At 37.6% G+C, this 235,061-nt stretch overlaps 1 protein-coding gene across 7 annotated transcripts; it reads right to left on the bottom strand.

Annotated features, from left to right (window-relative positions):
- Nucleotides 1–20,515: 20,515 nt before the first annotated feature.
- Nucleotides 20,516–173,384, bottom strand: PAM (peptidylglycine alpha-amidating monooxygenase). Of its 7 annotated transcripts, none has more exons than XM_081320261.1 (26): nt 173,274–173,384; nt 119,275–119,796; nt 117,712–117,832; nt 106,208–106,265; nt 98,620–98,707; nt 89,500–89,585; nt 88,741–88,824; nt 84,967–85,015; nt 84,335–84,402; nt 81,898–81,978; nt 80,319–80,395; nt 75,787–75,890; nt 68,268–68,455; nt 66,779–66,850; nt 56,676–56,993; nt 48,555–48,684; nt 44,748–44,864; nt 42,519–42,591; nt 41,955–42,165; nt 41,019–41,219; nt 31,139–31,257; nt 29,197–29,296; nt 27,908–27,961; nt 24,505–24,705; nt 22,885–22,941; nt 20,516–21,727 (listed from the first exon to the last, which is right to left on the bottom strand). In XM_081320261.1, the coding sequence occupies exons 2-26, from the start codon at nt 119,382–119,384 to the stop codon at nt 21,549–21,551; spliced, it is 2,946 nt and encodes a 981-aa protein (XP_081176387.1). In that variant the 5' UTR covers nt 119,385–119,796; nt 173,274–173,384; the 3' UTR covers nt 20,516–21,548. The 7 variants fall into 7 exon arrangements, with proteins under 7 accessions (XP_081176387.1, XP_081176390.1, XP_081176388.1 ...); XM_081320264.1 differs by having other exon boundaries at nt 24,505–24,702; XM_081320262.1 differs by lacking the exon at nt 173,274–173,384 and adding an exon at nt 173,081–173,099.
- Nucleotides 173,385–235,061: the final 61,677 nt, after the last annotated feature.

Here is a 235,061-nt window from a genome sequence, read left to right as displayed (position 1 = left end):
CCCTTTCTCTCCTTTTCCAAAACCATGTGGTGCCCTTGTGGAAAAAGGAAGCCTTCTCTTTTAAGCCAACCAGGAAGGACAGGAAATTATCGCTCTATTTTTATCTCTATGATTGTGACGGATTCCGCCCTTTCTCTAACGCCACTTCCGTAGCGTCAGAAGTGTCTTGAATCGCCGCAGTGATTTCTGTCTATGCCAGGGGTAGGCAACCTCGGCTCTTTTATGACTCATGGACTTCAACTCCCAGAATTCCTGAGCCAGCTTGGCTGGCTCAGGAATTCTGGGAGTTGAAGTCCATGAGTCATAAAAGAGCCGAGGTTGCCTACCCCTGGTCTATGCATAGCGAGCTGAACGTTGCGGTACAAATCTTCCGCCGAATGGCAACTTTCTTCCCGGCGTGGGGAGGGGAGGATATTTCTGGGCTCGGAAAGAGGAAGGGGAAGAGAGGCGGGAGGAATCCGTCGCCGGAGAAGCGCCCTCTTTGCTGCCGCCAAGCAGGGTCCGGGAACGCGAAGAGGGAATCTGCGCCGGTGTCCTCGGGTTTTGGACGCCAAGAGCGTTTCTAGTTCCGTTTTTTTTCAATCTTGGCAGTTTTTAAGATCTGTGGACTTCCAACTCCTGGAATTCGCCCTAAACATTTTGGGAGTTGAAGTTACCAAGGTTGAAAAACGCTGGGCTAAAGCGATAGTTGTCGGTCAGCACCAAAAATGAGCCGCATTTCATGATGCAATGCATTTCGAATAGAATAAAATGACATTCAGGTATTGGGGTTTGGGACTAGGGGAGTCAGTCGTATATGACAACGAAAGCGTGGGAAAAAATCGGAGAAAAAATTCTTAAGCTTTTTTGTTTATATTTTGCAGCTATAAAGATGGTCAATAAATGACAAGCCTTGCCTGGGCTATTAATGGGTTACTACATGTGGAAGAGAAGGCCGAGATTAAAAATCCCTTTTCTGTGATTTGCTTTTCTGTAAAAAAAAATTAAATGGCAATGAATCCTGTTTTTTTTTGGAAGCAGTAGAGTATTCCTTCCCTTGCTTCTTCCTTCATATTACAATATTACTCATATTACTCATAATTTATTTTGTTAAGACATTTTAATCCACATTTCTTTCTCTCATTTTCCTCCTTAGATTTTTTTCTTTCCCTTATACATAATTCTGATTCGCTTCTCAGTCCAAGTGTATCCAAGCATTCATTTTTGCTGAATTTGTTATCAGCATGTGACAAATTGCATCCATTTGTTATGCTTGCTATTTATATAATGACCTTGTTATTTCAAAAAATATGCAACCTAAGCATTTATGTAGTTTTTTTTAATGGAAACTTTATGTTGCAGCCCTAACTTTGGGGACCAGACAAAACTATTATTCAGCACCACCGGAACTTTAAACAGTCACTTAACAAATGATTGTTAAGCAAACACTATCTGTAGAGCTCCTCAGTTTTCTACTGCCAAGGCAATTAGCATTCCAGAATGGCTTATCATGAGCATGAAAAAACTCAGGCTTCTTTTAGAATAAGCCCATTATCTCCCGGGAACTTCCTTCTGAAAGTGGGTAGTGCATCCATCTGAAGAGTAAAGATCACAGTTATATCAGACTATTGATGAGTCAATATAGCATACTTTCCTTGTGAATCGCCTCTTGCATATAGATTTATTACTTTCCCATGTTAAGAATCTGACAGTTAAAGTTTTTAGATGCTGTTGCTGCCTAATTAATTTATTTTAAGGTTTTATGTGTGTGTGTTTGAGGAGGAGACAAAAATATATTTTTGATCTGCCTAGTAAAAATGTGCTTTTTCTAAGAAAATAAAAAAATCCTGTTCATTATACAGTAGTGGCCAAAATTGTGGAAACCTTTTGGGAAAAGTGTACATTTGAGGTTTGATGGCTAATAACACCACTTTTGGGGGGATAGTACCATAAATTATATATCAATGGAAAGATAATTTAGTCAAGAATGTAAGGCAACATAGTTTGTTCAATTATCTGTATTCTATATAGCCAAATGACCAGGAAAAGGAAGCACAATTTGCTTAGGTTGATATCAGGTAGCTTTCCTTCATCTGATTGTAGCCAATGAGCATGAGTGTTTAGAGAGCCAATCAGGTGTCATCTTGTTTTGGCAATGAGCCAGTCAGATCACAGTAGGATTCAGTTATTGATGTCATGTATTGAAGCTGAGAGGAAGACATTTGTCAGTGTGTTATGTGATCACTATTAAGTTGGTTGGGGTTTTTTTTGTGTTCTTTCATTTAGTGAGCTTGTAAAATGCAATAAAATTAAAGTAATGGTGCAGAGTTGACTGGTTGCCCAGAAAGCAATGTAAAATAATATTATTAAGTGAACAAGGCTATAGTTGTAAAGAAATTAGAAGAAAAATTGGTGGAAACTTAGCCAAAGGTGACATTTCTAAGTTTTTGAAGAGGTATAAGGAGACTCAGTCACTACAAAATCACACTGGTAAAGGCAGGAAAAGGTGCACAACAGCAAGTGAGGATAGAAGAATTAAGAGACTGTGCCTACATGACAGAAGAAAATCATCTGGGTGTATACAAGACGAAATGGTGCAATGCAATGTGAAATTGAGTGCAAGGACTGTTCAGCGCAGACTGCAGGAATTTGGCCTAAAATCTAGAATTCCATGAAAAAAGCCATTTTTATCTCTCAAACAAAGGTTGAAAAGACTAAACTGGGCTAAAACCCATGTTACCTGGACAGAGGAACAATGGGACAGTGTTATTTGGAGTGCTGAGACAAAGATCTCCCTGTTTGGTAGTGATGGCATAAAATATGTAAGGAGAAGAATCAGAGAAGATTTGCATCCTGATTGCATTACATGTACTGTGAAACACCCAGTCAGTGTTATGGTCTAGGGTTGTATGACATCAAAAAGTGTGGGTAGAATTTGTGTGATTAATGGGAATATAAATGGCCAAAAATATATTAATGAAATACTTGAGCCCAAACTGAAGCCTTCCGGACATGATCTTTTCCAAGACAATGAAGCATTTATATTTCAACAGGATTCAGCTCCATGTCATGTTGCTGCTATGTGCAAAAAGTAGTTTCAGTATAATCATATTCTACTGCTGGAATGGCCTGGGAATAGCCCAGACCTTAACCCAATTGGAAATCTATGGAGCCAACTAAAGAAACTTGTTAGTCAGAAGTGACCCAGCAATAAAACCCAGTTAATAGAAGCAGTCATTCAATCTTGGTTTCACATTATAACAGCTGCAGAACTAAAGGACTTGGTTCACTCCCATAGGAAGATGTTGTAAGGCTAAAGGTTACCCAACTAAGTATTAACTGACATGGTGATAATTTTTGTATATAGTTTTTTCTATGGTAATAATGTTTGTATATCTCCTTTTTCTATGGTGATAATTTTTGTATATCATTTTTTTCTATGTGTTTCATTTTTCTTCTTTATAACTGCTATTCTAATAGCAAATCCTTCATAAAAGTTATCGCATTACATTCTTGATGAAATTATCTTTCCATTGATATATAATTTTATGGTACTACTCCAAAAAAGTGGTGTTATTAGCCATCAAACCTCAAATGTACACTTTTCCCAAAAGGTTTCCACAATTTTGGCCACTACTGTATGTGAAGTATGCTGTATGTAAAATACAAATACAAATCAATATCTTTTTGAGTGGCCACTAAAGAGGAGCTGAGCAGCTCAAGTGGCGTTCATCACTTCATATTAAAACAAAGATCTGATTAGCTAGGGCTGTTGTTGTTTTTTACCTTTCCACTGAATTTTTATTTTTATGGTTTTTAAAATTATTTTTCTAATGGATTATTCAAGCCAGTAAATACCTGCCATTGATTTGATGTGGAACTATTGATGAACCTTCTTTGAAGGCAGTTTTCAAGAGAGTTGGGAATCTATTTAATTACCTGCTAGTTTGTTTGGCTTTGAATTTTATCTGTTGAGAAACACTATTTTTATAGCCCCTTCTCCTCAGAAAATGACATGTTTTTACTCAACTCATTAAACCAATCTTCACAGTCTTTACCAAAAAAAAAAGGTCTCTTAACGGAGTAATTTGAATTTGATGGTCCAGTTAGTGCAAATTCAGTCAAGTGTGAGTTTGAATGGCCCTTCCCTTTTAAGAAACATAAATTAGTTTCCGCTCCGAGAGTCTGCTTTTCATGAGCAGGCTTGTAGAACTAAATTATGCCCAACCCAAAAAGATATATGTAGGTCTCAGAAAAAAAGGATAATTAAAGATCATGAGTCTAGAACGGGTAGGCAACCTCGGCTCTTTTATGACTCATGGACTTCAACTCCCAGAATTCCTGAGTCAGCTATGCTGACTCAGGAATTCTGGGAGTTGAAGTCCATGAGTCATAAAAGAGCCGAGGTTGCCTACCCCTGGTCTAGAAAGAGCTATAAACCCATTGACAAAAACTTTGGCCTCCATCAATCCATAGTCAGATAAGTTCAAAGACAGACAGTATAAATGTTCCTCTTCTTTAGAGTGGTTAAAAGACAAATGGTATTTCAGGAGTGGCTCGGGCTCATGACGGTAGCATAAATATTGCAACTCATGTTTTGTGTAATGAAAAGATTACATCTTCCTCATGTTAGAGTTATGAGAATATTTTTGAAGATTTTGAACCTACATAATTTATTAGAAACAGTCAATAGTGCTTATGAAAGAGGTGCCTTAAACATCAGGTATTCAGCAGTTGCAACTGCATATAGATGTTTTGAAAATATGTGCATGTTATATATCAATTATTAATAGTTTGTGATAGCACAGTTATAAACAACCGTTTCAAGATAATTTATTCATATTTGTATAGCCACCCATTTCACATAATGACTCTTGCTATTTCAATAGGAATATGAAGATTTTTTAAGCATTGCTCCTATTAAAGGTCAACAGTAAGCTGACTGAACTCTCTGGGATGAAGGAATGAATAGTGCCATATCCTCAAACTAAGCATGAAAAAGAAATTAGCAAGCCAATCAGATCTTTTCTTTTCAAATTTTGTATGGAGCACAGTTGGAGGCAATGAGTTGGACAATCATTTGCCAGCTATTCCATAGATGTTCCATTTGATCCATTCAGTATGTATGGACATGGTATACCTTGCATGAACTGAATGTTTTTTAGCATCACAATATAGATAAGAATGTGTTTCTTTTTAAGTCCTTTGAAAAAAAGGACAGTAATTCAAATACACCATATTTCAAAATGTTTTAACACAAATCCTGATATGCCAAAGGTGCTTTTTCATGAGGCAACTGGACTTTCTTCTCACTCAAGAAGCTTCTTCAGCTCTAACTGGATGATGGATGAGAAGCGAAACGTCTTCAAAGAAAATCAAGAAAGTCCAGTTGCCTCATGAAAAAGCATCTTTGGGATAACTATGACCTGGATGACTGAGAATCTCCATAGACAAATCCTGATATGCTACCAAATTTACAAGAAGGGAAAATTATGTTCACAAGAATTGCAATTGCAGGTAAACAAGCCAAGAGAGTGATGAAGAAGAGGACTTTGAGTTGTCAGATAAAACAAAGTCAGTACTCATTAAAACAAAGTCAGTACTCATTGAATATAATGTGGTGGTATAATTTTACTTGATGCAGTCCTTCAGCTTTTAGAGTTAAAAATTGCTCTTACTCTTCGAAAATGGCCAATCTACCATACATAACTCTCCAACTGCCAGTTATTAATGAAGAAAAGGAAAAGCAATGATTTTTTTTTCATATTTTTGGGGGGAGGGGGGATTTGCTGGAGATGGCCATTAGCATTGGGAGACCATGCCAGGGAACTGAATGATCATCTGGCTGCTAAGGATGATAATTTTTAAAACTTACAATGGCAGCAAGAAACCAACAGTTGGTATTCTGCCACCTAGTGATATCCTTGCTTAAGACAACAATTAAGATAGACTGCCAGCTAGCAAAGCTGCCTGGAATTGGGCTATGACAGAATGCCCATCAGTCAGCTCACTATCAGAATTGGAATGACTTACATTGTCAGGTAGGAAGATATTGACAGTGAGAGATATAAATTTGGAAACAGAAAGGTGCAGAAAGATAGGGAAATGAAGCATAAGGAGCAACTTGAGCCCCCTGGATCATTCCAAAGTTCAAGAAATTTGTCAAGAGGGAGTTGATCTTCTATTCAGAGAGACAAAATTCAATTAGCCTACACAGTGAGGGAGATAAAGGAAGCCATCAAGTTAGCTTGGCAGACCCTCATGGGTTGGAAGAGTGGAAGGCAAAGAAGAAAAGGGACAGCATGGGTAGAAGATTGGCAGTGCATTCTGCCATCTATTCAAACCCTTTTATATGCTTTTATCTGGAGTTCATAATGTTTGGAACCTGCATGAAACAGCAAGAAGTTTCTGAAGCCCTAATTTTATAACATCATGAAAAATGGCATGTTACTTATTTGTGCTTAAACATGGATTTAATTATTAGTTTTTACTAGTTTTTAATCATTTCTACATGGAGGAAGCCAATATGGAGGAAGTCATATGAAAAAAATTGGTGGTACTTCTAGCAACATTTTTTTAGCTGAGAATTGGAAATTATCCTCTGTGTCCTACAATCCAGCATAGATCTAAGTTTAATTCTTGGCAAATACTCAAAACCAGGAATCTTGTATACATTAAGTAAAGCAACATCATCCATAGGAATTATTTTAGACAGAAAATAGAGATCAGTTATTTAGACACATATAACCAACAATGGGGACTCAGTGGCTCAGTGGGTTAGGACGCTGAGCTTGTCAATCAGAAGGTCAGCAGTTTGGCGGGTTGAATCCCGAGTGCCGCGTAACAGAGTGAGCGCCTGTTACTCGTCCCAGCTTCTGCCAACCTAGCAGTTCGAAAACACGTAAAAAGGCAAGTAGAAAAATAGGGACCACTATGGTGGGAAAGTAACAGCGTTCCGTGCGCCTTTGGCATCTAGTCATGACGGCCACATGACCACGGAGACGTCCTCGGAGAAGCGCTGGCTCTTCGGCTTTGAAACGGAGATGAGCACCGGCCCCTAGAGTCGGAAACGACTAGCACGCATGTGCAGGGGAACCTTTACCTTTATTTATTTATTTATTTATTTATTTATTTATTTATTTATTTATTTATTTATTTTATTTTAATCCCATTTATATCCCGCCCTTCTCCGAAGACTCAGGGCGGCTTACAATTTAAGCACAAACCAATGTGCTTAGCAATAGCCTTCATTCTATGTATATGCCTGCTTATTAGGGCTTTCGCTCCCCCCAAGCGGCATTACCTTAACCAACAATGAATATATGTTTTATACACACACACAATGAAACAAAATGATTGCATCAAGTTTATATGTATCAAATATTCTGAAATCGTGACAATCTCTGTATACCTTCAACCAAAATAATCTAACTAAAAGATCCTTTACTTTCTTAGAATTTGAAGAAAATAGATGTGGATTCAGAGTAGGAATAAGGCCCATGTTAGAAAAAAACCTGAACTTTTTTCCTTAAAGTTAAAAATGATGTCCTTAGACAAGACAAAACAGTGGAAAAGATGGGTACTTTTACCTTTTCATCTGAATAGGTTGGCCTTCTGCATGATAGACTGTATCACTAATAATGGATGTGCAATACTCAAGAGATGCTGCAGACTCAAGATTGAAACAATCCATCAAAATAAACCATCTATAAAAGGATCACATAATCAAAGTAAAAGTTGATGTTTCTGATTCTTTGGGTAGGGGAAGAGTTTTATTATAGAACAATATAAATGGAAAGCCATTTCTGCACCCTTTCAAAAAACCCAGTCTGATGTTTTGTGTTGTGTAGCGGGTTCTTTGGTGCAGGAATGAAGACGAGGCGCGTGAATATAGGAAAACTCATGGTATATTGCTTGCAAGATCTTAACTGAGAAATGGGCTGTAACCATCTGCAATATATAGTCTAGCCCCTAGGTGGCAGCCAATAGGTTTGAAGCAACCATTGCCGCCTAGGGACAGCCAATAGCAGCAATGGAGACTTGTAGTCTGGGTTGCTGGAGAGCTGTTAGCTGCTCCAGCAACACACGTATTACCATTGAACCCAATACATAACATCCCTCCCCTCTTAGATCAGACAATATTGTAACACAATTTAGTCTTAATACAATTATCCAGATTCATTATCAAAACAATCGTAAATAATAATAATAGAAAATAAACCCATATCGGTTACAAGTTTAACTTACAGCATCTGAATGAATAGGCTTCATTGACAGCACACTAGACAGTTAACATCATAGCATCTGAAAGAATAGACCTTCATTGACAGCACACTAGACAGTTAACATAACTCCCAATTTCTGTAGTACAGTGGCAAATTGCAGTACAACAACATTATAGATCTTTATTTTACAACGTAATCAGCAAGATATGAAGGAGCCTTGTGTGCCCTAATGGAACGTCTTGGAGTTCCAGTCACTTTGTGGTCTACCAGCTTACCCAGTGGGCTAGGTAGACCCATGTCCCTTGTTGCTCCTGAGTCAAGGGGATTAGATGCTCTCTGGCTGGCCTCTCCAGGTTGGCCCACCCCAGAGTCAGACTGATCAGTAGAGTAGGCACAGCGGTTACTGAAATCTGGTTGGCTTGCTCCTTCAGGGGATCCATGTTGCATACCTGGACTCCCCACTTCTCCATCTGGTTCCTCATCGGTTATGAAGGAAAAGTCCTGAGAGTCCAAGTGAGGACTATCTTGGCCGCAAGTTTGAGGACCTTGGGAGTGACTTATGACACAGTCCTCAGTGGCCGTTCTGGAAACCATTTTCTGAGTTGATCAATGTGGCGTCTGACAACTCGCCCTCCCTCCAGCCCCACTTCATAAGATAGGGGCCCAGATGCTTTGGTAATTTGACCAGGAACCCACAGATTCCTATGACCATAGTTCCTGGCCCAAACCCAATCGCCCATTTGCAGCCCCCTTGGGGGTTTTGGTCGAGAGGCTTCTGCTGCCACGCTATCTGGATGCAACCTGTCCAGTTTAGTGATCAAACGCCTCCCCCAACGCAGTTCTGCAGGACTTTTGCCTGTAGCAATGCAGGGCGTAGAATGCTGGCAGAATAGAAAATCTGCCAATCTGTGATGCCAGTCACCTGTTACAATATGCTTGAGTGATTCCTTCATTGTCCTCACCATGCATTCAGCTTGACCATTAGAAGACGGATGAAAGGGCGCAGACATTGCCTGTCTGATGAGATTTGCTCTAAGGAAGGCCTGAAATTCAGCAGCAGTGAATTGGGCCCCATTGTCTGAAACTATGACATCAGCCAACCCATGTGTGGCAAAGAGTTTTCTCAGCACCTGGATGGTCCTAGCAGTAGTCATGTTAGGGACTGGAATTACTTCCAGCCATTTGGAGTGACTGTCCACCACTATGAGAAAGAGCTGGCCCTGAAAGGGCCCAGCGTAGTCTATGTGAATTCTAGACCAGGGAGGGTGCGTTTCCTCCCACCTGTGAACTGGAGCCTGTGGCATTTCAGGCCTAGATTGCTGGCATGGACTTGTGCCTCAATGTCCTTGTCAAGGCCAGGCCACCAAAGGTAGCTTCTTGCTAAAGCTTTCATTCTGACTATGCCTGGATGGCCTTCATGTAATGATTGTAAAACCCTGTCTCTTAGGGAAGAGGGAATTATGTTTCCCCATAAAATGCACCCTTTGTGGGCAGAAAGCTCATGTCTTCTGACAAAATAATTCTGAAATTCAGAACCTGGGCTTTTATACAACCACCCTATGTATACCCATGAAAATACTCTGCTACGTGTTCTATCTGTAGCTGTTTCAGCAGCAATGTCCCCAGCATGGAGGGGAAATTCAGGCAGGTCCTGTATGGACAGAATTCTGGCAGCAGGAGCTGGATCTGGTTCCATTAGTGGCAGTGGTAGTCTACTGAGGCCATCAGCATGGCCCATTTCTTTGCCTGGTTTGTGAATCAATTTAAAATTGTATGCAGAAAGAAAAATAGACCATCTCAACATTCTTGGGGACAGTATGTGGGGGGGTTTGTTTGTCTGTTGTGAAAAGTCCCAACAGTGGCTTGTGGTCTGTAAAGACCGTGAAGTCCTTGCCATATAAATAGTCATGGAATTTTTTAAATTCCAGCAACAATGGCTAGGGCCTCTTTGTCAATCTGAGCATAGTTGCGCTCATCAGAGGACAACGTCCTTGAGTAGAATGCTATAGGAACCTGTGTTCCATTCTTTTCTAAGTGACTTAAAACTGCCCCCACCCCATAGGGAGATGCATCACATGTAAGACATACTGGTTTAGACTCTTTGTAATGAGTTACAGTGGACTTTTCTGACAATAGTGCTTTTAAGTCCTGGAAACCTTTTTCATGTAAATTAGTCCATTTCCATGGAGCTTTCTTAACTAAAAGCCTGTGCAAAGGCTCTGCTAATGCTGCCTTATGAGGTAGAAAGGTGTGATAGAAGTTAAGGAGACCCAAGAATGCTTGTAGCTTCCCTTTGGATTCAGGCCTAGGAGCCATTTTAATGGCCTTCACTTTAGATTCAGCAGGGTGAATGCCGTTAGCATCAATTCTGAATCCCAAGAATTCTGTTGAAGGAACCCCAATACTACACTTGTTCTTTTTTAAAACAACTCTGAGCCTGCTGGCTAACACTTCTGGGGACTCCCCAGCAATAAGAACATCATCAAAATAAGGGCAGATGCCTTGAATGCCCTTGAGTGTGCGTTCCATTATTTCCTGGAAAATGCCTGGGGCAACACTGACTCCAAACTGTAAGCGTTTTACTTTGAAAGCCCCCCTGTGAGTCACGATCGTCTGAGCCACAGCTGTGGCCTCATCAACCGGCAATTGCTGATAGGCCTGTGCTAAATCAAGTTTAGCAAAAATAGTACCCCTTTGCAAGGAGGCTAAAATGTGGTTGACCACTGGAACTGGGTATGCGTGTTGCTTGAGGGCTTTGTTTAGGGTGCATTTATAATCAGCACAAATGCAAATTTCCCCGTTGGCTTTAAGTGGGGTGACTATAGGAGTTTCCCCCCCCCATCAACTGGCTGTAAAACGCCCTGTTCTACAAGCTTGTCAAGTTCAGAATCAATTTTATGTTTTAAGGCAAAGGGGACCCTTTGAGGCTTAACCCTAATTGGAACTACATTGGGGTCTAGCTTGAATGAGATAGGCGGGCCTGTCGGGCCGCAGGCTCTGCACATGAATTCCAGCTGACCGGAATCTGCAATCGGTGTGAAAATGGCTGCCGCTGCACCCCTTATATCTAGGTAAGAGAACTGCATTGTAAGTGTTCTCTTGCTGCTGGCTGTTGCAGTGTCATGCGTTGGGCTGCTTTTGAAGTTTGTTGATTTCTGGTTCTTCCTCCTCAGTGGACTTTTCAGGGCATTTGGCATCCTCGTGGTGGACTGTTTCTTCATGCTTTGTTGTTTTGGCAGGCTGGACTGCTTGAACTGCACCCCCGGCAGCTTCATCGGCCAAAACTTTGTCTTGTGCTTCAGAAAACGTTAAATTCAGTCTGGCAAAGAGTCTTTGTTGAAGTATTTGGTTCCGTAGGCTGCAAACAAGCCGATCTCGTAGTCTCTCTTCTAAGTTCGAAAATTTGCAAAGGTGTGTGGCCTTCCTCAGGCCCGCGATGAATTCTGAAGCTGATTCATCGGTTTGCTGCACTCTCTGGTCAAACTTGAAGCGCCAGGCCATTTCAGACATCTTGGGCTGGAAATGTTTGGTTAAATTCTTCCTGAGGTCCGCGTAAGAGACCAATTCTATTGGTGTCATAGTGAAGAGGTTCTCAGCCAAATCAAAGGTTGCTGGGCCGCAGAGGCAGAGTAGCGTTGTGGCCTTGAGGCCTTCTTCCATGATTTGGTTTGCCCGGAAGTAGTTTTCTACCTGGGACAAATAAGATGGCCATTCTTCTGGATGCTTCACATCGAATTCTCGAAGTCTTCTGACCTTCGGCATTCTGTTTCTTGCTGGTTCCTGTGATTTCTTCCGATCCTGCTTCCAGGCTCGGAATGAGTCCGCTGAGCACGAGGTTGCTAGCGTAGCTTGCTAGCCGACCTTGGGGGGGGTGCGGAGGCGACAGCTGCATTCACACGGGGGTGCTGGAAACACCGCTGAACATCTGGTGAGCCTGATGAATGCTCCCAGCACCTCCATAGGCAGGCTGGAGCTGACTTCCCTGGAGCCGAACCTCCCTCCCCCTTCCAACTGGCTGAACACCCAAAGAAAATAAAAAAACTCACCGGATGGCGGAATTGACGGTAGGATGGAGAGCTGTGCGGACAGCAGGGGACCATCAAAAGCTGTATCTAGGGAGGAGGGAGGGATTTATACCCAACCACCAGGATGCTGGCCTGTTGGGAAGGGAAGGGTGGAGCTGGGTGGCGCTGCAGGGGCAGGATATTTAGAGCACTGGGAGCAAACCACTCCCAGTGCTAACTTTGTTTGCGTTTTCAGCATCTGTTAAAAATTTTGTTCCTGTTTCCCAGTTTCCTGTATATTTCTTGCCTGTGTTGGTGTGGGGAAAAACCAGGACCTTTACGGACTTAACATTGTGCTTCTACTCTGCCTCCAGTTGGCAATACTTTTCCTCCAAGTTACTGTTTGTAAAAAGACAGGTTTTCCTCATGAAATTAGTTTGTGTGTGTGTGTGTGTGTGTGTGTGTGTGACAGAATGAGAGAGAGAGAGAGAGAGAGAGAGAGAGAGAGAGAGAGAGAGAGAGAGAGAGAGAGAGAGAGAGAGAGAGAGAGAGATTAAGACATGTGAACAGATACTGTCCACAAGCAACAATTGCTGAGAGCTCTGGATTTTATTATTATTATTGCTTTACATAATTTCTGATGGAAGCACACCAGTACTAAATAAGATATAAAAGATGCTTCCTATCTTTATTTCTTCCCTAAATTTAAATCATTTTGTCTAATCTAGCCACTAAAAATAATGAATTTTTGAATGCCTCTGAAACTGGTACCTCTTAAACTATTTTATGCTTTTATTGAGGAGATGTCAGTAAGTACTTCACAGAGGAAGTTTTTGATTTATTTTTTGTACTACTTCAGAGGAGATTATAGAAATATTTAATTCTAAATCCCAGTTTAGTTGTGATAGATTCAGCAATTTTATTTTTCTCTTGTGTTATTTCATTCCCTTTAAATTAGTAATGAATCATTGAACATGATCATTAGAAAGAAGCCAAATAGTAACATAGTTTAAAGATCTATTTGCAACACAGAATGTGTGTATTTTTGCAGCCTTAACTGTAAAATGTACTAGTGAATTATTTATTTATTATTTTAGAAAGAAGCTTCTCCATGGTCAGTTTAATTGCTAAGATTCTTAAATGAATAATGTTCTCTTAATTTATTTCTATTAAGAAATGATGGATATGTAGTTACATAATTAAAGGAGAATGTGTGAAAATGTGTTATAGAAAGCTAAGGATTTTGGCTTTCTATAACATAAAGCTTGCAGTGTATCCGCAGTCATTACTTTTACTATTTACAGTGCTTTCCAGAGAAATGTCCACATATCAGTCTTTTTTTACTTTGTTTTCAGTTTTTAATCTAAGATTGTTTGTGCCTACCATAAAATAAAAGAAAGAGAATTGCCTGTTCTGCTTTATTGTTCTTGCTATTTTTATATGAAATGTAATATATGTTTTGGGCTTTGGTTTTTGTATTTTGCAGACATTTTATCATCCTTACTGCAAAACTGAAGAATGGTCAGTGGAATTTCTATCCTGTTAATACTTCCGATGAGATAAACGTACCCTTAATGAAGATCTATGTCTGTTGCAGATAGCAGATATATCTGACAAAATACCATTGTGGTTGACCATGAATATGTTGGTTTATTCGAAACAGCCACAGAGCAGAGCAGAGTAGAAGTATTCTTTGCAAAAGAAGCACTTATTTCTGCCCATGGTGAATCCTTCCTGAGGAAGAACCTTCTTTTTTCCAGAGTTTAAAAATACCTGGAATTTGCACATCCAAACTACTACTTTGAATCCCAAGCAATGGCTGGCATTTCTTTTGGACTTATAAGGCAACCTGAGTAAAATAAGGCATAAACTTCATTAGAAAAAATAGTTTCTGAACTTGTCAGTTGAATGCAAATTAATAAGTCTTTGTTTAATTTCCTATTCACTGGACTGCTCTGGGCTCAGCTACTACAAACACACATACCCATACTTCAAACTTTTGAAACTTGCTCAGAAATAATAATTCTGTACTTGCAGATTCCTAAAGAACTTACACACACCTCAAACACACCAATATGTCCGAATTTGCTGTACTTCAGTTAAAAAAAGCTATTTCTATAAAATATATCAATGTAACAGATTATAGGTGTCCATTGATTTGATTTTATGTTGAATGCAAAAATTTGAATTTAATACTGAATTAGATCAGTAAAAGGATAGCAGCAAAGAAGGCAGTTCAGGTCAATCCAAAGCATTTTAAACTATTTTCCTAATTGATATATTCAGGTCTGAACCAAAGATTTGCAACCTGGGAGAAAACATTCTAAGAAAATTGCTTTCCCCCCAACATTTTCTCAGCTAAGCAACTACGGTAGCAAAACCCTACTCCCATATAGTTCAAGAAAATTATCTGGAACCTTTCAAGCCATCACATAAATAATAATTGAAGAAAACTAATACTTGCTTTTAATCTCAGCTATTGTTCCTTTCCTAGCCTGATAAAGAATGCAAGAGAAATTTTAGTTATCTTAATTTGAAAGGTAAAGAGCCAGTGAGGTAAACAGTTGTTTGCAAATTCATTCTGTGTCCCAAATCCATTTCTTTAAGCAAGAGTCCATTTAATATATATATATATATATATATATATATATATATATATATATATATATATATATATATATATATATATATATATATATATATATATATATATATATTAAAAATGGTACATTGAAATATGATTTTACCATTCAGACTTATATTTCAAGAAGTGCCACATTTTTCTTTTTAGATGCACTTTCCCTTACCTTTTGGTCTCAGCATTTCAAAAATATGGAAAATGCCTAACTTGACTGGTGGCATATTAACCCCCCCACCCCCCAAAAAGGAGAAACAATTCCCTATCTCTCCCCACCTCCATAAGGGCCACCTTGAATGGCGGCACTTGGTGGCAGCACCAAGGCTGGGTCTGAAATAGAGGCCCAAGCTTCAACTTCAGCTTTGGAGAACCGTAAAAAAGGGAATGGTCTTCTGAGGCTTCAAAAACTGTGCGAAAGCATGTCACATTCTCATGAGAGTTTGGAGGCTCCAGAGGCAACTTGAGAGTGCGGCCCTTTCAATGCAATTTTTAAAGACTGTGTAAGAGCACAGTTCGTTCTTCAGCAGCATCTGCAGCCCCACAAAATCACATGAGAATGGGACAACTATTTTGAAAACAGTTATTATTATGTCATAGTTTCATCATCACTGCCTTAGAGCCTTGTATTATCTAAAGTTGCACTGGCCCTACATCTTAACTGTGTAATTTCAGACTAGGTGAGGGGCTATCAAAAACAAAATCCATGGAAAACTAGGAGAAGAGTTATAGTTAAAACGTTTGTACTGATTTACAGCTTTTCTGTTTCCAGGGAATATTTGCATTAATAAATATTCAATTTTCTGCAGATTCTCATGGGCATATTCGCTCACTTAGAAGTAATTTTCCATAGCTCAGGTCTTGGTCTGACATTGCTTTTTTGATTCGATGCCACTGTCCTGCTATGGGATTTCTGGCTATCAGTATCTGAGATTGGAGACTTAGATACATTAATGCCTCATGTTTCAAAAGAAAGCCAGTTTTTACAGCAATTCAAGTATTACATCTATCTATCTATCTATCTATCTATCTATCTATCTATCTATCTATCTATCTATCTATCTATCTATCATCTATCCATCCATCCATCCATCCATCTCTCTCTTTCTCTCTCTCTCTCTCTCTCTCTCTCTCTCTATTTATCTATCTATCTATCTATCATCTATCTATCTTACCTAGAATAGAATAATAATTCAGTTGGATGGCATAAACTCTATGATACACAACTGTTGTACCTAATGCATCCTAGCACAAAATTATAATAATAATCTGTGTTTGGATTATTCTCCCATCAGTTGGGATAATCATTTGTACTAAAACTTCCTGCATTTTTTTGTTCTTAGCGATGCTCTCTGGGGTTGCTGGGAGTTAATATACAAGGAAGTCTCAGAGTAAATTTGTATCTTCCCAGAGTTTATGAGTTTGGAGAAAAAGACACTAAATTGGGTCTGTTATATATGAGCAAGTGCAAGCATATAAAGCTTATTTATATTGTTTAAATTGTTGAACATTTAAATCTATAACTGATGAGCAATCAAGTTCCTGGTGCATCATTATTATACAAATTAGAAAAAACAAGATATTTTTGATTGACTGGTGGAATTAGTACCGGTATGACAGTAAAACTTCATTCAATATTGATTACAAAATATAAGTTATTCTTTGTCTTTTAGCCACTAGGTGTCAATCACTCACCGAGTCTTATGGCTTCAGGGACTTTTGGCTGAGATAAAGCATAATGGGTACAGCATTTAGTACCACTATAGTCTTAACCATTAATACAGCAAAAAGATAAACTTAAGATTGGTTAAAAGGTACCACTGGTTATGAAATGTACACTGTACCTATTCCCTGTAGGAGCGTAGGAGGACTAATTCAGTTGACTGACGTAGCTAAAGAAAAGCATAACTAATTCTCACTCACCAAATTAGTTTACTGTGAATTTCATTGGAAATAGCAGCTAAGTGACCTAGACAAGTTTTCCCAACTTCCTAGTTGTATATTTTGCCCACGTTTGGGCTGTTATATTTGTACTTTGAACAGCATTTCTGTTCACTTAAAAAAAATTCTTCTGGGAGATTAATCTGTTAACGGAATTGTTGCCTCACAGAATGGGACTAGTCGCAAATCACAGGAAGTCTTTCCTCTGGTCTGCATTCTTGAACTCCTACTGTTTAAAGCTTTCTGGACAGGTAAGCATATTCTTCAAACAAAGCACTAGGTCATCCTTTATATTTATATTTTATGTTATTGCCTTGTTGCATTTTTGCTTTTCATATCTATGCTTGGGGGCAAGAAGCTATAAGAGGTATGGTAAATTGTGTGCTTTGCAGCATGGCAGCAGTTGCATCATTTATTTGCTTATTTATTTTTAATGCAATGAACCAAGAGGAGCAGGGATTTTCTAGCTGTAGATTGAATCCCAAGGACTAGAATTATTTCATTAATTACTTTTAATACATTGAATGTTGCTGTTTTATTTCTTACCCAACATTTTAAATCTGCTATTATTTTTGGCTACAAAAAAAGCCAGTTTGTAATCTACTTTTTACGGATCAAGGATAAAATCTACATGGATTGCATAATCTTCCAATGGCCACTAATTCCTCAGATGGGGAGAGAGATAGGGACTGATGGAAAACTGTACTAGCTCCTGAAATGTAATGCAGAATAGACTATATTTTATTGCATTTCTATTTCATTGCTATCTTTAATCACAACAGAAATTGATGCTGTCTCATCTCCTCCAAATGCTGCTGCTATAATAAAGGAGAATACTATGACTAGCACTGATGATGTTACCTAGTTTGGGTAATGAAAAACATCTGCAAGAAAACAAGCAAGCTCAGAGAGCACAAGGACCCTGCTGCTGCTATAATCAGGCAAAAACTGTAGTTATAGTAAGAGAGGAAACCTGGCTTAATCTTGATGTTGCATTGTGAATAGCCTCAAACTTTCAAGCAACCGTGGTTTCAGATGTATAGCTAAAACTTTCATTTGTCTTGCACCTTTTATAAATAGCATGTTTGTCATCCTGATTTGGGGTTGCAGGAATTAGTATCAGAAGTGATAGCTAGACATTATGGTCTGAAGGAATACTCATAAATCAAGCTAGGAAGGGTAGGATAAGGATGGGGGAACTATATAGAGACTATACCGTGCTACTCCAATATACCACATTGATCTATAAATTCTGATTAACTACTTTAGTGCACTGCTTAATTGGAAAACACTACTTAATCAAGATGCCTCCCAGGGAACCAATTTCCACCTAATGATATTTGATGGCAAGGACAGCTGTTTAATTGGGATGGTAATTCCACATAATTGGAACACCTTCAGGTAACTGCATGATGCTTAGGTTGGCATGCTTGTCTGTGGTGCCTTGGGCCTTATCAGCTCTGTGGATAAAAGGGTGGGATCCTAGTTAATTTCAATCTCTATTGTATCCATCAGGCTATCAGTAGAATCTGATCAGTTCCATAACCTCAATATTAGAGATAATGAAAAGTGTTACACTTCAGCAGTGTGTAAACAATGCACTGCAGTTATCACTCTCTTTCTATAGCAAGTTCCCCTGCTGACAAGACTCTTCCTCTTGTTCTCGCCTGATGACTCTATTTTTCTATTTGTCACTAAAATTCCAGCTAAAGGTGCTTTGCGGTTTGCTTTTACAAGCAACCTGTTTGTGCATAATTGGACATTTACTTTCTTTTTTGGTGTGTGTGTGTGTAAGAGTTAATATACTATTGCAATATATTGCACAGTATTACTCATATGGGGACAAAATAAATGACATTTTGCTTTTGCTAAAAGTACGTAGAATGGCCAAATAAACTAAACATTTGCAAAAGACTATAGACTTTAAAGTTCAGGGGAAAAAGGGGGAGGGAGAATAGCTGAGACAATTCTAATATACTGCATATTTTCTGCTCCACTTCAAGCAGCTTATTTATTCTCTATTTCCATTTTTTCTCTTTGCATAATGTTGGTTTTACAAAGATATAGAGTAATAATCAATAAATTTCTTTTCTTACAATTTTGTTTCATCAAGAAATTTTGCTTCCACCTTTATTTGAATTGCTTCAAGAAACTTATTTTCAGACATCAGGAAAAATAGATCTGGACATATGCACAAAATTGTCATCCCTTTCTATGAAAAATCATCTTTCAAACAATATATTTTTAAGCTTTATATGGCTGCTCTTAAAATTATATTAATATAATGCAATCCTCAGCAAAGATAGAAAGGTTTCAGAATTAGACTTTCTGATCTCTACTCTCTTTGTGGAGGATTTTGCATGGGACCCCTTGTTCCTTCGTTAAAACAGAGGTGGCCAGAATTTTTTTTGAAAAAGAACATTTTTAAACATTTAATTTTATTTCTTAAGATTATGAAATACAAGAGAAGAGTCTACTGTTGTCTGTCAGAGAAACCTAGTATGGAATATGCAATGGAGCTTCTCCTACAAGATGGATGTAGCACTCTCACTGGAGATTAGATGAACCCACCAACATAGAAAGGGGCCTTGAGATTCTTAAGCCAAAGAAGCTAAAAAGAAGCATATTATAGAATGGTCATGTGATCCAAGAAGAAAGCCCTTATTAAGCCTGCATCTGAAGATATTCAAAGATTTCCACCAACATTGGAAATGTGATTATAAAATATTGTTGTGTTTACCTAGTCCCGTGGTGGCGAACCCATGGCACGGGTGCCACAGGTGGCATGCAGAGCCCTTTCTGTGGGCACGCATGCCGTCACCCAGTCCTAGGCTTTCAGCTGGGTTTTATAAAACCTTTTCCCTTTAGGCCTCTGCCGCCATGTACCCCCCAAAAAAGGTTCAATTAACCAACGTCTTGTGGGGAAAAAAAGATCTCGCAAAGTTGGAATTGATTGATTGAACTTTTTAGTCCCACCCAGTCTGCAGCTACCACTGCAGTCACGCTCATCCAATTGGCCACACCCACCCAAAGGGTCATGCCCACCCGGCACCCGATGATACATAAGTGGGTTTTGGGTTGCAGTTTGGGCACTCGGTCTCTAAAAGGTTCGCCATCACTGGCCTAGTCACATAAATGCTTGTATGGAAAGATACTTCAGTAGTAGTAATACTAACCTAAAAGAGAAGGAAAAGCATAACAAAGATTTGTACATATAGCTTAAAAGAAAAAAGAAAAACATTCCTGAGGTTACAACTGTGTTGAAAAAGAAGAACAAATTAAATCAAGGGAACAGTTTGGAATGGGTGTACTTTTGACCTACTTTCTTGTTCTAATTCTCAAATTGGATTCTGTAGAAACATACAGCCTATGTATGATACATAATACAAGTATATTAATGATGTATCAATACACACATTTTTTCAGTAGTGAAATAAACTGGGACTGAAAAAAAATTTGTTCTCACAATGAGACTTGCTTCTGAGTAGACCTGCCTAAATAATACATTTGCCATGAATTTCCTTTTTGATATTTAACTCATATGCAATATGAAGAATATTGGTTGCTGCTTGAACTATTGGAATATATATCAATTAAATATTTTGAGCATTCTAAAGTGCTTTAAAATGCCAAATTTTAAAACAAGCTGACATGATAATCATATGTGGGCTATATGGTATAACTGGGGAAAGATACAGGAAATAAAACAGTTCTTTGCAAGTTGACACACATTTCCTGTTCCAGCAATGTTTTATTTTGGTATCTGCCCTGGAAGATAAATATACAGGCCAGATTTTAAAAAAAACAAAACAAAAAACAAAAACCCTCCCAACAACATGAATTTATACAGGTAATGGAATTTAACTTTTTGATTTGCTTTTTTTCTCTTTAAAAAACAACACTCCTTAATAAAATATCTTCTTTCGTACAAAATACCATTTGAGTCATCTTTTCAGTTAACTCTGGTGTTTTTTTTTAAAAAATGTTTTGTAGCTTTTTGGGGGATTGGTGTTTTTTTTTTAAAACTGAGCTGTTTCCAAAAACATTTCCCCTTCACCCGAAATGCAAAAATTCCACTTTGACAGTTGATGCTCTGCGAACACTTTATTACACAAGTTACATTCAGCTTCTGAAAATAGTGTTCTAACAGTATAGCCATCTAAAAATAAGACATCCTGGAAACACACAAAGTCTGAGCAAGAAGGAAGAGAAGGAAAAAGAAGATCCAATTATAAATAGAGACTTTTTTAAAAAAATCTTTCCCTTAAAGTAATAGAATACTTGTGATAATTTTTTTTTAAAAAATAGGAGATTTAGTGGCTCTGTTTCATTGTGGCACTGTGTTCTCTCTGTTCTGTGATAGATTAAGGGCATCGAAAGTGAAAAGGCACCAAAGAAAAACTGGAAACCAAAAGTATTCTTAAAGCTGAGGCTGGGACTTATTTACAAATATAGAGATGGTCCCTCATTGAAATGAGTAAATATTACTATTTTTAAAGCATTTTAAAGCATTACTGCAATAAAGTGGGATTGCTCTGCTTTATTAAAAGGTTCACATAAAACAATGTCACTGGTAGGAAATGTTCACACTCCAAAACTGAACTGAAGCAAAAGGGGAGGGAAGGAAAGAACAAAACCAAAATTAATCTGTGTACAGCCTCACAAAGGACTAGTACAGTTTACAATTAAATACGTAAAACCTTAAAACGTGCTAAATCTGGCAATCTCTGTAGACTCGGATCATGTAACAATTAAAGGCCAGTTTCAGGAAGAAGATGACGGTATCGCTGGAGGCTGAGGGACAGGTTCTTCCTCTTCTGAATCTGTGGCATCCTCTTTTTCCTGATCACTCCCTTCGGTACTAAGTCTGTCAAACCCTTTTCGACTGTAACCTGCACGGCTTGCAAAGAAATTCCCAAGATTGAGGCCTCCGCTGCCTTTTCCTGCAATGGAAATCAACTTTAGGACGAGGTTCATCCTTCAGACATTTTTGTATTTATTACTGAATATATTGGCTTCCCATCTTACCACAGAGTAAATCTGGGTGGCTTACAAAAAGACATGTTAGTTACCATACATTATTATTTTGGTTTTTTGGGTTTCAACTTTTTCAGCTTATCAGCTCCTAGTCAACTTCAAGGGACACCTTAAAAGACATTGAACTGTCCTCTGATCTCTCAACCAAAGGCAACATGTACCCTCTTCCTATTTTTTGTCAAGTGCTGGTTATTACCTATAAAGCCCTACATGGCCTGGGTCCGGGTTATTTGAGGGAACACCTGCTGCCGGCATCAAACGCCCTTCGCCCAGTGCGCTCCCACAGGGAGGGTCTGCTCAGGGTTCCGCCGGTGAGAGATTGCCGGCGGGTGACACCCAGGGATAGGGCCTTCTCAGTGGGAGCACCTGCCCTCTGGAACCAGCTGCCGGTGGAGCTGAGAACTGCCCCCGACCTCCGATCATTCCGCCGGGGCCTGAAGACCTGGCTCTTTGAGCTCTCGGGCCCAGGCTGAGGAGAAATTTTTAATTGGGGTTTTAATTGTGTACAGGGTCAATTTAATATTTTTTAATATGGTTTTAACTTTTGTATGTTGGATTTTTTAATTCCCTGTAAACCGCCCTGAGTCCTCAGGGAAAGGGCGGTATACAAATGCAACTAAATAAATAAAAATAAATAAAATAAGTGAGACATGATACAAGCACAAAGCAGAGTTATGACTATGAGGTATAATAGGCTTTGCTTTCTCTTTTCTCTAACCCTTTGTCCCCCCTTGCTTAAAATTAGCTCAGAGATATTTAGAATTTAGGCTGACAGAAACTACTACTATTTTTCTTCATTTTAGATAAAGGTCAGGTCTGGGGAAAAGAAATCAATTTCTTAGTCCTGTTCTTTGCTTTGCCTATGTTCCTCTAAGAAATCATCAATTCCCAAAGGCTTTGTCTGGTATATAAGTAGATGACTCACTAACATCGTTACAGCTTTCTCATCAGGAGTAACTGCTGGATTCATTATCAGAGGAAAGACAACGTATATAAGAGAACATGCAAGGGAAATAACATGTAAGTTTTAGAAAGGCAACACTAGTTCTTTTATTGTACTTACCTCTAAATCTGCCCAAAATTCTACCTGAGCTTGAATCATGTTTATGATCAACATCAGCTATAAGATTGAGAGACAAATGTAAATTAAATTTTAAAATGAAATTACATGAAGCAAAACATGGAAGAGAAACAAAACTATGTAGAATATTACCATTAAGGCTGTGATTTACAAATGATTCTAGTTGCCACTGATTCCTTGAACTATATTTTACTTATCAAGCCAAACATAAAAACCACCTTTTCTGATTGATACTTTTTCTGGTGTCCCTGAAAAAATGATGAAGTCAAACTATTAAGCTGAAACAATATAAATTGTTTTAATTTCTTTTTATAATAGACACCAGTTAATTCATAATTGATATCCATCTTTTCTTTCTCACACACAAACACACAGCCTTTTAAATTTATAAAAACTAAGTTGGTTTTTGTAATATAGTATTCAAGCTATCTTAAAAAAGTTAATAAACTTTCAACTTCAGATATTTAAAATACTTCTTTCTGGAAAATTTCATACTTGGGAGAGAAAACTGCATGTAATATTTGTGAATCCAAGCTTGCAAGGTCGATTTTGATTACAAACTGTTTCTTGCATAAAGTATGACTTTCCTCATAAAAATTACACTTACTCAAAACATTTTATATGTTCAGTTGGGGGAAATAATTTTCAGTCCAAGGGTAATATATGTACATTATACAGTGTTTGGGAGGAGAAATACACAAAAAAAGCATAAAAAAGGAAAGAGTGTATTTCTGTTACTAATCATCCATTCAAAACTGAAATTTAAAGCTTTAAAAGTAATGTTCAAATTTGGAAATAAACTCTGATGGTGAATTTTGACAACAGGAGAACATAGGAAGAAAAGGCATTTGTGGCCTAATAAAGGTGATGAGAGGATTAGACATCTTACGTGCTTTCATCCCTTTTCTACTCAAAAGCACACTTGAAGCGGCCTTTCCTTAAAGAACTGGTATGGAGTTTAAAAAGGCATTCGTCCACAAATGCAATTCTTTTCTCAGAATAATGCTTAATAATTGCATCAACATGTTTATAGAGCTGGCTATGGAACAGATTTTAACAGTATGCTTTTACCTTTGCTGCAGCTGTGTGTATTTTTAGTGCACACAAGTTAACTGCTGCTATAATTTTGGAGCCTTGCAAGCACAGTTTTATGAGAGGTTAAAACAGAAAGTAGCTGCCTTTGGCTGGCACAGAGAGAATCAATGCCAGAATAGATTCTAACAAATACAGGAGAAACATCTGAAGGAATGGTTTCCATTCTGTCTTGTTCAGGAAAAGCTAAATAAAACAGCAAGACCATTCCAACAATCCTTTTTATGCAGTAGACATATATATCCCCTTTCATAATAAGCAATGCTATAAACTCATCCCAGATACCACAGTAACATTCATCCTAATTGAAAACTTAACTGAATATAAACGAGAACATTACAACACATCCTGATTTCTCAGGACAAAGATCCCACATTGTGTTTTTTGCAGTCAGTTAACATAATCAGAAATTGACTATGCTGCGGCAGTGGGAAATAAACATTTTTGAAGTTCTTCTACGTTATAAAGGTATTTATATGCTTGTTACCAGGTTAAACACAGATTAATTACCTCCATAGATTCTTGTCTTTCTCCACCAAATAAACATGGCAATTGCCAAAAGGACAACTACTGGAATAATTAGAAGTGTTGTAATAAGAAGAAAAGAAACAGAACTGGTAGCCTGCTGGACAACTTGATGTCTTTCTTCTTTCCTTAAAAATTCTTTTGATGTAGGTTTCTTTGTCAGCGTGCCTTCTATAATTGCCTCTGCTTTTTTTGGAGAGAAGAGATTAAAGACAGATTAATTCTTTTGAGCCATGCAGAATCTGCTACAATATAACAGTTCATTTCAGAACACCTATTGCCGCTTTTAAATACCAGCTTTTAGATACTTGCCTTGAAGAGGGCAAGTATGATAACTTCCTAACAGAAAGTCAAAATTATTGACTGTGCAATCAATTGTTTGCAATTCCTCTCAAGTACCTCATGTAATTGCTAGAAATTTCTGTTAATTGTCTTTGGTAGATACATGATGGATTTGTAATCAAGGCTCGCTAAACAGAGAGAACTTTACTTGTTAAAATTCATTCTTTGTGCGTAAAATGAAACACTGTTTATTTATCTTCACAATCAATTTATAAAGTTTGTTCTTCAACAATCTGTAGGTGTGGTGAGCTCTACAGTACTATAGATAGCAATGTGTGACTTTGAATCCTATGTTTGTGGCCAGTCCAAAAAGACCAAAACAGATGGAAGAGAAAGAGGATGAATGTTTACCACATGATTCTATGCAAATGTTGTTTTTATGACTACCTAACATGGTGGCTCAGTGGGTTAGGACGCTGAGCTTGTCAATCAGAAGGTCGGCAGTTTGGTGGGTCGAATCCCGAGTGCCGCGTAACAGAATGAGCACCTGTTACTCGTCCCAGCTTCTGCCAACCTAGCAGTCCGAAAGCAAGTAAAAATGCAAGTAGAAAAATAGGGACCACTACAGTGGGAAGGTACAACGTTCCGTGTGCCTTTGGCGTCTAGTCATGCCAGCCACATGACCACGGAGACGTCCTCGGACAAGCGCTGGCTCTTCGGCTTTGAAACGGAGATGAGCACCGGCTCCTAGAGTCGGAAACAACTAGCACGCATGTGCGGAGGAACCTTTACCTTTACCACTATAAAATACTGCTGTTACTTTATACTAGATTCCTTTCCAGTGGCCAAATCATATCCTTTTTCAGAGTACTATAAATAATACATGATTAAAACAAACTTCATAAGGATTTTAGAAATAACAGTATTATTCTCTTAATGTTCTCCTCCTTTTGGACCAAGGACACTTAGTTCCTATCAGTGGTTGTAACTCATTGCCTAAATGAAGCTGATCATTCAATTTAATATTTAACAAAAGCATGTGTGTCAAGCTATATCCTTTTATTTCACATGCACAAGTATTTTCCAGACAAGCATCTATATAATCACAGAATGTCATTTTGCAAGGATAATCTAGTCTAATCTTCAGCAGTGAGTAGGAAACACAATTAGACTACTAATAAGAGACAGCTGTATGGACTCTTTAAGATCTCCAAAAATACAGAATTTACAACTGGGTGTCAAACTGCCAGCCTGCGGGCCGGATGCGTCATCTGGAAGCCACACCCACCCCATTGCTGGCAATGGCAAAACTCTCCTGATACGTTGCGTGACGTCACATGTTTGACATATCTGATCTACATCCTCTACAGCTACAGTAGTGGCCAAAATTGTGGAAACCTTTTGGAAAAAGCGTACAGTAGAAATGCCACCTTGGTTAAGTTTCCACCAATTTTTCTTCTAATTTCTTTATAACTGTAGCCTTGTTCACTTAATAATACTATTTTACATCATTTTCTGGGCAACCAGTCAACTATTTGCACCATTACTTTAATTTTATTACATTTTAGCTCACTAAATGAAGGAACACAAAAAACCCCAACCAACTTGATAGTGATCACATTACACACTGACAAATGTCCTCCTGTCAGCTTCAATACATGACATCAATAACTGTGATCTGATTGGCTCATTGCCAAAACAAGATGACACCTGATTGGTTCTCTAAACACTCACGCTCATTGGCTAAAATCAGATGAAGAAAAGCTACCTGATATCAACCTAAGCAAGTTGTGTTTCCTTTTTCTGGTTATTTGGCTTATAACTTTTCATAGAATACAGAACAGATAATTGAGCAAACTATGTTGCATTACATTCTTGATGAAATTAACTTTCCACTGATATAAAAGTTTATGGTGCTACTCCAAAAAAAGTGCTGCTATTAACCATCAAGCCTCAAAAATAAACTTTTCCCAAAAGGTTTCCACAATTTTTGCCACTACTGTATACTGTTCCACTTTATACAAGTCTAACATCAGAAGTTTTTCCTTCTTCTTCTTATACTTAAATGTAAATATCTGCTATTAATTCTAGCCCTAGCTTCTGCAGCCATGGAAAATAATTACTATCATTTCTGTAACTTCCTTTTATGTACTTGCACATCGTATCTCCATTTAATCATCTTTTTTGCAAAGGGGAACTTTCCAAGTTCCTTCAATCTGTTATTCAGTGCAAGACCTTAACTTCCTGTTTTATTTTCCTTGACCTCATTTGATCCCTCTCTATTTAGTCAATATCCTTCTGGAAATGTGGCACCCAGAATCAACACAGAATACTCTTGCTTTAGTCTCACTAGAACTGAGAACAGCAGAATAATAACGTCAGACATCTTAGACATGACGTTTCTTCTAATGCAGCCCAGAACTGCACTCACCCTGTCTCCTACTGCTGGCTCACATTCAATTTATTGTCAGTGAATACACTCTTGTCTTCTCAGATATAGTGTTTCCAAGCCAAGCTTCCCCCTTCCAAACATATTAGAGACTGCATATTTTAGAAGGGAACTCCTGTGTTGTATGTTGAGGCTTTGCTGGCTCTGAGTTTTACAAGCCAATCTCAAGAATTGTGCAGACCAAAGCCAGTCTACCCCCACTCCCAATTGTTGGAAAATAACAATGGAAAGGCTGGGACAACCAGTCTTCAAACTACACTGTCACACATCAACATTTAGTCTTTCTATTGCTCTGCAGCTGTAGTTCAGGGCAATATGGAACACTTAGGGCATTGCTTGCAAAATAGAAAGTACAAAACATTCTTGATGCTTTGGGGATGGATGTCTTCAAAGAGAATTCACGCATAAGTTACAAAACAATTGGTGATCACAATGCTCAGAACAGTTGCAACGCTCAAAGCAATTGTTCTCGAAACAAACAAGTTCCATTTCATGCCTGAGTTTTGTTCCAATCTTTAAATTAAACTCAAAACACAAAATCAGGGAAATCAGAACAGCTTCTTTGTGGTCAGATTGTTTTGAATTACAGCACTTTGCACATTCCTACACAGAAGCAGCATCTTTCCATAAGCCTAAATGGGAGAAATAAAGACTAACCTTTTATTTCCTGTATTTCAATCCCAGCCTTTTTAACAGACCGATGCTCCATTTCTGAAAACACAGAAATTGCTTTTGAAACACTGTGATGTCTATGATTCATTGAACCAGTAATGGTCACCAGTTGTGATACATAATTGATGTTCCAAGTATAAGAATGCGCAACAGCTCTAGCATAGCAGGGGTCATACTATAAGTAGTATGCAGTAAGTAGTACATTTCTTTCAGAATAAATAATGAAAGGTTTTCTACCCAGGAAATCAGAAATATAAACCAAAATGTCAGCACAAAACATTTATTCTTGGCGTGTAATAGGTTGGCAGAAGATTTATAACAATCACAAAAATTGTGATCAGGGAATCCTTTTAGTTCTTTCATTCTTACCTATTTCTGCTTTCAAATTTCTTCATTTTGTTGTTTTATTATGCTTTTAAAAAATATAAAATGAGAAAAATATCTACAATAGAATAATCCCTTGAAGACTTTAAGCCAGATACTGAGAGACACTTTCAGCCAAGAACTAATGCCAACTTCAATGACCAAGTGACAGTAAATATGCCAGTGGGTACAACTTATTTAGGTTAACAAGATGCGAAAGTGGCACAGGAAAATGAAAATCAAACCATTTGCACAGCAGAGTGACTACGATTCTCAGCTGGCCTGTCAATGGACATTGCATGCCAGATGCTAAGAAACAACCTGGGATGAAGAACTGTCTTTAACAAGATCATAAAGCCACACATGGCAACACAGCATTTAAATATTGCAAATCATCTTGGTGAATCTCTAAGAGAGCAAAAGTAACAATCCCCGTTGGTCTTGTTTGGATTTGATTACAAGTTTAGACTCACTTAGTCTAGCTCTGATGATTCAAAGCATTACTTTTCCTTACCAATAGTCACTGAAAAAGAATAACTGTGTATTAACCACATTTTAATTGACAGTAGTTTCATAAGGCTTCTGAGAAATATGGGGAACAAACAATTATTTATAAGCTAAAACTCTGGACAGTTTAAAACATTACAAATATAATTTAAAAACAAAATATGACTGCATGTACAGATCAATGATAACTTTTTAAAAAATCACCTGGGGTTTCACAAACACCTTAACAAAATAGAACTTTAGGGGAACCAAAATCCTTCGTTAATCTGTCAAATAGCATTACAACCATTTTACAAGAAACTTGCCCCACATGTATTAAGACGTAATGTATAGCAGCTTTAAGAATATCATCTTTTTATTTGGACATATTAATGCTTTGATGATATAAGGCAACAATATCTTACTTTCTGTGGATGTAAATTTCCATACCGTGTTGGCATGAGCATCACCAACATATACCGTTCTGTCTTCTGAAGCAACAATGTCATGTGGCATCTCAAAATTCTGAGGAGGTAAATAGCCAACATATTAAAATAAGGAAGACATTGGAAATTATTCAGTAATTCAAGATGCAGAATTACAGGAATCCGACAAACAGTGTTTGAACTTTTAATCATAATTTGTATAAATTGCGGAAGATTCATAGCAGGGATATGGTTGAGGAAGCAACAAAATATACTTTTTAACTGTAAGTGGAAGACTCTGGAGAGATTTCATTCTGCAAAAATCCTAGATTGCTTCTAAACCATCATTCTTTTGATAAGATAGATGGTGGTTTTTACTAAACAATGTTATTTGTTTCCTATTCTCAATAATCAGAAGAACACATAGGTGGAAAAGGGAATTTATTCAAGTGTGCTTGACATTTGCTTTAAGTTTTCAAAGCAGACGAAAGCCTAGAATACTGATTAATTTTAATCTGATAGCAAGCTGATTCTACATGCATAGTGGCAGCTACAGACAAGCTGAAAATAACAGAAAACACTAATACAGTGTAGTGACTTGCCCTCAGTGAAATCTCTCTTCTCTTCCTACATGAACAAATCAAATTTATTTCTTGGCCTGCACTCTTATCACTTTGTGGCTGTAGCCTAATTAAATAAAAGCCTTTCTATATGAGACAATAAGCCACTGTGTGCTGCATAAACTCTGAGCCAGATATTGCATGTAGTATAGTTAAAGCTAAGTAGAAAATGGAGAGTTCATTGAAATATATTGGAAGACCATTTCCTCTTTCTTCCTTGAATTATTTTGCAGATTAAAAAAAAGCTAAAGAGGACCAATGCATGCACTTCAACTGTTATAAAGCATCAAGTTGAGACTATTAATTTCTATTCTGTATTTTCATATTTCTATTCTGTATTTCATGTAAATCATACCTATAAAACTCGAATCAACAATAAGGCAATAACATCAAATTTGGTCCAGTATTAATATAGAAAACCCCAATTTCCAAATACATTCATGCATGCCCTGTTATGTTTACAATACATTGTTAGGATCCAGAAATCAGAATTCTGTACAGACAGCTTTTCTCTTTGGAACATATTTTTCTCTCTAGTTGGCATTGTCGCTTTAAAGTTTTTCTAATAGTGTTTCATAATTCTCTGGCCACAGGAATTTGCTGATTCTCAGACACAGGTTAATGAAGTAGTTTCATCAATGTATTTAAATTTACCATCCTTTTGTTTTAGTTTTGGAAAATTCAACTATAAAATAGAAAAGGCAATCCAAAAAGTGCAATACCATCTGTTTCTGGTTTAGCTAACTAAGAATGCTTTCAGAATTTGGCAAATAAAAAGTTATTGAATTCACTGCTCCCCCACATCGAGGAATATCCAAAATCCTTAGGATAACTCTAGATTTAATCCAGTCTTCAGTGCATTACTTATATTTAAGGAAGCATCTTATGCAGCAATTGATGCAGTCCAATGGACCACCTAGTATGAAAATGTTTAAAGGGAAAATATATGCTGATTTTTTATTGGCTATTGCCACATTACTATTAAAATACTATTGCAGTAGTTTGTCTTGCATATTAATTTTTTTGGTTGAACTCTTTTAATAAATAATTCAAAATAGTTTTTTTCTGAAACATCAAATCCCATGCGTTGTTAGGTTAAACATTTTAGGGTCAAGTACCAGATTGCACTGATATGTTATTTAGTGATATTCTATAATATAAGAATTCCATTACATGAGTTAGAGGGATAAATCCATAAAAGTTTATTTTAAATCTGAGATATTTTCATAATGAAATTTGAAATGTGCACAAGATATAGAAAAGAAATAAAAAAGCATTCATGCATTTTTAATAATACCAACTCAATTTTCACAATGTGTTACCTTTCTAAGTGGAATGAAAGTATCAATGATTTCTCCAGTTGAAAAGTTCATCACAAATGCTTGCACTGGCTCCCGGTCTCCAGGGTAAGGCTTCCCATTAACTGCATACAGGAGGCCACCTATAAACATATATTCATACTTTAATATTATATGTATAATGAAAGGTTTATTCTTTCTTACAATCCAGTCTAAGCACAATACACAATTGAGAAAAGTTACATATCCGTATTATTACCGTTTTCATTCCCCCAACGCTCAGTTGCATGTTGAAAGCCACCTGTGATTTGTTTTTACTATTGCTGATTTGAAATACTAAGAACGAGGAGAATCCACCCTGACCCTTCCTGCAGATTTTGCAGGAACTAAAAATCCTTTCTTACTACACCATATAAGAGAAGGTACAAGAGAACAAAAAAAGACCACACTTTGCATTTTGGCTGATCTACTACTATACAGAAGGGGCAAATTGACAAATTTCATGTTCATTTTGTTTGGAATGCTGATAAAATGCTAGGGTTCCCCTCATAGGGACCTGAATGTCAGGAGGAGGAGAAATGAAGCAAGTGTTCTCTCAGTTGGAAAAATGGAACCCCAATGCTTCTAAAACCAGTAAGCCAAGCATTGTAGAATGCTTTACTGTTCTGCAATCAGGTCTGGGATTTCAGAACTGCAGAACTCTGAAGTTGTTTCTTGTCTAACAGAATCCTTTTTGAGGAAGTACTCTTAAAATCAACAAAACTACCAATGTACATGAGCTCATTGCTTTTGCAACAGTGAATTAATAGTGACAATCTTGTACCATCACACAAATATTAATTTTTATTTATTTTATTTTAATCCCATTTATATCCCGCCCTTCTCCGAAGACTCAGGGCGGCTTACAATCTAAGCACAAATTAAATGTGCTTAGCAATAGCCTTCATTCTATGTATATGCCTGCTTATTAGGGCTTTTGGGGGCCCCCCAAGTGGCATTATTACAAAGTCAGCTTATTGCCCCCAACAATCTGGGTCCTCATTTTAACCTACCTCGGAAGGACGGAAGGCTGAGTCAACCTTGAGCCTGGTGGGACTCGAACCTGCACTAATTGCAGGCAGCTGGTGTTACTTAAGGAGGCATTAGCCCACTGCTCCACCAAGGCTCCTTTTAGCTATGACTATTAGGAGATAATTAGCACACCTTGCAGAGTGCAAGTAGTATAATCTTTAAGGAGAAAAATACATTGGAAAAAAATTAATTGCTGCAACAGGATATTTATTAATAAAATATACACATCACACATCTATCTCTTTGTCTGGGGTCCTCACTAGTATGAATAGAGATAAAAGCTAGACATTCCCAGCATTTTTTCCCTTTCCAGAGGGTTGAAAAGCATCTTGAATATTAATTATATATATAGGAATGGAATCTCCTACACTGTCCCAAGAAATGTTACAGTTCCGTTAGGTTCCTTTTACTACTTCTCTTTAGGATTCAAGGTATCATTTACATCTTGTAAATGGATAATGTTTAGCTCAGGGCTACTGATAAGACAGTGTTGTGATGGCTTTACAGAAACATCTAGTTCTAAAACAGTAGAAGCAAACACTTGTCTGAAGTGTTTTCCATTTGTCTGAAATGGTACCCATTTGTCTGAAATGGTATCCATTTGTCTGAAATGGTATCCATTTGTCTGAAATGGTATAGGGTTTCCTGCCTGAGCAGGAGGTTGGATTAGATGATCTCCAAGGTCCCTTCCAACTTTATTACTACTACTATATTATTTTTATTTTTATTTTTATTTTTATTTTTATTTTTATTATTATTATTATTATTATTATTATTATTATTATTATTATTATTATTATTATTATTATTATTATTATTATTATTATTATCATTATCGTTACCATTATCATTATTATTATTATATTATTATTATTAAAACAACATGCTCGAGTCCAGTATAAAGGATGGACTGGAGATCAAATGGAAATAAAACTGATACACTTCCAAGTCCACTCCCCCCCCAACTTTATCTTCTGATTTTTTAACACAGTTTATTTTTCATTAAATTGACTGAAAATTGTAAGCAAAACAAACAGGTTTCCAAGAATCTGGTCAGAGTCTTAATCAAGATAAGTCCACTGAACATAAGAGGGCAGCCTTGTTACAATGTGTTCTTACAGTAGAGTGAGTGACTGACAAACACTGTGGCAAGATATTTTCTAGAAATAAATACTGTATAATGGCCTAAAAATTCTTCATGGGATTCAATGATTTAAGTTCTCAGCACTACATTCTTTTAAAACTCTTTAATATCACTCACCCCCATTTTTTTAGTCTTATAGGGATTTTAGGCAGGTAAGTACATAGCACGTTCAACCAGCTATGGAAACCTGTAACTAAATCTCTTATTTAAAAATATAGAAAGGAAGCTAGTATTTAATCCCAAGGGAAAAAAACTTTGTTGAAATGGGAATAGTTATGTCACTAGCTCATTTCTACTCAGGGTAGTTAGATTGTATTTGGATAAATGCTAGGAGATATCTGATATTCAATATCTAGGAGCCTAGATATCTATTCTCTGATGACTTTCTTTAGCCTGAGAATGGAGACATATTAAATGTTTATAGTATGTCTCACTTGAAAAAATAGCATTCTGATTTCTATTCTTGACCTTTGGAGAGAAATCTATATTTATAGATGATTTTTGCTTCTTTGTCAATAACTATTAAGATCTATTAAGGAAAGATCTCAGATAAAGAGATAAAATCATCTCTGTCTTAACAGAAAACAATCTCCCTAAACTTTACGTCATAAAATGGTTAAATAATCAATAAAAGATAAGGTTAAGGGTTCCCTGTGGGTTTTGCTCTGCTAGTTGTAGCTGACTTTAGGGGGTGGTACCCATCTCCATTTCAAGGCCATTGAGGCAGAGCTGTCCAAAAACCTTTCCATGGTCATGTGGCCAGTGTGACATCAGACTGCAGAGTGGAATGTGCAGCAAAACATGAAGCCCCATCAAAGTGGTATCTTTTTATCTATTTGCATTTGCATGCTTTTGAACTGCTAGGTTGGCAGGAACTGGGGCAAGTAACAAGAGTTCACCCATTGTGCAGTGCTTTCCAGTCAACAAGCCCAGTGTCTTAACCACTGAGCCATCACACCACCCAAGTAATCAGTAGCTGCATCTTTATGCTTTGGTTTTCATGCAGTAGCAATGTGGTAAGAATCCTAGAATAAATATGTATGTAATGTATGTATGTATGTGTGTGTGTGTGTGTGTGTGTGTGTGTGTGTGTGTGTGTATGTATGTATATATATACATTGCTCAAAAAAATAAAGGGAACAGAAAATAAGACATCCTACTATTAAATTAAATTGTGTTGTTTAAGTGTTCCCTTTATTTTTTTGAGCAATATATATATATATATATATATATATATATATATATATATATATATATATATATATATATATATATATATATATATATATATATATATATATATATATATATATATATATATATCATTACTACTTTTCTTATAGCCGAACATTGCCTACAATTTGCAACTGAACTTTCTAATATAAACTTAGGAGTTAATGAAATGGCTCAATTAGGTTAAGTTCCTCTGTTGCCCAAGTCTCATTGCTCTACCTTCTGCTGGAGTCAGACCTGCAATTTACATTAAAAAATACATCAAGAATTCCAATCATCTTGTGCAATTTAGTCTTTCTATCTATCAACAGCAGTATATTTCTCTGGTATTTCTAATAAACCAGGATAACAAAATAGAAGGACCAGGCTAAAAAAACTAAATGTATTTAGTTCATTTAAAGGTAAAGGTAAAGGTTCCCCCGCACATGCGTGCTAGTCGTTTCCGACTCTAGGGGCCGGTGCTCATCTCCGTTTCAAAGCCGAAGAGCCAGCGCTTGTCCGAGGACGTCTCCGTGGTCATGTGGCCGGCATGACTAGACGCCAAAGGCGCACGGAACGCTGTTACCTTCCCACCGTAGTGGTCCCTATTTTTCTACTTGCATTTTTATGTGCTTTCGAACTGCTAGGTTGGCAGAAGCTGGGACGAGTAACAGGTGCTCACTCTGTTACGCGGCACTTGGGATTTGACCCGCCAAACTGCCGACCTTCTGATTGACAAGCTCAGCGTCCTAACCCACTGAGCCACCGCGTCCCTTATTTAGTTCATTTAGGTTGAGTTAAAGACATGATTACTTGACATATATTTAGTAATTTTCCACTTCTGTCACATTACAATTTATAATTCAGCAGGAATAATTTTGAGGGCTCTCTGAGGGCCACATCTAAGACTGGGGAATGGAGGCACAGATTATGCCCTTCTACCAAAATATGTTTCTCTTTTGAGAAATGCAACATTTATTATATCTCAGACTAAACTAGTCCAAACATATTAATGAAACACTATTTAATTTTGATCAGGAGTTTTAAGATACATCTTTATTGTTAGAATTAATACATTTAGGTTTATACTGTTTATCTATGTACTTGCAAAACGTTTAAGTACTGAATTTTATTAAGGCTGAGTTTCAGAAGAACTGGTCTGGATTTTGTGTTAGGAGTAGTACTTCTATTCATTAAAGCAGCCCAACTTTTACAGGCTTCTACATATTTGAAAAAAAGGGGGTTGTAGCTTTAAGAAATTTAAGGAAACGTTTTGCTGAAAGGACAGAATATAACTTTTAAAAAGTAGCTGTGTGTCCCAATATATTCTTAGATAAGCCTGTCATTTCTCTTACCAAAGATATTGTCAATTTCTTTATCTTTATCTTTGAAACAAACCATACATCATAGAGACATTTCAAATCAGATCAATATTTTGAAATGTGTCTCAGAGTAAATACTGTACCATTATCCATAGAAAATTTAGCTGAAAAGTATCAATTTGTAAAATAGACAAATAACGAAAGTAACAGTGCTAAGATCTGAATATGACAAAGGTCAAGCAAGATAAATTATTCCTACAAGTATTTGTAAAAACCTCAATGAAGCATGTATTCATCTTATTAGAGGCAATAATTAATAGTCAACTGTCTTGAAAGGGAAACAACAAGTCAGTGTAGTTAGGATAACCATCTGTGAATGGTGCAGAATAAAATTTATTGAAGGAAACATTCTAATTATAGCATAATAAAGATATCCTCAACTGCTTCCATGCAGTTTGCTTGGTAATGTTACAAAAAAGGTTTGCCATTGCCACCTTCTAGGTTTTTTTGGGGGGTGGGGTGTGTGTTAATTTAGCAGTCTAGCCTTGGAATCTCTATTGGTCTCCCACCAAATACTAAGGGCCTTATAGAATCTCTTTTAAATCTCCCAGAATTCTATGATTACCTCTATTAAAGCAACTCAGGGCACAAACTCTGAATGCAAGTAGTTTGACATAATGAGAAAATCAAGCATCTATTCTCCCCTATCTCCGTGGCCTTACGGATAACTCTAAATTCCATTGTTAGTTAAGTGAAACCAGCATGCTAACTGTCACACATATGGGACAAAACTCAGCCAGACTGCATTCTGCTAGCTAGGAAATGTAAAGTCAAAGCAGTGACCTGCATGGATGATGATCAATGTCATAGAAACTATGAGAAAAATGACAGCTCTCCTTTCAAAAAATGAAAATGCTGCTCAAATGGTAACTTTTTTTTTAAAGACAAGCTGGCACTGAAGAACTAATGAAATATAATAAATGATGCAAACACGCATTCTGTGAAGCACATCTCCAAGGATATTGAAAATAACAATGACTTCATAAATGAGAAAACAGAGGAATGTTTGGACTACTGAATAATAAAGAAAGAATGAGTTTGCAAATAGGTTGTTAAAGTATTTGATATGGATTGAGAAAGACCCATGCTTAACTTCCTATTTCAATGTGAACCAAGCACTCTCTCTTTCAGCTCAAATCTCACATGGCTGGGTGATAAATAGGAGAGACATTCTGTTTTGCCTTGAATTAGTAATGAAAAAGTGGTATATAAAAGCAGAAATGAATACATATCTTTGCATATTTGTTATAGAAGATATGGGATGATACTGAACATAGCAGCTCATTTTCAAGTAAAAATATGTGAGGAACTGAGGCTAGTAGTGATGACAAATTGAAAACCAATTCAGCAATGGTAAAACTTTCCAGTTTAAAAGCAGAGAAAAATGAAGCAGTTATACTAGTTGTGTGTGTTTGTGTAGTGTGTGTGTGTACGTACGTACGTACGTACGTATGTATGTATGTATGTATAGAACTACTGCTCTACACTCTGTAGCAAGCCATCTAGAAAAACCTGGAAGCTATGTCAGGATGCTTTTCACTGATTATAGGTCGACTTTCAACACCATTCTGCCGAGCATCCTTATTGAAAAGCTGACTGACTTGAATTTTCCCCCCTCCATCTGCGATTGGATTAAAGATTTTCTAAGGGACCAGCTACAAACAGTGAGGGTCGGGTCTGTTTTATCCACCCCCCTGAAGCTTTGCACGGGCTCGCCATAGGGCTGTGTGCTTAGCCCCTACCTGTACTCATTGTACACATATGATTGTGTATCGTCCGACCCATTACTGAGATAATTAAATTCGCAGATGGTACCACCATAGTGGGTCTTATTACATGTGGAGATGAAACAGCATACAGGGGGGAGGTACAAAAACTATCCATATGGTGTTTAGAGAACAACTTGCACCTGAACATCGGCAAGACAAAGGAGATGGTGCTAGACTTCTGGAGGAAAAGAGAGGAACCTGCCCCACTTTACATCGGGGTGGGTGGGTGGGCTGTGTGGAGAGAGTTTCCTCCTTTAAATTCCTGGGAGTCTACCTCTGTGAAGATCTTACCTGGAAAGTCATTATAACCCAGGTGGCCAGAAAGGCCCAACAGAGACTCCATTTCCCCAGGGTCTTGCGGAAGAACAGGGTAGAACAACGGCTAATGACCTTCTTTTACCGGTATACTATAGAGAGCGTCCTCTCACACCGTATTGTGGCTTGGTATGCTGGCCTGACAGCCGCGGATAGAAAAATATTACAGAGGGTAGTGAACACAGCACAAAACATTGTGGGCTGTCCCCTGACACCACTGGATGACATCGCCAGGGCTCGCTGCCTTGGAAGAGTGAGAAAAATTCTCAGGGAAGACTCACACCCTGGTCAGTACCTCTACTCTCCTACCATCGGGTAGGAGATACAGGAGTATAGCCAGCCATACCAACAGGCTGAAGAACAGCTTCTATCCATGGGCTGTCAGGCTCTTGAACGGGAAATAACTTTATGTATGATTGACTTGCAAGGCTGGTGTGTTGTGCAATTAGCTGAAATGGTGTAACAAGATAGTGGGTTTGTTGTCACTGTGAGTTGTGGTGGGGGGGCACGAGGGGAGGCTCAGCCAATCTCAATGTATACATAGTTGTACTTTAACAATAAAGGTTCATTCATTCATTTTAGAAAACCAATAAAGCTACTGAGCTCTGGGATACAAAAGAGCCTTTTAATCACTGAGCTTTTGTCAACCTCCTGTTGACATCATCAGAGTAAGGGATACAGGTGGAAAGAACATACATACCTGTGTGACAATTTAACTGTCAGGTCACAGAATGTGTAATCAGCCCGCCCACCACCTGCTCTCCCTAAAAAAATAAATATGTGTGTGTGTGTATAGTGTTTATATAATGTATAAAGTATACATTATAAATGTACTGTAAACATTACTGTACATCTAATAGAGAAAGTAGCGTTGTGAGAACAGCTTTTCTTTCTTCCTCTAAAAAATAGTACAGCCAGATGTCAGCAAATGAAGGGTGGTTAAACATTTTGAACACTTTGAACATTGTGGATTACAACCCTGCCTCATCGACAATTCTTGGATACCTCAGACAAAGGATTACTACAAAATAGTGCTTTTAGGATTGGACTCATGTTCTGGAACCTATTGGATTACAAAGGCTGCACATAAAGATCAAAAAACTAGATGAAACTTTGTTCTACTCTTATTAAGCTTGGTGATAGTAGACAAGACTTGTATTTGGAGAACATAAAAGTTTTGACAGATTATCTGGAGGGGAAAAACAAAATGGATGTTTTACACCCAGCTAAAAGTGGTAAGAAAATATACCTTGCACCTCCACCTCCAGGCTAATCAAGGATCTCCAGGAATGATGCCTCAAGAAAAAATAAACACCTTTCAGAAAGAAATATACTCTCTGCTACAACTAATTCACCAAACAACTGTCACACACAAAGAGGACACAAAAAGAAACCATAATGAAACTAAAAACAATTTAGATAATACAAATGAGCAAATCTCTAAATTAAATCTACAACTAGAAAATTTGTATGAACAAATTTGTATAAACAAATAAACCAGAAATCAGAAGATGAAGCAGAGGAAATTAACCCAGAGACAGAAAATATAAAAGAAGGGAAATATAAACTGACATATACAAATAAAATACTGCAAGACAGCCATAACAACGAATATGGAAAAGGCGTTTTGCCCCTTAGGTTTGCAAAATATACCTGATGATAAGAAAGAAGATTTTAAAAAGTAGAATATAGAGCTGTCAGGGGAAATGTCACAACTTGGGAGAAAAAAAAATGAAAAGAGAAATTGAGGGAGAAGGAAAGTGGGAGTTGCTTAAGGAATATAAATGGGTGGAATTCCCCTCCCCCCCAAAAAAACGCAAATACCCTACCTAAATTGTCTTCCTCATGCCAAGCAACTTTTACAAAAATAGAAAGAAAATTCCTGGGTGATTTAATTGCCTTGGCGTGAAAAGCTACTTAGCAAAGAAAGAAAGTGAGAGTTAGACTTAAAAAGAAGAAGATTTGACCTATTAGAGAGGGCATTATATGATTAAATATCTGTTTGAATATGATTAAAAGAACGGATGACCCTTAGATATAATTAGACTTTTATAATGAAAGATGTGATTTAGAATTAAAATAGCATTTTTTTCCTTTTTTGATATGGAAAATATTAAAATAAGAGGATGGCTGGTATGAATAAAACTCTTAGCCATATAAATGTAATTAATGTTGAGAAAATCATAACTGACAAAGTTATTTCAAATATTGATGGGAAATCAAATTTTAGTAAGAACATGAAAAACAGCATATTGATGTATGAATTGATACTATTGTTATTTGTATAATATTAGTAAAATATGATGAGGATGTTTATATTTAACTTTGTATGCATCAATAGTAGCAAGAATTGTAACTGTATAATCGGGGGGGAAATGGAAAAAATACGGGGAAGAAAGGAGGATCAGGGGAAAAACACTGGATTGTGCAGTACTGAATTGATTTATATTGAAGAAGTTAATGTTAAATATGTGAACCTAGACAACACATTGTTTTACCAAGCACTAAAGATTGTAATTGTTAAAAATCAATAAATTATAAGAAAAATTCCAAAGGCTTAGGAAAAAATGTGCAAATTAGGAATGGTATCAAGCAGAACATATGACTTCAATACTATGAAGTTTTATATAGCTTAGGAAGAAACATCAGTTTAGTTGAAAAAATACAGGACTTTTCTGTTAGGTTAATACCCTCTGCCCTTTCTCTATGTCATATTCATAATCAATTGCAGATAGTCTATGCATTTAGGCTCTGTTTTTCTTTCTAACAAAAATTCTGTTTTGGAGTTCCACTTCTCTCCTTAATAAATGGCAAACAAACATAGTTTTGATCATATATATCGGGAAAGCTCTTCCTGACTACTAGTTTTTATGAAACTCGAGCACTGAAAAAGGAAATCTGCATGTGTTGACAATAATTAAATTTTATTTTTTTAAAAACCGTAGAAAAAAATCTCAAAGAGCCAGAGACCAAGAATAGAAATGATCGATGCAACACTTTTTCATATTTACCTGGAGTGTAAGCAACTGCAAAAACTTCTCTTCCAAATGATGGATGTCTGATCTCTCTCACAAATTTGCCTGTTTCTGGCTTAAAACACTGAATACGACCATTCTCTCTGTCTGCTACACATAGCTGATCGAAGTCAGATGCAAGAGTTAAACTGTGAGGGATGCTGAACTCACCCGGTTTAGCATGACCTATAGAAGTCTCTGAAAGAAGAGATATTTATTTTAAATATGACAAAAATAAAGCTAGTATTGATGGTCACATTTGAACAGGGTTCTTCAAACTTGGCCCCTTTATGACTTGTGGACTTCAACTTCCTCATGCTGGCTGAGGAATTCTGGGAGTTGAAGTCCACAAGTCATAAAAGGGCCAAGTTTGAAGAGCCCTGCATTTGAAGAAAAAGAAAGTGAAGAAAAAAATGTGAAGCAACCACTGGAACTTTCAGTCTCTGAACAGATATAATTAAGCACCTTTTCCCCTTGTTCTTGGGTTAGTGACTAAATTTAACAGACGGCTGTATGTAAAAAGAATTAAAATATCTGTATCTTGAAAAATCCAAATATCCAAATGATTAAAAACATGGTTTAATACTTTTTTATTACCCACTTAAATTATCAATGGTAATTTAGGTTCCTTATACAATAAGAATGTGTTAATGTTAAAAATATGATGTTATAAAATATTTTATCAGCCTTAGCAACCTTAAGATGCATGGACTGCAACTCTTAGAATTCCCGAGCCAGCACTGGCTCGGAATTCAGGGCGTTGGAATTCTGCATATTTTAAAGCTGCTAAAGTTAAGAAACACTGCCTTATACCCACAAATCTTGGATTTCAGTGTGACTAAGAGGGCGGGAGGAGGGCAAAATCTGAACTTTATTTTGTATATAGCTATTCTCCAAGGAGGAAAAAAAAAGAATTAACTTTCTATCCAATACCTTCTCCCCACTGCATGACAAATATTCCATTTGGAGAGAACTGAACAATACGACTATTACAGTAGCCGTCAGACACATAAATATTCCCAGTTGTTGGATCCACTGCCACATCAGTGGGTTGGCAGAAGTGAAATTTGTCGCTTCCAGGTTGCAAAGCGCTCCCTAAAGTCAGCAAGGGAGATTCCACACCATTTGATGCCAGTTTGAACACCTAACAATGTAAAAGAATAAAAAGCTTCACTTAAGTGAAACTAATACAAAAATGCTATAGCTTACAGGAAGATCAAACATTTGACCTGTAGAATATATCTTTCTTTAGAGAACAGCTGTATAGACATTAATATTCATAAGAGCATTACAAAATCTATTGTAAGAACTGAATTCACAGGATTTGTATAACATGTCAGCCCATGGGTTGACTGTATTTTACCCAAATACAGTAAAAAAATATTGACAAATATTTTCCTCAAACCACACTAGACAAATATACCCAAAGTGTTAGTTAGAGGCAGAACGACAGTAGATTTAGATTTTCTTGTTAATATAGAAACTATTTCTACATACCTGGTGAAGAGCTACATCTGTCACCCAGTAGTTACCATTATTATCTATACTCAAGCCATGAGGTAAATAAAACCTGAGAATAAATGAAAGTAATATTAATTAGAGGAACAAAGCAGAATTAAAAACAACTGGTTTTGTTTAGTTGTTTTATTCAATTGTTTAGCTGTTTCAAGAGATGGACCTAGTGTTATCTTATTTTGAGAGACATGTTACAAATACCAAAATTAATAAGAATTTTGTAGCCCTTTTCTTTTTTTCTCTTTTCAATTAGTTCCTGTCTTTAGTATTATACCTGTGACAGATGCGAAGGTCAGGTCTACATATCAAGGTCCAATTAATAAACCTATTTATTACTAATTGTGCCTATGCACAGGAATCCTTTCAGCTAACAGTTAGCACCTGCTTAGATTTAGATAAGGGTCAGCAGAATTCGGGGGGGGGGGAGTGGATTTTATTTGCTTGTGGCTACATAGAGATTCTAGGCTGATCTCACTTTTAACTCTACCCCCAGGTTCTGACACTCCTTGTCCTACAACTTGTCATTTGTCGAGAATGGCATAGGGCCGCCTGCTTCAGCAGGGAGTTAGTCTAGATGATCTCCAAGGTCTCTTGCATCTCTGTTATTCTGTATTCTGTAATTTGCAAATAATTGATTCCATTTAGTGTCAACATGGGGCTACAATTACTCCACTTCAAAACTGATAATCAGATAAAAGTCACTAGGAAAGGAAGCATTCCATCCAGGTTATGTTAGAGGCAACCATAGATACTTTCTTTCCCAACTACTGATGGGTGAAAAGGAACAGCCAAAATATCAGGGAACTCTTCATCCCCTGTATAATCCACCAACACTTATTACTGAAACTAATCTGGTAAACTCCAACTGGAATTGACCAGTCATGCCTCCTGCTCCTAAATCCCACAGCTGGTCTAGAAGCATACTGCATTTGACAATATCGAACACTGCTGAATTATGGCAAGAACATTAATTTATGGACAAAAAAATATAACTCTATCTGAAAAGCTTTCTCCCCTTAATCCCGCCAATATATTATAAACATTAGATTAGCTGATAATATGTAAAAGAAGTAGGAAGTTTTTCTAGGTAAACTAACTGATGGGGTTCATCCTCCCCTTGAATAAACATTGTATCTGAACTTTTTAATTTGGGTTATTAAAGGTACAGGAAACAGATGATTTAAGAAAGTATAATCCTCTGTAGATATTCAACTTGCAAAAGCAATGGTTTTAATTATTTTATGAAAATACACAAAGGGTATGCAAAGAAATCCCAGCCTCAACAATTTTCCAATACATCTTTATTCTTTCAGGTGTTGACAATCAACGTTCCCTGGATAGTAAAAGCATATTCAGCTAAACATGTCTACAGATTTCATTGCAACTGAAAGTCCTGGTAAGATAGGATTCTTGATCACGGGGAAGCCTTGTAAATGTATTCAGCTTAAAATTCCCTAATGAATCTTAATTGACAGTGTATAAAGCTTTGCAAGGATGATGGGCATGCAATAACATTCAGGTTAATTTGCAGGAATGATACAGACTGAAAAGCTACCAAGAGCTAGAACAGTATGTTGCATGTAAAGAAAGGTCAATCTTATCACAATCTTCATCTCAAAAATTCTATTCAATCAATCATGTCACTCAAGTATAAGAATATTTTGGAACTGCTGTTTACAGAATGCATGAAAACAAATACATATCTAGAGGGAATACAGAAGAGAAACGATTCCTACTTTGCTTACTAGATTGATCCAGGATAGAGGATCACACCTATTTCATGTCTAGAAGGAACATGTGAGATATGTGAGAAAAGTGACTTTTGCACCACACTGAAGCAATAAAATAGAATACAGGATGACTTTCAATCCCATCCCACAGTATGTAATTGAGTGATAGAAGTACATCCATCTCACATAATATTTATAGCCAGGTCAAGTATAAGCAGTCATTTGGCAAACTTTCTGTATCCTTGCTATTTTTCTCCAAGACAGACAGACAGACAGATAGACAGACATATTATATACTTATTTTTGACTGGAGTTGTGTTTATGTGAATCAGTAAACAGTAGAGGCAAAAATAAGAATCATTTCCAAATAGACTGGCCAAATTGAAGAAATTTCAACACAAAAATAGATTATTACAATAAAACAGAATTAATCAATTCAAACTGATCAAAGAATACATCAAAGTTTTTTTAAAGAGCTTACATATTTCTTCCTCTGGAACGAAGAATTGTTGAAGTACTAGCCTCTACTACAAGAATGGTATTTTCTTTAATTGGTCCAAGTCCTTTTTGTTGATAAACATAGCTATTGTTGAATGAACTAAAGTTAAAAAAAGGAAGAAATATATATTAGTATAAAACTGCCTTCTCAAAATTTGTTGGACCACATTTTAGTTAACATGAATTAGAATTCTGGCCTGGAATATTAACATCTGGCCGTTCACTACTGTGTCTTCAGTAAAAAGCTATTTTATGACTGGCTATGTTCAATGTAGCATTCATTTTGGAAATATCCAAGTAAATATGGCAGCAAATTTGTGAGTATAGTACACTGTAATAATTTAAAGTATGCTTATCAGTTCCAAAGACCAAATAACCATAAGATCTCAATCGACCGCACAATCCCTCAAGGCTTTAATGTTTTTCCCTAAGTGCTTCTTTTAAACCGTGAACATTCTTTTAAGTTCTTTAGATTCTATTAAAACTTTTTCCTAGCTCAGACTCTTTCTTTTATAACTATTTCTCACTCAGAGTTTTTTTAAAGAGTCCTTGATACTCTGAGCTTGGCTGATTGCTTGCAGACATTTCATTATCCAACTAGGTAACACCCTTGGTGCCTGGTAATAGCTGGAAAGCTAGGAAGATAGCTTTCTAAAGGTTGATATCAAGTGTCTGCTTCGTTCAGGAACCTGCAGGTCTTTCTATTAACAACCTATATGTGTTCCTGCATTAAAGATCTATACTGTCCTCTTCTCACTGATGTGACTCAAAGTTTACATTTTAAAACTGTATACATTTGAACTTTGTGTTACCATGTTGTCAGCATAACCCTCACCATTATGGAAACGGCTGTCTAGTAACAAACTTCTTTGAAGGCTTTTTTGATGCCTTTTCAAATATTATATCAGATACAACGAAAAGTCATGGAAAAGCCTTCAGAGTAGATTCTTACTAGACACTGTATGTATACACAAACACACTTACACAAGCAAATATGAACCTTACATTTTCTTCCCTCCCCCTCCAGTTTCTACATCAAAGTAATACCTGATTTTAAATGTACTGTATACACCATAAGATAACCTTTAAGTAATTCAATCTATTTTAAACTAGAATTAGAGTATTTTGAAAATTATACTAGGATCATTATGAATTATACGCTTGATATAAACACTCATGCCATTATCCCCAGAGAAATTAACTACTGTATATATCCCTCTCATTGCAAGTTGTCTTTTGATATAAGCATTAGGCATTGACTGAAGTATAGTATTAACTGTATGGGCATATTATTATTCTTTCTCTTATATTTATAACTAAAATGCTAGAATGCAACACAAAATATAAACTGCTAAAATTACATGTAAAATAATACTGTAATAAGAAACATATTTCTTACATTCTCCTTACAGAATCAACCCACAACATAGCAATTAAGAAAAATCCACAGGAGCTGAACAATTACAATTTTAACAATTTTACATAAATTAATTGACTTTTAAGTATCTTTTTATTATTACATTAATTAGGTCACTGTTCTTATTTATAGAAACCCTTCTGAAGAAATGCTTAAAATGACATTAATGAATCCAGGGCACATATTCTACATAAATTCAAGAGTACCAAATTGACTTAGTTTATCTACGAAGTTCTGTGACTGAATAATTTCAGTTTTATTTTTTTTAACAATGAGTTTTTTCTGGAAAGCCAGGAAAGGAAGTTGGGGGGAGAAGAGCAAAGCAGTGTAAACTGTTAACATATTGAGAAATAAAAGAAACTGAATCTTAATTAACTTAAATAACATTTGTTTCTATTCCAAGTAAGACTAAGTTTAGGTTTAAGAACAGCATATTAAAATATTTTATTCATCTACAAAAAGTCTTACTATAGGGAAAAATTCAGATATACACTATCAAGACGGATAACAAGGTTACAAGCAGATTTTCAGACTTGAGGCATGTTCCAAAAACATTTGTTTATCTGTTATTTGGCAGGGTTCTCTTGAACTTGCTATCTCATCAGAATAGAGGAAAATTATCAAGCAAAAGAGCATGCACCCCCAAAGGCAGCAATTTAAAGAACAGACTGCTTTGTAAATTTGACAGTGGCTTAACTTGTTTGGGGCAGAACAGCTGATATAGACACATCGCATCAGATCCTGACCATAGAACTCTATGGATAATACTAAATGAAGTTGCCTAATATTCTCAAGCAGCTGCTACATTTACTTGTAGGGATGCTTAGCTTTTTATGTTCATGTATTATTAATACAGTGCTGCCATTTTGTACTCTGCCTGAAGCACTGATAATCTGTTTGCATCTTTCTTGTTGTATGATGGGGAAGCAATCAACCACAAAGGATGAACCAAATTCCTAAGGCTAATAATTGAGTGCCTCTATGACTGATAAAGAATATTATACCCAATTAATAATTGTGCATTAATTTTCTGATTATGTGCATATTTTTAGTCAAGGCTGTTAATGAAGGCCAATTCTCAAGGGAGGGGAAGGAAACTATTCCATCTGATAATAAACATTCTTTCTCCTACGTTATTGCCTTCCTCTTATTAGTAATATGCTCTTATTAAAAAAATTATTTACAAATCTCTGAGGGATTTTCACTGCAGAAATATACAAGGCTCATTTATTTTCACTTACTACTATTTTATGCTATGTTGAAAAGGTAACTCTATTTCTAATCTCTTGATCTACCGAGAGTAAAAATGCCATCCTTGACAAATACTGAAATGCTCATGCCACTGAGGATGGTTCAGGCAAATATAAGCAAAAAAATATTTGCTTATTTATTTTGGGCTTTGAGATGTTCAAATTAACACCATCAGTTCAGATAGGCTGGTTGTTTGGAAGACAGGTCCACTTGGAAAACTTAAGCTACGATAAGGATATTTTAAAATAAAAGCAAACAGCCAATAAATTATAGTGGTTAAAGTGTTAAAATGTAGATCAGGAAGAACCAGAATTAAGCCCTGCTCAGTCATGAAGCTCACTTAGTAATTTTGAGCCAGTTACATTTTCTGAACCAATCAAACAAGCCTATTTTGGAGACAATATTAGGCAAGACTCTTTGGATTTTCAGAAAAACATAAATGGAAACCACAAAGTAAGTACATTGGTAATGAGCATCCATCTATTCTCTTACAACTTATAAGTCATTCATTAAAATTATCTATCATGCTTTTTCTACATTTAAGCAGCACTCTGAAATACTGCAAAAGCCTGGTTTACTGCCTTTTACTACATGGTTTTACTACATGGATGTAGTACCTGGTTTAGTATCTTTTCTACAGGATACCTTTTGAATTATTTGCATAGCTCAAGTTTAAACACAAATTTGTAATGATGATATGGCTAATGAGTTTCCTTTTTGAAGCATAACTTGTTTTTCAAAATGTCATAAAGCATTTGGAATATATACTCTCAAGAATGTTCAAATGCTGAGGTTCCTTTACTCTGTTATCACTAAGAACGACCATCATAACTTCCACAGAAACTTGCAACTTCGCTTAAATTATGAAAAATGAAAATCCTATTAAATAAATTAAGGAATAGAGATAAATGTCATACCATTTTTCTAGTTGTATTTAAATTAACAGCCATTGAACATGATTATGAAAAAAAAATCTTGCTCTTTTAATGTGATTTCAAATAAAACCATCTGCTTAAGCAGCTGATGTAACTTGATCTCACACACAAAGAGCCAGGAAAGAGTGAGATTAAGGGATAAACACGAAAGCATTGAAGATGGATATATAGACTTAGGTTTTCTTACTTTGCATCCCATACATGGTCACCTCTATGAAAGATGACTAAATTGTTATTAGGATCCAGGGCCAGCCCAGAAACCTGGCCTAGTTTGAGGGTTATGCCTGGCCAGTCAGCCACTTCTTCTATCTTTAAACCTGAAAAAAAAAATCAATGAGGAATATATTTATTCTATATATTATGATAATGTATGTGCTTCTTACGAAACTTGACCATACAGTAGTCCTTAACATACAACCATACGTTTAACAATGGTTCAAGATTAGAAAGGCCTTAGAAAACATAACTTACAACCCACCCTTAAGTTACAATTGCTGCACCACTCCCAAAAGTCGCTTGATCATAATTCAGGCTGGTTTGCATTTACAACAGTTGTAGTGGCTTCTGATCATGTGATAGCAACTAGATTCCAGTTGGTTTCTGACAAGCAAAGTCAGTGGAGGAAGCTGGATTTGCTTAAGGACTGTTTGATTTCCTTAACAATCTTGCAATTCACAAAAAAGTGGTAAAAATGGACATAAATCGGGCCTAGTAATGTGATGACTTGCTTTATGACCACAGCAATGTATGATGGAAATTCCAGTCTTAACTGGGGTCATTAAGTTGAGGATTGTCTGTACTTTTGCATGTCATGGTATAATGCACATCGTATAATTAAAAAGGTAAAGGTTCCCCCCGCACATGCGTGCTAGTCGTTTCCAACTCTAGAGGCTCATCTCCGTTTCAAAGCCGAAGAGCCAGCGTTTGTCCGAGAACATCTCCGTGGTCATGTGGCTGGCATGACTAGATGCCAAAGGCGCACGGAATGCTGTTACCTTCCCACCGTAGTGGTCCCTATTTTTCTACTTGCATTTTTACATGCTTTAGAACTGCTAGGTTGGCAGAAGCTGGGACGAGTAACAGGCGCTCACTCTGTTACGCGGCACTCGGGATTCGACCCGCCAAACTGCCAACCTTCTGATCGACAAGCTCAGCGTCCTAACCCACTGAGCCACCGCGTCCATCGTATAATTACAACATAGCTAATCACAAATTTTCAAAGATCTGCTGGACAACCATAATGGACTAATACTTAGGCTGGTGAGGGGCCAAAACTCTGCAAGCTATAATGTTGTTATATAACTGCAATGAATGAACCTGGCCAGTGTTTGTTTATTCTTAAAAAAAACAACCAGCCTCAGCATAGATCTCTCAGGCATGTTCCCCAGCAGTTTCCAAAGACATGAAAACCGTATCTTCTTTTAGAAGCGTAATGTACAATGAACTCATCTCAACATTCTTTCTATATCATCTATGCTGTAAATGCCAATATTTCATATTCCAATAAGTCAACTGTCAGTAGCATTATGCTTGCCTACAACAGAGGGAGACAGCAATTGCTCATTCCATCAATTTGACAGAAATAGCAGTAGCCACAATTTGATGACTGCTGCTCAGACTCATTTCCAAACAAATTGTCTATAATAACTGTATAAAATTATGCTGAATTTTATTTGTTTCTATTCTCTTCCTACTCCCACTCTCAAACAAGAGTTTCTTGTTTGAAACCTTGCATACACAGAATTAAAACAATTCCAAATATGTTTGTGCAAAAGGTTATTTCAGTACAAGACTTGCATGCTTCAGTTAGTATTTCCTTGATTGCTTGGTTAATGCCATTATTTCAGGATTCTGGATTTTTTTTAAATTACTGAACTTATTATTCTTAGGAAAACCTTAGCTGCAAAAGTAGAAATACAATTTGTTTTCTACTTACAAATCAAAAGAAAAACAAACTTTCGATAAAATAAAGCACCAAACAGATAATAGTGATACTAATTTTAAAATAAGTCCCAAAGATTTGAAGTAAACATATCCAGGAATGTAATGAAATTCTTTAATTTATTATATTTACAAGTAATTTATTTACAACATTTCTTAACCAATGCAATCAAGTGCAACATAATCATAAAGCATTAGTGTTTGTGTGTGTGTGTGTGTGTGTGTGTGTGTATATACAGCATAATAATAATAATAATCATGACTTACATATTCACTATACCATAAACTCTTACATAAACATTCACAACATTTTCTTTCAGCCTTCTATCCTTGTTAGGGCATGATGACTAATGAAAAGGTCTGGTCTACTGTTTCGATCACTTGAGCTAATTTTGGTTTCAATTTTGATTAACAATTAAAATTTATAAAATTTACTTATATACCTTTTAAGACAGGGGTGTCAAACTGCCGGCCCACAGGCCAGATGCGTCACATGGAAGCCGTGCCCACCCCATTGCCGGCAATGGAGAAAAAGCTCCGATACATCACGCAACGTCACGTGATGTCGTGAATTTGACATGTCTGTTTTAAGACATTCCTGCCCAGTTGTCTGCATGTAACTACCTAGTACAGTAGCTCAGTTTCTGAGTTTATAGAATATAATAAGCAAATAGATGAAAAGCATGAACAAAACCCATAAAGAATAGGGTTTCCTGCCTGAGCAGGGGGTTGGACTAGATGACCTCGAAGGTCCCTTCCAACATTATTATTGTTGTTGTTGCTGTTGTTGTTGTTATGATCTCTACATTGGCGTAACACCACAAAAGTTGTTATTTTACTTTTGTGTGAAACAGTCTCCAAAGAGGGGCTGCAATTAGGGTTAGTTGTGCTGCAGTTAGACTAATATTTTGTTCATCAGGTTACAAATAACGTTATTTTCCCTAAGTAATAATGAAAAACTGACCTAATTAACAAGCATTTTTGCCAGCTGCTTTTCAACAGAGTAGAGATGCAATAGCAAATGCTATTACCGTATATACTTGAGTATAAGCCGACTCGAGTATAAGCCGAGACCCCCAATTTCACCCCCAAAAACTGGAAAAAGTTATTGACTCGAGTATAAGCCGATCCGCCGTTCTGCAAGCCTCTGCCGCCAGCAGAGGCTCGATCCGCCATTTTGCAAGCCTGAATACACAGGAATACCCTGTGTGGCCGCGGCTCTCGGGGAAGCCCTGGCTGTCCGCTTCCTCGCTCCACGCTGCCATTCGGGGCCCGCGCGTTCCCCGGGCAAATCGCGGCGCCCAGCAGGCGAGGAAACACGCCCGCTCCAGTCGCCCCCCCTTCCCTCAGGAGACGCGAAGCAAGTGACCGCCCGGAGCTTACCGAGGACTTGCGCGCGGCCGAGGCTTCGGTGCTTCCAGGATCGCGCGCACCTCCCCAAACCTCCCCAAACGTCGGCAGGTCTCCGTTCCTCCTGCCGACGTTTGGGGAGGTTTGGGCGCCTCCCCAAACCTCGGCAGGTCTCCGTTCCTCCGCGCAGACCTGCCGACCTTTGGGGAGGTTTGGGCGCCTCCCCAAACCTCCCCAAACCTCGGCAGGTCTCCGTTCCTCCTGCCGACCTTTGGGGAGGTTTGGGCGCCTCCCCAAACCTCCCCAAACCTTGGCAGGTCTCTGTTCCTCCGCGCAGACCTGCCGACGTTTGGGGAGGTTTGGGCGCCTCCCCAAACCTCCCCAAACCTCGGCAGGTCTCCGTTCCTCCTGCCGACCTTTGGGGAGGTTTGGGCGCCTCCCCAAACCTCGGCAGGTCTCCGTTCCTCCGCGCAGACCTTTGGGGAGGTTTGGGCGCCTCCCCAAACCTCCCCAAACCTCGGCAGGTCTCCGTTCCTCCTGCCGACCTTTGGGGAGGTTTGGGCGCCTCCCCAAACCTCGGCAGGTCTCCGTTCCTCCTGCCGACCTTTGGGGAGGTTTGGGCGCCTCCCCAAACCTCGGCAGGTCTCCGTTCCTCCGCGCAGACCTTTGGGGAGGTTTGGGCGCCTCCCCAAACCTCCCCAAACCTCGGCAGGTCTCCGTTCCTCCTGCCGACCTTTGGGGAGGTTTGGGCGCCTCCCCAAACCTCGGCAGGTCTCCGTTCCTCCGCGCAGACCTGCCGACCTTTGGGGAGGTTTGGGCGCCTCCCCAAACCTCCCCAAACCTCGGCAGGTCTCCGTTCCTCCTGCCGACCTTTGGGGAGGTTTGGGCGCCTCCCCAAACCTCGGCAGGTCTCCGTTCCTCCGCGCAGACCTGCCGACCTTTGGGGAGGTTTGGGCGCCTCCCCAAACCTCCCCAAACCTCGGCAGGTCTCCGTTCCTCCTGCCGACCTTTGGGGAGGTTTGGGCGCCTCCCCAAACTTCCCCAAACCTCGGCAGGTCTCCGTTCCTCCTGCCGACCTTTGGGAAGGTTTGGGCGCCTCCCCAAACCTCGGCAGGTCTCCGTTCCTCCTGCCGACCTTTGGGGAGGTTTGGGCGCCTCCCCAAACCTCGGCAGGTCTCCGTTCCTCCGCACAGACCTGCCGACCTTTGGGGAGGTTTGGGCGCCTCCCCAAACCTCCCCAAACCTCGGCAGGTCTCCGTTCCTCCTGCCGACCTTTGGGGAGGTTTGGGCGCCTCCCCAAACCTCCCCAAACCTCGGCAGGTCTCCGTTCCTCCTGCCGACCTTTGGGGAGGTTTGGGCGCCTCCCGAAACCTCGGCAGGTCTCCGTTCCTCCGCGCAGACCTGCCGACGTTTGGGGAGGTTTGGGCGCCTCCCCAAACCTCCCCAAACCTCGGCAGGTCTCCGTTCCTCCTGCCGAACTTTGGGAAGGTTTGGGCGCCTCCCCAAACCTCGGCAGGTCTCCGTTCCTCCGCGCAGACCTGCCGACCTTTGGGGAGGTTTGGGCGCCTCCCCAAACCTCCCCAAACCTCGGCAGGTCTCCGTTCCTCCTGACGACCTTTGGGGAGGTTTGGGCGCCTCCCCAAACCTCGGCAGGTCTCCGTTCCTCCGCGCAGACCTGCCGACCTTTGGGGAGGTTTGGGCACCTCCCCAAACCTCGGCAGGTCTCCGTTCCTCCTGCCGACCTTTGGGGAGGTTTGGGCGCCTCCCCAAACCTCCCCAAACCTCGGCAGGTCTCCGTTCCTCCTGCCGACCTTTGGGAAGGTTTGGGCGCCTCCCCAAACCTCGGCAGGTCTCTGTTCCTCCTGCCGACCTTTGGGGAGGTTTGGGCGCCTCCCCAAACCTCGGCAGGTCTCCGTTCCTCCGCGCAGACCTGCCGACCTTTGGGGAGGTTTGGGCGCCTCCCCAAACCTCCCCAAACCTCGGCAGGTCTCCGTTCCTCCTGCCGACCTTTGGGGAGGTTTGGGCGCCTCCCCAAACCTCGGCAGGTCTCCGTTCCTCCGCGCAGACCTGCCGACCTTTGGGGAGGTTTGGGCGCCTCCCCAAACCTCCCCAAACCTCGGCAGGTCTCCGTTCCTCCTGCCGACCTTTGGGAAGGTTTGGGCGCCTCCCCAAACCTCGGCAGGTCTCCGTTCCTCCGCGCAGACCTGCCGACCTTTGGGGAGGTTTGGGCGCCTCCCCAAACCTCCCCAAACCTCGGCAGGTCTCCGTTCCTCCTGCCGACCTTTGGGGAGGTTTGGGCGCCTCCCCAAAGGTCTGCGCGGAGGAACGGAGACCTGCCGAGGTTTGGGGAGGCGCCCAAACCTCCCCAAAGGTCGGCAGGAGGAACGGAGACCTGCCGAGGTTTGGGGAGGCGCCCAAACCTCCCCAAACGTCGGCAGGAGGAACGGAGACCTGCCGAGGTTTGGGGAGGTTTGGGGAGGCGCCCAAACCTCCCCAAAGGTCGGCAGGAGGAACGGAGACCTGCCGAGGTTTGGGGAGGTTTGGGGAGGCGCCCAAACCTCCCCAAAGGTCGGCAGGTCTGCGCGGAGGAACGGAGACCTGCCGAAGTTTGGGGAGGTTTGGGGAGGCGCCCAAACCTCCCCAAAGGTCGGCAGGAGGAACGGAGACCTGCCGAGGTTTGGGGAGGTTTGGGGAGGCGCCCAAACCTCCCCAAAGGTCGGCAGGAGGAACGGAGACCTGCCGAGGTTTGGGGAGGTTTGGGGAGGCGCCCAAACCTCCCCAAAGGTCGGCAGGAGGAACGGAGACCTGCCGAGGTTTGGGGAGGCGCCCAAACCTCCCCAAACGTCGGCAGGTCTGCGCGGAGGAACGGAGACCTGCCGAGGTTTGGGGAGGCGCCCAAACCTCCCCAAACGTCGGCAGGAGGAACGGAGACCTGCCGAGGTTTGGGGAGGTTTGGGGAGGCGCCCAAACCTCCCCAAACGTCGGCAGGTCTGCGCGGAGGAACGGAGACCTGCCGGGGTTTGGGGAGGTTTGGGGAGGCGCCCAAACCTCCCCAAACGTCGGCAGGTCTGCGCGGAGGAACGGAGACCTGCCGAGGTTTGGGGAGGCGCCCAAACCTCCCCAAACGTCGGCAGGTCTCCGTTCCTCCGCGCCCTGCCTGCCTGCTTCTTTCCGCTGCGGAAAGAAGCAGGCAGGCAAGGCGCGGAGGTCCGGAGACCTGCCGACGTTTGGGGAGGTTTGGGGAGGTGCGCGCGTACCTCCCCAAACCTCCCCAAACTTCGGCAGGTCTCCGGATGGCGGTGGCTTGGGAGAGGTGCGCGCGATCCCGGAAGCACCAAAGCCTCGGCCGCGCACAAGTCCTCGGTAAGTTTTTTTTTGTTGACTGGAGTATAAGCCGAAGTGGAATTTTTCAGCCCAAAAAGTGGGCTGAAAAATTCAGCTTATACTCAAGTATATACGGTATTTTCCTGTGCAATGTCAGAATAAATCCTACGGCACGGGTATCAAACTCGATTGCATCACGTGATGTATTGTGATCTTTTTTGCCTTTGCAGAGCCAGGGTGGGTGTGGCCTGTATGTGACGCATCTGGCCTATGACCTGCTAGTTTGACACACTTGTTATATAGAATGGAAAATATTTTCCATATATAGGATCATAATGTCCACATTAGCAATTAACCCCCTGTCCCCAATTCCTTTTTATAATCTGAGGAAATTCCTTTAGGTAACAAAAGGCATTGCTGTTTAAATCAAGAGTACAAACACACAAATTATATACATCCCAAATAGGAGGCAAGTGATGGCTTCAGGAATTTTAAGTAACAGAATAACAGTTGGAAAGGGCCTTGGAGGTCTTCTAGTCCAACCACCTGCTTAAGCAGGAGACCCCATGCCATTTCAGACAAATGGCTACCCAATCTCCTTTTAAAAGCCTCCAGTAATGGGGGAATCAGAACTTTTGAAGGCTAGCTGGTCCACTGGTTTATTGTTCTCCATGTCAGGAAATTTCTTCTTAGTTCTAGGTTGCTTCTCTCTTTGATTAGTTTCTCTCCATGGGAAACTTAGTAAACTAAGTAAATAAATAAGTAAATAAAGCAGAATTTTTCGCACTCTTTTGTTTTTGCATTTTTGGGTTTAACTGAAGCTCTTAATCTTCTATTGGGAAATGGAAGAAAAATCAATACAACTTTTCTAATCAGGAAAAAGAGTTGCTGTTTCATACATTTCCTTTCTCTGATTTATGCTACTACAGCATCCTGACTTATTTCCATAGATAAGCTGGCACCAGCAACATATGCACCAGCTCTGGGCTTCTGGAGAAAACAATATTATATATAGAACAATAATGCTTACACTTCTGGAAAGGTAACATATAAATAGAAATGCAGAAAATGCAATTATATATTTCATGTAAGCGTGAAATAAACATCTGTAAGAAAAAAAAATCTGGCACTTGTCAGGTTTAGCTAGCTTTCTCACTTTTTAACCTTTTCACTTTTTATATCCATTCTTTCCCTTTTTTGTTGTTTTTTATTTTATTTCCTCTTGAAATTTAATAAAATTGTTTTAAAAACAAGCTTTAGCTTGCTTTCATTAAAATAAAGAAATATTTTTTCCAGTTTGGTTTTCCATCGAAATCTCAAAATAGTATCTCCGTTTGTAGTATCTAAATGGAGTATTTTCCATTTAGCTACCCAATTTATAAAGAAATTATCTACAGATCATTATATGATGAAATAAAATTATGACAAGACTACACAGCTTAGATGTCTAGTAAAAAAATACTAGTCCTTTGGGACAGAGAAATACAATATGAGCATCATTTCAATAATTCCTGATGACAGTACTGAATGGAATGCATTTTTCGTTTAAACATTTGAAACAAGGTGTGTCAAATGATACATTTTTAAAACTCAGCCCCAAACACATCAGTTAACGTTTCCTCCTCACCTTGCACAATATGGAGCACAGTACTGGATACTGAAATATATATATATAAAAATACTCCAAACCTACCTCCTGTCTGTTCTTTTTCCCAGTTCCCTACATTGGGTTTATTTTGCTGCAAAGCAACATGCCTGCTTTCCGGTGGCCTCAGAGTTGATTCTAATCTGTGAAACTTGTGGATTCTGTCTCTGACAAGAATGGTATTAGCTCTTTTGTCATTCTTGGAAAATGCTCTGGCATCAGACCAGCCAAGATCCTTCTTCTGGACTACATTAGCAATCTCGGCTACAAAATCTGATTCAGCATTTTCTGCAGGGTTATACTTGTGCAGGTGAACCACGTCTTCCCTTTCTCCTAGCAGCCTGGAAATGAGGGAATAGAAATCACCTGTGTAGAGAAAGAGAAAGACGAGGAAAGAATGGCAGGCAAGTCAGGCAAGGTGCAAGATGCTGTAGCAAAGCTGACAAAGAACAGATGGAGAAGCAGCAGGAAATGTTTTCTGCAAGTTCAGCAGGTTATTCCTCAAAGCTCACTTGGGTCACAATTGTTAGAACTTTACGAATTCTTGGCATGAACCAGAGATAGATACAATATTTACATTGACCAAATAAGTCCATGTAAGAACCCAGACATGGGAAGACTTTCTGGAAGATTGTCAGGCGAGGAAAAGAAGCTAGTTACGTAAAGAGATTTTATAAGGAATATTTGATGTAGAGCTACACTTACCTTTGAAACTTGCTAAACTGAATTATACCCTGAAATACAATGACCATTTTTTACATTCTCCAGAAATTCATGAGAAAACAGTTCAAGAGAAACTATATTTGCTTTCTACTAAATACTGGGGAGAAGTCATGTATATGTAACTGAGCATATCTTTAGTTTATCTGTGTTGTGGCACTGTGTTTAGCAGATTGTTATTGTTACTATTTTACTAATCTGATCTCTCCAACTGATATAAATTCTTTCCTATGTAGTTAAGGGAATATCGGTTAAATTCTCAGTGATTTCTAATAGTATTTGGTACTAATCTGTAGATGGGGACTGGCGGGCTCCCGAACTCATCTTCAGGGTTCCCCAATGCTTTTGGTGGAAAATGAAAAATAAATAAACCTTAGAATACATATATAGTAGTGTATTGCTACGTTTGAACTTTGATGTTGGAGCGACTCCTGAAAATACCCTGGACAGCAAAGAAAGCAAAGAAATGTATAATCAAATCAATTCAGAGTTGTCATTAGAGGCATAAATGATGAGGCTCAGATTATCCTACTTCATACTTGTCACTCTGGAGAAAGCTCTAATGCTGGGAAAAATGCAAGGAAAGAGAACGACCAGCAGCAAGGTAGATAGATTCAGTTACAGTGGCAATGAATGCACCAAAAGACCAGGTTAAGGATAGATCGTTGTGAGAAAGTTGGGGGTTGCTGGGAATCAACCATGACTTGATGTTGCATAATTTATCACACATTATTTACAGAAATTTGGGAGTGGGGGAAACCTTTCTTGAAAAATGCCTGTGCCTACTTACTTGTCTTAGCCCAACTTCTCTTATTGAGGATCTCTTACAGTATCCACCCTGCTTTTACTCAAATCAGTTTCCAATAAACTAAATAACAGAAATATTAGCAATAACAGTCATTTAGTCTAAACCTTAACAGCTATCTTTTTCAGTTTATTGGCTTTTAATGGGTTTGGCTACAACTCTCTGCAACTTGGAAAATTCAAGCAATTTATATATTATATGAATGTTTAATATTTATGATTTATCTACCATTTGAACAGCATCAAATATGAACAAGGTACATTTCCCTTGAGCAATCCGTACTGCAGTAAAATCTTTCATCACAAATTATTTGCAAATGAATCACTGTTTTTATACTACCCCAGGAGAAGCATCTTGAGGGATAGGTGTAAAAAATAATAATAATAAAAAGTCATAGCCATGTGATCAAAGCTCTGCTACTTTTATGTGTATCACAGATAAAAGGAGTAGCCCTTTGATCAAGTGGTTGTGATCACTATCTTGAGTTCTTTGACACGTAAAAGAAGAAAATAAAATGCACTGGGAATAATCAAGATTTTTTAAAGCACAAACCTCAGTAATATTTTGTCCCCTTTAGCAGCAAAATTCAAGGCATGTGAATTGCTAGATTTGTCCTAACTTATTTCTAACTTCTCCTATGTATGAACTGGAATTATCATCATTATCAATGAGTGTATGTTTTACTTCTGCTTTGAACTCTAAATGTGAGTAGCGAGAAAGAATGCCAACTTCCCTAACTTCACCATAGCTTCACAAATATGCTGGTTCAAGGCACTTCTGTAAGATTTAAAGGATAATTAAGGGAAATGTTAAATATTCCTAATAGTCTTTTTTTTAAAAAAAAATCATTTATGGAATTATGTCATAAAATATTTTAAGTTTTGTACAAAAACAGTAAATGCAAATAATAATGAGCTAAGCTCAAGTGTTTTGTGGAAAATATATTATTAAGAACCAGCAAAGAGGAAAATTTTTTTAGAAACGACCCTAAGGAGGGATTGTCAAGTTTATAAACAGTCTTGTCTCAATGCTTTCTACTAAATTTGCTGCTTTACTCTTTTGACAGGGAATATCCTAAGTGAAATCTCCTGTCAAGAAATAATTATCAGTTAATATGGCCAATTTGATGAAATTAACAAAGCAAATTGGAGCTGAACAAAATGTGTTAAGCCAACCTTGATAACACATTTGACAGTGTTAGACAGCTTCCTTTCATTAGCCCTCTGGAAGCTCTGATTTAAAGCATTTCTTGCATGATATTTGTTATTCTGCTGCAATACTATGTATCACACACCCACAGTCCTATATATGAAAACCGTAGTGGTTTTTTTTCTTCTGTTTTCCCTATGTTTCCTACTCTAACTGGAATCACCCTTCTCTGGAATAGCTTGCAATAAATAGCAATCAGGATAAAATAAAGAATTAAATGCTTATTCAGCAAGTCAGTCCTAAAAATTAGATTGGTAAAGTAAAGAACATAGGAACATAGTTTCTGGTATCAGACAGGTGATAGGTGTCGTTATTATCTCCCCTATCTGAGCAAATTTAGGGAAAATAGGACAGTGGCATGAAGCCAGCACTATCAATCTCCCTCCCAAATCCTTCTTGTTTCTTTAGAGCAGATCAAATAGGAAATAAGTCTAAGTGGCAAAGGAAGAAAAATTAACAAATCATATTCATCAGAAAATTAAATATCCCACAGAGAAAATAGACTCCCCGAGTCTTACTGAATGGAACATGGAATTATTTTCAGTATTTTAATTGCAAGTGTTTACTGTCCCCTATTCCTTTGAAGAGGCCAAGAAAGTTGGGAAGCTTTCCTGACAAGTGGGATGACTATTTTTAGGTGTAGAGATTCATCTCTGAAATCCTCTGCCAAATCATCAGGCAAGTTCTCCGACGACTTTTAGAAAAAATAAAAATGCTTCCCTTTCCAGTTTTTGCTCTGTCTTATAATATCTTAATTGCATTGTAATGTAGCTACATTAGGCACATTTAATTAAAAGATGCAATGCATTTTCTTTTCAATAAAATATTAATTTGAAGTATCAGAGAATCCCTATATGCTTTCCATATCTTTCTGGTATTATTGGAGTATTTCCTCAGTTACATCAAGGATTTTACATCAATAAGTAGCAGTGGTGGTGCAGTGGTTAGAATGCAGTATTGCAGGCAAACTCTGCCCACAGCCTGGAGTCTTATCCTAATGGGGCTCAAGTTTGACTCAGCCTTCCATCCTTTCAAGATTGGTAAAATATGCTGACAATGTAAACCACTCAGAGTGCTATAAAGCACTATAAAGGTAAAGGTTCCCCCGCACATGCGTGCTAGTTGTTTCCGTCTCTAGGGGCCGGTGCTCATCTCCGTTTCAAAGCCGAAGAGCCAGCGTTTGTCCAAGGACGTCTCTGTGGTCATGTGGCCGGCATGACTAGACGCCAAAGGTGCACGGAACGCTGTTACTTTCCCACCGTAGTGGTCCCTATTTTTCTACTTGCATTTTTACGTGCTTTCGAACTGCTAGGTTGACAGAAGCTGGGACGAGTAACAGGCGCTCACTCTGTTACGCGGCACTCGGGATTCGACCCGCCAAACTGCCGACCTTCTGATTAACAAGGCTCAGCGTCCTAACCCACTGAGCCACCGCATCCCTTTAATAAAGCACTATGGAGTGGTGTATAAGTCTAACTCAATGATTTTCTCCAGGAATAAAACTAGTATGTTTTTTTTTAATTTTAGTTTTGTCTCATCTCAACAGGCAAACATATCTTTTGTCTAGAGATCACCCTAGTATTAAGTATTTAATATAGCTGATTCCACATTGCTTCAACCCTTAAACAAACTGCCACTACAGCAAGGTCTGTTTCTCATTGAGCACTGTATTTATACATCTCATCTCTCGCACTGAAAGGACAGAATATGAAATCTGATTTAGAAATAATGAAGCAGATGGCTAGGAGATTTTAAAAAAATGTTATAAGGCTTACGCATCAAATGCTAGAAATTTAACTTTACTGATGCTTTTGTAGGCTTTCATAATCTACAGTCCCAATCCTACTGAATAAATTTATTTATTTTATTGAAAAAGTTCAGTATTTTTCAGATACTGCATACAATAGGGCGTGGCATCACTGGTGTTTTATCTGAAACTGGAAGTGTACCATGGATATACTTTACATTCAATCACAGAATTCTGAGTCAGAGTGGAATAATTCAGAACACACAGGGCAGAACAGATGGATCTGAACTCAGTCCATTGTAGATCAATATTTTTTTCCCAAATAAGATTATCTATATAAAAATAATTACTTTTATTTTTATAGTATTTTGTTTTGTGTATAGGTTTTGTAGAGTTGTATCCTTTTAACATTGTAAGCTGCCCAGAGCTACTCTGTGATAAGATGGGCGACCAATAAATTTAATAAGTAATACATAATAATAATAAAAATACCATGAAGGTGGAAGAAGTGAGGAAAATATTGGATTCAGGGACTAAACAGTCTGTCCTCAAAAGAGATTGATGCTTAAAATCAGACCTCACTTGGTGAAGAGATCCTCAAAAAGTTATTTTTAGTTTTTAATATTCATTGGTACACAGTCTCTCTCCTAAACAATTGTGTGATAAAGCTGTGTAAACTGTGATAATTAGTTGACCAGCATAATGGCTGCTTTATTTCATGAAAAAGAACAGTGAGTTAATCTCTTATTATTTGTCTCTAACAGCTCTACCATACTGAGAAAGAGCATAATGCTTTTGTGTGCTATCTTTCCCTCTGAGTAAACCATAAATCTGTCATGCTAAACGTAACACAGGTATACCTCACAATCTTATATTTTATCCCAACTTTTTTTAAAAAAACTGTGCTTAAAATGATTTTTCCTGGTACTTTAATTAGTACATCAAATTGGTTCTCAGTTTCATGTTGGTGACATACAAAATAGTTATAACCATTTGTGTTTCTAAATGCTTTAGAACTCTGGGAAAAAATATCTGTCACTTTCCTGTCAACCTACTGCTTGGGAAAGACATTGATGGATTATAAAAAATTGGAAAGAGGGCCCTGACCAATTTATGGTTCAGTTATACCAGAACTGTCATCCTACTGACAAGAAGTTATCTGGAGGAAATATAGCCTTCGCTAGAAAAAAAAAAGACTGCAGCTCCCTGAATTAGACAATATATTGCCAATAAAACATTCAAAATCAATCCATTAGCTAACAGGGGCCTTATTCATGGAAACGAATTATTTAGAGAATTATATTAATATAATATCTTCGTCATTAACATCCTAAGTTAAAACCCAATATTGGTTTTATTTTTTATTTATATATAAAATTAAAACTATTGCAATAAAATTCAGCAGGAAAAAATATACCAATTATTAAAAAATTATAAAACTCATATACAGTCTTTAGAATTTTGAACTCTTTCTTAGCCAATAACAGTTAAGGAATATGTTGCCATATAAACATTTTGGGAGCATATATACATCCAAGAAGCAGAGATTTTTATTGAATAAAATAATAACATAGCATCTTCTTAAATGAAAAAGAAAAATCCCAGAAGAAACTTTCTAATGTTTTTTTTAATGCAACATGTTCCTATTAATATCAGATGCCATACTGAGAGTACATTAACTGCTACATTAAGCAAGCATTCCCAAGCAAAAAATGTTTCCGAATATCACATTAAAATCTACAGGATTTACCTCAGAAGAACCCTTGCAAACAAAGGCCTGTTGGGTAATAATACTAAGCCAGTGGAGAATAAGAACACACATGTGTTCAATGCCTATGCATGGTATCCAGTACCAGTTCAGTACTAAGTTATAATATAATTTATAGAAAACAGCTGACTACTTACTCTCCCAGCTTTGATGCCGTATTTCATTGTATTGTATATTGCAAACTGCAGTCTTTCAACAGTATACAAAAGGTTAAGGAGGACTGTTCCCCCCCCCCAAATTGTTGTGATTTGGAGTGGAGTTGGTATTTTGCTGAGCATACAGCACATAGAATATTATCATATGAATGAGAATGAGGAAATGGGGAGGCAGCACAAATAATGAACGACATGCTTGAAAGAGCTGTCAGAGAAGAAAAGCTGCTGCCATTCCTTCAAAGAGGAAAAAAGCGTGTATATCATTGGCATGTACATGTATAGCAGTATTTCCAGCAATCATGGTCATAACTAAGAATTCTTGGAGCTGATACATATCTGGAGATTATCCAGGATGCAAAATTCTGGAATAGACATTGTTTATCTCAGAAAGCTTCCCTAAAGGCTGTCCAAGCTAATAGAGATTCATGAAAATTAGGATCATTAGTTACCCGAGACCTTAAAACTGAAAGAAGTGTCTTCACCCTTTGGATATGATAAAAAAAGGAGGAGAATAAGCCTTAGCCTCATATAAATATGTTCCTGGAAGGAACAGCCATTGAACTCCACCTCTCCTTTCCCTATGGGAATTATTATGCTCTTCTATTTACTTATGAAGATGACTGGATCTGTGGACTTTAATGTACTTATGTGTGTGAAAAGTGATTGTTAGTGATATGATATGTGATATACAAGTAAATGATTAGATAATTTTACAAATACTTAATTTTCATCAGTAGTCATATAATTAATATATTTTTTTCCTCTTGGCGCTGCTCTTTTTGGGGATTGACTTGATCAACACATATATAAACATACATTTATTGAGGTGAGGTGAGTTCTAAAAGGCTACGGTGGCTGAGGTGCTTAGGATGCTGAGGCAAAAAAAAACAAACATTGAGACCAACCTGGACATAGCCTGGATTGATTATAGGAAGCCTATGTCTTGGCACTACACAAAGTCAATATGACGTGAAGGACCTTCCTCTAGAACTCAATGGGATTGTGAAAGACAACACTGAAAATCAACTCAAGATAGCTCACACAAGTGGCCAAGGGCTCTACACAGTATCTTAGTTGTTCCTAACACTGCACTTTTCTGGATAGAGAGCTCTGATGTGGGATCTGTTGGAGACACAGCTCAAGAATCACAGCCCTAAGTGCTCCTACCACCTGAGACCACTTTTTCCCCACATCCTGTCTAGTTCCTCCTTCAGGTCCTGGTACATCTCTAACTTGTCATACTTCTTCTTGATGTTGCTGTCAATTGGCATCACTACATGTATCATCACCATGAGGATCCAAAATTGAGGAAGACACATACCACTCATAGGGGTGGGAGGGGAATTTTTAAATTAATTTATACACTGCTAACTGCCAATGGACTTTGGGAGACTGTGCACACTAACATGAGTTTCTGAATGAAAGGTGGGACATAAATCTGCTAAATGATTAAATAAACCATGTGCATATAAATACATAACTAGACCATATGCATGTATCTCAGAGCAAAATATCTATATTGTTGGTTTCAGTGGACATTGAAAATCCTGGTTGATATAGAAAGAACATGGGAAGTGTACAGGAATTTTGTGTCAATTTGTAAACCTTTCCACTCTGATTTTCCTTTTTATCTGTATGTCTTTTTCCCCTTTAATTCAACTTTGCCTTGAGTAGAAATGTACTTTTCCATTTTTTATTAGCCCCTTTAGCAGTAATACAACTGCTAAGAGAGTTAAATATTTCAAAATTCTACACAAATGGATATTCACTGAAAACCAAAAACATTAGATAGAAATACCAACTTGTTGAAATGTCTACCTACAAAAGTAGCATTTTGTTTTCTAATTTATAGGAATTTAAACAGTACAGAATTATGACAAAGAGAAATATCAGGGCAATGAAGTATGGTTAGTCCTCAACTTATGACGATTGACCCCAAATTTTCTGTTGTTAAATGAGACATTTGTTAAGGGAGCTTTGCCCCATTTTACAATCTTTCTTGCCACAGTTGTGAAGTGAATCACTGCAGTTGATAAGAGTTGTTAAGTGAATCTGGATTCCCCATAGAAAAGTTGCAAAAGGTGATCACATGACCTTGGGACACAGCGACAGTCAGAAGTATGAACCAATTGCCAAGTATGTGAATTTTGATCACATGATCATGGGGCTGCTGCAAAGGTCGTAAGTGTGAAAAATGGTCAGTCCCATTGTAACTCTGAAAGGTCACTAAATGAACTGTTGTAAGTTGAGGACTAACTGTACACATGTATTAGTTTAAAGACAGTAACACTTATCTGCTAACTATCCCTGATGATCTCTGGAGAAGGGTGACCAGCAATCTAGGTTGCCGAATGCACAATCATTGAATTACCAATAGAAAGAAAATGGGTAGCAAAGACTTCATCAGAATAATTTGGTCAATCTTTTTCTACTGAAACATTTCACAGATGAATAAATAAAGCCTAAAAAATAATTATTAGTTGTGGATGCTTTTTCCTAATACACATATTTTATATGACTTCATCTAACAGACACATTTTGCAAGCAAAGTTCCCATACATAAAAGAGATAAACACCTTCACAAAATAACATTTGCAAACACATTCAAGGTACTGACTGAGAAAATACAAGCTAATTTCCCTTTGCATATTGAATGATACCTGATTATGTATACACATGTAACATTATATATACTATATAAATAAAGAACCTATAGCTATATTTTTGTAAGTAAGCATTATATAAATTCCATTAATTCCATTAGCCATTCTTTGGCCTACAGTGAACCACAATAAATCATGTCCCCAAAGAACACTTTAATAAAACCCTATAGATACTAATGTTCAATTTGTTTAATATAAGCCTTGAAAAACATGCAATTAAACCTATTTCATACATTTACACTGAAATAAAATTAATATTAAGAGCCTTGGTGGAGCAGTGGGCTAATGCCTCCTTAAGTAACACCAGCTGCCTGCAATTAGTGCAGGTTCGAGTCCCACCAGGCTCAAGGTTGACTCAGCCTTCCATCCTTCCGAGGTAGGTAAAATGAGGACCCAGATTGTTGGGGGCAATTAAGCTGACTTTGTAATAATGCCGCTTGGGGTGTGTGTGAAAGCCCTAATAAGCAGGCATATACATAGAATGAAGGCTACTGCTAAGCTTGTAAGCCGCCCTGAGTCTTCGGAGAAGGGCGGGATATAAATGGAATTAAAATAAAAATAAAAATAAAAAATATTGATCTAAAATATTAAAATACAGAAATATACTTATTTTGTGCAGATTTTGAGTTTCTTTACAAGCTGTTCCACATTAGGGCAAACATACTAAAATTGTTATATTACAAATATCAGTGTCAAAATGTACTGCTTACAAAATATATATGCATTATTTTTATGTGCTTTTGTAACTAAAAGCTACAAATTAAGTGTTAACTCAATTTGGAATATAGTAAAATCTAATAATATTTTTCGTGGTGTATACAGACAAATAAGATTATAATTATACAAATCAATTAAATAAATTAACTTTGAAAAATCAAATTAGGTTCTGATAATGGAGGCATTTGCAAGATTAGAGGTTGGTAATAACTGCTTTTTCTTAAAATGTTTGGGGCACTACAAAAGAGTGGCAAGGGTAGCTTTATGTGTTAGCAAAAAAAATGCTTCAATTATGTTTATAACACTACAACAGCTTTAACACTAGAATTATAAAATATGTATTTAAAGGGATAAGTATAATACATACCTTGATCTAAAACCTCCTCCTCTTCTCTTTTTGGCTGCTGTATTATAGTACCCATGTTTTCATTTTTGATTTCTAAAAAAGAAAATGAAAGATATTTCATCAAGGAATTTCATATTACAAATAGGACATAAATTACTAGAGAAATTCACAGAAATTCTTATTCCTCTATTTAATCATATTTATATAGATATTCAATCACCATGAGTTGAATCTAGATATAATCACAAAAGGCAAGAGCTTGCCTGAAAAGATACTGGCAAAAGATTAGGCCCACCGGATTTGAGCTAAAAATCTGGAAGACCACTAGATGGGAACAACAGTTGAGTTTGTTGCAGCATAGTGATTGCTTGGAATTTTGTAGTCTAACAGGACTCTTATAAAATGAAGGTATGCATACCTATTTTACAGGGAGTCTTCCCTTTCTATTTAGATAAGAGCCTGTACAGTTCAACCATTTCTTGACCGTAGTCATACAATTTGGGATTTCTGGAGATGTCACTATAAGGAGGAAAAATAAGGAATTCTGCTTCTTCTGGCTAATCCATATGCACCTAAATTTAGGTTGAATGCCATGAAGAAACAAAGTATTAATTTTTGGAAGAGAATCATTACATTTGGGGATAAGATTTAATTAACTAAAAATATATACTGTATCTATAATTGAAGAGATTGGAAACATCCATGTCCTATTAACCTATTGGTTATTTAATCTTTATTTTAGTCCCTTAAAACTATGATTTATTTAAACAGACCTAGTTTAAAAAGTATCTTTCAATCCTCAGTACCACATTATCTTCGTTTGACACAGTTTCAATATAACAAATTGCAGTTACTTTAAATCAGAGGATTGCTTTTTTTGAGGGGTGTATGTTTAACCCAGAAGAAAGGGGAAAGAGAAACACCGGATATGCGATAATCAAGCAGGTTGATTTCCATAAGATTAAACTTTATCTTATGTACATATTCAAGTGCATTTACTAGTAAAACAGAATAGTTTCATTTAAATTGAATCCCTTCATTATTTTTTTAATTTTTATGTCACTTTTCCATCCAATCTAGATAACAAAGAAAGCTAATCCAAAAGTTAAGAAAAAGATAAAGGAACAGAATTAAAACTCAATCAATAAACATTAACACTATTTTTAATTTCACATAGAATCAAACCTATTGTAATAATAGATTTTGTTTTGAATTTGGTCCATTTATTAATATTTATTTATTTTGCAAATAGTAAGATTTAGAACAAAGTATGACAATTAACTGTTAAACTATTAAATACTTCATAATGCCCTACCAGCTGAATGTACTTTGACCACCTGCAGGGCTGTGTTGGATTTTTTTCCACATTTTATTTTGGCTCCATATCTAACTTTTGGCATATTTACAGAGATACCTCAATCACCTTGGTTGACTTCTCACAAATACTCTATATACTCAGCCATATCATTCTTTCCTATAGTGGTATTAGCAAAGGAATAAATATTTTTACCTTCATTATGTCCATGGGCCATCATAATCATATCAGGCTTGACCGGAATAGGAATATTTGCTTCTTGAGGTATGCTTTTGAATATCTCTGGCTTAATGTTCTGTGTACAAGTCATGGATGAAACTGCATATTTGGCTTCCATGTAATACATAATGTAGAAATTGCACATTTCATCCCTGGCTGTGCCCCTTCATCACAATATGAGTAGAGAGAAAAGACAAAATATAAATTTTAGCTAGAGAAGAAATATACTTGTAAAGATTAATATAAAATGTAGAAGAGGGAAGGACATCTCCCTCCAATTACAAAGTTAGACAGCACTGTTCTTTAAAAATATTTCACATTAAACATGCATGGAGCTCTTGAAATAAAAGCTATTATCTCAACTGTTTGCTTAGCATTTATTAAGAACATTGTTTTTCATAGTTTTATGAAGTAGATTAGACCTTAGTAGAAATTCCTAGCACTTTCAGCCTTCAAAGCAAACTTTTTTCCACTGCCAGCTTCTTAGTTATCACTCAATCCTATTAAGTCTGTGTCTGCTTAATTGTGGCTTCGATACAACTCGTTTTTGTTTTATTTTTGCAAATATATTTCACAAGCTTCCATCAAAATGCATCCAGCAGTGCAGATTTCAATCAAGATCACTTATATGGAATGCAACAGTATAAACTATTTATTCTTGCAGTATTCTCCCCCACTGTCCTACCACCCATCCTGATGATATATTCCATTTACAAAATCATTAATAATTTACTCTTTTAATTTAGGGCTCTTCTATTTAATGCACGCCAGATTCATTGTATTGCCTCTCCCTTGTTCTGCACTTCCACAAAGTATAGATCCAAGTAAAAAAAATAGTTTCATTATGTTATTATGGGACACTAATTGTAGCATCTTTTATTTAGATTAAGTGATGCTATAATAGTGATGCTGCAATTTTCCCTCAAGTTTAGATTGCAAGCTTTTTTCCTTTTCTTTTAAAGAATTAATGCAAAAGAAAATTAATGAATACAGTACCAGTGTTTTCAACATGATGAATCCATTTATTTATTCATTACAAGTATTTCCATGCCACCCAGCTCAAAACATGCTCCTGACAGTTTACACAAAATATTAAATATAAAAGCTAAATGCAATTCAAGGCAAATACAAATCAGTGCCCACCCAAGTAATAGTCAACCACTAATCCACAAATGACAGCTCCAACAAACTTGTCTGCACTAGATCTAGCTTGCAGAAAGCTAGCAGAGAGGATGCCAAGTGCACCCCTGGGAACAAGGGATTCTGTAATATGGGGACAGACAAAAAAAGATTACTTAGGATCTGTGTTGTTTGCTATTTATACAGAGACAGAAGCATGAGCATTATTCCTCTGCCTGTCCAGACATAGCAAATTTCATCTAGAAAAGATGAAAGGAACCCCAAGCCACATAGGGCTATATTAGTTAAATCCGTAATCTTAAATTGGAACTTGAGATAATCCATACAGCAGCCAGATAATAGATATATTTACACAGCAGCACTCACTCACTAATCACCTTAGTTGCCTCATTTTGTACTAACTATAGCTTCCAAAATAGACTCATGTGGAAAGTGTTATAGTAATCTAAGTGAGTAAGTAATAAGAACATTGCTAGACTATCTTGGTCCAAACTGAGCAAAAATTAGTATATAAATCTCAACTGGAAATAGACCATCCAGAGTTGTTGCTCTTGCAACAACTCTATGGAGAACATAAGAATATGAGAATAGCCTGATTGGGTTATGCCTAAAATCTAGCATTCTGTTTCAAACAGTGCACCCTAGATGCACCTACAAGTCCACAAATAGGAAATCCAGACAGCTGCTCTCTCCCATTGTTGCTCCTGGGTATCTAATATGTGAAGCCAAATTGCATCTGTATTTGGAGGCAGCAATCAGTAATCAGGGCTAGTAGAAAATTCTCTAATCTCCTTTACCGCCAATACCGCTAGGTTGATTAGATGCTAATGAAGAAACCTTTCTTCTTATCAATATTAAATTTTCTATTAGTCATTAGGTAATTTCTAATTCTTGTTCCAGTATTGTCAGTGATGCAGAAACATGTTCTTTGCTCAATTTACCATCCATAATTCTATAAATCTGAAACATTTCTAAGCATTTTTTGCCAATGTAAACAGCCCAAATCATTGTTTCCTATGCTTACATGAAAAGTATTCATGCCTTCTGATCAACTGACTTTCCTGTTGTCCTCTTGTATGCTTTTCAGCCCCATTGTATCTTTTCTTGACACATGATGACCAGAACTGTACCCAAGATACTAGATGTGGTGTAACATTTCATAGGGACGTTAAAATATTAGCCGACTTATTATCTATTTCCTACTGACCTTTATCAAGTAAGTTGTCTTCTTTACAAATTCTGCACATTGCATAAATGATTTCATTTATTCCAATATCTCTTTCTTGGTTAACCACTAGGAATTCAATCATCATTATTTGATTACAGGAATATGAATTCCTAGCCCTAATGTGGATCACTTTGTACTTCCTGATATTGAATTGTACTTGCTTTTAACGTCCTAGTCAACAAGTCTAGAGAGAAGCAATTCATGGTCTATTTGTTTCTTTACTCCTTAAATAATTTTTATCTCCTCAGAATCAAAAACTGAGTTGTAAACTGTATAAATTGAATTAATTAAACAAAGAAACAAACTTTTGCCACCTCACAGGGTAGACTAGATTGATTTCTATATCAACCTATTAAATAGCACTAGGCCTGAAACAGATGTAGTGATGCTTACTTCTTATCTCTTTCCACTGTGAAAACTGCCAATTTATTCCTATTCTTTATTTTCTTTTGTTTAATCTGTTAGTGATTGCTCAGCTGCCCCAAGTCTTTGATGAGGAAATTTATGAAAAGCTTCTGGAAAGTCTAAATATACAATGTCAGCGACCTTATCCAGAACTACCAATGAAGCAGTTGTGAAACCAGAATGTTTGTGAACAAACATTAACTCTATCTTACTGGGATTGAGTTGAAGCTTGTTTCTAGCTCTTTAGTCCCACATAAAGTTCCAGATATTAGGCTTAGATACCCATAGACACTCTGTCCCAGTGTCACCCTGGGTATAATTGTATGCTACTTCACTCTGGAGTGATGAAGTAGCATACAATTATATCTTGCACAAGCTAGTGTTGATCTCTCCCAGCAGATGTATATAGGGGTTGAAAAGCAATGGGGACAAAGCTGAATGTTTACCCATCAGTATAACTGCTCCTTCTCTATCACTGCTGTCTACTAGGGTAGGTAACTTTGAAGAAGGAAGAAAATTGACTCTTTTGAACTATGATATTGGAAAATATTTCTGAGAATACTATAGGCAGTCAAGAAAACAAACCAATGAATCACCAGATGACTCACCCAGAGCTCTCACTTAAAGATTTAATGACAAACTCAAATTATGCTATACTGGACATAGTATACAAAGATGTAGCTTCTTAGAAAAGGTTCTAATACTGGGAAAGATGAAAGGAGAAAGAACAGGATGACCAGCAGCTTCCTAGCTGAACTCAGTTACCCATGGTGGCACTGTTGGAAGATCTGAAAGACCAGATTAGGGACAAATCATTCTGGAGAAAATCTATCTTTGTGGTTGCTAGGAGCCAACATTAACTTGATGCCACTAATCAATTAATACAAACTAAGGTAGAGTGTAACCACTACAAAAGATATCTCCAACCTTCAATCCCCATAGGCGATCCAGTACCATGGTTGAAATATTGAAATCCACAAGAGGTCTAAAATGATTGCTAGGTCCTGAAAATATTATCCAATAGAACAGCTAGTACTATTTCTATTCTGTGCCCAGGCCTGAACTCAAACTGAAAAAGATCCTATAATTTGTTTCATCAGGAACCTTGCTTCTTAAACAAGAATTAATGATATAGAAGGGGGAATGAAGACCAGTGAAAAGCTTTGTCTATCTCTCCCCCTATCAATTAATTTTCACAATTAAATCAGTTAGCCTACACTTATAAAATGATGTGGGGGTGGACTATTTGCAGCTTCCAAAGACATCAGTGCTTACTCTTATCCTGTGGCATCATGCAGCATTCATTTATTCACCATAGCAACAATAATGACATCTGTCAGGAAGCAAATGAGACCTTCCCAAAAGAGAATTGGTATCCAGTCTTTTAAAAATATGGAACCATTCCAGAAAGCTGCTTTGCCTCAGCAAGATTAGTGTTAGCCTCCTCCTTTTTAAATTCATTTCCTCTCCTTCCAGTTGATTTAGATAGCTGTCAGAAAACTGCCACCTCTTTAAAACATAAATAAAACACTGAAGTGTAATTGAGAAATAAAGCTAACTTTCCTACATGTATTAACAATATCCAAACATTGTCAATATTTTTAACATAGCACATTTGTTTTCCTTGGAAGATAAAGAAGTAGGTTATTTGTTATAACTTTAGTTATTAATGAGAAACAAGATATCGGTGGCAGACAAAACTGCTTTCCTTTTTTATTTGTTGAAAAATAATGAGTAATTAGACACTTGTTTGCTCTACACATATGAATGGGGAATCTTTTTCAACCAAAGGGTTATTTTTTGAAAGCAACTTTTCAGAAACCGTGTGTCAATTGTTGAGAACAGATGGCAAAAGAAGAGCTGGACATGACAAGCCCTGCCATTCAAATACGGTTTCTCCCAAATTTTTCTAAGAATTACTGATGGATGCAGAACAGTTGCAAAATATTGAGTCTGATTGAATTATTGTTTAGGTAACTGTTTCAGCTTCTTAGGTATCATTGTAGGCAGCTTTTTACCTATTCTATCTGTAAATGTGTCCCATTTTATTTCACACTAGTGGCGTATTTGCCTATCATCCACAACAGTTCCCTTTTTTTCTACCCAAATCAAACAAAGAGACTGGGCAGTGTACCAAAGTCAACTACAAATTCAAATCCCAAAGAAACAAACACAATACATTAAAGACAACTCATACCACAAAATCATTACTAATCTAGAACATCCAACTACTCATCAAGACCGAAGACCTGGGGAAAGATCCAGGATTTGATTACCCTTCTAAAGACGTGCAAGGTCAGGACCAACTATACATTTGGAAGCAAACTGCAGGGGTTACAAACTTGCCTCCAAGGTCCCATAAAGTGGCATTTTGTCAGTGAAAAGACTGGGGTGTCGTCCTTCCTAATGTATATGGGATGGATAGATACCGAGAGAACGGGAGGAGTCCTGCAAATAACTCCTTTTTATGTCTATTTATTTAAAAGATTTGTTTGACCACCCATCTTATATATAATAACCCTGGGAAACTCAGAGCCTGGCTATAAAATGTAATAACAAACAAAAAATACCATCAACAAAAAAGTATGATAGTGTGGTAGAATATGGTGTGTGGTAGAATCTGGTATAGAATTGCTAGTGGGAAGAAGTCTTTCAGGAGGAACTAAGAGCAAATCAATTCAGAATCCTTGCTATGTAGGAAGAGGTGCACAGTGGACCCTTCCTTAAGTGTTCACAGGGTATATTTGATAGTTATGTAGATTGTGTTTTACTCCTGCAGATTCCTTCTATAGCTGAATGACAATAAACAAACTACTCTGAGTAAAATATCATGTTGTTGTGCCTGACACAGTACCCACAGGACACCACTTCTCCATGCATTCACTGGATTCCACTCAAATCTTAGCTCAATGCTCGGGAGAAGACCAGGTTTTTATAGTTTTGTCGATAGCCAAGATTACTTGGGATCTCAGGAGGAACCTGATCTGAAGGGCAGGGTCAGTTATGGAGAAGGTAAACTTCATCAGACAGCATTTAAAGGGAACAGAATGCCTACCCTATCTGACTGTCATTTCATTTCATTTTGCCATCCTATAGGTCAGACATGTCAAACACAAGGCCCGGGGGTCGGATCCAGCCCGTGAAGTGGTTTCATGTGGCCTGCGAAGCCATCCTGGAAACAGTGAGGGAACGGCCCCCACTGCCTTGGCCCTGGCCCAGAGACCCTCCTTCTGCCAGAAATCCTCAGATCTGTCCCACTCCTGCCCGGGCCACCATGGGCACCCTTGATGCGAACGATGTAGAGCTGGTCACGCCCACCCAGTAGGCCATACACACTCTAGCCACACCCACCCAGTAGGCCACGCCCACCCTGGCCATACCCACCTGCCCCCGAGGGCAACCGCAATGCTGATGTGGCCCTTAATGAAATTGAGTTTGACACCCCTGCTATAGGTGATAAGCAGCGCCTTGAATTGCTTATAGAAATTTACTGTGAGGTATCAAAGATTTATAAGAGGTCATGGAGGGCTATTCACATCCAGAGTCCATAACTAGTCAAAAATAAGCACAACCAAGTTGTCTCAGTCTTAATTTGCTTGAGGACCACAGTGGAATGGACACTATATGAAGGATGGGTTCATGTGATTTTTCATTTAACCATCTTGCTTATCAATGGAGTTGCCAATCTCAATTGCGGCCTATATAGAACCGGATTCTATACATACTATATATTTTGAGTAAAAAAAGCTCTTATATGGGTTTAATAAGGTACTCAAGCAAGAACTCTCTACTCTGCTCTGCCCTGCCCTGCCCTGCCCTACCCTACAAGTTTTATAGTTGGTGAATTTGGAGATGAAGGTGATCATTTTTGTGCCATATTACATTAATTCTATGAACAAGGTACAGATACTATATTTTAGAAACACTATCTTCATCATGCTACATGTTCACCACTAGAACAAATTAATTCTTTATTCCTTGAAAATGAACTAATTTTCCATAATCACTATGAATGGTAGCATATAATGCCTTTAAAAATGATCATTTATACATCCAAATTTCATTTGGATATGTAACATGATATACACTAATTGATCCTAGCTGATTCTACTAAATTGCAGAATAGATGTCACTGTAATGGCTTCACACAAATACTGTGTGTACTAGATCAAATCTGTCAGGCTTCAGAGGGCTCAGCAACAAATGCTCACTCTGCAGACCTACAACCCCTTATTCACTGCTTGGCTAATCTTGGCAGACGATTCTTAGAAACCTCAGCTAGATGAGAGTCTTTACTGGAAAAAGATTAAATCCTGTAACACAACAGTTAACTGTCGTAGCACAATAAGGAATTCTGACCATATTATGTCTACTCTCCAAGATTTAAACATTTGGGCTTTCTCAACCAACTGAAATTTGGCCAGTCTCTTGATAGCTTTGATACAAATGGAATACATTTTCACAATGCTACTCGCTAACCTCAAAACTGATGGTTCCAGATTTGTCAGTTACATTATTAGCCACAACAATGATCTGATTAATGGGAAGATAGAAAAAAATATATCTTTGGGGAGTCTTCACCTGTAGTATCAATATCCGGATCTGTTTTCACTGCCAAAACAGGAGACATCAACAGTTAAGACGTTCTGCATGGAATAACCATTTTGATTCTCAGACTTTTATATAAACACTAACTTAATACAAATATTAACACACACACACCCTATATAAGTTTCTGAGGATCTGCCTTCACCAGTAAAGACGCATCTTGCAGCCAGAATATCACCATACTTGACTTCTACAGGATTTTCCACAGGATAAAATGCCTGAGAAATGAAACAACATGAATAATAATTTCAAGCTGTTAGAAAATTGTCTTTCCTCTATTATCTTTATTAACCATTAGAAATGAATAAAATGTATCATTGGAATGTGTTTTGTATTTCATATTTTGGGCTTCTTTGGTATACAATTTAAACATATTTTCTTTTTTATGGATGAAAATAATTTATTTTATATCATGAAATAAACTTAAATCTCTTTCTTTATTAATAAAAATTTATTATTTGAAGCTTGCCTAAAGATGGAAATTCTGCTTTTCTGCCACTTTCATAAGATCCTGTAAAAGGAATAATGTTGGGTACTGTAGTAGCACTGATGTTGGTTGAATTTTGTAAACCTAACTTATTGGCAAGTCAGAGACTCACTGGGTATGTTCTTTACTGTGTCAAATGATCTATAACACACAGCATGCAACCACTTTAAAACACACAAATTTTTCCTTCAAGACAAAAAACAGAATAGACTAGAGACTACTCTTTATAAAAACAGGAGAGAAAAGAAATTATGCCTCCAGGTTATTTACCTTAAAAAAAATACTTGTTTAACAGGTTAGGGCATTCTCCATCTGTATTAGTTAATTATACAATATATATGGCATTAAATTATATAAATTGTAATGATTAAAATGTTACTGATAAAGTTTTATCTAATTCTGTGACAGTAAATGGAAGGGATGTTATGACCTGTTTTCAACAATGTAGCTGAGTGCTGTCCCCATTTCTTTCTATTTGCCAAAAATAGACATAGTAAAAGAATCCGATGAAATAAATTTAATACCAAAATGTAATACATGGTTTGTACTTAACTGTACAGTAATACATATTATTTAGGATCAACTACAATATTAAAGATATCTGACTGCATATTACTCATTGTATCTCTCCATTTTTTCACGTGTATAATATTAAATATACATTAAGTGTCTGCGTATATGTATTAAAGAAGCTCTCTATTTTCACCTGCATTAGAGTACTTTATAGCATTTTATATTCTATAAGTACTAAGTGGTGGTTATTTCTGAGTAAAGTGACAAAAACAGTTTTTCTAGCTCAAAATTTGGCTACACAAATAACACACACACAAAAATGGAAATACTGCAAAGTGTCTTACATTGCATATATAGTTTTCTTGGGTAGCTTACTCATATACCCTCTGCAAAAATGGAAGTAAGCAAAGCAGAATGAGAGATACAGACATTTGTAGTATGAAAAGGAAAAAAAAAACTCTAGTGTTTGGTCTCTATTTTTCTTCAGTGATACTCATCCATTTTCCCTTATCTTGGAGCCTGATGTAAGATAAAAGGTCAACTAAAATGCTTGAGAAATTATTAATGGATATTAATGGCTGCCTGTGATATTATTTTTGTCCATCTTTTATATAAAGCTGCAATCAATTCAAACTACTTATCTAATGTGCCATTTTAATTTTTTTAGGTTTAACCTGCAACTACTGATTTAGTGACATTAGTAATAATAAAAGTATTTTTATTGGGTAATGTGCTTATATTTAATTTTGTCTTTAGGCAAAGTCCTTGGTCAAAGAAATTGACTCTGTGATCAACAAGGCCAATGTCTGCATCTCCACAAAGCTGAAAGACTTCAGAACTGTGGTTACCCTTTCTCTCACATGTGGTTGTGAGTCCTGGGCACTGTAGTAATGACACATGACAAATTTCAGATGTACATCCTACATTCCGCTCTTGGCATCTGTTGGCATGATCATGTCTCCAACCTGGAGGTCTTGAATTGCATGGAGTTCACCAGCACTGATTCCCTGATTATCAGAGACCCAATGTGGTGGGTGGGACACATCACTGTAATGGATAACTATGTATGCCTCACCAGTTGCTGTATGGTGGACTGGAGATTGAAGTGACCTTGAGGTCATCCATAAAAGTGCTACAAAGATGTTATGAAGGAAACACAGTTTTCAGGCTGGGACAGTAGAGCCACCTCAGTGTTCGCAAATGAATTGTGCAAGCAGCATGTCTTCTTTGAATCCAAAAAACTACTTATTATAGGAACAAAACATATTTTCTTACCACAACATTTCCACAACATTTCTGTGAGATGAAAAGGGCTGAGAAAGGGGCTTCCGGTTTTTGATCGTGGCGCTGGCAGACATGTGGGGAGATTGTTCCCTAGACCGTCTGGTTTTCTCCTGCCGGGGGACCCTGAAAAGGGTCGAAAGTCGCCCTAGAGGGGCGACGAGCATGAAGAGGATCCCTCCCAGTTGATCCCAGGCAGCTTTTTGAACTGACGGGGAAAAGATCGGCCATTTATGGCCCATCATTAAACTGCTGACAGCCAAGGCCAAACTTACTAACAAGCACTTGAAAGCAATGTGAAGAAATTGGGTGAGACTTTATCTTCTCTCCATCCCAAGTATTTTTCCTGTTAAAAACTTCTTGAAAATTTATTCTCTGCCAAGGAGAGAGGGAAGGAAAAATTTTTCCCACCCTCTAAAATGGCAGCGTTTGATTACTTAGAAGAAACAAAGCTTTGAAAAAATCAACTTAATACAACTGGATATTTATTTTCTGTCTGGAACTTGGCGACCCAAAAAATTCCTATTCTTATTGGAATCTGTCACTTTTGTTTTATTTGCAAAAAAGAACTTAAAGTGGATAAGATTTTAGTTTGGGATTTGAAAAAGACTCTAAATGCTATCGGTGATATTATGTGGCGAGTTTGGCATATAACAGTTTTATTACTTCTGACGAAGAGTCTTGTTTACAGCCCAGGTCTGACCTTGGTTTTATTTATGACAAACCTAGCTTTGAGGGACAGCTGGACAGTGAAACTGGCTTTTAGGAATGGTGGAGGTGAACATTTACTGACTCTTCCTTAATAAATAGCCTCCACCAGAAAGATCATTTTAACTACATCAGAAATAGAGGATGGTTTCTGGATTCGGGATATGTTTAAACCTATACTTGAAGCTATTCTTGCAAATATTGAGAAACTTAAAGCTAATTTGAAAGATAAAGGTGACAGCTTATCTCCAGAAGGCAGCTAGAAAACTACTAACCCAAAAAACAATAGAAGTGCAACAAGTGAATGCCAATGCAGAGCTCTACAGAACAACAAGCACGGTCTACCGAAAATCTAGATAATGACACAATAATTTCAAAACTGAAAATAACCTTCAACGAAAATCAGAAGAAACCTGAGAAAGAGAAAGACCAGATCGAATTGAAGACAACCATACCAGAACAAACATGGGGACCTGGGAGATCAAGGCGACTTAATGATTATAAATGGGCCAGACCTCTTAGAAAATTAGCAACTAGATGGTCTCCTTTAATCCACATAATATACACAATAATGAAGAGAGACCTATCTGATGATTTAAAAGCACTGATATGGAAACCTGGCTGGCAAAAGAAGAAAGCTAGAATTAGGTTGAAAAACTGGGCCCCTCTAATTTATTAGAGAGGATCCTAAACTGTCAGTTAGTGGGCTAAAGGGAGATTTTGAAATAAAAGGAAATTTGAGTACTAGATTTAAAATAGTTAGAAAATAGTAAAAAACAGGGGATTAATTGGTTGAATATTAAAGGTTTAGATTAACAAGAGAAATTTAAATTAACTATAAGAAAATAGGTTTGAATTATTGATTAGCCCAGTCTATATAGATGATGGATCTGAACTAATAAAAGATACTCTATTATTAAGGCGGTGATCTATTAGGATGGGAAGTAGAAATGTTTATGGAATAGAATAAGAACATATTTAAGTTTTAATAGGTGTATTTTAGATATTAGAATTTTTATGAAATGAGATAAAGAAAATTTAGGTTAGCTGAAAATTAAATACTATGGTTATTAAAGGTTAAATTGGAATACTGTAATTAAAAATGAAAATTGGTAAAATTTTATAACAGGACATTGATTGTCTATCGAGATCTATTAAGATATGTATAAGCAAAAAGAAAAAAATGTATTTATAAATGTGATAATGAAATTTTACTGAATTTTGATATAATTAGAAATTTATTAGCATAAATATGAAATAGCAAATGTCAAGGGAAACTGAGAAGCAATATTTGATGGTGTAACCTGAAATATTCACTAATGATTGTATTACTGATATATTGTTTAACTCTATTACCACACTGCCTTCTAAAATGTTCTTCTTAACCCTATAATATCTAATAAAACCTTTTTTTTAAAAAGGGCTGAGAAAGGAGGGCTGTTTCAAAGTCTTCTAGTGACCTTTCAAAACTGAGTGTAGAACCTTATTTTCCCCATTGCTTTTCCAACATTTTAACCATTCTATCATGATGATTTTCCTGTTTACTTTTATATTCTAACTATTCACCTGTCCATTAAATTTTAAGAAAACAGAGTAGTTATCCTTTCACAGTGAAGCACATTAACTCAAGATAGCTTTAAAATGCAAGTAAACATACCTGTGGCAGTTGAGGACTTTGGTGGCCAATCGGCGTCCATTGACCATCTCTAACTCGATACCCACTTACTACTTTTCCTGCAACAAAATTTATTTATTTTGTAAATTAACACATTTTATGGACTTAAACCTTGTGTTGTACCATTGTTTAGCAAAATAAACATGCATAAATAACAAAAACACTTCACAAGTTCACCGTTTAAACCATATGACAATGCTAAAGGTTTGGATCACTGATTTTTTTCTCTCTACATTTTCCTCCTTAGAAATGCACAGATCATCCCCACATACTTATATTCATATTGCAGTGCATAAGATTTTATAATATGATAACATTTAATAGATTAACTTATAAAAAGCTATGTAATTAATTGGACAAAAAGTGTATTATTATACATCAGTTATATAGTAGTTGTTTATACTTTTATGTTATAATTGTTTCAGAGTATGGCAACCTGTGTTCAAAAAATCTGCACTATCAATATTTTGAATCACCTAATCACAGTAAAAAATTCTAAAAGAGTTAAATTGGCATTTGTACCATTTGTCTAAACCTTATACTGGCAGAACTGCATTCGTGGAAAAATTCTGGACCAGCCCAGTGAGGGTTAGTTTAAGTGTAACAAAACAATGAACTCATTATGTAGTGATTTTTGTGGCTGACTCTAATAAAGTACTATCTCACCTGGCTTGATATATCGTTAGCTTCCCTCAGTTAGGACAATGGTATCTGGTGCAAATAACCAAACAACCAATAGGATTTTCTGCACAGCTACTCCTCACTTAATGACAGTAATTGGGAGTGAAATATCTATCATTAAGTGGTGTGGTCATAAATCTTAGTGATGGCAGTTCTGGCAATCCCCATTAGTTACCATTATTAAGCAAATCACTGTGAGTTGTTAAGTGAAAACTTCGCTTAACAACTGACAGTGATCAGGACTGGCTTCCCTACTGACTTCGCTAGCAGAAAGTTGGCAGAGAAGACCCCAAATTATGGTCATGTGATTGTGGAATGCAGTGACAGTCATAAATCCCGTCTGGTTATCAAGTGCCTAAATCATGATCACAAAACCACAGGGGTGCACAACAGCTGGAACTTTAATGATTGACTATAAGTAGCACTTCTTAAACATCATCGAAAATTTGAATAAGCACTGAATGTTTAGTCATTAAATGTGGACACTCATATCACTTTACTGCTATTTAGTGTTTATCTGGATTTCTGCGGCCCAGATATGGAAACTGTATACTAAGTAATATGAATATCTATCAATCTGGACCAGATAGTTAGCAGATGTATTTAAGAGGATTCCTGCCCTAACATTCTTCAGTTTTAAGTAAAATTAATATACATGTACGATACACTATGTGTGTATGTCCGTTTGTGTGTGTGTGCACGCATGCGTGTAGTGTAGATATTATAGAATAATTTACATTACTGTTAATAATAATAATCCAATTCCATCTCATAACTTTCAGTAGGTATTACTATCTCAATCAGGATGTCCAACAGTGGTTATAAGAATTAGGCCTAAACTACTAAGGAAAGAAAATTATCAATTAATGTAAAGACTTACCTAAGTGATGGGTGTGCACTCTATAAGCAAATGGATGCATTGGATACATTTTGTAATGGCACGCAATATCTGCATTAACCACTGTTAGAAAACAGATATGAAGGACATTAAAAATTATGCTTACATGTTGAAGACAATGAGAACTATGGTTGCAAAGTTAAATGAAATAGTTGGCAATATACTAGTACCAGCAGGGCTGTGGGCAGAAAATTTTCTTGCATATATACACAAATATCTTTGCAAGGTGTTTCATTCACGCATTGCCATTAATGGCTATAGTGCTTGATTAACTGAAGAAACATGTATTCATATATTCATATGCATAATACTGTTCTTAACATACAGAGTCATTCAATCAATCCACAAGTACATGGAATTATATCAGCGGGTTTGGGTTAGGGAGGATTCTGTTTGCAGATAATGTTAAACAGATATTTCTTAGCAAAGTAAGCTGTTTTGAGGTTTAAAAACCCTCAGTATTTTAGAAATATGAGTCCAAGATTAGGAAATGTGGAGTAGGAATGGGAGAGAGGCTGGAGAGTTCAACAAATCTGGAAACACCCAAAATAAGGGACAGAAGTCTAAAATCTATGAAACTAAATTGATTCAGAAACTCACTGTAAATTGGTATCACAATTACAGATCAAAATTTAGTAAAGCAAATTAGAGATCCAAAATGTGCACATATAAAGAGGATATATAATGCTTTAATTGAATTGGATTCGGAAACGGAATTGGTTAAAGATTGCATGATAAAGTGGGCACAAAATATTCAGGAACCAATCTCGTTGGACACCTGGGAGATAATTTGGGTCAGAAATGTTAAATTTACCCAGGCTCAAAATTTAAGAGAAAATTTTTACAAAATGTTTTATAGATGGCATCTGGATCCCAAGAAGTTGTCCAACATGTATCCTAATCTGCAGTCTAAGTGTTGGAGGTGTGGTAGCTTAGAAGCTACCTATTTCCACATGTGGTGGACTTGTAGAAACATAAAAGCCTTCTGGATTAAAATTTGGTGGAACATTCAAAAGATTTTTAAGAGGAAGATAAAGTTTTCCCCGCAATTGTTCTTACTGGGTATTGTTGTAAATTGTGATGTCAAAGAGACTAATCTGATGTTGAACATGATAACGGCAGCACGGTTACTGGTGGGACAATATTGGAAGAAGGACAATCTGCCCACGGTAGAAGAATGGGTGTTTAAAGTTTCTAATCTTGCAGAAATGTCCAAGATTTCTGCTTATTTAAAGGATCACTCACAGGAGAGATATATTTCAGTTTGGAGGAGATGGATAAATTATATTGAAAACAAATATGGGACCAAAAAGTTCCATTTAGCTTATGAGTAGAATTTAGTGGGATATTGTTATTGTTAGTAGTTATGCTAAGAGAGAGTTAAAGCGCAGTACGAATTTGGTTGATTGTATATTGTGTAAATTTTTATTTAGAATATGATTGTTGTAACTATAATCCTGTATTTAGCTCTGGGAAGTGGGGGGGGGAAGTGGGGGGGGTTGGGGTGGGAGGGATTTGGGGATATATTGTAAAATATTGTAAAACTCTTTAATAAAAAAAAAGAAACTCACTGTAAATATTAAGTATAGTTTCAAATATGGGGTCTACGCTAAGGGTACTTAACCATGGAAGTGAAAACCTTCAGTCTTTTGCTTGCAACCAATGAGACAAGAGAACCCTGAAGCTGAGCCATATTAACTGCAAGCTATAGTCTATTGTGAAACGTGGATAAGAATTAAGAGAAATTAATGATAGTACATTGTACACTGTATGATTTGTTCCTTCATTATGCAGAAATACTTTCGAGGCTCACTAATTTCTGTGTATATGTGTGTATGGAAAGTCAGAGAGAATGAATATGACTTAAAACTAAAATAAATACCTAAAACGTTAGAATTTTAGTAATGCAACTCCCTTTATGTTTGATTACAAGTGCGTGCTTATGTATACGTATTCCCATCATTAAAAAAAACATGAAAATTGGAAAAAGTACCGATTAAAGCAGGGGTCTTCAAACTTGGCCCTTTCATGACTTAAGGACTTCAACTCCCAGAATTCCTCAGCCAGAGTGCCTGGCTGAGGAATTCTGGGAGTTGAAGTCCACAAGTCATAAAAGGGCCAAGTTTGAAGACCCTTGGATTAAAGGAATATTTTTTTCCGTTTTACAACCCTGTAGTCCCTATGTAATAATAATAAAATGCATTTAGATGTCAGTAATTATCACAATTTGATACTTTTTTTCTTAAATTGCAATGTTCATGTTCTGATATGATAATCAAAGAAACTAGTATCATAACTAATTCTAATATTCTTCTAATAAAGCTTTTAGTAAAAAAAAGTCCACACCAGTAAGTGTTACACTGTTTCAAATGAAAAGATTGCAAAGACTGAGGGACACTGGGTGGACGTATTTATTCACCTTTTTCTCCAGGTGGTATAACAGTATCCACGGACATCATAAGATACATGCCAGCAATCAGAGGCTGTCTTTAAAAGAAAAAGAAGAAACCCGTATCACATTTACATATATTGTCCTGATTTATGACTTAATATATTTTTGCTCTACTAATAACAAAGCAACTTTAACTGAATCTACCTAATCTGGATGGATGGCTGTTTATTTTAAAAGAAAACAGCTATTTGGCCACGTTATATCATTAAAGAAACTGGGATTAAAGAACAATTCATAATCAAGCAGCAATGAGTAGTAAAACTAGATTTGTGCTAAATAAACTTTTTCCACTGAAAGCTAAAGATAAAAAAGTAGTAGTTGGTAATCCTTTCCAAAGAATATTTACTTTGGTTACATATTAAGTCAAACATTTATTTTTCAAGATGGAAAAAACAACAAATATACTTTACTCAAAATTGCCTTTCTACAATTTTAGAATTATATTATCAAGTCACTTTGAAGAATGTATTCATTAAATAATCTGTCTTGTTACAGGATGTACCTGGACTATCACTAGAATTTTATTTTGTTAAAGCACATATTAATCCTTGCAAAAGAATTGGAGAAAATATTTAAGAAACTACATGAAAGATACTTACTTTTGATTAGTCAGATGTAAAGTCACTCCAGAACAGTCTTTGTGTTTATCTGCAAAAATATTAAAATGGAGCTTAAGCATAATATTTTTCTTGTTAGTATTGAATAGATGACTAGATAATTGCTTTTTAGAAATATCAAATATGAAGACCAAATGTTTATAGTCTAAAAAGACAAGAAGTCCAAAGGAGAGGACGAAAGAATCTTTTTTTTTTAAGTCCCTACTTAGGGCTTCTTGTCTTTTTAAACTATAAACTTTTGGTATTTCTCCTCATCTTTTAAACATGCGGATTGCTTTAGGAGACAATATTTTTTAGAGAAAATACTTTAAATACCTAGAACATAAACAGTTAACTAGTTAGAGAAAAGCTTAGAAAAGCACATGAGAAAGGAAGATCATTACAGAGATATGGGAAATTAGAATTCCTTTTAGAAAATGCAGATCACATTATAACTTTTCTTATTTCATCCTAAAACAATTTAATAATTTAATTTAATAATTTGATTTCTATACCGCCCTTCTCCCGAAGGACTCAGGGCGGTGAACAGGGCAATACACAATAAAAAACCAGATACAAAAATTAAAAAACCATTAAAAACCAATTAAACATCATGCCCATAAAATCAATACATAATTAAGTTAAAAACTAATTTTAAAATCCTGTGAAGCAGTTTAGTTTTATTTTACTAAGTCAGAGATGTACCATTGACTGATTATAATTTGCCAAGAGCAACTTATTATCTTTAGCCAAGCAAAGAACAGGATTGTTTTTCTAGATCTGGTCAGGCATTGTTGATCCAGAAAGGGCAAAAGGTATGAGAAATAGAAACAGCACTAGAATAGGGAATGTTATACATGCATTTTCTTTAGATTAAATGGTCTTATAACAAACATTCATATATTTCAGTTCTTAATTCATTAAATAAATTCAAAATAAACACAGTAGTTATAAAACAACATTGTGGGAGATTTCTAAGGAGGTAAAAAAATCATACGTTATTGCTATTTTCTGAAATTTACTTTTCCCAAAATTACAAGATTGCAGAATTCACAAGCCACCATTATCACATTTTCATCTGTAGTAAATAAAAACAATATGTGAATAAACTAACATCACAAGTCAAAAACCCAGGGAAATAATTGCTACCTCTAAATCCATATAGCTTCCCTACTTCAAAAAAATTGCCTGCTGTACTAATGCAAAATAAAATCGTCAGCTTTGTGTAACAGTTTTTTATTTTTGCAAATAACACATTCCTATATTAAATAATATGATATATAAATATTCTAACAGAATTTCAACATATGTACCATTTTTTTTTAGTTCCTATGCCTCTATTTTCAAAAACGGCAATGTCTAACCAATTTTGTCTTGGAAAAAACAAGATCATAAAATTTCCTTTCTTGGCAAGTACTACATATGCTATACGGGTTGCCTGAACATAATGAGCCTTATAGAGCATATGTTGGTCCCCATTTGCCTCTCAGTCTAGGATAATTCCTTTGATTTTTGCATTTCAGTTAGACAGCAACAATATATTCTATTAGAACAAGTGAATTATTAGCTTCTATTTGCCCTATGGCAATGAGTGGAAAATGTATTCAACCTACTCTCGGAAGCAGATTTCTTTCAAGCTGATTCTCTAGGCAGCGTTTCCAACAGAGATCAAAGAAGAATCTATGCTTACTACTGTGGATTTAATAGCACTTCTGAACTGCAGACTCTCTATAGCAAAATCCATTGTGATAGGAGTATCAGCTCCTGATTCTTTGAACACTAAAAAAAATAAATGGTAACTGCCATTCAAACGATACATTAAAGGCTTATAAAACTAAAAAATCCTAAAACCCACTTATTGTACCATGGTTATGTTTTTTAAAAAGCCCAGAAGAAATAGAAAGCAATTTTCCACTCCTAACTTATTTGTGAAATATTACACATGGAAGTAGTGATAAATGTACCCAATGTTAATAAAATCGTTTGTTACTGACTATTTTAAACTAGACAAAAATACAGGGCAAATGTAGTCACAAATAAGAAAATGATAAAAATGTTTACTTAAAAGTTTATCTTAAATGTCATCTCTTGCTACATAATGTATGAAGGCATGTGGAGGAATGCTTGTAGATACACATCTAAGATATATTTATAAATGCACATTTCAAAAATTAGGAAAGAGTCTATATATCTAAATAGGAAATGGCCATTTAAAGCAAAACTAACTTTTTAATTAAGTTAATACTTATGATAAAGAATACAATAGATTTCGATCTTGTTTTGCAGTTTTGCCAATGTAGCTTATGACGAAGACCTAATGAATCTTATGAAGACCTGCCCCTGAATAAAGAAATAGTGTCTTGTGCATAACAAACTTTGTTAAATTAAACAGCTGGAAATATTGAGGTAATGTCCCATGATGACTGTAATTTTCTTGGCAGTAATATGGAAATGGTTAATTTTTTTAGTCTAGCCTAGAAGTTCCTAGCTGTTTCCCATTCAAACAATAACAGTTTCAACATTGCCTAATTTTTTTTAGGAATAATCAAGATCATTTCTGGCAAAAATGTACTGAGAGTGGAAATTAAAACTATGTCTAATTTTTCCAGTCCTTTATAAGCTCTTCATTGGAATGTATTTTTACTAAAAACAAATTGGAGCTTTTAAAAACAGAATAAAATATAAACATCAAAATGAACAGAAAAAAATAATCGGATTATTTTGGAAGAAGAAAATCACATGTATGTTAACTAGGTTTAATTACATGGATCAGAGAACATGTTGAAAAGAACAATAAAGACTCTACTATAAACTCCTCAATGCAATTTAGCCTTAAAGAGAATTGAAAGGGGGGAGAGAGAGATAAGTAATCTACAAAATATTATCTAAGTGCAGTTAAAATTAATTTCAGCTGAACTAACAGTGACTACGAATTACTAATTTGCTGCTATTATCAAGCAGAGGCCTTTGGCATTTATAAATTGGAATCCATTTTCACTTGCTAAAAATTAAACCCACAGACACAAGATACAATCATTACTGGAATGTGTTGCAACGGCATGCTGTCACAACTATGAGATTTACATGAATGAACTACCAAAATGGTCTATAATATTTGTAAAACTGAAATAAGATTCAAAGAGTCTAATAGAAATATAGTGAATAAACATAAACATTTATTAATTTAACATCAATTTGATTTTATTCAATTTAATTAGTCTACCATCATGATTTCAGAAGACTAGTTAACAGGTTGAAAAAATAAAAGCACTGTAATGAGTACTTAAATTTTATCTTTCTTTTTAAAAAATGTTACTTAAATTTACCGAGTCTAACATGAAATGGATCCATTCTGTCCTGCCCCAGTTCCAAGAAGATATTCTTGCTATCTCTCCTGCCCAAATCTCAATGTGGAGGAGGATAGCAGGAAGAAGCTCAAGAGCTTCAATGGAAATCCTCAAGGATTATGTGTTTATAGATATCAGAGGAGGCCATGTTAATTAGCACTCAAAACTGAGTCTTGTTGTATTTTTAATTATGCAGAGAGATGTGCAAGACAGAAACTGTCACCAGTTATAAAAGTTCCATTGTGAAACCAAAGTAATTTTGGAAATCTAGTGTATTAGACTATTGATAGATTTATTCTAAATTTAATAAAGGAAGCTTTGCCATCCTAAAGTAGGCACATTTATGACTTCATTACTGATGGAGCTTCAGTGACAAATTAATTCCTTTATTTATCTTACTCATAACAGCAAAAGTAAAGATTTTACATACCTTTGAATGCACCAATATCCCCATAATGGACTTGGAGAACAAAATATTTGCTCCCTGTTTCTCCTCCAACTTTAAACCCAACACCTTGAGGAGGAAGAAAAGATGAAACTCATATAATCATACTCAAGCATATCCTTAAAGGAGCATGCTATTTTAAAGATTTAAGATACAAAGCAACATTTTGCACCTATATTCTCTGAAGCTTAAAGTATGTCCTTCAAGGAAAATAAATACTGCAACAGATAGTTCTGCTTGATAGTTCTGTATTGTCTCAATCTTAAGAAGAACAAAAATCAAATAGAAATAGCGAGATATCCTAGTTCATAAATTATTTATTTATTTATTTGTATTTGTTTTATAATGTGGAAATATGAAAAGTTACTGTTATAACACAAGATTTTGAAAACCTTTTTGACATATCCTGCTGCAAGCCAAATGGATTTACTAATTTTTTCAAATTTATTAGGCATAAACGATATTGGCAACTGTAGTTAAAAGAAAAAAAATCAGCAGGAAGATGTACTACATAATGCATTCAGCTGTACATTAAAAGTAAAAAAAGGTGGAAAAAATCCCCAAACACCCCTTTTTATAGTAAATTGCTACGTGAGCAATATGATTCTCTGAAAGCCTAATTGTCTAAGTAAAAATATTCACTACTATTAGAGTAATACAGAAATTAGTGCAGTAATGTAACATAAATTGCTTTTCCTATTATTATATCTTGTGTAGAATGCTATATTACAAAAGATCTCATACCTTTTGGTAATCTTGTTGGTGGTGCATTTCTTGCCCAAGCATATAAAATATCACTTGTGTCCATACATGTTTCTCCATCGCAATTCCTAGAAAAAACACACACAAACACAAACATAGAATCTCTTTTAACTTGTTTTCCCCCAATCTCAGATCACTCATTTCACATGTCATCGGAAAAGCTGCTTCTATAATTAGGCTTCTTCATTTTAAAAAAATGCTTCTGTGTCATGACATGTTTTACAACCTAGATTCATTTTAAAATCCTTTTCAAGGTATTGAAGCATTTATCATTGTTGTCATCACTGTCAGCAGCAGCAGCAACATGTCCTGAATGTGGTATATTTTATTTATTATATGTGTAGTCTTCCGTTCCACCATAATATTTAGTACAGTCTATATATAGCTCTATCCTTTGAAGCAACTTCTGAAGTAGGGTAAGATAAAAAGGCAGAACCTGATATAAGATTGTCCCAGGAAATCTTTCCAAACAGATCTCCTAGCTACTATATCATATTGACCCACACCAATCAATCAATAAGTCATACTTCTCAGTCACAGTTATATGTGTCTCTTGTTTATATTTAAATATTAAGATACTATAATATTGGTAGCAGTAAGGAATTCAATAAGAGAAAGAAAAAAAAAGACTGGTTCATGTATCTGTCATGAACTGTGTGATAATTTAGCTGACCCAACTGATCAATAACCTGAACAATGCTAATAACTTTACTCTGATAGCTGAAAGTACAAATAATCTGGGATGTTTACTAATGAAAGTCAGGGTATGCTGTGGAAAATGGCACTAACATTTAAGATACAAAAAACCAAATCAGTGAGAACAGGTAAAGCAACCAGAATTAAAATTTATACTGATAGCTTCTGTTTTTGAAGACTGCCTTCTGCAACAGTCAAGGATTACGCCATAGACTAGTACTAGGTAGGAATGCAATGAAAGCTTTGAAAATGTATTTACGTCAGTTGATATGTACATACTTAGGATAGAAATATATATTGATCGTTTGAAGTTTGGTGTTGGAGAAACCATCTGAGAATACCATGGTAGCCAAGAATTCAAACTAAAGGATCACTGAATAAAGTTCTAGAGTTCTAAATTTAAGGAACAAATGACTAGGCAGAAATATTGTATTCTGGGCACCTTATGCAAAGACCTGTTTCCCCTGAAAAGTTCATAATGCTGTGAAAGATGGAAAGCAGGAGAAGAGTTGAACTATCAGCAAGATGAACAGATTTTTATAGTGGCATTGAGTGTATTGTTGGAAAACCTAGTGTAAGGTTAGGGCGAGATCATCCTGGAGAAATTTCATCTATTTAAAGATGACACTGACTTGATGGCATATAATCAATTAATTATGTATCTAACTGAACTCCTATTTTTGACCCACTGGAGAAATTAGTCTTTAGCATCACAAATTTAATTAGATTGAACATCATTTCTTTTCATAAGAAATGACTTAGCTTTCCCCTTGGACTGACACTACAGCAAATATGTTTGCTTTTTTACTCTGAAATTACATTCTTACTTAAGTGAAAGAAGTGTAACATTTTGAATAGTGACAGTAGCTACTTCCACATATACATCATTTTAATACTTGAGAAACATATACAAAATGAATGTTTTTGTTAGTGTTTAACCAAGGAAATCATATATCTATTCTAGCAATTTAAGCATTTTATTATAATATCAAGGAGGCTATACCAAAGGAACTGAAAGGATAAAATGTAGTATAGCTAACTGCAGAATCAACAGTAACCATAATAATAAATTACAATAAATAAATTTGAAGATCTAGACTATAATTTAAAAGCTTTAAAAGCCTTGTTTTGAAAGCAATTTAAAATCATTATTGTTAATTAATCCAATGCTATTGCACTTGTTATCTATCATCTATCTATCTATCTATCTATCTATCTATCTATCTATCTATCTATCTATCTATCTATCATCTATCTATCTATCTATCTATCTATCTATCTATCTATCATCTATCTAATTTAGATACTGCCCATCTCACTCACAGAATACTCTGGGCAGTTTACAGATAAAAGCATAGCTTCTGATACATTGCCAATCATAATCAAAATTACTGTATCAGCATTTCAAAGACCAGATGATTTTGGTTAAATATAAAGGGCTATCATAATTCTTTCCATATAATTATATCTGCACATTGGTATAAGTAGTGAAGGTTCTGGATTATGCTCTATTTTTTTCAAAATTATGCTAAATCAGCAGAATATAGTTGACATATTTCCAATTCTGTGGAGGTACTTATGTTTTTTATGAAGTTGATTATCTTCAGGACTATCAGTCTTGAAAATAGTATTACCTCTAATTTGGAACAACTTTTCTCCCAATATTAAGCACAGAATACTAACTATGGGAAAAGGATATGCCTCCATTTCCTGCACCTGGTTGTCTCCTATGGTAAACAAAATGCTTAATTAAGATGGCCTTGGCCTTAACCACCAAAGCTGTTCTTATGTTCTCTGAAATGCTGCTTGTCCAAGTCCAGGCTTGTTCCAGGTCCAGGTTAAGAACCACAAAAATAAAAATAAAAATAAATGAGAAGATGACTTTTGGAATTGTCCATCTACAATTACACCTGGAAAACAGACTGAAAGAAAAATATATTTATCTGGCCATCTCCAGTATGGTGAGATGTAATGAATTATTTAAATTATTATATATCAAAATTGGATATAATTATCTACAGTAGCTTACATATTTTATGCTCCTTTTCATTAATAATTTTTAATGACACAGTCATGTGATAATAACGGATGAAATGGATGGAAACTAATCAAGGACAGAAGCAACCTAGAACTAAGGAGAAACTTCCTGACAGTTAGAACAATTAATCAGTGGAACAATCTGCCTCCAGAAGCAGTGAATGCTCCAACACTGGAAGTTTTTAAGAAGAGACTGGATAGACATTTGTCCGAAATGGTATAGGGCCTGAGCAGGGGATTGGACTAGATGACCTCCAAAGTCCCTTCCAACTTTATTATTATTGTTGTTGTTGTTGTTAGACCTTATTTGTAATAGATTCCATTTTGTGATAGCCACCTGCTTTCTCCTTCACAATATTTTTGTTCATGCTCTTTTTATTTTGACAAATCTTTGACCCAAACCAATTAAAGTTATTTTTTAATCAGATTGTTTTTTAATCAGATAGCTATCAAAAAATGAATTTTCTTTTTTCTATTATCACCTTAGCATCTTTAGAAGATGGAATAAGCTTTTGAGTAATAAATTGTGACTGAATGACTATTAACAAAGTTTCTAATTTTGAATAGTAAATGTTGTATAAATATATATGTGTGTGTGCATGTGCACATGTGAGCGCCTGTGAAGTTTGTGGCAATGCTAGTGTGAGTGGGGCCATAAGCACCTGTGATTATACTCACATATAATTGTCACCCACGACAATGCTCACGCAAATTGGGCTGCAAACGCCCACTACAAAGCTCGTACAACTGGGATCAAAAACACCCTCAATGACACTCGCACGTGTGGGGCTGCAACTGCCCAGGATGACATTCGCACAAGTGGGGCCACAAATGCCTCTGACGATGCCTGCGGGAGTGGGGCCATGAATGTCCAACTCTCTCACCATTGGTCATACAAACAGGGCCGTGCGTACACACACTAGTGTGTGCACCTGCTCACCACTCACGTGGCCCTGTAGTGATTAGGCCATAGCCCGGAAGTGTTGTTTTCAAGAAAAATCCCATGTATATTGCAATACTCATGTCATGGTATAATGCACATCGTATAATTAAAAAGGTAAAGGTTCCCCCGCACATGCGTGCTAGTCATTTCCAACTCTAGGGGCCGGTGCTCATCTCCGTTTCAAAGCCGAAGAGCCAGCGCTTGTCTGAGGACGTCTCCGTGGTCATGTGGCCGGCATGACTAGACACCAAAGGCACACGGAACGCTGTTACCTTCCCACCATAGTGGTCCCTATTTTTCTACTTGCATTTTTACATGCTTTCGAACTGCTAGGTTGGCAGAAGCTGGGACGAGTAACAGGCGCTCACTCTGTTACGCGGCACTTGGGATTCGACCCGCCAAACTGCCAACCTTCTGATCGACAAGCTCAGCGTCCTAACCCACTGAGCCACCGCATGCCCTACTTCAATCAATCCTGCATATGATGGTCTGATGCTATCAGACTAGAGGGAGGCTAGTAGGCAGCAATAGAGGTAGATGACGGGTATAGATGAGAGGAGACTTTTTTGATAAGTGCTGGCCAAAAGTCATTCAAGGCATTCAAACCATTTCACTGAAACAACTGGAATAGTCTCTTCACTTTAGCAAAACCAAACAGACTGCCTGAATCATGTTGTCAAAGCTAATCTTAGTCTCTTTGCACAGGTCTATGTAATAGAATTCTATAAGCGTTATATAGTATTATAATGGCAATCATTACTCATTCTATATACCACATCTCCTCCATTACATCCATCTTGATTTCAAATATTTTATGGATTTAGCCACATTGAAATAGAAATCTTAGCACTCCAATAATGTAGAAAAAAGACCTTATCTTAAAATCTTCTGTTTCACAGACAGAAAACACTTTTACTCTTGCGCAGCCCATGAAGAATTTCATTTAGCCCTCTGAGGTGTAAAGGCAACCACAAATAATACAAAGCAGCTGAATGTGACAAGAATAGCATATAAACAAGAGAATCACAGCAAAGAAGAGATGATGGCAATTAAAAATTATGGCTGGCTATCAAATCCAGCCTATCTTTTGAGAAAATCGAAACTATACTTTTATTTTAAGCATTATGCGATACATGTTGTTGATAAAATTAAGTGACAAAACTAAGTACAAAGTAACCCCTATAATATGTATGGTATAAGCTGAGCTTATCAATTATGAATAATAGAAGTGCGCGAGAAGTATTGAAAATAAAAAGTTGAATAATTCGAGTAGAGCTTCAATAAATAGGAGGCCTTTTCAGTGGTATATAAATAGAACACCTTCCCATTTTCAGAATCCTTTGGGGTTTTGCTAGCATTTCTGGTTACTTGCTTTATAAACTGCCCTTTTCAAATATTAATGGCCCAATCAAAATTTAAAAGGCAATTTCAAAGTTCTTATTCATTAATAGCAGTATCTTATTGATGAGAAAGAAGGTGCAGATATTTGCACCTGTTTGTTTTTGGAGTTTAAAATTGGAGTTGCAGCCTTTTATCTATTTAAACATAAAAGCAATCCATTTTAGTTAATTAATTCATATGGTGAATCATAAATAAGTGACTAACAGTACAGTGCAATGGTTGTTTTCTTTGTTTATTTTTAGCTTCAGTGTATCACAGTGATGTAACATTTTTAATAAATACAGCTTGAATTTCTGTTCAAGAAGTAGCTGAGGTTTATTAAAGTTGTTTCTGAGATGGTGGCCATGTAAACAGAAAGAAGGAAGGAAGGAAGGAAGGAAGGAAGGAAGGAAGGAAGGAAGGAAGGAAGGAAGGGAGGGAGGGAGGGAGGGAGGGAGGGAGGGAGGATGGATAAAAATTGCACATTTTCCCTCCTTACTTCAAATGAGTAAACATGTCAGTTTATCAGTCGATTTAAACTAATCAACCTAAAATATGAAAGAATGAATACTTTTAAAAACATTGTACTAACAACTCATATATGCCTTAAAACTCAGCATGTTTAGACATGAACAACTCTTTTGTCTTGTTGCATCATTTTTTTATTAGGAGTCTGATGGTAATACTTTGAGATAGTTCTGTTCCTATCTCTCCAAACATAATCAGAAGATGGGAACCTATAAGGTTTTGTCTTGTGTGCCCTGTCATTTAACATCCATATAAAGCCATTGGAAAGAATCGTTTACAGGTTTAGAGAAGGCAGTCATCGGTACTGATGGCAGTTATATTTTTCCTTTTCTGTGATTTAGAGGTTAGATTTCATTAGGCTTCTATGTGCCCAGATTGAAAGGGTCTGAATGGATAAGATGAACTGGGACTCAGGGTAAATGACTATTCTGAACAAAGCTACATTTCCTCTTATTGGTCAGGTTCGCAGTCTGGAGTTTCTCCTGAATTCAGCATGATGATTTCAATCATATATCATCAGTAACAAAGAGAGCCTTTAAGTCTTTGACCGGTTACTATCGGAAGAACAAAAACCTAGCTTGGTGATTTATGCACTGCTAACCTTAAATATGGATTGTTAATGCATTGAACAGCCTTGAAAAGGCTCAGAAATTGCACTTACCTCAGAACATACCAAAATATGTGGCGGTTGGTGCTTCCTAAAAGTTTTGCCTAAGTCCACGTACAAACAACTTCACTGGTTCTCAAGACCAACTCACAATTATCATACGTACAGTATAAAATACTCACACAGCTTAGTATCAAGCTCCTTATAGAACTGGCTATTCCTGAACTCTCCATCCAACACTCTTAGAACATCAATGTAGCCTCTTTTGCAGTTTTACTGTGGATTTATTTGACATCTACACTTAACTCTGCCTTCTCTTTGGCATATCCATGTTGTCGAACAAAGTTATTGGAAATCAAGCAACTTCTCAGTTTCCTGTGCCTCCTGATGGCTTCAACTGTCTTAATACTTTTGAAATGCATTTTAATGTTATAAAATTTATGTTTAATGTGTTTCTGCTCTTGTAATGCTATTTCTGTAAACGGCCCTGAGCTTTTACGCGAGTGGGCATTATAGGAATGCTCTGAATAAAATCAGTCCATTTATTTCCTGATTTACAGTTCAATAATACATATGTATTTCATTCTAGCAAGTCATGGAAACAATACAGTTGCACATTTACCTGTTTTTAAAAGTACCAGAACAATTCATATCTTTACTTAGTAAATGAATAAGGGCTTATAACCATGTGACTGAGGCCATTTGGTTGTAAAATTGATACCACTGTTTTGGCATTGCTTTTATTAACTTATTTGGTGATATTAACTTGTACAGAAATGCCTTCAAGTCAGTATAACTCCTGGTGATTTCCTGACCAGTCTCCTGAAATTTTATTGACAACATTTTTTTGGAAATAGTTTGCCATTGCCTCTTTCTTAGCATTGATAGAAAGTGACCTGTCCAAGGTCAGTCATGTGACTTTGTGCCTCAAGTGGGACTAGAATTCATAGAGTGCCAATTTCTAGACTAGTGCTTTAACCACTATATCATACTGGCTCTCCAACTTAGCATAAATGTTAGTAATATAAAAATGGAAAGTTACTTGAACATATTCTTTCTTAAGAACTATTTCCTATCAAATAAAACTTTTTAAATTAAAACTTGGCAAACATTTCAAAAGCTTGCATTATACACTATCCAGGTAATGGCAAACAATAAGACACGAACTTAAGTCTTCTCGCTTTTTTAGGGAATAATAAAAGCTAGTTTACTTGAGAACCAAACTCATTAAGGAGTTGAGCAGTTTCAAAATTGGATTAAATAAATTAAGTAATAATTACAGTAATAGTGAGTTACATGTTGCTCATGTACTGCATTACTACAGTAAAATGAAGATTAAGTAAGTATTAGAATGCTTTCTCTATATATTCACTGACAGTATTATGCTTGGAAAATCATAAAAACGTGGATCAAAAATACATTCCCATTTTTCTGAAAAAAACGTATTTCTAGTTCTTCTAGAATATTTATTTTTGTATAACCATTTTATTAATGTAATTTGGAATCATTCTATGCAAAGCTTTTCAACTTTAAAAGGTAATATAACTATAGATATTATATAAAAACAAATGAAACTGGGAAGTTTTGCCTATCTCTGAGCAATGTTGACCATGCAACTCTGATTAATCACTACCAAATTTCTTATAAGAAATGGTGATTTTTCCCTTTATCCTTCAGCGTCTCTCTACTAAATCCCTCCATCCATACATTTGCTATACCGTCTGCCTTATGTGCAAGCTTCCTCTCTTCCTTCTTCACTGAGCAACTGTAAATACTAAATAGGGAGGCTAGCAATAAGGACATAAAAGGAAGTCCCTGATCTATGATAACAGTTGAGCCCAACATTTCTGTTGCTAAGTGAGATAGTTGTTAAGTGGTGGCACAGTATTTACAGGCTAACTCTGCTCATTGCCTGGAGTTCAACCCTGACTGGCTCAAGGTTAACCCTAACCCTAACATCCTTCTGGGGTCAGTAAAATGAGGACCCAGATTGTTGGGGTCAATATACTGCCTCTGTAAACCACTTAAAGCAGACATGTCAAACACAAGGCCCGGGGGCCAGATCCAGCCCACGAAGTGGTTTCATGCGGCCCGCGAAGCCATCCTGGAAACAGTGAGGGAACGGCCCCCACTGCCTTGGCCCTGGCCCAGAGACCCTCCTTCTGCCAGAGACCCTCAGATCTGTCCCACTCCTGCCCAGGCCCCCATAGGCACCCTTGGTGCAAACGATGTAGACCTGGCCACGCCCACCCAGTAGGCCACACACACTTTAGCCACGCCCACCCAGTAGGCCACGCCCACCCAGGCCACACCCACCCAGCCCCCTGAGGGCAACCACAATGCTGATGCGGCCCTCAATGAAATTGAGTTTGACACCCCTGACTTAAAGAGTGCTGTAAAGCACTAAGTCTAAGTGCTATTGCCCTATTTTACGACCTTTCTTACCAAAGCTGTTAAGTGAAATTAAGTCACTGTACTTGTTAAGTTAGTAACATGGTTGTTAAGTAGCTTCTCCATTGACTTTGCTAGTCAGAAGTCATAAAAGGTGATCACAAGACCCCAGGCAAATGCAACTGTCATAAATATGAATTAGTAGCCAAGTATCCGAATTTTGATCACATGACCGTGAGGATGCTGCAACAGTATGAAAAACAGTCATAAGTCACTTTTTTCAGTGCCATCGTAACTTTGAATGGTCACTAAATGAATTGTTGTAAGTTGAGGACTACCTATATTCAACAGGGAAGCTGGCAACAAGGATAAGAGTGGAATAAACGCTAGTAGTAAATTCTGCTTTATAATTAAATTTACACTGAACTCATTCCATGTTTCTCCACTATGTATCACCAGCCCATCTTTAAGTTAATACCAAGCAGAATATTTAATCAGTGCAATGGAGCAATCTCCTTACCAGTAACCGTTATCTGAAGCAGGATTGTTACATCCAAATAGTAACATATGGTGGACAGTGTCCATACTGGCATGAGGTTTAAAGTCAACTGAAAGACAAAAATTATAATATAAATATAAGTTTGTTTTCTTAGTTTAACAAACTATTAAGTTGTATATGAATGCTTTTCTGCAAACACTGCAGAAAGAATAAAACAAGGTGTCATCTACATTTGGCTGTATCTCTTGCAAGCAACGGGTCATTGAAATGGCTGGTCAAGAGTTTTTTCAAACAGAAAAATACTTGACAATGGGTTAGTTTAGTTTAGTTTATTAGACTTATATACCGCCCTTCTCCCGTAGGACTCAGGGCGGTTCACAAGGTTTTTTAAAAGAAAACAATACCACAATTACAAAAATTAAAACAATTAAAATTATTATATTAAAGCTTCAATATAAAAATCCTAATTAAAAACCAATTAAAACCCCAATTAATACCCTCAGTCCAGGCCAGAAAGCTCAAAGAGCCAGGTCTTCAGGTCCCAGCGGAATGAGCAGAGGTCAGGGGCAGTCCTAAGCTCTACAGGTAGCTGGTTCCAAAGGGCAGGCGCACCCACAGAGAAGGCCCCCCCCCCTGGGTATTGTCCGCCGGCAATCTTTTACCGGCGGTACCCTGAGAAGACCCTCCCTGTGGGAGCGCACAGGACGAAGGGAGCTTGATGCCGGCAGATGTTCCCTCAGATATCCCGGACCCAAGCCATTTAGGGCTTTATAGGTCATCACCAGCACCTTGAATCTCACCCAGAAGGCAACCGGAAGCCGATGCAGCTCGCAGAGCAGAGGTGTTATGTGGGAGTATCGGGAAACCCCCATCACAACCCACGTGGCTGCATGCTGCGCCAGCTGAAGCCTCCAGGTGGTCCTCAAGGGCAGTCCCATGTAGAGAGCGTTGCAGTAGTCCAATCAGGAGGTCACGAGTGCATGAGTGACTCTGCGTAGGGCATCTCGGTCCAGGTAGGGCCGCAACTGGCACACCAGGAGAACCTGGGCAAAGGCCCCCCTGGTCACGGCTCCTATATTATCTTCAAAACTGAGCCGCATAACTGGGTTATGCTCAATACCACAGAACACCCCTTTACCAGAGCAAGATTTGATCAGCAATATTGTTAAATACAGACAATTCAGCAAGTGCCATATTCTGAGGGAGCATATGTTTGTGAAATAGCAGATGTAGCACATGTCCTTTTCAACTATCAATTATATGGCCAGGCAAGGGCTCTGCACTTATAATAGATATAATCATATATTGGGACTGTAACAAAGGACTTTTTTATTACCTTAATGACACAAAAACATATGTAGTGATTAGAACTGTTTAGATTTATAATTAGGGATGTTCAACTGAGAATTCATTTCATGAAAAACATTGGGAATTAGGCAGTAAACTCACCTAAAAACATGCTGTTTTAGGATACAATCTAGATCAGTCACTCGGACCAGAGGTTTAGTCTTCTGAGCTTTGGGGCTCATACTGAAGCCCATTCACATTCTGGTGAGAGAGAAGTTCCCTGAGGATGGGCTCCAGCATGAATCTGAAAGCTCAGAAGACTTAAACTCTGGTCCCGGTGACCAACCCAGATTGGATCCTGCAACATTATCCTGGCACATATTAGCCTTCATTGTGACATACTATTTTAACATTCATTTTATGTCTCTGCATTCTGTTTTATCTTATATTATTTTATCTTGCTCTTTTCACTTTATCTTACCTTACTATATTTTATCCTACCTCAATCTATTTTATCTTATTTTACTGTATCTTACTGTGATGGATGGCCATTGCTTTGATATAAACAACTGACTAATCAGTAAAGTTATACTACTATCTATCTGTCTATCCATTCAGTTGCCATTCAGAGGTACATATTTTGAACACAAAAATAATAAAGCTTGTATTTTCATTCTATTATTATGAATTAGAGGTAATCAAAAAAACAAAAGAAAAAGGACAATAGCAAATATGTCATCACGGGTCTATTTAAATTCATAACTGAGAAAAACATTACAATTAAGACAATTTTAGTTTCTTTTCATAAAACGCTCACAATTCTTTTCTGGTTTTTTTTGGGGGGGGTAACAGATGACAGACTATAATATTTGTTATTTTGTCTCTTAAACATTTGTGAGAGTTCTAAAAAGTAGTAGATCAAATTCTTGAGTTCATTGCGGTATTAGAACCACAGATGTTTCTTAATACTGAGTGAAAGAATGTCTTTGAATTCCGATTTTTGAAGTTCAGTGATATAAAAGCGTATTTCTGGGAAGGAAAAATGGAATACATTAATGGAGAGAATTCACTCCTGTGATATCCACTAGAATTTTACAGTCCACTGGGATTGCATACTGTCTTATGTTAAACAAATGAAAACTTTTGAGGATTCTTTGGGGGCACTTCAAAAATCTATTGATATTATTATAACCAGAACTGATAATTCAGAACATGGTGATTCCAGATCAGGTGATAGAATAACAACTGGTGAATTTACTGTAATAACTTTATCAAAAGCAAATCCAGTGTTACAAACATAGTTTATCTATTTGGAAGCATAATCAGATAGGAACAACATATATATTTTTGGAACTGTGCACATCTTAAAAAACCTACTTTCTATTTCCAGATTTTTTTTAACTATTTGAATACTAATGGGAAAAAGAGAAAGAGAGAGGGGGGGGAGGAAGGAGAGAGGGAGGGAGAGAGAGATGATGATGATGAAAAATGTTGGCCAATTGATTAGGGCAGTCAAAATTTTATACCAGTGATTCAGGACAAAAATAATATATATGTAACACATGTTTGTTTACAAGGTTATCTCCCCTTGATTTTTACCCAAGAAGCTTCACTTAATTAGAAAAGATTTAGTCATCCAAATCTAAGTTCATATTTTTAGCTATATTTTCTTTCTTTCTTTGCCTATTAGAAACTTGCCTTCATGAACTGTCTTGGAATTGACGTATTTAAATTCCTATGTTCAGGGGGAAATCCTATGTTATTAGTTTTGAAGTATTTTGGAAAAATATGAATTTCCTTATATATTAGCTAATAGGAGGTATAGCAAACAATACCATGAGTTCATTTTTACTACTACCAGCATTTTTTTAAAAAAAAAAATAGAACTAAGCTATAATCATTACATAATTCATTACACTTGTTCCTGAGATGTGATCTTGTAGTATTGCTCTATTTTGGACAAAAGCTATTTCAATATTTCATTCTCAAAGTCTCACTGGTTTCTGCAGATATTATTATTCTTCTAAATTATGTACCAATGGTTTGTAAATTAGCACAAGAATAATGGAAATGAATATGTTATGTGTTTATATCATAAACAAATGATATACAAAGCTGGAAGAATGACTGTTGCTTGTTAATCATTTCATGGTCTAAAGAACTTAATTCAGTGGCTCTTTGTAAGCTATAAAGAAGCACTGAGGAATTGGACCACATTATAATTGATACCTGAACAAATCTTTGATCACCTATAATCCCAACTGGGGAACTATTTAAAAATTTGGCCTGCATGTACTAATTTATATGTGCAATATCCTACTGTTTTATTGCTTAGTAAATTGACTTAAAATTAATAATTCAGTTGTGAAATAAATATGCAAGTACAGTAGCTCTGATTAATAAATAAGATATATATTATGTGTATTTTTTCTACTTGGATATAAAATTTTAATGACACAAAATTATAGGTATAAACTTTATGACTCTCTGTGTATCTATCTCTCTATCCATATCTATTTTGAAAAAAATAACTTGGAACACCACGAAACTAGAAAATAGCATTATTTTATTTTTATCTTACTGACCAATGCAGAGAGCTATGTGTTCATTTGCAAGAGGAAATTTCATTTAGATTGGCTGAGAAACACTATTAAATTATTTGGGGAGGGGAGGTTGAAGAAGGAAGGGAAAGGGGTATATCTGGTAACATACATTTTTATTACTTCTAAACCATATAAACTAAGGCAGACCTGCAATTAAAACGCTGGAAAGAATTCCAGAAATTGTGCTTTCTATATATTACCTAGGAAATACTACTGGCTTAGTAAAACTATTTATTATTTTCAGCTCAGTATCTTGATTGAAAAATAGAATAGAATAGAATAGAATAGAATAGAATAGAATAGAATAGAATAGAATAGAATAGAATAGAATAGAATAGAATAGAATAGAATAGAAAGGGACCTTGGAGGTCTTCTAGTCCAGCCCCCTGCTCAAGCAGGAGAACTTATACCATTTCAGACAAGTGACTGTCTAGTTTCTTCTTAAAAACATCCAGTGATGGAGCACCCACAATTTCTTAATAACACTATATATGACCCTCTTTTGCTACATGTCCTAATACTGGGTTTATGTTAAGCGCTCAAGAAAGGTATTTGAGTTGATTCCTTTAGTATCTATAATTTACATATCATTTGTTTCTTATTTACTTTAATGTTGAGGTTCAACTGCTTTTAATTCTCCATGTACATAATTCCTTTGAGGTCTATTTTTTTTTAAAAAATTAAGAATTATACCTCAGATCTTTATTCATTTTTACGTTACAAAAATTATCATAAATTGTTCCCACCAAAGTATGTATAGAAGTTATCTATCTATCTATCTATCTATCTATCTATCTATCTATCTATCTATCTATCTATCTCTATCTATCTATCTATCTATCTATCTATCTATCTATCTATCTATGCATTTGTGTGTGTATATTAAAGATTACTAAAGTAAATGCATTTGCTCAAGAAAAGGTAATCTCAATCTGCAGTAAAATTTCTATCGCAACAGTTCTGCAGCTGTAAATTCAAATAAACAGGTAATGCATCTTCTCATCTACTGTGTAATACAGTTTATATGGTATTGTTGACAAATGGGGATTACTATCAGCCAGCAAAGGGAAAAATATATTATGTACTCTTGGGCATATTCATTAAAATCAGGGACAGAGAATGGCAAATACATTTTCTAGCACTGGCAGAATGGCTTCCTTTCAGACATAATACTTCTCAACGTCAGTAGAATGGCCTTTAGTTATCACCACAGTTCAATAATAAACAATACATTGTACAGACCTGCACAGTACAACAAAATTTATTTTAGCTTTAGGATTTGCCCTTATAAAGTAATTAAATATCAAAATGTTAAATGGAAAAATAACAGTTTTTCACAAATGCAGTTAATTGTATGCCATATCTGCAAAACTCTGTGGAAGAAAGGCACACAATACAATTATGTGTTCTCAGCAAAGAATTAAAACCATATTTGGTAACTTACCTTTATGTATAGAGTATTTTTAAGTTTTTTAAGTGCCAGTTTTGCCTTATATGACTGTTTTCAGTTTTAATAAAACAGAAAAAGTTAATTGGCTATTACTGGAAAAATAGATACATATTTTATTAAGATAATAGATAATTTGGTCCACTGGTTAAGGCACAGGATTGAATATTGGACAATTTGATAGTTTATGTATCTCAGTTCACCTCTATGACTTCTGATACTCAGTGTAATTATTTACTGTTATCTAAAGCACTTTTATCTTAAATTAAAATTGTAATGGGGTTTTAAATGAATATAGGGGATGCTTGTAGAAATAGAAAACATTTAAGATTCAGCCTAGGCACAACACAGGCAAATAAAATATAATCAAGACCCATTTAAACTCACCACTGTGGTTAAGCAATGTATTTCAGTCACTGATATTAACATTCATAGAAATATTCATGAATTTAATCCTAACGTATTCAAGATTCACTCTATTCTTCTTAGTGTTAATAATTTTCAGTATAAAATACAAATGCCCCTTAACAGTTTGACAGCCACCATATATCTGTCCAAATGAAATGTACTACTTCTAAAGGATTTTCCTGCCAGACTCTGGAGAATATGCAGAGAACAGAGATTACAAATAAATGAAGGTGTTTTATATTGAATCAGACCCAACTATATCTTTTCTAATTGGTTTGAGATCTCCAGGCCCTAACCTTTAAATTCTCTCCTGAACATGTAGCATTCTGCCCCACTTGCTATGGGTCTAATCAAATATGTTTCTCTATAATCCCTATTAAGATAACAATGTTCACTCAATGTTTGTATTGCTGCTGTTGCTGTTATTATTATTTTTCCTTCAAAGAATAATATGGCAAAATGTGGATGCATAGGTGGTATCAAATATTCACCACATGTAATATCACTTCTGTGTGCGTTGCCTTTGTTGCCTGTGTGGTGGTTGTTCCATTTAAAGCCCTTCATTGTTTGGGACCAGGTTGGTTAAAGGACCATCTTCCCCCAGTAGTTTCTCTTCATCCAGTTCTGTCCGGCAAGTTGGGCAAGGAATCTCAGCTGGTGGTACTAGGAAAGGTATCTTCTCTACTTTAGCCCTTGCCCTCTGCAACATTCTCTCAGGATTGAGGATCATCTAATCCTATTGGCCTTTCATAAGGGCTTGGCTTTGTGTCCAGGCCTGGGGCTCCAGGGGTAGGAAAGGTCCTGTTTCCTGGTTATATTGATGTCTATGACAATTTTTTTTTCTTGGCAGCTATATATATATTATATATTACATACACAAATTATTACCAATAAATCATAGCACAACCTGCTGGCATTTTTTTTATAAAAGCATTTTTTTAAAGAAAGACTGAAAAAAGTAATCATTCTTCATTGCATTACCAGACTTATGGTCCCTGGAGCCCAAATTATATTTTTTTAAAGCTCCAATCCGCACATAGTATAATAATTTAGCAATTATAGAATTAAAACTTTTAAAATAATAGGATTATTTATTTATATCTCATATTTCTAGACCACTCATCTCTACAGGATTTACTGTTCGATTGGTTTGCAAGGAAAGCAGCATCATTTCACTCTTAACCCTATGTTAGCACTCATCAACCACTTTACTTAAAATGTGCTAAAAGTTTACCAATACATTTTCAAACTACAAATAGCACTTTCCTGCATTCTGACTGTTATAAATTTCCATTTTACTATTGACTCTTAGTAGGTGTAAACATTTGCAAGGGCAATGAAATAAAAATTAAGATGGAATCAACTTGATAAGCAGATGGTGCTTACTTCACTGATCTAGTAAATTAAACATTGATACAGTGCTTGTCATTTACCTGTCATTTCATCCTTGCCTCAACATAAAGCAAGTACATTTTGCAGATAGGTAAGATCTTAACTGCCAATGCTTATTGTAAGTGCAAAGAGATTTACAGCCTGAACTAGCAGGTAAATAAACAGCTTGTGCAATGGACTGGAATTAAATATCCAGCCACAGACAGAAAGCCAATGCTTTACAAATGAGAAAGCTTGGGCTCAGCTGCCAAAGGCATCTACATGAAGCTCCTTAAGCACTATTACTCACCAATCTCTCCAGATGCAGTTCTCCCCACCTTAAGTGGTTCCTTCTAGTTTTGCTTCTATATTAGGCATGAAGAATGCATTGCAGCAACTCTATGGAAAAGCTTAAGCTATAGAGAAGCCACAGAAACCTTGACTGATTCATATAAAATTGACCATCTTTTTCTGAATCTTAAATAGTACTTACCTACATAAGCTTCCTCTTCCACTGGCAAACGCAGCGACATGCAAAGGTAAGTATCAGACTATATGGAAGGACAGAAAACGTAGAGTATGTAAAATGTTAGAGCTTTTTTACTTCAAAAGTTAAAAATACAAGAGGAAATAATAACATCTTTAACTGTTTTGAAGTATAGTCAGAACTATTTGCTAAATAAAAATAATTTAGCTGACAAAATGATAAAACACATTTTTCTTTTAATTCCCTACCTAATAATACCTTTGGTTATTTTTTACCTGACCAGAGATAATACATGTATATATGAAATCCGACTACATTAATCAATGAAAGCTAGAATCAATACTTTACAGCATTATCTTTTTCGTTATGTTCAACCACACTATTAAGCCAATTCCAGAGGCAGGCAACAAGCACACATCACATAATATTCAACTGTTTAACTGAATATTAAACATCCAGGTGAAGGGATGTCAGATTACACCTGGAGCAGTTAGTACTGTAGTTCTGCAATGACATTAAGCAAGCAGATATTCTTCTATTATGACAAGAAAAGGTAGGCATCATATTGTAATAGACTGTAAAGCATATAATGGCATATAATCAATCAATTCACTAAAATAATGTTTTCCATTTATTTGGAAATAAATGTAGACAAGTCAAAATAATGCTGCATTATAAACTAAATATAATTCAAAAGCTTTCTGAAGATATATACTTCAAATATATTCAAATCAACCGTGCTTCAAACCAAAATACATCTTCTTAACCTACCATTTTGTACTTTATCTACTTTTTTTCAAGCAATGATGAGGTAACGCTGTTCAGAGAATATATAAACTGGAAACTCTTAATGCTGTCAGTAACAGTGAAAATTAATCAACAGAATACTTTCTATTGTAAGCGCTGGGGAAATTATTTAAACTAGACATGGTTTAGCAACAGTCACTGCACACTAGAACATGACAATCCTGAACTGATTATTTCAGTGGTCCAAGAAGACACAGCCAGAATAATATATTCTCTCCATATATCACTGTATTATTTTACAATCAACTTTTGCTTCTAAACGAAGAAAATGTGCAAGGAAAATAATTGATGAATAATAATGACAATGGCAGCAGCAAGATATTTCATAACTTTTACAGATTGTTTGATAATACAGTGGGGCAAAAAAGTATTTAGTCAGCCACCAATTGTGCAAGTTCTCCCACTTAAAAAGATGAGAGAGGCCTGTAATTTTCATCATAGGTATACCTCAACTATGAGAGACAAAATGGGGGGAAAGAATCCAGGAAATCACATTGTAGGATTTCTAATGAATTAATTCGTACATTCCTCGGTAAAATAAGTATTTGGTCACCTACAAACAAGCAAGATTTCTGGCTCTCACAGACCTGTAACTTCTTCGTTAAGAGGCTCCTCTGTCCTCCACTCATTACCTGTATGAATGGCACCTGGTTGAACTTGTTATCAGTATAAAAGACACCAGTCCACAACCTCAAACAGTCACACTCCAAACTCTACTATGGCCAAGATCAAAGAGCTGTCGAGGGACACCAGAAACAAAATTGTAGACCTGCACCATGCTGGGAAGACTGAATTTGCAATAGGCAAGTAGCTTGGTGTGAAGAAATCAACTGTGGGAGCAATTATTAGAAAATGGAAGACATACAAGACCACTGATAATCTCCCTTGTTCTGGGGCTCCACGCAAGATCTCACCCCATGGGGTCAAAATGATCACAAGAACGGTGAGCAAAAATCCCAGAACCACACGGGGGGACCTAGTGAATGACCTGCAGAGAGCTGGGAACAAAGTAACAAAGGCTACCATCAGTAACACACTACGCCGCCAGGGACTCAAATCCTGCAGTGCCAGATGTGTCCCCCTGCTTAAGCCAGTACATGTCCGGGCCCGTCTAAAGTTTGCTAGAGAGCATTTGGATGATCCAGAACAGGATTGGGAGAATGTCATATAGTCAGATGAAACCAAAGTAGAACTTTTTGGTAAAAACTCAACTCGTCGTGTTTGGAGGAGAAAGAATGCTGAGTTGCATCCAAAGAACACCATACCTACTGTGAAGCATAGGGGTGGAAACATCATGCTTTGGGGCTGTTTTTCTGCAAAGGGACCAGGATGACTGATCCGTGTAAAGAAAAGAATGAATGGGGCCATGTATTGTGAGATTTTGAGTGAAAACCTCCTTCCATCAGCAAGGGCATTGAAGATGAAACGTGGCTGGGTCTTTCAGCATGACAATGATCCCAAACACACCGCCTGGGCAATGAAGGAGTGGCTTCGTAAGAAGCATTTCAAGGTCCTGGAGTGGCCTAGTCAGTCTCCAGATCTCAACCCCATAGAAAACCTTTGGAGGGAGTTGAAAGTCCATGTTGCCCAGCGACAGCCCCAAAACATCACTGCTCTAGAGGAGATCTGCATGGAGGAATGGGCCAAAATACCAGCAACAGTGTGTGCAAACCTTGTGAAGACTTACAGAAAACGTTTGACCTCTGTCATTGCCAACAAAGGGTATATAACAAAGTATTGAGATGAACTTTGGTTATTGACCAAATATTTATTTTGCAAATAAATTCGTTAGAAATCCTACAATGTGATTTCCTGGATTCTTTCCCCCCATTTTGTCTCTCATAGTTGAGGTATACCTATGATGAAAATTACAGGCCTCTCTCATCTTTTTAAGTGGGAGAACTTGCACAATTGGTGGCTGACTAAATACTTTTTTGCCCCACTGTATTACTGCAACTATATTTTGTAAGAGTTCTGTTAATACTAAAATAAATGGCAGTTTATAAATCATGCTTCATAAAATCTAATAATCCCTTGCATTAAATGTCTTTTAATAAACAATATTTTATAACAAAATTAAAAATATTGTTATAATTTAATTTCATAGTTTTATATTTTCTACTGAACATTTTTAAAATTATCTGAATCTTGAGATATTAAGTTCCAATTTCCAAATTGCTAAACCAAGTTCATTATTTATTTTATATAATATACATTTCCTTGGTTAAAATAAACTTTTCCTGAGTTTATTTATTTAAAAATCTAAAAATGTTGATCATATGCAAAAGTACATAATTCCTCTATTAGTTTTCCATACACATACTTCCAGATGTAAAAATACATAGACTGATCATATAATTGCAGTTCTTTATTATATTCTATTTCAGAGTGGCAACTTCAAGTAACTTATATGTTGTTTTCTAGTTTCCCAAAGTGTATAAATAAACAATTTACTTCGGTATAATTCTCCCTAATTCATCAATTCGAAGTAAATAATTTACACGAAGAGAGAGAACTTTAATGATTATACAAAGACTCACTGCTCTTTATCTTTCAAACTGTCAGGGGCTGACAGTCATGCATGCTAATGGATACACTCCTATTAATACAAAAATAAATGAGCAATGAAAATGTCAATTGCTCTGCAATCTACTGTCATTATTTCATATCTTAGTCTACAAGCAAACATTAATGGCTTGGGAGTGGTTGCAAATAACATACAAGTTGAATTGCCTAATTTCTTTAAAACACAATCACCTAAATAATTAAAACTGAATAATGAAAATGGAAATTTCTTTTTCCTTACATTTCTCCCTTTACATTCAGTATAAAAAGTTGTTTTTAGCATCCGAAGACTTTTAACTTCAAAAGATTAAATCATAGGTAATTCAAAGATCCTAATGGTATGGTTGCTTTAACATATTTTTATATGAATCCCACAAAGAAGGGCAGTCTGGGTAGAAAGCTCTTCAAAAGTTCTAATAACTAAGAAAAAAATAAATGATTGAAGATTGAAGACAAGGAAGCATACTACAGGTACCCCAAATTATAGTTATGAATGCTGTATTCACCCCATAAATGATTGTTACAATTACCTTTCGTCTGTCTACATAATGCTACAGATTTGGGAAAGATGATTTATTTGGGCCTCATCACATTTTTGTTGCTATCAATATCATCATCATCATCATCATCATTATTTTAGCTTACATAAGCAGTATATTTATTGCCAAACTTATGTTTTCTATGTATTATGAAAACTACATCATGGTCATGTACAATTTAAATTCAAACAGCCAATTTCATATATTATCACCATATAAATTAGTTTCAAAAGGATTCATTTCCCATTTATATACTGTATATGCCTTAAAATTATATTAGCTCTATACCCCAGATCACATCACAGGATAAAACTGAAATGTAAAATGCAAATCATATGCTCTGAACTGACAGCAAAGAACTGTAGTACAATTATAAGGTTGATGCAAGAAAATAATATTCTACCTTTGCTAGAGGTAAAGCTACATTAAGGTTTTCCTTATTCTTTAAGATATCTTACATTACAATGGAAGATACTACTCTTCTAATTAATTAAACCCTTTAATTAATGCACCAGCATATTTATCAATCTGAATTGTCAATATTTCACAGATTATAATAGATGCTGCATTTTTCAGTGTCATACTACTTCTTTCAAACCACAAAAATTAAACAAAGTCTACATCAGGGGTGTCAAACTCAATTTCATTGAGGGCCACATCAGCATTGCGGCCGGGTGGGTATGGCCAGGGTGGGTGTGGCCTATTGGGTGGGCGTGGCTAGAGTGCGTATGGCCTACTGGGTGGGCATGGCCAGCTCTACATCATTGGCATCAAGGGTGCCTATGGGGGCCTGGGCAGGAATGGGACAGATCTGAGGGTCTCTGGCAGAAGGAGGGTCTCTGGGCCAAGGCAGTGGGGGCCGTTCCCTCACTGTTTCCAGGATGGCTTCGCGGGCCACATAAAACCACTTCGCGGGCCAAATCCGGCCCCCGGGCTTTGTGTTTGACATGTCTGGTCTACATAGAAGGCTAAATATGGTGAAAGTTGGATTAAATCCTAAAAGGTTCATTTACAGAAGTCCCTTAAAGAGGTGTCCACAGAATCTGATGAAATGATAAAACTAGAATAATGATGCAAGTTCCATCCTTTGTAGAGGTAGGTATGTGGATACTTCTAAATATTGCAGCTTTACAGTGTCAAGAATATCAATGCGCTACAAAGGCTTCCACATTCTATAGTCTTTAGGCAAGAAAAGAATAACAATTTTTGAGATGAAGGTGTCAAGGTTGAATTGCTAAGATCCTTGCTAACTTCTGTCGCTACTCAACTTGCCATAGAAACGGAGGAGGGAGAGCCTGGGAAAGAAACAGTTTCAAGAAGCCGTCCACACACTGTGAGACCCAAGGTCACAAAAGCAAGTGTCTGACGGAGAAGTGGATCATTCCCATAACAAACTGAGGAGATGTGATTGGGCAAAGTGAACATTTGGTGGGTGGAGGTGATGAAAAGCTATTGCTAACTAACCAGATTTTCGCATGGGAAAATTAGAGTTGATTTTGCTTCTTCAGTGCTGGATTTGTATTCAATAAAGTTTATGTCTTATGACACATCAAAACTATAGAGTTTCTTCAGTATTGAATTCACTAGCTGGACTGTTTACAGAAGGTTTACCACATTCGGGATCTTACTCTTGCTTTACGCAACAGGATGAGAAAGAAATTTAATAAATATGTTGAACTTGCTTCTCCTTCCATATCACATTCAACTGTGGCTAAGAAGAAGCAGAAAGCAGTCAACATCTATATGTACATCTGAAGTGTATTTTGAATTAAACTCCAAACTACAATTAGCCCTCAATCTAATATGCTGCTGGGCAATTGCAAATCACAATGCCATAAAGAGTCCCACTTAATATTTATCAAGGTGATCCACTGGAGACATGAGAACATATGACTGACTTTCCATTTTCAACAGCAGCAGGAAACCAGCCGTCCATAGTGGATACTGGGAAGAATTAAAAAGGTTTGTTTTGTTTCAAAGAAAAACGTTTTTCCTTCAGTAGCCTTCCTTAATGATCACTTTTCCTGAAACCATTAGTATCAGAAAACCATTGCTCTCTAGCAGACTTGCTAGGTGATCAAGGAATTAAACCTCCCAATTTCCTTTCATGCCAGCAGGGCTTTTTATAATCAATGTTTCTTACAGACAAAAATGAGAAAGCTTTATTGGTCTCTCTCTCTCTGTCTCTCTCTCTTACACATAAAACTAAATGATGGTAAAAACAAGCAGACTGAGTGAAAGATAACATTCCAATGATTTTTTTTAACTAAGCAAATGCCAAAACATAATTATGGTGAGAATGAATCTACTAAATTATACCACTGCTTTGAAGATCCTTTATCACTGAAGATCTTTACAGGTAAGCCTCAACTTACAGCGACAACCGAGCACAAAATTTCTGTTGCTAAACAAAACAGTGGTTAAATGAGTTTCTCTCCTTTTATGACTTTTCTTGCCACAGTTGTTAAATGAATCACTGCAGTTGCTAAGTTAGTAAAATGGCTGTTAAGTGAATCATTGCTTCCCCATTGATTTTGCGTGTCAGAAGGTCGCAAAAGATGATCACACGCATCCAGGATACTGCAACTGTCATAAAATACATCCAGTTGCCAAGCCTCCGAATTTTGATCATGTGACCATGGGGATGCTACAACAGTCATCAGTGTGAAAAATGGTCATAAGTAACTTTTTTCAGTGCTGCTGTAACTTTGAGTGGTCACTAAATGAATCGTTGAAAGTTGAGGACTATCTGTACTTTATTATCTGTTCTTCTTCCTTGAAAATAAGAATGAACTAGCTGAGAGAGGCAATCTGGGTATTAGAATTCTTAACTAGTCATCAAAGATTACCCTCCCCCCCGCCCCCAAAAAAGACATGCAACAGGAAAGGGGAAAACATACTGTATGTTCACTCATTGGTGGGTTTTTTTGGAAACTAACATGATTAAAAATAAATTCTATTACTAATACTTATTTTGCTGCACAGTGCCATCTACCACACTACTGTATATACTGTACTTATCATAATCCCTTACTTTATTAAAGAGCTGAGGTTAGGGTAAATAAGCTAGCAAAGCAGAGCATTCCCAGAAAAGTGCAATCTGTTTTGGTGACTAAGATGGCCACAACCACACAGTTTCAATCACTGCCTCTTATAATACTCATGTAAATCCTTCCACTCCTGAGAGGACCTGCCCTAATTACTCACAAGACTGGAGGATGTTAAAAAGTTAGTTCTAATCATAAATTGAAACCTCAGCTTTATTAAAATGAGACTTGTTATGTAATTCACATTTCAACCTGGCAGCACATTCATACACCTGAAAATTCTTTTGTTCTAATCATAGTTTCCAGGAAATGGTCCCCAATAACCAGATCACTTTTCTTCTGTTTCTGAATGAGCTAACTCCAGTGACTCATCTTTTCTATTGCTGAATTTTTTGTCATAAATCTAAAGGTCGAAGGGGGGGGGGAGAGGAAAATAGGAGGAAAACAATTCTATTAAGAGAGTTAAACAAACACTTCTACAATGATTCACAACATGGTCCTATGTATGTTTACTGGATGTAATGCAGAGTTGATCTTTAGAACACACTTCTTAAATGTGTGTTATTTGAAGGTTCTCTGCACTATAAAGCTCGTTGTCCATGACATGGGAGGAAGAGTGAGCTAATCAAGACACATAATAGTTCTTTAACTATTCATACATACTGTAGCTTTTCTAAGCACATATTTGAATGCTGAATTATCTTCACAATTTATTTTACATATAACTCATGAAAGACATGTATTTGGTTAATGATATTTAAGTCGATCTTAACTGAATGGTGCACTGGTAGCAAAGTTTAATGTATTGCCTTATGAATATTTAGGACACGAAAATCACTTGTAATTGGCTCAATAACAGGGGGTACAAGTTTATACAGCCTGATCTAATAATGACAGCATTTGTACAAAGGCTATAATGTAAAAATATACTGAAAGTGAGTTTCACAGCCGCTGCCAAATCGATGTTGCTAAACCTCCAAGTCCAATGATACATGCAATATTCCAGTTGTTTCATCGGGATCTCGCATGCTGCTGCATATTAGCTGCCAGTTTTGATTATCAGCGGTCATCTATTACAGAATGACAGAGGACTGCTCTCCTTGCACTTCCAGCAGATGTATTATATATCCAAAGCTTACAGCTTCGGCCATCTGTTAGACTCAAGTCCTGAAGAGACAAAAAAGCCACTTCTATTCTATTCTGCTTATTGCCAGCAGAAATCTTTGAAACACAGCCATAAAATCTAGTAGCAAATTGTCAGCCCACTAGGTAGACCAGACTAGGAAATCAACTCCACAGGAAAGCTATAACTACTTTTGCTGAAATTGGTTAGCCCGCACTATTTGCAAAAATGTTACAAATCTTCTTAAGCTGTCCCATCTCCTCCTCTTCTGCCTCCCCCTCCTTTTTAGTTATTTAAAAGATTTATATAACCTCCCATCTTATAACCAACTTTGGACAGCTCCCAATCAAAAGTATAAAACAAAATAAAATTATAATAAAACTGTAAAACTAAACACATTAAGAACAACAAAAATCTGGCACCAAGTTAAATAGTTTCTAATCCCAGTATATGGGCGGAAAGCTGCTACAGAAAAGGCATATTTAGTAGTTCAGTGATTTATAGAAGTCTCTCTGAGATGCTTTTGAATGTGACTTTGTCTTAAGTTTCTGTGGACTGGCAGCGATGGTGGCGGCAGTGGCAGGTGGGAGGAGATGCCTTTGTGCATGTGCACACCAGTTGTGCATATGGAGTTTCCCACGCATGCCCATCGCTTGCATGGCCCAGTTCCCAATAGTCCACGGACCAGTAATGATCCACGGACCAGATGTTGGGGACCCTTGTACTAGGCAATAGACCCTGCATACCTATGTTATGATCATCTTCCTTACTCTCTCCATATATGCACAGTTTTGTAAAATGTATTCATTAGCAGACGGACATTTTTTTACTGTATTCTTCCACAAAAAATAGCAAATTAAAAAAATATAACACTAGTTTATTAAATCGTATTGTTCAAAATGGATTGGTGATGAACTTCTCACTTGATAATTTTGAGGTTTGTTTTGTACGCCTTAACTCTAGCATTTTAGTTCTGTCTTGAAAAGACTTCGACCTACCTCAGGTAGGAAAGATCTCATATATCCCTGGTCACTTACAAATTAACTGGAACTGACAGAACAAGGAGTTACAGACAGAACTAAGTTGACTCCATGTATCCTTAGAAGTTCCTTTACGTGTTCTCAAGTAAATATTTAAAAAGGATTATTCTAAATATAACTGCCAAGACAGATGTTGAACTCATTAAATCAACTGGTAGTAAAAACTACCTGCTGCAACACAGAACTTATATTTTATTTACTGTACTCTAGACCCTAAAAGCTACAATGTTGTGTGAATTTAGAGCTTCTGTTGGGTGCACCTCAGTCTTCAACTATGGCTTTCAAATATTTTTTAACCTGCTCCCACAGAAGAGTTGACATTTATTTACTTTTATCTCACCTTTACTATTTTTAAAATAACTCAAGATGGTAAAGATAACCTCATACTCCTTCCTTTTTTTCTCACAAAACCCCTGTGAGCTGGGGGGGGGGGGAGCAAAGTCATCCAGATGGCTTTCTGGCCTAACACAGGAGTAGAATTCACAGACACCCAGTTTCTAGCCTACTGCCTTAACCATTAGGGCAAATTGGCTCTCAATTTAGGATGGTATAGCCTTCTGTATGAAACTGGCAACTCCTTTACTGTCTATTCTTCCTCTACAGAGATGACATTAGTGAAGGTATGCGGTGACTGTTAAAAAATATGAGCCTGTGGGGGGAAAAAAAGCATGAGAAAGAAACTAAAAATTGTTCCGTTTTAATTTTCTTTGGTATAAGAGAGAGGAAAAGAGAAATGTTGTCAGGATTTTCAAGATTGATATCAACCCTTTGGGATAGGCCATATCAAAAAATAACCCCCAAATACTAGCGTTTTATTGATACAGGGTATTATAAAGAATCTTAAAAGCCCTGGTTTAATTTCTTTCTCACACATTTTTGCTTCCCTGAGTTGTGCTCATGTTTTACTATCAGTCATCACATACTTTTTATGTGCTGTACAGTTCATCCAATTTCATATTACTATTGTTGCAACAAACAAAAAATGTCACTTATTTCAGGAAATACTGTTAGAACATATAAACATCCAAGGGGCCAAGATGTAGGCCTTTTCTAAACATGGCTGCTTATCACAGAAGACAACTTCTGAACTTCCCAGTAAGATAGACAACATTGTATGTGCCCTGTTTGTTTTCCAATCACTTCCCTAAAATAGTTGACACATATTTTACATTTAATTCTCCATTGGCCCTCTGAGAAAGGCCATGTCATGAAATAGATACTACAGGGATTCCAGGATTCTTACTTTATTGTGCAGAATATAACATAATCTTAAAAGCCTATACTTTTTCTGTCTCATTTTATACTAAGCAAAATCAACATTGGCTTACCTTGAGTTTCTTTATCCTATTTCCTTCTATCTCTTTATTATATTGTAAGATGCCCAGAATCATTGTATTAGTAAGGCAGGAGGTACAGAAATCCAATAAATATATCTATATATATATAAATCTCTGGTCTGGGTAATCCCTTGTCCAAGTTCCCCTTCCATGGCTTTATTATAGCTTTTCTAAATTAGCTCTAAATTCCTTAATATTACTTTATACCAAATTCTTTTGCGCTATATTTTCTTGTTTAAAATCCTTACTTACTCTTCACTATCATCTTTCACTACCAATTCAGTGTTCCTACACTCCGAAGACTTCCATTAGCCTCTAGAACAGCCTGTCATATTTTTAGCAATCTCCCTTCAACCTTATAACTATCCCATTAGCACTTCTAACATAACTATTATAGTACTCGTAACAGCGGTATATTAGTTATCTGACACTTCATTGATTTATCTAATCAACTTTTTCAAGCTGTAACAAGGTATTTGGTAATTGTACATTTAAGTTTCAATAATATTCAGTATGTATTAATATTCCCTTTAAATAAGTATACAACACACATTTTTGCATCGCTAGGCCCAATATTGTTATTTGATATGTGATGCTGGTTATATGGGCATGCTCAGATTACACAGTTGATGGGAGACATACTGTAACAATTGCCTGGAACAAATTTATCTTGGCTAGAACTACTGTATAAAACGTGCTCAGAAGCCACCAAAACAAACTTGTTCTTTTAATTAATATTGTCATTTTTCTATTTTCAGAGACCCCAGAAAACACACTCTGAAAACAGTAACAGCAACTATGACAACAATCAGCTCCCTGTGAAATCTGTCTTGAATGCAATTCATTCTCTTCATGATTTTATTTTCTGTACATCAGGGGTGTCAAACTGCCAGCCCACGGGCCGGACGCATCATCCAAAAGCCACACCCACCCCATTGCCGGCAATGGCAAAGCCGGCCCAATACGTTGCACGACATCATGTGATATCGCGAGTTTGACATGTCTGCTGTAGATAAATAAGATATAAGTTAGTATTGTCCATTTATTTTTACCTCTTTAGGAGTCACTCCAGGCATACGAATGTCCAGTGCAAATTCTGATAAACCTAGTGGAACCAGCTGCCTGGTGCTACCAAGACATTCATTGGAATTAGATCTAGTAGCATCTTTATACCTAAAAATTAATAGGAAATTTGAACATTATAACAACACTTGTTATTTAAATATATATTTTATTGGCTTGTCATATTTATCTAGATGTTCTATTAACTCCCGTTACTGTTTTCAAACTTCAAAAGTATCCCTTTTATAGAAAAATGGATTAGCCACCAGCTCACCTATTGGCTAATATATTATGGCCATGAACAGATGTACAGATTGCCATGTATAGTTGGAAAGGAGAAAGGTATAATTTGAGAGGAAAGTTTACAAATTATTAAAATTCTGATCTGTTAGTTAATAAAGTTAACATTATAAATGTACTAATAAATAAATTTTATGTTGCAATAATACACTAACCAATTACAATACATTTATGCATAATGCATTATCATGCCAATTCAAATACTAACATCTATGTGTATCTAGTGTAAAGTTTGAAAACTCTAAGAAAAAGGGCTTGAATTTCAATTCACAGAATATATTAGTAAACTACTGTTTAATCTCTTGTACTTCTAGCTTTTGCCTAATCAATTTAATCATAATTTTTACATGGAATAGTCTAGAGAGAGCTACATGGTAAATATGTTTTCAAATTAATAATAACAGATCCTCGATATGATATAAAATATATACATACATATATACATACATATGTAGATTGCACATATGACCATAATGTCTTGCAAAGGAGAAAAAAAGGTAAGTTTGCTTTAAGAATTCATCCTGAAACAGATATGTTACAAAAGATTAATCTAACAAGCTATAGATGGCCTGAAACCTTTAAAAGAGCTATTCAAACCCAAGAGGAAGAAAAGTCACAAGTTTCCATAACGAAATTAAAGGTAAAGGTAAAGGTAAAGGTTCCCCCGCACATGCGTGCTAGTCGTTTTCGACTCTAGGGGCCGGTGCTCATCTCCGTTTCCAAGCCGAAGAGCCAGCGCTTGTCCGAGGACGTCTCCGTGGTCATGTGGCCGGCATGACTAGACGCCAGAGGCGCACGGAACGCTGTTACCTTCCCACCGTAGTGGTCCCTATTCTTCTACTTGCATTTTTACGTGCTTTCGAACTGCTAGGTTGGCAGAAGCTGGGACGAGTAACAGGCGCTCACTCTGTTACGCGGCACTTGGGATTCGACCCGCCAAACTGCCGACCTTCTGGTCGACAAGCTCAGCGTCCTAACCCACTGAGCCACCGCGTCCCTGATAACGAAATTACTCAACTATAATTCAACCACTGTTATTATAATTACGTACCCAGGAAAAGCAGTGAACATTTCAATGAACATTTCAAGCATCCAGTGACTAGCATAAGCAACTAAATTCTTCCAAATGAGTTTATTGTTGTTTACCATTATAGAGGCTATTGTTTAAAACATGTAACACATTTATCAGCATTGACTCTGAAGTGAAGCAGCAAATACCGATAAATAAGACAAAATGTCTCTAAATCACTCACCTCTTAAAGACAGAAAGAGGGCTTCTGAAAGCCCAACAGCTGTTTTGAAAAATAAGGAACAATATTAGCAAGTTGTTAACAAGGCCAGCCATGTCCACCCTGCTGTTCATGACCCTATTATGGCAGCAGCGAAAGGGCAGCGCAGCTTTATCGGCTGTGATCCTGACAATTAGGCAGTGGCACAACTATCCATTTTCTTCTTCATTATGATGTTCTCTGCAGGCATCCTACAGAATTTGACAGACCATCTGTCTCAGAAGGTGGTATGCTTTAAATCAGAAAGATACGCCAATACTCTCCTGTCTTCATTCAAAGTGGCAGAAATTGGGGGTGGGAATTGCAGGTGGTACTAAAGAGATATTTCCTTTGGAGTATTTTTGTCCAATGAAAAGAAAGTAGGGATCACTGCTCCAGAGTTTTCTTAAGTCTGCCGTCAAATCTCCAAGACTCTGTTGTCAGTCCATTCCACAATGAAAAAAGCTCCTAGTGGCATCACAGAAAACCTAGGTCATGATTCAAAACCTGTAAAAATAGAAGCAATGGATGACTAACATGTTATGTATTTATTTCTTAGGAAATTGCTATTAAAGCTTTTTCAGACATTAGGTATTTTACAAACTTCAACTCAACTCAGCCTTGGTGGAGCAGTGGGCTAATGCCTCCTTAAGTAACACCAGCTGCCTGCAATTATTGCAGGTTCGCATCCCACCAGGCTCAAGGTTGACTCAGCCTTCCATCCTTCCGAGGTAGGTAAAATGAGGACCCAGATTGTTGGGTCCATTATTACAAAGCTGACTTTGTAATAATGCCGCTTGGGGGGGGGGCGAAAGCCCTAATAAGCAGGCATATACATAGAATGAAGGCTATTGCTAAGCACATTTAATTTGTGCTTAGATTGTAAGCCGACCTGAGTCTTCGGAGAAGGGCGGGATATAAATGGGATTAAAATAAAAAATAAAAATAAAACTCACAGTTTTACAAGCTTTGTTGATCTACTTCTGAGTCTTTAAACATTACATAGCAAATCTCACAAGTCTGAGTGTGAATATGTCTGTCTGTCTAGCTATTTATGGCTACATCTATAAGCATATACAAACATTTTTTGTGAATATGATAGTCTATTAAATTAGTCTTATCAATTTCCCGCAAGCATTCAAGTAACAGGATTTATAAAACTAAAATCCATTCAGTTCTAGCTCTCTACTTCAGAAAAATCTATAGGCTGAATTTGAAATGAAGCATACTTTCCCCAACTATTTCTATTTTTGTACACTTTAGAGTATGGATATGCTTAGCATTTACATATAATATTAAAAATATATAATTTAATAAAAAATGTGTGAGGTGTCTATTCTTCCAATCTAAAAGCTAAAAGCAGGCAGCAAATAGCTATAATGTCTTACAGATTTTTAGGCTATAATTGTGCAAATGCTTTCAGCAAATTAAGTTGCGGGAGCTGAGTGTCTATAGTTTCTAAATATCCATTATTTTCTTTATATTTCCCTTGGCCCATTTCATTTCAATTTATGATACAGTGTATTAACACTTTGCTGTTATTTCTACTGCAGCAATTACTTGGCACTCAAAAAAAGCTAACATATACATTATTCCTAGAAAAACAGAAATATTCAAAATAGCTAGTATTTTTTTTTTAATCCCATTTATATCCCGCCCTTCTCCGAAGACTCAGGGCGGCTTACAAGCTTAGCAGTAGCCTTAATAATACCATCTCAATTTTTTATAAAATATGTTATTAACTGTCCAAATTACAATTATAAATATTATAAACATATGAAATATGCCTTCCACATTCATAGTTATATCTGCTTATGATTATATACTCAATTTTAACTAACAAATAGGCATATTAAAAACACAAACACAATGTGCAAAAGATTGAAAAAAACACCCCCCCAAGGTTAAGTTTCATTAACAGTGTTTTCATTATTTATGAAATGCTTGAATTATATTAGGCTGAACAAGTAACAACAAATATTTTTCAGGAAAACTTTCTGTGAGAAAGGAAATAGAAATGAATAAAAGGAAACAAGACAAAATAAGGAATATAATCATAAAATTACATGATGTTTTTGGTTAATATATTAGATCTGTGCTTTGGCTTTGTGCTAAGACATGCTTCTGACAGAAACATCAAATAAAAGAAGAGACAGGAATAAGGTCAAGCAGAAAGCCTAGACAACTACTGGTATTTTGATTTTTTAGAGTCAACACTGCACATTAAGGGCTGAGTAAGCACTAAGAGGAAAGACATCTGAAACAGAGCCCCAGGGCTCTGCCACTCCTTTGAAAAAGGTGTTTCTTAATGGATGGAAGAGTATACCAAGCATCTCTTTCTCAATCATTCAACTGCACTGGAATGGGCTCTAGGCTATTTCTGCATACACATGCATGGCTAGCCACTTTGCTTTGCATCTCTCCCAGCAAAACAAAGTGACGTTAGCTTTTAGTATACACGTCGCTTTTGGTATACTTGTGGAGACAATATCTCAGCATCAGGAATTTTTTTAAAAAATACCCCTAAGCTAATTTTATCAGGGTTTTCCCCACCTGGCTACTGTTTTCAGATATTCTTCTGCAACGGTTTGTTTATTTGGAAGTATGTATAGCTAGTCCACATCCTTTCCATTAGGAAGTCAGTTCCAATAAACTCTGCATCAACTTACCATTTTAATAGTAGGCATTTGTTTCTTTAAGAAACTTCCCTAAATATATGAATTTCTATATGTCGCTGTTGAGTCACAAGCTGCACTGCAGACCACAGAGCTGATCCAAACTGCATTTTAATTTGAGAATTTAATTTGGGAAGTGTGCATTAGAATCCCTATTTTAGGGAGATGAAAATGAATGAATGAATGAATGAATGAATGAATGAATGAATGAATGAATGAATGAATGAAACAAGCAAACAAACAAGTGGTCTTCCATAGGCCTATCTATATATCCCACCTTGCATATATATTTTCCATCCCTTCTCAATCACTCCAAAATATAAGAAATGTTCACTTTTGGAGATGAAACTGACACTGACTTTTAAAAGCATATTTCCTGTTTATTGCTGCACTGTAAACCTGTAATCTTTAATTTCTCTTGAGAGACTTTCAGCTTGCGCAAAGAGCTTTTGAATGGTTATGCAGTGCTGCAGACTGCTCATATAGTAAAAGTAATAAAATTATACTGCTATGTGCATGTTATATTCCATTGCCCAAACCATACATATTCAAGAACTGATCCATCTAACAAAGAGCACAATACTGATTAACAAGGCAGCAAGACTCTCATGAAATATTTGAGTTTTTACAGACCACAATGAAATCACTCAGGTATGACATACATGTCAAAAAGTAATGGAATTAGGTTTCACTTTTCAATATATTGCTAAAGAAACTGACAAAGTGGCTCTATGAAAGTAATACATTTTATTTAGTTAATAATATCCTTAAAGAATTATGTAGTTAATGCTATATAAAATATAACTTAATACTTAAATCATCAACATAAGAAATGTTTAGTGCTGCTACCATTTAATACTCTGAAGGCCAAAATATATTTTAGGATTAACAAAACACTTGTGCTACTATTGCCAGAAATAATTTGTAACAAACAGTTTGACTGTTAGGTTTCTGCAGAGAATGATATGGTAGGAGTCTAATATATGCTAAAAGTCAATGCTGATAAATGTGTTCCATCCAAAAAAGGTGCTGGAACTCCGTTCTGGGCGTTCTATGACAAAAAAAGCCCTGTGTATACTATCCTGCATATGTAACCCTTTGATTTTATAAAATTTTGGAAAAAAATTAAACAAGAAATTAATTTGTACAAAGAACGTGCATATTTCTGAAGTATCCAAATGTTGCGTTTCAAAATTCTAAAAATAAGCAGGAAGTATGTAATGACATCTGACATTCTTTTCTCCTTACTTAATAGAGAATTCTCAAGCAGAGAATTGTTCCCTCTCCTAAAATTCAGCATATACGGAATTGTAAAAATGTCCAGTGTCATCATCAGCAAAAAGATTTTCCCAACCTCTTGATCGCTCTGTGAGTTCCTACCCAATGGGGAATTGTATTCTGAGGGTGCTTAGAGGAAAATAGGTTAGGAAAAGTTAAAATAGGCTCTTAACTTCCTTAATATTCTGGAAGCACAAAGCAGGACACAACCATGAATGCTTAACACTACATGTACTTTCTAGTTATTCATTTGCAACTTACTATTCATTATTCATACATTTCCTTAGAAAATGTCACAGTCAAATTTCCCAGTAGGATGAAGATTATCCAGATGAAATCTAGTATCACACAATATATTTCCACTAGCACAGTGAAATATTATTCTCCTGTGTAGGAGCTCCTATGTAGTATACTAAAAACTTGTATGGGTAGATTAGTAGGTCTTATTGAGGATCTGGGGGTCTTGATGCATGTTTTTACATTATGATGCATTATTTTTACATTTCCTCTGATGGAAACATAATGTAAATTTTCTTCTGAACAAAAGCAGCAGTGTTGTAACCAGCAGTATAAAAGGTGTATAAAACAAAGGTTGCTACACAATTACAACTTAGAAAATAGCTTTGATTATAAACTTTCTAGTGGTTGCAATACTGCATTCTATTTCCCACCGGAAAAAGAAACACGCTATAAGGGATGAGTTCTGTTTGAAGCAATACCAACTTGAATTTTTATTGTAAGAAGAGTTCCAGTTCTGCATAGAAATGCTAGTTCATTTTAAATGTAGCTCTGTAAGTCTAATTTTAATGTTTCACAAAAGGGTTTTGCATAGGACTATAGAAACTGATTGTTTAGAAAACTGCATTGTGAGAAAATAAAGCCTTGATACTATAAAAAAGAGAAGCACTAATCAAATCAAAGATAAGTTCCACGAACTTTTTATCTCAAATAATGCAGTGAATGAAAGATTTTAAATGGAAAGGGTTTTTTTTCCAATCTTCCATAGCAAAAAGCAATTACACTGTTCAAAAATCTGAAATATAGCACTCTCCTGGCCTAACACACAAGATAAATATCCATGAATACATCCGTTTGATTGGAAGACGAATGTCTGGGGAAACATCACAAATTTACTTAAGTTTACATAAAAAACAGCTGAAACAATAAAAATGTTCCAAACATACAGCACAGTCAGTAAACTGTAAATCTCATTTAGAGTACAGTCTTTGTAAAGCAGAAACATGTTAAGGAAGAGGATAACACTACAGCTAATTAACTGGTTTGCAAAACTCCAGATAACCAGTGGATGGCAACAAAAATGTTATACAACATAAATGTGTGTTGACATCTTGTGGTAATAAGATTTTTGCAGGCAAGATATGGTAGACTTACTAAAACAAAGATTGTTCTAGAGCACATTAGTTCTCTTACTTCCAGCTCTTTGAATCCGAAAAGCTTTATTATGTTTGGACTATGGAAACATTTGAAAAACAGGGTTAATGTATTTATTTATCATTTTTTTAAAAAAGAAAAAGAAATGAGGACTAATGGATTTAATGACTGGAAAAAAGATGAACTGAGCTGAAGATATTTCTGGAATGGTTAACAAGGACAGGAAATTATGATTTTATTAATATCTGTTGAAAAGAAACCAGAAACCATCTACTTTAGTTTTCTTGATTATTTCTTTCTCTTTTTTGTTTTCCTTTTTCTTCTTTTGCACCTGATTATATTTTTCTTTTCTCTTTCATTCTTCCTTTTCTTTATTAGTTTTGTACTAATGAAAAAATATTTAATAAAAATAATTATGATATAAATTTTTTTATTGTTCTAGCTTTCTATTCTCAGACTTTATTGTGAGGAGATAATCCTGACTGGCTTATATCTGCTGTGAGAAAGCAAGAAAAATTCAGATATTTAGATGATTTTTTTTTAAAAAAAGAGTTGGATAAATAGTCTCTGGATACCCTGGGTCAACAAAGGGGAGATTAAATTGTTTCCCCACATGCTAGCAACTGCAGTACAAAAAGGAACAGAAAAACTTTTTCATGCATGACCATCAAGATAGTAGAACATGCAAAATAGACTGAACTGAGTGGATAGATAAGCTTGTTTTGAAAGTTGCTTTCTTTGTTTACTTTCTTCTGCGCAGAAACTAGCCCAAGATCCTTATCATTCATACAACTATACATGGTTCTCTGAAGGTAAGTCACTTTTAATATTACATTAATTGTAATATTACATTACATTGCAAGAGATTTAAAGAATTCCACTAATTTATATTGAGAAAGTGATTGTACCTTACAAGTCTGAAAAAATCTAGACAGTTACTAGGTGGCAGCAGAGAATCAGAAACCCTAACCCAGACATGTAGACCTATAGAGAAAATAAATATACTTTGACTATTGAAAGTCTATAAACACTATCCATCAACCAAGAAAAAGAGCATAATGTAACATCTAGGAACAAGATGACACTGAATTATTGTACCTGGCTAGGGACATTGTATTCTCAATAGCTTATTCTATCTACTTAGATAATGGGATTTAATGGTGCTTGAGAACAATGCTGAAATTTAACTCAAAGATGCACACAGAGAAAAAAAGAAGTCCATAAAATTTCAGGAACATTTTGCACTTAGTTATGAATTTTATTGAAGCTACGGTGTTCAGAACTTAGTATTAGTATTTCCTTGTGCTTTTGTGTATTTTACATAACTTCATTAATTCATATAAATATATTTACCTTCTGACAATAAGATCAAAGCTTTTCTTGACATTTGGAGCAAAAGAACAACAGATTCTATTTTTAATTATTTTGAACTGCTTCTGTAACCAAATTAGTGCCTATTTTCTCTTCAAAAGCATGTTTTTTCTCTCTATCCCACATATCAAAACATCTCCTGAAAAACTCCCTTGAAAAAGGTAATCATAATTATATTATGTGGAGTAGCAAGAAAATCTAAAGACAGTCATAAATTTGGGGGTCCTCAAAGATAGGGAAAGGTTGTTTACATTCTCCCTAATAAGGATTGATACAGGAGAGATAGTTTGTCATGGATGTGCCTGTGGCCTGGCCACTGTGTAGGTGAGTAGAGAGATGGCCCAGGAGAAACTATTTCAGGAAATCCTAGATCCTAAAATTGTGATTTGCTACTCTCTGGATCACCATCAGAATATGTTCTTGTTTTTTTGTAGTTGCTGACCCACAGTAGAGAGTGAAAATGCAGCAGAACAACAATATAGGGTATTTCACAGGCATAGCTTGCATTTTGCAAAATATTGTCAGGGTTGAATTGGCATATTCTTCCCAGAAAGGGGCATGCTTTTCAATTTGATTATTTGCTGTTGGCTGAAAAAGTTTTGTTTTGTAATCTTTCAAGATTTTATTATTAGTTTGGGTTTTGCATGTATACTAACGATTTTATTATTGACAGTATTTGGTGTGTTTATTTCGTGATCAGACATAGCCCAAAGAAATAACTGGTTTTGTTAGATGACGATAACATGATACTTTTATTGGGAGGGGGAGTGTCACGGCACCTGGAAGTCTGAGAAATCTGGAGTTTGGTATTTGGAAACCCAGATTCCAAAGAGCACAAATTCAGTAGGGGTAGTGCTATTGTCTTCATAATATTGTGCGTGTTTTTCCTATAAAGGAGGAAAAAGGAAGGCAACAAAGAAGAAACAAACTAATTTAGGACTTGGTCATTTCTCACATTTATGACAAAAAGAGAATCAGCAATGTTATATCAAACAAGTCTACTACCAAGCTCCCAGAGTGATTTGGAGCTACAAGTCATTTGTTCTTCTGAAAAACTAGCAGAGGGTATGCATATTGCCTTGAGTTCTAGAAGAAATATGGAATATATATTTAACCAACAAATATTTTGCTTCCTCTTCCAATGGTTTCTTTATGTTACTAACTTAAAAATCATAATATAACTTTTAGAAATCAGAATAACTTAATACTACAGGTGAAACTCGAAAAATTAGAATATCATGCAAAAGTTCATTTATTTCAGTAATGCAACTTAAAATGGGAAACTAATGTATGAGATAGATTCATTACATGCAAAGCAAGATAGTTCAAGCCGTGATTTGTCATAATTGTGATGATTATGGCTTACAGCTCATGAAAACCCCAAATCCACAATCTCAGTAAATTAGAATATTGTGAAAAGGTGCAATATTCTAGGCTCAAAATGTCCCACTCTAATCAGCTAATTAAGCCATAACACCTGCAAAGGGTTCCTGAGCTTTTAAATGGTCTCTACGTCTGGTTCAGTAGGAATCACAATAATGGGGAAGACTGCTGACCTGACAGTTGTGCAGAAAACCATCATTGACACCCTCCATAAGGAGGGAAAGCCTCAAAAGGTAATTGCAAAAGAAGTTGGATGTTCCCAAAGTGCTGTATCAAAGCACATTAATAGAAAGTTATGTGGAAGGGAAAAGTGTGGAAGAAAAAGGTGCACAAGCAGCAGGGATGACCACAGCCTGGAGAGGATTGTCAGCAAAAGGCCATTCAAAAGTGTTGGGGACTTTCACAAGGAGTGGACTGAGGCTGGTGCATCAAGAGCCACCACACACAGACGGATCCTGGACATGGGCTTCAAATGTCATATTCCTCTTGTCAAGCCGCTCCTGAACAACAAACAACATCAGAAGCGTCTTACCTGCGCTAAAGAAAAACAGACCTGGTCTGTTGCTCAGTGGTCCAAAGTCCTCTTTTCTGATGGGAACAACCTTTGCATCTCATTTGGAAACCAAGGACCCAGAGTCTGGAGGAAGAATGGAGAGGCACACACTGCAAGATGCTTAAAGTCCAGTGTGAAGTTTCCACAGTCTGTATTGATTTGGGGAGCCATGTCATCTGCTGGTGTTGGTCCACCATGCTTCATTAAGTCCAGGGTCAACACAACCGTCTACCAGGAGATTTTGGAGCACTTCATGCTTCCTTCCGCAGACGAGCTTTATGGGGATGCTGACTTCATTTTCCAGCAGGACTTGGCACCTGCCCACACTGCCAAAAGCACCAAAACCTGGTTCAATGACCGTGGAATTATTGTGCTTGATTGGCCAGCAAACTCGCCTGACCTGAAACTCATAGAAAATCTATCGGGCATTGCCAAGAGAAAGATGAGAGACATGAGACCGAACAATGCAGAAGAGCTGAAGGCCGCTATTGAAACATCCTGGTCTTCCATAACACCTCAGTGCCACAGGCTGATAGCTTCCATGCCACACCGCATTGAGGCAGTAATTGCTGCGAAAGGGGCCCAAACCAAGTACTGAGTAGATATGCATGCTTATACTTTTCAGAGGTCCGATATTGTTCCATGTACACTCCTTGTTTTATTGATTGCATGTAATATTCTAATTTTCTGAGATTGTGGATTTGGAGTTTTCATGAGCTGTAAGCCATAATCATCACAATTATGACAAATCATGGCTTGAACTATCTTTCTTTGCATGTAATGAGTATCTCATATATTAGTTTCCCCTTTTAAGTTGCATTACTGAAATAAATGAACTTTTGCATGATATTCTAATTTTTCGAGTTTCACCTGTATATTAATTTTATTATCTTTAATTATTGGGTTCTGCAAAGCTATGTTACCCATGAATTTATCATTCAAACCGTCATATTGCAAAATTATAAAGAATGCATATTAAAAATTCCCATCTGATTCACAATATTAATAATTTAATAATTTGCTAAACTTGTAAAAGGTAAAGGTAAAGGTAAAGGTTCCCCCGCACATGCGTGCTAGTCGTTTCCGACTCTAGGGGCCGGTGCTCATCTCCGTTTCATAGCCGAAGAGCCAGCGCTTGTAGGCTGTTCTAAATTCTGGGTGAATAAGTAATACCTTTTTGTAGATGATTTTTCAAATGATGCAACAAGATTGCAATTCACATAAATACTTTGATGAACAGTTAATAATTTATGGAAGGCCTTGACTAAACAAAACATCTTCATACATGACCTGGTACACATAGGTTTTTTGTTTTTGTTTTTTGCCAATAGGAACAAGGGGAAATAAGAAAGCTCAGTCTACAGAGAATTGCTGCTTTACCCACACTTTGTTTCTAATACCTTTCCTCACCTAAATGTTCACATTAACCAACCATTCCCAAATCTGATGTCCTACAGACATGCTGGACTTCACTATTTCCCAATGAGCTAGCATCCAGAAATAATGTAGCCCCACACATTTGGACAGTACCAACTTGGGGGGAAAAAACCTGTGCCTTCAGGTCAGTCTTGAGTCCTGGAATTTAGACAGACAAACACATGCAATTTTCTTGGCAATGTTTTTAAGAAGTGCTTCATCACTGCTTTCTTCTAAGGGATGAGAGAAAATGACTGGCCCCAAATCATTGAGTTGGCTCCATGCCAAAGGCAGGACTGGAACTCATAGTTTCCTGGATTTCTGCCCAGTGCTTTTAACTTCTAAACTAAATTGACATTGAAGCTAGGGAAGAAGGCTATACAATACAGTATAATACATATTACAAGTCTTCGCAAACCATTAAAGGCAATCTTAAATGAATTGAAGGACTACAACACTATTGTATTTCTTAATCTAGAACTGTTAGATCCTAATCCATTGTATTCTTAAATGGGAATAAATCCTATTAAACTCAGTGAGATTCCTTTTGAGCATTTATGTCCCTGATTCCACTATAAGGCAGACAAAGATGATGTCCACCTTCTAGGTTTATTACTTTGTAGTCCCTGCATGTTATTAATATTTTTATTAAACAAACTGGCTTCCTCAGCATGCATAGTAATCAGGAAAGCTGTTTTATACCATGGCTCAGGCTTCTGCTATCATTAAAATATTTCACTACTATGACAGTACTTTTATACAAGCATGAATGTAAATGAAATCCATAGTTATCAATCAGACATACAAACACATTTTCTAAGAATTAGCAACAATAGCATCAATAATATGCAGCCAATAAAATCAGTAAATCCTAGCCAATGAAGTCAATTGTTATGGGAAAGCAAATCTGTATAAAACTCCTGAACAGAAGTGTGCTAAAGACTATTAAAATGAAATTTATTAAAATGAAACTGACACATTTGGGGTTTGAAATGCTTTGTTATGATTTCCAACTGCTTCTTCTGCAATCTCTTAGACTGTGAATCCAACTCACAGAGAGATCAGCAGTTATCATATTATTGTTAAATGGAAGCATTCACATCAGGGGAAAAAGACTGTGTAGCCTTTGTCACAGAAAATGCTTAACTACCGTACCTAGCAGTTGCATTTTTGAGCTTCATGTCTTTATTGTTAATTTCCAGAATACCTTTTAGAACATTTTCAAAAGCAAATGGGAAGAAAGCATGCTACAGATTTGATTAACTAAACTGGACAGTGTGCAGTATCCAGTTAAACAGACATTTCAAGCTGCTTTTTTCCAAGATACCATCCATGTTCATAATTCTTCTAGGAACTACTCAAGTCCACAGAGCCTAAGCATCAAAATCTGAGAGTAGAATGCTATTTATATCACAGCCAGAGCAATAGGTGTTCCATTTGCATTGCAGTTTGCGCTCAGCCCATTTAACACTTGAAGCGAAGAAGAAAACATTTTTCATGGTTGTAAATGAAGAATCACTAAGGGCTTTATTTTTGCATAAAGTTCCATGCAGACACGAACACAAGTGTTTCAAAGAATTGGAAGACGGATAGCTGAGTCCCACTTTAAAGTTTTGTAGCACTTCCATTTTTAACCAAAAGGTATAAAAGACCAGTGCTGAGTAATTTTCAGTAATATCCTTTTCTAAAAGAAAATCAGGGTTAGTTTATACCAGCTAAGCCACTTAGCCAAGTGCTCTAATGTAAATAAAGTGTTTCATTGTGCCTGAGTCTGCAAAATATTGGCCTGGGGTTTCCAGTATAGCATCAATTGAGTCTTGTTGTACCCACACAGACATTCTCTTCTATTTACCAGAGGCAGATTCTTACAAGTTACATAACCCAGAAATTATGCCTTCATTGTATATTATATACTTATTGTATGTAAGTATATTTGCCCTTATATCACTGTAGTTTATTTTTATTTATTTTAAATATACAACACCTCAAAGCTATCAAAATAAAACAACAGGCTGCCATGTACAACTGCAGCTCTATGCTTCATCGTGGGATTCGCCCTGATACCTAGAAAACTTAAAAGGTAAGCTAGCTAGAAGGTGACTGGTAACACTGCAGGGTTAAATCTGGCCGGAAGCTAGAGATTATGGGTATGAAATCCTCTCTCTTCTGTATGTTCAGTTTGTGTAACAAGGTATTTTACTCTCCTCACTTGCCACCTGGGAAATGAATGTTTTAACGGTTGATTGCACTCAGGACAGATTCAGAATTCCAATGGGTCAACTTCCCCCTAAAGATTATGGACTTCAGGGTCAATTTAAACAGCTAAGCATTCAAACAGAAATAATGTATTGGCAAGTATACTTTATAGACATTTAAGCACAATAACATTTTAGCTCTCTCAAAGTAAAGTTACATGTACATCTTCACAAGGCATGAAAGCTTTGCAGTCTTCTTCTCTCATTCACTATTCATGCAGAAAGTGAATTCAAAGAACAATTTAACAAGTAGTAGCATATGATAGCATGGCATTATTTGGAAAGCCAATCATTTGCATAATTTTGTGCTAAGCAGTTTACTCCAATGTTAAATGAGCTTAGAAAACCACAAAATGCAGTAAAATTCACCATGCCTACTTAATAAATGATAATCTATATTTATCATTTTTGCCACATTTGTGATTTCTTCAGCCACTTTACTGAAAAACAAAATAACACCCACCCCACTGCTCTCCTTCCATTTTATAAGACCCCTAAGAGAAAATAAATCAAATTTACGTTGGTACCCTGAATATATTTCTGGGTGACTTTGGCCAATTACTCTTGTGGAAACAAAATTAGGAGAGATATCCATGTATGCCACATTCTCACAGAAAATATGGGATATAAATTTAGTAAAGAAATAAACTGTGAATGCTCTGAACCAATTCCTCCCTTGCTGTACCCTATCAGTGGCAAACTTCTTCCAAAAATACTGAAACAACAAAAACATTTTTTAAAAAAATACTTTGGCTATGCGAAGAGGAAACAGACAACAAACTCCCATTCCTCAACATCAACATAAGGAGACTAGACAATGGAGAAGTGGAAACCTGCATCTACCGCAAACCCACGCACATGGACCAGATTCTTCAGCTTTGCAAGCAACCATTTCACCACACACAAAAGGAGCTGTCTCCAGACCCTCTTCAGAAGGACCATGATACGCTGCAGCACCACAACACTAAGAAAAGCAGAAGAATGGCTATCCAAAAAACTTTGTATTCTGACACACAGAACCCAAACCAGAACACACCACACAGCCAATTACTACGCAAAAACTAACCCTACCATACACAAAAGGGGTGTCAGAAATGACAGTCAAAATTCTCCAGACCCTAGGAATAGCAATAGCCGTCTTGTGGGGCTCTGCACCCCACGACTGGTTTTGCCCTGCATTGATTCAGAAATTGGCAAGATGCCCAGAAATAAAAAACAACTTGTTCCTTTGAACCTCAGTGACTTCTAGCTCTAGACTTCTAGATTATAATCTTCTGGGATCATAAACACTTACTGAGCTGTGATTTCTAAACTCAAGAATTGTTTTCAGAGAAAGAAAAAGCTTAACTTTTGGCTAATCTTCTAGGGGGAATTTACTGGAAAGCTCTTAGGTGGTTAAACATTCTGGCTGCTGATAATTGTAAGACCCCTGAACAGAAAAACCGTTATAAAATACTGCTTTTAGTGGTGCTTTGACAATTGGAAATGCTTTGGATTATAAAAACTATATACAAATATAAGAACTATATAAGATTTGGTTGTCTGGATTTTAAGATTGGCTGGTTTGACAAGGCTAATCACAGAGACTATGGTACCAGTGAAAGACTATCTGGAGGAGGGAGATAAAATGAATGTTGCATACCTATCTAAAAGTGGCAGGAAACCACACCTAATATTTCTGTCTGAAGGCTCCCACTTGGAATATCAGAAATCTGCAGGGGCAATACTCCAATACAAGGTAAATATTTTCCAGGAGGAAATGTATGCAATGCTGTGACAGATTCAAATGACAATTGTTTCAAATCTTGATGAGATTAACAACAACTTTGATGACATAAATAAGCACATCTTTAACCTAAACTTACAATTAAAAAATTCTTAGAAAATGGTGACAAAGAATGAACAAACAAATCAGATAACAGAACACAAACCAGAGGACAGTGATCCAAAGAGGGAAGCTACAAATGAAGAGAATCACAGCTTAATACAAACAAAAGAAAACTTGCAAGATTTTGCTACAACAATGGAAATGGAAAAGATATTTTAGTTTTCAGGGCTTCAAAACAAACTTGAAGATAAGAAAGAACATCTAACAAAATGGATTATAGAGCCACCAGGTTTGGGAGACAAAAAATGCACATCCTACCTAACTTGTTTTTCCTATTCCCAACAACATTCACAAAAATACAGGAAGAATCCCCTGCCAAGCTGAACACACTGACTCGAAAGCTACTTGGCAAAGAAGGCTAGAGTTAGAGTCAAGAGATTTGATGCGACTTACCAGATGGAATACTATATGATTAAACACTTGTTTGAATATGGTTAAAAGAATAAATAATTTATGGATATAAAGATGCCCTACAGTAAGAGAGACCTCGGGGATCACCTGCTGCCGGCGTCAACTTCCCTCCGCCCTGTGCGTTCCCACAGAGAGGGCCTCCTCAGGGTGCCACCGGTCAGAGAATGTCGGCTGGTGGCCCCCAGGGGGAGGGCCTTTTCTGTGGGCGCCCCGGCTTTATGGAATCAGCTGCCGGTTGAGCTCCAGATGGCACCTGACCTCCGCTCCTTCCGATGCGGTCTGAAGACCTACCTATTTGAGCAAGCCAGCCTGGCCTGATGGGGGCTGTATTGGGGTTTTTATTGGGGATTTTTATTATTCTACTGTTTTTAGCTCGGGCTCTTATTTAATTCTTTTTTAATTTTTGTATTCTGTATTTTTTATGTGCCCTGTTCACCGCCCTGAGTCCTTCGGGAGAAGGGCAGTATACAAATATAATAAATGAAATGAAATGAAATGAAATAAGATATACAAGTTGTATAGTATTTTTTATAATATATGAAATGTAAAAATATTGGCATGGTGTATGTGAATGAAAAGTTTGGATATTTAAAGGTAATTAACTTTGAGAAAATTATGACTGATAAGAATGGTTTGAATACAGAAGGGAAATTAAGCTTAAATAAGAATCTTGAAAACAGGACATATAGTGACTTAATAAGATGACTTTACATAAGCTGATCAGAAAGGATGTTATATGTTGATGTTACTATTATTTGTACAAATACAAGAAAAATGTTTATATCCAACCTTGTATGTATCAAAAGTATTAAGAAATATATCTGTTTAATGTTGACAAAAGGAGAATACTACTGGAAGAAGAGAAGATAAAGGAAATATATCATTAATTAATATATTGATTATGGAATTATAGAAATTAATTATTATTGATTGTTTTTCAAATATATGAACCCAGACAACATGCTGTTTACTAAACCCTAAAGATTGTTATTTGTAAAAAATCAATAAAATATATTTTTAAAAAGGAATAGCAAAAGCCAACAAACCCACAGCCACACTCCACCAAGAATTATCCATAACCAAAGACAAGCTACAGAAGGATGAAAGAAACAATGTAATCTATAAAATCAGCTGTAACAATTACAGCCAATTCTACATGGAACAAACATCACATCAATTAAAAAACAAGATCCATGAACACCGGCTGGCAGTCAAACACCACAATCCCAAATCCTTAGTCTTTATCCACACTGACACCAAACAGCAACAGTTTGATTGGAGCAACACAAAAATCATCAGCCATGTTACCATCCGCCACGCTTTTGAGTTGATCGAAGCCTGGCACTCCACAAGCAATTCCGTCAACAGACACATTGACCTACAACAAGCATACGAACCTTTCAGAATACAAATCAACCACACAGCTAACCAGAGACAGCACTGACCCTCAATCATTCCACGCAACCTCCCCAACCAGCACTTCACCTCCCAATGACCCTGACCTGATGTAACCTCCCCATCACAAGTCTCCCACTGATGATTCACACCTGACCCATCAGAAGACCCGTTACAAAATCCTCACTTGACACACCCACACCTGACCCATCACAAGACCTATCGACCATACAAAGCTCTTATAAACACCTTCATCCTACACCCAAGCTACAGATATTCGCCACTATTGCATACCAAGAATTTTATGTTTTACATGTCAATGGCATGTAAAAACCTTGTGGTACGCATAGAAGCAACCAACCTGGATTGTTAAAAAATGAAATGTGTAAGATGCCTTCATCTTTGCAAGTTATTGTGCAACAAACTATCAGGTCTTTGGAAAGCTGCTAGCATGTGCAGCCAACCAAGGTTAATGTTCTTGCTACATATAATTCTATCCAAACATAGAGTTTTGAATAGGCTGGGAGTACATCACTTTCCATTTGTTCTTTTAAAATGCCAGAAAAGAGCCTAGAAAAAGAATAAAACAAAAATATGCACTACGCATGTTATCCTCAAGATCCATCTCTATAGGTAACTACTAAAATATTGAACAATCTTTAGCTTCAGGGAAGTATGAGCACAAAGCTATTTACCTGAAGTGGTTTCACTGAACCGTATGCTTTTTATGTGGGGAGGACCTCTACTTAAAACAGATCCAAAATTAATGTGGTCACCACAACAAGATCAATGTACATTATTCTCAGAAAACATTTAAACCAACTTGTCTGATGCAGGGTCAGTCATTTCCCCCACCCCCAGGTTGCTAGTGCCTCACAGTAAAAACTAAGAAAAGAAATAGGAAACAAAGCCACAGTGTGTAATTGAAAGTGTATTGAAACAGTTGGCATCTTCTCAGAATTTGCACAGGAAAGCTTCAGGTTCATAGTGGAAAAGGGAATAAAGAACTGACATCTACACTGCTCAATGATTGGTGCGAAATTATGTCCCAATGGGCATATAAAAGTATTAAGCATCTAGTTGCTCACAGAAAATCTTATAGTAGAAAGGAAAAACTGCTATTCTAGTGTTATCAACCTTGTGTTGTACTACCAACATTTTCAGAAAAGAAGCTACTTCTCTAAGTTGCATAAGATGCATTACCTTTGCTTACTTCCAACAAATACATTTAATAATAGTTTTTCAAAAATAAGTTAATTATATTAATTTTATAAAATCTATCAAGAATTACATAGAACTAATATAAAATACACCTAGACAACAACTCTCTGAGGGAGTTGAGCGGTTCAGAAATGTGATAAACAAACATATAAGAGACAATAAATAACAAATAATGCAACCAGCCAAATAGCAAATAACGCAACCAGCCAAATAGCAAATAACGCAACCAGCCAAATAGCAGGAAGACTGAAAGATATTAAATAAAGCTAAGCATTATATCTTAAAAGCCTAGCAAATTGCAAATACATAGTGCTACCACTTTTATATATAGATAATGGCAGCACAAATCCCACATCTGAATTTTCCAGAAACAAAAGCAAAATATTGGTTCATAAATCTCCTTGATAATCTGCTTATATATTCACTGTTATTTTGCACTAACCAAACATACGGTTAAAATAATTTATATTGGATACAGCAATATTTGTATCTCCAAAAACAGAGCAAATACCAAGTTCATTGGAAGACTTTGTTCAGATCTTCGCGTGGGGTCAGCTATCAAACTTTTATTCAAAGAAGCAGGATTGATATATTTAAATTCTAATCCCTGTGGGTCTCCAGGTCACAAAATATCTCTCCATCAACAATATATAAACATTTCCTGCATTTAATATGCAGGTTTTTGAATGGGCTGAGAAACAAATGCTGTTTGGCTTTTAGATTCCTGAAAATCCCACCTTCTTGATCAATAGCAAAAAAACTCCCCCTGCTTTCTTTGTGTTTTCAACAACAAAATAGTGTCAATTTAAAATACAAATGGAAAACACAGGCACTGTTCTCAAACTTTTTTACAACATAACATCAACCTGGCACACTCATGTCTACCGGACTGTGCTTTTAACATTACATATAATATTCTTGTTGAGGTCCATCTATAAATCCTGGAAATTGGTTAAACAATAGTTCAACTCATTTGGCAACATATCTTTCCAACAAAACATTTTAAAAGTGTTTTTCTGCAAAAAGGACTGTGCAAATCTTTCATAACACATGCTTCAAAATGGGGGCGTAAGAACAAAGCACTTCTTTTCAAATTGTTAAAGGAGCCAATCTTTTCTTTTAGCTGCTTCAGAAGCTGCTTCCAGCTGTCTTTTCTTACATCTTCATGCACACATATGGAGAAGCAACTTTCAAAGCTGGAAAAAGTTGTGATAGTTTAACTATTAAACTGCCTTTAGTTTATTTGCTAGAATAAATGAGTTCAAGTAATGTCTATTTAATTTTGTCACTCTTATTCCCCAAATGAAATTATCTAATTTTCTTACATTAAGTAAATCTTGAAGACAGAATTATTAACAACTTCTGTAGGAATGAAGGCTGTAATTCATTCTGGGACCAAGGAAGGAACAAAGCAAAATGTAAATCAAGATATAAAGTAATACGAGCCCAGAAATACTTTCATTCATCAGTGCGATATTTCACACTGAGATATTACAAGCATGTTATTTTCAATCTTTATCAAATGATGCAGCTAGCTCTCAACATCCTCATTTGACAACTGAAAGGTAACCATTTATAAAAGTCAATAGGATGTATGTGCATCTTGTCTACTGAGAGTTATTTCTTGCAGCAGCAATTTTTTTGTATCCACACACTCCAAAATAGTACATAACCTTCCTGCTCTGTGATCTTCATTAACCACAAAGATATTGGTTTATAAATAATACACAAAACCTCAAGTGACTGCTATAGCATTTACAATAAGAAAGCAAGAAAATAAACTTAAAAATGAAAAATAAGTTGGAAGGGATTGACCGCTGTTACCACTCTTATTGAAACCAATTTATTTTATATATTTATATATTTATACCTCACTTCAGCTTAAGACATGGAATAAGATATTTAATGATGTTTTGCAATGAGATCTGACTAATTTACTGATAATACAGCATGTTTTGTTTCAGCAAAATGGCTGGAATATATGACATCCAGATTTGATCCAGAACTGTATGAGTGATTACTGTATGCAATAACCCATCATGAGGCTGAAAAACGATGGTTCCCAATATAGTGCTTATGAATTTCAATATGCAATTTCTTGGCAGTCAAAAATCTGTTGATCCATTGGATTTTGGGAGAAGGAAAAACAGCCAATTTGTGAATGGGCAAACCCATCCATTCACTCTGAGAATTGCTCTCATTCTCTCAAAATTTGAAATATGCCCAATTCAAAAATTGGGAAAGTTTGAAATAAAACTGCAGTTTTTATTATTTCTATTATTATTTTCAAAAAGGGTGCTATTTACTATTTCTTTGAAAATATAATGAAATCTGGTTTAAAAGACATGGGATGGGGGTGGGTGGATAGGCGAGGGAAGGAGTATCCATTGTAGCTGAACATCTATTAATACGGAAGGTGGAAAAAGAAAGAAAAATAAAATTGATGGGGGTGGGGTGCAAAATAGTGAGAGAAAAAGAGGTTTTATTTTTCCTTTCTGGTCTGAATTAAATCAAACAGAATGATGGACGTAATACTTCTTCACACACATCAGAAAATATTCAGACTCGGAAACTAACAGTGAAGAGGTAGAGAACACACGTACATAATAAAAGATTTATATAATAAACTATTCATAATAAAATAATTAATGTGCAGAATTACAGAAGTATTCTTGGCATGCCTAACATGCAAAATAATGGGAAAAACAGATGCACCATTTACAAATTTATTTATAACATTTTTACTTTGAAGATATGTTGGAAGAAATTTAGATTCAATAATAATTTTATTCATGAACTCTCCGTGAACTCCTTTAATCTTCAACATGATCTATCCATAACCGAAAGAAAATATGTTGCAAAGAAAGATAATGCAATGTTGCAAAAAAAAAAAAAAAACACCACTCAAGCAGTTCTCCTGTTCAGGTTGGAACTGATAAAACCACACCTCTCTCAAAAGAATAAGCAAACAGGTAAAATCCCTTCAAGATGTAGAGCTTTCCTGAACACACAAATGTGGCACCTAAAGTCAGCACGCAGGCACTTGCCAAAGGGAAACGATTTACACACTCAGCAAAATAAGGGAAGGATATTTCCACTGGGGCTGCATGTCCACCAGAATAAACATTTCAAAGGCACATTCTCATACCTCTCAAAAAACCCCTTTTCCTATAAATATCACCAGCTCAAAACCCCAAATTGGAACTATCTTAAATGCTGTTTCTATGCTCTCAAATAAACTGCCTCCTTTTCAAGCAGCATGTCCAGTGTCATTCTTACACAATCCTGGCTTGGAATAAGACCTCATTTTCTTTGGTGACTCTTGTGGGACTCTGAGACTAACCTGGCCAGCAGATGCAGCCCAGGTCAGCCCGAGACCATTTGTCTGGAGGGTGCTGCTCCTGGACTCTGCCCACTTTGGCATATGGAGTAAAGGGAGATTTGGGCTTTGAAGCAAACAGATACTTGAACAGGAGGCTAATGGGTAAGTACCTCAAAAAATTTTGTGTTTGTGCCCAGGAAGTGAGTGTGAGTGCATCTCTCTTTGCCTCTTTCCTCCCTGCCTCATTTTCAAGCAGCGAATCCAGCGTCATTCTGAGGCAACTCTGTCTTGGAATCAGACCTCATTTGCTTCCAACAACTGTTTGTTGAGATGCTAAATTGAAGCTATTTCAGAAAGGAATAAATTTAACTCATTTTAAATGAGTTTATTTAATCTCTTATCTAATAATATAAATCCAGCAGTACAAATGTATATCTGTTCCCTAGACTTTACCATCTAGAATGCCAATGAGACAAATAGCTAGTACTCTAAACTATTGATTTTTAACTACTTATCATGGAGTAACTTCAATTAGAAGATTGTCACCTGTAATAAAGCAGCTGAATACTGGTGCCTTAAAGTGTCTAGCAATAGGTCCTTATGCTAGAGAAGCTAATATGAACCCTATTAGCTTAATTTTCAATACATTATGGAATGAACAACATTGAGTTTGAAGCTAAAAATGTAAATGGAAAATGACTCTCAAATATTGCTTTAGACATATTGTGTAATGTAGAAAAATATTAGGTAATATTTGTCTGAAATGGTATATAGGGTTTCCTGCCTGAGCAGGGGGTTGAACTAGATGACCTCCAAGGTCCCTTCCAACTTTCTTCTTCTTCTTCTTCTTCTTCTTTTTCTTCTTCTTCTTCTTCTTCTTCTTCTTCTTCTTCTTCTTCTTCTTCTTCTTCTTCTTATTATTATTATTATTATTATTATTATTATTATTATTTATTATTATTATTATTATTATTATTATTATTATTATTATTATTATTATTATTATTATTATTATTATTATTATTATTATTATGGTGATTAGGGGACTGGAGGCTAAAACATATAATGAACGGTTGCTAGAATTGGGTACGTTTAGTTTAATGAAGAGAAGGACGAGGGGGGACGTGGTAGCTGTGTTCCAATATCTCAGGGGCTGCCACAAAGAAGAGGGAGTCAAGCTATTCTCCAAAGCATCTGAAGGCAGGACAAGAAACAACGGATGGAAACTAATCAAGGAGAGAAGCAACCTAAAACTAAGGAGAAACTTCCTGACAGAACAATTAACCAGTGAAACAATCTGCCTCCAGAAGTGGTGAATGCTCCAACATTGGAAGTTTTTAAGAAGAGACTGGACAGCCATTTGTCCGAAATGGTATAGGGCAGGGGTAGGCAACCTTGGCTCTTTTATGACTCATGGACTTCAACTCCCAGAATTCCTGAGCCAGGAATTCTGGCTCAGGAATTCTGGGAGTTGAAGTCTATGAGTCATAAAAGAGCCGAGGTTGCCTACCCCTGGTATAGGGTTTCCTGCCTGAGTAGGGGGTTGGATTAGATGACCTCCAAGGTCCCTTCCTAATAAATAATAATAATAATAATAATAATAATAATAATAATAATAATAATAATAACAACAACAACAACAACAACAACAACTCTGACCAATTTATAGTGTTTGTAAATATTTAGACCCCATTTAAAACATGTAGAGAGTCAGTTTCATATAGTGGTTAATGACTCAGGCAAGAAACTGGAAAACTGAGTTTCAGTTCACTTTGGGCACAAAGCCAGCTAGGTTACCTTGAACCAGTCAACATCTATCAGCCCTAGGAAAGAGGCAATGACAAACCACTTATGAAAAACCTTGCCAAGAAAACCTCAGGGACTTGCCCAAGCTGTTTCCAAGAAGAGGACACAATTGAACAGAAGGGGGGAAAAATCCATAACTGCTGTGTTTCTATTAGCCTTGCTGAGAGATGTATTGTAGCCAATTTGTTAAGTTACTTTTAATGTAAAGCTTGAGTTACTGTAAACTTTGCACTGTTCTGAAATAAACATCTGAAAGACATCCAAGAAGCTGGGCTCTGCTTCTCAATATACATTTGCTGATAATCTTTTTACAACTTTCTACAAATAAATATTAGGTGCTGGGGAAAAAAAGGCTGCTAATGTAATGAAGGGTCCAGCTTCAACCTTTTGGACAAAAAAAGCCAGCTCTCCAGAAGCAGCAGACAGATTCTTTAATAAAATAGGACTTGAATTTCATCATCACCATTTTTTGTGGTTGCACTCATCTTCCACCTTCTTGGAAGATCTAATTAGAGCAGCATGGTTAAAAAGACTCAGAAAACCCCCTAGGACTCTGGATTTGATCCAAGTAAATTTTTAAAAAATGTGCCCAATGAAATTACTATTTTAATAAGCTTTTAATAATCAGCTTTGATTCAGACTCTGTATTTTGATATGGTGGAATGTATTTTACTATTCTGAGCATAAAATCCTCACTGACGTTAGCATTGCTCCTTTATCTATATCTGTATTTTGCCAAGTGATGTAGTATATCTAGTATTGCTTTTTGCTCTATTCTTTTTTTCTCTCTGTGCTTACCCCTTTCACAGAGCCAATTATGTGTTTTATAAAGGAGACTCTAACCATGGAAATCTATTTGATCATGTTTAAGAGAGTGTCCATAATTCACGTTGGTGACGTGCCTTAAAACTGCAATTTTTTAAAATGTATAAATCGTGACATCTCTATTTTTGTCTGAGTCAAGTATGCCTCGGCCTGAGAAGACCAAGGTTAGATGGAAACTAACATTAAGTAATGCAATAATCATACTTCCAAGATCACTTTTTAAAACCAAAATGAAATTAATATTTCCTGTGTATTTGGCAACGCCATCCTCAACCTCTCTCTCAATCAAATACTTGGGATGATGGGTTTCTTCTGCATTTAATTTCATTTAGACTAACTGACATTGCTTCACATTTTCATAAGGTGGTAGAAAGTTTCCCATTACTTAGAATATGTGTTTTATTAAACTGATACATATATTTGTGAGCCTTCAATGCTATTTGCTTTAGGACATGCAGATAAATCAAAGCAAATTTTAAATAGAAGCAACAATGGAAGAGGCTATCATCTTATTCTGTAAGCTGTCTAGCATTATTATTTCATTAAATATCTCATCTGAGACAACATAATACATATTTCTATGTCTTACAGGTATTGCGTGCAAATAAAAGTTATTTGGACAGCAATGAACATATGCTGCAACTAAAAGAAAAAAATCAGTTAAACAATTTAATTCTCAACAGAAAAAAATATATCATTTTATATGAAAAATAATGCAAAGTGGGATGTGCAAGAATTTAACAGAGTGCTTTGAAACATGCACTGACATAAACAAAACATACCTCTTTAAATAATTAAAGCAGCTGCATTTTTGGCAAGACTAGCATAACAGCTCTCATGCCCTTCTTTGCAAGACACAGCTGCTTTAACCATTTAAAATGAAGTACTTTGTTTACATGCCTGTGCATTGCAAAGTATGTATTTTCAATGCTCTACTGTTTTTCTTTATATCTGAATGATGACAAAAATATATAGTTATGTGTTATATTTATTGTATTAATAAATTAAACCATACTTATTTGACACAATATTTGTTGTAAATATAGGGAAAAACAAATATAAAATAAATGAGTTACCAAAATTCATAAAGATTAACAAGATGTGGAGTTCACAGCAAAATTATATTGACTATACTGGGAGCAGGCTTTGCAACTAAAACGACAGATGTGCAGATCAAGCAGCGTCAGCAGTGCTCCTCTTTCAAATCTTCCATGGAGCTATCTGCCTTTTAAACATTAAAAAAGCCAGATGAAGTGTTTTGCAATTCGTAATATTTGGTCTTTTAAAGAAAGAAAGTCAAGGGTGCTTGCTTTTGGTTTTGTCTTTTACAAAAGAAATGGTAACAATGGCTGAATATTGGCAAAAGAGAAAAAGAGAAGGAGGGGAAGAGTTATGCCCAATAACTATTTAAATACATACTTGTAGAATTGTGCCTGGTTCTTCTCCTAAACTTGACTGCAAACAGAATACATACATTTAAATGAAACAATGAATGAATAATTATATTCAACCAAAAAATGGATCCAGAAAATGCTGGACAATATTCTTCTAGATTCAGATATTCTGCATACCTGAAAAAAGATCACCCAGATTCTTTAAAAATTCATGTTTTTCTAGCTCTACAGTAATAGAGGTAGAAAAACACTAAGTATGTCATCATACTTTCATCATATTATTTTAGAAATCTGAAAGTGACAGAACATTTTTTTAATTTTCAAGTAAAAATACATAATAATATTATGGTACTTCTTCCTCTACGAAAAACCCCATTTCTACTTTTTCAATTAGAATCCCAATAGGTAAACTACATATAGATAATTTTTGCTGCATTCAATTACAGTCAAAGGCTCTTTCAGGGATTTAGCCTGCCCTGATCAGTGAACAAAGAAAACAAACGGGGGGGGGGGGAGGTATTCTCCCCATGTATTTTCATCCAATATCTGGATTCATGGAGATGTAAACATGGATGTTTCTCTTTACCTAAATGGGATATGAGATTCTCAATCACACGAGCTGGATCCTCCGTGAACACCTTGTACACAGAGACTATGATGTCTTTCTTCAGCTGATAACACTTGTGGAGAGAAATGTTCCCTTTATATACTTTATGGTATCTTTTTAGATCACCAGATACCTAAACATAGCTTTAGTTAGCTTTATTTTATCCAGTCGGTCCAGCTGAACTATGCAGGATAGGTACATGAGCCTTTTGTGAGGAGCAGGCTTTCTTCTTTTACATGGATTCTCCAGCATCTCCAAAGTTATTCTCAGGATGATTTGAATACGTGGTGTATTTCTGGTATCTTGTATTTCTGGTATTCTAACAAGTCAGGCAGCATTTACGTGGTATGTTAACATGCCAGAAAGGTTAAGCAAAGCTCATCTCATTATACTGTATAGAACAGTCTCCGCTTATTTTGTTGGTGTGTTTATATTTATTTGATTTATTTGATTTCTATAAGTTCCCATCTCAACAAGTGAGTCTGGGTAGCATACATCCTAAAACAGTAAAACAAATTAAAAACAATTAATACTAGATAAAATAAATATATATGTTCACCTAGTATGTTAACACAGCCAAGAAATGGGGTCCTTAACATACTTGGCACCTCAGGAACGGGTACACAACCAAGTCTTCATGGTCTTACGAAAGACCAACAGATCAGGGCTATCCTAATCTTTAAAAGGAGAATATTCCAGAGGGCGGAGACTATGGAAGAGAAGGCACATCTTCTGGTTTGTGCCACCAACATTCATTCACAGACAGACCCATAAAATGCCAAACTGTGGGATAAAACTGAACCAGTAGAAATAACTGGAAGATGAGAGCCACTTACATAACCTATCTTCAAGCCATGAAAGGCTTTAAAGGTCATGACCATTGAATTGCACCCGGAAGAACGCTGGCAGCCAGGGTAGTTCACACAGTAGTGGTTTTACATATTGACTATTCAAACCCTTTACTATACACGCAGCTGCATTTTGCACAAGTTGAAGCGTCTGAATGGTTTTCAAGGGCGGCCCCATGTAGAGTATGTTGCAGTAATCCAGATGAGAGGTCGCAAGGGCATGTGTGAATATAAGCAAAACCTCCCAATCCAGGAACTGATACAACTGACACCCAACCTGACCATGTTTGCAAACTGCTCTTCTATCAGGGACAGTGCTAGGAAGACCCCCAGATTGCACACTGGCTCCATCTGGGAGAGTTCAGCCCAATAGGAGTATGAAATGCAATTCTGAACTGCTAAACTATTAAGTGACTTCTTTTTGGTTTTGGAACCAGAGCTTCAGAAGTATATCATTTGTAACAGGGACACACAACTTTATTTCAGAATGAGAACCACAACTGATCCTTCAGTGGCAAGTTAGGAGCCACACTCCAAAATAAAAAAAATGTAAAAGAGGTAATTTCACTTAATTGACAAATGTACTGTACAAATGCTGCAGCTAATATAACTACTAATTTCCTCTTTCTAACACATTATAAATTACAATTTGATAGAAATACCTGGAGGAGCTTAAGGACTGCAGGCAGCCTGGAGCCTCAAGGTCTGGGTCCCTGGTTTATACAACAGAGAAGTGCTTTCAATGCCATTACAGTGTAGCGAAAGCTGCGTAGTGCTGGATAAAGATGTGACAAGTGAAAGAAGCAGCATTTATTTCTTCTATGCCTAAATAATATAGTTGACACTATTCTAATTATCAGCCAACTAACCATCCCAATTGTTCTAAGGTTGGGGTTCACAGAGTACATACTGTAGGGGTTCACAGCGGTTGTATTCCTAGGTATTATGTTATGATAAGAGAAAGCAGTTTGGCCTAGTGGTTAAGGCACCGGGAGAGAAACCGGGAGACTGTGAGTTCAAGTCCCACCTTAGCCATAAAAACCAGCTGGGTGACTTTGGACCAGTCATTTTCTCTTAACCCAGCCCACCTCACAGGACCGTTGTTGTGGGGAAAATAGGTGGAGGAAGGTGTACTAGGTATATTCGCCATCTTGAGTTGTCAACTCAAGGAACTCTCTTCCCTGGCCGTGACTTCAGCTCTGGGGAGCGGATCACATCCTCGTCGCCAGTGAAGTGGCTGACAGACCACTCAGAGACAGCTGGCAACGTTAACTGGGTTTATTCTGAACAGGGCAACTAGGTACAGAAGGTTCGGCTTTATATAGTCAGCAGCCGGCTGGCTGGTCCAATCAGCGACCGGTCTTCTCCCGCCTCGACTCCAGCTCCAATCGGCTTCGCGTATTGTCTGACAGTTCGACTCCTCGTGGCTGGGCGGCTCTGCGTTGTGTTGACAGCCGAGAGCTGTCAGCCGGTTGCGCCTGCGCTCTGTCGGGGGGTTTTAACAGCTGTCAAAACTCCCGCGTGTTCGGCTGTCAAAGCTTTACCTCACGGCTAACTCTTTAACAATTTAGTGAAACTATTTACATATAATACAAATACAGGCAGGATACAAATGAATGAAAGAATGTTAAATATAAGATTTTTCTATCTATAGGCTTGTCTTTACTAAACTGACCCATTTTCAGTTTCCATACCTCATTATGAACACCTGCAATATAACACATCCAGCAGCACTATAAGAGCCAGAATTGTTGAAATTTAATATTTAACAAGAAATTGTGTGTGTGTGTGTGTGTGTGTGTTGTAAACTGCATTGAGGTATGAAAGAGCAAAATTTACATTTTAATAAGTAAAGTGCAAAATATTTGGGCATAGCAATCCTTTTAAATGAATACAATTCTGCATATACATTCAATGTTAAAAGTTTTTGAAGATAAAAATTCCTTCTTTCTAGGATAATCTTATAAAGGTCTGTTTCCACAAGAGTTAAAAATCAGCAGGTGAGTAATCAAAGAATTTCAATTGATTTCAAAGACTAAGTCTCTACTTCTAAGTAATAAATCTATAGGAAATAAGACAGATGCTGTAAAGGATTTTTTTTAATGAGCCAGTAGAAGTTTTAATCTATGTTTGCACTAACAAGCTCTAGAATAAAAAACAACCCTAGCTCATTTTTGCATGCCACTTCAAAGCATGAAACACTTTAAAGTGAAGAAAAAGCTGAAGTATTTAATCTAGCAAGTAACCCCATTTCTGAATTTGCTAATACCATATAACATGATTTAAAAACACATTGGGTTATCAGAAATTTAAAATATAAAATGTCTTCCATTTATGCTTTACAATTATTTATTCTAAAAAAAAACCTTAGGTAGTTTTAGAACCATGATGAAATACAAGGTTCTGAAGTATTTTGACAACTTATGACAATTTATTGTTTCCCAGTCTAGTATCTACCAAACTTTTAAGCTAAAATTCGCATCATTCTCAGCCACATCTACCACACTATTGTAGCTGAGGGTGATATTAGCTCTATACATCTGGCAAAACTAGATTGAAAAAACTACCTTAAAAATTGAACACTACAATATATTTTCTTATTAAATGCTTAAGAGTTACCCTTTTTATTTCTTTTCATTAGCCTTATAGGAGCACATAGAAGGAATACATACAGTATGAAACACATACATGTGGACAGAAAGGGACAAATGTAACAACAACAACAACAACAATAATAATAAAGTTGGAAGGGACCTTGGAGGTCATCTAGTCCAACCACCTACTTAGGGAGGAAACCCTATACCATTTCAGACATTGGCTGTCCAGTCTCTTCTTAAAAACCTCCAGTGTTGGAGCATTTACAGCTTCTGGAGGCAGGTTCTTCCACTGATTTATTGTTCTAACTGTCAGGAAAATTCTCCTTAGTTCTAGGTTGCTTTTCTCTTTGATTAATTTCCATCTGTTGCTTATTTTTTAAAAATTAATATTTTATTAATTTTCAAATTTTACATTCAAGTATTTAAAAAGCAACGTGGTGGCTGGGTTAATCAATATTTCGATAATAAAATCTTTAGTACAAATTTCAAGTTACAACATCAAATATTTCCTCTCTTTTTCCCTTAACATTTACTGTCTCATATTTAAGCTAACACAGTTCTTATTATATCAACTCAGTAAAAACTTCATTATTACATTTATCAATATTTTTAGCTTATGCGTATCTTGATTATTTTTACATTCAATCTCCATAAACAGTCCATATCCTGTTATTAATTTTTCCCCAATTTTTAGTTTCCCATCAATATTCTAATTTAACCTTTGATATTTATAATTTTCAGGCTTTAGGTAAGCAAGATTTCCTTTGTCTCAATTAAATAACAAATCTAATATCCAAAATACACATTTTATCTATTTGAATATAATCTTGTTCTATTTCCTAAAAGTTATCTATTTCCCACCATATTAAATCATCTACTTAATAATACAATATCCACTTTAATAAGTCAAAACCATTATATGTATTACCTGGGTTAATCAATAAATCAAACATATTCATAATATTTTTTCTTTTAGGTCTAATTTTTAAATATTAAACAGATAAAATCCTTATTTCCAACTAATTTCCAAATATTTTAAATCTAATGACCAAAATTCCCCTTATCTCAACTTCTCCCTTTAACCCTCTAATTAATAATATGAAATCCCCTCTAATAAATCAAACCCCCAATTTTCTTCAGCCTTATTCTGGCTTTCTTCCTTTGCCAACTAATCTTCCATATCAGTGCTTTTAGATCGTCAAATCTCCCTCTATTATTATATGTGTTATTTGAAATAAAGACCATTTAATTGCCATTTTTTGAAGGGCTAGCCCATTTGTATTCATTAAATCGTCTCCCTATTATTCCAATTCCCCATGATTGCTGTGATATGTTTATCTTCCATTCAATCTGTTCTTCTTCTTTCTCAAATTTCTTCTGATTTATATAAAAAGTATTTTCCATTTTCAGTGTTGTCACTCCCTTTTCTGGATTTTCCATTAACTGTATTTGTTGGTCAGTTGAGTCCTCTGTCTTAATATTTAATTGATCCACTTCTTCTGTTATCTTCTGTGTTGTTAGTTCTTTGGTTGTAGTCAAAGTTTGGGTTTGTGTATCTAAGCTGGCATCTTGATCTTTTATGTTAGGTCTTATTTTATCACAAGCTGAAAGAATGGTTTCATGTATTACTTTCAGCATGGAAAGGATCTTTTCCTGGTCTTCATCCATCTCTTTCATGTGTTTATAAATAGTCTTTATAGTAGAAATTGTTTGTCAAGCAAGATTTTATAGTCCAAGGTATTTCATCATCACATATAGTAACCAATATTCCTCAAATAAAGAGATAAGAAAGCAATTCCCCACACATAACTCTGAAAGTCAGTAAAAGTTTACATTCACAGTTGAAGTAGGCCAGTTATGCCACCCCGCTGTTCTCTTACAGCTGAGTTTCTCACAGGTGGTGCCAAGGTCGGAAGAGTCTTATTTTAGGTCCGGGCTTCAAGCCAAGTCTCTTTTAGGAAATAACAAGTTGTAATACCAGACTTCACCACAAGATGTCACCGATGCCATTTAAGAGTTTTTAAGTCCAAATTTTTTATAATCCTTTTTCCAATTTTATTTCTTTTTTGTAGGTAAAAGCAAAAGTCTCCCAATAAAAATAGGAAAATTTCTTATCCAGTTTCATCCGCGTTGCTTTGTAAGTGCTTGGTGGTAAGTTTGACTTTGGCTGTCTGTACCCTAGTGACAGGCCATATTACTATGGCCGGTCTTTCCTCCGCCGGTTTGGAGGGCTGCCCTGGATCGAGCGGAAGGGCTCCCAACCTTCTATGATCAAGCAGCAGTTCCCTCCTTGCTTGTCGCCCCTACAGGGTGACTTTTGACCCTTTCCAGGGTTCCCCAGTGGAGTGAAACCAAATGCAGAAGATGGAACTCGCCTTCCAGAGTCTGTGGCAGCCACGATGGCAAACCAGAAGTCATCCATCCGTTGCTTCTTGTACTGCCTTCGGGCGCTTTGGAGAATAGCTTGACTCCCGCTTCTTTGTGACAGCCCCTGAGATATTGGAACACTGCTATCATGTCACCCCTCACCCTTCTGTTCGTTAAACTAGACATACCCAATTCCAGCAACCATTCTTTGTATGTTACTTGTATTCGTTTATTTGAAAGAAATATGACCCTAAATTTAAAACAATCCTTTGTGCAAACAAGAGACAATTTTTGAAATAACTTTCAACAGAATAGTGCTTCTCACACTTGAAGAAAGACGCTCCACAATCACACACTTTGCAAACTGTTCCTTTTAAATGCTAAACAGTTCTAAACTTAAATGTTAATGTTAAATATATGTAAGCTCTGTAGAGATGTTTTCTATCACCAGATGAAACAAGACAGCTCCCATGAACGGGTGGATTTCAATCCTCTTAGGCATTTCTGATTCACATGGCAACCTATGAACTTCAACCCTTGATTCCTTTATACCTGGACACTATTTTTATGATAAACAATCAGAATTTTTCAGAGAACCTATAAAAACAAAAATTATATCCTGCTCCATATGTTCAAACCAAACACATACAGGCCTACAGTTTGATCCAAACTGTCTCCCTCAATACGTAGGACAATGACAACAGGACAAATAGAAAATAGGGGAGGGCTATCCTTTTTAGTTAAGAAATTTCACGGTGAAGTAAAAATTTTCATTAGAATAGTAATATGAGAGCAATTTGGAAATAAACCTCCGTTTGAGCATGTGCAAGAAATAGCAGGGATAGCAAAGTCTGTCCTATGGCGCTGTGTGCAGTAGTTCAGTAGGCAGTGAGGAGTGGAAGGAGAAGGTTGTGTTGTAGTTGACTCGTCCCCTAGATCAGGGGTAGGCAACCTTGGTTCTTTTATGACTCGTGGACTTCAACTCCCAGAATTCCTGAGCCAGTGTGGCTGGCTGAGGAATTCTGGGAATTGAAGTCCCTGAGTCATAAAAGAGCCAAGGTTGCCTACCCCTGCCCTAGATCAATTGAAAATGAACCCGGCCATAGAAAATCCAGCCAAATGTCAAGAGCACGCCAAAAAACCTTCAGCAGCTGTGATTCATCATGAAGTATGTAATGTTTACGGACCAAATATGATGAGTGAAGGTATCATACGTCAACAATGTTGCATGTTTAAAGATGCACAAACTGACATGCATGATGAAAACATTACAAAAACTCAAGACAAGCCATCCATAACAAGCATCAGGGCATGTTGACTTCCAGTGTGGTGTTGGTCCATGATAATGCTCACCCACATACTGTTAGACGCATCCAAGAACTTTTGAAGCAGTTCCATTGGGATGTTTTTGATCACCCCCCTCCCCCTCTGAACGACTAGCTGAACGAGTAGCTGAATGACTACCCCCTCTTCAGGCACATGAAACAGTGGCTTGCATCGCACTGCTTCACGATGCTGTTACAGGGTGGTTTCATTCCAGGCGGGAGATTTTTTTGCAGAAGGAATTTCAAACCTTGTAAGACGTTATAACAAAGTGCCTCAATTTGAATGGCGATTATGTCAAAAAGTAATGTAATGTTGTGGTTTTTTTATGTGTATAATAAAAGTTCTGTATCTGCGAGTGCCTGTCATTGATAACCAAACGGAGATTTATTTCTGAATTGCATTTTTTGGAGATTATAAATAGAACTAATAGAATTAGTTCAGCATTGCTTTCTAAATTTGTGGGCTTTACCATGGCTCAGTAATCATCTCAAATTACCCAGCACTTTCTGTTTTCTTTTTAATAGTTTTAAAAGTGCAATCTTCAAGCTAGGTTTTTTTTTCTTCAATGGTACTCACCGCAAATTGTTTTAAGAATTCTCATGCATTTTCATTCATCACTGTAAGCCAGGGATTCCCAACTCCTGGTCCCTGGACTGGTACTGGGTCGCAGCATGCTAGCAGCTGGATTTCACAAACAAGCAAAGTCCCATCCGTGGCATGTAGGCAGCACACAATACCATGCACTCTCTGGTCCATGGAAAAATTTTCTCCACGGAACCGGTCCCTGGTGCTCAAAAGTTTGGGGACCTCTGCTGTAAGCCATCATCACTTGAAAACCAGGACTTGCTGATTTTAATAAACAGGCTCCTGAAGGACATGAAAGAGCCAAATTGAGAGGCCAAAAAAATAGGAGATATACTCTGAATGGGGTTGGGAATAACAGCAAATTCAAGTTAACAAAATACTATTGCTGTGTTCATGTAACATGATATGTCCAAACAACAAATAACTCTGCAATAGGTTAACATGATGGTATGATTCACATAAAGTGCTAAGACAAGCCTATGTTACTACTACACACAGAAACCCCAACTACCCAATCCAATTTAATATAATCTAGGTTGTTTTGCAAACAGAATTAAAGAATATTATTTGTCCAAGGTGTTTGCATATGAATTTATAAAACAATTTTACAAACATACAGTTCTATAAGGGAATATAACAAATATCCATTCTTTTAATACAATAAGAAAGGAAATGTGATTTAAAAGCAGGTGTTGCCCCTAGAGTTGGAAACGACTAGCACGCATGCGCGGGGGAACCTTTACCTTTACCTTTAAATTGTATGATATAACAAGCTATAGCTCTCTTGATGATATTTTATGAAGAGTAGGATAAAAATACATTAAACATTATCATGAAGTATAATGATAGGTATCTATTATATTTTATTTTTTAGCTACTAGATTTATATCCCACTTTACATTCAGGGGATCATGGCAACATACATAGCACTCCATTCTATTTTTCCTTCTAAGAACAGCCTTTGAGAGTTGGTATACTACTGAAAGAAAGTCAAGTTCTATAATTATTGCAAGTTGGAAAGAGAAAAAGAAAGATTCTTCATGCAACCTCTCTCAAGATTGAAAAAAACAAGTTTTTATTTTGCTTTTGTTTTCAGTTTCCAAGTCAACCCACTAGCTATACAAATGACCAATCTCAAATTATCCTACTCTGAACACATTATGCAAACACCTAATGAAAGGAAGGAAGGAAGGAAGGAAGGAAGGAAGGAAGGAAGGAAGGAAGGAAGGAAGGAAGGAAGGAAGGATGCACAGCAGCAAAGTGGATGGACTCAGTGGTGATGAATGTGCCATTAGGAAACCTGAAAGACCAGTTAAGGGACAGATCATCATAGAGTAAATGTGTATGACCACTACGAGTAGCATAAACGTGATGGCACATAATCAGCCAGTCAGATCCCAGACCTCCACAGGCTCCACTCTTTTTGTCAACATGAGGAAAACAGTGCCATACTGTTGTGATTCAAACATGCATATATAAAAAGGGTGGAGCCTGTATTGTATTGCATGATCCTGCTTTCATCATTTATATCTCTGCTTCCCCCTGCAGATTATGATACTCCAGATGAAGAATTATCTGATACATGAAATGTGCACCATGATAATACAAGCAACATAAAAATGTCATAATGTCACAGGCTTTCGAATGTCCAGATTATAATATGTATCAACTCCAAGCAACACTTTAACAGCACACATGTAATACTAGTGTGAATTTTAAAAGATGATGTTGTACAATCACACTATCAGACTATTGGAAATGGCTAGCTTTGGGCCATTCTTTCTCCCTCTCTCAGTCTACCTTTCTCACAGAGTTGCTGTTGCAAAAAATGGAAGAAAGTTGTGTTGTGTCCTGCCCTGAGCTCTTGAAAGGAAAGATGGGATGTAAATGTAACAAAAAAATTGCTAGGAGTTGTCTTATTTTTGATAACAAAAAACTTTCCAGAACATATCAATTATTATATATTTGTCAGGTGTGTGAATGTAATAGATACAAATACACAATAGAAAGAGTGAAGAATCAACATTTGGATGTGAGCAAAGATGGGTCCACAGGTATATCTAGTCTTATACTTTTGACTAGCTATCCAAATATTGTGTTCTTATGTCATTAACTTGGTTATTATGTAATTCCCATTTTTAAACAGGTTAGAGATGACTTATTATGACAGCAACAAATCACAGAAAGCTTTATGTTCTTGTTTATTTCCTTTCTTCTGGAAAAGCTGAGAGAACAGAAGGGATAGTTCCCAGTTTTGTTATGCCCCAAAGCTAAACTGTTGTTAAATATTGATAGACATAACACACAATAGAAACCATATTGACTATGAAAAAGATATTAACTCAAAATCCATACAATAACTTTATAAGGCCAAACATATTTTTAGATGTATTTGAATGTCCTAAAATTCTTTTAAAAAATACCTATCTAGTTCTTTCAGTGCTTAGGATACAAATTATCAGGCCCTAAAATTTAAAATTTATCCAAAGTAATTTTAGCGATAACGTTTCCAATAATTTTTGCATTTTCCTCCTGCTTACTACCACTTCCTGGAGAAAAAAATAATAATTCTTGTTTAAGAAGACTGAATAAAAGAGGAGTTTAAATAGTTTTGCCTTTTTTGTTACTTTTGTTTCCCTATCTTTAATGAGCATACCACTTTTCCCATTTCCTTTTGTTTTCAGCATACCTAAAGAAGCCCCTGATGTTATTGTTGCAACCTTTTATAAGCTCAATCCAAATTTTCCCTTTCTTAACACAAATCTCTACGGTTCTGGAATATCTCTTTGTATCATTCTTTGGTAACATGGTCATCTTCCCTCTCCTGTTATGTGCTGTTTTTCATTTTCAGTTCTTTGCTCTCTGTGGCCATATTTGCTTTTGATATACTCTTTTCAATTAGCTCTTATCCATCAGGCTAAATAGTTAAAACACAAGAAAAAAAGAGATAAAAAATTGTGGATGGTGTTCCGCATAATTACTGTACCAGTTGCATTGTTAAGTGGAATCAAGAGAATGCAATTTGGATGCTGTCTGATGCTGAAAAATGTAGCACATATAATTCAGCCTTGAAAATATACACAAGTTACTAGACCACCAGATAGAATATATGCTCAGTTTTCATGCAAGTGGCTATGTTCAGTATCAACATCATATAAAAACAGACATATTACAAGTTATTCTATAGTAGTTTTTTGTCTGATGCCTATTTACCACAGACAAACATGGTCTCCACTGCTTAAAAATAAACGAACAAAAAAATTAATCATTGGTCATTAATCACCAGAAGTGTTATATATTACATATGGAAAGTTTTCAAAGTACTTTGAAGAGTTTTCAGTAAGTCATTATTGAAAGAAGGGGTGGACCATGTGTGATCTTCAATTATTACTGAATTGTAACTTCTATTCTTTACCATATATCATTCTAACTAAACATGGTAAGGACTTACCGTATATCCCACAAGTTCTAGATACTACCACAAGCCATGTTTTACCATTCCCTGTATGCCAGTGAAAGAGTAACATGAAAAATCTTACCGAGCAACTGACTTTGTGGTATATAAATATAGTCTTAGCTTCTATTCTAAACTAGTTGCCTCCTTCAGTGCTTATAGCTAAGCAGCAATGTTAGTAAAACAAATTGAAATAACATACTTTTTAAAATAAAGTTACATTACAGAAAAAGCTATTACTGGTAGCTTCATATATAATTCAAGACGTCTATTAATTCTTTCTCAAAATTACACTGTCTAAAACTAACATTTTCACCACAATCATCCAAAGTCTGACTGAAGATATTTAATATCAACATTAATACTATTGAAAATGAAGTTGAAGGGATTTCTTTACATAACATTTTTGAAAGAACAGTTTTGATCATAGCACTGTTTTAGGTTAGCATATGTATTATATGCAATAAGTACTTACCTTGTGCACCTAGCTGTCTTACATAATGCTAAATAGAAGAGGATTTGCATGGGCTTATGATTTTTCAGGAAGGGTGAATCATCTTCACGTAGATGCTGTGAATAACCCCTGTTATGCATACTGACATCATCAGTAAAGGCTTGGAGGCAGGGGATACCATGGTAACCAAGCAATGTGCTGAGGGACAGAAGCCTTTAATTGCTTTAACAACTTCCCAGGGCTATGGATACTGGATCTCAATTTGCCTAGTAGGAAATGAAGGTTGTCAGAAATATAGCAATTGCAGCACCAATTCCAAAGAACTCAAAAGAATCCAGGGTCTATTAATTCAGACACAATTATTAACAAGTGTCATCACCTGTATCAATTACTGACACCCTCCTGGTATCTGCCAACTCTGTATAACTTAGAGGGAAATAACAATGCTATCAGGTAGAATTTCCTCAGGAATCCTAAAGATTCGTTATTTATCAAGTTATTCATACTGTCAAGGCTGTTACTAAAACAACAAATACTATTTACTTGTTTTAGCTTTTATTAAACCTGAATATTGGTTACATTTAAAGAGTAAAAAAATCACCTTATATAGAAAATGTTTTAAAAGTTTCTGTACTGTTCATTATTATTACTATTATAATCTTTCTGGAGACTTAAATGTTACGGATCTACACTTGTTTCCTTAGTGTCTGACACCAAAAGGGCAAAATTGAAAGTAATGAGGGGAAAATGAAAGTGATGAGGGAAAAATAGCAAATAATCAAGAAAAATATGTAGAGTAAGATTTATAGATCTATTTTTGCAGCATGCATTTCAAAAATGTGGGGGTTTTCAGTCCTTTGTTAAATCACCTGTCAAAGGACATAGAATCTGGAGACACGTTCTATTTAAGAAAGGAATACTTCTTTTGGAAAATATTTGTAAGAAAGTTTAATTTGCAGGAGAAGCCAGACATTCAAAGTGCAAAACAAATATCAATTTATTTTCAGTATCATTCCACTGAAATGGAGTTGCTCTGTGTTATGATGATACATATATGTGTGTGTGTGTGTGAGTGTTTGTGGTGTGTACAAATAGTGATTTAACTTCATCATTCATTCTGAGTAGAAAGCATAAAAAAACATGCTAGGTATCTGATCTGCAATGCTTAACATTTTTGTGGGATACAGAGCTCAAGAATTTTAGCCACCTGGCAATTGTTTGACATAGGCTGAAAAAAGAACATACACAATATCCCCAAGACAGTTCTAAAGAACGGCTGAATGAATACATGAACTGCAATACTGTTTGGAAGCTGAGTTGTAGACTGAAGTCAATTAGTGATAATGTGGCACTCCTTAATGAGAGATATAGGACAAGATTATGGAGTGCCTTGTCTGTTAACATTGTTATACTAGTAGAGCTAAGGGAATATTGCAGATATGCATGGAGGTGGCAGAAATTTTACATTTTGCACTTGCAAGACAAAGAAAGGTTTATTTAATTAGAAATGTGTAACCAGGAGAAATCCCTAAGTGTGCAAGCTGTTTTAATTCGCAATTTGCCTTCCACAGCTATGGCACTATCCCAGGAAAAGTTGGATTTGATTTAAGGAACTGCTGGTTGGTTTAAATACTTGCAGAGATGTGTTATGCTCATTTCCACCACTATCAACAACAACCTGCATAGTTCAATATGTAGCGTGTGTATATATTTTTTCTTTAGTTAATAGGTTTCACATAATAAAATAATAAATAAAATATAAAAAGATTATGTGGTTATGTTATGTTAAACTAAATTATGTTAAACTAAAAAAGGTATGAATATGACAGTAGTATCAAAATTAGCTTATGGGCATGCAAAATTCCTTCCATGTGCTAAATAAAAAAGTTGTTAAGGAAATTGTTAAGTCCTGAAATCTTGAAAGATTTGATATAAGATTTTAGCCACTTTAAATGATTGTTTAATTATTTGATGGCATAATAGCAAAGGTGCAAACTTTACTCTTATAAGGGGTCCAGATTATACTGCTCCATATTAATATAAGTTTCCTTTTCCCACTTAAATGGAGGTATTTGCCACATAAAACAGATGCAATCATAGATATTTTTCCAGAGAAATTATCCTAATCCTTATTCATTTCACAGAAACAAAATAAAGTAAAAACAAAATACTTAATATAGGAAACATGGAGAGAAGGAGGAAGAGAGAGGCAGTGTGATTGTATTAATCTTCCAACATATATAAGCCAGAATTATATCTAGATTTTTAGACAGAAATAGATATGTAGATGCTTGTTATCATATGTGGCGTGATAATGTAGTTCTTCTTACACTCAATTTAATGTATTCTGGTATTATTAACAATTATTATCAGGATATGTGATAATTGATGAGTACTGAATACAAATATTGAATTGTATAGTGCTTCACGCCTAAGTAGGGGATTGGACTAGAAGACCTCCAAGGTTCCTTCAACTCTGCTATTCTATTCTATTCTATTCTATTCTATTCTATTCTATTCTATTCTATTCTATTCTATTCTATTCTATTCTATTCTATTCTATTCTATTCCATATAATTATTTAAAAAAGGAAAATTGCTTATTTATTTAATTTTTGGACTGCCCATATCCCTCTAAGAGAGACTCTCATATATTTTTCTTTTATCAACTAAATTATTATATTAAAAAGGCAACATTTAATACACACAAACTATACATGGTTTTGTTACAGAGATACAAATTTATTGTTTAAGCAAGTGAATTATCATGCTACAATTAAATATTACTGAAGGTCTTTATTTTTGAATTTTTTTACAGGGCAAGGAAATTTATTCTAATGAAAGGATACTGAGCTGTGCTAGAAAGGCCAACTTGTAAGGCCCACATAGCATTTTATTTTATTTATTTTTATTACATTTATATCCTGCCCTTCTCCGAAGACTCAGGGCGGCTTACAAGCTTAGCAGTAGTAGTAGTACCACATCCTTAATTTCTGTTGGATTTGCTGCACTGGATAGCTCACTGTTCATGACATATTTACGCATATCAAACCTGTGTGAAATTGCATAAAGAGGAACATATATAGCCTTAGCAGATTCCAAACTTATTACTACACATCAAGGTAAGTAAGCCTAGGAAAAATCTGGATGAAGAACATGAGACTAAGGAAGCTAAAAGCTGCATAAAACTCTGCCAAAAAAGGGAACCAAGTAAGAAACAAGTGATAATGCTAGTAGCTGAATTCTCTCAAAACTACTTTAATGTAAGACACTTAAAATATATGAATGAGTGATATTTTACTGGTCCCTAAGGATAACAGTTATTCCTCTCTTAGAAAAACTATATTTCATTTTGCAAACTTTATCACATATATTTTACAAGATGTATTTTGGGCTCAATAATACTATGACTATTTCAAGCAAAAGCTTGATGGGAACATTATCAATTCAAATATACTTCCAGTTTACTGGAAAAAAAATTTAAGTTTTACTTCTTTAATGGGGAGGAGATGCTCAGTTAACCACAAGACAATTAAGTCAAAGTTTAGTATACGGATAGTCTGAGCAGCCACCACCACGTGAGCTAAAACTTACTACCGGTAGCAACATGGAAAGTCAGTGATGGTTCCAGCAATTATAATTTTGTTAGTGCATGAATGAGAGCAATTGGCCACAAAAACGAACAGAAAACAGTAATCTTAATAGTGACTAGATATGTACAATACATTCATGCATGAACAAAGTAGTTTTAAAACTACAATGTAGAATTCTAAAGCATATGAAGTACCATCATCTGCCCCCATTAAATGTATTCAAGATTTCTTTTCAGATTGTGGCTATCAAAGAACACTCATAGTTAAAAGTAATGGGTAACAGATCTGAAACTTAAAAAAGTAAGGCTTTTGACTTTAGTAATAAGTGAATGTCTGAGCACAGATACATTTTTAATCATAAGAAGCAAGAGAGTGCAACAATGCTTCCAAAGGAAAAGAAGAGTGATTTGAGGAAGAACGGTATGCTTGTTTCTCTGATATGGACAGGTGAGAAATCAGAATGAAGGCTGGGATGAAACAATGCTTATTGTTTATAATAATAATGCTAATGTGCACACTATTCTAATAGATGAAAGTGATTAAAACAAATTGAAATCTAAGCCAGACCCATATCCTTTAACCATGTATCAAAAATCATAGTCACATTGGGTGATTGTGAACTCACTTCAAATGGGAAGGTACTCTATATATTATAAAAACAGCAGTAGTACCAAATCCCTGAAGAACCATCCTGAAACTAGAAGCATCTGAAATGTTACAAACAGTAAATCATATTGACACTGTACTTAATAAAAATGCATAGCCAGTAGCAGGTACTATAAGATACCTACCAGCAAAATTGAGAATAAACTGAAAGCAGATCTGGGTTGAATGGGGGGAAAAGGAATTATTTGTAGTACTTAAAGATCCAACTACATGAGTTCATTGCACGGTTACAAGAGACATCAATGTCTAAAAATTTGCTTGCCCTCCCCCTCCCCCCCAAAAATATTTAATGCGTATTCAGAGAGACAATTATGACACCCTCACATGAATGGGGCTCTACAGAAAGGGAAGTCAATTATGGGCCCATATCACTGAATTAAGAAAGCAACATTTATTATATTTAATATGCCATAAGGTCAATGTCAGTTTGGTGTAGTCAATAAAGCACTAGGCTAGAAACTAGGAGATTTTAGTCCAACCTTAGGCACAAAGCCAGTTGGCTGACCTTGAACCAGTTACTATCTCAGCCCTAGGAAGCAATGACAAGCCACTTGTGAAAAAGCTTTCCAAGAAAACTTGTGCAAAAAAACTGAGTCACAAGGCACACATACATGATCAATGCAATTTTAAACACATACCCTTTGGGTTATGTCAGGGGTCTTCAAACTTGGCCCTTTTATGACTTGTGGACTTCAACTCCCAGAATTCCTCAGCCAGTGTGCCTGGCCAAGGAATTCTGGGAGATGAGGTCCACAAGTCATAAAAGGGCCAAGTTTGAAGACCCCTGGGGTATGTTCTGCATCTGAAGCCCGTCATCCAACCATGCACCAACTAATGAAATGCACATGAGGAGAAAACGTATACACTGTATTGATGGCACACCATGAAAGAAAAAGCATGACAATTAAAACTGGTACCAGAAAAAGGCAAGTCTTCAAACATTAAGTTGGCATGTGGTGAAGAGAAACACCATCTCCTTGGGAGCATACCTCATCATTAGATAGTGAGAATTTTCAGTGCTAAGAAAAGAAAGCTTGCCTTTCAGAGAGGAAAAGGAAGGATGAGGGAGACATTGAAGTCAAGGTGACAGCTGAGAGAAAGCAAAAGAAACTGCTACTGGACTTCTATACTCCCTCAATCCTTCAGAGACCTGGCCTTCAAATAGTTCACATCCTTAGTGAGGAACAGAGCTGTTCACTCACATAAAAAAACCCAGGTGGAAGTAAATGAGCTGGTTATTATAAAGGAAAAGGAATGCCTAAAGTCATCAGCTCGGGCTGCCATTCCAGAATTGCCTATAGGGGAAGGAATGAGCAAAATGATATAAACTTCTACTGCCAAGACAGCTTCTAGTTGGATAATTTGCTTTAATAATTAGACAGACTGAACCTACAAAGAGGACTGCATTTGTTTTAAATCTATGTCTCTGAGTGCTTAAGAAGCTAAGCAGTTTAACTGAACAGAGTTCATTTGTTAAACAAATGGCTGCCCAACTCATGCCCTGGGTGGTTTACAAAATTAAAATTTCACAGTGTAAGAGCCCATATCTCCCACATGGTGGCAACCACACAATAACCTCAGCACTTGGTTGGCCCTGTATCACCCTAGGGTCCCCAGGCCTGCTGATAGAAAAGTATCGAGGTAGTGTTGTGTGAATAAGTGATTTTGTTTTGAAAGAATGAAAGTGGTGTAAGGAGGTTGAGGTAAGGCAAGTAATGGTATGTTCCATGCAATCTGTTAAATTCCTTCTTTTTCCAGGTCAGAATCTTAATCCAAGCTGATCTTAATAAACACAATCAGTTACCACTTGTAACATTAATTCCTCATAAATGAAGCCCACAGATATACTTTGCTATTATTTCTCTAAGCTTTGGGTGGAGAAATTGGGATTCTTTGCATGCTGACTCAACTGTAAGCAGCCCAAGCAACCATGAATAATAATAATGAATAGACAAATGGATAAAAAGGGTTCAGAGATAGGAAAACCCCAAATTAACCTCAAAACAAATTTAATGGCTATAGTGCTTAAATGACACGGTTTCCAATTATTTTTTTCTTCTTCAAATGGCCTTTACCAGGGAAAACTAATTATTCTAGCAAATACACTTTAAAATGTTAATTCTCCCTAGGTTAACAGATCTAAAAACAATATTATATGATCTTTGGTTTTACTATTTCTGGGAAGATCATGGTTCATAACTGAAGTGTGATGTGATATTTAAGCAACCAGCTCAAACAATTCCAGCACCTCCCTCTGCCTCAACCCATGTGCAAAAGGCTGTCATTTGTACACAATTGTACTGGCAACTTACAGTAGTTGTTAAGTGAAATGGTTGTCAAGTGGAACTGTGACTGTGCTTAGGATCTTACTTCAGCTATCCTTTGCTTTGCAGACCCTTAAAGGATTAATTCTAAATTAATTGCAAATGGTCACCAAATGAGGACTATCTGTAGATATCTACATAGATAGCTATATAGACAGGATGCATTCTCACACTGAGCTCTTATTCAGCCACAGTAAGGTGTGTGAGGATGATTTTTAAAATTCTCCAAGACAATTTATTTGTATGGGCCATTCCAGAAAGGAAGAGAAATAAGAAATGTGCTATTCCATTATTCTTTTAACACCTATGTGGGATTACAAGCCCAAACCACAAATCATAACAGGAGTCTATATATTTATTTATTTATTTTATTCGATTTATATACCGCCCTTTTCCTGAAGGACTCAGGGCGGTTTACAGGGCAAATTAAAAAAGAGATACAATATACAGATTAAAATACAATTAAATTAATAGCCCCAACACTTTAAAATTAAATTTAAAACCTTAAAAACCCCTCAGTCCAGGCTGGCCAGCTCAAATAGCCAGGTTTTTAGGTCCTGGCGAAACGAGCGAAGGTCGGGGTCGATCCGGAGTTCCACCGGCAGCTGATTCCATAGGGCAGGCGCGCCCACAGAGAATGCCCTGGGAATCACCCGTCGGCAATCCTTGACCGGCGGGACCCTGAAGAGGCCTTCCCTGTGGGAGCGCACAGGACGATGGGAAGTTGACGCTGGCAGCAGGTGCTCCCTAAGATAATCTGGACCCATGCCATTTAGGGCTTTATAGGTCATCACCAGCACCTTGAATCTCACCCGGAGGGCAACTGGAAGTCAATGCAGCTTGCGGAGAAGAGGTGTTACATGGGAGTATCGGGAGACCCCCATCACAACTCGCGCGGCCGCATTCTGCACCAGCTGAAGTCTCCGAGTGGTCCTCAAGGGCAGCCCCATGTAGAGAGCATTGCAGTAGTCTATCCGGGAGGTCACAAGTGCATGAGTGACAGTACGTAGGGCATCTCGGTCCAGATAGGGCCGCAACTGGCGTGCCAGGCGAACCTGGGCAAAAGCCCCCCTGGCCACGGCTCCTATATGATCTTCCAAACTGAGCCGTGAGTCCAGGAGGACGCCCAAGTTGCGGGCCCTATCTACGGGGGGGTAACACCTCACCCCCCATTTCCTACATACTCATCAGAAAATACAAAGACTCAAAACACAAAGTTTGGAAGAATAGCTTGAGTTCAGTACCATCAAGAAATGATCATGAGCAGTGGTGGGATTCAAATAATTCTCATCATCATCATCACCCCCACCATCAGGAAGCATTACAGAAACATTGATCCCGAAATGCAAACAGAATGGTTTTGAGTGAGTTAAAATAACTCAACAAAAGAGAAATAAAACACAAAAGAGAAATACTACAGTTTACAGCAAAATTCTGTACCCACTGGATCATAATTTCAGAAATATTTTCTTACCTAAGCAGGGAAGCAGAATGACCATGCATGGCCAAATCAGTGGGAATAATTTCTAACATGCTGTCAGCTTCCATATGTTTTTTTTTATGGGAAGTTGGCAGTGAGAGTCGGAAATCTTCCTTTCTTCTCTCCTTTTTCCTTTTTTTCTTTCTCCTTCCCTCCTTTGTTTCGTTTCTCTCTCCCTTGCTTCCTTTCTCCCTCCCTCCTTCTCTCTTTGTCTCTGCCTGTTCTTTTCACACTTCTTCCCCTCTCTAGCTCTTTCTCATTTTTCCTTCTTTTTCCCCTCCTTCCCTCTCTCCCCTTCCCAGCAACAGGTATGTACCTCACTCCATCCTCTTTTCTCCTCCCTCCCTCCCTCCCCTTCACAGTAGGCAGATAAATGGTTAATGATGGGTGAGAGGAAGTGAGGGAGAACACAAGTGGCTGACAAGTGAACACAAGGATTGGACCATTTTTCCACTGACTTTCTCCCTGCAAGTTTCCCATGAGCAAAACTTTGTTAGTGGGAAGATGGCAAGGAGTGTAGGAGCATTGGAAATCATATTGGCTCCTTCTGAGTTCCCCATCAATTTGTGCAAAATTGTCAGGGAATTTGAAAGTGAGGATCACGCGACAGTAGCTGATGGTGGTACCAGTACTGAACAGCAGCACTGCAGCCACACTAAGGCAACAAAAAATTTCCAACATTTAATTCCCCTGGGAGTAACAGGTCTGTACATTAGCCCACTTGAAGCATCTTTGTTGAAATATTTTTGCAGCATTTCAACTCAACTGAAGGTTACAAAGTATCAGACAAGAAAATTTTAGTAGTATATAACTAAATATTGATCTTAGACTATGTAAGATTATTTTTGTCGAACAACCAGCTTACTTTTATTACACCTGACTAAAAGAAATTATCAGAATAAACAAAGAATACCTGCTTAACTTTAGCAAAATTAGATGTAATTCTGAATATTAGGACAAAAGACAATTCAGATTTTTCTTAATCATAAAGAAATAAAAGGCTTACGCTGAATGGTTCAGATAATTATCCATACAGCTATTCATTCAGGAGTAACATAAGTATGAATTCATTCCAGTCCTTTAATAGTTCATTTAACAGACCATCACAAATTATTCTGTTGATAATATCGCAGAGAAATAATTCAAATTATGGATCTATACTTTTCAAGTCTGCCATACATCTAAAATATATGCTGGCCGGGGAATTCTGGGAGGTGAAATCTACATATCTTAAAGTTGTTCTAAAAACTCAGCAGAGAGGAAGAGCAGATTTTCTTTTTAAAACTACTTAAAACAAAACAAAGAGAAGATAAACAACTGCAGTACTGAAATCTTCAATAAAGCAATGTTAGAAACATGAGCATTCACACTAACAGGGGATTTTGTTTGAGAAAATGTGTATCATAACATCGAAACACAAGATCTGCTCCTTACTTATTACACATAACATCACAATATAAAAAAGACACCATCTGTCCATGTGTGTTTTGTCATTTTCACATTCTTCTGTGGACACACATGGTTAGAACCCAAACATGTTTCAAAAGCAAGCACAGATGTGCATCTAGTAGCTGAATCAGGTAAAAAAAATCTTAAATGGGGAGCACACTGAAACAAGAGGATGGGAAGATATTATGCACACTGGCCTACTGTGTTAAACGTTTGTTACATTCTCACTCATTATTGTGTTCCACATGCTAAGCTATATGTTATGACTGAGAAACTAAATGACCGGATTTGCACAACTTGGTAAGCCAATATCTGACATTGGGTTAGAATGTTGAATGGTCCATGTCTAGGAGCCACTGCAGATCAACTAACAGCCTTGGTTGTCCCTTGGTTTTGATTTTATGCTTGTTTTTAATTTGTGTGCCTCCCATTGTTGCTATAAACTAAGCACTCATACAAGTCACTCATACAAGTCAAAGAAACACATTTTCTTAAATCACAGCTTAGGATGTTATGTGGAATCAAATCCTTCTCTCTTAGCCAATCGTAGCTCACAGAGCTATTGTTGTACAGATCCCATCACCTGAAAAGTTTATTATAACTGTTAGGCCAGGAATCAAGATAAAAGGATGATAGAAAAAGTCTAAAGCTAAAAATAAAAATTAGTACTAATTTTCAGACCTAAGCGAAGACATAAGGCTAATGAGCTCTATATACAGTATGTCTATGTGTAAATGTAACAACTCAATAAAATAATATGTAACTTCAAAGATGTCGGATTAGCAATATACTAAACTTTATTTTAATGCCTTAATAATCTAAGATGGCCAATACTCATTCTTTATGCAGTGTATTCATCAACTTGTTGTCCTTACCACAATTCTCACTTCTCAATTCTACCCTGGCTACGTGCTATGGAGCTGGAGTTGGTAGGGCTAATAAACATAATTCAAAGTTGCAAGGTCAGAAAAGAGCATTTTAATTAATTAAACTTCATGTGAGGTATAGGAGAATTACTTTGTACATAGCACAGCATCACACTGTACATACTACCCCATGCCTATTTTAAGGCACTGGTTCCATTATGTGAAATTCTCCTAGCCATATAAAATGAAACTTGACAAGAGCTTCAGGGTTTAGAAGATAACTGCCTTTTCACCTGTCTGAAGCATGTAATATTTAAGTCACAGCATTTCTTCTTGTAAGTACTTTGCAGGGCCCGAAACTGACATCAGATTGACAGAACTAATCAGAAGCTGCAAGGTTGACAGCTGACTGAAGTTGTACATTCTTACACATCAGAAGCTAGAATGCTATCCTAGGGCAAGGGAAGAGCAACAATGTGAGGTCAAAAGCCTACATATGCAGCTGGCTATAAATCCATCCCCCAATTACCAGTTTGCTATTTTATTTTAAAATAAAAGACGAGAAAGAAATTAACAATTCTTTAAAGAAATACATTCTTTTTCCATCACTACAAATGTGGAAGCTGCATTTTATGTGCATAAAGGTACAAAATGTGAATTTTTATCTTAATTAGGCCTATATCTCTGGCAATTGGAAATTAGATCAAAACTGGACCTCAGATGTTTGCCCTGGGAAGCAGGTATAGAAAAAAGATGACATATTAGAACAGAGCCTGCTGATAGGCATTATCTGCAGCTATTCTCTCCTACAAAGTACTCTTCAAGTAAAACAAACCCATGACGACTCTTTTATTTTTGTGAAATTCTCTAAATGTTCAAATAAATAAAACCGGCTATATGCTAGGTCCGTGGTGGCGAACATATGGCACTCATGCCACAGGTGGCACACAGAGCCCTCTCTGAGGGTACGCACACCGTCGGCCCAGTCCTAGGCCTTCAGCTGGGTTTTATAAAACTTTTTCGCTTTAGGCCTCTGCCGCCATGTGCAAAAAAAAAAAGGTTCAATCAATCAATTTCAACTTCTCGCGGGGAAAAAAAAAGATCTTGCAAAGTTGGAATTGATTTTTTGAACTATTTAGTCCCACCCAGTCTGTCGTTATCACCACAGCCACGCCCACCCAATGGACCACACCCACTCAATGGGCCATGCCCACCCAGCACCCGACGATACATAAATGGGTTTTGGGTTGCAGTTTGGGCATTCAGTCTCTAAAAGGTTCGCCATCACTGTGCTAGGTGATTGAATTTGTATCTCTTAACAACAGGCTCAAACAGATTACGTTTCATACAACAGTAATTTGATTATGGATGATGGAATACTAGGCCAATACAGTATTTTTAAAATTTGGCAACTTTTAAGGTATGTGGGTTTCAATTCTCAGAATTCATGGTGGCTGGAGAGTTCTGGGAGTTGAGGTCACACATATTACAAGTTGCCAAGTTTGATCAACACTGCACAAGGATGTTCTTGATCACTTTTGTACTGACCAATCAATAAGATTTTGTCTATTTGTTAAACTTTCCTCCTTTCTCCCAAGCTAAGATTGGGGAAGGAATGGGAAGGGAGAGAAGGAGGATAGCAGGCAGGCAGACAACTGCAATTCAAGGCTTAGAGGTAGTCAACTGGCAATTATATGACTGCAATTATATGACTTTTGAAAGACACATTCATACAAATGTGCTAGTGAACTAAGCTAAGTGACACTGAATTATCTAAAGCAGTGGTCCCCAACCCTCGGTCCATGGACCAGTACCAGGCCACGGTATGCCAGCAATCAGTCCGCACAAACAAGCAAATCCCCATCTGCGAGATGCAGGCAGCACACAAAACCACAAACCCTCTGGTCCACGGAAAAACCTCGCTCCACGTTACCGGTCCCTGGTTCCCAAAAGGTTGGGGACCACTGATGGAAAGAATAAATCAGCTGACAAATTATTAAAACTTTATGAAAAGTATGACTGCACACAAATTTCCTCAAGACATCTTTTTTAAATTATTTAAAAATTGAGTATTTCTCCCTTTTTAGTTTTTTTTTTTTTGGCTAGGTCAGAACTAACTTGCAAAGAGAGCATCACAATTAAGGATGATTTATTTCAGCATTGTCCAACAGATGTCATGACAAATGCAAATGAAAGACAGGAGATTAACAATGCTTTCTTACCAGTGTTTACCAGCAAGCAGTACGGGGAAAGTATCCTGCCTATGATTCTCTAGTTTGGTGTTTTTTAAACTTGGCAACTTTAAGATATGTGGACTTTAACTCCCAGAATTCCCCAGCCAGCATGCTTCTAGGAGAATTCTGGGAGTTGTCATCTACACATCTTAACATTGTCAAATTTGGAAAACTGCTATGGTTAGCGATCATCAATCAATAGTATAATTTAATTTTTCATGAATTTGTCTAATTCCAATTTCAGTTATAACACATTGGTGCTCATGACTTTATCTGAAGGTATCAAATTCCTATTGTTCAGCCATGTGCCATGTAGTAATTGTTTTTAATGCCTTTAATACCCTTTTAGTATTATGGGGATTAGGAGAAAGGAAGCGAGAAACCTCTTCCTCTTCACCATTTCCATTTTATACAGTTCTATCATTTATCTTTTTTTCTATGCTAAAAAGATGTAAATGATATATTTTCTTCAAGGAATTGATCCAGATCTTTGCTCATTTTGGTTGTCCTTTTCTGTACATCTTATGGATGTAGAAAATCCACTTTGGGAGACAGTAATTGTTAAAACCTCTTTAATTCAAATTCTTTAACATGAACAACTTTAAAATGTACATTACAGAATACAGAATTCATAACTTGGTAGCATTCAGCACTAGAATTATACCGTTAAGTGTGCCTTACAGACCTATTAACACATAACATGGGCCTACTTACAAAATTACCCATACAATGAAAGAACATCTGCTTATATACAAGGTGGCCTAGTTAGCCATAAGATGAAATTCATCTTGATACGATTAGGAAAAATGCTAATAAAGTTGGTCAATGTCAACAAAAGATGTATAGAAGTCAGATAATATATTCTATAATAAAGTATCCTGAAACAAGCCCTTGGTCAAAAAACAAGTTTGACTTTCTAAGGAAAACTCAATTTGAAGAAAATAGGCATGAATAAATAATAATAAACAGCTTTGTATTTTTTTTTTAAAAAGTTGCAAAATTAATAGGAGTTGATAGCAAGATTAAGAAGCTAATTTTTATTCCAGCTTGTTCATCATGGAGTACAAGCAAGCAAGAGATCCCTTTTCTTTTTATAGTAAAAAATGTTCAGCAATATTTATTTTGTGCCTTTGAGTCAGTGTTTACTCCAGTGGTTTTCTTGGCAAAATTTTCAGAAGCAGTTCACCACTGCCTTTTTCCTAGGACTGGAAAGAGCGACTGGCCCAAAGTCACCCTGGTTTTATGCCTAAAGCAGGTCTAGAAGTCATAGTCTCCAGGTTTCTAGTCTGGTATCTTAACCACTACGATAAAGTTGCTCTCTTCAATGTCCTACCATAAAGCAAAACAAACAAACAAACATATAGACATGCTGGATATGCTTTGGTCATGATACAATCAATATACTTCTTTCTAATAACCCCAAGAAGAGTTAAAATTCCTAATATTAGTAATAAGTGGTTCATATAACCTCTGAAACAGCATCAGCTACCCTGTTGCCTTTCTTTTCCCTTTAGCTAAACCTTTAAAATTAGCTGGTGCTTTAAAATCCTTAAATTAATGGTGATAAACTGCACAATATACTATTCAGACAGTAAGCTGCGAAGCTGTATTAATGTGCCTTGTAATCTACTTCCTAAAAGCTAAGTATGACTAAAATAAGAAAACTATTTGGAGATCTGCTTTATACAAAAGTTTTCCAATATAGAATGGCACCCATATTTGGATTTTCCGACCTACTCCAAATCTGGGAGAGAATTACTAGCATCACTATTTCTAAAATGTCATCTGAATGTTCATTGTATAATAATATGAAAATTGTTATAAGATAAACATAATAGTATATGCTTATGTCAGCGTCACTGATCCTACAGCATTTGTTGAATTGAATGCCTAGCTTCACTTTACAGAGGCTTTTAAAGTGTGATTTTGATTCAAAGAAATTCAATAAATGGATGAATAAATAAAAGTGGCTCATGTAAGACCACCTTTTATGAGCAAATTACATATAATCATTATATGCTCCAAAAGGTCAAGTTGAACACTAAAAACATATTTCAATATTTATGAGTAGTACTTATCTAGAAATCAAATAGCAACCACAAATTCAATGTTCTTGAAACCATTACTTCCACTGAGAAGTTATAGTCTCAACAGTGCAATGAAGTTTATGAAGCAATGTGTCTCCTATATTTATCAAATTTGTGCAGCCGCAAATCACCAAAAACAACATATGACAAACAACAATGCTTTATCTTAAGTAAATTATGCCAATCCTGCACTATGTTCATTATTTCATTGCCTGTTAATAAAATATTTCAAAAATCAAACCTGCATAGGAAGCAGCAATACATTTTGTGGATTATATCATTTTAGCTCTCCTTATCCCATTCAAAGACATTATGAGAATCCATTCTTCTAAAAGTCAGTAAGACTTATAATGCAGAATTCTGGAAAAGGTAATCAGGCTTGCCCTATAATCTAAAAATGTAATTCAAAGAATTATACTTACAGCATTTTAGGGAACCTCTCATTTGCCAAAATTTTATTTTCTTACTACATGGTTCTTGATACAATATGCAGAAAAACAGCACAATTCAATCTATAATTAAGTGTAAGATGTTGCATGTTTACCTTGAAGTTAAACACTGCAATACTAAAAGTAATATTCTCATAATGCCATGCCTGCCGAAGTCTCAGAAAGCACAATGACAATAGCTTACTTCCCTCCATAGTCTGAAACCAAAAACACCACTGTTCGAAGAAATAATAGAAAGTGATATGTTTAAAAGTATATCATCATAAAGTTAGGAACCAAGCCATAATAAATGTAGCTCAGCGTCATAATTGGCTTGATGGCAGAAAAAGCCATTTTAAAAGTGAGAGACAGAAATAAAGTGGGCAAGCAGTTGGAGAAGTAAGCGTATCAGAGATAAAACAGAAACCAGGAACTCTTCCCCTATTTTCCAAAAGTTCTATTTTCTGCATTTCTCCTGACCTTTCTTATATGTTAACTTTCAGACAAGCCAACTCCATGTCTGGCGAGTCGGTTCCTTTGGCACACTGCGATCCACTCTCACCCTATTGTCACTGCAAGAACAGTTAATAAGGTCAGAACAATGCGCACATTACTTAAAAGCCACAAGCATCACTTTCCCCTAATTAGACAAACGACCGCTACAGAACAGCTTTGGTACCACAGGTCCTCTCGAATCCCAGTCTCATTTACAGGCGCCTTCGCCAAACCGAGCAAGGACAAAAAACATCGAGTGACGTGCACTCCAAAAGCGCCAAGGAGCGTTTCTGCACAATCCGGCGTCAATTAAGAAAAGACGGGATAGAAAACTTGAAGGAGACCAAAAAAAAAGCAAAAAAAAAACACACACAAAAACACAACTCGTCACTCCGGGCTGGCTCACTCAAATCTATTCTAGCGGGAGGGAAGCGGGGAGTGTGTGTGTGGGGAGAGTTTGCTGTGACAAAACCCGCTGTCGTTCCCCCTTAGGGCAGCGTTTCCCAACCTTAGGAACTTGAAGATGCGTGGACTTCAACTCCCAGAATTCCCCAGCCAGCATAGCTGGCTGGGGAATTCTGGGAGTTGAAGTCCACGCATCTTCAAGTTCCTAAGGTTGGAAAACGCTGCCTTAGGCGAATCGTAAATAGAAAGGGGGCCAAAAAAAACACAAAGCAAAACAGAAACGAAAATTCGGCAAGAGATAAATCCCTCACTACCAAAGCGGGGTTTATCTACCGGAGGAATCTTTCACTCACTCAGTCGCCGCAGCTCCCAAGGATCTTCGCGGTCGCCGATCTCCACCTCGTCCAGGCTACCTCGGAACAAGCAGCCTCCAAAAGCCTCCTAATCGCCGGCTTAGAAGAGAGGGGGATGGGGCGGGCGGGGGAGGGAGGGAGGACAGCCAAATTAGCTCAGCCGCTTCCGACTCGGGGATGCCCCACGTACCCGATTCTTACGTTCCCTTCGCCCCAAACAACAGGGCAGTGCCCAAGTTTGCTCTCGCAATCCAGCTCTGGCCGGGCACCTTCCAAGATGCAAGGGGTAAAAAAAAAAAAAAGTTGTTCCAACAGCAAAACCCAAAAAGCTGCAGCGCCGGAACCGCTCTCGGCCGGGGAAGGAGCCGACGAGAAAAAGCGCACGTTCCCAAGTAGACAAAAGCGGGCGGGAGGGAGGAGGCGAGAAGAGGCAGGTGCCCGGCGGGAAACCCGGACGCGGCGAGGTCCAGAGAGAAAGAAAAGGCACCGGGAGGGGACAGGAGAGGAGAGGAAAGGAAGGAAAAACGAGCAAGAAGCTGCCCGGGAGGGCTGGATCGAGCGAAGAGAGTGCAGAACAAGCAAGCCCCACCGTGAGGACGAGGGCGAAAAACACGGGAGTCGACCAGGAGTCCGGAAAGGAGCGGCGAGATGGCCCGCGGAGCAAACGGGAATTGCTGCCGCCGCCCGCCCGCCCGCCTGGCCCTGGAGCGGAGCCCTGGCGCAACTTGTCCTCCGCTGAGCTCGCGGGAGACGCTCTTCAGCCGCCCTCTCCAGCTACTCACCGCCCAGCCCGCTGTTGCCTCTCCGCCGCCTTCTCCAACTGCTCCACGACCTCCTCCGGGGGTTTTTCCTCCCGGATTGGAGTAGACGGTGGCGATCGCTGCCTTTCTGACGACGAGCCAAGAAGAGCCAGGGCCCACCCCCGAGTTGCCCAGGCCCGCCCTAAGCCCTTCCCCTGCCAGCTCGCCGCTCCGCCTCTCCCAAACCCAAATATGTACCGGCGGCGGCCCTGCTTTCCCTGCCTGCTGGGAGGGGGAAATGTTTGTTTTTCCTCAGAGTCGCCGCCGCCGCCTTTGCGAAGAGGCTTCGAGTGAGATTAGGAGGCCAAGGCTTGGTCTGAGAGGCCGGACGCGGACGCGGCGGCGGCGGGGAATCTCCTCGCCTTGCAGGGCAAAGAAAGCGGCTCCCCCGTTCTCGACGAGAGCGGTAGGAAGGGAACGAAAGGGGACCTCCAAAGAGCTTCTCTGAAGCCAACCGCTGGAGCCGCTGACAGATGTGCACGCCCGGACAGGATGAGTGGGTGGCATGTCAGGGGCAACAAGAGGACTTTTTTCTTTTCTTTGCCAAGACCTGCTCTGAAACTACACTTGATTGTGGTTTCGTGTACACACGCGGGCACTTAGCCCGCATGTACAGGTGATTGCTGTCTGTATGAGTCGATGTGGCCAGGTAGCAGTAGCTCTTGCCGGTACAGGTACAAAGCAAGTTATATCCAAATAATAAAATTGACTGAATAAGACTAAACTAGGTCAGACCCTGTGGTGAATTATTTTCATTCTTTCTTCTCTTGGAAGTTACAACAAAAACCACATTCCTTGAAGATCTGTTTGCCAAATTGGGACATTCTCCATGAGAGTAAGGGGATATCATATCCCCTCTTTTCCCCACCCCCAGGCTATTCTGATGAATCTTCCCCCACCCACCCACCCCCTTGCTTTTTTACAGAGACATTTAGATAGGACCCCTGAGCAACAGCAGAAAAAGCAGGTTGATGAGAGGCTTTAAAGCCGAGTTTCCAAGTTGCTGGGTAAGTACAAGGGTATTTTACCGCAGTGTAATTTGCCTTTTTCTGTGAATGACAGTTTCAGTAAACTGGTAGGCAGTGTTTCCAGTCATCCCCCATAGCCAAGAAATAGAGAATGCGGCCAACACTCAAGTGAGCTACTTTTATACTCCAATGACAAGAACAAACTCTTGGGGAATTTATAAATACAATAATACAGTAGTTCTGGCACAGAAGTATTCTTCTAATTCTGTCTTTGAAAAGTCAGCCTTCTGTTAAGGCTCCCTTTCTGAATGTGTCTGTAGCTCTCTGTGCTGTACAGCTGCTGAAAAAGAAACCATTGAAAATATCTAATTTGGGACTAAATCTAGAGAACTGTGTGGCTTTCATTTCAAACAATGCCTCCATAATGATTTGCCACCAGAATGGAGTTACTAAAATTGTACACAGAAAATGGAAGTGGTATGAAAATTAGCGATTTTGACTATGCAGGGAAATTTATAGAGACACGCAATTTATTTTGAATTTGAAGTGTTTTTAGCTGAAGCAGTTGCTCTGAATGTGAAATGGTACAAGTGTCCTATGCTCACATGGTAATACAGTGCTTCCTGGCAGGTTCTCGTCTGGCCTAAGCAGATGGTTCCAGGTGATTTATTTGGGGAAACTGGTCACATCCATAGTTGCAGTACTCTGGGTTTCCATATACTCAGCACTTGCCTCAGTGTTGTTTTTTTTTTAACATCTGCATGAAGTTACTGGAGAGGTCATCCATCATTTTGGTTCTCAGTTGGATGTTGTCATTTCAAGCCAAACTGTAGAAGTCCACTTTTTTATAGATATTTTATTATTTTTTTATAGTTACAAATCTTTAGTGCTTAATAAACAACCTGTTGTCTGGGACCACATATTTAACATTAATAATAATACAACTTCCATTCCTACTCTCTACTCCATTTTTCTAGCCATTTGTAAAAATTATCCCATGTTTGAAAATATTCTGTGTCTTCTTTCCCTTTCATTTTCAATGTAAGCCTATCAATTTCTGCACAGTCCAAAAGTTTCCTAATTATCTCTTCTTCCCTTGGTGTTTCTTCATTTTTCCAAAATTGTGCAAATGTAATTCTCGCTGCTGTTAGTACATGTAATATTAATTATATACATTTTTGTCATAGTTTTCTGTGATTGTACATAACAGAAATAGTTCTCTTTTAAAATCTACATGTCTTCTTAGCATTTTCTCTAACCACATATGTATTTTTGACCAGAATTTCTTTGCTTTGGTGCATGTCCACCAGAGGTGATAGTGCATGCCTGGCTTTTGCTTACATTTCCAGCAATTACTAGACATGTTTTTAAACATTTTTGTTAATCTTGCAGGTGGTAAATGCCATTTATAAAACATTTTATATAATTTTTCTTTATAAGTAGCTGCCTTTGTTATTTTATAGTTTCTTTCCCACAAGTTTTGCCATTTTTCTAATTCTACATTGTGCCCAAAGTTTTTTGCCCAAGTTATTGTTTCTTTAATTAGTTCATCTTCCATCTTTAAGTTTAACAAAAATTTATACAGTTTCTTAATCAATTTTTCATATTCAGTCATATTAATGCAGCTACTTGATAGAATAGAACCCAGTCTGGTAAGCCAAATCCTCCATTTTCTTTTGCTTCTTGTAACATTTTCAGTCTTATTCTGGCTTTTTTCCCTTGCCAGATAAATTTCAAAATTCCTGCATTTAACACATCCCCAAAAAATCTCTAATTTTATACATATTGTTTGGAATAAAAAAGTAGTTTTGGTAAAATGTCTACTTCTGATGCCCAGAGGCTACTTGGTCCCGTGGGGGTCAAAATAAGTAAAGTCAAAGGTTGACTCAGCCTTCCATCCTTCTGAGGTCAATAAAACGAGGAGCCACATTGTTGGCGCAATATGCTGACTCTTGATTGCTGTTTGTCAGTGACTGATCTGGTTTGATCCCAGCTCTAACACTGAATAGGGTCTACTTCATCTGAAAAGACAGGTTCACAATTGGGTATCCTCCTGGAGTGCAGCATATGGAAGTCATAAAGGGAGATCTTTACTTAGCTCCAGCTGGTATCCTAATTTCAGGGCTTTTGGAGATCAAGGTGCTCTGGCTCGTCACTTTGCATATAAGGTAAAGGTAAAGGTTCCCCCGCACATGCGTGCTAGTCGTTTCCGACTCTAGGGGCCGGTGCTCATCTCCGTTTCAAAGCCGAAGAGCCAGCGTTTGTCCGAGGACGGGACGTCTCCGTGGTCATGTGGCCGGCATGACTAGACGCCAAAGGCGCACAGAACGCTGTTACCTTCCCACCGGAGTGGTCCCTATTTTTCTACTTGCATTTTTACGTGCTTTCGAACTGCTAGGTTGGCAGAAGCTGGGACTACACTAATACACTATTCAAAGGGCTGCCCTTAACAATTATTTAGAAGTTTCAAATCATCCTTCTGCTAACTGCAACTAGTTGATTCAACACTCTTATTCTGAAGGCCCTATATTGGATTTAGGTTTGCTTCCAATCCAGTTCAAAGACCTGGTCATCACTTTTAAAGCTCTTCATGGCTTGGTACTTAAGATTTTGGGGTTCATATTTCTCAGTCAAACTCAGCCTGTCACATACAATCATTAAGAAAATTATGCTGAGGCTCCTAGCTGAGTAGAGGTGAGAACTGTAATTGGCTTCTCAAGGGCTGCCACACTCTTTAGAACACCCTGACCCAAGATTAGGAATGCTTCCACCCTTTAAAAATGTTATTGCTCCACAGGGCATTGGAACAGTGATGGGCTGAATTAATCTGATGAGGTATGATTTTGTACTATAAATTAACTTGAATCTTTGCTCAAGTGGGCAGTCTATAAAAACTTGTTTCAATAAATAAAATCACAGAATCACAAATCCTGCCAGTAGAACTCCATGGCAAAGAAATAAGAAAAAGTGAAATTATCAGAATAAAATAACAGGAAGTTCTGATAAAAGGCAATTGACTTTCTGGTTTGCTTATGAAATTAGAACATTGGCAATAAGAAGGCTGGTTGGTATTTATTAGTAGATATTTAGGCAACTTGTGTTAGAATAATATGCTTTTCCCATTTTGTTTAGGGCAAAATTTTCACATTTGAAAGGAAAAATGTAATTTGGATTTCCACTAGCCTCCCCCCCCACACACACACACAAACAATTGTTTTAAGGCATTTCTGGAAGGTGCTATGTGCACGTCCAAAGCAATGCACAAACCCAATAGTTTATATTGCAATAACATCAAAATATCTTTTCCTTTCCTAAATTAAGCTACTAAATTAAAGATAGGATTTATAACATTGGTCTAGTGTTTCTAACAATAAAATTTAAATTTAAGCACATGCATGAATTACTTGGTTCCTTCATTCACTGGTTGATTTGCTAATTGCACTAAGCCTTAGTTAATTTATGATTTATTGAATAAATCACAATTGGATGAATCGGCATAACATACTAAGACAGAAATGAACAAGCTACAATTTGGCTTTCCAATAACTTTTGTGAAGGCCACTATGTAAATTGTTGAAATAAATAATTACTAAAGAGGCTAATATTTACTATTATAAATAATAATTTATTCTATACCTTTTGAGCCATTGTTTAACCTGTATATTTTCCCAGAATTAAGACAGGAAATGGTCAATAGCAAATTGTTGTTTCCCCCCCCACCTCTTTTGCGAATGCTACATAAAACTTACTTGTTAATGCACCAATCTACCTATCATCTTTTGGATTTTATTGCTTCTTTATTACTCCCTATTTTTGTAACATACAGCTTGATAACATATTTGGAAGAACCTAAACTAAGCCAATTTGAATAGTGGTTAAGGTATTAAGCTAGAAGCCAGGAGACCATGAATTCTAGTTCTGTCTTATTTTCAAAGTCAACTGTATATCCTTTGGTAAAGTGATTAAGGCAGCAGGCTAGATGCCAGGAGACTGTGATTTTAAACAACTAAAATGATACAGGGGATTTGTTAAGTGTTTTTGGTGCCTTTGAGTCAGCGATGACTCCTGTAGACTTCCTGGACTAGTCTTTGCAGTTTTCTTAGCAAGATTTTGAAAGTAGTTTGTATTATTGTCTTCTTCGTAGATGTGAGACAGAGTGACTTGCCCAAGGATATGCAGTTGACTTTGTAAATAAGACAGAACTAGAATTCATGGTCTCCTGGCTTCTAGCCTATTACCTTCACCACTATTCAAACTGGCTTAGAAATCAGTGCTTTTTTTGTAAAAGAAAAAGGTGCCGGAACTCACACATGTCATACAACCTGCCTTGCCTACCCTATAAGGTACCATCCAAAAAAGGTGCCGGAACTCCATTCTGAGCGTTCTATGAGAAAAAAAGCCCTGGGCTTAGTTTAGGTTCTTCCAAATACATTATCGAGCTGTATGTAAAGCCCACAAACTTAGATTTGATATGGCTTTTTAAAATTGATAAACCAATATGTATTTCAATTTCATACCATGACTTGCTTGATGGATTCTAAGATAGTAAGAAATAAAGAAGCTGATGAAAGAAGTAGGGGGGGGGGGGTTTCAACCTATTCTCCGAAAGGCAGAACAAGAAGCAACGGGTGGAAATTAATCAAGGAGAAAACCAGCCTAGAACTAAGGATACACTTTCTGATAGAACAATTAATCAAAGGAATTCCTTGCCTGCAGAATTTGTGGGTGCTCCAACACTGGAGGCTTTTATGAAGAGACTGAACAACCATTTCTCAGAAGTGGTATATAGCCGTGATGCCGAACCTATGGCACACGTGCCACAGGTGGCACGCAAAGCCCTCTCTGTGGGCATGCGCAACCATCACCCCAGTCCTAGGCCTTCAGCTGGGTTTTATAAAACCTTTTCGCTTTAGGCCTCTGCCTCCATGTGCAAAAAAAATATGTTCAATCAATCAATCAATTTCAACTTCTCGCGAGAAAAAAAAAGATTTGCAAAGTTGGAATTGATTGATTGGACTTTTTAGTCCCACCCAGTCTGCTGTTACCACCGCAGCCATGCCCACCCAATGGGCCACGCCCACCCGGCATATAAGTGGGTTTTGGGTTGCAGTTTGGGCACTCGGTCTCTAAAAGGTTCGCCATCACTGGTATATAGTTTCCTGCTTCAGCAGGGGGTCAAGAAGACTTCCAAGGTCCCTTCCCACTCTGTTATTCTGTAGTAGTAGAATTCAAAGGCTAACCAGTGTGGTTTACAGTGGCTACTGCAGAATAGGCCCTGAGGGTTTAGACACATGCAGCATTGTCTTTTGAGGAAAGTTACAAGCCTAATTTTGGGGTAGCAAGCAATGTTTATATTCCAAGCTAATATATCTGAATCTCATGTTATAGATGTCATATCTTTTAGATGTTGCTGAATTATTTTGGATAATGCCCTTGGGAAATTAAAACTAAATAATTTAGGAGATGGAAATATTTGCCACCAAAAAGGGCTCAAAACAAACACATGAGACTTTAGTGCATGCATCACTAAGCAAGATTGTTTTTGAGGAACCATGCAACTGCACTGAGCTTCCAGGAAGGGCAATGAACTCCACCAGAGGCATGGTAGGAACATTGCTCTCAGTGGAAAAGCCTCCTTGGCAGCCAACAACATCAATCACTGGCAGAAGATTTGTTATGACAACATGAACGAAAGAAAAGCTCAAGCTGCTCTAGATGTTAACTCAGTGTTGGTGCCCTTGAAATAACATTAACTCTGTGCATTCTGTGCTTTTTTACGTTTTAATTTTTAACAAGGATAAAGCTTTATTTTTACCAACAAGCAAAGAGATGATTGAAACCAGGGCTTTTTTTCTCATAAACGCTCAGAACGGAGTTCCGGCACCTTTTTGGGATGGAACCTTGTAGGGTAGCCAAGGTGGGTTGTATGACATGTTTGAGTTCCGGCACCTTTTTCTTTTACAAAAAAAGCACTGATTGAAACTGAAACGCGGTACAGAAATACAGCTTTGAGCTGCTGCAGAAAAAGAAAACAAAAAAATTAGACAATTAGAATTTAAAACAGTTTTAAACATTACCTTATTTCACACATCATGCTACCCCAAAATTAGGCTTGTGCTTAGTATGTTGTGAAAATTCAGCTAAAGTTTTTAGCACATTTAATAGGCTGCTAGAATCCTCCTCCTCTCACTTTAGGATTGCTCTGTTCATGAAGCAGCAAGAAAAATGAGCTGTTGGTGCCTGCTTCTGATGTTTTGTCCAGTTGCACAGTATTATAAGGAATAGACCCGGAATATCCCATGTACACATTACACTAAGCAAGTCACATTAGAGCTTTGTATTATGCATAAAACTGATATCTGAGAGTAAAGCCACATCTGAGAGTAAATACAAAGCATGAATAATAGTATTTGGAATCTGAAATGATGCTGGTATGCATTATCTATCTGAAAATTGCATTCTCTGTTTCAGAAAGCCAATGTATTAAGTCCAGGTGAAGGAAGATATTCTGATTTTACATTTCTTTCTGGATGCTTGCATTATACGCTATTTATGTTAGATTTATGGTTTGGCAAAGACTTCTTGGATGGGTTTCAGTTTCTAAAACTGACATTTATATTAAAATCGGTATGGTAGATTCAGGTACAAAATAACCATGGTGTGAATGACTTGGAGCAGAGCCCTCCCAATTGATGAACAGGAACAATTGTCAAATAAGAAGTCTTTATGTAAAGGCCTTCCTAGCAACAACTGTCACCTACTCTTCAAGGAACAGTGGTCTAAGAGGACTTCAGTTTATGTACCAATTCCATATGAGACAACTCTACCCTATCGGAACCAATGATGGAGGGTCAGGAACCAGGGCCCCTAAAACAATTGTCATTCAGCCTTGCTAAAATTGAGCCCAAGCCAGTTCTTCTCCATCCAGGCTCTTAAAACTGAGAAAGAATCTTAACGGTATCACTTGGTTGGCCCCAAGTGAAATCAGCATACTGATGATACCTGTTCAATGTTGACAGATAACCTTATCCATCAGCTTCATGTAGACAATAATAGAAGTGAGAAGAAAGTAGAAGCATGTGAAAGTCTGCAAAAGAGAGGCTTAAGCCTATACATTCCACCTCCTCAATACCAATTGAAATCAATCCTGTAGTGGTCCCCATTTCTAACCTCCTAAACTGGCCCAGAAGTATACCATGACTGATGGTATAAAAGGCCCTGAAAGATCAAATAGAGCCACAGTGATTGTACCATCACCATCCTTATCCTGCAGAGTTCATCCACAAGTGCATTCATTTCAATATTATGCCCATGTCTGAAACTGGAGTAAAATTTCCTCCAGAACTTAATGAAGCTTCAAACCAACTATCTTTTCAACAAGAGAAAACTAAGCCAAGTAAAAAAAATTGGGATGTAATTATATTTTTTGATGAAAGGCAGACCATAGCCATAGTACAGGTGGGACCACCCCCTTAAGATTGAATTCAGCATTGCCTGGACCTACCCACACATCTTGAATAATCAGGAGGGCCTTGACCACTCAGGAGTGAAATAGATTTAATACATTGGTAGTTGCACTTGCAGGTCAACTAGACTCCATCTCAAAAATCCAACTCATGTTATCTGACTGATGCTTCTCACAAGAACAACCCCAAGCTCATGTTGCAACTGCCCTGAATTTAAATCTTTAAACTGTGTATATCAGTTGGGCAAGCTCCACTCATGTGGACAATTGTGTTAATTCAGGTATTTGAAGATTAGAATTGTTACACTTATGATTGAGGTCTCACCTGTAGCTACCTTCTTCTACAGTAGCAAAGCTGCATGCAATACAATACAAGAAACTACTATAAATTTTTTTGGGTGGTTTTTAAAAAAAGCCAAAGTTATGCTATTAGGATAAATGATAGCTGTTTCTGCCAACATTAAAACTTCAATTTCAGGCAGAATGTGAGCTGTTTTACATTTTAATGCAAAAAATGTAATTTTATTACTTGATTTATGCTACTCTAAACAATAGATTATTATTCTTTCCCAGTCAAACCATGGCATACATACATATACACATCATGTTATTCCTTTTCAGCTAAGCAGCTTTATGCAATCAACAGAAAAGAGTAAGAAATATAAGGTAAAAAATTAAAATATGAGGTAAGAAAAGGAGATATAGCTAAATCTAAATTAGGCGAACACCACTGACTATATTTCTCCTTACCTATCTATCGTTATAAACCAACCATGGGTCCATAATATTTGTAAATTTGTTTATGTGCTGCAGCCTTTTATTATTTACATTTTACCCTTCTTGCCATTGGAACATCTCAAGAACTCAGAACTCCATCCAAGCACAACTTTTTCATCTTCTTCTCAACCTATTCACTCTCACTTCATGTATTTGCTCTGAAATAAAATCCTGAATAAATGCAATATACACATTTCATAGTACTTATTCACTTTTATTCAGTATACATTCAGTTAGCACCCATTCATTACTGATTTTACTTATTTGTCATTTGTATTTATTGTTTTACTGCACTATTTCTTAAGTCGCCAATTCCCATGGCATTTATGTTTCTTCTGAGACCCCCAGCTTCCATATAACAAGAGGAGAAAAATTATGCACGTATGCATAGCCATTTTTACAAAACTCATTTTTCTAGCTTTAGAAAATTTTCAACCAAACACCCAAATTCAAATGTTTGGTTTTTCCCCTAGAGATATATAATTTGTAATTACTTGCAACTCCATTTTCTCTTTTGAACCTAACTACTAACTACTGCTGTCTTAACATTCAACACAGTGTACAAAAATATATGCATATTCGTGTTTCCAATAATACATCTCTAACATCACCATGTATGCAGGCTGGGGCAGGAGCTAACAGTTTTTAAGCCAGAAATGACTAGTAAACAACTACTCAGCTTCAAGGCCACCAAGTACTATGCCAAGAATTCATTAATTTGTGGAAATGGCACCGCAGGTATCAAACAGATCTTCTTAGTGGCAATAGACAATCAAGGGTCTATATGGCTTTATTTTCTCTTGCTAAATTTACACTCTGAATAAAGAGCCAACATAAGCCACGAAGTGTCAGAACATTGATGTTTTACTGCCAGAGTCTAGGTAGGGAGCCAGACACCACAAACAGTCTTTTTAATTTGTCCATAAATAACATTAAACAACCTAGTGGACATCACACATCATCTTATTCAGTACTCAATGCTGAACCAATTATTCCATTTATCCTGGCTAATTTGAAGAAACTACTGGGAACAATTGGTTCAATATTTTGTTGTCCTGACTAAGATGTGGAATTGCAAGTGTTGTACTGATGCATTTATATTGATTTTTCTATGTCTGTTATTTCACTTCTGCTAATAACTGTTGACCTTGTAAGCTGTTTAGATGTGGCCAGAATGAAGCATCATAAACATCACTGCAATAAATAAATAGATAAATTTATGGCATTCCTTCATTTGAATTCTACTCCTAAACACCATTCACATTCAAATTTCTAAACTGTCCTTCCAACATTCTTTCATTTCAATTCCACTCCAAATTATTTATTAGTTTTACTCTTAATTCTATTCATACTTGTTGAGGACCCTTATTCAGCCCTTTCCATCCACATCTAAGGCCTCTTTTTTCCTATCAAAATGGTTCGGCCTTCCACTTTAAACAGTACCCTCATGATTATCTTTTTTCTATCTATACACACTAAAAGATCAATTTCCCACCTTTATTTTTGCAAATTTTTCTCATCCGTACATAATTATTGAGGACTCAAACCCAAATTAAAGTAATACAGAGAAGGTATAGATTAGATTATCAATATTAGCCATACCCGTTCCTTATGCACCATTGCTTTTTAATAATAAAGACAACCTATCACAAATGTAACCAAAAATCAGTTTTGCATATTTATTTTATTTTATGGAGGCAAGAATCTCTAGAGATCTAATTTAAACATAGTTGCCTGTATCCCATCAAGAGATACATACTATGTAGAGATATACCCATTGTCATTTGTTTACTTATTTATTAAATTTATATGCACTTGTCTCACTATCAAGCCATTATATACATACATGTATAGTTACATACACATATTTAGCAAAGGCAGGTTAGTTATGGCTTCTTTAAAATGCTTTCTTTTTTTAAAGAAAGAAAATATCTGAACCCTTAAATACATATTTCACTTCCTAACTAAGTACACTGATCCTTCAAAAATGTTCAAGAGCCCAGGAGCAGTTAGAAAGTTGTTGAGACAATTCATTGTTTCATTATTGTAATGGCTTACATACCGAATGAGATTCTGAAACCATTTTGATGTATTTTCCAAATGCATTGAATGAATGAAGGTCCAGTGAATGCTTAGTCTAAAAATATTTAGGCTCTGCTAATGAAAACTAGTTCCTCAGGGGACATTTGAAATTATTTTAAGAAATAGTACTTTGAAGAAAGCTCTGGTTAAGGAAAATAACATTTCAGCCAAAAAAACAAAACAGGCTTCAAGAATATTTCCAGAAAGAGCTATATAGCTTCAAAATTCTACTTGAATGAGAAATTGAATGAGCGTTATCAGCAATTTTTAACAGATAAACATTACCCATTCTTAGATTATTGTTGTAAGTTAAAAAGGCAACAGCCTTGACTCCTTGTTATTGTACCTTGGTAATTTATGAGAATGAATGAGAATGAGAATAAATGAGAATTTATGAGAATGAATTGATTTAAAAAGATTTTAAAATCTCAGAAAAACAGTAAATAAATAAAGACAGAAAAATGTACCTCAAATCTATAATAATACAGTAATTTTTTATTACTTAATCACAAAAATGCCATTTAAAATCTTTTAAAATCTCCAAAATATCTCATTGGGTTCAGTGAAACAAAAATCATGACTAAAGAAACTAAATGAATAAATTCCAAAACTATGTAAAATGTTTTAGTCATGAGAATTAGGTAGGTAGGTAAAATGAGGACCCAGATTGTTGGGGGCAATTAAGCTGACTTTGTAATAATGCCGCTTGGGGTGTGTGTGAAAGCCCTAATAAGCAGGCATATACATAGAATGAAGGCTATTGCTAAGCTTGTAAGCCGCCCTGAGTCTTCGGAGAAGGGCGGGATATAAATGGAATTAAAATAAAAATAAAAAATTAATTTTTTCAGTCTGCAGTTTCTACAGATTGCTGACTCTATAAATAAAAACACCTGGTCTTAGTTTTGAAATTTTGCTTTACCTAAATAAATTTCTTTTTCTTCATGGATTGATATAGAAATATAGATATAAACAATTTCAGAGTTGATCTTTATGTAATCTAGAGATTCTTTCCTCACACCAATGCAAAAATAAAGGCACGTGTCCTAGCACAATTTGCTACTTAGTAAAAAGCATGCAAGCATCCATTGAAAAGTCAGTCATGGATTTGATGCGCCATCAAATGTCAGAAATAAGAGTGATTATCTTAAGACATTATCTTACACAGGAACAATATTTAACCATTCATGCTTTGCTTAGTCTATTGTGAATTTGGGAAGCTGATGTTAGAAAGTATCTTTTATATACTCTCACAGTGTTTGAGTTTCCACAGGTTTTCTTCCCCCCACAACTTCAAAAAACAGTGCTATTACTTCCATCCTGCAGATTTTATGCAAATGGAAATCACCATTATCTGATCCTTATCTAATAAAATTTGGGCAATGAATAATGCATAATTAAGGCTTTATTTAGAAATTTGTCTCAAAAAAGGTTATTGTATGAGAAAAATGAAAAATAATAATTATTTTAATATAAAATATAGCTTATAGAATAAGGCATGAATGTATTCAGAATGTCATGCAGATATTGTAATTCAGGATCCAGTTCCAATTGACTTGAATAGATACTACAAATATCCTTGTGCTGGGCCATAAAGCTAAGAGCATTTATGAAGTTCCAAGCTCAAATATCAGTACAACAGAGCAATATTTCTCAGTATTGTAAAGCAGACGAAGGTGGCATATAAATTACTGAGACAAAGAGATTACTTTATGTGGGTCCTCAAAACTCTAGCATTGTACTGCTTCTCAGATGCCATTTCAGTTGCAGGAATGCCAACTATTTTAGATGATGAGAAACAAATCTGCATCAGAATCCACCTCATACACAAAATAGAATAGTTGACATCTAGAGAAGGGATACTAGATCTAGACTGCAAAAATCTGGACAACCACTAGATAGCAAGCTGATGTTGAAATGTTCTGTACCTCTTTTGCCACTATCTAATGATTTGGTTTTTTGCACAATAAATTTTCTAATTTATAGTGCCTTGTTTCTGGTTCCTGACTAGCAAGACCAGGGCTTTTTTTTGTCATAGAATGCCCAGAACAAAGTTCCGGCACCTTTTTTGGATGGAACCTTGTAGGGTAGGCAATGCGAGTTGTATGACGTGTGTGAGTTCCGGCACCTTTTTTTTAACAAAAAAAGCACTGAGCAAGACCCCCTCTTTTTTTGTAGGGATAGTTATGGTGGGAAGTAGACCATATGCATGGATAAACAGAGCACTCAATTGTCTTTGATCCAGAAGGTACAAGTGATTATCTTTCATAGTTGGAGATTGCCAATTATCCTATCAATTTAAAAATATACTTAGTGTCTTTGTCTTTAGAATGAGATTAAATGTTGAGTGCTAATTAAAGTTATTATACTATGGAAGTTAAATCTGAGGAAAAAGTATGACAACATTAAGATTATTTTGACTCTGATAGCACAGCTAATTGCTACATTTAATTGTAATTTCTATTTAGGTATTTTCTATATATGATGAATCGTTAATTTACCAGAGCTCAACATAATGGACTATTACAGCATCCATGGAATGGAACAAATTTCTGTTGTGATTTACATCATTTGCATAATAACCTACCATACAACTAAAATATGTGTAATGACATCATCATGCGAATATGGTAAACTGCAGTAAACCCCATTCTTAAATTCAGCTGACATTATTGAATAATGGATAATCCACTGAGTGAAGAGGAAAAAGAGGTGTACAATTAAAAGCTTCAAGTTCGACGGAATTCAGCTCTTAACTCGGAAGAAGTTCCCACTCCTCATCTAGATTAATTGCTATTGACATATCTAGAGTTTGGATTTTCAAAAGAGCTTGCATCTCACAAAAAGGGATCCAATTTGCTATTGTGTTAAAAATTATGGCATGACTGACAGCAGTTAAATACCAAACCACAGGCGATTTCTATGTATGTGATGAGGGACATTTTATGCTGTAGTATTTCTGAAAGTTATTAAGATTAAATATGCTGCCAGCCTCACCTTTTTATTCAGTTTGTATTGAACAATTTATCTGAATAAGGTGACACTGGGGAAGTTTTAGTTTGTAAAAAGGTTGAAAACATGCTGGCAGCAAACACTTTGAGGAGAGCACACTAACTCTGAGTTCCTTCAGGCTGAACTGTTATTCACAGCTACTTTCAATGCGTTACTTTTTCCACTTAATTATTAAGATACAAAATATTGCATCTGAACACATGCAAATGCAATAACTCATATGCTCCTTGTTAGTAATCTCCAGAGCAACCAAGGTGAAAGGGCCTCTGTTTTTACTTACTGTAATAGAAAAAGGAATGGTAACATGTATAGATTTTTCTACTATGGCATTAAAAGAACACGAAGCATTTTCTCTTTTGTAACTGAACATCTTATCAAAAGTAAGCTACAAGCAGCGTAACAGTTTCTCTTGCCAATATAAACAGCTTCTAGGCTTTCCAGTTTGCAGTCTGGAGAACAGCATCACTTTTCAATCTGTTACTGAGATACCGTAGGAGAATTTCCTGCCTAGGTCCCTCTCGTGGCTCCTGCCAATCACGCCCTTCTGATGATAGCAATGATGAACAAGGGTCCAGATGTTCAAAAGAGCACATGGCTGAATGCAAAACAGTCAGGCAGAAAATAAGAAAAGAAGCCATAATTGGTATCACCTTCGGAGACAAAGGATTCTTAAATGTACATGGAATATCAAAGTTGCAACAAATTAAAGATTGACAATGTTAATAATCTTAAAATGAAACTACATTCCCATTAGTCAAGTGTAGCAATAAATCTTATCACTCATCTTCCAGAATGAAATTTCCTCATGCTGTTCATAGGGTTCTTTTCAACCTGGAGCAAAAGACCCCCACTAAACCCAAACTCTGGAGTATTAATAAATATGCCTAAATCACTGCTATCAAATCACTGCTATCTGTAATTTGTTTATTTATTCTAGACTCTAGAAAGAGTACAGAGAAGAGCAACAAAGATGATTAGGGGACTGAAATTTAAAACATATAAGGAACATTTGGTGGAATTGGGTATGTCTAGTTTAACGAAGAGAAGGGTGAGGGGTGACATGATAGCAGTGTTCCCATATCTCAGGAGCTGCCACAAAGAAGAGGGAGTCAAGCTATTCTCCAAAGCACCTGAAGCCAGGACAAGAAGCAACAGATGGAAACTAACCAAAGAGAGAAGCAACCTTGAATTAACGAGAAATTTTCTTACAGTTAGAACAATTAACCAGTGGAACAACCTGCCTCCAGAAGCTGTAAATGCTCCAACACTGGATGTTTTTAAGAAGAGACTGGACAGCCATTTGTCTGAAATGGCAGGGCTTTGGACTAGATGATCTCCAAGGTCCCTTCCAACATCATCAACATCATCATCATTATTGATCATCGCACAGTCAGCCAGATGTTCAGACTGGATTTGGCATTTTTGTCTACCTATCGAGTCCTTGCGAAGGACCTGGGATAGGCAGATATGGATCTTTGATGGTATTACAGATATCATCGCAGGATGGAAGCAGTTCCTAATAAGGCCGCCTATATTATTATTATTATTATTATTATTATTATTATTATTATTATTATTATTATTATTATTATTATTATTATTATTATTATTATTATTATTCCCTTTTATATGGTGGCCCATCTCACAACAGAGACTCAAGGTAGCAAACAAAGTGAATAGCAAAATAAACAGCCAATAATAATCACTATAACCCATGTCCAAGGCCTAAAAATCAATTTGTTCCAATAGAAGAGAAACTGTGAGTAACTGGGAATCTGTGCACAATTGTTAAATTATAGAAGGAAAAAATTGTAGGAAACTGACAACCCTAGACCAAACTTAATCTAAAAATGTTAGGGAATTCCTGGTAACTTGGCATTTAAATAAATCAGCAATCAATAGATTTTAGAAATAAACCACATTTACACACCATTTGAAAGAAACAATAAAAAAGCTAAAAAGAAACAAAAATGCCAGAACAGCCCATGCTCAGATAAGCAGGAAAATCATGACAAAAAAAATCAAGCAGGAAACAATATTTTAATCAAGGAACTACTAAGGAGAAAACCATACCTGCATCAACACTGACAGGCCAAGCCACTGTATATAAACAGAGCAAACCCCACACTCACTAGCGTTGATGATATTACCTTGTAGAACATGGGTGTCAAACTCACCACATCATGTGACGTGTCACAATGTATCACAACTCTTTTTGCATTGCCGGCAATGGGGTGGGCACAGTTTCGGTATGATGAAACTGGCCCGTGGGCCGGCAGTTTGACACCCCTGTTGTAGAATAATGAAATGTCTGCAAGTAAACAATCAAACTCAGCACTAAGGACCTCACAAATCATTTTCTATTTATAATCAATAACAAAACAACAGTCAGGCAAAACAATCAGCAGGGCTTACATAATATCCTGGCTCAAATGCCTCAGGAAACCACAAGGTTCTTAATGCTTTCTGAATCTAAGTGCAGGAGCTGTAACACATCCTGGACCCCCAAGATGATTTCGAATCTGTGCAGCTTGTATAGCAGCAGCATTATACCGTGTATTTCCAATCTCAATAGCTCAATAGCTAAAAAGTTAGGCTGATGGTTTATAACCATTTAAAGATATTATTTAGAGTTAACCACATGCTCAGCACCTAACAACTGATTCTGAATACCGTATATACTTGAGTATAAGCCGAATTTTTCAGCCCACTTTTTGGGCTGAAAAATTCCACTTCGGCTTATACTCCAGTCAACAAAAAAACTTACCGAGGACTTGTGCGCGGCCGAGGCTTTGGTGCTTCCGGGATCGCCCGCACCTCTCCCAAGCCACTGCCGTCCGAGACCTGCCGAAGTTTGGGGAGGTTTGGGGAGGTGCGCGCGCACCTCCCCAAACTCCGCGCCTTGCCTGCCTGCTTCTTTCCGCAGCGGAAAGAAGCAGGCAGGCAGGGCGCGGAGGAACGGAGACTTGCCGACGTTTGGGGAGGTTTGGGCGCCTCCCCAAACCTCCCCAAACCTCGGCAGGTCTCCGTTCCTCCTGCCGAACTTTGGGGAGGTTTGGGCGCCTCCCCAAACCTCCCCAAACCTCGGCAGGTCTCCGTTCCTCCTGCCGACCTTTGGGGAGGTTTGGGCGCCTCCCCAAACGTCCCCAAACCTCGGCAGGTCTCCGTTCCTCCTGCCGACCTTTGGGGAGGTTTGGGCGCCTCCCCAAACCTCGGCAGGTCTCCGTTCCTCCGCGCAGACCTGCCGACGTTTGGGGAGGTTTGGGCGCCTCCCCAAACCTCCCCAAACCTCGGCAGGTCTCCGTTCCTGTTTGGGGAGGTTTGGGCGCCTCCCCAAACCTCGGCAGGTCTCCGTTCCTGTTTGGGGAGGTTTGGGCGCCTCCCCAAACCTCCCCAAACCTCGGCAGGTCTCCGTTCCTCCGCGCAGACCTGCCGACCTTTGGGGAGGTTTGGGCGCCTCCCCAAACGTCCCCAAACCTCGGCAGGTCTCCGTTCCTCCTGCCGACCTTTGGGGAGGTTTGGGCGCCTCCCCAAACCTCGGCAGGTCTCCGTTCCTCCGCGCAGACCTGCCGACGTTTGGGGAGGTTTGGGCGCCTCCCCAAACCTCCCCAAACCTCGGCAGGTCTCCGTTCCTGTTTGGGGAGGTTTGGGCGCCTCCCCAAACCTCCCCAAACCTCGGCAGGTCTCCGTTCTTCCTGCCGACCTTTGGGGAGGTTTGGGCGCCTCCCCAAACCTCCCCAAACCTCGGCAGGTCTCCGTTCCTGTTTGGGGAGGTTTGGGCGCCTCCCCAAACCTCCCCAAACCTCGGCAGGTCTCCGTTCCTCCGCGCAGACCTGCCGACCTTTGGGGAGGTTTGGGCGCCTCCCCAAACGTCCCCAAACCTCGGCAGGTCTCCGTTCCTGTTTGGGGAGGTTTGGGCGCCTCCCCAAACCTCCCCAAACCTCGGCAGGTCTCCGTTCCTCCGCGCAGACCTGCCGACCTTTGGGGAGGTTTGGGCGCCTCCCCAAACGTCCCCAAACCTCGGCAGGTCTCCGTTCCTGTTTGGGGAGGTTTGGGCGCCTCCCCAAACCTCCCCAAACCTCGGCAGGTCTCCGTTCCTCCGCGCAGACCTGCCGACCTTTGGGGAGGTTTGGGCGCCTCCCCAAACGTCCCCAAACCTCGGCAGGTCTCCGTTCCTGTTTGGGGAGGTTTGGGCGCCTCCCCAAACCTCCCCAAACCTCGGCAGGTCTCCGTTCCTCCGCGCAGACCTGCCGACGTTTGGGGAGGTTTGGGCGCCTCCCCAAACCTCCCCAAACCTCGGCAGGTCTCCGTTCCTGTTTGGGGAGGTTTGGGCGCCTCCCCAAACCTCCCCAAACCTCGGCAGGTCTCCGTTCCTCCGCGCAGACCTGCCGACGTTTGGGGAGGTTTGGGCGCCTCCCCAAACCTCCCCAAACCTCGGCAGGTCTCCGTTCCTGTTTGGGGAGGTTTGGGCGCCTCCCCAAACCTCGGCAGGTCTCCGTTCCTGTTTGGGGAGGTTTGGGCGCCTCCCCAAACCTCCCCAAACCTCGGCAGGTCTCCGTTCCTCCGCGCAGACCTGCCGACCTTTGGGGAGGTTTGGGCGCCTCCCCAAACGTCCCCAAACCTCGGCAGGTCTCCGTTCCTCCTGCCGACCTTTGGGGAGGTTTGGGCGCCTCCCCAAACCTCGGCAGGTCTCCGTTCCTCCGCGCAGACCTGCCGACGTTTGGGGAGGTTTGGGCGCCTCCCCAAACCTCCCCAAACCTCGGCAGGTCTCCGTTCCTGTTTGGGGAGGTTTGGGCGCCTCCCCAAACCTCCCCAAACCTCGGCAGGTCTCCGTTCCTCCGCGCAGACCTGCCGACCTTTGGGGAGGTTTGGGCGCCTCCCCAAACGTCCCCAAACCTCGGCAGGTCTCCGTTCCTGTTTGGGGAGGTTTGGGCGCCTCCCCAAACCTCCCCAAACCTCGGCAGGTCTCCGTTCCTCCGCGCAGACCTGCCGACGTTTGGGGAGGTTTGGGCACCTCCCCAAACCTCCCCAAACCTCGGCAGGTCTCCGTTCCTGTTTGGGGAGGTTTGGGCGCCTCCCCAAACCTCCCCAAACCTCGGCAGGTCTCCGTTCCTCCGTGCAGACCTGCCGACCTTTGGGGAGGTTTGGGCGCCTCCCCAAACGTCCCCAAACCTCGGCAGGTCTCCGTTCCTGTTTGGGGAGGTTTGGGCGCCTCCCCAAACCTCCCCAAACCTCGGCAGGTCTCCGTTCCTCCGCGCAGACCTGCCGACCTTTGGGGAGGTTTGGGCGCCTCCCCAAACGTCCCCAAACCTCGGCAGGTCTCCGTTCCTGTTTGGGGAGGTTTGGGCGCCTCCCCAAACCTCCCCAAACCTCGGCAGGTCTCCGTTCCTCCGCGCAGACCTGCCGACGTTTGGGGAGGTTTGGGCGCCTCCCCAAACCTCCCCAAACCTCGGCAGGTCTCCGTTCCTGTTTGGGGAGGTTTGGGCGCCTCCCCAAACCTCCCCAAACCTCGGCAGGTCTCCGTTCCTCCGCGCAGACCTGCCGACCTTTGGGGAGGTTTGGGCGCCTCCCCAAACCTCCCCAGGTCTCCGTTCTTCCTGCCGACCTTTGGGGAGGTTTGGGCGCCTCCCCAAACCTCCCCAAACGTCGGCAGGTCTGCGCGGAGGAACGGAGACCTGCCGAGGTTTGGGGAGGTTTGGGGAGGCGCCCAAACCTCCCCAAAGGTCGGCAGGTCTGCGCGGAGGAACGGAGACCTGCCGAGGTTTGGGGAGGCGCCCAAACCTCCCCAAAGGTCGGCAGGAAGAACGGAGACCTGCCGAGGTTTGGGGAGGTTTGGGGAGGCGCCCAAACTTCCCCAAAGGTCGGCAGGAGGAACGGAGACCTGCCGAGGTTTGGGGAGGTTTGGGGAGGCGCCCAAACCTCCCCAAAGGTCGGCAGGAGGAACGGAGACCTGCCGAGGTTTGGGGAGGTTTGGGGAGGCGCCCAAACCTCCCCAAAGGTCGGCAGGTCTGCGCGGAGGAACGGAGACCTGCAGAGGTTTGGGGAGGCGCCCAAACCTCCCCAAAGGTCGGCAGGAGGAACGGAGACCTGCCGAGGTTTGGGGAGGTTTGGGGAGGCGCCCAAACCTCCCCAAAGGTCGGCAGGAGGAACGGAGACATGCCGAGGTTTGGGGAGGCGCCCAAACCTCCCCAAAGGTCGGCAGGTCTGCGCGGAGGAACGGAGACCTGCCGAGGTTTGGGGAGGTTTGGGGAGGCGCCCAAACCTCCCCAAAGGTCGGCAGGAGGAACGGAGACCTGCCGAGGTTTGGGGAGGTTTGGGGAGGCGCCCAAACCTCCCCAAAGGTCGGCAGGAGGAACGGAGACCTGCCGAGGTTTGGGGAGGCGCCCAAACCTCCCCAAAGGTCGGCAGGAGGAACGGAGACCTGCCGAGGTTTGGGGAGGCGCCCAAACCTCCCCAAAGGTCGGCAGGAGGAACGGAGACCTGCCGAGGTTTGGGGAGGCGCCCAAACCTCCCCAAAGGTCGGCAGGAGGAACGGAGACCTGCCGAGGTTTGGGGAGGTTTGGGGAGGCGCCCAAACCTCCCCAAAGGTCGGCAGGAGGAACGGAGACCTGCCGAGGTTTGGGGAGGCGCCCAAACCTCCCCAAAGGTCGGCAGGAGGAACGGAGACCTGCCGAGGTTTGGGGAGGTTTGGGGAGGCGCCCAAACCTCCCCAAAGGTCGGCAGGAGGAACGGAGACCTGCCGAGGTTTGGGGAGGTTTGGGGAGGCGCCCAAACCTCCCCAAAGGTCGGCAGGAGGAACGGAGACCTGCCGAGGTTTGGGGAGGTTTGGGGAGGCGCCCAAACCTCCCCAAAGGTCGGCAGGAGGAACGGAGACCTGCCGACGAGCCGCGGCCACACAGGGTATTCCTGTGTATTCAGGCTTGCAAAATGGCGGATCGAGCCTCTGCTGGCGGCAGAGGCTTGCAGAACGGCGGATCGGCTTATACTCGAGTCAATAACTTTTTCCAGTTTTTGGGGGTGAAATTGGGGGTCTCGGCTTATACTCGAGTCGGCTTATACTCAAGTATATACGGTATATGAAACAGTCACAGCTAGTTAGAATGGAAACCATCAAGTTGTTACAAAGGTTTCATAGATGATGCCACTTTTCCCCTTGCAATGACTTCTCTAGGTCTTAGTTCATTATATCTGTGTTGTTCACTGCTTATATGAGCTGTTTTGTTTCATTTGTGTAAATTAATTACCTTCAGCATTGGAAGACCTGCACTTTTCATTTGTTTATCCAGAGCTTAAAACATAGCTTTAATAAACATAGCTTATATGTACTGAGGTCCTGGCAATTAAATATCCTTTGCAGTCAAATAGAAACACAATTAAAAATGAACAAGTAATAACATTATTATCTAAGTCAAAGGATGAAGGAGCTTAGATGGTATATAAGGTATTAACTGATGAGTCAACATTGATTAATTATTGAGACAATAGCCCTGCAAAGTAGGTAAATGTCTATCATATCACTATGCTAATTTTATCAAGTCCAACTTTTTCTGTAATGTCCCTAGAGCAATTATAAAAAACACAAATTAGTACAGATGTGCACAAACTGAAGCAATGAAATATTAATTAGAGGTTGCTGGATATGTTACATTCTACTGCCTTCAGAGCCTAGAAACTTTATCATATTTTTGAATTCTACCTTTACAGTCAGAGTATTCAAAAGGCTGAGAAGACGGACTCATGGACAAAATAGCCCATAAAAATTAGCCAAAAACGAGTAGCATATCCAATACCACAAAACGGGCTTCATGGTAAAACACAAAGGCTTTAAGATATATTTTTTTGGTATTCAATGTCTCCATAACATAACATAAATTATGTGCGTGGATTTTTTTGATTGTTCTTGTTTTCTTCATTTTAATTGTCTGCTTCCCAGAGTCATCTGAAGATGGGTGGCCTCGAAATGTCATAAAATAAATCAAAGAGAAAAATTTCAGTAAGGATCTGGCTAAGATGCATTTTGCATTTATGTTATGGAGAAATTGAATGAAGAAAACCTTGTGCTTTGCTCTGAAGCCCTTCCTGTAGTATAAGACAAGGTGCACTGTCCGATATTACGGAATAAGGGTGCTGTGCAGGTAGTCCTTGACTTACAACCACAATTCAGCCCAAAATTTCTGTTTTTAAGTGAGACATTTAAGTGAATTTTGCCCCATTTTATGAATTTCTCCACATTTGTTAAGTGAATCACTGCAGTTGTTAAGTTACTGACACTGTTAAGTGAATCTGGCTTCCCCCTTGACTTTGCTTGCCAGAAGGTCACAAAAAAGGATCACATGGCCCTGGGACTCTGCAGCCATCATAAATATGAATCAATTGCCAAGAGTCTGAATTTTGATCACATGACGATGGAGATGCTGCAACGGTCATAAGTCACTTTTTCAATGCTGTTGTAATTTTGAATGGTCACTAAATGAACAGTTGTAAGTTTTACAGTAGGGTTCTCTGTGCTTCAAAAAATAGCTGCAAGTATTTTCAGGAAAGCCCCCCCAACTTTTTCCAGATTTTTACATGGGGGGATGTCAGGTGGTTATGCTTTCATAATTGGATTGGAATTGATTCTTTAAATCAGCAACTTTTTTCAGGTTCACATGAAAACTTGAGTTTTGAAATTATTTTCAACACGTTGTCATACTGTAATTATAAACAGGTCTGATCATTTTGTAAAATTTGTGTTTTCGTGTTTTGAAAAGGCAGAGAAAAACTGATATCAGCTCTAACGGTACTCAGTTAAAAGTGAGCCTGATTTTCATGATCAAACGTCCTTCCTCTGTCAGACCAAGCTGATGTCTAATATGTTTTAATACAGCACATCATTTTTTTAACCTGTGTTATTACCAATAAAAGGTTGCATTTTAATTAAGGAGATGTTTTCAGTGGGAAAAAAATAATAAGCACATAGGTGAAAAATTGTGTATAAATATATAAAGGGATGCTCATAGTTACTAGCAAGCAAACATTGATCTGTGTAATTAAGACCAGGTTAATTTGGAAATGTGGGCATAATTGCTCTCCAGTTCTTTAAAGAGGGTTCCCATCGCAATTACCCACTGCCTGGACAAAAGGCATTATATTTCAGTTCCCTTGCTTTTAGCTTTTAAGTCTTTCCTTTCTGAAATGTTTGTGAATACCGAGGGCTGTCCTTTGATAGAGGAACATATGTGTGAAGCGCAGCACAAGGAATCTGTTTGCCACATATAAACAAATCAGGTTGGCAATATGCCTGAAAACATGCATGTTTTTTTACAATAAACACTATACAGGTGAAACTCAAAAAAATAGAACATTGTGCAAAAGTTCATTTATTTCAGTAATGCAACTTAAAAGGAGAAACTAATATATGAGATAGGCTTATTACATGCAAAGCAAGATAGTTCAAGCTGTCAGGCTCACACAGCTGGGTCTGCATAGTAACCAGATGGAAGGGGCCTGGCTGAGAGCTCTGAGAAGCCTCAGAACTGCAGGCTCTCCAAACCCCTCTCCAAACCCCTCCTCCTCCTCCTCTGAATCGTCTGACCCAACTGCTGAACCCACAGGCTGACCCTGAATCACAACAGGAAACTACTCAAGGACAGAAGCAACCTAGAACTAAGGAGAAATTCCTTAACAGTTAGAACAATTAATCAGTGGAACAACTTCCCTCCATAAGTTGTGAATGCTCCAACACTAGACGTTTTTAAGAAAAGACTGGACAACCATTTGTCTGAAATGATATAGGGTTTCCTGCCTGAGGAGTGAGTTGGACTAGAAGATCTTTAAGGTCCCTCCCAACCCTATTATTATTACTTCTATCCAGCCCCCTGCCCACCTCCAATGGAATGGGACAACTCATTGCAGCCAACTCACCATGTTCAACTCACCACAGCCAACTCAACATGGGACAACTCAACATGGCCAACTCAACATGGGACAACTTGCTGTGGGACAATTCAACAATTCAATTTATTTATATAAAATAATTAAAAATTATTTTAATTTTTGTCATTCACATTTCATTTTGTCCTTCCTTTGGCATCCTTTCTTTAATGATTCTCTTCCACTGTTTCTTCGATATTAGTGTAATTCTTGTCCCGTGGCATGTTGTCCTGCAGCAAATTGGCCATGTTGAGTTGTCCTGCAGTGAGTTAGCTGCAGCAAGTTGGCGATGCGAGTTGTTGTAGACCCCACTTCCAAGATGAATGTACAGGTGAAACTCGAAAAATTAGAATATCATGCAAAAGTTCATTTATTTCAGTAATGCAACTTAAAAGGAGAAACTAATATATGAGATAGACTCATTACATGCAAAGCAAGATAGTTCAAGCCCTGATTTGTCATAATTGTGATGATTATGGTTTACAGCTCATGAAAACCCCAAATCCACAATCTCAGAAAATTAGAATATTGTGAAAAGGTGCAATATTCTAGGCTCAAAGTGTCCCACTCTAATCAGCTAATTAAGTCACAAGGGTTCCTGAGCTTTTAAATGGTCTCTCAGTCTGGTTCAATAGGAATCACAACCATGGGGAAGACTGCTGACCTGACAGTTGTGCAGAAAACCATCATTGACACCCTCCATAAGGAGGGAAAGCCTCAAAAGGTAATTGCAAAAGAAGTTGGATGTTCCCAAACGGCTGTATCAAAGCACATTAATAGAAAGTTATGTGGAAGGGAAAAGTGTGGAAGAAAAAGAAAAAGCAGCAGGGATGACCGCAGCCTGGAGAGGATTGTCAGGAAAAGGCCATTCAAAAGTGTTGGGGACTTTCACAAGGAGTGGACTGAGGCTGGAGTCAGTGCATCAAGAGGCACCATACACAGACGGATCCTGGACATGGGCTTCAAATGTTGTATTCCTCTTGTCAAGCCGCTCCTGAACAACAAACAACGTCAGAAGCATCTTACCTGGGCTAAAGAAAAACAGACCTGGTCTGTTGTTCAGTGGTCCAAAGGCCTCTTTTCTGATGAGAGCAACTTTGCATCTCATTTGGAAACCAAGGATCCAGAGTCTGGAGGAAGAATGGAGAGGCACACACTGCAAGATGCTTGAAGTCCAGTGTGAAGTTTCCACAGTTTGTGTTGATTTGGGGAGCCATGTCATCTGCTGGTGTTGGTCCACTGTGCTTCATTAAGTCTAGGGTCAATGCAGCCATCTACCAGGAGATTTTGAAGCACTTTATGCTTCCTTCCGCAGACGAGCTTTATGGGGATGCTGACTTCATTTTCCTGACAGCGTGGATGAAGATGACCCACAGCTGGCCCTGTTCAAGGACGCCCGACGCAGGAGGCAGTCAATCAAGAGTAAACAGAGGAAGGCAATGGGGCACCTCGGAAGGAGGCAGAGAGAAGCCACGCCTTGAACTGTTTAAAAGGGGAATGTGTGGGAGGGCTGGTTTGCTGAAGGCAACTGTTTGAATAGCTCCTGTTTTAGTGGTTTGTATTTTGTTTTGCTGTTTTGGATCTGTTTTGTGTAAATAAATTTGGCGGGCTTACTTCCAGCCTTTTGCCTTTTGTCTTTTGTAAAGGGGTTGTCCCTGCCTTTTCTGCAGGGCCGGTAGTAGGCTGGAACAGAACATTTCCATCCAATGCTTCTTGTCCTGCCCTCAGGTGTTTTGGAGAATAGCTTGACTCCCTCTTCTTTGTGGCAACCCCTGAGATATTGGAACACTGCTATCATGTCCCCCCTCATCCTTTTCTTCATTAAACTAAACATACCCAATTCCAGCAACGTTCTTTATATGTTTTAGCCAGTGGTGGGATACAAATATGTGAACAACTAGTTCTCTGTGTGGATGCCACTTCCGGAAGTCCATTCTGGGCCTGGGCAACAAAAAAGTAGCTACCGGTTCTGCCGAAGTGGTACAAACTGGCTGAATCCCACCACTGGTTTTAGCCTCCAGTCCTCTGATCATCATTGTTGCTCTTCTGTACTCTTTCTAGAGTCTCAACATCTTTTTTACATAATGGTGAGCAAAGTCTATAATTCATACAGTACTCATACATGTGTCTCCTATGGTTCTCATTCATTTCAGCAAAGCTAGACTATAGCAAGTGCGCTCTGTCTGTCTGTCTGTGCTATAAAGCTCTCAAACGCAGGGGAGCTGATTTCCAACTGCTGCTCTAGAATGTTCCCCAGGAGTTGCTCATACAGAGCATTTTGAGGGCTGCAGTTAGATATTATACAGTCTGTTAACAGCAGGGGTAAGATGATATAATTAAAGCAAACTTTCATTAAAGCTTCAATTTTAACAGCAGGGGAGGGGCAGTGGGAGATATTGTTATAGATGTATTATTCATTGTAATCAATTAGTCCAATAAACTTATGAAAAGTGGAGGGGGGGGCAGGAGAGAGAAATGCCTAGCTTCACTTCTAACAATAAGCATCTGTGTTTAACATTATTTGAATGATGCATATTTTAAAGAGGTAAAAATATGTATGGCGTCAAAAATTCTTAGGCAGCTAAAAAGAAATACAGGGCAGGGGCTACACCTGCCAAAACAAAGCAGGTGAAACAATGCAGAGAAAATGGAATCAAGGATTAAAATGTGATATTGTTAAACTAAAACATGCAACAGAAAACCGGTTTCTAAACTAGCAGCAGCTTGGAACTTGAGTTGCTATGTGTCCCATTTTAGGGAGGGTGGTCCTCTGTTTGAAGATCCATTGAATCCGGAATCAATTAAAATAATAAATCAAAAAAGCAGGAGCCTTGACACTGGGCATCAGCAATTAACATCTACACAGACCTTGAGTTGACTTCCCACAGATTTCCATGCAAGCTAAGATACATTGTATTTCACTGAAGGTACAGTCATTATTTATAAATGTGGATTTATACATATAAATCAGTATATGCAAATTTTATGCAAGCCTTCTCAGGAGAAGATGCATTTTCTCCCTTTGTTGCTGCAGCGTCTCATTTCACATTCATTTAGTAAACCATGGCTTAATGCCATCAGTGAACCTAGATGAATCTAGCTAACTGCCTCTTTCAAATGCCACCACAGGAGACAAGTTACAGGTACTCTCACAAAAAAAATGTAAGGGGTGAGAGGTGATCCTTCTCAGCTGTGACTCTCCTCCTCTAGAACAGCTGGAGGCAAGGATGTCCCTCACCCTGTTGTTATTTCACTTAACTCCTAGTCTATCACAGGGAATCAAGGGATCAATAGTAAGGAATGATGGAAGTTGATCACAATTTGTGGGTCAAAGGCACCAGGTGGAATGTTCTATAATCTGAATCCTGGCTTATTGATGTTTGACATTCATTATATAGACTTCTTGCAATCGGTTTGTAGTCTAAGGACCAAAGTCATATATGAGAGTAAGTAATAAATAATAAAATTAATGAATCCATTCACAGAGATTCATATGCAAAACCATGGTTTACCATGTTAGCCACAATTGATTGACTATGCATAGCGAGCTAAATTCACCCACATTTTTATATAAATTTCTTTCTAGGTTTTAAAGAGAACATAAAAACACAAGCCAATATACCATAAAGAGAACAAAGAGACAAAGAAAAAGCAAAGGTTCAGAAAGAAAAGATAAAAAGAATTAGATATAAGAAGCTTCTGATTTCCTTTGCAGCAAATACAAGTGTGTTTAGAAAGACGTTTCTTACTCTTTGACGGGTCTTCAAACTCGACCCTTTTATGACTCATGGACTTCAACTCCCTGAATTCCTCAGCCAGCATGCCTGGCTGTGGAATTCTGGGAGTTGAAGTCCATGAGTCATAAAAGGGCCGAGTTTGAAGACCCCTGCTCTATGATTACAAAAAAGCTCACTTTTTTATTATCCATTTTTTCCCCTAATCATTGGAAGCATGTCATAAGTGCATTCTTTCTGTTTCATGCAAAAAGTCTGTAAGAGGTTTCCACTCAGACATATATTGTCTTTTCTCTAATCAAAGTACACGCAAAGTGCATCTTGAATTAACACAGCATGCACATCTGTTCATTAAATCAAACTTTAGTGTCAATTTATCCATTTCTAATATGAAGCCAGCATTTAGAGATTTTTGGTAACTTTATTTTCACATTTGTACTTTCCAAATCCACATTAGTAATCTACATTTTTTTCTGTTTATAAATATTAAAAATAAAAATTTATCTTTTCTTGTTGATGGAGATAGTAGTGCTGTATTTTTTTGTATATTCTCAATAAATATAATAAAAAGGATTTCAAGAAGGGTTTTTAGGACAGCAGTGGGACATTTTTGCAGATATTTATAATTTTTAAAAATTATGTAGTAACAATGGAAAGCAAATTTGTAAAGAAATGAAGACCAAATTTAATGCCAAAGAACAAAGTGAGATTGCTAAATCCGTCATTAGAACATATATATAAAAATTGTATTTTTCTGTCTATAAGACGCACATTGACAGCACCCTTGGATATGATGCTCTGGCATGCGAGTTCCAAGCTCACAGCAAACAAAGTCAGCAATGGGAGCAACTGCCTCAAAGGACTCTAAATAGATTCCTCCCAGCCGGCCCCACCCCTACCCACCTAACCACCATCCGGCACAATGAGTATGCATAGTCAGTTCACAGCAGCAGCCTTCCGACCCTGGTAAAGAAACCGGCATGACAGCAAGGCAAGGGAAGCGAAGGCAAGTTTTAAACTCCCCGCCGTCTCTCTGCGCCGATCAGCTGTTCAGCAGAGCACCGAACAGCTGAGCTGGCAAATCTGGAAGGTTGGCCAGTCGACGATCTTGCCCACTCCCCCTTCCCATTAGTGGCAAGCCCACAGGGGCTTGAAACCTGCACCAGGCGCCATGGCAGTGGCATGTAAAGAACCCACACAGGCATGCCCTGGGCTGTGGAGGTTACCATTACTTTTTTGTGTATAAGACACTGCACTTGTATAAGACGCACCTGATTTTTGAACAGGGTGTTTGCAGGAAAAAAGTATCATCTTATACATGGAAAAATACAGTAGCCATTTAATTTCACATACATGGAAAGCAAAATAATATGAAACTGGACCTGTTACTCTCACCCAAAGTTCTGAGTTGCCTTCAGAAGTTGTGGGTGCTCCACTACTGGAAGATTTTAAGGAGACACTGGATAGCCACTTGTCTCAAATTGTATAGGGTTTCCTGCCTGAGCAGGGGGTTGGACTAGAAGACCTCCGAGATCCCTTCCAGCTCCATTCTGATTATTAAATCCTATCAAATTTTAACATTCCTAATTTGCCAGTTCTATTCAGACATATTACTAAGACATGCACTTGCATCTTTTAGTAAAGTTTGATCCCCAGCTTGCTGGGTGGGAAATTCTGGGAGATGAAGTCCACACAGTTGCTGAAATTGTGAAACAATGGTTTGATGAATGCAGGGCTATGCCTCAACCCTATTTGATTATCTGGTTCCTTCATAAATGAAGGATTACAAATCCAGGGTTGCTGAAAACAAAGTTTCTTTAGATATAATCTTAAAATAGGCAGTTTTTCCTTAAAAATATTTCAAGGGGTTGTTTTTTTTGGTGGGGTGTGTGTATTTTTCTTTTTGTTTCAGCAATTTTGCCAGGCTTATGCATGTACTCGGGAGAGCATAAGCAAACAGTTCTTTGTAGGTTTGTGTGGATTATTTATTAAAGCATATCTTACTTTTATAGTTTTCATATATATTTTAAAAGCAGACGTACATTTGTCAGGAGAATGATACTCACTGCAGCTACAGTATGTAAGACAACTGCATTTCCATTACCCATAGTCTGAAATATACAGCGAATTTCTGGAAAAAGTAATTCAACATTTAGACCTGGGACCCCATATCCAAAGAAGCCTTGTAGAACCCGTTTAAGCAATTTTGCTATGTAAGACAAAGAACAAGAGGGTACCCTCTATTTCAGGAGAAAAATAATGCTGACTGACTAGGCAGTTGGATACTTCTTCAACAAGGGCATTTGGCTGGCAGAATCAACCATACTTCAAAAACCCAGCAAAATGCTGTGGACATAGTATATTTAGACTTCAGCAAGGCATTCGACAAAGTAGACCGCTACCTACTTCCTGGTAAGCTGGAGAAATGTGGGATAGACAGCATCACCACCAGATGGATTTGTAACTGATTGACAAACCATACTCAATGAGTAGTCCTTAATGGTACTACATCTACATAGAGGAAAATAAGCACCGGGGTATCACAAGGTTCTGTCTTAGACCTAATACTTTTTCAATATGTTCATAAATGACTTAAATGACAGAATAGAGGGAATAGAAGGGGAACTCATCAAATTTACAGATTACACTAATCTGGTAGGAATAGCCAACACCCCAGAAGACAAGCTCAGAATCCAAAAAAGATCTTGATAGACTTGAACAATGGGCACTATTCAACAAAATGAAATTTAATGTAGAGAAAAGCAAGGTTTTACACCTGGGCAGGAAAAACCAAAGGTACAAGTACAGCTTCGGTGAAACCTGGCTCAAAAACAATAACTGTGAGAGGAACCTTGAAGTCCTAGTGGATAATCACTTAAACATGAGTCAGCAGTGTGCGGCAGCAGCTGAAAAAGGCAATACAATCCTTGGTTGTAAAAACAGAGGCACAGAATCAAAATCATATGAAGTATTAGTACTGGCTTATAAAGCCTTAGTTAGACCACACCTGGATCCAGGTTTGGTCACCACATTGCAAAACAGATGTTGAGACTTCGGAAAAAGTGCAAATAAGAGCAATTAAGACGATTAAAGGCTTGGAGACTAAAGCATATGAAGAATGGTTGCAGGATTTGGGTTTGGCTAGTCCAGGGGTAGGCAACCTTGGCTCTTTTATGACTCATGGACTTCAATTCCGAGAATTCAGCCTGGCTCAGGAATTCTGGGAGTTGAAGTCCACGTGTCATAAAAGAGCCAAGGTTGCCTACCCCTGGGCTAGTCTAAAGAAAAGAAGGACTGGGACAACACGATAGCAGTATTCCAATATTTGAGAGGGTGCCACAAAGAAGAGGGGATCAATTTATTTCCCAAAGCACCAGAAGGCAAGACAAGAAACAATGGATGGAAACTAATCAAGGAGATAAGCAACCTGGAGTTAAGGAGAAATTTCCTAACAGTGAGGACAGTTAACCAGTGGAACAGCTTACCTTCAGAAGTTGTGGGTGTTCCATCACTGGAGGTTTTGAAGAAGAGACTGGACAGTCTGTTGTCTAAAATGGTATAAGGTGTCCTGCTTGAGCAGGGGGCTGGACTAGAAGACCTCCAAGGTACTGTACCTTCCAGCTCTATTCTGATTCTGATTCTGAAATCAGCTGGCTAATTTAAGAGCTATACAGCAATGCTATATGCCACTCAACTGTCTATTTCTTGTTGCCATCTTCCAGTGTCTTGACACAATTGCCTCACTTTGTCTAAAGGCAAAGTCAGCCCTAATGTTTCATTTTTCTTTGCTGCTATTTTACAATATAGATGGACGACTATGTATAATACAAAGAATGTTCTCATGAATGTAGCAGAGTTGCAGAGGTAGTGCAGAAGAGACAATGCTTGGCCTCATACTACCTTGATGAAAAAGGATGTAAATTGGATATGATGGCATAGATTGTATTCAGTACTGCATTCATATTGTGCATAGTGACCCATTAGGTTTGTGAACATAGTGCCAGAACCTCCTCTGGAAGAAAGGGACACCATTCATACAATTGTATTAAAAACCAAATAGGAAGATTTCTCCATGTATCAAATTAGCAAGGTGAAATATGCTGCAGGTTGTAGTTCTGACAGGTCAGAAGGCCTAATCCTCTGTTTACAGGTTGTTCAGTTGACATTTTTAATGGAAAGCAGAAGGTAAAAATTGCAGTCTGTCTCATGGGTATATGTTAAAAGACATGTCAAAATTCTTCCCCAGTAATTGACCTTGGTTCAGCATCAACAATTTTTTTCTTGTTTATCTTTATTCTACCAGGATATAATCTTCATAATATTTTCCTAGATATTTCTAATAATGATGCTTGAGCAGAAGGATGTAGTATCTTTGACTTCAGGAATATGACATTTCATTTCCAGTTTTTACATCATTTAACAACCTGGAAAAAAAAACCAATGATTTTTCGTTCCTTGCAATGATATGCCTTAAGTTTGTTCTGAAGTCCTTGTTAGATCAATCAGGCATTTATGTTTCTTATTTGCTTTAGAACCCAGGAAAAGAGTTTCTCTATAGGTTTATAATTTTTTCAAACTCAACGATGCAATATTTTTATTCCTGGCTTAATATTTTTTCATCCAAAAGAAAGATGGAAGATGTATGGGGGGGAGGATTGCTTGGAGTTCAATCAACCTGAATAACATTTACTTTTTACATTATGGTTATGGCAGTTTACTCTTAGTACAAGGAGATCTTCCAAGTAATTCTCTATCTTCATAGTGGAAGCTACCTTTAGCTTGATTATGTTCCTCATTAGTTTTCACATGACAGCTTCCAGAACATCCTCCTCAAAATCTTTTCTCTAGACTTAACATCCAACCCAAACCCAGCACTGCATTTCTCCAGAGATCTAATGTTACCTACAGTGATGGATTCCACCAATGTGGATTGCAGCTGCTGTTCTTCCAGGTTTTAGACCTTCAAGCAAGGTTACAATAGATGAATCATAAACCGGCTTAGAGGCTCACTTTGAGGAAGCTGTCTTGTGCATCAAAGTTTTTCACTGCTTTCAACTCTTCAGAATTTGAAACCTGTCCTATGGGACTTTATACTGTTCAGATAGTACAGTAATAGTGCTCTCTATAAACAAAGAAAATGTATAACAAATTCTTACACATTTTATCACTGATCTCTGGAACTCATGTGCTCTTTAGAATGTTTTATTGTATTGGTTCATCCTACTGGTTCCTATCTTCAATAGGTCTACAACTTCTCAAAAATATATCTTCTATCCATGCACTGTCCTGAGGCTACACTTTAGTTTTGCCATGACTCAGGCTGACCTAAGTTAGATAGAAGGGTTAGTTTGCTGCCTGAACAAGATTTAGAAGATGGTTTAGTAAACAGCTACAAATTTCTCTGTTATCTTCAAAGAGATATGTCTCCTCAGCACTTGAAACAGAGTATATGCCCATCCTAAGTTATTTCAGGGAATAAATCAGTATTATAAAAGAAATCAGTTGTGAAAATTCCTGTAATTCTATTCCTTTCAGTTCAATAAATCTTATTAATAAAGTTTCTGTGAGAATCTGACTTGGATGAGTTATTTGGGTTTAAGGCAATTGCCAAAAATTTAATATTTTGAAGGCGGCGTCAACAGTGCCAATGTGGCGTACAGTAGCCATTAATGGATTGAATCATCCTTTATGCCTTTCTAACAGTCATATTGATTGCCAAACTTTTCAACAGTTTTTAAATGTTGTTTCCGTTACAGACATTCCTTTGATGCTTAAGACACCTTGGGTTGTCTACAGTTTTTCTGACATGCTTTTCTGAAATGACAGGTTGCCTCATCCTGGAAATCTATGCCTGATGGAAATTACAGGTATACTAGAGATAGCATGAAATCCAGCTTGAAAATTTTATACCCTCAAGAGGCATTTTTTTCAGCTGCAGTCTTTCTAATGATTGGGGATTCTCTTAAGTGCCCACTTCAAGATATTTTTCAATTCCATCTTCATTTAAAAGTGAAAGGTTGTGAATTCACCGGAGATAAAATTAGAGGCTATTCCTCCAAGCACATTCCTCTTAGTTATTCAAGGTTTTTTACCCACCAAGTTTTTTCTTAAAGAACCAATGCTCTCAAAAGATTACTGCTTCTCATTGATCTGTTCCCATCATCCGTACTTCTTGTGCAACAGTCTACAGTGAAGATTTTGTTTCTTAAATGTAGCCATTGTAGTAGCAAAGATCTCAGTATGTCATATCAGTGACATGTATCTTCTACATTGAACTTCCCTTGCTTCTCTCCCATAGTGATAAAATTACTTTCTGGCATATTTTGTTTATCAAAGGTAATGTCATATTTCTATTTAAGTTAACCTATTAGCTTTTTCACTGTACAGATAATCCTTGACTTACAACAATTTGCTTAGTGACTATTTGAAGTTACAACAGCATTGAAAAAAGTGACTACTGACTGTTTTTCACACTTATGACCATTGTGGTATCCTCATGGTCATGTGATCAAAATTCAGAGGCTTGGCAACTGGCAGGGATTTATGACAGTTGCAGTGTCCCGAGATTATGTGATTCATCTTTCGCAACCTTCTAACAAGTAAGCAACGGGGAAGCCAGATTCACTTAACAACCATGTTACTAACTTAACAATTGCAGTAATTCACTTAACAACTGTGGCAAGAAAGATCATAAAATGAGGCAAAAGTCACTTAACAAATGTCTCACTTAGCAACAGAAATGTTGGGCTCAGTTGTTGTCATAAGTCAAGGACTACCTGTACTTTTTCCTTGACTTTCTACTCTAAGTATGCACTGTTAGCCATACTCAGTGCCTTTTTCTCTCTCATATAAATGCAAAGAGTAATTTGCCAGTGTCCTTGAAGTAGTTAGTGAAATGGATAATAAAGGTTATTGTCATTCCTTACCAGACCTGATGTTTCCAGTGCCAAATGGATGCAGATTACCTTGTATCAGGGCAGTATCAGTTTTCCTAATTCTTCATCAGGACCTGTCATTACAGGATATGTATAAAACTGTTGTCTCAATATGCCACAGCGGTCAGAATATATTGCTTGACTACAAATACTTCCTTTGGGCAATTAGTACTGTCTAAGTACTAATTGCCCAAAGGCTCAGTGGCTCAGTGGCTCAGTGGGTTAGGACGCTGAGCTTGTCGATCAGAAGGTCGGCAGTTTGGCGGGTCAAATCTCGAGTGCCGCGTAACAGAGTGAGCGCCTGTTACTTGTCCCAGCTTCTGCCAACCTAGCAGTTCGAAAGCACGTAAAAATGCAAGTAGAAAAATAGGGACCACTCCGGTGGGAAGATAACAGTGTTCCGTGCACCTTTGGCGTGTAGTCATGCTGGCCACATGACCACGGAGACGTCCTCGGACAAGCGCTGGCTCTTTGGCTTTGAAACGGAGATGAGCACTGGCCCCTAGAGTCGGAAACGATTAGCACACATGTGTGGGGGAACCTTTACCTTTACCTTTTACTCTTCTTCATTGAGATAAAAGCAGTGTAGAAATTTAATAAATAAAGTAAAAATTGATTGTAGTACTTACACAGTACCCAGAGAGATTGTTGATATTCAGCTGATTTGTGATGCCTCTTTAATTAGTCCATGATCCCTGATCAAGTGTCTATCTTGATATGCATTATGGGTTTTTCTTGGTACTTTACAGACTTGCTGAAAGGAAAGATGGGAACTGTATCCAGACCAAGAAACATGGCTGTAAATTGACAAGTTGGCCTTAGTTCGAATATTCTGGTAAAAAGTTTGCACAAGCATTGACCCATATGTGTGAATGTAGAGATGATTACTAGAAAAATTCATTTGCAGGTAAGCAACTTGTTCACTATAGATAATAAAAAATAAAATCAGGGGAAGTAGCAGATAATATAGTTTGAGAGAAATATTGTATGTAGTAAATTGGTTTATTCAATCACCGTCAGGCTCGGATTGGGATCAATAGCACTGTGGCCTGTAGCATATTGTTCAATACTGAAATAATCTTTGTCTTCCTCCCTCAATTTACTCAGGAAAGAAAAGATGATGATCAGAGAGAAATATATTCTTGCATTTGCCTCTGGGAAGAGCAGCTGAGAATTGCATGCTGTATTGTTTGAATGGCCAGTCGGCAGGTCCTTTGAATTTGTTTAAGTAATTAACCTGGGGCAAAGATGGTATCTAGCATGATAGTATTGCATAAAAGATGCCTTTTTCATTCTGGCCTTGAGGGTGTTGAATAATGATCATCAACATCAGAGACAAGAGGCACAATCTACACCCCTGTCTTAAATGTTCTGAAATGAATAGAAGCTGGTGAAAGAATATAGCCAACAGAACAGGTGATGATTCAGAATGATGTTGCCAATGAGTCATAACACAGCTGAAGCTGTGTTATCAATTGCTTTTGCTGTCAGTGTGATATTGTCCCTATCTATGACTATGATTGAAAAAAACCAATATTATTTGTTAGTTTTACATACCACTTTACATTCAGAAGCTCAAGCTAGGGTATGTAGCGTTCCCTCTTCTCATTTTCTTTCCGTTGCAACTCTGTCATGAAAGTGGGACTGAGGTGACTAGCTCAAAGTCATCCAGCAAACTTCCACACCTGTCAGTATAGGATGATGGAAGGAAGACCCCTTAGGACACTTTGCTCTTGTGATAACAAACCCTCAAGCTGTTCCAGAATTTAATTTCTCTTAGGCATAAAGGTGGGGAACATATGGTCTTCTATTATACCCAATCTGAGGCAAATTCTAGTACAGTAACATTAGGTTCCCTACTTCAGAGTGAACAATAGGTGTTGATTTATAGTTGGACTACTTAAGGCAAATAAGATTTAAATGCCTTAAATCCTACAGAGTAATCCCAGGTTATTTAATCTCAGGGTTATGTACCTGATTGTATATACTTTCCTGATTTTTCTTGGAGAAAGGGATTAAAAAAACTAACCCGAAATAGATTGCTGTCAGCAACTGTTGTGTTGCCATTGGTTGTTAAATGGAAGCCTACAGTGACTACTCAACAATGTGCTTTAAACACTGCACCATGATTTAACCTCCACTAAAATTCACCTTCAAATTCAGGTTGCTTATTATGTTGGCTGCGTTGATGTGATAAATGGGCACAGTGGAACCAAAATACATAAAGACAGTGAACCAGGAAGAGCTGATTTGTGTGTTCAAGAATGATCTATGATAGGAACTGAGTTACACATGAGGAACTTTGATGAACTGATTAAAGACAATCAAAGATCAGTCAAAGGGAAATTGCTGTCAGCTTGGCATTTCGCAGGACCGTGTGGGCCACTGTGTTGATGTTCTTCAGTACTGAAAGGTTTGTGCAAAATGGGTTGCTCAAATATTGATGGGCAGAGATAAAAGCTTCAGAGGTTGATATTTGCCAACAATTGCTATCATGCTAATAGAGTAAAGGTGATGGATGTCTTTATTGCATCACAACTGCCAGTGAAACATGGATTCAACATTATGGTCCAGAAACAAAGTGCAAATTCCTCAAATATTATCCAAAGCTTAACCAGGCAGAATAAAAAAATCAGGATTTGGCAGGAAGATTGATGGTTACATTTGAGGGTGTGTGTGCAAATGGTGTTATTCACATAGATTTCTTTAAACCTGGCATCACTATGAATTCAAAGCACTATACTGCAGCAATCAAAACTTTCACAAGATGCCTAAGCAGCATTGAGAAGCAGAAGGAAATTTTGGTGCAACATAATGCTGGGCTTTACATCTCATGTGACACCCAAGAGGAAATTACAAAGTTGGTTGTTACTGTCTTGTTCCATCTACTATAAAGTCCAGAGTTGTTGCCATAGGACTTCCATCTTTTCCCCAAATTCAAGGACTACTTCTGTGAGCATCTTTTTGACTCGAATGAAGGACTGTCTGTGTCAAAGAAACAAAAAGTTGGGTTCTTAAATAATAGCTTTAAGAAGCTTGTACATTGTTTGGCAGACATATGTAGTGAATTATGGTGATTATATAGAGAAATACAAAAAAATAAAATAAAAATAAACCCAAAACCATCCACCACCCTGGAGTTCACTTCAAGGATTGCTTATATATTAAAATATCACTATTTAAACTAAAGTTATGAAGCTGGTGGCATTCATTCAATAGTTATACTAATTTTATTTCATTATGTTCCGTAGAATATTTGTTCAGATATATTTACTGTTATGTCATCCTGGCTCTAAATGGGTATGTGAGCACCTTCGTACTATGCTATGTTATGAGTGAGTTGGTTGCACATCAAATAGTAATGTACATCCCATAATTTAAAATGCAGTGCAACTATTATTGCAAAATGAGTAATGACATTTACAATGGACGCTAATATTTTCTTTGACAGCCTGTCTCTGTGTAAGGCACTTTTTTTTCCAGGTGTACTTAAGTACCTTTCTTTTCCTAGTTACTACTATTTTTTTGTGTGAATGACAGCAAAGCTGCAGATATAACACGACCTGGTATTTTCAAGGGAAAAGACTCTAGAATAGTGGTAGAGCACAAGCACTGCTTACAGTCTATTCTCAGTTCAATACTAAACAATTCTTGTCTAATACATGTTACTCCAGTTAGAATCGTAGACATTATTGAACTATACAGTCCAATGGCCAGACTCTCAGAGGATAATTTATTCTGTTTCCATGAAAACAAAGACTGAAAAATACCACAAGATCTTATATTATGTTAAAACAAGATTGGGAAAATAGGTTTTTCCATGAACCACATGACTTTTTCTTAGATTCTCTGAATTTAGAACACATATAAGAAAATCTTTGAAGAGAACATCTTTGAAGTCTAATTTCTTCTTGTATGTAAGTGCCTTGGACTGGCCCCAGCCTTCATAGCAACAATTTATGACTAAGTAAGCCCATGTGCCATTTGGTAAAATTATTAATTACATGTTTCCAAATTCCATATAAGCCTCCCAAAGTAGCAGCTGCTATCCTGTATATGTTAAATGCTGCAGTCCTGTGCAGATTGCTGTATTCAGGTTCTCTGAAGAAAGAGGAGCTTACATTTCGACAGAGATGCATTGAATTACCTTTTGAAATTTTTAAGAGGAAGAAGATCAAACAGAAGTCTTTGGGAGAGCCAAAATCAGAGGGCAATTTGAAACAGAATACATAAAATTTGCATAACAGATTAAATTTCAACTGATATTAATAGCCTAGGGTGTTATAGTGAAATTTTGTGATGTTACCTTCCTGAATGTTTTAATTCTTTTTTTTTTACTTCTATAACAAAACAAAGCCTTTTTTTGCTTTCTTCATAATTTGTATCTGTTTCCCATGTGAATGCTTAGGCTGTCGAATTTTGTACTGACTCGGATTTTGCAAAATAATAAAGTTTTCATTTACTTTTATCATTCCTGGAAAGGCAAAGATAACTTTAAGAGTAATGGCATCATATTCACCTAGAAGTATCATTATCGTTGATGGGGAAATCACTTAAGAAAAGATGTTAAATGAATGTGACTGAAGTGAGATCACACAGCAGGAAATTTTACATCTGTGAAGCAAAGGAGAAGCATGGCAGGTACAGAGCCTTGATTTGTTTTGCAACAACATATTAGGACTTTGGGGGGCCATATTCTTTTATTAGGGTCTACCAAAACTTTCCATTATTAGCCTAAGGTGTAACTTCAGGTTCTTAATGATCTTAACAGCTTTCCAGGATTGCTGTCTGATTATTATAGCTTCACTATGGCTTTTGCTTTAAAGAAACTCAGCTCACAGTCTGGGATTTAAATATTTAATAGAGTTTGAATGCTTTCATGGCTTGTTCCCACAGAGAGTCACTGTACTTGGAGGGAAGACTGAACTTGCTAACATTTTCTTCTAAACAACAAGGTGGGAGCTGAGCACAGGCAAAATCTATCGATAGTTCAAGAAGCTGCCAAAAAAGCAAAACAACAAAAGACCAAGAGATTGCGGCAAAGGTTCCAACAGCCGGTCACGAGAAAGAAAGAAATTGTGTCCAGCGTTGAATAATCTCAACCTGGCTATTATATCCCAGGTTTGAAGCCTCAGGAATGGCAGATGATTAAAGTCCTGGATTAAGAGAAGGGAGACCAAGTTCAGCCTCAGCAAAAGGAGACTTTGAGCCACTCACCTTCTCTCCCTCTGCGGGTTGTTGTGGTGGGGAAAAATGGGAAGAACGAGCACAAGTATGCTGCCTAGCACTCCTGAAGGAAAAGTGGGATATAAATGTAACAAATGAATCAACAAATAGACCAGCTGGATTGCATTGAGTACCATCTTCCCCCTGAGTAGAAGTGTTTCCTGAAAGGAATCATTCCCTGCAATTTTTAAAATTCTCTGTTCATCACCCTCTGATTCTTGACTCTCTGCCACCATTGCTCTTACGGACTTTGAAGGCATTTGGAGACCTCCCCAATCAGGAGCCAGAGCTCCATCCTGAATTCCAGTAGCAAGAATACTTTTTCCCTGCTTATCCTGCTACATCCTGCCCCACATGATTTTGCATGGCTTCTTCTGGCTTCTTCTCATTTTTTTTTAAAAAAAATCATCACTGTGAGTTTGTGATTTGTCGCATGGCAATATTTACTGAGAAGACATCCATTCTGTATCAATCCATCAACAAAAAGACAAAGCCAGACACTGCTAAACCATGAGTTCATACCTACATACTTTATGGGAAAATAAAACTATCATGGTAATTTCAGTGCCATGTCTGTGCAGCAAAAATGGTTTTCTGTACTTGTTTGCCATCATCTAGTGGTCATCTGGATTTTTGCAATCTTGATATAATAGTTTATAGTAGACTTAGCAATTATGTACCTTTGGGATAACATCCATCAACCCGGATCCTGGGGGAACATCTGTTCAAGTAAAATGTATAAAATGATGCAATGCAAGACAGAACCTGAGTAGGGTTACTTTTTCCCCCCCAGATATGCATTATAGCTGAATTTTAAGAAAAGGATACAGGAAAAGTTTCAGTTTCAGGTTTTGTGCAGATAAACCTGTTATTAAAGGTTTAAAAGCAGCCAGGTTGTCTGAGGGTAGTGTCACTTGGCAATTGTAACAGAATCTCCTAGTTTAGACATAACCCCAAATAATACGCCCTTAAAAATGAAATATATTTAACTTCGACTGTCGAGTACAGGCTATTTATCTGTCTGTCCCAGTATTCATGCCAGGAAAGCTCTGCCAGTTGTTTCAAATTGTTTTGAAAGCAGCAGTACATTATTTTTGCATACATTATGACTTTTTGTTCCCTCTTGTATATTTAATTTAATATTTAATATGTTTCTTTCTTCCTGTCCCAGGGTAATATATTTGCTTTGTTCTTTAGTAGCGTACAGTTTAGAACTATCCCTGGAAGCAAAGTACCGGTATGATCCTTGGTGAATTTTCCAAAGGAAAGGCTCTTCATTATTCAGGCAATCAATATTGCACACATGCAGAGTAGAATATCAACAGTGTTTGAAATACTGTAAAGAGCAGATCTGTTTCCCATTTAGTCTGGCCTAATGGGTTTTGGAGGTTTGCAAGTGAATGCTGCATGGTTAATGCAATGATTTAAGTTCAGATTGGGGATAAAATGTTATTTGTTCATAAATACAGTACAAGCTTAACATCAAGAATTCAAAAATGTATTTGGTTTGATATGTTGTCTTTTAAAGTTATTGATAGAAGAGAATATTTACAAATAAAGATTGAACTGGGGTCCTTGGTGCTCTCTGAGATGGGTGATTTTCTTGCAGACTTTTCATTATCAAACTAGTGCTAGAAGGGAGTGAAGTTTGTTTTTTATATGCTAGTGGCTTGCCCTGTCAGTGTTGGTGGGAGTGCTCTTGGAGGTTCCTTGATTAGGCTCTTGTTTGTCTGCATTAATAGTTCCATGATTGAGGTATTGTTTACTTGGTTGTTGGTCTAGTGCAGGGGTCAGCAACCTGAAACAGTGAAAGAGCCACTCAGAACCGGTTCCCTCACAAAAGGAAAAACTGGGAGCCACAAAAAATGTGTGAGCATGTGCGTACATGCGCGCATGCGCAGAACAGGGTTTGACTGAAGAGTGGAGCCAAGGCGAGATATGCACCTACCCTGCATATTTGAATTGATTGGTTGAACTTTTTCAGTCCCACTTTTTTTTTTTTGGACTGCACATGGCAGAGGACTGGGAGCCGCAGGAGACAGCTGAAAGAGCCGCGGGTTGCAGACCTGTGGTCTAGTGTAATCTTGGATAATCTCTGCTCTTATGGCTATTGATTGCTGGTGAGGTGGTGTTTAGATCTTTTTGTTTCCTTTTGGGCTTTTTGATTGTCTCTTCTTGAGTGGTAAGCAGATGCTGTTTATTTATTGATGGCTGATTTACCTGGGTGCCAGGTCTCTAGGAATTCTCTGGTGTTTTTGGACTTGGGTTGATCTAGAATGCTCGTTTTCCCAGCTGAAACTACCGTTGAGTCTGTCCATGTGCTGTGAAATTAAGGAGTTTTTATCATGTCTTCTGCTTGCTAGTTGGTGTTCATGGATGTGCTTTGCTAGTCTTCTGCCTGTTTGTCCTGCATAATGGTTGTTACAGTCCTCACACTGTGTGCTGTAGATGACTCCTGTTTTTTCTTCTTCTGGGCTGCTGGGTTTTTTGGTTTACTTAGAATGTTTTACAGGGCTTTAGTAAATTTGTGTGTACAGCGATGCCACATGGTTGTGATAGACTGTTGGTGGTTTCTGAGATGTTTTTGATGCATTGCAATGTTGTCCTTTTTTGCAGCTTGTGTTAGTGCAATGGTGAGTTGAGTGGTCAGGCACTTTTTGATAGTTGTGTGGGTATCTATTTTAAAATTATTATATGCTGAGGTTTCCATTGAGCTACTAGTAAAAATAAATCATTCCTTCTGTACTGTAAGATACAAATGCAATTTCAATCTTGTCTTTGCACTAGTAGGAATATTGCAACTTTTCTGATGCTGATTTCACTATGTTCTATCCAGAGCACTGGGTGTGGCATAACTGTTGATCCTGGGTAGATATGAAAGGAAAGCTCTAATTCACTTGAGTGGTTAGTGGAAAAATATTAATAGTTCCTCATCCTCTCAATACATTATTTAGTGCTAAGCACTTAATCCTTTAAAGGTGATTGTCCATTACTTGGCTTGAAATGTCAAAAAAACAGGTACTTATGATTTGTTTTGGAGCAAATTGGAAACATCTGGAAAAATACAGCCTACACAAACAAAGAAATTTGCTGAACTGGAATAGGTTGACATATCTTATTCCATACTGCACTAGTAAAATATGTCTTTAAAAAGTTGGCAAAATAGCATATAGATGGCAAGCCAATAGCTTGCAAACAATTTAATAGTTTCAAAAAAAAATGGGTGGATCCTGCTTTACAAGGAGTGGGAACTAATATTGTAGCAATGTATTAATCAGTACTCAACTGGAGGGACAATAGGTGTATATGTGTAGGGGTTTTTTTAATGCATTTTTAAAAAGATCTTGTATGGTTTGTGGGTTTTTTTGTTTTTAATTTTTAATTTTTTGGAGTTTTGAACTTTAAATTTTCGTTAAATAAAAGAAAAATTGTTATAAAAATCAGCATCAAGCTTACTAGTATACTAGATATAGTGATTGTGGGATGTTTAAGCCTTCAGATGATGATGATCAGGGCTTTTTTTGTCACAGAATGCCCAGAACGGAGTTCCGACAATTTTTTTGGATAGAACCTTGAATGGTAGGCAAGGCGGGTTGTATGACGTGTGTGAGTTCTGGCACCTTTTTCTTTTACAAAAAAAGCATTGATGATGATGATGATGATGCAAACCCCTCCCCAACAAATAAAATATTGTTGTTGTTGTTGTTGTTGTTGTTAGCTGCGAAGTCGTGTCCGACCCATCGCGACCCTATGGACAACATTCCTCCAGGCCTTCCTATAAAATATAGGAAGCAGCTAAAATGGGGGGAAAGTGAAGGTTATTAGATTGTTTAGCAGCATGCAAAAGTCTGCCAACTTCCTATGCTGCTTTAAGTAATTTGACTGGGTTGCAAGCAGTCTGATTGTCAGAATCCATTTATATCACATTCATAAATGTATGTTTAAAACATTATCCCCCCCATACGGATTCTGCCATCTCCCGAGGAAAGAGGAGCATATGTGGATTCAGCCTGCCTTAGGTTATTTCAAAGACCAAGGAAACTTTTTGAACTAGGGGGATCAAAAGGGAGGGGGAGAGGAAGAAGGCAATAACCATAAAGATTCGAAGTTCCTTTTTCCTCCCCCCACAAAAGGGATGACACGAAGTAGAAGGATGGGGGCTGACCAAATGGGGTTGAGGGAAGCGGGGTTGAACTGGGTACCCTTTATAAAATTTCAATTTCTAAAACAATACTAAGTCCTGTCTTGTATTCCCACAACCAAGTATTTATTTATTTATTTATTTATTTATTTATTTTAATTCCATTTATATCCCGCCCTTCTCCGAAGACTCAGGGCGGCTTACAAGCTTAGCAGTATGTCCTAGTAAAGATTCCTTTTGGACTAGAACTGACTCCAAGAGTTTTTGTCTTCCTAAGACGTGGTTTGGGGTGGGTCCTGACACTGATTTTGAGACTGTCATTATAATTATTTGTCAAAAATGTTTATAATAAAAATGCTGAATTTAAATTATACATCTAGAATAGAACTTTAGTAATTCTACTAATGTATCTTTTATACAGAAATAATATAGAAATTAAGCCATTTTGCAGAAAATCATGTGAAATAATTACAGAATTAATGTCTTTTAAACTTTAATTCATTAATCAATCAATCTTTTAACTGAAACTCTCTACTAAATTAGTAAATTTGTCTGATATTCATATGTTAAGGGCAAGATTTTGAATTTTTTTGGGGGGGGAAGAAGGTATGCATTCCTATTGCTTTATAATTTTAATTCCTTATTGTTCTGTATATCTATGATTACATGAATATTGTTATAAAAATACGCCAGATAACTTTGTGTCCTACAACAGAATTTTATCTTGCTTCTCAAACTTTTTAGAATTGTTAAATACTTGCAACAATTTGATTTGCAATATTATCAAAAGTTGAATATTGAATGTCCAATGTACCTCAATACAGGTAGTCCTTGTTTAATTATCCTAATTCAGCAACTGTTTGAACTAACAACACAGATGAATAAGTGGTAGTTATGACTGATTCTTGAACTTAAGGCCATGGTCTGATAATCACAATTTGTGTCCTTCCTTGATGGCTTCCAACAAGCAAAACCAATGGGGAATCCAAGTTGTAAGTGGGGATTATGTGAAGTCCTTACTTAATGTTTCACATGATCCTTGCTTAACCACAGCAACCAGGACTACCAGAGCTGCCATCCCTAAGCAGTGCAGTCATGTGGGTTTTTTGACTTATGACTGCATAGCTTGGAGTCATTAAGCGGGGACTGCATAGCTTGGTGTCATTAAGCGAGGACTACCTGTACTGGAACAATTAACCACTTCTCATGGATTGTTAAAGGCAAGTTAGGTCTTATGTTCTATAAGTTTTAATGTATTTGTAAAATTGTTCAATAATAACATTACATAATTGCATACAAAGTTTAGGCACCCTAATCAAATAGTATGTTTGATTGAAATTCTAGGTGAACAGAAATGGCACAACCACTACAAAATACAAGGTTAAGCACCATGCCTTTCTGCAAAATTGAATGCATGCTTACTATTTGTGTGAAGTTGTCAACAGTTCCAAAATAAAAAAAAGTGAATATGGCATATTTTCCCTTTGTCTTTTTTTAATTGTAAAGTTGTTAACAAGACCCCAAAAGACAATTGCTTCATTAGGACAACAATTAGCCAGGTGAAGACAATTTCACAGTTGAACAAATATTCTGACCCTTCTAAACTTCTCTGGTTGCAACTGTTTTTTGTCTACTTTTACAGCAATCGTGGGCTCCTCTAAACAGCTGTCTTAGCAATTGAAAATAAATGTAAGTGACTATTAAAAAGCAGGGCTAAATCTTAACAACAACACCAACAAAAATCTAAATTCTTCTAGGGAGCAATTGCAAGTGGGAGAAACATTGTCAAGAAACACTTTGAAAACTGTTAAGCATGGGGGCGGTTCTATTATGCATTGGTGTTGTGAAGCAGTCAGTAGCACAGGAAATTGTGTGGGTGGATGGAAGAATCAGTTCCAAGAAATATCAACATATCCTACAACTTAATGACTCACAGTTAGTGAAGTAGCTGAAAAGAGATTGGATATTTCAGCAACATAATCTGAAGCACCTCTCCCTCAAATTAACCATGAAAAACTTACAGGAAAACATGAAGGTTTTGGAATAGGCTTAACAGTCCCCAGATTTGCATGTTATTGAAAATTTGTGAGGAAATCTCAGGCAGTGCATACAAGGTTATTTAAAAATCAGTTAAATAACATCTAACAGAATGCATGTATCAGACCTCATCAAGGCATCTCCCGAAATCCACGTGACTCTCATCTTCTTGATATTCCCTAAAACTTTGAAGACTTGGTTGTTTCACCTTGGGGTGAGATGGATGGGGTTGCTTCTTAGGTGTGTTGGTTAGATTTTCTCTATATTGGGCCTGAATCTTGTTTGGTTCTGATTTCTATTTGTTGTTATGTTATTATATCTTAACTGCCAGAGTCAGCTGGCGTCAGGTGGCACCTCCATTGAATTAAATATATAACAAAATACAATAGTGGCCAAAATTGTGGAAACCTTTTGGGAAAAGTGTACAGTAGAAATGCCACCTTTGGTTAGGTTTCCACCAATTTTTCTTCTAATTTCTTTATAACTGTAGCCTTGTTCACTTAATAATACTATTTTACATCGCTTTCTGGGCAACCAGTCAACTCCTTGCACCATTACTTTCATTTTATTATATTTTACAAGCTCACTAAATGAATGGAAAAAAAAAACCCCAACCAACTTGACAGCGATCCCATAACACACTGACAAACGTTCTTCTCTCAGCTTCAGTACATGACATCAATAACTGAATCCTACTGTGATCTGATTGGCTCATTGCGAAAATAAGATGACACCTGATTGGCTCTCTAAACACTCATGCTCATTGGCTACAATCAGATGAAGGAAAGCTACCTGATATCAACCTAAGCAAGTTGTGCTTCCTTTTTCTGGTTATTTGGTTTTAACTTTTCATAAAATACAGAACAGATAATTGAACAAACTGTGTTGCATTACATTTTTGATTAAATTATCTTTCCATTGATATATAATTATCTGAGGGAGCACCTGCTGCCAGCGTCAATTTCCCATCGTCCTGTGCGCTGCCACAGGGAGGGCCTCCTCAGGGTACCGACGGTCAATGATTGCCGACGGGCGATCCCCAGGGGGAGGGCGTTCTCTGTGGGCGCGCCTGCCCTATGGAATCAACTGCCAACGGAACTCCGGACTGCCCCGACCTTCATTCATTTCACCGGGACCTAAAAACCTGGCTCTTTGAGCTATCTGGTCTGGACTGAGGGGTTTTAATGTTTTTAAATTGTGATTTTAATTATTTGGGGCTAGACTTAATTTAATTTTATTTAAATTTTATATTGTATTGTTTTTAAATTTTGCCTTGTAAACCACCCTGAGTCCTTCGGGAGTAGGGTGGTATATAAACCAAATTATTATTATTATTATTATTATTAATAATAATAATAATAATAATAATAATAATAATAATAATAATAATAATAATAATAATAATAATAATAATAATTTTATGGTACTACTCCCAAAAAAGTGGTATTATTAGCTATCAAACCTCAAAAATACACTTTTTCCAAAAGGTTTCCACAATTTTGGCCACTACTGTATTTACTATAGAGAAAACCTCTGCATAGAAATATAGGGGAAAAATTCCAAAAGTATGTATAGAAATACTCTTACATAGCTATCAGAAGTCTTATTCCTGCCTAAGTAGGTGTTACCAAAATATGAGCTGAAAGGATGCAGAGTTTTGCATCTGCTATATTTACTCTTTTTACATTATGATTCTAAAAACTGCACAGAAGTAGTAAGGATACATTTAAATCTTTAGAATTAACCCTGTATCCTGTAGTTTAGCTGACATAATTTCACTGAAACTTGTAATTTGACTAGGGATATCTAAAATTTAAATGCAACTGTATTACTCTTAAATAACATATGTTGCTATGCTGAAAACTGTTTACAAATCTAATCAGAATAGAGTTGGAAGGGACCTTGGAGGTCTTCTAGTCCAGGAGAAGGAGGAGACTGTACAATTTAAGACAAATGGCTCTCCAGTCTCTTCTGAAAAACCTCCAGTGATGAAGCACCCACAACTTCTGAAGTCAAGCTGTTCTACTGGTTAATTGTTCTCACTGTTAGGAATTTCCTCCTTAGTTCCAGATTGCTTCTCTCCTTGATTAGTTTCTATCCATTGTTTCTTGTCTTGCCTTCTGGTGCTTTGGAAAATAAATTGACCCCCTTTTTCTTTGTGGCAGCCCCTCAAATACTGGACTATCACTATTATGTCACCCTTAGCCCTTCTAGCCATACCCAGTTCTTGCAATCCTTCTTGTTAGAAATTCTGTTTATATAAAACACCACACAGAGCAAAGAGTACAGTCACAGTATGCTTTACTGCTCAACTATTTAACTGTAACAGGAAACAGGAAACTACTCAGAGCATAGACTATATCCCATAGATCCAAACCAATAAATACTGCCATCCACTGGCTGAATACTATTGTAGTTGTTGCATAGAAATACATTCCAGCAATGAATTCCCACAGTTCTTCATATGGTTTAATTTTAGGCATTTAATTTTTCAATAATTCTAATTTAATGGTGTGAAAAATGCACTGTACCAAGTTTTGGTTTCCAAGGGAGAAAAGAAGTTTGGTGAAATTCGCATAAAATCCTCATAATGCAAATAAAGGTATGTGAAAGTTTCCTGTCTTTCACTATCTGTAGGAAATGACCAGACTGAGCCCGAGGGAGAGGGTCAAATACATCATCAGTCTCAAGTAGCTTTGTGCTCACAAGAGATCTAAGTCCAGTCCACCTTGAATTCTGTTGACTTACATCTATCTCCTATTGGTTTTGATTGTAGGTAGTTCAGATTCTTGTAGAGAGCATTAGCATTAGCATACAGATGGAGTCACTGAAGCAGTAGGCGTGAGCCTAAATGGACTCCAGAAGATGGTAGAGGACAGGAAGGCCTGGAAGAACATTGTCCATGGGGTCATGATGATCCAGGACAAGGCCATTCTGAGTCCATTTCAGAGATGGAAAATTCTAGAACAAAATATCTAATATATCCCTAAAACACAAGCTCCTTTTTGCAGAGGAAGAAGTCTTTTGTGAAACTAGAAGGCAGAGTTTGGCACATATCTAAATCAGAAAGTATCTAGAGGGCATGCTCAGCAACTATATATCTATTCATGATATCCCATATCTTTAACATGATCGTGATAATGACTCATTGAATATTCACAGGTATGTTTTTACCATTATAACAAGTTTTCAAGTTATTAGTTTATTATTCTAGGCAATTCTTGTCTTCAGCCAGACCAAACTGTTCTTATCAGGACCACATTTCCACATGGAGAATCTGCTTTTTACTTTAAAGAAACTAGAAACATTAATTAAAGACATTCCTCGATATTGAAAATATTACCCCAATGGACCTCTTTCTGGACCCATCATAGTTAATGAGGAATTCCTTAAAAATTATTTCCACATAAATGTAAATATTAGTTCAGACACTCTTGTCTGGCAATAAGCACCATTATATGCACCAAGATCTCTAGCTAGAAATGAACTGGATGTTGTTGTAGCATACTCTCTGTCATTCCACATGTGAAAATGTTGTTCTATTATCACACCCATAATTCTTACTATTAGCCATGGTTATTGTTCCCAACTATAGTGGATGTATAGTTACAACTAGACAATGGACTGGAGGTACCTAATCTTAAAGCAAATAGAATCTGATCCAGCAGTAAAAATTGCCTGGAGCTCTATGCAGTATCAGCTACTCTAAAATATTCAGAGAACAAGGGGCATAATAATTGAACGTGTAATAATTAATAACAATCCATAACAGTATTAAAAGTAAAAAGAGTCCAATCAGCTTTGGTATTCCTATGTAAAGCAATCTGCTGAGAGACATATCTGCACTAAAGAGAATGCTGTGTTCCAATTCACTTTAAAAGGCATACTGTGGATCTGAAAAATATACATAAAAGATGAACTAAGTGATAGGGATCTGGTACATGAAGAAATGTGATAATAAATATTAAGATTCTGGTTCAGAAAAATAGTAGAGAGAGACAGGAATGTCATGCAAGTGGAAGAAGGACACTCTTTATCAAAAGAGGATAGTTACAATGAAGGTTTTCTTTCTTTGAATCCTGAGGTTCTCTAATGAAATAGATTTGGGCAAACAAAAACTATTCCTTCAAACAATGTCTATTCAAACTGTCTCTTGCCTCCAGTAAATGAACTCATGGCTATATATCTATATAACTTTTAGCAGGATTATAGAAACTGCAGAATATAAGGCTTTCAAAGACAATTACTCACAATGGTTGTACTGTATAACTCCAAAGTTAGATAAAACATCTCTTTGAATACCACTTTCTTTAAAAGAAGAGAAGTTAATTGTTGTGACAACCTGTTGGCTACCAGTTCAGATGATGAAGATGAGCTGGAATGGGGGCCATCAGACAGGGATGTCATGGATCCCCAGGAGTGCCCATGGAGCCAGGTGGCTGAGGAAGATCCAGTGCCAGGTCTTTCTGACATTGTGGGGAGCAGTCAACTGGATGGAAAGCCACCTGCACAAGCAGAAGTAAGAGAGGCTTTGCTGCCACTGGTTAGTGTAGATGAATAGCAACAGGCTGCCTCTGATGATGAACTGTTGCTGTTCCTGCCCAATGCATGGATGTGAAGAGCAGAGCGAAGGGAAGCACAGAGAAAGCAGCCTCACCACCCCATGCCACCCCCAATGAGAAACATTGGTCTTGGGTTTATTTAGCTAGGTGCAGGGGAAGTGGTGATTGTAGGAGACAACTGTTCGCTTCTCCTTTGCATCCTCTTTGGCTTTGTGGACTTTGGACTTTGGTCTTGCTTTGTGGACTTTGGACCTCGTTTTGTGGACTTCAGACCTTGCCCTTGTCTCATGGACTTGGGCTTCCCTCTTGCCTTGTGGATTTGGGATCTTGCTCTTGCCCTGTGGATATTGGATCTTGCTTTTGTGGATGTCAGACCTTGCTCTTGTAGACTTTGATGGTTTCACTGTCCAAGAGGCTGCTCTTGGGAAAATTGGCTACTGGAATAAACCACAAAACTTCAGAAAGTTTGTGGATTGTCAATTAGCATTGGGGAGTTTTGGAGAACTACCTTATTTATGTACAGTTGTGCAATAAACATACTATACTTGCACCTGTCCCCATTTGCGTGACTTGGATTAGAACAACTATCATATCTTGCATGTAGGTTTCTGATGGACATCTGCTTTAATACCAAATTACATCATGTTATTGAACCCTATTATCTCTATTATGCATCCATAAAGGCACCCAAAAGGCAAAACAAACATGATATTATGTCACAAACTCCATCCTTTTCTAGACACACTGACATTGCATAGATATACAGAGAGAGAAGAATTTGGCAACCAACATTGTAATGACTATTTCATCACTTGTCCTTCTTTTCCCTCCTTTTTGTGGACATAATGTATAGAGTTCTTTTTTATGTCCATAAGTATGCATGAACATTCCCCATTGCATGCATACCTGCATTCAGTAGTTCTATGTAAAATAGCAATAACCAAGTAGAGCTGTATGTTGAAAATAATGTAATGCTCTTCTGCTAATCTCATTGTGCATTAGTATTTTTCTCTGCCTGCATATACTATTAAAAAAACCTATCTCGATAGTGTTGTGTATCTTACACATGTGGAAGATTTCAGTTGCAGTTTTCAGCATCTCCAACTTTAGAAACAGTAACCTAGAGTGGTTATTTTGCAATGTACAGTATAACTATGAAACGAGCATACACTGAGGGGAAGAACACGAGGCTCATAAACCTCAGGGAGTGCATATAATCCTTTTCAAAATTGCCATGAAATTCTCATTTCTAACAGAAAGGATAAATCATAAAATATCCAGAGAATAAGCAGATGAATTGTATTTAATTAATTTAATTTAAATCAACATCCTGCTTCCAACCATTTATTTGTTCAGGTCTACATAATTTCAGAGGTTACGGCCCCCCTTCTCTCCCCTGCCCAGGGTCCCAGTTAAAGAATCCCACTTGTGCGGCCCTGATTGCAGGCAGCCCTTGACAGTTTCCTAGTATTCTATGAATGAGCCAATTGGTAATTCTAGTCAGAGTTTGAATGAAAAGAAACTGTGTAAAAACGTCTATCTTTAATCAGACCGCTGGAATGAAAAGAAGCAATAAGCAGCAGAAAATTTACAATGAGGAAAAAGAAGGAAAAGAAAGAGAGAAAATGGCAAAAAGGTAACAGAAATGCAAGTATCAAATTTAGGGATGGCCAATCTATGTCAAACCGAAAATACAGGCAAAGTAATAAAGGAATATGGAATTGATTACGATGTAACATTTTCCGTTCAAGCAGCTGCTTTTGGTACCTATCTAGTAATGAACATAAAAACAATGCAATATAAAAAGTTACTTATATAATGTTTCCCATGAGATTTTGCAAGCATGAGCCAAACTCATAGCATTGCTTTAGGATTTAGCACGAATAATTAAACAAGATGCATAATCTGGCAAATTATCAGGGTAAAGATAACAGGCCCATTAATGTAACAACTGAGAGCGCTAGCATAATCAGAACTATTTCCTAGAACAAAATTTGACCAATCTTGGAATTTTGGAAAATTAAAGACAGCAGAACAAGAGGACAAGGCTAGAGAATAAGAAAGAAAGAAAAAGTGTCTTGGCCAAAGCTTCCTTTTTTAACCAGTGACTTAAAAGTAAAAAAAAAAAGCATTCTACATTACTAAGATGCCATTCTCTGTGTGCAATTTTATAACTGAGGACTCCAACAAAGAAGAAGAAATAAAGGAAGAAGCTGCTTGAATGCCACTTTTTAGAACTCTAAACATTCATTTCCCCTTCTGAAACATTTATAATTCTTCCAGAAAAACAACCCTTTTGTCTGATTAATGTATTGCTGAATCCCACCATAGCTGAGAAATAGGCCTCGTGGATGTTTATCGAAAGGAAAGGAAAAAACATTTTAACCTCTCTTATCCTTTGGAATTCTGCCTACAGCAGTGCACAACTTACCTCTGACATCTAGTTAGTCTTTGGATGCAACTGGTCTTTTGAGACTACCAAAGACAACTGCAGTAATATTTACAAGGATGCTCAAGGTTTGTATTTCTGGCTAGAATTTCGGATCAGAGGAAACATTTCTTCACCAGAAGATAAAAGTCTCTGAAATCCACTCATAGAGAAGAACTGTTCTATGGCAAACAGTTTAATAAGGAATTACCCAGCGGCACATTATGTAGTATCATTTTCTCCTAAAATTGATGTGATAATGATATTGCAAATGGAAAGTGAGTGAGTTAATGATTGTGGCATTCTGTTGAGCATTCCAGACATTCATTTCTGTAGTTGTTTTGCTACAGTATATTAATCAGTTAGCACCAGAAAAACCGATGCTTCAGAAGCTTTGGGAGAAACTATGCTACATTTATGATATTTCAATGCTGGTTATATTCTACCACAATATAAACATCTAGCATATAAAATTAACATATTCCAACATGTTTTAAAACCAATACAGATAGTTCAAAATAGACTAATAGTTGTTGTAAAAATGAAAGAAGGCTAAAACAGACATTCCCAAAAAGAGGGAGGAGCGAGTAGGGGAAAGTAAATTTTTAGTAAATTCTTTTGAAAAGTTATTTCACATTTTTTATTAATCTTTGCTACTTATTATGTCATATGAGAGTTGGACAATAAGCTGTTTATTGCAGGTGTGCATACAGTTGCCAAACTTAAATGGGTAGATGTGCATTGTAGCTGTAAAGGAGCTGAAGTAGCTTTGCCTTTTCTTCCGATAGCTTTTCTGACTTTTTAATTGATTCCAGCAACATGCAAGGCCTTAGGGCTCTCATTCCCCTTTTAACCCTGTTCTTACATCCCAAATATGAGTTTCCAGCTTAAAAAAAGAAAGCACAATATCTGTGTTAAAATTCTGGTAGCCTTAACTATCCTTTTTATACACACAAATGCTGAAAAGATTAAAAAAATGGGACTGATCATTTTGCTTTTCTTGGGAATATTACTATACCATGGCAATGCTCCCTGAAGTTCATGGAGGCACAAGTAAAAATTAATAATGTGCAGCCTTGCATACAGAAAACAGTCCTGATTTAAACATTGATTACCTCATTCTCAAGTTGATAAAGCTCACATTCCGGTTGGGGAGGAGTCTTTTCCAGACAAGATAGTTAAAAGAGAGAAGGAGTCCCAGAGTCTGTCCTGTGTTCCACCATCTCAAACAAAATTTGGGACTCATCTGTAGTCATCTAGAATAGACTCTCCTTAGGTGCAGAAATGGTTTGGAAGGAAAGTAGGATTCTTGGAGTAGAGAAACAAACAGTGATTTATTTTCCATTTTTGAAATACCCCGCCACTTTTCTCTTGAATCTGTCCCTAAACCTGATTTCTCTTTTTTTTAAATTCTGAAATTCCCTGCAAAATTCCTCCTCCAAAAGCCAAATTATTTCCTTCTGATCTTTATTCTTTGGAATGTTTATTCTCACGGATATGTTATGCATAAAGATTGGATTCACAGTAGACACTTGGTACATACGTAGGTTTCTTTTTCAAAGAACACAAATAGTTCTCTCTCTCTCTCTCTCTCTCTCTCTCTCTCTCTCTCTCTCTCTCTCTCTCTCTCTCTCTCTCTCTCTCTCTCTCTCTCTCTCTCTCTCTCTCTCTCTCTCTCTCTCTCTCTTTCACGGAATTGTCTGCAGTGTTTCCTCAGGATTCTGGCTCAGCTTGTTGTCTCCATGCCAGCGTTTCCTACTCCTTCTGCTATTAGAATAGAATACTTTTTATCAGCCAAGTGTATTTGGACACACAAGGAATTTGCCTTTGGTGCATAAGCTCTCATTGTACATACAAACAACAAACTGATAAATCATAAATCATAAGATGCAATCATATATCATAAGATAAACAACAAAGTAATAAATCAGAAGATACCAATAGGAGGAGGTAATAGGAAAAATGAGAAAGATAACACAATACAGCCCTACTCTTTGGGTAAATTCTTAGGCATAAGACAGTGCTGTGGGAATTAGGTGTTCAACAGAGAGATAGCATGAGGGGGAAAAAAACACTATCTTTGTGTTTAATTGTTTTGGCATGCAATGCTGCATAGCAGTGTCCTGAGGGGAGGAATTGAAACAGTTTATGTCCAGGATGTGAGAGGTCTGTAGATATTTTCTCAGCCCTCTTTCTGACTCGTGCAGTATACAGGTCTTCAGTGGAAAGCTGGCTGTTGGCAATTGTTTTTTCTGCAGTCCTAACTATCCACTGAAGTCTGTATCTGTCCTGTTTGGTTGCTGTACTAAACCATACAGTTATAGACCTACAAATGACAGACTCAATAGTTCCTCTATAGAACTGCATCAGCAGCTCTTTGGGCAGTCTGAGCTTTCTGAGTTGGCGCAGGAAGAACATTACTACAACTCCAACCCTTTTTTATGAAGTATTTTTTCTTTCTGCTTCAGAATTTTTTTTTTTAAATTCCATTTATATCCCGCCCTTCTCCGAAGACTCAGGGCGGCTTACAAGCTTAGCAGTAGCCTTCATTCTATGTATATGCCTGCTTATTAGGGCTTTCACACACACCCCCAAGCGGCATTTTATTTATTTATTTATTTATTTCATTTTCTTAAATCATCTGTGGATCTGCCACCAGTTTCTGTCGCTTCTCTTCTTATTTAATTTCTCCTCTGATTCAGTTTTTATCCAATTGGTTACATATGCTTGAAATCAATTGATGAACCGTATCTTAACCCGGCCACGTCACTGGCTATCAAGGCTACAGAAAAAATGATGCTGCCTTCCCCCAGATCTCACTTTTATACTGTAGACAGCAGCACAACTGTTTACTAAGTCTTTGAATTCTTATCTAACTATCTTCTGAATTTAGAGGGAAAATCCATACCTTGAAACTAACGCTAACTGTATTTCTGGTCATAGATACACTTTCAAATCAGTGAGCACCATAGCACAGGATGACCTGGCACCTCCCTTTGGTATTGATGACAGAAGGCTACACTACTTGCCTTCCTCTGTTTGCATTACTTTGTTTCTAATTGCCATCATTTCCTTGCTATTGGCTTTCCACTTTTACTAAGCATTTAGACTCCTAGTTTATTTTACGCTTAAGGCATTTCTTTGAAAATTCAGCTGGTTTTTTTAATAATGATTTTTTTTAAAAGCCTTTAATAATGTTGGGTTAAAGAAAAAGCTGTATATTTTATATTCTCTGGAAGATCCTTTCATGAGTGAATGTAAAGCAGCTGACTAATTTGATAGAAAAAAAAATCTATTAACTTCAGAGAAGAATAACTCCAACTCCGCTATTTAAAATTTGAGTTGCTCCCTGCTTCATTTTTATTTATTTATTTATTATTTATTTATTAGTGGGACTTATATGCCGCCCTATCTCCCGAAGGACTCAGGGCGGCTAACAACAATAAAATACAATAATACAAATGTTAAAAAAAGATTAAACTAACAAGCCCCAGTGATAAAATATTAAAAACATTTTTTAAAAAAACCCTATCATCAGTCCAGGTCAGCCTGATGGAAAAGAAATGTTTTGAGGTCGCGACGAAAGGACCGGAGATCCGGGGCCATCCGGAGCTCAAGGGGAAGCTGATTCCACAGGGCAGGTGCTCCCACCGAGAAGGCCCTCCCCCTGGGGGTGAAGGATCAAATCTTGGTCCAGATTCAAGGCACAAAGCCTAGGCTATTCAGTTGGAAAATAGTAATCTGGGGTATTGTCAAAAGGTAGAACATAGGGTACAATGACTTCCCTGGATACTTCCCCAGATGATACTTTGTGTTGTGTAGTGAGTTCTTCATGCAGGAAAGGAGACGAGGCAAGTGAGTTCAACAAAGCTCATGGTTTATTGCTTGCAGGATCTGAACTGAGAATTGGGCTGCAGCTTGCAGCAATTTATAGCCTGGCCCCTAGGCGGCAGCCAATAGGTTTAAAGCAACCCATTGCTGCCTAGGGGCAGCCAATAGCAGCACTGGAGACCTAGAGTCTGGGTTGCTGGAGAGCTGTTAGCTCTCGGAGTGTTACACGTAGTGTTACAATTGAGCCCAATACATAACACCCCTCCCCTCTTAGATCAGACAAACATCATAGCAATAATTGGCAAATAGTATAAGTTACAAGACTTAACATCATAGCAACTTTTGTAAAACAGTACAAGTTACATTAGAGCATCAGTTAGCCATAGTGAATAGACTTCCATTATAGCACACAAGACAGTTAACATCATAGCTTCAATACTGTTTCAGTACAGTGACAAGTTACAGTACAGAAAACTTTATAGTTCCTTTATTTTACAACATAATCAGCTAGATAAGAAGGAGGTTTGCGTGCCCTTGTGGAACGCCTTGGGGTTCCAGTCCCTTTCTGATCTACCAGCTTACCCATCGGGCCAGGTAGACCAATGTCCCTTGATGCACTTGAGTCAAAGGAATTAAATGCTCTCTGGCTGGCCTCTCCAGGTTGGCCCACCCCAGACTCATACTGATCAGCAGAGTTGGCACAGCGGTTGTTAAAGTCTGGTTGGCTTGCTCCTTCAGGGGATCCATGTTGCACTTCTGGACTCTCCTCCTCTATGCCCAGTTACTCATTGCTTAAGAAGGAAAAGTCTTAAGAGTCGATGTATGGGCTGGCTTGGCTGCCAGCTTGGGGACTTTGGGAGGGACTTATGACACAGTCCTCGCTTAGTGGCCGTTCTGGAAACCGTTTTCTGAGTTGATCAATGTGGTGTCTGACAACTCGCCCTCCCTCCAGCCCCACTTCATAAGAAAGGGGACCAGATGATTTTGTAATTTTACCAGGAACCCACAGATTCCCATGTCCATAGTTTCTGGCCCATACCCACTAGCCCATTTGCAGCCCCCTTGGGGGTTTTGGTTGAGAGGCTTCTGCTGCCACTCTATCTGGATGCAACCTGTCCAGTTTAGTGATCAGTCGCCCCCTCCAACAAAGTTCTGCAGGACTTTTGGCTGTAGCAGTGCAGGGTGTAGAATGTTGGCAGAGTAAAAAATCTGCCAATCTGTGATGCCAGTCATCTGTTATGATGTGTTTGAGAAATACTTTTGCTACACTTTTTTGTATCATATAAATTTAAAACTCTCCAGAAATGATATGACTTTAAAACTTTCACTTGCAACTGTGAATTTTCTTCTTCTTCTTTTTTTTTGTACTCAGTAAATTTCCTTTGGCCTGTACCCATTAAAATAGGTTACACTATTTGCTTCTTGCTATGCTTACTGATCAGTTTAGCATCTTGTAGAGGATTTGTAATAACAGAACTTTCCCATTTTCTCAGCCTATTTTATTAGTCCAACATTCTCCAGAAACTGGCTAGTGTGCACTGAATTTTGAAGTACTGAATAATTTACAATACTTCTGAGAGTAAGATGCTATTTTTGATATAAAAAAAATTACAGAAGCAGAGTATCCAAAGGTTACTCTGTGAACAAAAACATATGATTTTAGTATCTAATGCAATAATTCATGGAACATTTATTCAAACCCATACAAGGAAGGAGTTCATTATTTATTTTGACTACATACTGATATGTTGCCTTTCTTGCAATGCATCATGAAGGTTCACATTTTAAATTGTAGTCTAAAGGAAATGATGCTAAAAATAAAGCAGTTGAAAAAAGTAAGAAAGTAAGATAATGTCAGCTTTATCTTTCATATTGGTAATCGAAATTAAAAGGGAAAAGATTGGTGTGATGATAAACAGGTTTCAGAAGGAAAAAGGTCAGAATTATCCACTTTGCCTGGCCAGCTGCCCTGAGAACACTAAATCCGTACTTAAAAACAGTTTGCAACACATGGTGTACGTGTGTGCCTGCTGTGTGATGCAATGCATTGATGGGTTGTCTATATTTAAAGATGGATTTAACATTCTTAAGGGTGCTGCCAATGGTAAATCTGACAATGTTGTTTCTCATCTTGCTTAGGATCACACTTAGATGTGCTAGTAGGCAGGACTGGGGTGGGGGAGGGAACGTTGTGCAATGTAATAGAAAGGATGGGAAATCTTTTCTAGCTAGAGCACATAACCTCCTGCTGCTTTTGTCAGTTGTAAAGGCATGGAAACTCATATTGCCCTCTACTATTCCATGATTCAGAAAATAGGAGGCTAAATTCAGGAGACAGTTTTAAATAGCTAAGCATTCAGACTCTCCAAACCCAACATAACTGCAACCATTTAAAGCCTGATACCATGCTGGCTTAAGCTGGTCAGGGTCAAACATTTGGTTTTACTATGCCAATTTTAGGTAAGAGACTTCCACTCCATCCTGCCAACAACTGCTCTGGTAGTTGGATAGCCGCAGAGCTGCTTTCAGGGAACGGCTCTCTCCTTCCAGGGCACTCCAGCAGAGCCAGTTCTGCTGTTCTGCTGAGTAAGTTACCTTTGATGGGATGTTGTAACATTATTCTGCTAAGGCTGCTGTTTTTTTCTCCTGAGTCTCACTATCAGCTGTATCCATGCCATTATCCTGTACGTGCTTCCCAAGTGATGAAGTTCATTGCTGGATGTATGCTTATCTTGCATCTCCTAACCTAGCCTGCTATCTTCAGTGTCAGGAAGGATAATGATTTGAATAATCAGTCTGAACCCTTTCTGTACATAAAAGATGGGATGGCACATTGTCATGTCTTCTACTGAAGCAGCAAGATGTCACAGATCTTCCCACACTACTCTGGCCATTTGCTCCTGAATTAATATTTATTTCCTTAGTTACAGAGAGTAAATAGATAGTATATATTGCCATTACATTATATTTTCAGCCATGACAGCATCAGGTTGTTTTCTGAGATGCTGTTAGTGAAGACTATATTTAAGGCCTGCTGAGTATTAGTTACAGTTGCCAGATTGGTTTTTGACTCAATGCTTTTTTCTCAGTCATAGCAAGGACATGAAGCCGAGTCCTGTATTCAGAGCAAGACCAAACATTATCCAGATAAATACCTAAGATAGTATCTGTCCCTGGCCACTTCTGGAGTTGTAAGTATGGATGGCACTACTACCTGGTCCATTATTTGTTCCATGGAAAGTTGTGCACACACCTGCTATTTAAGATTCAATATGCTTACTACAACATTTTAAAACTTTATAACTAAATGTTCTTCAGTTAACTGACATTACCTTACGTTGTTTTATCAGTGGTCTTATGTAGTGGCAATTTGCCTTCCAATACAATTAAAGCAATTATTTGGGCTTTGTGACCTTAAGGTGATAAAGATTCAGGTTCCTCCCTTTCTAGACTTGCCTGTCATTTACCCATTAAACTCTTTCAGATTTCCTACAATTTCATTGATTAACGCTAAAAAGAAAATGTAGAGTTAGCTTCAGCTGTATCCAATTCCATCCCTAATATGTGGAACAGAACAGTGGTATTTTAATATATATTGACTGCCTACACAAAGTTGCATGTTGTCTGTTGTGTTAAATACATATATATTATGTTTTTGTGAATATTTTGCATTATAGTGGAAGAAATTTAATCATTTTTATTTTCATGTTTTCATGTTGACAAAATATATCCACTCAAAACTACAACTGAATGTTAGTTTTCTTTGGGGGAGGGCGTTATGACAACATTTGCACTTTTACCCTTTCTATAGGATGAAGTATCATTATCACTATGTTTACTGGAAATGATCCTGAACTTAAGGCAACATTTCCAAAAAAAGGGTAGGCAAAGAAATATATATAAACCCAGATAAAAAGTCCTGTCCAATGCTCAGCTTCCTCACATTGTCAAACCAGACCTGCAATTCCAGCTGAAAACAACTCTGAAGATGATATGAATATGCCAGAAGTCACAAACGCATGTGCAGGATAAGAATAAATATGTTGCACATAATTACTAATGGAAGTGTCCATAAAATAGGATATAGCATTTACAAAGTTAAATTTAATTTGTGTACTGTTAGATTCTCAAATCAATCTCATAGCCAGAAATGGGGGTGATGGGGAATAAGGTGAGTGCTCTAGAAAGAGAAGGAAAGGAGAAGAAGAAATGGACTTCAACTCCCAGAATTCCTCAGCCAGCGTGCCTTTTTTGCCCAAGATGGCGGCGACCATGGACGGCAGTTGGTGAGCTCCACGTTAAGCCATTACAATGGGTGACCAAGGGGCTCACTGGGACCCAGCCGAGGTGCATACTCAGAGGGGGAGTACCAAAACAACAGTCTAGCACCGTTTTGTGGTGTGAAGCCTTGCCTTCCCCCTCCGAAGCAAAGCAGCAGCGGCGTCAACGGCAGCTAAGGCCGGGTCTCCCGCTGATCAGCTGGCTCCAGAATCATCTATCAAACTCCGTTACCAGCCTCAATCGATTCCCGCTGCCTTATACATGGGTCTAGATCAACTTCAGCCAATGTGCATACTCAGAAGTGGAGAGTAACAACAGCAGGCAAACCCCGTTTTTGCGATGTGTAGCCTTGCCTCCCCCTACGGAGCAGAGCAGCGGCGGC

The sequence above is a fragment of the Vipera berus genome (assembly GCF_964194415.1).
Source record: "Vipera berus genome assembly, chromosome: 2".
Taxonomy (NCBI): domain Eukaryota; kingdom Metazoa; phylum Chordata; class Lepidosauria; order Squamata; family Viperidae; genus Vipera; species Vipera berus.
Note: the sequence above shows the minus strand (reverse complement) of the source record. Positions and strands in the feature narration are given on the sequence as shown.

What these genes read in the sequence shown, in the direction of transcription:
- PAM (XM_081320261.1), bottom strand. Translation starts at nt 119,384, where the DNA reads ATGAACAGCAGGGTGGACATGGCTGGCCTTGTTAACAACTTGCTAATA. An exon ending in GGAAGAGGAAGCTTATGTAG is followed by an intron (nt 98,708 to 106,207) that starts GTAAGTACTATT and finishes TTTGTCTTTCAG; the next exon opens with TTGACTTTAAACCTCATGCC. An exon ending in GGATATTGGTGCATTCAAAG is followed by an intron (nt 85,016 to 88,740) that starts GTATGTAAAATC and finishes ATATTTTTGCAG; the next exon opens with ATAAACACAAAGACTGTTCT.